This window comes from Archocentrus centrarchus, chromosome 11 (assembly GCF_007364275.1).
Source record: "Archocentrus centrarchus isolate MPI-CPG fArcCen1 chromosome 11, fArcCen1, whole genome shotgun sequence".
NCBI classification, from domain to species: domain Eukaryota; kingdom Metazoa; phylum Chordata; class Actinopteri; order Cichliformes; family Cichlidae; genus Archocentrus; species Archocentrus centrarchus.
Window position 1 is genome coordinate 27612663 of NC_044356.1, and position 288358 is coordinate 27901020.

The window sequence follows — 288358 nt, forward strand, 5'->3', positions numbered from 1 at the left end:
CAAACTATCCTATTAAAGCATCTCCCTGTGTGTCAGACAAAGCCATTTAATGAAGATGCCAACGTGGGAGCAATCGTCTTTGTTACTTGCCCATTAAATAACAAAACGTCGCAGCAGACTGTAAAGCCCTCTGACTGATGAATGAATGAATGTCGTTATGTGGAGGTTAAATAACTGTGTTCCCCTGGAAATGAATGCGCTGAGATCATGCAGTGTACACACTGCATATGGCAACCAATATGACAGGATTGATCCATTGATAAGTGATTTGGTTTGATGAATACATCATTTAAAATTGAGTTGAGCTGATGTTCTTTAATAATAAACGGCATGTTTGAAATCTCAGCAAACACTTTTATTTCGCACAATCCACTCAACGCAGCTACATGAGGAACATGAACTATTGATCTGAGGTCTGAACAACAACACACGTGTTTTGGTATCAGATTTTCTTTCCACAGACTTATCTGAATCGCAGTCAGTGAGAGTTCTGTCTCAGGCAGCTTCTTTGTTTCTTTTTAGTTGTTAATTTGTGAATATTGTGTCATTTCCCATATTTTAAAATCATGAATCGTGAAATTCAGACACACTCTGGTGCACAAGCACTTCACACGATCAAAGCGGAAACCCCAAACTCAACAGAGAAAATCTCATCCCTGTTCGCAGTCCCACAGCTTGTCATATTTGAAGTCCCAGTGCTGGGTATCACGGCCTCCCAGGCTGCCGCTTGAACACAGACAGGCTGACAGAGTGGCTAAGTCTTCATGGACGCTCTGATCTCAGCTGCCCTCTGAGCAGCCATGGACTTTCTCCGCTGGATGGCTGAAGCTGTGGCCTCTGTGATGCCGTGGTAGCTGTCCGTCTCCTGGGAGTCCTCGCTGTTCTGCGACTTGGTGCTGTCCTGCGAGTCCGGCTTCTGCCTGAGCGCCCGGCTCTGCTCCTCCTTCAGCTCAACATAGGAACGGGAGAAGGTGTGAAAGATGGATGTGACAGGGAAGGCCATGAGGAGGATACCACTCAGGATGCTGCTAAGCGCCACCACCTGGCCAGGGATGCTTCTGGGCACCATGTCCCCATAGCCAACCGTGGTCATGGAGATGACCGCCCACCAGTAGCTACCAGGGATGCTAGTGAATTCCTGCTTGGCGCCCATTTCGCTCTCTGCTAGGAACACGAGTGGTGAGAAAAGAGCCATGGCCACGCACAGGAACAGCAGCAGCAGGCCAAACTCACGAGTGCACCGCCTCACCGTTAGACCAAGGGTCTGCAAGCCTAAGGAGTGGCGGGCCAACCTCATGACGTAAAAGATTCGTAGCGCTCGGAGAACTCTGAGAACTAACCCCACCTTCTCCAGATAGTTGTTCCCTGAGCCTGCAGGTTTCCCGCCCACCGACAAAGAGTCCACGATGAGGGTGATGTAGTAAGGAAGTATGGCCACCACGTCGATGACATTTAATGGCGTACGCAGAAACATACACTTGCTCTGAGTTTGAATGAAGCGCAGCAGGAACTCCAGGGAGAACCAGGCGACGCACACTGTCTCCAGAACAAAGATGTTATAGCATCTCTGGGAGCACTCGCCCTGCAGGAAAAACAAAACACAAAGACAGATGTTACAACCTCCAGCAAAAGCGAAACAAGTCCAGAAGTATTTTCGATGGAGATGAGGTTAGGAAGCAGCATGCAGTCAGTAATTAAGAAGGTATTTTAAGGCTTGGTATTTCTTCTGTAGGTTTTGTTATTGACAGATGAGGTTGCCTGTTTAGCTCTGACAACAAAACCGTGTCTGTTCTCTCGCAGAACAAAGAACAGACAAGAAGGTGCTGAAAGATTCATGAAGTGTATAAGCACACCCTTTATCTGATTTAGTGAACCTCACTGACTCATGCATCAAACCTCAGTGAACAAAAGGCTTTAAGAGCTGTACAATGTGCAGATGATGGTAAAATTCCCTGCCACATGAGGGTATGCTGGATTTTTAAGATGAAACATTTCTTTTCATATTAATCTTTTTTTTTTCTTCCCAAGCCTGATGAAATGGGGTTCATGAATATTTAAAAATATAATTATAAGAGATTATTTTATTAAGTCAAAGTTACCCCTGGAGCAAACTGAAAACATAAAGTGTGTGAGTATACTTTTCATTTTTCTCCCACTACTCAGTGTTATTAATGGCCACAAACATTCTTTGCTTTGTTCCATTTTCATCGTTTATGTGCAGCTTCATTTGAATATGAGGAGATACTAAACAGAGACAAAATACAAGAAACATATGGCAACTTTTGCGGCCCATTAGAGCCGCCATCTACAAGCGCTGTGGTGTTGGCTTCTTGTCTGAGTGTGCACAGGGATGAATATGTAAGCCTTTGCATTTTCCCTTAGCATTTGCTCAGTCAGCCTCATGCATTTTTAAGAGTATAAACTCTGTTTTGCAAATAGCAGGGTTTTTGCCCTTGAGACATCAAACTCACTAAGCCCATTAAGGACCATGTAAATGAGTGATAGGCAAAGCTGGAGTTGCAGTTTTTCATCCAGCAGCAACAGCAGCAGCGGGAGCGATAACCTGCTAAAGTGAAAGTGAGGGCACAAATTAAATGAGACTAAACAGTAATCATGTTGAATATTAGGAATTGTAAAAGTATTTAACATGATAATAAGGGGTAAATTCAACTTTGCTGAACAGTTTACTGTAGCAACACCAGCCTCATGGAAGGCTCCAGTGCAACGTGGAAAGCATGGAGGTTTGAAAGTATCCTTCTCAAAGCATGTTCGTATCATCAGTGAACGTAAACATCTAATCTCAGAACTGTTGTTAGACACTGAGTCTGACTCGGGCTTTGTTTAAAAAAAAATACAATCATTGTAGCGCTTTTGTTTGACATCAGCGTACGTCTGAAAGTCTCTTCTAGTAACTCAGTCAGTCAGCGCTACTGTCTAGCTCATCATCAGACTTGCAATCCATATCTTGTAACCATCCATATTTTATTAGACACGTGAAGCCCATAAAGTGGAAATCTGACTGTACATCACTCAGCTAGCAAGAAAACTGCAGCACACCACCCTGCAGGCAGCAGCAGCCTTCTAACAAGTGGCTTTGCAGCCAACTGTTACCTTCCTCTTTAGCTGTGAAGTAACAGATTTCAAGGAGCAAGGGGGGCCAGGGGGGCACCAGCAGTTTAACTGAATGTTTAAGTTTATTTATGAGATGCTTAAAACTGGATTAAAAATTCTCTAAACATTTATAGTCTATTGTCATGTTTGCTAGTTATGACTCAGGCAGTGGATTTCTGAAACAACAACCTGTTCTCATTCCCACGATTCATATACAGGACTCACACTGTAATACAGCGGGTTCACCTTAAGTGTCATTTTTCAACGTGTAATTTATTGCGAAAAACCCGACCAACGGCTTAAAACCAAAGCAGCCACTGACAGAAAGGGTATAAGTGAAAAAAAGAAAAAGAATGTGTGAGAAAAAATCTGCTGCACGCAAAGTCACAAAACTCAAAGTGCTGCTTTCTGGTTGGCTTTGGTGTCATTGAGTTTTTCTTCTTCCTCATGTTGGAAATAAATGCTAGAGGGGTATCCCTGCACGCTGGAGAATGATGCTAAGGATCTAACACTTCAGATAAAATATGGTGGGAAAGAGTTTGTGAAAAAGAATGTGACAAGTTGAAAATGAAAATGTGTTCAACACAAAGTACAAATCCATCTATGGTTTATGTTGATGTGGACAGGAGGAGCTTAGAAATGAGCCACTAATGAATTCCTAACCCTTATTGAGCTCTATCAGTATTTCCAGTCTTGGATTGACAGACCAGCATTGCCATCTGTTCCCTAACCCCTCCTAGACATGCTAATCAACCTGGATGAAAGTGCCTAGGGTACCAGGATTATAAACATCTATAGTGCAGTGGCAGTGAGCAGGTAGGTTAATATAATTAAGGGGAATTAAATTATGGTAAAATAAATAGTACTTCACACTGTACAAAAACTCTGATTTGTCTTTTTTTTTGTGGCGAAATTGGTTACGTGGAAGATTTGTAGTGTGTCTGGAAGACCAATACATTCTTCGGGTGAAAATCCCAAGGTGAAAACTATAACACTGTGCCATGTCATTTTTGTGGTCTGGTTACATATGGATACAAAATTAGAAAAAGTCAGAGATTTTCAGGAAGAGAACGAGAGAGTAAACGGCATTTCACACATCTCAAAAGTGAAAATGGGTCACATCAATCCACAACATGAGAGGACGGTTCACAGTGAATAAAAAGTTTCAGCTTCGCGCTCTAACTTTGAAAGGTGAAATAACATAATAACTACAAGATTAAAAGATATGAATGAACACAATAACTAAGATTAAGAGAATGCCATCAGCTTCATTTTGAGAGAATTATCAGCCAATTTGGACCACTTTGTTCTCCCATTGTCAGTACGATTTGGACAGACTGCAGAAACTAAAATACTGCGCTAAATATAATAGCACTCTCTTTGTGTCTGCGGTACAGTCGTGAAAAAATAAGTACACCCTCATTTACATTTTTCCTTTTACATATTTGGAAAAAGCAATCATTTGATCCCCTTTGATGTAGCACCTACAGCTATGTGAGTGGTGCAAGTAAAGTTATGTTTTTCAATATCAAATAAAAATACAAGCTGTGACTGCGTGTACCTAAAACTCACGCTGTCATGAATCCATCCTTCAGTCCTCACGCTCCGGTGGCAAACCATCACATGGCACTTTTGAAGCTTTATGTGTTACTGCACCATTCAAATTTCAGCTAAAATCCACCCTCTAACCACATGCTGTCATTTCACATCCAAAGTATTGAGTCTGAAGCCAAAACAAATAAGTGTGCTACTATCTAAATCCTTAAGGAACACGTTCATTTTCACATGGCAACCACTATGTTTCACACTTCCTTTGTTTTTCTGCTCTTCCGTGTCCACGGGGGGAATCTGTCTGTTTGTGACACATTTGCAATCGATAAAGCCATCCCTTCATTTGAATCTGACCAGTGGATGTGTATTGTTCTCTCTGTCACAAGCTTTCTGGCTGAGTGCATTTTCCACTCCCTTCTGCCCCTTCTCCATTCTGAAAAGCCTCTGATGTACACAGATGTACCGTTGAGGATCAAATTAAAAGCACACAATTATTCATCTCAGCAGTCAGGGGACTCTGACCCTGTCACAGCTGAAGACAAGCATGCAAACCAAACACTGCAGGAAGTGATGGCTAACCTTTGATCTGCACAGATAAGTTGGAGTGGGCCCCATACAACAAACAGGTACACTCCAAGTACTGAGCTGCTAATGTCTTTGGCACACCGAAGCTTTTAATGGATCTATTTACAATTCTCGTTTGGTCACCTCATTGGGCTTTAGCACATGTGGTGATTGTCTGTGTGTGCTGCCACTCAGATACAGTTTCAACAGTCAGGTCTCTTTTTCCAGACACCAAATTAATATGCCTGTTCAAAAAGCAAATCAGGCAAGTCGGCACATTCAAGAGAATGCTTATTATATAGATTAATTCTATGTCTTTTTAATGGTGAAAACAAACAAACAAACACATTTGTCCAAAATGGTTGTGGTGACAGCAGGCTAAACAAGTCATCTCAACAACACCTGACAGGTGAGATAATTTCTCCAGCATGTTCGGACCCTCCTCCAAATATCTCTAACCATTTGGACCTATTTGGAAGGTGTCAAGAGTCATGCTGATCAGATGTCTAAACAAGCTCAGTCAGCTCCTTCCAACTTGAAGGAGCAGCAGCTATTGAGGTTTCTCACATGATGTCTTGCACACACTGCTTGAGATATGTTTCCAGGTTGTGCTGCACTTTTTCAAGTTTTGCTACAGCTTAGAGAGTAGCCGGCCAGTGTTTGTAGACAAGTCTGTGACTTCTATGCAAACTATGGACAACCTCCTGGTAAGAAGGCCAGCAGTGGCATTATACCAAAATAGCCCTGCATAATTAATTGAATTTTAATCTTTATCACAATTTTGGCTTCCCACAATTAAATGAGCATGATCAAGCACTATTTAAAAGGCAAAGCAAATCAAGTGCTCCCTAAATCAGCACCTGACCACGTGTTTGCATGAGCCAATCACAGCTGTTTCCCGCACTGTGCAGCTTGAAGTTTCCTGGACTAGTCTGGACAAGTGACAATACATTAAATATACAACAAAATTCAAATGTTTGGCACAGCAGAAGGTGAAAAGCTTGTCCCTTAAAATGGAACTTCATCTGTTGTTTGGAAATACTTTGGATTTAGTGCAACTAATGACGAAATCATATGCAAGGAGTGCTGTGTGGCTGTACCACAAAGCAACTTCACTAACTTATTAAACTGCCTGAAAACACACCACAAACTACAGCATAATTAATGCATGAAAGCCACGACAAGCAGCGCAATGGTTGCTTACATGAATCGTCCAACATCAACTCAGACATTCGTGCTGTGAGCCTGTACAGCATGCCAGTGCATCCATCCAGCTCACAAAGACGCACTGAAATCGCCAACCAATCACACTGCTGTCACCCTCTGCAGGGTGTGATCACAGTGTTCCAGGAATGGGTTTATGTAACCAAAAACCTTACCTCTTTTAAACTTTGGCCAATCTCCCATTCAAAATTATCTTTTCATGCACCTCAGGACTGTTTTCACCATGGCTGCTATTTTTAAATTTCTCTGTTATGTGCTTGTACTTGCTCCTCTGAGATGTGTATTAGATCTGCTCCAGTGTGTCAAATCACTAAACCTTCAGCTTGATTTTCTTTTTCAGAAAGTGGACAGATTTGCAGGGAGGAAAGTGAGGAGGCTAATCCAGACAGTGAGCAGGGGTAGTGATGTGATCAAAAAGAATGTTTTCAATGCGCTCAGTGCTGGCACACAAAGGGATGCACTAAAGTTCAGACCACTTCCACTGAAAGTTCTCCCACAGACACCTGAGGCTTTTACTTTAGAACTGCCCAGGAAAATGCTGAAAATTGTTTGGCCACATGCAATTCTCATCACTGGTGATTATCCTTCATTAGGAATTTGCATCAGTTTGAAACCGAAGTTGCTTGCTCTCTGAGCAAGTTGGAAATCCGTTGTGAAATCACGGTGCAAATGGTCAGAGCGAAACTTCCAGGAAGTGATGCACACAATGACCTAAGACGTGCAAGGGAGAGTTCACCAAATGTTAAAATCTATGCTTCTCAAGTAATGCCAGGAGTCCAATGGGATGAGGGATTCCCAGTGCTTCTGTTTGCTGTTTGTGAGACTATTCAGGAATCGCTAGGTACAGTATGTGCAGGCCTTCCCTGCTGTTCCACTGCTGTGCCGTCCTGCTGCTATGGTTGCATTGCCACTGGTGAGAGGGATGAGGTGAGTGAAAGGCAAGGTTCATACCTAGTGCTCGCCTGGGAAACTCAGAAACAAGCTAAGATACGGGAGGAAAGAGGCTGCATCATCACCAATTCCAATAACATAAAAGCATATGGAGACAAAGTTGCATCTGCCTTATCTTATTTGTTTCTTAAATGTTCTGCACAACAACACAAAACTCATCCACGTGTAGGTCTGTGCCTCTCACACTATGCTAAAATGTCAGTATACTAATCGAAACTAGGTCACAGGTTTATTGCCCATAGAGCATCTCACAAATATGTACACAATAACTTTTACACAAATTGCGCACACCACCGTGGAGGAGCTGGTGCGTGTGGAAAACACTCAGCATAGAGTATGCTGACAGTTTTCTAGTGCTGCTTCTTCTTTGCCTCATTCCTGTTGGTCTTTTGCTGCACTCCATGGCCAGTGAGTGGATTGAATTGTTGAGAAATGCTGTAGCGTGGGTGCCCCCCCCCACTCCACCCACCCCTACCCCAAGGGTAGCAATAACACCATTTCACACAGCCATACAAGTGAGATGTGCTCTATCAGAAATGTCTTTGAACTGTAAGTTTTGGTTCTATAATAAAAGAAAAGAAAGCTTCAAGGATGAGAACAAACTGCTCTGGGAACAGTGCACAGCTGTTTTCCTTCACTTAGCAATAGAAAGAGTTCGAGGCCGTATTTGTTGGTTGGAAGTAATGAGTCTAATTCAGGCACAGCAATAATGTGGTTTTAAGCATCTTCACACAAAAATTTTGGAAACTCACTGCATAGATGAAGCTGCACAGAGGGGATCTGTGTTTGTTTACTGGTTTTAAGGTTAGATATATTCGGCAATCTAATGCTACAGTTACACTAGGGAAAACAGTGTTTGGAGGCTGCCAAAATTATTGAGACCATGTGCAATGAAATTGCAATCTTGTTGCCTTTGAAATGGTTGCTTCTAAGACAGGGGCCAGGTCTGCGACCACAGATTAGTTCAGATTGATTGCATCTTGTTGGCAATCAACCTTTGCCAATCTGTCTCAGAGTGATTGCAGTCAGTCCAAGTCAGAGTCGATTGCTTGGAGACAGCTTGCCTCTCACCAGGCAACCTGTGCAATCACCTTGCAGTCAAATATAGTCACCCAGAGGTTGATGATCTTCTGCTCAATCTCCAGATGACCACTTGCTTACCACAACTATTCACAATCATTCATCAAATACAAAAAATTAAAGGCAAATAAAGCAGCAAACATAAGCCCAACTAAATGACTCAATTAACCCTACTACCTTAAAAATTTGACAGACAACAGAAGCTATGAATTCTTGATTAGTTATTTTTCCAATTTAATGATTGCTCCATATACACAAAGATAATCAACAGCCTGAGACATGTAAAGAAAACAAATTCAATTTCAAATATATGCCTCAGTTTTTCCACAGTCAGTCTGTCTACTGTTATGTGCATTATAAGTTACACATCACAGTGGAACAGCACAAAACCTCAACATGTAGAGTTATTCTAACAATAGTCTATTTTACATCTTTGTGATTCAAATAACTACCTACTTTGCATATATTTCCACTCCTGTGTAGTAACGCTGGCATTAGCACAAAAGGAATAGCAATTTCCAGTGAATGACTTCACTGCAGTTTTCACGTTTTGCAAAGCCATCCCGTGGGCCAAATGAGACAGTATGGTGGGCCAGTTCTGGGCCCCCTGGTTATGTGTTTGATAAACTGCTCTAGTGCACTTCAGTGGTATATTTGCTGCCATCGCTTGATTTAGTTGAGGTAAGTTTAAGTACTGTTCATGTCGCTAACAGCTAGCACCTGTCTTGGCCTCAAGCTCCTGAATTTCACTCACATTCCACGGTCTGGTGACCACACTGCTGCCAGTCTTTTCCTGGACGTTTTTCGCTTACAGTCACACATTTGCACCAAACTTAAAGAATCGCTGAAACTGAGGAGACTGTGAAAGGCATCAGTGGAAGTGCTTTTTTGCAGTGGTGATCCTCTGAGTAACAAGGATAATGTCATTAAATTTCATCCACCATTTTTAGGTTATGTCTCCATCATGTGACCACTGACATTTGTTTGTCTGTTGGGAACACAAAAACTACTAAACTCAATTTCATCAAACTCAGTCAAGTGGTTATGCATGGGGCAGATCATGAGCCCATTTAATTTTAGTATTGTCCAACACACATATGCATGGGGCTGTAGGTGTGTTAAAACTAATTAACAGGTCATTGGCCGTGGTGGACGATGGGCTGTCCAGGTGTCCTTGTAGTTTTACTTTGGAAGCTGGTATAGCCTAAAACCCAGCAATTATATTCACTGTTGAATGGTTACCACCAATGGTGACATTTCCACAGTTTCCATGTAACACTATTAAAGTATGCAAAGGGGGGTGGGGGTGCACATATTGTGTAATTTATGAACTGGGCACAGTTTAGGTGAATTGGGAGTGAATGGATTCACATGTCTATTTTTAACTCTGTGGACAAACAACAGCCTGTCCCCACCCATGTTGTATTTAATAACCATTAGAACCATTAGTGCTTATTTACAGTAACCTGTTTCTTTTCACCAGTAACTCCATTCTTCATGCCCGTCACCTTCAACACGAAACACTGCCAGTCAAGTTTGTTTGTTTTTTCCTTTTCCTTTTTTATCGACATCAGGATTTTCCTCCCACAACCTTAAAAGAACTTTCATATAGCGTAAAAATCAGTGACACTGAAAGCTGGTTTGGAGATTATTGCAAGTAATCAGAATGCCTGAGAAAGCAGATACAGAAAGAGAGAGAGAGAGAGAGAAGTATTTTACACAAATGGTTACAAATAGACCAATATTTCTATGTGCTAAGGGCTTAGTGGACTTCTGTGTGTGTCATAATTTATCATAATAACCAAATACTAATACCTTATCAATCACATCACTGCCTCATCCTTATAAACCAGGCAGTTAAGGCTTATGGTTTGGCTAATTTCCCCAGGTCTTCTGTGTTTATGTACAATTACTGTGTTGAATCTTAATTAGCAGGCAAATTATTCAGCTTCAAACCTAGATTCAGTAAAGTGATGACTATGCCTGGAACTTTAAAAAAAATATATAATATTCATAGTCTCTGCCTGAAAAATCTCTAAATCATCATCGCCACTGAGATTGATCACATTTATCAAATCATATGAATTTTATTTATTTTTCAATACTGTGAAAACACTGCTGTAACTCACACACACGCCACACTGACCCAAGCAGTTTTAAACCTTGTCAATTCATATTTATTACACTCAGCTGTTTGGGGAGGGAAGGAGATGAGTTTTGTGTTTGCTGTGCAAAAGTATTTTAATCATTTTGATTAGTAGCTTGTGCAATCTGAAAGCTACATAAAATTACACGTGCACACTTTTCCCTTTGAAACAGCCATGAATAGATAGTTACACACGAGTGTTACCTTTACCTACTGCTAACAGCACTCTGTGTGCGTTTGCACTTCTGGACAAATGACTGTGTTGTTCCACCTGTACATCCACTTTAACCTGTAACAATAAGAAGGCTGTGTCTTTACACTGTTATTTATATCTTGTTCTCTGCTGCTGTGACAAGCCAAATTCCCCACGGGGGCCATTATAGTTTCATCTACTCCTAATCCTACCTCAAGTAGCAAGGATATTGATGGCTGTTGCCTAACAAGTGTATGCCCTCACTCCATCTCCCTTCTATGTTAAAACATACCACTATGACTGATGTATAGAAAATGATGAAAACAAAGACATCTCAGTGAAAGAAGTAAAGGTGGCCTGCATTTAATCCCTGGTTTGGGTTCTTTATATCTACAAGTAGGTACAGAGGATTTTCACTTTATTGTGTCTGAGCCACTAGTTTGTTCCAAATAGCTTTACTTGCAGGCCATTACAGGCCATGTTTATTTGCATTAACACTCATAAACAAGGGTAATGCACTTCACTAGGGCTGAAAATGATTGCCTTGAAAAAACATTATTGTATGAGCGATATTGCACTCAGCAGTACATTTGGACAAGAGTTGAAAGCTTGGTCTGCCGGGACTGAAAATCCTTTCCATGTTTTATTAGGTTTTTCATTAAGTTTTGGAACAATTGTACCCTGATATCCCCTGAGAATTATCACTGAATAAGTCAATAGTCCTCATCTTTTCCACACAGCAGAGTGCTTCCTTTGTGTTTACACTGGAAAAATAGACTTTTTTTTTTACCTATTGGGCTTCAATAGACAGGCAGACAGACAGGAATACTTGGGCTAAAAATGCCTCTGTGGTAGCAAGAGGAGCATTTCGTGCTAATACTTAAAGGCTATAGTGTTACTTCTTCATGTGTTGAAAGGTTGCTCAGCTGGGCGCGCTTGCAGCTCCACAGGGAGAAGAAATGAGAGCCAGCACAGCTGGAGCTTTTCTGTTACATTTAGCAACCAAAAGGTAGGGTAAATGTATTGCTTAACCTCTTTTTCGTTCAGTTGTTGTTGGTCCTCAATTAATCCTGAATCCATCTAACAGTGACCAGCTGGGTAAATATATAGGGCGGGTGGCTTTAATTTCCATAGCTGTCATTCTGATGTTTGGAGCACAGGAATGTCCCAAACCTTTAAAATGAGTCTTTCTGAAAGACAAACAACTGGTGCTGAAAAAATACAGTCAGGGTAAAAAGAAAGTACACCCTTTATCAAGTTTAAGGTTTTACATATCAAGACATGATACAAAAAATTGTTTTTATCAGATTTTAAAATGAGGTAATTAACCTCAGATGAAGAGCAACATGGCATTTTATTGTCATCATATACTGAACAAAAACTGAGCCTAAATTCAGAAGCGGTGTGCAGTACGCCCCATGGTTGAGTAGCTTGTAGCACCACCTTTAGCAGCAATAACGTGATAATAGTTGACTGTGGAATATTTAGTAGTGAGGAAATTTCACAACTGGTCTTGTTGCACAGGTAGCAGCCTATCACGGTACAACACTGGAATTCACTGAGCTCCTGAGAGCGACCCATTCTTTCACGAATGCTTGTAGAAGCAGTCTGCATGCCTAAGTGCTTGGTTTATACACTGGTGGCCGTGGAAGTGACTGGAATACCTGAATTCAAGGATTTGGATGGATGTGTGAATACTTTTGGCAATATGATGTATATTTCCACATAAACACGATAGTTCCCATCCTATCTCTGAACATTACACTTGGAAACTAATTGGAGAGGTTTGCTAAAGTTTTTGCATAAAACATGAAGAATATTCCCACTTTAGTAAAGTTAAAGAGAACTATAACTCAACCAGAATTATTCAACAAACACAGTGAGAAACAAATGATGAAGCAGATCATCACAACCAATCATAAGCATAGACAAAATTATTGGTTTTCCTAAAGCATTTGCATGCATTTCTCTTCTTTGCACTCACACTCAGAGATCTGGCTCTCCGTTCCCCAGTGTGATGGTTCCTGCCATGGCTGTGGTAGGGGTATACTTTAAAGTGTCTGGCATTTATATCACAGTGGAGTGTATGGGCCAGTGAGGTATGGGCAGAGTCACTGAAAGGTTAGATCAACAGCCGGGGCTCTCGGTGGTGATGAATGGGACAAGAACACAGTTTTTAAAGATGCTTATGTGAACAGAGTGAGCAATTCGGAGGGAAGAAATCAGCAAAATGCTGGATGTTTCCCTCATCCCTGGATTGGATAAGCAGAAGAAAATGGATGGATGGATGGACTTGAGATGTTTAATCTCCTATTCATGCAGGGAGTGTGGATGACAGGCATTAAATGTAAAATACAATACAGAAGCTTCTTCTTCTCTTTTTGCTTGTGTGTGAGGGAAATAAAAAGGGAAGAGCAACTGAATGTTTCTCTAAGAGCCACATTAGATTAGAGAGACAGGCTAAGTGCTTTCCATCTAAGACGACTCCTTAAAAACTTGTGGTTTCTGCCAAACTCTTTCCTCCGGCTAAAGTGATTGAGCACAATGCGGCTTACTGGTTTTCGGCTGCAATGCTCCCGTGGTTAACAATGCAATATTTTTTAGTTTACTGGCAAACTAGAATTACATTTGAATATGTCTGCTAACCACTCAAGCTGCAGTTTTACATCCATATCTGTCCATAGTCATGGAATATATGCAGTTCAGTAGTACTATTTCATGCTTGTCAACTTTTGCCAAAGATTTATCAAAGAAATTAAAACAAATGAAGTTTTTGTGACAGGCTGCGAGTAACAAAATGCCTAAAGATACAATTTAAAATTAGTTCTTTGCCAAGTTGTCTGTTATGTGCAGAGGCAACATTATTGCTCAAAACCAATTTTAAAAATACGAGAAAATCTGGCTCCGTGGAAGTAAAATATAAAGAAATGAGGGGTGGTTCAAGACTTGGACTGTACTGTAGTTCAAGATCAATCTAGTAAATACAGTATTTCAGTGAGGCTCACTAAAGTCCTAAGAAATCTGACGTTTCATGAGCAATTTAAATTTGGTGATTTGGCTTTGTTCTGGGACTTCCCCACACATGCTGGCGCCAGAGATAGCTGCAGCAAGATCGTGCACAGAGCAGAGCTTTCATCAGCGTCAGCAGACCTGATGCAGATTAAGCATTAAAGGAAGAGGTGGGGTGGTTAGCACTGTTGCCTCACCGCAAGAAGGTCCTGGGTTCAAATCTTACTGCATGGAATTTGCATCCTCCATGCACTCCCGGCTTCCTCCCACAGTCCAAAGATATGCATGGGGCTGTAGGTGTGAATGTAAATGGTTGTCTCTTTCTGTGTGTTAGCCCACTTAGAGACAGGCTGGCAACCTGTCCAGGGTGTGCCCCGCCTCTCATCCCTTGGTAGCTGGGATAGACTTCCCCCTCCAACCCTCAATCAGATGAGTAGGAGAAGATAGATGGTTATTCTTCATCTATAATTTTTAAACATTTAGTGCCACTTTCCAATGAAGAATAGACAAAAATGTATGAAGAAAGGTGAGTGTCCAGGCAGTGTCAGCACAGAAAAGACTAGCAGCACAGAATCCACTGGTCCCATTGGCGTGTTAAACAGCTCAGCCACTCATTAAGATTGTTTGGTGATGTTTTATGTAAAAGTCACTGCACACCATCTCAAAATACTATCCACATGAATATTCCAGGACCTGGCATAGCAGCGCACTGAATGGTGCATCAGTGTTAATCATTTCACCTGTCAGCAGTTTTAATGTTGTGGCTGATCAGTTTTCCAGACCAAACTTCTTCTACAAACACTGGCGTGAGAAAAGGAGACTCTCTTCTGCCAATTATATCTGACAGCATGGTGCACACCACGACTGCTGGGAACATAACAGCTCGATCACACCTATATTTTTTTATGCACCACTGAGAGAGAAACTTTTCTTCATCTCATTTTTAATTTATGAGCATGTGCACACTGCCCAATTTACATTCCTAACCAGAAATTCCAAACAAAAGTGTGCTCTTAATAGTTTTAGAACAGAGTTTTAGAAAGCTGTCACTATGAATTAATAGACTCTTAGGTACATTTTAATTTTCTGTCTCTAGCTTCTGGGAGTTAAAAATACTTGTTTTTTTTTTGGGGGGGGGGGGGGGGGGGGGGTGTTACACTGTGGTTTGCATCATTTTGACATGGTAGGTTTGCCAAGAAGGGCACAGCCATCTCATTATAGCGTAAAACTCTGGGTCTGGGGGCTGTCTCCTATAGAGCCGGTTCAAATCAGGGCCGCACTCCTAATGAACCACCACCACAATTCACGTGGTGAAGCAAGAGGAAAGCCCTGGTTGTTTAATTAGTGCCACAATAACACAACTTTCAGCTGTCCAGAAACATAGTGTAACCTTGATCAGCCCTGTCCTGATTCAAATAATTAAATAATAGAACAGCAGAATGATTTAGAATCACGGATGAACACTGGAGATAAAGTGAGACACCATTTAAGATGACCTCCAGTCAGCTTTCACCTGCTCTGTTTTCCGGTCGATTTTCCCTTTGAAGCTTACATACAAAATACAAACACACCCTGCCGTGCCACATGGCTCTTCTGTAATCATACTGTGGTCTTTTGACATCGTTCAAGAGGTGAATTAGTGTGACACACAAAGCCTCTCCACAGCCTGATCTCAAAGTCTCTCACTCAAAGGCGGACATGAAAAGGAACTGGAGGGAGACGTCGTCAGCTTTAATATGCTTTTTTGCTCCACTTGTCATAGACTGTGACAACATGTCTAGTTAGCTGGAAAAAGAGCCTGGGGTAGCAATGCTTTTCTTCCTGCGAGATGAAAGCTAAATGCAGCAACAAGTGGATGCGATCTGCTTTCCCTTTTAGACCTAATTAGAGCCCAGAGACTGTAAGTCATGAGCATCGTCATATTGTTTCAAAATTTCCACCTCACAGGCTCAAGCTTGCTGTTATTTTGAACATACAGTATTTGCTGTCAATTTGTAATCATCATACATCTTCTCTGGGGTATCCTGCCATTAGAGGAATAAGTCTATAATTTGGGGAACACAAGATACGTGTTACGCTTCAGAGATGGGGACTTTAGCTATAGGACACTTGAAGATATTTTGGATGGAGTTAAAAACCTGGAGAAGAGTCACTTACTGACCCCCTAAACATTCCTCAAAAAGGGATGTAAAAATGATGTTTTCCACCATATTTTTTCCTTTATCCAAAGAATTATTAATAAACACTGGCATGATTTATCTGGTGACCCTTCCATAGGTCCCTTGTTTAAGGATATCAAACAAATGTAATGAAAACCTGAGAGATCCATTAGTCAGGGCTGATTGGCATACATCTCTTCAGCCTTCTTTATTGTTCTTATCCAGTTTAACAGGTGGCAAATTCCCACATCTAAACTGTGACCATTGTGGTGCTACGATCGAAGGTGATGCTTTTGCGCACCCCCCCACACTGGCAGGCAGTTTAAAATCAAAACCAGGATTTCTTGTAGAAGCAGGTTTGTGGTGTGTTTGTTGTGGGCTAGCATAGGTGTATTATGTTGCTTTGTGCTCAGTGGTTAGACATTTTAATGCAGGTGGGCATCATACAAGTTTCCTTAAGTTCCAATGCATAGAAGTGATACACACTCCTGAAAGAGGTGGTGATCGACATAGATTATTGTTACTAAAGGCAGCATATTGGATTTATGGACTACATAAAGAAAGCCCTAAAGGCTTGAATGAAGAACTATTGTTAAGTTGATTTTTGGGATCAGTTGTAATTCTTATTTTGACTCTTGTTATATTTCATTTAAAGTTTTTCAATTTGTTTCAGTGCATTTATGCATTTTTAACCTCTAATCTAATTTTTTTTCTGTTTATTTTTCTCTGGTTATTTTTCCTATGTCTGCTTCAAATGTTTTAATAATATTGTGTATAACTATTTTTGTAAAATTATATTCTTGTAAAGTCTATATTGAAAGGATACACTGCATACTGTGCAGAACTATGTCAAGCTGATTGGGAATCACCTTAATGCAAAAATATTAGTAGATTTAACTAAAGAAGTGGGAACAAATTGCATGTTTTGGAAACAGGCTGCTAGTAACAAAGCACCTAAAGATGTGATTTAAAATTGGTTCTTTGCCAAGTTGTCTGGTTCATCCCTTGAGTTAGATGTATTTTCTATGTTTGAATGATTCATAGGTCAGAGCTTAATGGCTTAATTAACAATGTGAAAATGCAGCCAGTGTCCAAAGAAAAACTTTGAAAGACCTTCAGAAAGCCTGGAGAACTATTGCTCAAGACCACTTTGCACAGTACTGTATAATATTCAAGGTGTGACAAAAAGTTATGAGAATTTTTTTGTACTGTATGAAAGGAGCATAGCATGGACATGTGCTTGCAACAGGTGGTGGCAGGAACAGTCACGAGACAGGATTCAGGATGCGGTGATTTCACATCAGGACCAGAGGGCACATTTGTCTGTCACCACTGACCTCAAACTTGAGCAGAAAGCAAACCTCAAATTCTCTTTGAAACTGGAGGAATCTGCGACTGAGACCTTTAAAATGCTCCACAAAGCCAGTTCAGGAAATCAATTTTGAACATGCATCTTGTTGTATCTCCTGAAGGTCGAGTCATTCCCTAGGATGACCCGACCTTCAGGTCCAGCGCTGTCAGTGGTTGGATGTGTAGCTATGATCCTGAAACCAAACATCAGTCTACACAGTGGAAGAGCAGTGGCCAAGATTGAGGAAGGCGTCAGCAGCAAAATGAAGACCATGCTCATCATTTTCTTTGACAATCATGAGGTTTGGACCCATGAATTCATACTAGTACAGTACCAGTCAAGCCTGTGCCTACTTTAATGAAATACATACACAAGCAGAACCATAGAAACAGGCTTTGGATGGAGAGGATGGTGTTTGAGTAGCCATTCTTTCAAAGAACATTTGGAGGCTATTCTTTTCTCCAAGCTAATTATATGTAGCACAAGGTAATTAATAGCCTTATGCCTATGCATACCAAGTTACGCAAACATTGTTTTAAGAGATGTAAACATCCTTAAAATGTTTGCTGTGCCCATACGAGAGGAAAGTACAGCCCCAAGTGCTGCTGTAGCTGTGATTCACTGCAAGGGAACGCTGCATATTTAGTGATTGGTTCACTGAACATACAACACAGTGAAAGTGAGCCCTGAGTGCCAGCTGGCAAGTCAAACTGCCTGAATCAAGGCCAGCAATTTGAAGACTAAACTGAAATGTAGATCAGTTTAAAAAAAAGTTTAAAGTCATTAAAGGATGTTGAGTAAGGGCACTTTTACCAGCTATTAAAAGTACTGAGTGAGGCATTAAAGCTGTTCATACATGTCAGTGCTAAGTTATGGTAACATTTATGGATGTCCATGAAACCGAGATGAAACAATGATGCAAATTTCTGCAGTTTCTTCAGCATTTTTTTTTTCTGTGCTTGCAAATCACAGACATTCAGATTTCCTCTTCCAAAATACTGCACATGCTTCTTTTTATTTTTTACAAGGACGGATAAAAGAAATGTTAAATGTGAGATTTCATTGAGTTACTATAGCTAGTAGTCAAGACCTGCTTTTTTCTGTACTTTTGTGGATAGAAGTGCTGGCAGAAGAGAAATTGCTGGTTAGACATTTAAAGCTCACACTGTGTTTACCGGTCATTTGGTCTGGATAATGTTTCAGTAAACAGCTACCAACTGTACAGATTAGCATGTCATGGTGTTATATAACAATAATGAGCTTAATTCATATTCATTTTCAAAAGCAGGTCAAGTAAAATCAACCACATGGTGAGACTATCTGTGGGATTTTGCAAATACAAAACTGAAATCCAATTATTCTTTTAAAGATGTGTGAACACATAGCCTTGCTATCATCCTCACGAGGTGCTTGCTGTCACGTATCCCATACATGATGGATCATGTGTTGCTATGAAATAACATATGCAGAAACTGTGAGGGGAGCCTCACAAAAATCTGGTATTCAAGTGAGGGGAGAGGAAGCCTCGTTGTCCCTGAGCCTTCGTCTCTGTCTATGTCACGAAGATTTAGAATAAAGCTCAGAAAGACTCGGTATGTGGGCTGCTGCATCAACATAATCTGAATTTTACTGTAGCAGCTGTACAGCACATACAGCCTGAGGCTGCACTGAAACAAAAAGAAATCCTAGGACAGGATTCCCTTCCCTTCAGACTTACAGATTGTATGGTGTGTAAAGCTATAACTATTTGTTCAACATAGGAAATCTCTGACAATAGCCCTCTGTGGGACCCCGAATTCATGACTACTGCCTGTTTGTGTGAAATTGGTGAGTAAATCCCGTCTTATCTTCTAAAATTCAGAGATGCTACCTTTGCATTTCATCGTGTTTTCTAAATAATTTTAGTGCCTAGAGCTGCAGTTTTTGCTGAATAAATAAAGCAATAACTCAAAAGGCTTGATTTTGGAAGCCATATATGAGGAACCAGAAATCGGTTTGGAATTTTTTAATATTTCCATTTAAATCTCTGGATTTGAAAAGCTATAAGAAAAAAGTTATTTCTGAAGAGAACTCACTCTCTCTTCCTCCTCTCTGAGGTCAGGCATGGTGCTGACACACAGCGTCACAGCAGTGATGGCTACAAATAAGACTGAGAGACAGGCGAAGATCTTCCCCGGCAGGCCCGAGTGGGGGTTCTCCACCATATCCCTAAGCCTCCGCATGCAGCCTCCTGAAAAGCTCTCTTCAGGTCCTCCCAGAGGCTGTTGGCTCTCCTCGCAGGACTGTACCGTGTTGAGCTCAACCTCCTCCTCCTCAAGCCTCTGCTGCTCCTTGTACTCCTCCTGCCTTAATCGCAGCTTCCTGAGGCAGCACCAGTCCAGGTTGTTCTCCTCCACCCCCCAGTACAGCAGCTCCTCCTGAAAGGACAGGGCACACATCTCCCTCAGAAGCCTCAGCTTTCCAGCTGCCAAGAAAGTCACAATGATGCGGAAAGCAGACGGGTTTCGGTCAAAAAAATACTCATTGCAGCTGCCGTCATAATCATCGCACACATCCATGATCTCGGCTTCATTGCTACAAGTGCGTAGCTTGCCCAGTCGTGTCAGAGGGAACTCATCGAGCGTGGACCAGGGGATGTGGTACTTAATGCCCCCCACATTGATGATGGCTGCCCCATCAGCCAGGCCAATCTCACCTCCATCCTGCTGGTGGGACTGAGGCTGAAGCAGGAGTTGGGCACGTTTATAGAACAAACCCTTCTTGGATGAGACCTCTTGCGGGTTCTCTACGCGGTTAAATTTGAATGTGGTGAACTGGTGGTCAGTGCTCCCTGCCAGGAAGGCCACCTCCTGGTACATCCCTGCAACTCTCCTGGGGGGACCCTGTCCTGCACAATGCGGTGGGAAGGGGTTTCACGGGGTTCGTGACGTGATTCGGAGCTCGTCACCCATTCAACAGCACAGCACGTCTCTGTATGACAGGAAAGACAAATTCTTCAGTTACAGCATGCATTTTACACTCATGAGCATTGCAAAGCAGTTAGCCAGGTTTGTGAAGGTGAGACAGAAGGAGGGTTTTAAACTTTGATTTCATTCTTCTCACTTTCATCACTTTTTTGCATACAGCACTGATTTGAATGGAAATAGCTGCAGCTAGTAGATTTACTCACAAAGGTGAATGACGAGCTGTAGAAACAAAGATGCAGGAAGCTAATGAAGCATATTAGGTGTTTATTCAGTGGTATTAGGTGCTCAAAGAGTACTCTTTTTTGAATGTATGATGCACAGTAGTCAGAATATAGTGGATTCACTAGCATGCGAACAGAAGGAAAAAAAGGAGGATTACAGAAGTAATGTTACTTATTGCTTAATTCTTGCTTATAGCATTGCTTATTGTAAGTGATTGCATAGAAAAGCTGGTAGATGAATGCATGTAGGGGAACAGTTTGTTTTTTCATTGTTACGTGCATGAGCCAAATAAAGTTCCAGGGAAACTATTTTACTACCACAACAGGCTGCTGCTTCAACCTAAACCCAACACAGGAGGAAGAGATGCTACCATGTCTACCTCTTTTCTACTATCCTGCCCACAAATGACATAATAGAAGATGACCCACTTTAGAAGCATTAGCAAACTAATTTACCTATTTGTGGGTCTTTTTTTTTTTTTTTTTTTTAACCCAGGAAATGAAACTCTGTAACTGAGTATGTTTCCAAAAAGAGCTCCTAGAGAAAATCCACACAATCATGAAGAGACACTGCAAATTCCACACAGAAGATCCAGCCTTGGTTTGAACCTGGACCTAACCATTGAGCAAGAGAGGAAGATACAGTGCCTAGGGAACCATGAGTTCTTTGGTAAGTTCCCAGTCCTGAGAAGACTTGCTGGCATTATAAAACTTCTACAACCAAATATTTTTCATATTCAAAACAACTATAAACATTTCTGATGTGGTCAGATGCTGCTTCATAGTAACATAGTAGCCTTTGTTCAAGCTGCCCTCTGGCCTTAATTGTGACTTCATCTTAACTTGGAATATCATCAGTCCAGCCATGTATATTTCAGATGTGAGAGTAAAGGCAGTCACCAGAGACAATTCAGAGAGGCATAATAATTATTTGATCCCTTGCTGAATTTGTAAGTGTGCTTACTTACAAAGAAATGAACCGTCTCTATTTACAGGGTAGCTTAATTTTAATGGGGAGAGACAGAATGTCAACCAAACATCCAGAACAAACACATTACATAATTATAAATTGATTTGCATGTCACTGAATGAAAAAGTATTTGATCCCCAAAAACCCAGTCAGAATTCTGTCTCCCACCAATTTAATCAATCAATTACAGATACTCCTGATCTCAACTCGTTATGTGTATAAAGCACACCTGGCAGAATCAGTTTCTTCCATTCCAATCTCTCCACCACAATGAGCAAGACCAAAGAGCTGTCACAGGATGTCAGGGACAAGATTGTAGACCTGCACAAGGCTGGAATGGCTACAAGACCATCAGCAAGAAGCTCGGTGAGAAGGTGACAACTGTTAGTGTGATTACTCAGAAATGGAAGAAATATAAAATCACCATCGATCGCTCTCAGGCTGTAGCTCCATGGAAGATCCTGCCTCACAGGGTGAGGATGATTATGTGAAAGGTGGTGGATCAGCCCAAAACTATATGGGAGGAGCTTTTAATGATCTGAAGGCATTTGGGATTACAGTTACCAAGAACACCACTGGCAACACACTACGCAGTGCCCGCAAGGTCCCCCTGCTCAAGATCGCACATGTACAATCCCGTCTTAAGTTTTCAGTGAACATCTAAACAATTCAGAGGAGGCTTGGAAGAAAGTGCTGTGGTCGGAGGAAACCAAACTCGAGCTCTTTGGCATCAACTCGACTCACCATGATTGGAGGAAGAGAAATGCTGAGTATGACCCAAAGAACACCAACCCCACAGTCAAGCATGGAGGTGGAAACATCACGCTGTTTGTCTGCTAAGGGTACAGGACAACTTCACCACACTGAGGGGCCAATGGACGGGGCCACGTACTGTAAACTCTTGGACGAGAGCCTCCTTTCCTTAGCCAGAACACTGAAGATGGGTCGTGGATGGATTTTCCAACATGACAATGACCCAAAACTTACCATCAAGACAACAAAGGAGTGGCTAAATAAGCACATTAAGCATCAAAAAGACCCAGAACAGAACTCAATGACAGCCATGTTATTGTTAACAGTCATATCACACATTGATAATAGTTAGTTTTTCCACTGTGGTCATACTTCTGTAGAGGACGCATTCCCTTTTCATGTGTAAAACTTTCATTAAAAAAAAAAAAGGCAAGTTAACTAAGAATCAGTAATGATAAAGCAAAAAGTCTTGCTTTTACACATTTTGGATGGGGTTTTGGAGTGATGCCTGAATCCCTGCTGTTGTTGCTGAATCAGACTTGTGTCATCACTCGCTGATCACACAGAGAAACGTGTTATCTTGTGTGCACATCTTTCTTCATCCACTGAAAGTCCTGATTCTAAGTACATATTTGAAAAGTTGTGTTCAGTTTAAAACCCTTTGCTTTATTTAACACGGGTATCTGGATACACAATCCAGATAAGTATAGCAAAGGCCTGTGATCCTTTGCTCACTGAGGATGACTGGACTGGACCCGAGGCAGTGGAGCTCATGCAGGGAGACTTGGAATATCATCGCAGCAAATTAAGAGTGGGACCCCTCCAGCTATCCTCAGAGTTTCCTCTTCTATTTGTGGGGCCAATCATTCTGAAACAGGTCGTTTTCTCCCAGGGAGGGGTTCAGAGAGCGTCACCTCTACAGCAACTCAAAAACGCGGTTCTGACAGGAGCAGTTTATTGAGCATGACACTGCACCCCGGGGTGCCTACAGAAGCACTGAGAGAATAAATTCAAGCTATATAGGAAGACGGCAAACCACGAAGGAATAACATGTCAAATAAGGCTTATTTAGCCATGGAAATCTTACATTTCTAGCCAAATAAATGCAAGATTAAAGCATTCACAGCAAGGGTTTGGCCAGATGACTACACTGGGTTATGTTTAGTCCTCATTAACGAAGTGTTTTGATGTTCACTTTTTTGATGAATGTGATGAGTCTCCCTCCCATTACATAAAAAAAAATCAAAGATATGGTATTTTACTTCAAAACGTCAGTAATGGCCAGCTAATTATGCAAGTGCTAATCAATCCATCATAAGCCATCGAGGAATCAGCAATGATGCTCACAGGTAAATCTGACTAACTTTACTGACCCCACACACCCTATAGGTACACGTGGCATTTATGCAGTTAAAGTTAGGCCTCCCTCCCTATTACATTGGTTCTGCCAATATATTGATTCGACATTAACTATTTGCTCATATATTGGTATCAGCATTTATAACAACCAGCTGTGATGAGCAGACCGTAAACAAGTTATCCATGAGTTGTTGTGACAATAAAACAAGATAATTTTAGTAAGCGCTCATAAATAACTAAATACAGCAAATCTTGCTGTTTAGTGTGTCTGAGAGAAAAAATAATGGCAAATATATATCAATGTTGTAAATCACCAAATATTGGTATCGGTATCACTCTTAAAATCTTGTATCTATTGGGCTCTAGTTTAAAAGTTCACAAATTCACTCTAAGATCATTTACAACTACTTTTACAAGTGTTGTTTCAGTACATCAATGAGAGCAGATTCCAGGTTCTCAAAGAAAAGCATCACATTCATATTTGACTTTTTTATGATCTGTGAGACAGACTTTAAATTACTCAAGACCAAAGGGTCCACACATTTCACAGCTGAGCTTTGTTGACATTTGAAATTATATTTCATCACTATAGAGACGAGCAGAGCATCTCCTCATAGCATGTACACAAAATACATTTTTGTACCCTGTCTGATGTTATTTATGATATCTCTGATAAAGACTGCAGAATCCTTACATCTTGGAGTGAGGTTAAGTAGGTTTAGCTTTAGGGTAAGAAGGCGGCTGATAGAGAAAAGTGTGTGGGTTGTTCTTGTGATCAGCTCTGATTGTAGGAAAGTAAGCTTGTTGAGCAGTGCAGAGTCCTCTGTTAAGGATAGCTGTTCTGTTAGAATGACCCTGTGCACATCCAGTTTAGTTTTTCACTACAGGTTTTCTTCTCTTTATACTGCCTTCATTTGAAGAATGAAAAGCTGTAAGTGGTGCTGCCAAGAAGCAGTCTAATTAGGCACAAAAAGAAAAAAATAAACCTTGTTTCTTGGGTGGATTAAGGCAGCGTAGGCATCTGTTTTAGATGTTTGAGACACAACTAGATGAGGAAGTACAGAAAATGAACTGAATGTCCAATCTAAGTTACATGCTCACGTTTCCACAAAAGTGATATATGCAGTTATTCATTCATTTATTGGAAAAAGAAGATTAAAATTTATCAAAATTGATCCAGTGTAGCGACTCCTAACTTTTTTGGGTTATGAAGATTAAGCAGTGTGTGTCATAAAAGTTCCAAAGTTGATTTAAGCCAGGCTAACACCAAAGTCCTCCACTTTGGTCCAGACTGAAATAAATGAAAAAATATTTTCCTTGAATGTTGTGACATTGTGTTCATATATTCACGCTCCATAGAAGGACTTAATTACTATCTTAACATTTCCTCCAGGATTGATTTTTTTTTTCTACTTTGGTGATGCCCTGACTTTAATCTCTGGCACCAAAGAAATATATCAATGTCTTCTGCATGGACTGGCAGAGTGTGGTGCAGATAGTCACTGTGCCCACAGAGTGTTTCCAAACGACAGTGGTGATATCCTAACTTTCATCCTAGTGTGACCATGGGGTGGACTATTGGTATTTTTAATTTCAATATCTCAACAACTATTCCATGGATTGGTGTGAAATTTGTTGCACACAGCCATAGCCTCGACTAGCATAACAAGAGAAATTTTTACTTTGTCCAATACTTTGATTTATGTATCTGCAAAATTAAGGGCATTCAAATCAGTTTCCTTAGCAACTTATAAAATAATTTAAATCTATCCTCAGGTGTAAAACAAAGCACAACAGATTTCACTGTTTCATTATTTATTTAACAAAATTAAAGCCAAAACAGACAGGCACTGTGTGAAAACCCATCTAGAACCAACTTTAGCAGCAATAACTCGAAGAAATCGTTTTCTCTGTGATTGCATCAGCCTCGCTCTCTTTATTGTGGTGGAATTTTTGCTGTCATCTTAACAACTTCACTTGTGTCCATAGAGCTTTGCAGGCCTTTGAGTCTGCACAACTCTCTTAAAATCCCACCCCAGCATTTCAAGATTTGTGATCTGGATTCTTTTCTTCTTCAGTTGTAGATATGCTGTTGTGATCACTGTCCTGTTGCATGACATGATTTCAGCCAAGCTTTAGCTGCTGGACAGGTGGTCTCACATTTGACTCCAGAATACTTTGGCATACAGAGGATACCAATTACATAAAATATTTTGCTCTCATCTGCAAAGGACAGAAGAGTTTGCGTTGATGCAACTTTGCAAACCTAAGCTGTGCTGGCATATTCTTTTTATCCTGGCAGCCCTTCCAAACAAACACTTGTTTGGTCTTGTTCTAATTATGCTGTCATAAACCTTAAGATTTAACTTGATAACTGAGGCCTGTAGAGTCTGAGATGTAGCACCTTTTTTCTCTCGCTCTCTCTGAGCACTGCATGGTCTGAGCTTGGGGTGAATTTGCTGGGATGTCCACTCCTAGGAAGCCTGACAGCTGTCTTGAGTTAAGAGTAAAGTGATGGACTTCAAATTGTTTGGAAATGACCCCATAACTCTTCCCAGATTGATAGGCAGTAAGAATACTTTATGGTCATTCCTGATGTCTTTCCTCCTTGGTGTTGTGCTAACACAATGCTCCTGAACAGCAAACTGCCAGAATTTCTGCTTTGATAGAGGTTCTCACACTTGCTCACGATCAGTTAATCAGGTGCATTTAATCATCAGCCCCAGCCTGCTACTTTCATTCTACATTCCTATGAAAGCAAGGTTTTGTTTTCTTATTTTTTAACCTTTTTACTGAGGTCCAGACCTCGATGACCTCATAGCTGATTATGGTCGTGCTCACAATGCCACACTAAATGCAGAGAACAACAAATGGTCACGACATTATCAATGTATGCCATCTTGCACAGAAACATCATAGATGGATATGATAAACTGTGCAGTAAATATGTCAACACTCAGTAAATATGTATTTACTGCATTACTTTGTGGGAATTTAAAATGGATTTATATGGACGTTCAGCTTTGAGTTGAACATTTGGCTGCAGCCATCTTAGCTTTTTGAAAACAGATGTCGTAAGCAGGTAGCTCTGACCAAGGGACACTGCATACTTACTCATATGTCAGCGACAAGTAGGCCCACCCTTAAGTGAAGCCCTCTGAACACTAATGGGACTATCATTTATAAACTACACATCATGTTGTACTCAGTAAGACTCAAAACTATTGATTTAGGAGCATAACCTCATCAGGAAAATATATACTTAGTGAATAGATCAAGGGAGCAAAGGGGCCTTTTACTATTGACTTCTATGAATTCAGAGGAGTTGGCCCCTGTTGACCATTAGAAAAAACACTGGCTGGCTGGAATCTAAAGTGATATTTTATAGATATAAACCTAAGTGAGTCCCAGGGTTTTGCAGTTTGCAGATATGCACTATATAGTCCTAATGAATGAATGAATTTGGACACAACCTTAGTCTGGTTCTTTCTTTGATGTACAGTATGTTTGTTTTTTTTATACTTTAGAGGCTTTTAGCAGACTGAACTATCCAACAGAAATCTCTAAATTTAAGCAGAGTGCTTCTAGTTCAATGAAATAGGACATCCAACATCACCATTAGGTTGTGTGAGTTCAGCTTAAGTTACAGCGGCAGCCTTTCATTTTTAATAAAGAAGGCTTTTGCCACGCCCGTGACCTTCAAACCCGATTGTATTTCAAATATTGGATCTGTGCCATCAAAAAAAGATTCACCTTTCTCTCCTTTCCTCCTCGGGAATAATAACAGAAGATGACAGCGAACTTTGGAACTGCTCTTTTACCACCCATTGCTCATGCAAATACATTTTACATGACTCTTTGCATAAATCTGCAATCATTGCACTGCTGATGTATCTGCCTTCCCACGTCCACTCAGTCTGAAGCAGATGTCTGTTTTGTTCACACAAATGTAGAATGACACTGAACTTTGACCTGACTGGCTGCTAAATGTCACTGATAGTTACCCTCTCACTGACTTTTTAGCCGCTGAAAGCCCTGCTCAAAAATACGAGCACCGTTAACTTTCTTGCCAGTAGAGTAGGCACAGCAATCAGCTAAGAGAAAATGATTTCAGAATCTAGAATACCACAAAATCTCTCTCTTGAGCAGCAATAATCACGGAAAGAGTGCTTCTCACAGAATAATCATATATGTACGACTGAGGGGAAGAAGCAGAGAGTACCTATTAGATTATGAGTCATGGAAGCTGATGGTTTTGTCCAGCCAGGTTTTGTCTCACTTAACAGATGCTTTGTTATGGATTCAATACCTAATGTTCATAATTGAAACTGGCAGTATGGGATGCTTTCTACAGTGTGAATTATAAATGGGCTAAATGGGTTGGCTTTCAGTAACCCAAAGCCTATTATTTATGTACACTGCTTTGAAAGCTTAAAAAATGCACTTGCATCGCTGTTCATTTTGAATTAGAATATTTTGGAGCTCTGCCTTTGCAGAAAAGATTGGGAAAGAGATGCAAAGGCAGAAATTAGCCTTGCAGCATTGACCCACCTACACTGCACTCACTCTAAGTTTGATCAAAGTACATGTTGAAGCTAAAAGAAAAAAAAAAAAAAAAGAAAAATACTGGAGCTGCAACTACTGATTATTGTCATCAAATTGGATCAATTATACTCTTCCTTATACACTGATCAAAAAATTAAAGGAACACTTTTTAATCAGAGTACAGAATCAAGTCAATTAAACCTCTGGGATATTGATTTAGCAGAGGTTGTTGTTAATCAGTTTCAGCTGCTTTGATGTTAATGAAATTAACAACAGGAGCACTAGAGGGGCAACAATGAGACAACCCCCAAACAGAAATCATTTGATAGGTGGAGGCCACATTTTTCCCTCCTCAGCTTTTCTGACTGTTTTTCACTAGTTTTGCATTTGGCTAGGGTCAGTGTCACTACCTGGACCCTACAGAGGTTGCACAGGTAGTCCAGCTCCTCCAGATCTGGGAGAACAGCCCCCAGGACACCATCCATTGTCTCAATAGGAACATGCCCTGACTTTGTCAGGCATGCACACAAGCACATTGGGGTCATACAAAATACTGAACAGCATTTTCTGTTGCTGCAAAGAAATTTTGGCACAATGGACTAGCCTGCTGCATCCTCTTTTCACTTTGATTTTTGGGGTGTCGTTGAATTCAGCCCTCTGTAAGTTGATCATTTTAATTTCCATCAAATGATGTGGCATCCTTTCATTCCTTACACATTACCTGGTCCATATCAGTACAGATATCCAGCATGATTTTTTTCCCCCACTGACATCCTCTGTGACCCAAACACTCAGGTTTATGACCTCTCTAAACACTCAATTTCAGGCAATTTTTTCTGCTCTTTTGTCCCCTGTGATAAAGCAGCATCCCCACACAGCCCCACCTACCTGCTGTTCAAGTCTTTTGTTTGCAAGGGGCAGCCAATCAGAAGAAAGCTGGTTTTAAGGGAGAGTGACGGAAACTGAAATGATTTCTAGCAGATCTTCTGGTAGTGGATGAACTGAGGGGCAGCATCAAGGTCCAGTATAGCATTAAAAAAGGGTTACATTTAAACTGCAAATAATGCAAAGCTGCCCTACTAGAGTTCAAAAATAAATGTACAGAGCTGGTCGACTTAGATGATTAATCTATTATTTTTTCAATTAACTGTTTGGCTTTTGAACCTCAGAACCTCATTAAATGTTTTATTTTGTGTAATACCTCAAGGCACTCAACTTCAAGAACACAAAACAAGCAAACTGAAACCATTTTTTCTTTGAAATATTTGAAACAGTTAATTCATTATTACCGACTTGTTTGTGCTGAAGTCTATAAATTAGAGTAACAGGTCATGGGAAGTTTGTTGATCATGAATAGCTCCCACAGTCGCCCCATGAGCTTCCTTCAGCCATGTAGATATATTTAGGCAACACAACATTAATGCTTCAATAGTAATTAACACACCACAAAAGAAATGCAAAGGTTAACTCTGTGAATTCAAAGTCTTTGTTGATGATGAGGAGTAGTCCTTACCCTGTTTGTTTGGAAAAAAGAAAAAAGGACTTTTGGAAAACAGCAAACAAAGCAAACTTCCTGCATTTCACTGTAATACCAATTAATATTGGTTCTTTTATAAGGGAAAATAAAATTGCTTCAGATGATAGTGGCTTTAATTTATTCATTCACAATGTCCTTGTGGTACTTTTCTATTCATTGCATTATTATTCCTGTATTACTGACGGGACTTCTAGAAGTGCCCTTAAGGTGCTTTGTGGCATCTCCCCCGTTACATTAGTACAGCATTAAAGGCTCCGTTCTTTCATTACCTTGTAAGTATTTTGGACCTCCTGATTGGCAAACCTGATTGCCAAACCCTATTTTTGGCTTCTGATTGCCAATCAGAAGCCAAAAATTGCATATGTGCAAGCATAGGGTTTGGATTAGGGATACTTACACCTCAGTGGCTTAAGGGAGAAAAAAAAAAAGCACAGCTGACTCTTCTGACTCACAACAATGAGGTTGACCTAGCTGCTTGCTACAGCCGGCTGTCACCCATTCTTCAGCTCAAATTATGTGCAACTGATGAACCGCCTGCAAAGTCAAATTTGAAGGTGCTCTTTTAGGTCACTTTCGAGACAAACACCAAACATGTGCGGGCCCCATTTATTTTCACTGAACAAGTCTTAAGGCTGCAGACCCAGCCAGTGAAATGAACTGCAGTGAACTATTATTCAATTCAGAGAAGAAGGCGCTGAATTTATTTTTTAATGCAACACTTTCATTGTGTTCTGGTTTCTGCATTTTGTGTTATAGGTACTGTAGGTTGTATCAGTGCTGAATACGCAGGTTTATTCTGTGTATTCTCTGTCAGGAAACATCTGACAGCAACACAACAGGCATAAAACTGCCTCTGTAATGTTGCACACTTTTTTGAATGCCTTTTATGTACGTTTTATTTACAATGAAAGCCATTTTCATAAGCCTGTTTTTTTTTTTCTCATTAAAAAGTTGCTCCAATTTCAGTCTTGATGCTCTCAAATTTTAAATCATTACCGCTTTCACAAAAGTTTCATAAGTGCCGTGACAGTTTCTAATTGAAAATTAAACCTTCACTTTGAGCCTGACACTTAGTGTCAATCAGCTGATTCAAAGGAGTGGATTTCCCGAAGCATGAGATAGGAAGGGGGAGATAATGGGCTGAATAAATTGCTGCAGTGGAAAGGATCTATTTGATGGTGGGCCTGTTAGGACGGAGATGGAGTTTAGGGAACGCAGAGAGAGAGAGAGAAGAAAAAAAAAAAAAGGAGGAACAAACCGCCTACTTACGCACAAAGAATATTCTCATTATGTTCCTTCACAAAGAGCAGAAGCAGAGCAGCAGCTTTCTACATCCTTGTGTCCCAAGAATCTGCAGGCTCCTTCTGTTAGCTCACCTTCAGCTACACAGGAAGAGGACGAGGACTAATGAGAGAAATAAGTTTGTGGGATTGTTTGCTTGCAGGGCAAACTTGATGAACCAACGTGTTATTAATGGACAACCATATTCACCACAACACAGGAAGGCCGGGGTGTGCTTTGACACGCAAATTTACATTTCAGGGGAACGAAACATTTGCATCCCTTTATGGACATCAGCAGGTTAATGGTCCCAGCAGGAGCAGGCACTGACATGTTTATATAGGCATACAAGAAAGAAAGATTGGGATTCTTTTTGTTTTTTAAAGCCTTTCTTCTGCTCAAGGTGTAACTCCATTGCTCAAATATTGACAGGAAAATCAAATTGTCTACTTCTTGAGAGAAAAGGTTTGAACCAGGAGGGGAGGAGGTGCCCATTAAACCTGCTCTAGATCAGATTTAATGTACAGGGCTGCTGGGAAGAGGCTCCATTAAAAAAAAAAGCAAGGTGATGATTTAATATGCAGGAAAACGTCTTTAACTGAAAGAAAGCAGACTGTAGTACTCCCTGTGCTCCCTATAAGAATTGTGACATAGCATAACAGGAGGAGATGCAACTAAGCACCTTAAGGACACTTCTGGAAGTCCTTTCAGGAACATTGTAGGGATAATAATGTAATGAATAGTAAAAAAAAAAAATACTAGGAGGACATTATGAACGCATTCATTGAAACTATTATCCTCTGTAGCCACTTTACTGCTCCCTATAGGAGAACCAATGGGATATTACAGGGAAATGGAGGAAGTTTGTCACATTTAGGAGTTTAAAAGAAGGCAAACAGGCAGCGCGTCTCTCAAAAAGGACTTCAGTCAATATTTGATTGTTTTCATATTTAAGACGCCAAACGCATTTGATAATTCTGTCTCTGCTAAAGCAACAAAAACAACCTGTAATGTGATGTTTTGTAGTTGTCACACTTACCCGGTGTGTTGCTGGGCTTGTGTCCATCTGTTTCAGCCCGCTCGCACGAACGCGCCCCTCAATGTGCAGCATGCCTTTAAGTTTTCCACGCAGATGGTCTGGGACATTGTAGTGAGAATTAAACACTGAGCTCACACAGCCCGCACCGGAGTTTCAAGGCTTCTCAAAGTCACCGTTTAAATGATCAAAAATACCAGCGCTAAAAACAATCAATCATCTGCTCCACCGGAGACGTCAAACAGGTAGAAATATTGCTCCATACCCGCAAAGACTCCGTCAGACTGTCCCTCTCTCATCATCAGAGGCGACGTGGCAGATGTTACAGAGAAGCGCGCGTGTGTACGTGTGTGTTGGGCTCGGAACAGGTGAGAAGCCGTTTCCAGCTCGCTGATGGTCACAGCGCTCCACTCCGTCTGTTCAGGTGCGTCCGTAGCTGCGCGCTCCGCGGTGCGCTGCGCTCTGACAAACTGCGCGTCTGGAAAACCAGGACTGCTTCAGTACAGTTTCACAGCGTCAGGGGGAGTGTTCGGTGTCTTTTTCTCCCCACTCTTATGTGATTAGCTTAAAGTCTCATAATTCTTTTTCTTTCCACGTGAATCTTTTAGTTTACATTGATAGCAAAAGGAAGATCAGTGAAATAAGAATTAAACTTTTTTTTTTACGATCTTAGCTGATTTGTTGGCATAATTTGGTGTATTTTTTGGTGTATCTTTGATTGCCGTCTTTGCTGTTTGAGATATATTTAGAAGAAATTAACTGCTTCCCAATCCAGCGGAGAACTGAAAGGAATGGCATGCAATCTCGGCATGCAAAATATTTGCACTGTGGCTTCCCATTGAGAAGCAGCCACACCCAGCTGATCCAGTAGGTGTGGCTTTGTGGTGCTGAAAGCCTGCCTTAATTGGAGCTCCTCTTTAATGTCAGCTCGTTCTGTCAACAGAACCTCAGCTCAGCTGAGTGCACTGGAAATGAGAGACAGCAGACGGTAATTTCAGGAGTCTGACTGATGCAAAGCAAACAATGGTGATGGCAGCAAAAGAATCCATTTGTAGGTTATCTGTTAAAGGCCGGCTAACAGCTCAGGGTTAAAGGTGCTATTGCAATGACTAGCCAAAGATTTAAATAGGAGCAATTTTCACCCGCTCAAAATGTGATCAAGGACAGGCGTTTTTAGCCAAAGCATGCTAGTTGCGCAAACTATCACTCAGCACATGGCTTTGAATTTTAGTCATGAAATTGTTCCCTTTTTTTTTTAGTAAAATGCCAGCATCATTACACAAGAGTGTAAATATATGGAAACTCAAAATTATTTATACATCTTAACAAAAAGATAATATAAAAAAGATAAACATTTTAAAAAGATAAAATATTATTATTACATGTTTTTATTAGTGTGTGCTCAAATATGGGACTTTGCAGGGGAATTTATATATGTATATATATATATATATATATATATATATATATATATATATATATATATATATATATATATATATATATATATGAAATCAGACATTTTTTGAGATATCTGTCCCAAATTACAGATCTTGATTTATATTGATGGTAAGAAAGACAAGTGAAAACTTAAGTATTTGCGAGATTTGGGTTCAAACGTTACCTCAGATTTCAGTGTGTGCAAAAAAAAAAAAAGGCCTAAAAGTGGAGCAACGTGGTGTATGAACCTGAAATTTCAGGGCAATCATCATATGTCCAAACTTTTTTAATGCAAATTGGAGACAGTCGAGCAGAATGCCCAGATGGATTTTAGATGGAATGACCCATATTTTAGATGGACTTGTTGTCCCATCAGTACTGCTAATGTTCTTTGTCATTCTTTGTCAGCTTGTTGTCTGCTCTCCTTCAGTTCCTGTGTCGTCCTCCTGTATTTGTCTTGTTGGTTTACTTGATTAATTTATTGGATTTTTTTTCCCGCTGCTATAACCGTTCATCACCTTTTGCTCTCTGTAGTCTCATTAAGGATCTTTTTGTTTTACTATGTGCCTTGGCAGCAGTTGGACCCACATAAAACATTGTAACCGAAATATTGAAATTGTGATACTTTTTGCCTCTGCAAGATTACCTTGAGTGAGAAATATTATTTCAACCAAATGGGAAGACCATAAAGATCTGATGTTAATGGATCCTTTAAATTTGGGAAAATCTAATTGAGCTTTGTGTAAACTCCCACAGTCACCTGAAAAATAAACCATTGATGTCCCCTTTTTATGAGTTATGATCTCTTCAAGCCCATTCCTCTCTTTGTGCCTCCAACTTTAGTTTGTGTGTTTCTTGAACTAACTCTACCCACACAGAAGAAAGAGATCCTCTCAGGCTCCTTTTGTCTGGTGACACACATTATTAATCTCCCTCCCTTTCCCTTGCATGCATCTGTCTCTCTCAGCAGTGTGACTCCAAACTTTTCCTGCATATCAACTTGTTATTCAAGGTGCTTTCAGCTCACATCACTTGATGAGATGAAACCGGAAGGTTCTTGTTGTTCTTGTTGTTGTTGTGTAAAATCATGTTTAATTTAACCATTCTGGGTCAGACCGCTATTCTTGGTTTTCAACCGTTACATGAAAAGATTATGTACTCAAGGAGGATTCAAAGAAACAAAACACAAGCGGGGAAAAAAAAAAAAAAAGAAACACATCGCAGTGGGTTCAGAGCCTGAGAGATAACTATGAGCCACACTGATCCAGCTATTAGCTGCACTCCACAAGCATCTGACACTGATGAATTACCATGCTCCAAATATGCTGCATCAGCCATTCGGATACATAATAAACTTAAACTTCATCATCTTGACTCCCACCTGCCTCCCACCTCCCTCCGCGGGTGGATGAAGTGACTGGGCCGTGAGTAACGAGCTGCTAAACCTGTGATTATGGTCACAACATGTTTCCAGCCGATCGTCCTCTCGTGGCTCCAACGGGAGGAAGACATGAAAGGAGGAAAGGAAGCACAGGGCCTTGTTTTCTCCAGACAAAGCAAGACTGAGAAGTGTTTACAGTTGGTTAATAACGCTTGTTCCAACTAATGTGCACAAAAAGAGTCTTTCCTTAGTTGTTAAGCCTCATTAGCCATGTTTTATATTTAAGGCCGCATCAGACTGGTGGGGTTGTATTCATTAGGAAGCCCGTGTGTCAGTGGTTCCCAATCTTTTTTTATCTGGGATGCACTCCCACGGCCCTGTCAGATCAAGATCCAAATATAAATTTTATGTCAGTTACACTAAAGTGGATTTTGTTACAATATTATTATAGTAATGCAAGCTAGGTGGTTAGGGATGTGACTCTGAAAGGGAAAACACTGTTATAATCTGTTATTAATAATGCTGGTGCTGATGAAGGTGAGTAAGAGGCATAGAGAGAGAGAGAGAGAGAGAGAGACCACCAGCTTCTGTGGCTTTAAATGAGGGCAGGTGAGCCAATCAGCAATAAGAATAAATCAGCAAGGAAAAAGCAGGTCAATAAGGATGACAGAAAGACAATAGCTGGTTAATAGATGTGCTGGCACAGTGGGGTGTGCATAACACCTCCACCCCAAAGTGTGGAATAATGGGGATGCATAAACATCACTCAGCACCACAAAAAGCCAAAACGTCATCTTTTCCTTTGATGTGCTTGTCGAACAACTGTAAAAATAATGCTCAGCACATCAGTCACTGGTTTGAGTAACACGTTTGATTGATGAAAACAAGACAAGCATAACAAGCATAATGAGCACTTTTACTTTAATGCTAAAACTTTTACACCACGCTCCTTCAGAGGGTAACGGTACAGAGTAGTAACTTTTCATTAAGGCACAAGGCTCCCTAGGAACACATTCTTTTTCTAGGCAATTTTCTTCATTGTATTTGTTTTCAGACAGCCCCCCGACCACCACCCCCTGCCATGTTCTTCATCCACCAAATTACATTTAGCTAACAGTTTCTACCATTGCTTTAAGCTAATTATTTCCATTTTAATGCAACCATTTTAACTGTTATTTCAACCATTTATCTGTTACTTTTTCTCAACCATATATTATAACATTATAACTTACCTGTTTTTATTTATTAATTTATTTCATTTATGGTTTAGCATTAGCTCTATCACAGCTTAGTATCTTTTCACTTCATACTACAGGTGAGTGTATGAGGAAATATTTTAAAATAATTTTTAAGCTACTCTACAGTTCCCCCATATCTCCTGACAGCTACTTGAATTCCCCTGCATATACCCATTGTTGGGAACCACTGGGGTGAGTGAACCAATACAATCAATAATCAAATGTGTGTGTGTGTGTGTGTGTGTGTGTGTGTGTGTGTGTGTGTGTGTGTGTGTGTGTGTGTGTGTGTGTGTGCGTGTGTGTGTGCGTGTGTGTGTGTGTGTGTGTGTGTGTGTGTGTGTGTGTGTGTGTGTGTGTGTGTGTGTGATTTGTGAGAGTGTGTGCTGGTCTCTCTCTGTGTGTTAGTCCCATGAACAACTGATGACCTGTCAGGTGTGTATCCTGCCTCTCATCCTAGTTCTTAAGAGGATGGATGGATTTCCTCATGGGATTGGTTAAATACTGTATATCTTTACTTTTCAACCTTTTGCATTGATTCGGATTCTGATTTTATCTGTTCAATAGGTTATTTTTCAAGGGTACAGCAAGAGGTCCTGATTGAACATGTGCAGCCTCCTTCGATTTATCTTTATGATAATGACCAGCTGTCGTAAAGAGACGCTCACCTTATGTAACATCTCGTCATGATCTGAAGTGAGCAGCTTCAATATTAATGACTCAAGCTGTTGATGTGTATCTTCCCATCAGTCCACTGGGGCTTGGCTCACTGCTTGTTGATATCAGGAGGGGTAGTCCTTCTGGTGTAAGAAAAACGAGCTCAAAGTATCAAGAAGGAAATGTCCTTGTCTGTTTAAAATGTGGGTTTTATCTTTTTATATGACAATATAAGTTCCACCAAAGCTTTCAATCTAGTTTTACTAAAAATTTCACCTTTATTTAAAGGATAGTTAGCAATTTCTATACTTCTTCCCTTAATTAGAACAAATACCCTATAAACGCCAGCATCAATGAATTGACAACAATCAGATGAAGACCATCTTTAAGTGTTTACACTGTCTGTACAGTGTGTCAGTACACTGAGCACAGACAGTATAAACGATGGACGTAGCTACCATGACATCACCCATTGGTTTGTGAAGTCCTGTTCTGAAACCTCAAGATGAGCATTTCTGCCATCACCATCTTGGTTGCAAATTTGTGGTCATGAGAGGAGGGCTGACTGTAAAACCGCTTGCTCATTGGCTAAAGACTTGTGACTGACAAGTCAGCCAACAAGCAAGCAGAAAATACCATGGCTAATCCTCCTTTTTGAAATATGGTATGGCCAAGATTTACAAAATAAATTCAAGTTTTTATTCAGCGAGCTAGCTCCATGTCCAGAGTGGTGCTGTGCTCCTTCCTCCTTAGCTTGCTAACTAGTTGCACTTCCACACATTTAGCCTAGCTACCATAAAGTCGTTTAGCCCAACAAACAATTTTGACCTACATTTCTCTGTCACTGTTAAGCACGCTAACAGAATATTGTTTAGCCGCACTAACACCCTAACAACTCCAGCCTTTCTCAAAAGGCTCCAGTGAAAGCCTAGCTTTGCCTAGAATAGCTAATTTCAACCCAAGTTCCAGTGCTTGCAGATTTCTTCAGTGTTTGTACGAAGCATTCCAGTCATTGCTGTCAACTGAAATAACCCATGTAAGTGTGGATGAAATTCCATATAAGAGCACATCCACTCACGGGTGATGTAGGCACAAAACTTGCAGACTGGAGTTCAATAAACTATTTCTCTCTTCTTGTTCTTCTTCTTTTTTTTTTGTTTTTTCATATGTGTTTTGTCTCAATGTTTGTTATGGTTCAGCATTAAAACTACTGGTATAGGTTTGGGTTAATGTCATGATGGGAGTATTGCTTTATTCCTAATTGCAGTTACCCTCAATTACAGTATAATCGCTACAGCACAGACAATCAAAAAAGTGTTGAATTTCTTTGTTACTGTCAGTATTTTTTGCAGGTTTGACAGCAGTGTTGCCACATGGATAAAGGAGCACATTCATTGCACTTACTTTAACTGACTCACACAACAGTGAACTCATTTAGATGGTACAATGCGCCACAGCAAGAGACACAGAGATCTCAACACCAACAGAGATATAATTTGTCAGACATAATGGAACAGTGTGGTTCCATTACATTTTCTTTTTTTTTAAGAGCATGACAAAACAAGCAGTCACTGGGGAGACAGCTAATGGAGATCTTAGCAGAAATAAGGATATAAAATAAATGCTTGTACAGAGTGGAGGAAAAAGCTAAATGTCACTCTGAATGGAATCTATTTCCAATGCAGCCTTATGACTGCATTTCAGAAAGATGTACGCTTCAAGCTTGAAAGGTCTAGCTCTTCAACATCCACTAATCGCTGTGAGATAATGAGCCCTAATGGCTCAATCGGTTCAGAAAAAAAAAAGGCGATTTAGAGTTGAATAAATTACATAAATGCATTTCATTGTGAGCAACTTCTACCTTTTATACACTTTTTCTTAAATGTCATCTGGGTTTGTACAGGAGGTAGATTCAGGAAATGTCAATCAAGACCTTGTGGCTGAAAGGTGGGCGCAGAGAGAAAGGTGTTACATCTTCCTCTGTAGTCACAAATTTGCATGATGAATAATATGCTATTATTGGTCCACATCATTTAAAGGCACAGCAATCAATATTTGTATTTCAGCAATGGATCAAATGACTGTGACTTTGGCCTTATTAGCATCATCCCAAATGAACCCTAAAAATCCTTTTAATACTCATCAAAATTGGACTTATCAACATTTATAGTAAGACAGAAAAGTTGAAATGACATTATATAATGTGAATCGTGTTCCTCCGTATGATAAGGCTTCAGGTTAGAGGTATAGCCACTTCGGCTGGGGTCCCGACCAGAGCCAGCCTGAGGTATAAGCGGACTAAGCAGCTGCTTTCCTAATGAATATTTGGTACTTTAATTATTTACTGGGTTTTCCTTATAAGTTGAGCACAGTTACTTTAAGAGCTTACCGTCCCTAAGTGGCTTAAAGCAAGAATTAACACTGCGTTAATCCCTTACCTTTAAATAATAAAAAGATTAAAGTTTTATCTTGTTGTAAGGCCATGAAAACCTTTTGAAAAGAAGCTTTTATCTGTTGTAAGAGCAGAGGGATTTTCTTTTTCTTTGGCACTAACTATTAATGTTAGGACTATTTGCTAAAATACATTTCATACTATAATATTTAAGGGATGTAAACAGCCATTATTACAGCATTAAGCAAATTGATATTATCTAAGAAACTGCAAAATGGGACGTGTAAAAATACAAAGTGGGCTGATTGTTAGTTTGTCAGCAGAGAGGAGAATAGATCTGAAGTTGGTTCCATTTGCAGTACCCTCAGTGAAGCACTTTTCATCTGAAGCTGCAGTTGAGATAAGGATGCTGGCGACAGTAAATAATGTACAACCTCCTGGTGAGCTTTCTTCACTGTATCACATCCCATCAGAGAAGAGGTCTTTCTTTATTGGATGAGTCGACAAGTGCTCTGCTGCTGTTGTGCAATATTGAATAGACGGAGGGGAACAGAAGGACTGACCGCATGCTATAACACTGTTACATTTTATTTCTTTTTATGTCACAGACACAAACAGTGCCACAAACAGAACTGCACCAATGGAACTTCTTGAGACGATTTCTGAGTGCACGTGGGTCTGCATATTCTACACATCCAGATTAACACGCACGTGATTTGATTTGCAGAGACGACGAGAGGAATTTGATTTGATTTGAAGAGAAACAGACGGAGGAAAATGTCAGAGTCCACTCGGAGACAAAAGCACAGTTCGCATTAGCTGTTCTAGCAGCGTGGCTTCCGCTTTAAAATAGTACCTCATGTCCAGAGATGAAAAAGGAAGTGCGAGCACAATCCGACATCCCGTGTGAAGTAGAACACGCAAAGAGGAGCCCTGCCAGCATCAGGGAGCAGCCTCAAAAGCAAGGAGCAGGAGCAGCTGGCTCCCCGGATGAACATCTGACTGCTGGCTTTGTTTTACACTCATGCTGGCACACTTCCCTGACAGGCAAAAGTGTTTACACAAAAAACTCCCCCAATAAACTGTAAAAAGTTGAGCTTTTATATTAAATTTTCCTGGAAAAAAAAGGGGTTAATAAACCCTCCATGGGCTGCCAGTGGGATTTCTCTTGTTCACAGAATGCTAAGAATGAGCACTAACATCTTGAGGTCAAATTATGAAGATTGCAGCAAGAAAATCATACTTCAAACAAGAGGATTTTTTTTTGGAAAACAGGTCAAATGATTTCTTCCCATTAGCAGATTATCTGGTCTTTGATAAAACCAACATTTTTCAGCTGAATGAGATGAGTTAGTATCTGCTGCTTCAGTCATGTTTCACCATCAGTGGCTAAAACTGCAGCTGCTACCTGGTACCAGGTGCTTGTTAGTTGTTACCTGTTAGCTGGTACCGAGTTCAGTGTATTTAGGTCCACATGAAACCCGACACATCTCTGTAGACTTACTGGCTTTAATTTCAAGCCACCATCATGTGCTGCCACAACTGATCCACCAGCACTGCCCCCACCTTATCACTGAACTATAACAGAATAGTCTAGTGTACCTGTTTATTAAGAGGACTTGGTTCACCAGCAGAATCCTCCACAGTTGCCTCTAATGATAGGTCATTTCAAATACTGGTTTTGACAGCATTTGACACACACAGTACTGTGCAAAGGTCTTGAGCCACCCCTCATTTTGTTGTATTTTGCTAGGAAAGTGGGAAACAGGTGCAGTGATTTATTGAAACATGGACACATAAATGGTGGGCTGTTAGTAACAAAGTGTTTAAAGATATAATTTTAAACTGGTTCTTTGCTAAGTTGTCTGTTATGTTTAGACAGCCATTTCAGTTCTGATGGGCACTTGAAGAATGCATTTACTATACCCAGTCTGTCACCTAATTGATCCCTAGAATTAAGTGCCTTTTTTATGCTTCATGGGTCAGTGTTAAGTGGCTTAACAAACTCAAAACATTGCTCTGAAAATGGTCAGGTACAAGGACTAGAGGCAAAATAATGATGAATGAGGAGTGGCTCAAGACTTTTGCACAGTACTGTATTTAGTGGCTGTACTTATTAGACGCTGCATTTCAGTTTAAACAAGGTGCGTCTCTCATTCACCTACTCACTCAGCAACCAGGTGCATTTGCCCAGTGCGCGTGTCCACCAAAGCCTATGCTCTCTCACTTCATAGTCTCACATGCTTCATTGAATCATATTGTCCATAATGAGAAGTAGCTTTCAAGTCAGAGTCCTGATGAGACAAGTGGAAGAATGAAAAATTACTTGATAGAAGAAGGTCAATGAATGTCAGCGTGTAGTTCCTATAAGTGACCTATAAGAACCTCACAGTGTTAGTTCCCAAATGTAGTCTTGAAATCATCTGCTATCATCTGATGACAACTTAGGTTTCTAAAATGTATCTGGATTTGTGAACAATGATTGGCACAGGCAACAGGAAACCTTCCCCTACACATCCTCTGGCTACACTGGCCCTAAGTGGGTACCTCTGCCTTTGGGGTCAGAGAGTTTATATAAGGAGGAGTAATTACACTGAAAGAATTTTGGACTTAAATTTATGGGAGACTTCAGAAAAACTAAAGATGACGGTGGTCCTGCACCTGCCCCACAGGGACAGTCGAGAGCTGAAACAAAGTAGCCAATAATGTTGTTGCGTGATGCATGTGCACTGAAGCACAGTGGTACTGTGAAATTTTTTTTTAGGCATGCACATGCACAGTAAGAGTATAAGTTGCAGGTTTTCCAGCCTTATTTTGACACAAAGGTGACCAACTCTTGTAGGTGGATTTGATTGGCAGTTCTAAACATGCATTTTATAAATCGCAGTGACCACTGACAGTTAAGGTTCTCATTTCATTCAGTTAAATGTGGGCTTCAAAGTAACAGACCACACTTAGCACTCTAGCTATCAAATGAAATCCAAATGACTTTGTTAAACAAAGTTTTCAAAGGTTTCAATTATCAGTGTGCTGAACTGATTGCCTGTCTCCAGCCTGCACCTCCTATAAGAGGAGAGGTTAATTAGTTATGTCAAACCACACCACTCCACCTCTCCCCCCGGCAGCTGAGCCAGAAAACCACACCCTGCCACCACATGCATGTTTCCCAGATCATTTCTGTTACTCCATCACTTTTCTTTTCCCACCATCTCTGAGTCAGTTCAGTTTGTCTGATTCTTTTTAAGTAATACCTGCAAACGCATCAAATTTCTATTTCAATCTGTCTTATATGTACTTTGTGTTTAGTGCCAATTAGTAAATGCTAGAAATAACAAAACTATGATAGCAACTACGGCAAGATATAAGTATGTTGGCATTAGCATTAGGCTCCAAGGATTGCTTTGTAAACAATACAGCATAACAAATGTGATTAAGAGAATTAACAGAAAATCAAATAAAAAGTGAGTGAGAACAGATTAACCAATGATCTGCCGCGTGCATCGGTGTTGTTCTTGAGTATATGATCCATACCTACTCTTTGTACTCTTTAGTATTTTAGACTATAAGATGGAAATCACAGAGGATCAGATTCTACAATAGTTTTCATGGATTTAATGATTTCTAGTCAAAGTTCTGGAAATCTGAAAGTCACATGGAGGAATAAGTTTTTTTTTTCTCCTCCGAGGCTGTCAGAGCATCTCTCTTTGATGCCTCTCATCACAGCCACGGCTGTGCTGCCACACACAATCAGCACCCAGCCGGAGAGAGGCATGTGGGGCGGATTCATGGGATGGCACTGCCTGGCACATTCGTTACCGCTGTCACCGACGGCAGGAGACATCTCATAAATGGAGTGGGCCGTGGGTGTCAGAGGACGTCCATCTTGTCAAACAGCGATATTTGGGTTTGCCTATGCCGACAACCACCTACACCTACTTCCCCTCTCCATCCGTCGCCACACTGTCTGGTTTGCTACTCATTGCTCCAGTGTGACACTGAAGGACAGTCATAGCTACAGAGGATACAGTGTGGGGTTTTACACTCTATGTGAGTGTTGAAACAAACCAGTTACTTCTTTAGGGTTAGGTTAATAGCCACCCCTTTATATAGAACTTATTTGGCATGCCCAAATGAAAAAAGTCTTTAAAAGTCTTGAGTCACCCTTCAGTACCTCCACCAAGGAGGTTATGTGTTTGTTAGTGTTTGCATGCATGTGCCATTCTGTCTGTAAACACGATAGCTCGAAAGGTTTTGAATGAATTCTGATAAAACTTTGTAGGGGTATAGGGGTGTAGACTGGAGTCATGCTAAGAAAACCATTAAAATTTGGCTTACATCCAAATTGGTAAAAAGCCTTATAACTTAGAAACTATGATTCTTACAAGTGTGGTGTGTGTTGTCAACATATAGAAAGTACTGTATAAAGATTAAAAATATTGGGTCATTTGACCACTGATTCAAGGTCACTAGATTGATCTGAAGGCCATCCATCCATTCTCTTCTACTTATCCTATGGGCAATTTAGAGTGACCAATGAACCTAACCCCAGTAACTGAATGTCTTTGGACTGCGGAAGGAAACCAACACAGACACGAGGAGAACATGCAAACTCTATACAAAGAGTTTATAGACCTTCTAGATGAGGTAGTAGTGCTAACCACAACGCCACCATGCTGCCTGAGCTGAAGGTCAAAGTGATAATAATGCTATATAGAGCAAAAGAAGCCTGCCACTTTCTCTTTTGGCTTCCACTTGTCCAGTTTCTTCAATCACTCCACACTATGCCAAGTTTTCACCTAATAACGGTTTGGGACACCACCCCTTTTAGTCCAAAAATGCTGTTTCATGCTTTCCGACCTGTGTTTGGGATTTTTAATATATTCAAATCAAGAAATGGGAACAAATTGTGTGGTTTTGCAACAGGGTGTTAGCATTAAAATGTCAAGAGATACAATTTAAAATTGGTTCTTTGTCAAGTTGTCTGTTATTCGAAGACAACACTGGCGCCTCTTTTATGCTTGAATGATTCACAGAGAACAACACAAAAACATTCCTCTAAAAATGGTCAAATACAAGCGCTGGACTGAAAATGAGTGAAAAAACAGCCAAAGTCCAAAGAAAAACTTTGAAATATCTTCAGAAAGCCTGGAGAACTATCGCGCAAGACTGTTTTAAAAACAGTACAATCCTGGCTATTTGAAAGAAATGAAGGGTGGCTCAAAACTTTTGCACAGTACTGTACATGTAGAGGTCTTCATCTGAAAAGTAGCATCTTCTAATTTGTGAACATGTGCTTATTCAGTATGTGACTAAAGCACAACTTAGGCCAAAACCTAACTTGAAATGTTTTACTGGCAGTTTAACCTTCACCTAAATTTCCTGGGCTTTCAAGAAATCTTTTGTCCAGACTGAAGTGCCTTAAAAAAAACTAATGGATGGCTGGCTATTAGGTTTTACCTACACATTCACTCAGACAGTAGACACATCTGGCCCTTATCGTGGCCTTATGACTCAGTTACAGCTGCATGCCATCGGCTTTTATCTTCTTTGTCCCATGGGTTGTGTCTGGTCCTCAGTCTCTCCATGCTCCTTTTAACTCTGGAGTACCTGATATAGGTTATGGCAAGTATAGTGTGGGTCAGATAGGATCCAGAAGTCATGATCTGGGCTTAACATTGGTTATGGCCCATGTAAGGTGTATCTGTCAAGGCAGCCAGACTCACCACATATCAATAGCATCAATGAAGGCCAAATGTGGCTCCCAGAAAATTGCAGCTCTGGGTCATATTTTGACCAAACACATATTTCTATCTGGGCTATCTTCAGAGAGTGAACCATACTGACTTTGCTGAACCCCTGATTTTTGGGTGGGTTGCCATTTAATTTTATATGTATCTTCATGGTGCCCAGAGGGTAAAGCTTAATCACTTCAGTGAACCTCTGACTTACCATGTAGGACCTTAAGCTCTCCGAAAGTTATCAGTGTTGCACCAGATTTTTTACAGACGTTTGTGGTGCCCAGATGATGCATCCTGCAGACTTTTTTGACTATGATCCCGTGACTTTTTATCTTGCACCTCCACAAAGTTCTCATTTTTGGTTTTGAGTGAAATAGCTCAAGAAATTTTGAACCTTAGGATAAATTGTAATGATAACAATAATCTTCACTATCTATTCCCTTTTTTTACATTATGGCCAAAACCTTTAAAATATTGCCAATCAGAAGTAGTTTGTGTTCAGTGCTAATTAACAAATGTTATTGACGCATGCTATCTGACAAACATGAGTATGTTACTGCAAGGATTCAGCTCAAAGCCTCAGTGTGTGCTGTGTGTCTGCAGAGAGCTACTCGCATGGCTGTCCACTTCTGGCCCTGTTATTTAATAGCCTCCCCAGAAACCATGCAGTGTAGACTGACCTTGAGCCTGCAGTGCTTTCAAGAAGATTCTGAGCAATAACTTAAACAGAAACTAGATTGTGTGCACAACAGCAGAAATTCCTCTTCTCAGTGAATGCCCTCTCAGTTCCTACTTCACCTGTGAAATCTGAAAAAGGATGGAGCTCAAATGAGTTGAGAAAGTAAAAGATGCCTGTACAGCAGCTTTTTTCTCATCAGGGTAATTGATAGTAAACCACACAATGAACCTGTGGTCAACCATACGGTTTCCTATTGCATTTAAGAGTTATAAAATGTTCTTTTACAGCAAACCAATAATCCATGAAGACACTGAGGCAGTCGGGATGGGCAATGAGCGTGACTTGAATTGCTGGGGTTATAATAACTTGATGAAGTCCTACTTTTACTGCAGTAAATCCCCATCTTGATTAACGAACACAGGCCTATCTATGGCTGAGACATAAGAGGACCTACTGTGGCTCCCTCTGACACCTGGGGCCACATGCTTTATGAGGACCGTAAATCAAAGTGGCAGAGATCCATAAGATATGTAACATCTGTAAATCTTGATCTTTATTGATAAGTGGCGCGGATAGACAGTTCAGGTGGTGCACCTGCTGCTGCTCTTGATGATAACACAGTGAATAAATGATAAAGTTCTCTTCTTACCATTAATAGACATGATTACTCCTGTTATCAAGGGTGGCATGTGTGAAAACATGATCTGCCATATACACTGAAACCTCAAATGTGAAGATCTTATTAAATTTGGAAAATGATAACACAGAGAGATATCAGTGCAGACAAGACTTGAATATATATGACTGAGGATATTGCTGATGTCCCTGATACAGATCCAGGATCCAGCGGTCATCTGGAAGAGGCTCATAAATGGCCCCGTATCCCACCAACGGCGAGGTGGCAGGAGATACAACCCGCTCATCATAAAGATGCCAAGCAACCCAGCCAGCTACACTGCTGAACACAGCCACATTTCACTGCCACAAATAACACGGCTGACAGCGATAAATCCGTTGTGCTATGAAGGGAACACTGTAACCAGGGACCAGCTTCTCTTTGTGCTTTGAGGTGCTAATATCAATAATTTGATCATGCTTTTCAACAGACGGCTTCTTTTGAGTAGCTGATAAGAAACGTTGCCACTTGCTCGTGGCACTGGTTTTATTGTCTTAGCCTCATACCGCCTGGACCTATAAATCTGTTTATCTGGTTATTAAGCATCATGTTCAGCTCCATCTGTAGCAGAGGGTTTTAGAATTTAGCCACCCAAACTCAGATAAATGAGAAATAGCTTTGTTTCAGCATTTTTCAGTGCAGTTTTACCTGCCAACTGCTGCATCGTGATAAGGAAGGAAATCCTTTTGGCGGGGGGGGGACTCTGAATTGTACACATGTGGAATAATCCACCCAATTATGAGCATCATATTGAGGCTCATTACTGGACAAATTGGCATACTTTTCTGTAAGAAACTCAGTGGGGCTTTGTGTCTTTGCAAAGTTCTGTTGGTGTTATAGAGACAATACATAAAAAAGTCTCTGATGTTTTCAGAAAAGGAGCTGGAAATAAACTACAGTCCACGACAATGGGCAAAAATATCCTGGGTATTAGTGAGTGCTGTATTTCTGGATCAACGGAAATTAGCAGAGGTGTGGGATTTTGATTAATATTCTTAGTTGTTAATGACTCAGAGCCAGAAAGCTATTGGCTGATAAAAGCTAGATAACTCTATGAGAGACATGTCAGCTGGATATATGGAGAAATGTTCAGTCATTTGAGTTTAAGATTTAAGACCTCTGCATAAAAATTTCAAAGTGAGTCTTTGGTTTTATGACTAATTTATTTAAGAAGTGGAAGAAGAGGATGGAGTTGGCCAAGTTCCAAACCAAAGTCTTACAGAAAACAGTGTAATTTAGTTCTCTCTCAGCATGGACCTGAACTTTATTGACAACAATGAATTTAAAATAAAACCCATCTATCCATCTATCTATCTATCTATCTATCTATCTATCTATCTATCTATCTATCTATCTATCTATCTATCTATCTATCTATCTATCTATCTATCTATCTATCTATCTATCTATCTATCTATCTATCTATCTATCTATCTATCTATCTATCTATCTATCTATCTATCTATCTATACATCCATCCATCCATCCATACATACATACATACATATATACATACATACATACATAGATAGCAGCTGGATAGTGTAGTGGCAATGCTACTGGCTTTGTGCCTTTGGAAAAGTAGGTCGGGCCTATGCCTATGCCAGGGCATGCATCCAGTAAGGGTCTCTATGCCACCTCCTCTACATGGACAACACCAAGCTGTATGCCAGGAGTGAACGAGACATCGATTCATTGATCCACACCACGAGGATCTACAGCAATGACATCGGAATGTCATTCGGAGTGCAGAACTGTAGTCGGATGGTAACGAAGAGAGGGAAGGAAGTCAGAACTGACTATATACAGAATTTATTTCTCCTAAAAAAAAATCCAGACAAAAATTTTTAGGGGAACTGATGCTGCACTCCTCCATGCCGGTGTGTTTGCACAGTTGCCAGATGGTTTTGAATTATAAGAGCGTGACGCATCAAAATCCCAGCAATGAGGCTACTAATGGGGGAAATGGATCACATTCTTGTGTATCACAACTACCAGTTCGCACATCCCACTAACTCAAAAAAAGAGAAAGTACTGCAAAAGATACCTGTCGCATGACTTCAGCAGGACTGGGGGGATGACAGCGGCTTTCAGGCTGATTTAGTAATCTCTAAGAAGAAGCTGGCTAACCTAACATGATACATGGCATATTAAAGAAGCTTCAAACATCTCTTCAGAGAGGAATTTGGCTGATTTCAAATGAGCTCTGGATCTGAACCAGAGGCATCAAGACTTTTAGACTGTGTGAGAATGACAAGGCAGTGAAGGCAAGACATATATGCTTGTAAAACAGTGTTGGTGTCAAGTACAGAGGCTGCAAATTGGCAGTCAAACATACAGAACTTATGGCATGTGAGATAACACTGAGGCTGTTCTGAACAGATATGAATGCATGTATACATTGATATTTTGGTTTGCCCTTTGATATCCCTTTTGCACAGAGTTCATCTTATTTGTTTGATTTCAGGCCTGAGCACTCTGACAGTAGAGAGCCTAAGTTAGGGCTCATGCATTAAAGTAGCAATGTGACATTTGGGGAAATAGAATTATTAAGTCATTTTTCTAATTTTTCTCTCAACTCACTTGTACAAGCTTGTACAAAGGTAGACTAAAGATGTAATAGAAATTGTTAATAATAAGCTATAAAGCTAATAAACTCCCCAACCGAGCTTTATATTTACTGTACATGAATGAGGTTGGTATTAGTTATTACCAAGAAAGCAAAAGTCAAGTTGGTGTCAGAAAAGTGTTCAATGTTCAATACGTGTTAATACAGAAGGAGATCAGACAGTATTTACTGTAGGCCTTTTAGCATCATACAATGGAAGTTGTCACATAATGTTGACCCAGTTGTGAACAGCACATTTACACTAAAAAAGTGTCACTTATTAGTTCTAGAACCCATTAAAAACTAGTTTTTTCTAACTTTACTGACCTGTTTTAAAAGTGGGCTTCAGTCTTCCACTGATGCATGACTTAAAGGTACTTCAGGGTAAAAATTTGATGTATTGTTTCATTATGCAGCTCTTGCTGTTGTATATCAGTCTTATTAACTTACACCAGGGATGACTGATTATCATGTTTATGGATCTTTTTTTCCAGTAAACGATTTTTGAAGGATTACATGGATCGAAACACATCATGCAGGACTTGTAGAGTAATAATAATAATGGGATCATTTGCAGGCACCACCACTTCCTACAAAAGCAAAGATGAGATTCACTGTCATTTTAAACTAATAGCAATGATGTTCTAAAATGTATGAACTCTATGGAGTGATGTATTTCATTTCTAAAATGATAATTCAAAGTTTTCTAACAGATTGGGGCAATATCTGTGGTTACTGTAATGGCTTACTAAAAGCAGTGTAATCAGTGCTTTTCATTCATTCATTGGCTTTCATCCTCTTGCAGTCAGCTGCGCCTCCTTCCAGCGCCTCACACACTAACAGCTGCTGCCTGTCTGCGCTTTGCTATTCAAAGGCGCTAAAGGTTTGGACAACCTTTGATGTGAGTCCTGCTATTTTGCTTTGTCCTGTATCACATTTGGAGCTGCACTCGCATGACTCAAGATGTGGAAACCCACAGTAAGCATCATGCATGCACCACAGTCTGATGACAGGAGACTGGAACATTGGTCTGATCTTCTACTTTGGTCTCTTGGGGTATTCACTCATTCACTCATTCTTTTGGACATTTTCCCTTCATTATAAATTTTATTTCTGAGTCAGTGGATTCAAATAAAACAAACATATATAATTAGCATATTTCCACTATGATGTTTGACTCACTCTTTTAATCATGGCATGTTTTTTTTATCCTCTCCCCTTGATGCCTGACTCCCCTTCAGCCATTTGCATCAGCATGTAGAAAATTGAAACACGCATCAATTCAAATACTGTTTTGCAGATTTTCTGGGGAAAATGAAAGTTTGTGGAGGATTTAACTGAACTACATAACTACATAAGGACTTAGACCTGACTAAACATAGTAAAATACAGTAGTAAACCAGCAACTCCTGTGTTGTGTAAGATAAAATTACTCAAAAAGAGGTCAAAGGAGTCAGGGAGACTCAAGGGTGCATAAGGATTCAAAGATACATAATGGCTTTAAATTGTTTGGAAACAGCCTTAAGCTACATCCACAGTGGAAGCGATTCACAGCAACATGGTAACCAAAGACCACAGAAAGTCAATGATGTTCAGCAAATATAGGCAGCAGCAGTTGCTTCCCTAAGATCACTTTGCCATTTCCTGATGCATTTCCTTCTTGGCATTGTGTTAACACACACCTGAATGCTCCAGACCAGCAAACTGCCCAAACTTGTGCTTTTATAGAGGTGCTCACACTTGCTGATGATGCACTTTCAAAGAAGTAAACTAAAGGGGCATCCATACAGGAAGCAGAATATAGATTCTGGTTTCCTAGGTAGCCCTTTAATCTATTTATCACATTGTCATTTGTCAATGTGGAGCATCCTGCACCCTCATTAGTTATCAATCTTTTGCTTGCCTCAAAAATGGACTCACACACTTCACTTTGTTAAGTCTTCTATTTCATTCATCACCACTCACAGCAGCTGAGTGTAACTGGCTTTCTGGTCACCATATCTACTGACTAATGACTAGTAATGCTATGGTGTGTGGGTACTTGTAAATGCATAGGATTATCATAATTTTATATATAAGTAATTATCAGGTTTTTTATAGCTTGTTTTGCTATCTTCCTCCTAAAACATCTTAAACTCAGTCCTTAAAAAAAAAAAAAGCCCAATATGCAGAGCTGACACCTGTGTTAAGGTGGGATCCAGCAGAAGGTCAGACAAATCGCTATCAGCCCCTGAAGGTTTTTTCATTTTCTCGTGTGAAAGACAGACAGCATTATCCAGAACTTAAGGAAGTCTCTAAAGCCATCAAAGCTACTCTCAGAGACAGTGTAGGTGGAACACAGATCTGATCTCAAGTGTCAGTCAGACCAAAGTGCATCACAGACTTTACACTTTGTCAGTCACGTCCAACACAGGACAGGACTGTTAGGACAAAGATGCAAGAAGCAAATCAGCCTCAGCAGAGCTAAGAGCTGAGATAGCTACAAGCTGCAAGTCAAATAACTGAAAGGTTCCTTTATTAGATTTTTTTTTTCAGAGCTTTAAAATAAACCTCTCAATTTTCAGCTTTTAAAAATGTGTCAGCTTTGCGGCAGTATTTCAGTGGAATTGCACCAATCAACAAATTTGCTAGCAGGGTGAAGAAAAGAAACACAAGCCTTTACATTATGTTCACTTTTGGTACATTTAGTGTTAGCCATCATTAGAAGGCCTGGTTTACTTCCCATCATGAGTCTACTCAAAGGTAAAAAATATGTCGCACAACAAATTGTGTGAACATTCCCAGTAGCAACGTAACAGCTTTAGCTAATTTTCTAACTGACAGGAAGCCAAATGCTGTGTTTGAGTTGACTCAGATATTGGAAATCTCTGGTGAAATGTTCAACAATTCCTAACACTGTTTGCAAGGTCAGCTGAGCTTTATTTGATACACCAGGGATACAAAGAGACGGTCACAAGTGATATTTGTATCGAGTTAGAATTTAATCTACCGTGGGCTATTTTTGCAAAATGAGACAAATTGCTGTGATGCTACAATCACAAACAAAAGATAGATAGTAATCAGCAAGTAATTTACAGATAAACAGTGTAAGCGTAGCAGCATGGCGAGTTTGTGAGGTGAATGGATGCTATATTGCTAGTATGTTAACTAGCCCTGCAATAGTATACTACCAAGTTTCTAGCATCACCTGCCTTTTTAAGAAGGAGGGTACACACTTTACAGTACTACTTTTGGGTTGCACAAGGCTGAGAAAACAGAATAATTGAGTGCAACTCTTACCTACTAGTAAAGGCTACCCTAAATGAACCACTGAGTTTGCTGAGAATAATTGTTAAGCTCAGTCACTGCCATGATTACCATACAAGGCTGTTTTCCTCAGTTTAGGAGACCTAGCTATTATAGTGTCCTTTGTGTACTTTATCCCTGTAAAATCCATGTGGACAATTTTTTAGCATATAACTTAATGGAGGGCAATACAGTGGTGCAGTGGTGAGCACTGTTGCCTCACAGCAAGAAGGTGGCTTATCCACCTTGGCCAGTGTGGAGTTTGCATGTTGTCCCCGTGTCTGGTGGGTTTTCTCCAGGTACTTTGGTTTCCTTCCACAGTCCAAAAACATGCACATAGTGGGGTTAGGTTACTATTAAGATCTACTACTTCTTTTCTGTTTTTTAGGGATTGAGTAGTTATCGCTGATGATGTGTTCCCTGCACCCTGGAGTTGCCATAAAACTATTTGCTGGTGTTGAACTGGGCACACACAGAACATCTTTCTTGCATGTTTTTAACATTCAGATCCAAACAAGGGGTCACACTTGTTTTACCCACAGTCATAAACCTTTGTTGATTTTTGTGCTGCAGTTTTGCAGTTGGCGTAAATTTTTCCCTGCAGAAAGGAGGTTTTAGGACCATGTAGTCGACATTGGAGCTGTAAAATAGACCAAACAGTCAAATGTAGACATCAAAGCATTATAGCTCTGCAAATTCACAGCAGAGGATCATATCGGCCTTGGCACGGGGGAAGAAAGGGCCTCCTTTTACTGCTGTTTGCTTTGGCTTTTAAGGCAGCTGATGATCAGCCGTTCCAGGAAAGAAACACATCAAGCACCATTACAGATCTGCCAGAGTTGCGCTTTTAATAGACTTTATGACCGTGATTTATCCTTCTGTGTCCTGTGTAATCAACATCACACCTGAACACCCATTACCCCGACTGAATGACAAGATGATAGAGTAACATCGCAGATGTGTTTCTTTTCCTGGCCATGGAGCCCCAGACACCGGCATGCCCTGACAAACACAGCAGAGAAGGAAATGTTATGCTTTTGCCATGCACAAATGATTCTTTCAGCCTTCGCTTCCCTCCCGCATCTCGAATTGCAAACTGATGACTTGTGCTGTTTGTACACTCCAATAATGAGGCTGCTTGTGTCTGTGTAGTTCTGAGGGGGGGGGGAACAAAAGCAGAGTTTCTTTTCAGGTTGCATAAACCCAAGCGGCAAGATGGAATGAAGCCTAAATCCATCGGTTATTTTTATGACACTGAGACCATTAACTGAATGGCATGTCCTAGCAGGAGCCTTTGATACCATACACATTATGATTCTGAGGTTTAAACCCAACTAGGAAGAGGTGGCAAAGGGCTAACTGACTTCTTCTGGGGTGTGGTTAAGGTTGTGTTCAAAGAGAACAAAATGTCATCCTATTTAGAATTAAAAAAAACAACACAAAACTATTCGTTGTTATTTAGAAACATCTTTATTAATTGAAAGTATCTTTTCTCTCTGGGTAAAGCAGGAAATAAAGTCTTTACATGTCAATTGTTCTTTTTTGTTGAAAGTCACAATAAAATCAACACTAACACAAACATGGATGGCCATCGATCACCGTCACAGTTTTTGGGCACACAAGGTGAAGTTAATGGGAAAGGATTTCTTAAATAAAGAACCAAGCAGACACCAGCACCTCCTGCCTTAGGACAGTCATTTTAATGAGCTCTATAGCTTAAATGCTAAAGGAGGAGGATGTGTCACTGTCGAGCTCTACGAGGGGGGGGGGGGGGGGGGCAGTGCTATAGGTTTGACACTAAACAGCTGCCAAACATCTGGGGTGAATGTAAGCAACCCTCCTGCAACACATGCTCCATTAGTCACTGTCTGTTCAAGAAGAAAAAAACGTAATGTGTAATGTCACTGAAGTGCACAAAGTACGGATATATTTACCACCCAAAAGAATCAAATGCTGGTTTGTGCTGCTTTTTCCTCTGTGCTACAAGCAGTGAGCAGGGAAATTTTATCATTTCCTGTGGGAATACATGCAGCAAATATCTTTTGAAAAATTAGGCTGAAGCAACAATCACTTTTCCATTACACAAGCCTTCCTGCAAGGACTTTATTTCATGCTGCTATTGTGACTTTTTTTTTTTTTTTTTTTTGTCAGAGTTCTCCCACAAGTACAATCTAAGTGAAAATATATACGCATTTCACTGAAAAGTTTTAGGTAAATTTTCTAAATATTTAGCTGTCGGGTTGTTTGGCATAGTGGCTGAAAGAGCGCAACACGCTGCACCTGAAGAAAACACCGGCAAATAGAATCCACACGAGCACCTTGTGGCCATGACAGCCTCATCACCACTTTAAAAACGAAAAAACAAACTAATTCACAGCTGCGACAACAGCGCACAGGAATGTCCTGCAAATTCATAGAAATACAGTCTAACACATCAACAGTGCAGGTGGTGTGTAGCAGCAGAACAATGTTTCATGGGCAGCAGCAGGTTATTAGTGATGTTAAATAACTAATACCCCCATTAGCAAAAGATTAAAGAGTATTTGTCATATTCTGGTATGTCTCGAGTTACATGTTGTGGCATTGTCATCTTCACTTTATTAGAATTAACTACTGACTGTTTTGAAGGTGAAAATGTTCACAAAATGCAGACGCTAGCCTGAACATCACAGTCAGCCAATGCGATCATCACATCTGGTAATTACACAACTTGAGACATGTTGAAATTAGCTACAACTACAATACTACACAAAAGTTTACTAAAGGAGGCATCTGAACAGAAACAGCAATGGTAACAAACTTCCTTTGCTTTTTATACCACTTGCAGTTTTCTTTAAATGGATAGCTCACATTTTGGGAAATATGTTAGGGATTTCATGTTTGCCAGACAGCTTAGCACACACACATAAGAGAAAAATATATAGACACACACACAAAATATATATATAATCCATCATATTACCACATGCAAAAAAAAGTTGTGGTATATTTTAATGAAACATAATCTTGATTTATTTGTTAATTGGTGAACTTTATTTTCATTACTGATAATCTGACAATCACACTCATGTTTAATTGATCAGCAGTTTTGTCAATAAAATCTAAACAGAAAAATGGCTGTCAAAAGACTGAGGTATATATATATATTTTTTTTATTTCTTTTGCCTTACTACATTTGACCAAATATTCAATTTAACATCATACACAAGAATGAGTAAAATCTTCACACTGGAAAAAGCAAAAGTTGGCAAATGTTTTGCATTTTTTGCATAAAAAGGTGAATAAAACAAATATTTTATAATCAAAATCAGTCACTTAGCCAGTTCCCTCTTTTTTCCAGTATTTGTGCCAGCTACTGGTGGTCACCTCTCGACAGAAAATATTTCCCAAAATGTCAGGTTATTCCGTCAGATTACAGAAGGCTGAGCTGCAAATGGAATCTCTCAAGCAAGTCAGATAAAAACCCAAACTGGGTAAGATAACTGAGAATTTTCTGCGTCAATTTTGTGACATAACCCATTAAGAAAGGTGTGAAAAGTGACTGGCTCCAGTGTAAATGGGGAGATAGGTGAAAGAAACAAAGACATCAGTAATTACGATGGCTGACGAAGGACAAATGAGCCTTATTGTGGTCAGAGTGCACAAAAGACTCAACAGTTCAGATCTCATCGTTGCAAATGTATCAAATGTACAAACACCATGAGGAGGAGGAAACGACCTGTGGAAACACATTCATACGTCTAGATCCGCTGGTTGCATTTATGACACTAAAAAACTGTCAAAGAGGCCAAAAGAAAAAATAAAACTGGAAGTCAAGAGTAAAATATTTAGCTGCAGGCCTTAGTAAACCTATTTCAAACTCTTTGGCATGTACAATCAGCAAAATTTACACGGTATGATCTCACTCATTTGTTTCTCAACAATATAAAAAAAATCGAAATAGAAAAACAAAAAGTATCAAATTTCACTTGCCGGATAGTTTATGTTACAATAAAATGTTAACATTTGTTTAGTTATTTTTTGTTGCCAAAAAGGCTATACATCAATGCTACAAAAATCTAAACCTTTGTTTTTGTTTTATACAACACATTTCTGTACAGCACATTTGTTATTATTGTTTTCTTTTTTTATTACAGGACTCATGGCTCATACATCCTAATTACACACAGATCCCAAAGCAGAAAAATAACTGTTTAGGTACCATTTGTTGGGGAGACTGAGGTTTTACTCTTGTTGTCTTTGAGCCCCTTAAGTTTCCTCATCACATAAAGTCATTGAGCTCTGCCTCCAAGGCAGCAGCCATCTCATCTGCCTCTGAGTTACTGCCTTCCTCCTCCTCATTGGAGTCTTTGGAAGATTCGTCTGCAGAGTTCTCCCCTTCTTCCTTGTCTTCTGCGTTGTTGCTGTCGGCATCATCTTCCTCCTTGTCTTCATCATGCTTACGTTTGTGGCCCCTACAAAAAACGACACAGGATTATTTATGAGAACTTGTAAACCCTTGCATTTATGAGATCTTGCGGAAAAAGTCACATTTTCTTAAAATTGTAAAACCACATGCCTGATTCCGTCACTCGCTCTGTTACTTACGGAGACTGTATATTCTCAAAGTCCAGTTCGCACTGTTAGAGCATTTAGTGAGATTCTGAAGTGCTCGATTGTGTTACTTTCAGTCAGAACGATGTTAGCTTCATATTTAGCAAAAACATGTGAAAGTGATATCCATCTGATCTAACTAACTAATTAAGGGTAGGGTCATAGTGCTAAGCATCACGTCTTATTCCAATAAAAAATGTATTATGGACCTGTACTAAAAGAAAAAAATACAAATCAATTCACATTCATTCAGAAGGAGAAAACTAACAAGCCACAACTGGTGAGTAACTGAAGGAAAACCTGAACCCTTGAGCCATACAATCAAGAGATCCGGTGGCTGTGTTAAGGTCTTGGGTACATTTTGGCAGAAAGGTTTGTGTCTACGTTAAAGAGGCATACACACAGGAAGAAACCAGCAGTGATGTGGCGACCAAACACCATGGTGTGTCAATAATATTTAACAAAGTCAGGTGAAATAACCAATGAGTGATTAAAGCAACAACTAGTTGGAGCAAGAGACTGACTGGCCTTATGCATTGAGCAACTTGTTTTATCCATTAGATAGGCTTTTAAATAAATGCCGATCACTCAAACAAAGTTGTTGTGAGTGATTAGCTTTGTCCTGTGATGCCACTATTCTATTCTGAAGGAAGTCGTCTCTTAAAAGATGAAAACGTCCCTGTCATGAAAATGTCACTTATCTCCAACCTATGGGAGATTAAGGACTAATGTCTTAGACATGGCTACGGTAACAAAAACACACAGTATTATCGACCTTAAACTTTGTACTGTAACTTTTTTTTACTGAAGGCACATTTTAAAAAAGTGTGTATGGACTCAATCTTATTTCTGCTAACAAATCACCCGATATTGATGAAGCTAAAATCAGGAAGAGAAAAAAAAGGAAAGCACACATTCCTATGTGGCTGAAGAATTCTTTGATATTACTGTGAACATGCCATCCCTCTTTTCACTCCACTCCAGCTTCACCATGGCATCCTCTGTAGAATGGCTTATTAGCATGATGCTAATGAGGTGTGTAGGTGTTTTGTATGGTCACTGAGAAGGTCTGACACCGGCTCTGGCAAGAGGACCCATCTCATTAGACCACACTGCTGTCAGACAGCCTCGATAAACCTCCCACAGCAGCGGGGGTCTGCCTTTGTGTTCATTAAAGGTCAGATGTCGGCTTACATCTGCTGAGAGGTTCTGTGACATGACAGTTTACAGCGAACCCCTGCAGACCGCATCTGCGAGCAAAAGGGCTGTGCTTGTGGTACATCGGGAGAGCTCAGATCCCCCGAACTGACAAGAAGTTTAATCTCCAGAGCCAGAAGTTCAAACCTCAGCGGTGAGAGGGTAATGTGAGGCTGAGCCATAAGGGCAAGAGATGATATGAGCAACTAATTATTATTTATAGAGAGACAACGGAAAAGAAAAGGCGATCCCCAACGTATTGTCTTCAGTGACACTATTCATGCTGCCTGAGTAGGCTGATGACACTGTATGGGCCCCTATATCAGGACGTGTGTATCACATACCCACACCCCACTATTCTTCCATTCTTTCCAAATATTAACAATGAAGACAGCAGGGGGCGGGAGGAGAATGACTTCCCCCATTGCTTTCTGCTCTGCATCATTACATCCAATCTAAATCCTCGGCTATTAATCCAACCACCCACAGACACAGACGCTAGATACTCCCACCACTCTCACTCAAGTCAGTTCCAAAGCAGGCTTCAGTTGCTATTCATTTTTTATTCTTTTCCACCTTCTGCTAAATGGCACAGCTACAAAGGGAGAAGCCTGCAGTTCACCTTCTTATTTACTATTTAAGTAACGTGCTACACAATACGTCTGAAAGTCGTCTATGACTTAAGGTTCTGCCCCAATTTTCATTTAGACACTGGCTGATCCTGATTTTTATGCCTTGAGCACTTTTTGAAATGAGCAAATGAGAAATCAACTCAAAATGTACACCTACAGACTTCTACAGCAACATGGACATAAATATGTATTATTTGGCTTCAGGCTAGGGCTAAAAAGTGATTAAGAAAGAAATTATTTCCATGGTTGCTCAAGGGTAAAATATAGACTGTTCTTTTTGGTTTGATGGCAATACAATTTGACTCAAAATGACCTGACTGGGAAAAAAAAAAATGCCCCAAAACATCAACAAAACAAAAGGGAGAAGTGAAGCTAGAAGTGTTCACAATCTGCATATTGTGTTTTGAATAATTGTATGAAATTTAAAAAATTGTGCAGGTCAAAAAAAGAAATATTGGCTTTATATAATTAATTGATTATCCAGCTTGCCCATTACCAAATCATGTAACACTCACCGATGGCATTTGGACACATTGATTACTTGAAGTACTCTAAAGTAATCATTACTAACTCGCCTTTGCAAAGCCCTGAGGGGTTTCGTGGCTTTGGTGAATGTGTTGCACAGACTCATATTTCACCCCCCATCTTAAATGAATACAGTTCCATTGTTTTAAATGGCTCCATGGGAAAACTTGAGAGCTGAGTCAGATGCTAAAGGGGAGGTAACAAACCAAATGGGGACAGATGAAAGTGAAATAGGCCGCCTGCTCCCTAGACAAAATAAAAAAAGATAAGGCTGTTTGGTAATATAAAGCTTCCTCATTATTTTCAGTTGTATAACTGACACAGTTCAAGTGTTCAGATAATAGGATCTTTTAATGCACTTATTTCATTTAAATTTCCTCATTACTGGATCTCTTATTGGCCAGTAAATTTTGAAGCTGTAGCTGTGAAGGCCAATCAACCATAAAAACTTCAGGAGGGAGTTGCTAACAATGTACTTTAAAACGCTAGGGAGGCACTTTTGACTGCTTCAGCATGAGAGGTTTTACCACTGTACACAAATGCTGGCTTGTCAGCTAGTTGTAAACTTTTAAAAGCTAAATGAATTGAACCCTAAACCCCCAAGAGAGCGCTGTAAACCAAGCTGCTGTTGATGGCACGCGAAGTAGTAATCATCAGGTGCAGTTCATGCCAGTTATGCCATCTAATTCAGTTTTGTTTATGTAGCACCAGTTCACAACAGCTGGTTATAAGGCAAAAACCCTACAACACTGGAGAGAGAAAACCCCAATGATCTGATAAAGGTGTATCAGCAAGCATTTGGCGACAGTGAGGACAAAGAACTCCCTTTAAACCCGAGGACACCTCTAGAAAAACAAGGCTCGGGTAGGGATAGTCACCCGCTGTGACTGGTTGGTGCAACGAGAAGAAAGAGACAATAGAAAACAGAGCAAAACACAAACTACAGAAGCAAGTTAATGACCTGCAATAATGGTGTACAACAACATGAAAAGAAACAAGAAAAAAAAAAGTGCTGGGTTAGAAAAAAAAATGGGGCAGGAGTGTTCAGTGCATCACAGGAGGTCCCCCAGCACCTGATCCAGCCCGAACTATAGGATTTGTCAAAAAGGAACGTTTGAAGGCCAATCTTAAAGTGAAGAGGGTGCCTGAGTACTGACCCCAAACTGGGAACTGGTTCTACAGAAACGAGGTCCATAAGCACTTGTAGGCCTGCATTCAGAGAGAAGTGCTCTTTTGGGATAATATGACGTCTTTTAGATGTGACGGGGCCTGCTCATTCAGGACGTTTTATGTCAAATGGAATTTTTGAGCCAATGAAAGGAAGCCTGTATGGCTGATATTGCACAAATGACAGAAGGCAATGCTAAAGATCTGTTTTATGTGAGGGTTTAAAAATATATCCCAGTCAAAAATGACCACGATAATCCAATCGAAAGAAAGCATCTGGTTATACACTATGTTTTTAAGATCTATGCAACTCTTTGGAATGCATTTTTTGGCAAACAAAAACCAAATCGACATATTTTTTTGTGCATTCTCACATTCATACCTCTCCAGATGGTTCTGGAAATTAAAACTAAATTGTGCTCCTCAAAAATGCCAGAAATGTCAGTTATGAGGGTGCAAACGGCAATAACGCGTCTGCTATTATAGACACAGATGCTACTGTCATTACTTGGAGATGTTATTATGTCTATGTACTCTGGGAGTATAATTGCATTAAGGGACACAATACAGAGTACCTACTGGTGAACAAACAGCCTGCAGCTACAAAGCCTCAACACATCATTAAAGATACAAGTGATACAAAATAACTAATAAAAGTCAGGAGCAATGCATCTGCCCCAAGTTGACATACATTTTATAAGACTGTGTGCTTCAATCCAGGCAGCACGAATGTTGCCCAGGGGAGCATTCAAAGGAGTTACATTTGGAAAGACTTCATAGAAAGGGCACAGTAATCATCCGGCTGATAGAAAAGTAAGCTCTTATTTAAGGCCGAGGCTGCAAAGGCATCCCAATCTAGGACTGGCGAGGAAACGCAGTGAAAAATCACTTCAAACACCTCTGACAGCTCTGCTAAAGAAGTGTTTGAGAAGGAAGGAAGGGTTGGTTGGAGGGGGAAGATGGAGCAGAAAAGCAAATGGAGCAAATACAGCGGGGAAGAGGAGGAAACAGAGCAGGGAAGACATAAGAGGGAAGTAATGAACTAAATAATGAACTAGACTTTTAGGGCTCAGACCATGTAGTTGATTTTTTTTTTGGGGGGGGGGCTAACAAAGGCAGAAGTTATATCACTCAGCAATGCTGGTAATGGTATCGCCCCACCCCTCCCTTCGCCTCTTTTTAAAAAAAAACAAAACATAATCCCATATCATTTGCAGCAGATATGTCAACCACAGATACAGTGATACACTCGAGCATTCACCAGCTCCATATGCACAGAGCTGATAAGCAGCCCAGTAAAAAATGTCTGTTGCTTTACTGACTTAATCTTCTCAGTTTATGAGGGAAACGTGTCAGTTTTGCTCAGCTATGCTTCAAACACAATAGGGCTTTCAGCAGTGCTTCAGCGAAACAACAGACACACTGACAGTTAAACAACAAACACTCACAACAAGTCCCTTTTTGAGGTCACTTGCTTTTAAGCTGCACAATTTAGAAATACATGTTGACAAAGACTTCAAGCAGAATGCTCACAGTCCAGAACATTGCATGTTTGGAGGTAGTAGTCAGTTGACAAAGCAAAGCTCACTTTTCAGCATTGTTCTCTTCAGTAACAGCGGCAACAAAGAGGTGACAACTCTGTTTTATACTACATGTGGCAGCAGGTTTAGCTATATGTTGCTTACCTCATATAACCTTTTTTTTTTCTACAATGAAACAGTCTTTGGTCACTGTAAATGCTCCATATTTCCAACCTGGTTATAAGGAAGTCCTTTAAGGAACAATTCTAGAGTAAGAGACTGTAAAAGACACATTTACAAGGTCACCAGTGACTCATCTCAGGTTAGGTTTAAGGTCGGGGGTTTGGGCTAGTTTGCCAGCCAGCCATTTTTTTAATCAAATTGTCACTTGATTGAAACTCCCAAATGTAAAAGCTTTGAATAAAAAAAACTATAATGCTAAAATGAATGTCTGACACGTCAAAGGCAGCATCTTCATTTCTGAAAATTTGCCTATTTAGCATGTGGTTAAAAATTAAACCCTGTAGACAAGCTGCTGTTGACATGCTGAAAATCATTTAAGGATAGTTTTCATTCAAGATGTAACATTCTGGACTTTAATGACTCTCACAGGTACAGGCTTCTTACGGTTTTTTTTTTTTTTGGTTTTTCTGCATTTTCTCTTGTTACATAATTAACCCCTTTCGGACGAGTGTCGCAAATTCGCTGCAAAACGTTTCCGGCTTGAATGCAGCCAAGGTGGCACATTTATTCCACTAATGACGGTTGATGCATATTCATTACAAACTAAAGATTGTATTAGAAGCATTGGTTCTGCCGTCTCGTGTTCGGAGTGGAAACTGTATCCGGATGATGGAGTGGAAGTGCTGGCATGGCGGTACCTGTCGATTTTGGCTGCTAATGTCTAAAAGAAATTCCTAAATGAAGGTGAGCAGTGTCCAAATAAAAATACGTACCAACTTATTCCTTGTTTCTACTGCTGATCTTCCATAATAGACTACATGCGACAAACATTTCACAAGTTATTTGCATTTTTCGCTTTGTTGCATTTTTGCAACATTAGGCAGTTATGGCTACATATGGTCAATGTTGTGTTTAGGTGCAGTAGAAATTGCCTGTGCATAGATTTCCAAACCTTTGATGAATGTTGCTCCTAAATCATTTCTATAATTATTGTAATAATAACTTGTTGGGATATATAAATGCAGTTTCTGCCTATTATTTTTTTAAGGCAGAACTAAATGAGTGCAGCAACACTTTATGGGAGGCAAGCTGCTGCTCTTCAAATGAGTCAAAAGTGATGACAGATATCTTAGTGATAGTGAGGATCTTGATGAAGCATGCAGACCCACACCATTATCACCAGGTGATGTTTCTGTAGATGTCTGCATCAATTATGAGAGCACAGACAACAAAAGCAGTTGTGATGAAAATTCTAACAGCCATCATATGGCAACTGCTACCAGCCAGTACTACAAAGAGTAGATGGTGAAACAACAAAAATCTGCAGGACATTCCAATTTACCTGCTTTTCCCGATGCTGAGGAAATCAGACTGGTCATAACAGTACTTGCTGACATTGACCTTTTTCATACTATTGTAGAGCAACATAATCTGTACTGCGCACACAAAAATCCAAAGACTGCCTTCAAATTGGATTGAAATTAATTGGAACAGTTTACTGGGAAATTAGTGTACATGAGTGTTATCAAGGCCAAGAATGTATTAGTCCAGTGACTGTTGCATAGCACAGGTGGCTGATGTGATGACCTGAGCTGGTGCAAAGTGCAAATTTTACCTGTGCCTAAACAAGAACAACTGCTTCTATGACTTCAGTTAGATTTGTTTTTTTTTATCAATTTTTGTATAGTAACACCAATAAAACTGTCAACAAGGGGTTAAAGGTAAATTTGGCCTTTATTTCCCCATTAAAACTGTTCACTAGACTATGAAAGTGCAACAAAAACAAAAAAAACACCCAACAACTCTCTGACAGTAACATCTCTAAGCAAAGGCTGTGACAAAGGTGTGACGCAGCATGTCAACTGTGTGATTCACTGTCAGTATCATTTATATCTCCCTCCCCTCACCCATGCTTGCATCAAACCACCCCCATCTCTGGCTCAGCCACAGGCAGCAGAATCACATTAAAGCCCCCGGGCATCTTGTCATATGACTTCCTTCTTTTTCTTTTTTCTTTTCTATTTACTTACTTGCAGCACCAGCTTTGACAAGGCTGCAGGGATTGTTTCTCAGGAGTTTCAGGTGGATTTGGACTGGGATACCTTAACTTTTTATTGGAAGGGGATTGGTTAACGACAATACTCCATAAAGGAAAAACCTCTAGTTTGATATTGCAACCAAAAACATCCTCAATTATCCTTGAGAAAAGACAAAATTTTTTTTAAAAAGTCTTAAAAGAAAATCTCTTTGGACTAGTCCCAAAATTGCTTAATTCATTTATAAGCTTTGAGTATCCCTGCTCATAAAATATTTGAGATGAGTCTTTGCTTTGGGGCTATCAGTCTCTATACTCAACCAGAGCTGTGCAAACATCTGTTTACCCTGCTATATCTCTTATACTGTATCCTCCCCCAAAATTAAAGACTACTCAAGTTAGCTGATAGTGACAGTTGACACATGAGAGTGAGGCTATGGGGATGATATTCAATACAATTGATTGAAAAATGGAATCCATCTATTCAACAATCCTGCAGCTTTACAGAAGCTGTGGGAAAGGTGCTTTGGGTGGCAAACGAACCTCTAATCCCAGCAGTGTAATCCCAGCATTGATTATTCTGCGCGAAACAGAAAAATCAATGCATATCGGGAAAAACAGCACACTTCACATCATTCCTTTGTTTGCACTTTCTCCAGGAAATGAGTCACTGGACTGAACATACAAATGTTCAGTCCAGTGACTTGGAAAAGTGCAAAGTCTATATTTAATCTTTATATATGGGGGGTGGCAAGGATCCAGTCACAACAATAATAAGTGTGTCTGACACAGGAAAAATGGTACAGCTCATACAGTGAGTCTGCTGTAATTATGATGCTGATTTATAGCTTTAACACCAAGATCTGCTCCACCCTGTCAGAAGCAGGACACCTGCTAATTAAAAACAGTATATTCTGTACTGGGAATAAATCTGTTCAGAAAAAATTGTGAAAAATGTGGAACTAAAATTTTATTTGAATGTTTATAGTAAGATTTTAAAATAAATCTACATTGCAGCTTGAAAATCAGAACTACTTTTGATATTCCCCCACAAAATCAGTCCATGCTGTGGGTGGAGACTGTGAAGCGCTTTCTGAGCTCAGTGCGTTTTTCCCCCTGTAGCACACTAACTACCCAGTGTTAAGATCTGGCTCCTAATGAGGTACTTCTCTTTATACACCTCCATTGTTGGCAGCTGTCTACTGACAAAACAGCTCGTCTAATTATCAATATTGAGCCCTAAGTAGAGACCGTAATCAGGGTCTTCAATCAATGGTGATTACAGCAGGACAGTGTTTGTGGTTTCATTAACCTATGAAAACAGGACTGAGCTTTAGATTAAAAATTTTTTTATGTTCATAGCAAGACGACATTACCACCATGTCAAAAACAAACAAACAAACAAACAAACACCCCCCCCCCTTCTATTTTGTGTTTGCAAAGTGACAGCAAAGCAAATGCAGCGTCACCAGGCAAAAGGCTTGAATGGAAATTAAGTTTTGTGGAAATGCAATGATGTGTTATCTGCACTGTAGAGTCACAGCGTTCAGTGAAGTCACTGAGATGCAAAATAATGAGTTTGTCCCAATGATGGCTTCCTGATTTTACAGTTCTGTCTCATAGTACAAACCCAATTCCAACAAGAAGCACTCCAAGAGCACAAACCTCCACCAAGGCAGCTCACTCTCTGGGCAGTATTTACTTTGAAGTAAGTTTTAAAGATAAAAGAGTTTATGAAAGTTTGACCTTATTTGACCTTGGAGAAGAGGTCAGAGGTGACATGACATGATTTGTTCCACAATTTGTAGATGCAGGTTTTTCCAGACTGGTGAACCTTCACCTATCTTCTGAGAAACTCTGCCTCTCTGAGATGCTTTTTAACCCCCCCCCCCCCCCCCCCCAAAACAAACAAACAAACAAACAAACAAACAACAAAAAAATCAACTTACTCACCTGTTGTCAATTAACCTGATTAGCAAAATGTTCCTCTAGCTGCTTTTTTAGTTACACTTCCTGTTGCTGCCTTTTGTTGCCCCATCCCAACTTTTTGAGACGTGTTTCTGCCACCAAATTAAAATAGCTAGGATTTTTCATTAAATAGTGAAATGTATCAGTTTAAATATTTGATATGTTTTCTATGTTCTGTAGTGAATAAAATATGGGTTTATGAGATTTGTAGATCACTGCATTCTGTTTTTACTTATTATTTACTCAATGTCCCACCTTTTTGTAATAGGGTTTGTATTATATTATTATTACGGAGGTTAGGCAAGTCACTTCAGGAAGCAGTGTAGTGAAATTTGCGCATCTTTGTCAAATATGTTCTAGAAGCTTGCTGCAAAAACTAACTACATGCACAGGGCTTGTTCCAGCTATAACTTCAACCTCAGCAGAACGCAATTTCTGGCAAGGTCACAACATCACCTGTGGAGTCTCTGAGCTAATGAGCTTTCTACCTAAGGATGGGTACTTACAGTCATGTGAAAACATTTTCACAGGACTCTATGCAGTCCTGTGCTAAAGGGACAACAAGATCATCCAGCTCAGAAGACACTGCTAGCATTAGGTCCCATCTCTTTGGAGCACTTAATACTCAAGTAGAGTAAGGCTGGATAAATGTGAGTGGTACAGCTTAGTGAGTAAGTCAAAGTAGCTTCATTCATTTCTGTTTCTCTGGCTTTGTTCAATTCTGACTCACCAAACTGAGATCCACTGATTGTGGTGAGGATTCAACAACTGTTGAAGATTTTGCATTTACTTAAGAGAACTAACAATGAAGTCCCCAAACTTGAGGATGTGTGACTCCTCTGTGTATCTTACGAATGGACGTAGCTTCTGGTCTGAAAAGAGAAAACAGGATGTCAAGAAACTGGGTTCTTTTTAATGGCCAGCAGGGGGCGACTATAGTTGCAACCAGAAGTCTGGTTGGATATAAGTTTGTGAAGACAATTCAGCTTCATTGATAAGTGATCTCAGTAAACACTTTCAGTCGATAGTTTGAAGTCCTATTAAATAAAAATGTTGTACATTTTGTAAATTCTGGAGTCACACGATGATAAAGCATGGTAACTGTTCCAACTAGCCCTTGGCTTCTCAGTCTGATCTATCCCATCGTCATGTCTATTTTCAAAACATTAAGAGGGCAACAACAATAGTATTACTGAAAATCTACTTCCTGCATCACAATTAATGCCCCCCTCATGTTATTTAACACAGTGGTACGCTTCATTTAAATGTCAATGTGAACATGAGAAGAATTGCAAAGAATTTAAGCCCCCTCTACAAAACACGTTGCCATCCAAGTCATGATATATCCAGGCCAGGGACTTTTTAAGATCTTTGGTTTTTTTCATGACTTCATAAGAAATTATGCTTTTGGAGTTACTATCACCAATGCTCTTTCCAACTACCCATAAAATGAACAGCTAAAAGGTCTTGCCTGCAAAGCAGGATTATATTGGGTAAAATGTCAATTATAACCTAAAGTAAAAGCAGGTCAGGGTGGCTGAACAAAACTGCATTCCAGCCCTTTTACATCAATCATAGCTCAATTTTCTAACAGTGACTAGATATTAAGTGGTGACTAAAGTACATGAATGAATCCTCAAGAGCTTTGCAAAATCAACTTTTCCCTCACACACTGCAAACATGTTTCTGTGTGATGAAAAATAGCTTATGCATGAGTGTATGGCATATGATAAACAGTGGCTATTAACAGGCCAACCTTCCCCTGAGATCCATCTCTCTGCTTCATAGTGAGATCAATCCAAACTAAGATAATAAATAGAAAAACTGCCTGCGTCACCAGTTTGTTGGAATAAAACTGGGTCAGATTACTTGTAGTTTTGGTTTTCCTCTGTGCACATTTCTCCTTCCTCCCCCTTTTCCTATCTGTGAAAAGCCTGAATAAGCATTCGTTTTCCTCACGCTCTTCCACCCCCTCTCACGCTGCTGAACTGTGAGGTGGGGTGCGTGGGGATCACTCCCCTGTTTCTCCCTGATACTCTGCTGAGAAACACATACTGCTGGGTTCAGATTGTTCACAAGGGGCAGCCAAGTAAGGCGGATTGCTGCCGCATCCCTGTGTCAGTCATAATCCTTCTTTACGACATGTGACATCTTCCAAAGCACTGCTGGGATTCAGGTGTCAGGCAGGTAATGGATGTCACTGTTTCCTGTTCCAGTTTGTCCACAGAGGGCAACTGGCTATAAACCAAAAAATAAGCTGCATAGGCTACATATATATGTGATAACATCTCTGATTACTGTCAAGAAAACATAATGACAGAGCATTAAACAACAGCTGAACGATACAAAAAGGTTAAATTGTAGCTGTATGTTTGTTCTGTGGCCAGTAATGAACTTAGAAAGCACAGAATCTCAAATGTAAAAACTTTCTCTACTTTTATTTGATTGTTTTTGAAATGCTCTTAAGCTAAGCTGTTTTGTTTTTGTTTGGTTTTTTGCGTGGATCTGCAAGCTGTTTTCCAACAAACCTCCACCCCAGTTTGTTACTTTCATGCTGCATCTGACTGAACTTCAGTATGCTGAAGTAAAAAATGACTGCCAATGGAAATAATCTTCTTTTGATTATTGTGCTGCTGACTGAATCAGTCTTTTTTTTAAATATCCGTATTACTTGTTGCCACACATGCGGTTCCACCTCATGGCTGTTAGAAGCCTCGCTCAAGGGTACCCTGGTGCAGATTGGAGAGGAGGCGCAAACAGTGCTGTTGTCACTGAAAAATATCCAGATATGTATCATCTTGTATTGTCTGGTATGTAGTTGCTTCCTTTTATATCACAGGTCTGTGTACTGAATAAACCCACAAAAACTTTTGGGATGTAACACAAAGAAAGCTGTCTTAACTGCATTAACAGATTTAAACACTATTAATGTTACTGTCCAACATAATGAGACCCCACATTAATAGCTTGAGCGGTGAAGCCTGACACTTTGTTATTTATGGGCTGACACTGACATCAGTATTTGAATTTCACAAAAATCCTTAAATTAAATTTTGTTATACAGCTTAAATAATGAACAGGCATTTTCCCTTATTGATAAGCATGAAGAGCCAATCGAATAATAATGCTGTCCTCCTGATTATCTAAGACACAGAGCTCAGGCGCTGTCAGCTGAGAGGAGCTCGTCAGGCCCAGCTTTGAAGTCTCCTCAAATTCAACTCATCAAAATAGTTCTTTAGGCTTAAAAACATAAATATTTGGTATTTGTAGATCCACCAATAAACAATTTGCTCATAATATACATAATACTTGGGTTTCAGCTACTGTATTACAGTACAAGCCCAATAGCCCTTCTGGCTTAAGTTGACACAGAGCCTAGGCACCAAGGACTAAGCAAATGTTATAACACAGTTTAAACTGGTCAGCTGATATCGCCCACTTAAGTCCACAAACTATCAATTATGGCAGGGTAGATCACGTGGCGCTCTCTCTCTCTAACCTCTGTCCCCCTGTATTTGAGCACAGATGCACAAAGACCACACATATTGAAAGCAAAGTTAAACTGGGCTAAATTTCTTATAGTATCATTAAAACGGGCTCACCATGGCGGATTAGTTCCCTAACTAATCGGTTGAAGGTTTGTTGACACCTACAGTAACATGTCAGACATTGAGGTGGTCTCTCTCTCGCTGTATGAGGACATACCTGCTCTGACTTTGCCCACTTCTAGGTGAAGCTACTTCAATGTGGTTGTTCAAGCACAGAAGTAACAAACATGATGCATATCAGAGAGCTCACTATGTGAACAGAATCTGTGGACAACAGGTTAAATTTTAAATAAATGTGCAGTATCTGCCTGGCTCGCTGTTTCTTCTATGTTTATGTTTGCAAACAGAGAGCAGAGGAGAGAAAAGCAGAGTCAAAACTGCCACTTAAAACCGAGTTTTGAGTGGCGTTCCTTGTCTCTATCTCTGTGTTGCATTAATAGATGAAGTCATCAGTTGAAATCCCACTGTAATATAATTTTGCTGCTCAGCCACTGACACACAGACAATCACTTTAACATATAACATAGGCCTAAATGTATTTGCAAGGACATTGGGGCAAAAGGTGGTGCAGTACAAATTTACAGGGTTTTTGGGTTGTTTTTTTTTTACACTCAGCACCAAATGCTGCTATACAAGAAACAGCGTGTGCACTCTCACCAGCACACATACCTTACCTCTTTAACTAATCTGACAGCTGACCTTATAACAACTCCAACAGCAGCAATTTGTCAGGAAAAACTCTGGATTATGGGAAGCAAAGGAGGCTTTGTTCACTGAAACAACTGTGCTGGCTGCTGCTGCTGAACACTCTTTGCACCCGACAAAACGCAGACTCACAAAGCCCAGTGTAACGGAGGCTGCAGGTTAAAAAGGGAAGGCAGCCAGCTGAGCTGTGATAGGAAATCAGTCATAGAGGTAAATCAGTTATAAGCGACAAGCTTGATTCAATTAGGTCGTTTGTTTCCTTCTCACCCTGAATGTCAGTCACCTGCATAAGTTCCAGCTGTAATTGTAGATGTTTAATTAATGTACAGCGAGGATCAACATGCCCTGCAGCAGGGGACAGATATGAAAGCCGTTACTGAGGGGGGAGCAGCTTTGCTGGAACAACAAAGCTCTATCTATGGGTTCACAAAAACAGCTTTAATAAATGCAAATAGAATAATTTGAGCACACAGTGGAGAGATACAGTGTCATTACAGCACGCCTCTGGGTGTCAGGCGATCCTTAAAAACAATTACCTTGAACTGGGCCCTCGGGTGCCGGAGTTGTAATTGGAAAGCTCGTGGAGTCTAACTTACAACATGCGCACATGAAGATAACAGCCTCAGCTTTCCCTTTACAACCATCTCCAGGAGAAAGCTGCTCAAATGTAATGAAGATCACAATGTCAGCACTTAATTGCAATTTCTTCACATTTAAACAGGGTAACACAGTTTATGCGCTCAAGTGACAAACAGAAACTTGGCCAAAATTAAAAGCCTTGATTGTTGGGACTTATGGCCATCTAGTAAAACATGCTCACTTACACATTAAATACTTTCATCTGTGAAAACTTAACAGCAAATTACTCTTCTGGACTTTACAAAGCCAAACACTGGCAAAGTAAGCAAGCAACAGGAGAAAAATAGGGAGCAGTCGAAGCTAACCCACTACTGTGCAATCAGTGGAATTCAACGAGCTAAAGATGACACGGGAGAAACAGACTGTAGTCCAAGAGCGACTAAAGGAAGGATCAAACCCTCACTTTTCTTTCTTTCTTTGTTTTTTGTAAAAGTGAAAGTGCTTGGTGTTGACTTTCCAGAAGTATTGTGGATTGCAAATCTAAGCCATATTAACAGCTTCTTTTTGGAGAGAAGACACTTGGTTTCAGAAACCCTCCCAAACAAGCTGCAGAGTCACTCATCAGTCCTTGATGACTCTGCAGTGGATTTTTCCAGGGCAGATTGTATTAACACACACATGTGAATGCTCCCGCCAGCAAACTGCCAAAACGTCTGGGGTTATAAAGGTGCTCACACTTGTAATTAGTAATTAATGAAGTGAATTAGATTAACAACACCTGTACGCTACTTACTCTCTTAATTCCTATGGAAGCAGTAAGTGTATGGTTAGTTTTTCACAGGACTGCATAGAGTCCTGTGTAAACTTTCCACTAAGCCACAGGTGAAAACAACGTATGATTTAAGGACTTTATGAGCATTAACTGCAAATGGAAATTTAGATGAATAAAAAACTATTTCCTCTGAAAAATATAATACAGAAAGCAGGTGGCTATACTTCCTTTGACCCCGAGTAGCAACTTGGAGGCATTCATCCAAAAAAAAAAAAAAAAAAAAAGAGGGCAACTTGTATTTGAATCAATTTGGTCTTCCTCTCAGGCAGATTAATTCACTTATGATTACTTTTTGTACGAAAGCAAAACACAATCAGACAGAGACGGCGAGGAAAAGATGCATATCAGCTGCGTCGCTCGGCTGGTGGGCTTTCAGCTCCCTTGTTAACTGGCAGGAGATTTTGATGTTTATCTGCATGAACTGTCAATTTAAATGGCAGCGTCTCAGCTTGAAGACCATCTAACCTTTTGAAATGGCATCCTTTACTAATGTGTCACAAAATACAAAAGACTGGATGTACAGACTGTTGCATGCAAAGCATGTTATGACATACTGAAGACACACAGTCGCTCTTGTTGCACGTCTTGAAATATGATGCCCACAAACAACAAAAGTAAGACAGAAATAATTACGACAGGCAATAATTACATAACGGCGCAGTGAAGGAATTGAGATTTCACACTGAATGATAAAATGTGGTAGCAGAGGGACAGAAATTTGGTGTGTAGTCTATATGCAAGGCTTTTGCTTAATCCCCCTAGAAAAAGGGCAGCGTGCCAGAGTAGATAGCCAGCTCCACAGAGAACTATAGCCTGCAGAAGAACAAAAAGGTACGAGGGAGCGAGACGAGAGAGCAAGGCAAGACAGAGCGAGAGGAAGAAAGCGAGACCAGGGAGTCCAATTCACAGTACGCCAAGATGGGCTATATTTTTACTTTTCCCTTTCATCTCCGTCAAAACACACACTGAACAAAAGGTGGTAAACGCTGATGAGACCAGCCAGCCTCACTGTGTTGCTTCAGAGGATAGAGCATGCAGGGGGATTTAAGTAATCAGGTTTTCAGTGGTTCTACATATTTATTTCATCCAAACACAGCAGCTGCGGCAGGACGCTCAAAGATTGTTTCCCCATTAATCAATAGGCTGTTATTAAATTATATAAAACAAAAAAACATGTTATGAATGTTTGTTTGCAGATGTGTAGCAATCTAAATACTGCATATCATGTTACATAACGATCCCATTACTGAGCAAGGCAGGGTGTTTTAACAAGCCAGGGCAGCTGTAAACAACATGAATGCATTATAAGATAACACAGTGAGAGTGTGTGTGTGTGTGTGTGTGTGTATGTGTGTGTGTGTGCGCGTGTGTGTGTGTGTGTGTGTATCTTGCTTGACTAGTAAATCATTTAATCTTATTTTTAAGTGCCACTTGTGTAGAAGCCACAACAAAATCAACCAAAATCATACTGGCTAAGCTGAGAGGGGGCAGTTTCATTGCAATCTGATGAGGTGATGAATGTCAAGTGTGGTAACTCAGAGTAGCTGCACAAACTGTTTATTGGGGGAAAAAGTTGACACTGGAGAACTCGAGCTGCGTGAAAGCAACTATTATTCAATTAGGGAAATTTGGGTTGTGGGTGGTCAGGGTTCACTGCAAAACAAACAAACCATTACAGACGGTGTGAAAGAGGATATGAAGAGAGTGAGTGTGTCTCAAAACAATGTGCTGATTTTTAGCTTCAGCACATCAGCTCTGTAAACCTAACGCCTAACCAATACAGTTTTTTAAACACAGATTTAGTTCATATTTTCTCATATGGCTGTGATGAATATTTAGTCCCTCAGCAGAAGCACAGAAGACACAACTGCCCTGTAGAGCCGATGACACTGTGGGACTTGATTATGATGACACTATGACACAGTTCAACTTTTCTGAACTGGTTTGCTGAATAGTATATACCTTCCTGCACACAGCCCAAGTGGCTGTCTTTCTAGCCTAGTCAACACTACCTAAGACTTTATAATGTGCTGTATGTAGATCCTAATCCAAAGATTGTTCTTGGACATTCATAAATTTTTTTTCACTGTTTAAAAACTAGCAGGGCTGACTCTACTCATTATTTTCTTTATTGATTAATCTGATTGAAGGGGGAAGCTGGAAAAAAGATATGGTTTGAAATTTGAATAAAACATAACTTGAAAGTCATTCAAAAAACTAAACATTTCTCACAAGTGACTATTTAATCAGCCATTTGTTTCTTCTTTATTATTACTCGAACTGCTGGTTGGGATGCAATCGTCAAGGACCTACCTTCCTCATACCTTATGGGCTTTAATCAGAAGATGTCTGGCTCTGGCTCTGGCTGCTAATGTCTAGGACCAACATTCAACAGAAGACAGCGAATATGCTGAAAAACTACCTCGTATGTTCATAATCACATTTTCTTGAACTTGACAGGAAATGGCATACGATCAAGCAAAGATGTGAAGAAATCTGGCAACTTTCCTTTCATAAAGGTGTGCTCCAGTGTTTTTTATATTAAAGGAAGTAAGACAGTAAGCACTGAAGCACCTTTCCCTCACATTCACAGAACTCAGTTAGAAACCTTCAAAAGCAAAACTAACTATCTGACCATAGCCCAGGCTTTTGTCAAGCATGGTCATCAGAGAACTGCGGTTATATAATAATAATAACACCCAAGATATGTGAAATGAAGTTAATGCAGGAGACAATCAATTAATCACAACTAGTAAGAAAAAAATCTCTTTTCAGCATGGATTATGCTAGATTAATGTTCTGTGTCACATTTCTATAGGTCCCCTTATGGACATCTGCCTTATTTACCCGGAAATCCACAAATTCCCTAGAGGGAAACAAACTGTCTCCAAAACACGGAACAAAAAAAGAGCTCTGACGGGTTGGACTGTTAGATCTTTTGCCTCTCTTCCCCCTGTGGCTCTTTTGCATAAAGCATCACAGACTGGCTGGGTTGGCAGACGCAAGCATACTGTTCAACCAGTTCACTTGACGTCATTTCGGATGATTTCTGAAATAGAAGCTAAAGTTTTCCAAAGAATGTTGATACTGGATGGAGACAACTGTTTACAGCTCTGCAAATGGGTTTCCTGGGTCCTGTATTGAAATGATAAGATGAGACGGTGCTGCAATCAGCCAGGATAGTTTCCTTATCCCAGGTCTCAAGTATCACCACAGTGAAGTTTTGCAGTCTGAATATGCAGAGCTGTCAGAGGATATACAAGAGAAACATCTTCCCCTGGAGGAAAATGTGCACTTTGTCAAAGAAAGAACAAAATGTGATGACTGCAGAATAAAATGCCAGTCTTTTAGAATGGGGTATATCTGAAAATAGTGCTGAGATTGGGGATTCTCTAGCTTCCCGTGGGACTAGGACTTGACAAAAAGTTAAAGAATTGGGGCCACAACAAAAGGCATCATCTTCAGGGAAAACTAACAAAGACATTTATCAACCAACTAGTGCTTGTTCCCTCACTGAGCTTACACGCAATGCATGAGAAAGCAATGATGTCTGTAGGAATCAGTGTGATTTCCTTGATGCTCGAGACAAACTGCTCAATGTTGCAAGCACTTTTACTCTAATGAATCGTGGGTGCCAGGAACAACAGGCTCTATTTGCTGATGCTGGAAATAAAACCTTCCCAAGAAATTTAACTATGATACAAGCATGAGAGAGATGACGAATGAATGCTGGGAAGCAGAACTGGTGGGAGAAAACAATTATTCTAGTTAGATACAGAACAGAAAAAAATGCCTTTCACAGCAAGGGTCCCATTCATCAAGGTGTGCTGCACTACACAGCCTGTGATATATATGTAGTACCCTGTATTACACCAGTTATAATGAGATATGAAGTCCCTTTATCTAACTTTGAGAGCTGGAAGTATATTCAATCTGTGTAGTAAAATTTACATAACTTGCAGCACTGGCAGACACAGGCATTTATATATTGCACTGCAGCCTTCTGCAAGTCTGTGTATGACCCTACTAAAGGACTTGAATGAATCTAAAGTGTCTGGCTTTCACTGCTCACCACACTTAATGCAAAACTTTTAAGACCCTTTAACAGTGCTGAATGCAATTTGACACTTATCAGTCATACTGGACAGAAAGCCTACAGGAAGAACGAGGCCTGAAATGATTTAATTGATCCATAAATGATGCATTTACTGCCACTTATGATATTGCTGTCCATGCTTTTACGATGTTTATATTCTAACAAGAGCACTTCTGAGCAGGCGGAGGTCAAAGCGCTGTTACAGTAAAGTCAGGGTACGAGTGTGTGAAGTTTAATGGGTCTGGCTTGAACAGTATGTCTCTGTGGTGTGAATTTGCATATCCTAGGTCACACTGTTCTTGTGTTATCGCGTTCACAAGATTTTAAGAAAACTTGACCTCTGACCTCAACCCTTAGGTTGCCAAGATTTGAACTAGTCCCAGACTTTTAGTAGATGCCTCTACTTTATGTATTTGAACATACTAGGTCGCACTGTTCTCGAGTTATGGCCAACGTTGAAGTTTTTGTGCAACAGACATCGCCCCCGCCAAGGCTATGACAATAACTTGACTAAAAATGAAGTTATAATGAATTTAGAGCAGCACAAAGAAGATGGACAGAAATAAAAAAAAAAAGTATACATTTTCTTTATATTTTGGTTAAATTGACACCTGGCAGTTATACGTCTATGAGATGACCATGTAATCTGGTGAAGCTTAGCTAAAGTGTTTGCTGACTGAAACTCAGCTCAACTTAAACAGCATCCTTTCCTGATATCTGGGCCTACGCTTTAATTTCTAGTTTCCTGTGTCATTTTATATTTTTCAGCTTTCTACATTGTACCACTAGAGAGACACCAACCGCTGGAACAAAATTTGTTCTATGCGTAACATGCTTGGCAAAAATAAATCCAATTCTGATTCTGTAATGGCTTCAAAGGGTGCTTTAAGTATGCCACCTTCATTATTGTGTGATTGGCAGGGTTGGGCGAGATTTTCCATCTGGCTCCTGTCGAGCCAACAGCTGGTGATCATCTTTAAATTGGTGCACACATTCACTTGTTGCAAACAAGAATACCGCATACTACATAAATTAGCAGGATGCACAACCAGAACCGTGTGATGGTGCTGATGAGAGGTTAACAACATGCCCATAGGCTGTGAGGTTATTTGTTAGCTCAAGAGAAGTTAGTGGTAACAGGAATGGAAACTTCCACCCAGGTGCCCCAATCTATAGTGCTTTACATCAACCATACAATGCCCTATCTCAACGGCACTGCACAACCCTAATTGTACAAAGGCACTGACAGAGATTGCCATCATGTAACTCTCTCTCAACTGGAGCATGACAAAAACAATAAAGATTTCAACAACTGCACTTTGAACTGAATTCTTAAGAAGGCAGACCACTAAAACTGTCAATATATACAGATATTAAAAAATAAATAAATAAATAAATAAATCTTTCCCCCCAAAATCATCCTCAAATGGACTCAAACAGATTGTTGATATCTGGCTTGGTTCACATTTTTAACGAGCACTGCTAACCTTCCTGGTGATCACTGCTGAAAGGCAAAATAGGAATTTTGTGTTTGAGACCACACCAAAAAAGATGAAATATCAGCATGCAGAAAAAGCTCCTAGATTACAAATACTATTCAAATGTGGTGGCCATATTATTGCATTCACACTTGTGCTATCATGCAGTGCAAGGCTTGTTTTTTTTCTGCTGTGATGTGAATACACCATGAACAGGCAAATAAAACAGAAAAATATCATAAAAATAAAAGAAAAGCAAACTTAAGGAAAAATCTTGGTCCTCACTAGAACTTTTAGGTAATGCTATGTGTCGAATTCCTACACACAACTTTGCAGAGCTATTTCAGTATATATATTTTACCATTTATTACCATGACTATAACAAAGACATCACCTCCATGGTTTTTTGTCCATTTCATGCGTATCTGATGGAACAGATTCATTCCTTTATAATCAGTCCAGATGTTTACACAGGTGGCCCACCAGCTCGCCTTTTTCCTGCACTGCTTGTCCATTCATGTTTTTTCACATGCAATTCCCCAGATTCTGTATTGGGTAGTGAGAGCTACCACTGTGCCAATGTGTTTGATGATGCTACATTTTCAGTGTAGACAAGGCATTAAAGACTGCTATGCAGTGCTTCAACTTCTATAATGACTGCTGCTCTGTTTTCAGTGGCAGAAATATTTTATACCTATGTGACCTGCTTAGAATTGAATGATCAGCTTATTATAAAATGTCAAGACACAACAATACTTTAGATAATAATGAATCCATCTCAGTGTTAACATTAAATTAAAATGTCCAAAAATTACTCCTATTTCCAGACAGATTAGTGAATCTCTGGCAGGTTTTTAGTTTAAAAACATTAATAACAGTGCGTCTGAGAGCAGGGCAAGCCATAAGAAGGTTCGTGACTGTTTAAGAATGCATAAAGTAACCCTTTATGTTTAAAAAAAAAAAAAGATGTGTAACCTTTAATAATTCACCTAAACCAACTGCAGCACAACTAGCGCTAAGTCAGCAAAAAGGTTACGTTAAGTAATACTGCTCAAAATCTGTTTCAGTTCCCCGAGGCACAATACATCCCATACTGTGCTGCATGCCCTTTAGTTTAACATTAGCAGCCCATTTGATAAACCCATTTCTACAATGTGCCTCGGGTTTATTGCTGTGGCGTCCGAATCATCCAGTAAGAAAAGTGGGGGACATGCACCACTGTGTGAATCATTTCCCAGGGTGCCTGCTACGCCCAAACATGCCCCGTAAGAGCAGCCTCCTCCTCCGCTTGCAGTGGCACAAGCCGATGAAGGCACCTAGAACAATACTTGCTGAAATGTGATCTCAGCAAAAACATTTGATAGCTTAGCTTTTTTTTTTTTTTTTTTTTTTAAAACAAAGCAGAAACCTTCATGAGAACGAAATATTAAAGTTCATGAGTGTACAGCAATGACCATTCAACCCACCAGTGGAAGAAAAATAAAAATATTCAAGCAGGTCATCTGTCACATCAACCTAATGATTAAATTGTAAATTGTTTATTTTGTCTGAGTTCAATGAGTGAACACATTTCTTACATAAGGATAATTATTATTTCAAATTTATAACTAATAAACTATGATTTAAAGAAGTGATACCTCTGATTCTAAACCTTTATCAAATTAGTATGAAAGCTGGTAATCTTCATACAACAGTGGAAAAGTGGTAGATATCAGGCAGTCTGTGACTTGACTAAATGACAAAGGAAATATTTCTTTTGTCACCGTGATATTTGAAAAATATGAATATTGATGTCATGTTAATAATAAGTTATTTGACACTCCAACATGTCAACAATATGCCAATATTGAACCTCAGTGTGAACAAACAACAACGACTCACTATACTGACACCCAAAAAAGTTAGCCTGAAAGGTCCAGGAATCCTCTTTCAAAGTTGCTGTAAATACTGCAACAATTTTGTGCAAATTGTTTTGGTCATGTAATTGTTTAGTAAAAATCTGATATTGTGCCAACCATAATATTTATAAAGCACCTTCAGTATTATTTAAAATGAAAGTTTTAAGGATACGTTTTTAATGTTTAAATCTCTGAAGTGTAACTTCTGGTCAGAAGCATATGTTACGTTAATATAAGCGTTAGCACCTTAAAGTGTAAAATCGTTACCCCAGCATGATAGAGCGGTGCAATGTTGCCTCACACCAATAAGGTCCTGGGTTCGAATCCACCTTGGCCGGGGTCTTTCTGTGTGAAGTTTGTGTGGGTTTTCTCTGGGTACTCCGGTTTCCTCCCACAGTCCAAAACTGTGAAAAACTAAGCACTCCCCATGAGTCAGTAGCTTCTAGAACCACCAGTAGAAGCAATAACTTGGGCTGAGGTCTGGACTTTGGGCTATTACAACAGCTTGAGTCTTTTTTTTTTTTTAGGCTTTCTCATGTAAATTTTCTGGTCCAGGTCCTGTAGCTGCAAAACAAGCCTAAATCATCATCCCTCCACCACCATGCTTGACAGCTGGTATGAGGTGTTCATGCTGATATGTTGTGTTTGGTTTTCTTCAAACATGGTGCTGTGCATTATGGTCAAACATTGGTCTAGTCTGTCCAAAGGACATTGCTCTGGAAGTCTTGTGGTTTATTCAGATGCAACTTTCCAAACATAAGTCATGCTGCCATGTTCTCTTTAGAGAGAAGAAGCTTTCTCCTGGCAGCCCTTCTAAACAAGCCATACTTGTTCAGTCTTTTTTCTAATTTATGCTCATTAACATTAGCATTTAACATGCTAACTGAGGCTTGCAGTCTGAGATGTAGCTCTTGGGTTTTTGGCAGCTACTCTGAGCATTACACAGTCTGATCTTGGGGTGAATTTGCTGGGACGTTCACTCCTGGGAAGAGTGCATTTGATTAGCAGCACCTGGCTGCTACATACCCTGTTAATTCCTATGAAAGCAGTAAGGGAGTACTGAGTTTTTCCACAGGTGTAGTGTCCTTTGAAAAGTTTCTTTTTCACTATATACCTTACACGAAAGCTAGGTTGTGATGCTAGCAAAACTGTTAGCAATACCAATTCTATGTTAGTTTTATATTATTGTTTGGATTATATACAAACTCTTCAATTATAGTTTTTTTTTTTTTTTTTTTTTTTAACATCTTTAACATTATCTTTTATCTTTCTTTTCCCAAAATGCATCACAGGGCCCAAATCAGTAAAATTGAGCTATGCAAATGTCCCCAAATTATTTGATAAAGTAACCTTATTATATTCAGCCTACAGAAATGTTTTAATAAATTGGCAAAAAGCTTATGTAACAGTTATACAGGTCATATATCAAACCTGTAAACAGATCTGTGATTAATGCATTATTGTAATACTTAGAAGAAATTAGTACAGAAATTGAGATGTACTGACTTTTAATTTTATATTTGACTCACAACAGTAATTACAATAATTATATAGGATGGCAAAATCATACTTTTTTCCCACATTTTGTTTTTCCTATATCATTAATCTGTATCTCTATTGTTATTAAAAGAGCAGAACTCCTCAAGAGACTTTTGGCATTTCATTCCCCAGCTCATTTCAAAAGCTTACTCAAGCAAGCGGTTTGTGTGTCCACCACAGTCAAACCCTATTCATGATGGACCAAATCAATACGGAATTTGACAAAATATTTTAGGTCAAATTAAAAATTCCTAAGGGGAATCTAGGCCATTACAGCAGCAGAAGATAATGAAAGAGAGATATTGCAAAACAAAGCAAATTGCACAGCGCTGTCCTTGTAATAAAGAGAAAAGGGCTTGCTTCATTATCAGTAGCCTTCAAAAAGGCTTGTTTAACAGCCTAAAGGTCTGTCACGGTGTTGCTAATAATCTCAGAGCAGAATAATTCACAATAACAAGCTCTTCTCAACATCAAGCTCTTCACAGATTCAGACGCAACAGAACTACCAGAGGATATTTCTGCTAGGCTTACCCTAAAACTTTCAGCTTCACCCGAGGAGAATGGTAAAAGGCAAGGGGACGCCATGCAACAATCAGGACCATAAATCTTAATAATCTAAGAGCAAAACCACATCACTGCTTTTGTCAGACACTGGAGTCACACAATTCAAAAGGTTAATACTACAGTTTGGCTTAGCAAGAAGAAAACTGGCCTATGAGTGAGGCAGGGAAGTCACAGTGCGAGAGGACAAAATGAGCCTGAACGTCTTGGTAGGTCCGGGGCATTTTGCAGCACTGAGTTTCAGTCACATTTAATCGGCTCTCAGACTGTAGCACCTCTTTGATATCACACAGTGGGCGCAGTCAGAAGAAAGCCATGACTTCAGGCTCTGCTGCCTCGACTGCACATCTATCCTTTGATTAATGAGAGGGCACCATTTAATCACTGCCGTCTCCTCAGGAAATTTCAAAAGACCAATTTTTAGACTCAGCTGAGGGACTCCTGTCTATGGAGGGACATTGTCTTCCATTATCTACTTTGGATCATTTCCAAGAAATAAAACATTTCTTAGCAAATTTTAAGTGGGTACTAAATGTATGTATGTATGTATGTATGTATAGGGCTGTTCCTTTTGGAACTATATAGAGCGGTTCTCCATTGTCTAGGAATGGATGTTGAGATGATTTCATTGATATCAGTGACACTATCCATTCATTATCAGTTACTTTATAGAGTCCTGACTCCAAAATAAATCGAATGATAATCTGCACAGTGTTCACAGTGCAGATTGTGGTCAGCTGCCTTGCACTGATGCAGCTCTGTCGTTTACTACTCTGTGTCGATTTCTCTATCTGCATTCTATAATATATAAGTGGATGTTACATGAGTTACCACCGCTACTTCCCAGCCAACAGAACTCTAGAAAAAGGTGGAATTTGGCAAGTGATACTAAAGTTGATCACCATCTTAAATTAAAAATTTTGACTTAGCTTAAAAATGACCATGGATAGCAGAACCTGCCTTGCACCAGTCCAACATAGTCCATTATACATTTGCACAGCGTAACGTGCACCAGCTTATTATCTGCATAATTATGTGTGTGATGAAATGCTTTCCTTTTCTATGTTGTACGAGTGTTTTCACACGTTACATGTATGAAATGCAGAGGAAATGTTTTATTAAAACGTCATGCAAAAACGCAACACTTATTTCAATTTAAAGGTGTTTTTTACTTCAGTCTCACCAGTGGAGGGTGTGTCAATAATCAATAATAGTGTGTCATCAACAGAACTTCATTGACATTACGTTGTATTACTTCACAGCCTGATGTAAAATGCTTCATACAATCTCAGTACCACCATCAGTTCACATTATATTAGAAATAGATTCTTTACTCGTTTCCACGTCTTCTGTCAAAGGCTCAGTGGTCCATCAGCGTGTACTTTGACAGCACTAAATGGGCCATATATACAGATATGATGGGACATGATCTAATCTGGCCTCAGCGGTAAACAGGGGTTCAAAAAGCACCCAACACAGAGGCTCCCAGAAGACAAAACACATTTCAAATTTCACACTTGCAGTCTGACAACCTGAATGGAATGCTTTACAACCCAGTTGCCTCGTCCATCACCCCCGTTCTGGCGATGTTATAATAACATGTTCGCTCAAGCTGACAAGTTCCACACTTTCATTTTCGTTCGGAAATAAATACTCTCCAGAGATACGTGGAGCAGGAAAACGGAGAGGTGGGCTGTTGGAATGAATGTGTATCACCTACAGAGACGGAAATTAAAAGTGAGGTGTACAGCTAACAGTGCACGAGTCTGTGAAGTGAAGGGGTCAAATTGCTGTAAAAGTTATAACAGACAAAGATGTGATGTAATAAGTTCAGTGGATGATGTTGAAATGAAAAAGTCAATAGTGAGAGAGTGAAAGACAGTAATTAACAGAGGTGTAAGAAATGTTAAAAAAAAGAAATTTGCCAGACACATCAAAGTATAGTTAGCCCTGACATCTGACATCGGTAATGTTGATGACTGCACTCAGTCCAGTCCCATTCACACCATTAGCACTTTATTTAAATGGTATTTCAATTACCTGCCTACCAGATCTTACCTACATTTATTTTATTCAAAATGATAAAGGGTGTGGAAGCTAATGGCTTGCTAATGACTTTCTTTCAACACAACAGGCACAGGTGGAGGAATAAAATGCGGTCTTTGGTCCTTAGTCCATAAATTCCCTTAGATAAACACAAACTTTTCACATTTTTGGCTTTTCTTCAGTAATAGTTGTCTCCACATCCAGGAATGCCTGACAAACACACAAAAAACTGCTAATAGCAAGTTGAGCATAACTTCAATGGGAAGAATCTGACAAAATATAAAACAAATACAGACTACAAATAAGAGCAATGGTACAATGGATGCCCTGATTGAACTTTTTTTTATTCCTAACAGATTAGGGGTGGGTGAAATGGCCTCAAAATTCTATCACAATATTTCAAGAAAATTTGCAATCACGATGATATTTATGATAATATATAGAAAAATAGGATGCAGGCAGCTTGCAGGACGCACCATTTTTAAGTACATGGAGGGCATTTTCCATCCTTCTTTTCCAATGAGCTACTGTCACTGATAGACTTCCAAATTTGAAGTGTGAAGCTTCTGAAACAAAGTGCCAGTTGCAGTAGCATAGTGCAATAGTGACACAGCATTATATTCAGTGACACAGCGTAAGTCAAATGTAAGCACACAACAGTCTAGGAACAGTTTCCCCCAGAAACCTTAACTATAGAACAACTGCTTAACAGCTATTTTATACTTTAATTTAACAATAACTAAAGAACTTAACCATGTGACTCTTCAGGAGCATGCAGTGTTGTCACATAATCAAACTTAAAAATATTTTCTACCTGGGATGTTGTATCTTGTGTTGAGCTTTTTAAATGACTTGCCTCGAGTTATAGCTTCGATTTTATTTGGTTGTCAGCGTTCTTTTAAAATAGGTGTACACGCTGGGGTTCACCTGCTTTCTTTCTTCAATTTTCACACCAATGCCAATCTGTGCTGATAAAAAGCAGAAGGAACAAATCTCACGGAAAAACAACCTCACAGATTTACTTTAAAATGGAAGGATGAAAATCACAGGAAGCAAGTTTGCTGAAAAGGGTTATTTTGAGGTAAGGAAAGAGTCATTTCAGGTGTAATTATTACTTGGCAGAGTGTGAAAAATTGTCCGAATAAGGTCTTTGGTCTGCTCAGGTAATATCCGAACGAGAATAAAGATGGGACTTACGAAAGAAAAAAAAAATAAATAAAATACCCAACTGATTTTGTTGACTCTCGGTGTTCACTGGATAACATTCAATGGTGTTATTAATCTTGGTAGTGAAAATGCAGCTGTAGTTAGGAGTAAATCCCTGAGCTGTGTCTCACTTGGCACCAAGACTTCCACTCACTAATCCTTAACTGGAAACCTCTATTTGCTGTTTGGCTACAGTTCCACTTCCTAATAGACTGAGAGGAGTAATAATGGGAAACTACTTTTGATACAGCACAGGAGGCAAAGCTGATGCATAAATCTAAAGAATTATATGAGTGATCAGTGGTCCCTGCTGTAGAGTTAAAGTATTATTAAGATATTATGAGCAGTATTTGGGCCAGGATTGTCTGAAATGAGGCAAATGGGGGCCACTTCCATCCAAAGGGGACAATAAGCAGCCATGTAAAAACAACCAGATGAGAGCTACAAAATACTAAGCTGAGAACAACTTTTTTTCTACAAATTAATAAAAGTGTGGATTGTTTGGAATGCAGTTACAATCACATTATGTGTTGCTAATGCAAGCCAGTGCTAGTGGCCTTCATATTGCTGGGAAAGTGAGTGTTTACAGTTAGAGCATCAGTCAGCCCTAAAAGTGCCTGATCAGCCCACTTAAAGCTGCAGGGCTTTCTGAAGTCTCCTGTAACATGTTTTACTCTAACAGAGAAAATCTTTTATGTTGACAGAAATGGAGTTCACTGTGTCTCCTGAATGTTTACTGTAGAAATGAAGCAGAGAGAAAATGTGTCAAACAGCTTACAGGATTACAGCTGTCATAGATAATGAGTTTGTCCTATAATCAGAGTTATTGTATATTTGAACCAGTACAGTAACACACACACACACACACACACACACACACACACACACACACACACACACACACACACACACACACACAACAGTAATGGTCCATGAGAGTAAAGGCAATATATATTTAAGTTCATCCACCTTTCCAGTCACCCTCCAACCACCGTGCTACATCTTAACTCTGTTAGAGCACGAAGTGTCTCTGCTCATCAAAAATCATTTACATCAATCCTGACTAGCAGCTAATGACACCAACACATCCACAGGAGGGCTGAAATACCCGCCCACTGGATCTTTTTCCTCTCTCTTCCAAGGATTTCTTACTCTTGCATTAAAGCCATTTCATGTTGTGACAGAAAGTTAAGACAGCCAGGGTTCGGGTGATTTTGACTGAACGAGATGAGTAAATTCTTCCTTTTGCTTTGTAGTTAATTAAAGGAGACAGAACTGTTCAAAACACCCAACAAGCCTATGGAACACTGTTTTTATACCTCAAAGAAAGGCAAGACCTTTTACTAAATTTCTATGTGAAGAAATATTAAGTGTAAACATAACAATTTTTGTGTAAACTTTTGGGGTAAACTTCAAGACTTTGATGTTTGGCAGAAGATGACAGATATCTGAAAGCTGATATTTTCAGTGTGCAATGGCAAGAGACATTCCCCGTTTTTCACAATCTCCACCCTGGCGTAGCTATCGCCCATTAGCCATTTTACTCAACATTTGAGAAAACCTAGTGGGGTGCTTTATCTGCATCACTAAGTGGAAAACTAGATAGCCTACTTCCTGATGTGAGCAATCATTCTCTGCTGCCAAAACAACTTAGGCCTAGGAGTTAAAGGTCTACGGTATTTATTTGTCTTAAAGACAATGATATATACAGCTTGGGTTAGGATTAACCAAACCATCTGTAAAAAGGACATTGTGGTGGAAAAGTTTAAAGTACAAGCCTGGAAACATAAAAAGTTGCAGTAGATATTAACTTCAACTCCTAAAGTGCATTTCAACAAGACACAAATCCCTGACGGACGCTGAAAACAGATGGTGTTGAGAAAACTGAAAACACAGTCTGTTCACTTATAAATTCTGGGTCAGTTACAGGTGAATTCAGCAACTGCGACACCGTGTTTGTTCTCAACTCTAACAATGAATTTCACAAAATATTTGCTCAGATTCATGCTCTCGACTGGCCCTGTGGATTACCAGTGTATTAAGCTCAGCGGCACATGTGATATGTGGCATATGTAAATGATATTAACTGATTTAATGGTCTCTTGCTGGTTCAGGCTGTAAAGCAGGACCTAAGTTCCCTGATGTTGCCTTTGTCGCCCACTGTGAGTGCAGAGATGCACCAAGGACAACACCGCTCTGCGTTTCCATCTGTGCCTCACATCTCTTATACTGGACTGAAAGCACAACATTAAATTATATATACACATCATATATACCACCTACGCCACCAGGGATGTGCTAAAGCTGGTCACAAAAAAAAAACCCAATGATTGTGCTTCTGAAAGTTAATTAATCTACATCGCTACTAAATCCTGAATACGCCTCACTGGTACTCCACTGACCTATGGCTCATTCTACATTATTGCTTTTTCTTTATCCACAGCCGTATTTCACTTTTGCTGCTATTTGCATGAATCAGTGAGACAATAAACTGTATTGTGATGTAATGTCAACAAAGCAGAATCCAAACTGATCTACTGCATGTGCCACATTGCTTGATGCCATGAATGTGCACCGAGTCACAGCTGATTCACCAAAATAAAGCACTTTAAATCAGCAAACAAACAAACAAACAAGGGAGTGGAATCAGCCCAGTGGAGATTCTTACAAGCTGTTCATCTTTTAGTGTATTTTGAAAAGAATGAGGATCTAAGTGGAATGATTTGTGGAACTAGACAGATAAGCTGAATAAATTTACTGATTTTTTTGGTAGTGATTTTATCAGATTTGGATCTCAGAACAAAGAGTACTGCTTTATTTCTTTAAAAGAAATGGTGCTACCTGTAGTTGACACTGTAGTTGCAAACTCTTTCCTGCTTTACTGACTGGATTTCCAGTGGGGGTAAAAAAAAAAAAAAAAAAAAAAAAAAAATCAGATAAAAGCAGAATATTATTGTTTACCTGCAGCTGTCTAAATTTGGTGAACAGACAGCTTGAAAAGAACAGTAGCAGGAGCAGCGTTTTCACTTTAGATAGAAACAAGAAAGGCAGACGCAGATCCTGAATGATGGCAAGAACAAAACAGAGACATTCACATCACTACAGTATCTTAGCAACAGATGTAGGCCTGCTTTGTACCAAATACAAGGAAGCGGAAGAGCCAGGATGGGGACTGACAGAATGGCAGCTATTAAGCCATCTCCCGGAAGACCAGAGGTCACACTCAGCTATATGAATTCTTCTAGAAATGTTAAACTGTCTCTAATGGCCTACTGGGCAACAATAAAGTCAAATACTTTTCTGTGTCAGACAGGAAAATTACATTAATACAGTCTGGCAGACAGTTGGAGGTAAATGGCTCAGCTTCCATCTTTGACATTTAATAAATGGTGTTACGCAAACTGTTTTATTTTCGAATCCATTACCAGAGATATATTTGTTTGGAATCCCACTAAACATGCAAATAAATAGCTGTTAACAGAATTATGCTACATATGTAGCTTCACATTTTAAGAATATTATTCTGTTGGATTTATAGAGGCAAATGTTGTTACAAACTGGGGGTCCAGGTTTTGAAATAAGTACCAATTTTGGAGGCAAGAAAAATGCTAGTGAGCATAATAATAATAATAATAATAACAATAATAAAAATAATAATAATAGTTTGAGCCCATTTTTTTTTTTTTAAATATGCTGTTTGCTAACCTTTTCCCTTAGACTATATAATTATTTGGGCTCTTGAAGTTAATATAATCTCATAGTAATGCTGTAAAACAATATTTTGCTACAAATAGTGAAGTTAGACTGAGCACACTTGTCTTTTAGTACTACATTAGCAGAAAACGCTGAGCAAGACAAAACAACACACACCCGTCGCTTAAAGTGGCCAAGTGGTTAAAGTTGATTATGGACAACTTTACGCCTTAAAATAATTTACACAGGTGAGTTAGAAAAAGTGTTAGCCCTGCGATAGGCTGGCAACCTGTCCAGGACGTACCCTGCCTCTCGCCCTATGACAGCTGGGACAGGCTCCAGTTCAAAGTTGTTCTACACTCTTTTTGATCAGTTAATGACAGAATAATGTCAGATCTTTTGCAGTGCGTTTTCTTTCTCATGAAAATGAACAGATTGAAATGTTTTAAAGATAAAAATGAATACTAAAGCAAAGGCTAACTTGTGAAATATCAGAGCAAGATGGAGAGAGACAGCGGTCAGGCAAGCGAAATGCACAGAAAAGAATTCAACACTCCTGACTGCAATTTTAACCTCATACAGTACAACCCTGTGAGCTGAATATTCTTTACAAACAGAAACAGTCGTCAGAGAATCACAGTGGTGAGTACAGGGTGATATTATTAGACTGTCACTGGTGTCTTTTCATGGAGGCAACCAAACACCTACCAGCCAATTTCAGTCCACACAGCTTTCAGAATCAAATTTACACCCCTTCCCCTCGTGTGTCAGGCTGTTTAATCATGTGCTGCTCCTCTGCACCACCGCACACACTGAAGGTGGACTTGCAAAGGTTTTCAACAACCAGTAAACAACAGTGTGGACAGTGCATTTCAGGCTTCACTCATTAGCAGCAACCAAAGTTGTCAGACCAGGTGACAGATGGACTGACACGTCTGGGCAGCCATGGATACTGAGCCACAGCCAAAACCATTCAGAGAGAGAAAAAGAAGAGGCTTCTGGGTAAACGCAGTATAGAAAAATACTCAATTTTAAACTCTGACAGTCAGAGCACTGGGGCTAAACAGTGAATTAAAGGGAGGAAACCCAAGTCTTGAGAAAGAGGTGGAATGGTCAAATATTAGCGCTCTTATCTAAAGCGCTCAAGACTGAAGGCTCAGGAGTTTGTTTCTCTTTCTACCTGAAGTTTAAGCTTAAGAGACCTTTTATTTATAGCATACAACACAACATACTGCATCATACTGAAGCCAAAAGTATACGGACTTTTACTACATATTTAATACCTTTACACAGGATGCAGTAGGTACTAGAGATGTTCAACAATGACAACATCACGTGTAGTGGCAGGGATAAAACGCAATAACAGGTCCGCTAGAAAAAAAAACAAACCCCACACCCAGAGTTGTATACAACAATATGTTGTGTTTGAATCAAAAGAACAAAATGACAAAAGACCCAAAAGTCAGTATGCAGACAATAAAGAACATTTGAAATGAGAGGAGGAAGAACCTCAAGCCTATCAATCAGACCACAGCCAACATCTGAATTTGTACACAGAATTCAAAATGAGGATATTTCAGCCCTCAGGGCTTTACCAGAATGTTCCCATCTGCAAATTATGCCATTTACATTTTTCCACTGCGTCTATTGCAACAACGTTCCACACACTGTATTTACAAATGCTACCTTATTCAGGCTAATATAGCAATGGCTCATAGCATGAAAGAAGTGCTGGTGAAAACTTTAGTAAGCTATTGTTACATTTGGTCTATCAATATATAACTGAGTTTATTTTAAAATACATTCATTAAATGCATTTTTTTTTAAAGAAATATAAAACTAGGTATGTAGAAAAAAAATTCAGCATCAAAAATGTGAGATATATGTTTTTGGATAAGTTACAGCTAGCTGGCTAACATCTCCATGTTAGCTGGCTGGCTAATCACCTATTTGATATTATACACAAGCTAGTATCACGGATGAAATTAACCTAGGAAAGTAATTTCATAAATAAACATATGATTTTGCTACAGATCAGCTATCTATACCTTACAGTAGCTACATTGAATAAATTTAGCAAATGCTATTTTGTAACATTATCTGATAAAGTAATTTGAAAATGGCGAGCTAGGTTACCAGCTTAGCCCCAGGTATTTGAATCAATTAGCCAACTGTATTCTTTCAAGTATTTTTTCTACAAAAGCTAGCTTACAGTTCCATGGTGGCAGATAACGCTTGTATTAGCTAACTAGAAAAAAAAAATACAGCTTTGGTGGGATTTGCAGTTTGATATTCCTTTCTGTAATCCTAACACAATGTGTAAATACAGATTCTGCATATTATAACATTCAGGAATTTCTGTATTATTGGCAAAAAAGTTTCAATAATCTGTTTTTTTCTTGTCTTATCTGCATCCAGTTCATACTTACTATTTTCAGACTTTAAGAGGTATTTGATAAAATATCTTAAAAACAATTACTCTTGAAAAACATGCTCCTATAAAACACATTCTGAGAAATTTCAGCTAATAATCCACACTCAGAATATACCAAAGACAGCAAAATACTTTGTCCTGTGAGGTTGAATGCTGGCAGTCTGACCACTCGGCATGTTCTTCAGCAATAAGAGACTCTCATATGTTCAGAACTCTTCAAGCGCCTGCTGTCTGTTTGGAATTAGTCTCCATGGCAACGGACCAGACCGTCTGGCTTCAGCAAAGTAGTGCTGATGAAGTGGTGTATTATGGTAACAGTCATCGGAGAAATAAGGCCCTGAAAATATACAGTACACTTTGCAAGGACCCTCAATGGACTTCCTAAACTATAATTCAAGCTCTGCATACTTCTCACCCAGAGGTGTTTATGCAAGATGAGGAGGACCAACAGTGAACATCGAGGACAGTAATAGTAAATATTTGGTATAAACAGAGTCAGAGGTTTAGGATAATTTTATGGCTTCCCTTTATCCCTTGCCTGTTGTATTTGAGGCCCAAAAAGGTTCAGTGAGAGGAGTTAAACTGCATAAGATAAAAAGTTCTCAGCCTCACCTTGTGACACTTTGATTGGCCACACTGGATGGAGTCTGAAGCCTCTCCTCAATGCTCATCGCCTGAGGATCGAGTCTCCTTCCTGCTGTCTGTCCAGCTCCTGCCTGCTGGTGCTGTTGCCGCTTCTCCTCTTCATCCTCCATCTCCTCGTTACCTGGCTTTTCCTTCCCTCGGCCCTCGCTCTCGTTGTCGCTCTCCTCGCCTAAGATGTCGTCCACCTATTAATTTTTTTTTTGTTAAAAGGAGCTTTGTGAGGACATTTTAATCTTCTGTAACGCCAGCATGAATACACACTGTACATACCACAAATACCCTTTCATTTTTGCATTTTGGCCTACTCTCAAGTGCAAATTGGATTAATTAATTCCTCCACTTCCTCCACTGAATACAAATTAAATCAACATGTCTTTATTTATGTAAGAAACGTCTAATAAATTATACACAGAGCTCCCCAGAATTCTGGGAACCTTTAGTGAAAATAGACAAAAAAAAAGAAAAAAGGCTGAGACAATATCCGTTTATCCTTTCATTCAAAATACATTAAACAAATTCCGATATGAAATACAGGACACCTCAAATTCTACACAAACCCCCCCCCCACAGAATATCTGTAGGAGGAACAGAAAAAGAGATCCCATGTCAACCTCTACATCTGAAGAGACAAAGATTCTGCATGGAAAAATAGTCATTATCTCAAGAAATCATGCATTATTGGGGAGCACTAGCAATAAGGACACTAAACAAAATATCTAACAAAAAAAAAAAGGTAAGAAGCCCCACCCACCACCTGCTGAAACTTTCTTTTCATGAGGGGCAGCCAATCAGAAGAAAGTTGGCTTAAAAGGAGGTGGGGGGTGATGAGCTACACTGGCTTTTTCAGGAAGTGAAAGAATTAAGGGACTGCACCAAGGCCATATAAGACAAATAAAATATATGATAATTTATTATTAACTGTGAACCCCTCAAAAGTAAAATATGGGATAGAAAACGAGCATAACAGGTGTCCTTTAAAAGGTGCCTAAAATTCTGGAGGGCACTCCAACAAGGTACAGATTCACACATTTCAACGTTCACCATTAAATGTCAGATGATGAAAAGCTCTATTAAAGGAGTAATTCCTGCTTTAAGTATTATCAAGAAGAATCACATGCATTAGTCCGTTCAGCTGATCCACTACAGATTCTAATTATACATCTAATTATATCTGGAAAGCACTTTTCCTTTTACAAATAATTGGGTAGTGTGCTGTACTGTAATCTTGGATGGTGATTAAAATTAGGGCCAAGATTAAAGAAGTTGGAATGAGATCTTTGAAGCAGGTACTATTGCATTAGTTTAAAGGGAAAAAACATATAAACTTTTAACTAATACAATGCCAAGTTTCATAAGATTTCAAATATAAATGACAGAGGAGTTAATTTAGCAAAGAGTTGATGAACGACAGACATTTCGGTATCGAATCAGCTCCGCTGACTGTCATCAAAGTGGAGCTAAAAATGACTAATGGGGAAATAGTCAAATATACTGAAGATTTGAATTCATAAAAAAAATTTAGGATTGTAGGTAAGTTTTGTTCCATAAATCAGGTGGACATATATTGTAACAGCAATAAACATACTGTTAGAAGTCAGTAAGGTAGCATTTAACACTTACATGTTGGATAATTATATTGAAAATGGATGGTTTTCATCCACCCAGCACAGATGGAATAACTGAGGTGAGGTAATTAACTCATAACATCAGATTCATACCATGAGGAAACACAACTTAGTCCAATGGAAAATCTTGTCAAATACTGGACGAAAAACTGCCAGCTCATCAATCCTTTACTGTATTAGCTGGTCGTTAATAATGGCGACAGACTAGCCAACTGGCTGCTGTTATAGCAATAGGAATGAATATAGCCACAGCAAATTTCCAGCCTTTGACACATTACATGCATCAAGCTGGGGGCAAGTGGGATTAATGAAGAGGGACCTTTTCTAGGGCTAAAGTCAAGATCACTTCTGGCATCAGGCCATGCTTGCTTTAAAGCACTGTTGTTGGTTATATGAACACCACAGTATGCCTTGATGAAGGCAGAAGGTAAATGTGCCAGAGGTAAGGTTGATGTAAAAATGGAGGACCAAAAATAAACAAACAAAAAAAAAACAAAACAAAAGAAATGTGAGGTCAGGTTGTTCCTCTTGCTCCATTTGCTGAATCAAATTTGAATCAGATTTAACGCCACGGGGCACCAATAAAAAAACAGGATCAGACAAATAAAACACAAAAAGGGTTTTTTTTTGTTGCATGTCTGCCAGGAAGACACAAATTAATATTTATCACCAATTCCCCCTAAAATATTCTCTTCTTGTTCAATTATGGCCACGACTATCTCCAATGAAAGCCAACACTAACAATTGTTTAGTCTCGTCTCTGTGGCAGCTGCTAAGGCTTTAAATGAGGTCTATTTTTCTGTCAGTGCAATCAAAATATGAAGAACAGAGAGAGTAATTAGGGAGAGACAGATATAGGCTGTTTTTCAGAAAGCAGACAGGAACAGTGACTTGAAAAGATATTCGTAAAAACTGGCTTAGGAAAACTATTTTTTCTAAATAAAACGTTTACAGTTATGATAAATGGACATTTAAGCCAATACATTTCGTGTGTATCACTTCTACTACCACAGGGGTCACTGGTGGCCTTGACCCCTGTTATAGTAAAAGGGTTAAGATAATAAGATAAGATAAGATAATCCTTTATTAGTCCCACATTGTGGGAAATTTACAAATTTAACATGGTTCTACGGTGGTCCTATGGAAAGCTTTGCAGATCTTTGTTTACGTGTTGTAGCTGTTTACTGTCAGCAGGGGGCAGTGCCAAAAACCAGTATGTGGGCTACAGTTGCTTGTGCTGTTGGTCCCTCACAGCTGTGGAGAAGAGCCAAGTTATAATATACAAAGTGATGAAGTGAAACTGAGTTTAAAAGCAATGAAAAGCATCCACTGCAGCCATCTGTGCGTCCTGTGCTGTATTTTTGATCTTTGTTGCTTTTCTTGAACTTCTCCCATTTGTGGTAATCTTTGCTGTTGCTCCCTTCCCTTCCACTTTTCAACCAATCAGCATTTGATTATTGCATAAAGCCATTCACACCAAGCTCTGTGCTATTGGGTTTTTGGAAGACTGGATGGGAGCATGTCTGCATAGATTTCAAACTCGCTGTAGGCTCTGTGCAGACAAATACCTCAGCAAACGTCCATAACAGTACCATAGATTAAGTAATAGATGTCCAATGGTCCTGCAACATAAAGTAAAATATGTACCAATGTCTTAAAAAGGCACAGATGTTCAAATACCATAAGATGACTCAGATTTGGTGCTAACTAGCAAACTTTATCTTTCCAAAGACTGCTTTCTAACTGAGAGCCAGCTATACTAGCATGCTACGTCCACTTTCTGAGCGGAGTGCCAACTTATGCACAATAATTACCCCAAAATGTTCAGTAATGTGATAGGTAAGACCTCTTGTAATTATAACACATCACCATGGAGTTGCTAAAAAAGCAGGGGTCTATGACATGCTTATTATTACTAGTATTAGTTGTGATGGTGTGTTGTGCTGTCAGTGGTACACCTCAGCCTCTGGCTCTCAAATGTTGCCAGATCACGGTAAATGAAACCACTCCAAAGTGAACACACACTGAAGTTTACACACTGCTCATACTGACATCCAAAATAGGGTTGAGTGATCTTACTAGTTCAACCATCCCATCATTACCCTTTAAGGTTACCAGTAACTGATGCCATTTTTTGCTGGGATGGGTAGGAAGATGGTGTTAATATTTTACCAGTGTCACAAACAGCAATGAATGACTTGTCCTAAAATAATCAGTAATTATGGTAATTATATAAATATAAATTAGGCACATCATTGTGACAGTCTTAGGTTGTAGCGAGGTGAGATTTTTGTACAGTAAAAGTGGAGACTTCCCTCACTTTCTTACTGCTGTCATCATAGGTAGCACTAAATCCAAAATGGTCCCACATAGCAGACCGAAACGATGCTGCTACTGATGGATCCTCTAACTCTGGGCTTCCTTTGTCTTTATCACTTGCCAGTTCCATGGCCTGGCTGCTGCACTACACTCTTTACCCTTCTGCCCCCTCATTGGGTTACTGGTGCAAGCCTGGTGCAAGCCTTACACCAAGCGAACCGAAACGGGACGGATTTTTTTCATGAACTGTTCCATCCCTAATATATGTATTTATATCTGCATCAGAGCACTTCCTGTCTGCTGCTTCTGAATAGAATGGAGCTGCTGTACAGAAAGCACCATCTGTTTCTGATAACTTCTTTTCAAAACCAATGTTTTTTTCTTTTTATTCTATCAGGTAGGATTCTTACAAGCTTGGTAGAAATGGAAGAATTAACAATCCCCACAAACAGCGAGGCAAACTTCCCACAGATTTTTTTTTTTTGGATATAATCCAAGGCCAAGCAAAGAGCCCACCGTGAAACTTTTCAAACGCCCCCTCAAAGCTTGTTTAGAGGCATGCTTTTGGTCTCATCACTGCAAGCTTGAAGTAGTGAGTGAATACGTTTAGTGGAAGTGTGATTTCAGGGAACAGAATCTATTTGTGGATAAATGTCTCAGTTGCTAAACTATTGTGTTAGGCATCATTTGTAAACACCCCAAAGTCGACTGATGATAAATCTGTTGGGAGGGAGATGGTGGAGATGTAGAGGAAAACAGACTAAAAACACACGAACGTGTTGATTATCACCCAATAGTAGGATGTAAACAAGAGCGCATGGGGGCATGGGTCTATAGAACAGAAGATGTTGAGGTTATTTAAAAAGCGCCATTGCACATTTTTTAATATGTAAACTCAGGGCCATCTAAAAGTGTCAGCTTTTGTTTGTAATTTCAGGCGAGTAGACGGCTTATTTAGAAAAGAAAAAAAGAAAAAAAAAAGAAAAATAAGGAAAACAAAATGTAGGAGATGGTGTGAAAAAGAACATTAAAGATAAAAAGGTACAAAAGCATATTTAAAAGGACAAAAACAACAGAACAATGGCAGCTGTTACTCAAGATTACAGCTTGTGCACATTAAGATACATAAATCATTAAGAATTAAGCAGCATTGTTCTGAAAGACACAACATGTTATTTATACAACACAAATGATTAAAGTGGTTTTAAAAAACAGTTTTAGTCTCCTTGATTACTAATGATGGCCATCAGCCACCTCTTAATTTATATTCCTGCTTTGAATCTGTGTAGAGCGTTCAGTGTTCTGAGCTGTATCGGCGTCACACAGCAATTATACCACGAAAGTACAAATCAGAATCATGTTCAAGTAACAAAAGTTACTTTTACTGGAATTACAGCTCAGAAGAAAAAGTCAGAACCAACTCATCAAGAGCCCCAACAAAGCTTTCTGACTGGGAGATGCTCTGAGAGAGACAGAGAGAGTCGTGCCTCTCGCTCACACAGATCCTAAAATCTTACTTCTCAACTCTAAGATTCATATACTGCAAAAGAAGTTGGCAGTCAATTATGATTAAACAAAAGTCAGCAATTAGGAGTAGCCTTCACTGGGGGAGCAGTGAACAGATGTTGCCCAGGGGAATGAGTATTAGCTGAGCTGAGGCCAGCTCAAAGAAAATTAGCAGCTATTAAGCAGAGCTTTGATCAAGTTCCTGCTCTGACATCGTACTCTGCACAGAACAGCTTTTATACCTCTCACCAGGTTGGGCTCTTACAGTCCGGTGATGTCATTTTATCAAGGTTTTTCTTGCCATATGACGGCATTTAAACAAAGGATTTTTAAACCATCAATGACAAAGTAGTTATATGAATAATACCCCCACATTTTAAAATCCGGACATGGATGGATGTTTGTTCATAGTCTCAAGAAATACATCATCCTCGTCTACCTATGGAGCTACCTAATGGTTTAAAAATGCAAGGTGTGAAGTGAATACAAATTTGAGTTTTTTATTACAAATATGGATTTATTTGAAAATGACAAGTAGGACAAAAAAATTGGGGTTGTTAGTGTTCAATTGATGATGAAAACAATACCATAAAAAACAGAAAGCTTAACCTTTGAGATGCAACATGAATAATCATGCCATTCAGATCAAAATCAGATCAAATGTTTGCCTTTTGTAAAGATCGAACTACAAGTCAACTACTATGTACATCCCGTGCATGTTCTGGCCCATCACAATTAACCTTTTCTCTTCTGTCAACACCACATTATTAACCAGCATTATTACAAAATAGATTTTTCTAGCTATATTTTAATAAATTAAGAAGTGTGGAAAATCTATTTTTACCCATGCTTGGTGAACAGTTCTACATGACTGCAGCAAGGATGGCAGACTTACAACTGCTCTGTATAAAAACAAAGCTTTATTAAAGCACTTTTAGTATCATTACAGACTTTTTCAGTGGTTGTTTTGTTCCTTTTTAATGGTGAAGGAATAAGTGAGGCTGCTGAAATGGCCTTCTTGACGTTTGTAAATGTTACTGAACCTTTTGTCTAAAATACCAGCTGCAATGAGATCAGGAACATAAAGAAACAAGAGCAGATGGCTGCGTTTCAACAGCCGGGTTACCGTATCAATTAACTGCAGACGGAAAAATATGCTGCAAGAAACTCTTGCTAACTAGTTAGCCTTTTCATCAAAGAGTAGGGACTAAATTCAGGTTACAAGCATCATTGCCAGGTGATCTAGAATCATCTGTATATTGTAAAGGGTTTCTATTAGTGCTTTTCATGGCATAGCAGGTTTAAGTTACCTCCTGTGCAGACCAACAAACTGGATTTGTTTTTTCTAGACAAAAGTAACTCTTACATTTTCTAATGTGGCTTACTAGCTACTGTTCCAGTGAACGGTTTTCACACACGTAACAGCTTGAACAAAAAACCTTAGAAAGAATGTAAAAATTGACTGAAGAAGGAAAATGTTACAGCTTAATACAATTTTACCCATCTAGCTGATATTGCACATCCACTTTTGAAGGTGGGCTAAATTATTTGCTTGCTCTTCCTGTCACATAAAGTGCAACTAGTGCAACTTTTGGGCCCCTCGTCCCCACCTGCTAGCTTCTCCATTGCAAAGTACTGTACTTTTTAGGTACTAAATCATCACTGGAGATATGTGACTTACTCTCAGACATGCCTGGGCTTGTATCGCTGTTGTGCACACTAAGGAATGTCAAGGCATGACGTTGCTGTATCAATGAAATCGCAAAACTACCTTTTTTATATTGCGTAATAATTCATATGGGTATCATCACAGATGACATGATATGACACAGCGTTAATGGGCAGAAAAATTCACAAGAGGAGATAAACTAGTATCTCTACTAAAGATTATTTGGATTTTAAGACTGATGTGGATATTTGGTGATTTAAAAATATTGCGATATTATTGGTTGGGCTCTAATCACTACAAACTCTAATTTAAAGTCAAGCCAACAAACAAATTGACTGTTTTCTCTTGTTTGATGATGGATCATTACAGCTGTTCCACACAATTTAATTAAATAAATTAAATTTAAAACAAACCTTTAGTGCTACGTGAACTAGTACATTAAATTGAACTGAATCAACACAATCCCAACAAATTCTCTGGCCAAAGTGCAGCTGGTACATCCTTCAGAGCCTAGCTATGAAAATAACTTTCTCAAAGTTTTGGTGGAGGACTGGTTCGCCTACCTTTCAAGGAAAAAGATCAGTGCCTCAGTATATTAAGGTACCTCAGAGGAGACAACAGCATGCCTGCAAGACATACTCAGCACTACAATATGCGAGGTAGGAATCCAGAGTGGGAGCTCAACATGTTTCTGTGCAGCCAATCAGCAATCATTGTTCTCACCAATTTCTGTTTGTGCTGGGTTATTGTACAAGGAGCTCATGCGTTCAGAGTGAGGGCAGCTCACGGAGAACTGTTCATAGCAAAGACCCAATGAAGAGGGATTACATAAGCTACTGTGACTTCATCTGTGAAAGGTAGTCAGAGGTGGTAATAGAGCCGGCAGCTGATTGCTGAATGGAGTAAGAGTGTTGACGGCTCATTCAAAGTAGGGCAGAGGAAGATGAGGGCTTTGTGTTGGGAAAGAAAGTGTTCGCTGGAGACCATCAGGAAAAGAAATGAATGGAAATGAAAACGAGAAGTTGATGTGAAGATATTGTGCTCGCTAGCTATTCAAACCAAAAAAGAAAGAAACGTTAAATAAGGAAAAATGCATTGAGACCGGTGAATCAGGAGTACAAAGACCTCCAACGCTAATCTACTCATACCTGCAGCTCTTCATTAGCTCAGGGTCACAAACCCGGCATTCATTGTTCTGAGTCAAGGGCATTCCCACCTCTGCCTGCTTCTCATAAATAAAGGAAAGCTGAAGTGCTCGAATGTAAAAGATGCAGCAGTCTTTTGAGAACGAATATTCTTAGAGGCTCTGTGAACAGGAAGACGCTGGCTTCTTTTTACCATTATCCAGAAAAGATATGCTACACTGCAGCTGAGGTTAGTCAAGGGGGAGTTATATAAGGCTAAACTGAAAACATTTCTTCAGAGACATCAGATTTCAGTGTTGATATCAATGATGTACTTTTTAAAACCTCCGAAGAAAAAAAAATCCTACCAAATTGTTCATAAAGAAATAGAAACTTTTTTTTTTTTTTTTTAACTTGAGCCAAAAGTGGACATCTTGGACATCAGACTGCCAAGGACTGGTGTAAATGGGAACCAGACCAGAGGGAATATTCATCCTGCTTAAGATTTAGGGCTGGAAGATGGACTGGCATGACTGGGAGTGCTAATTTGCTGGTTGTCTTGGCATGATTCCTGACTGCAACTTTGATCTGTTTTGACAGTCTAATATCTTGTAACTAGATTCTTTGTAAACTGTAGTTGTGAAACTACAGCAGTTTAGCATTGTCTTGTTGGAATATACAAAAAAAACCCCATCATCTAGATGTGAGCATATGTTGTTCAAAGACCTGTCTATGCCTTTCAGCATTGCTGGTGCCTTTCCAGATGTGCAATCCTCCAATTCCAAATATGCTAATGCACCCTCATCCCATCAGAGATGTGGTACTGATAACAAGCTGGACGATCACTCGCCTTTTTAATCCAGGGGATGCGACGTTGATACTTTCCAAAACGAATTTCAAATTCTGATTTGTCTGACCATCTGTATTTTAGGCCACCCTGAAATAATTGAATTAAATGTGATGATTTGCTGGTCCTTTCTTAACTGAAAGGCAAATCTGATACCAAGGCAAATCTCTCTGGGTTTTCAGATGTTGTCTGAATATGTCAACGCTAATGTGCATTTTCAATTATTTTCTGACATGTTATTGACCAAGCAATTAAAGCTGACTGTAATAATTATGGTAGACCAAAGAGAGATCAATCAGAAAGCTAAAAGAATTTCACCATGATATATGAAACACGGCAGCATGGTGACATGGTGGTTAGCACTGCTGCCTCACAACTAGAAGGACATCTAGAGAGTCTGGGTTTGAATCCACCTGTGTGGAGTTTGCATGTTCTTCCTGTGTCTGCGTGAGTTTCCTCCGGGTACTCCGGCTTCCTCCCTCCCACAGTCCAAAGACTGTTGGTGCTTCTAAATTGGCTGGCGACCTGTACAGGGTGTACCCTGCTGCTCGCCCCATGACATCTAGGATACAGGAAGAGGATGGCTGGATATATGGAATAATTGTTTAAAGTAATAAATAAAGTAGATAATGACATCACAGAAACTGTCCAATACATTTACTAATTGCCAGTCCATCTGATCAGTCATTCCAGCTTTTATTTGCTCTTTTAGGAAAGGCATCTTTGCACCAGACAAAATTAATCCAACTGAAAACACTCCATGTGTTCTGGTCCCAAACACGTTAATGCTGTGAGAACACACATTCAACCATTCAAACCCAAAAGCCCCATCTGCTAATACCAAACCTACGTAATGTTCAGCCTTCCATGTCTGAGCTTCGATCGCAATTATCACTCTTGTACTTCTACATTCTCCAGCCTTCATGTCTCGTTAGTGCTCGGGCCTTTGTGTTGATGTAATCTGAGAACTGACAACTTGACACGTAACAGTCATCAAACTACAGCAGCCTGATCACCAAGAAGAGCTTTGAACAGGGTTAAAAGTAAACTTGAGACTTTACTGCAAAGAAGAGAAAAATAATAAATGGGGCTTTTAAATCAACAGAAACCCTATTATTAGCCAAATTAAATCTAGCAGATTGAGAGTCTTTATGTACTATATGTGGAAGCACTGTTGGGGCTGCTACACTATTCACATTGAAACTTTAATTACAGGTCTAACCCTGCTCCCAGAAAGCAACAGAGGCTTTCATATACCTAATTCTGTATGTCTCTTTGGCACATATTAGCTGTGGCAGGGTGCAACACATACCAAATGACTCTGCTGGCAGGTGACTGGGCTAAAATACTCTCCCCTGGGAGACCATCCAAATGGATAAAACAGGTGTTATTATGGTTGGCTGTAGGGGCTCAGATTTTTTTTTTTTTAATGAGAAAGACAGATACTAATGGTCTACTGTGTTCTTCTGTATTTATTCTAGCAAAAACAACAAAACGCCCAATGACCTCCATAATCCTTGTACGTCGTGCACAAACTTGTCTTCCTGAGAAATCCCAAAGATTATATCTGACCACGATCAATACCTGCAGGTGAAAAGAGTGAGTGATGAATGTGCAACATCTCTTATGATCCCAGGCTTAATGAGCCATGTCCATGAGGGAGCATGTCACTCCAACCTGAAGCAGAGTCTAAATCCTCACCTGACTCTATAATAATCACATGCTTGTTGTTCACTCTTGCAGCCTGAACTCCTCTCGATAAAATTTTTATGTTGTCTCTTAAGCTCAGAGCAATGACTTCAAGCAATGCAGATTGGAGCAAATTTATTATTCTTCAAGCAGGAAGGAAGGAAGGGAAAAAGGAAGGAAGGAAGGAAGGAAAGACCGAAAGAAAGTGATGTCTGAATAACTAAGAAAGGATGAGTATTTTGTGGTTAAAGCCAATCTAGGCATGATTACAAATTAATAAATCCATCTTACCAACTAGATACCACCAGAATGAAGGTGTTAGAATTAAGTTATAATCCTAGAGCAGATGACTCCATACAGTCTTGTTGGGCCATAATTTTAAGGGCTCCTGAGTTTCCCTCTGGCCGAAATGGAGTGGATTCAATCCTTTGTAAAACCCAATTAAAAGTTTCCAAAAAGAAAAAAAACAAAACAAAAATAAATGGGGAAGAGCAGGATCCACTGCAGGCCGTTTATTAGTCATAAAGGTTCAACAAAACACAAACACCAAAAAACTCCCTCGGGGCATATGCTGTGAAGCATGGAGAGGAAAAGAAGAAAGATGAAAAGGAAAGACAGGGACAGATGTAGAGACAGGAGGAAAAGAGAGAGAGAAAGCCAGATGTTTCATCTGTCTATATAAGAAACCAAAAAGCTAACTCCTCCCTTTCCTTTGACCCTTTTTGACCCTTGTTAATTTGCATACTGTTTCCTTTTGAAACCTGATCACCAAACTGACCAACTGCTTTCTGAAATGTATTAAAAATACACATTTGTCCCTAAGTAACCCTTACTTTATGACAAATCTGACAGGTGTAATCATTAATGGGGTAATCTCCAGGCTAAAGACATTTGTCACATTTAGACAGCTCCCTGCTAATTAAATCTATCCCCCTAGTATTTGATATTATCCAAACATTTCAAAAGGTATACAGGCATTGAGTGAGGTATAACATAATATAATTTGATGTAATATGAATATGATATGTATATATATTAGGGGTGGGACTTTAACACGTTAATTTCGATTAATTAATTAGGGGGAAATTAACTAATTACAAATTTTAACGCATTTTAATCGCACTTTGCACCGGAACATTTCTCAGTGCACGAGTTCCAGGCATACAGATTATATCGAAGCACGATGTCAAAAATTCAGCGGCCGCATCTTTCGAAGGACCCGGCCCACGTCCTTCGCAGCCCACGAAGACCGCAAAGGCCGGAAGTGAGCGGCTAGCCTTCATATCAGCATCGCCTGCCCTCACCTCTGCGTAGCTCATGTCGCCTTGCAACCGTGAATGTGAAGCACAGCTGTGTAACAGCAGCTGGTTAAACGGAGAACAAACTTTTTCTCCTTTTTGTGGTTTAATTTTAAGTCTTTAATTCAAAATAAGCTGTTAAAACAAGCATAACACATTGAGCAAATGATTAATTTCCAACTATATTAAGTGAGACATTAATGTTGAATAAAACTATCCATTTATGATGCTTAACTTTAATTTCAGGAGTTTGCTTATCACAGGAGCACTTCTGCCCTTTGTTGGTCTGTGTAGTAGACTGGTGGGAAAATAAACAAAATTTTGAAGTATAACCTTATGTACATTGATTCATTCATCAACCAAACTTAAATTAATATTTATCATGTTAAATATTTAAATGAGATTAAAATGCAATTAATTTCCATTAATTACAAAGCTCCTAATTAATTAGATTAATTTTTTAATCGAGTCCCACCCCTAATATAAATTAATATAAAGCCTCATGCAGAGTACAAATGTAAGTATGACAGGCCTCAGCCTTAAACTACTAGCCTTAAGCATATAGTAACATCATTCCAGTGTATATATGATCACTACTACAACTAACAAATGATGCTGTGATGCTATAAATGAATACTATAACTACTACTACCATAATAAAAAAAAATCCCGGTCTGACTAATAATGTCCAACATGTGCCACATAATAACATTACTGAGACCAACAGACAAAGTGTATTCCAGCCAATTCCAGTCATAATGCAGCCATCAAGGGGACAGCAATATCAAAGAAAGGTCATCCAGTTGGTACACCATTATTTGCCGGGCTGCTCTGCACATGTTACTCCAGTTAAACTGACACACACCACTGTTACCACTGGTGGCATTTAAATGTGAGGCTGTCTGACCAACTAAAATGTGTACCTTACTTGAGCCAATTAAATCTGGTTCTTTCCCTCTGCCCCTGAAGATCTACAGTGTTTAAGAATGTCACAGACTGGCCTTTAGCAAAGGCAGATCGAGGAGGATGACATTTGAAATACAGCACATCTACAAAAGGATCCTTCACCCGATTCAACTTCTTTACCTCTTTTCAGAGCAAAACACATTGAACAAGGGTTTAAGTTGCACTAGAAAGAAGCAAACAGTGCTGCCTTCCTGCTCTACTAGCCAGACTAAACCCACTATAAACTCTGGCAGAGATAGGAATCTAATATAAAAGGCTCATCAACTTACCTTTATTCAGCTATAAACCAACGTTTCTAAGCAGCTGCCTCTGTCATACTCTATGTGTGTGAATATATTATTTATGGAAATAATAAAGATGACACAGGCACTATCTAGGGGGCAGTTGGATAATCATCTATTAATAGGAGAATATGTAAAGTGTACAGTACTATGATGTGTTTATATTTCACCCAGTTTCACCCTCTGCTTATTCCTCAGCATTTTACAGCAGTCATATTAGCACAGACATCATTCAGTGAATTGATTTTTTTGGTCAGTGAGTAGTATAATTTATCTTTTAATATTTACACATTAGCCATAAACAATTTTAGAGGCATTTTTTTTTAAATCAATATGAGTATAAAACTGATTTAACTACATAGCCTAGCTTAGCCGTACGCTGGTAGCAATACTGTATGTCAGCATCGTGTATCTCTGTGGTTTTACATGAATGTTTTTAGCTATGTTTTGTATGTTGGGTTACTTACAGATATCATTAATTAAGAAAAAAAAATGGCAACTGTATCTGTGTCAGTGACACCTGTCTCCATCCAGGCGTGATATGTTGTAAACATTGTAATTCTGTACACCCAGTGTATTGCAATAGCCCGGTAAGCTAACTTTGAGTGCCTCTAGTGTTTGGTAGAGCAGCTACAAATATGCACCTTAAAATTTCTTGTTGCATTATCAAATCATCCCAACTCAGTGATGAACTTCACTCAGCTTTGTCCTAAGGACTCTAAATGTCACATCTGCACAATAAATGTAGCCGATGTTTTAGGAACAATGCTTGGACTGAGTTCTGCTACATCAGCAAGAGGTTGGCCTTAAATCAAGACTGAAAATTAATGCTAGGTCCATGCTGTAATGCCAAATTTTTATTGCACAATGATATATATATATATATATATATATATATATATATATTACAAAAAAGAAAAAGCATGGTTTATTCACTGTTAAAAAAGAATGAGAGGTACTAAATAAAAATGCATGAGCAGGGCTGCCATAAAGACCTTTAGTAATTTGGGCAAAGTGGCCATTTAAAATGGCTGTGAGACAATTTATGGACCTACAGTAATCTGATCACTGTGTCAGTGATCACTGTGTCAGTGATCAGATTAGGAACTGTACGACAGCTCAACTCTGGTTGCAAGAGGTTGCTGGTAACTGCTAGGTGAAATAGGCTAGAATGAGGTATACGGTGCTGCACCAATAACCTCTTTGTGATTGCTTTGGTTGCTAGCAGGTTGCCACAGTCGCCCATAGTTTGCATGGAAGAATCTTGTGAGCTGTTGGCAAACACTCGCCAACAGCTCACAAACTGTGACACAAACAGAAACAAACGCTGTTCCCCTGCAAAGTAAAAGAAGACATTCGTTGCTAAATCCCGTTTATAACCTCTAGTGGGTCTCTGTGTGCACCTCTAACAACTTAAGGTAAACTGTCCTTTGCACTCTCACATTTTTATGGGCCAGTATTTATGCTGAAATGTAGAAAAAATGTGATTTTCAAGCTTCCTTTCTGCAGGAAAAAAACCATATGTTATTCCCCCTGTAAGAGAGTGGCTATGAGGTTTTAAAAGAGACAGCAGCTCTGTCCTACAGTAGTTCTGACAGCACCCTTCTTTACACAAACCAACTATAGGAAGTAAAAAGCTCTTATTTCTGTAGGAGTTCACAGCAGATTAATAATTTGAATATTCAGAACAATCCCTATAGATATATATGAGCTCATAATTCCACCAAGGTAGAACAAATGAGAATAACCCCATTTGAACAAACCACCTTTTTACTTACATGTTCATCAATGAACTTAACACATCCACCACATACTGACAATATAAACGTGAAAACATGGTTTTCAAACACCACACCATCTCTTTTTAAATAGATAAAATCCAATTTTTCAGTCTATTTGCACCGGGTCAGATACAATTATACCAAAGCTCTGACTACCGCTGCCATAATGTACCATTTGCGGATTAATGACAGACCCACAATTTTCACCCACAAGTTTTCATTTGGCTGCAGTGGTTCTAAAATCCTTTCAGCACAAACACCATCAGTAATGTTCTGCTTTTGCCGCAGCATCTCAACCTTTACCAGAAAAAAATTATTTTGAGTATCATTACAGGTTCTAGTAACATAAACTAAGATAAGTTAAGATATATATATATATATTTTTTTTTAAATCAAATTTCAATCTATTTGTACTTCCCACAGACAGTAACTGTCCTATTGTAACTCTGCAACTGCAACCAGGCATGAACAGCCTGTCAAGCTTTGGGATTCTTGACGTGTGTATAAGATGTAGGCAGAACTCAGAGTTGTCTGTTTTGGTAACCTTTCTAAACCCAACACAAAAGAAAACTTAATAGAACAGATTCACTAAGATTCACTTAAGATTAACATTGTGCTACATCCACTACCACAGAACATTAAAAAAAAAAGTTTTCTAGGTTAAGTGCCAATGTTCAAAGCAAGCCTGGTGGCCTAATTAGTTTGCTGGCTAAAAGTAGCAATAGGAACAACAATGTAATTTAAATGCCTGCTTTTATCTTATCAAAAGCTCGCTTGGTATTGCAACACAAATCAATCAGGGCATGTCTTAACAAAAAGATCTATAAAGCCACTAGTGTGGGGAATTTCAACAATTATTAATTGTAGATGTTAAAAAAAAAAGACACTGGAGGATTTTAACATGTTTGTAAAAATCAATCAATTATATCCGATTTCAAAAAAATGATCATACGTCGCCTTGGCAGCTTAAGGATATGTTTATCACATGAAAAGATAAATGTTAAATAGCTGTTGGTTTTGGCAGTAACGTAGGTCAGCAATGTGTAGAAGATAATGATCTTCTTTAAGCACATAAATTGTAGGAGAGAAAAAAAAAAAAAAAGCCTATTTACTGAAAAGCAAGACAAAGCAGTTCCAGGCTGAGTGGTCGCCTGCAGCTACAGAGTTACTTAACCCCAGAATTCACCTTTGTTAATAACCAGGCAGCTCATTTTGCATCCCAGTAACAGGAGGTGGTTGTCATTTAAAGCATGACCAATCACAGTGACATCCACATCATTTAATTATATTAAACTAAAAGTGCAATCTCATTACAGGGTCAATACCCAGTTTTCAAGCTAAAACTTTAAGGGCTGAACACCACAAAGTTACTATGTCTTGAGGTATAAAAATCTTCACTGTTTCATTGTAAGAAGTCTTAATACTTTTAATTCAGATGAATCTTTTGCATCATTAATTTATCTATTTTCCAACAATAACCCGTAGAAATTATAGGCCTTTAAAATAAATGGATTCATTCTAAACCAATGGGATGGGCAAAGGAAGCATTCCTTTTATCCAGTTGTTTAAACACCAACAAACTACATGATCATTGCATCCTGTTGTACTTTGAACAAGGTTAATGAATGTCAAATGAAATAGTCAGTAACTGCGCTGTAAAACAAAAGCAATGAGTTTGAAATTTGCTAAAATGGACTATAAATCTGATGAGAATTGCAGTCTTACGATTATCTGAGTATTTTCTTTTTCACTTTTTGAGACCACAGACAATATAAAACATGGATGTAGCTTTCAGATCGGAAAATGAAACCAACGTGGAAGCGCCTTAAACCCGCATTGTACCTGAAGCCTGCAGGATGGCGATCCTATATAAGTCTATGGCAGAACGGCTTTCTGTAAATAAACACTTTCATGCTGATCCCATAAACTTAGCAGGAAAAAGGAGGATTGTCTGCAGTATGAAACCACATGCTCATTAGTTAATGACTCGTCAATCACATGCCAATGAGTGTGTGGATTCACAGTCAGACCTGCCCCTTCTTGTCACATCCGGGTTTTTGCAACCAAGACGGCGACAGCAGAGACGCTCATCTCAGGGCTTCAAAAACCAATGGGTGACATCACAGTAGCTACATCACACTGCCAAAGTTACTGACACATTACATTTTGTCATTTCATCCCCTGGTAATTTAAAAATATTGATGGTGAAGCTTTAAGGTGAATGCAGTATATAGTAGATACAATGAATTACATACAACTGTTTTATTCTCACAAAATGTAATATGCTCAACTTTTTTTATGATTATATTTAAACAAAAATAAACTGAGCAGTAACCAGTGAGAAATTGCCATTACACGAAAAAGAAAATAATCACACTAATCCACAGGTACCCTCCACTTTAAATGCGGCTTATCAAATGTCATACCCCATGTGAACAAGCCTCATAGCTCTTTCTCCAGAATAATCACCTGCTGAGAGGCTCTTGGCAGATCTCAAGGATCTGCTTTGCAATTTTTCCTTGCTGAAGCATTAGCAGAATTCAGAATTCCATTATAGAGAATTACCCAAGAAGGAGGTGAGCTCTGTGACATTAGTAATCACTTCACCTGCCTTGTGAGGCAAAAACTACAAAATGTTGAAAGCAGACAGAAGTAGCAGCCTGTGGAAGGATTTGAACATCAGAACTGATGAAAGGTAGAAAGGCAGGATCATGTGTTGCTATGATGCTTCAACTACTGCAAAAGGTTCCTTTAAATTTGCCATTTGCCAACATCTGACTTGTGTTTTAGAAGTGCTCAACATAATTTCCCACAAGCTTACTGGATTACGGGGAATGTGGCCCTCCAGATAAGATTTTAATGACACCAATTACATATTTTTTCACTCAGTTCCCTCATTAACGCCTGATCAGTGCGTCTAGTTTTGTTTTTCATTAGTGCTACTGTTTTATTATCGCTGCATTTGAACACAGTAGAAAAAGGCTTAAACGTGTGCTAAAGCTCCACTTCTAATCTAAGGTGATTACACCTGCAGTGCACAACTGTCTAAAAAAAAATATGCCAACATTATAAAAGGAACTAATGAGCTCAGAGGCACATCATTTTGCTGGATTAGATTTTGAACAGTTCCTCAACTAGAGCCAGTTTTTGATTTCCATTCCTACTTCAAATGCAAAGCAATAACATTGCAGGTAGATGCATTTATTCCCTGCTGCAGGTATGATATGGAGATTTCTTTTTGAAGAACACCATAGAGTCACTGCTGAAATGAGACCATTTAATTGCCTCATTCCCTATACAGGGAGCTTTCACAGTCTCTGGCACTGTTGGTGAAGTATCACGCACCTTTGTTGACCGTGTGCGGAATGGACTCATTAACATGACAGATCTCTGTAGACTCCCTGCTCTTTCTCAAACACCACAAAGTTGAATGTCGAATGAGGGTTACATCCATCTTTACCTCTTTGTCCATGCTGTCAAGGTCCTCCTTGCAGAGCGTGTATAGTGGCATTGTTTCTGACATGCTTGGCTGTCGTTTTCGACGAGACGGTCCCGGCTGCTCGTCATCTTGGCTGGATCCCGCTGCCTCGTCTTGCTGACTCTGTGAGGTTCCCCTAAGATACACAAGCGCACAACAAACAGGAAACATTAAGAATACAAACTGCTTTGTCTAAATGTGGTAGCTGACATCGGCACTGGGTCCCATATAACATCAGAGAAACTCTGTTATTAATGGCACCTGTGGTGATTAAATAAAATGCAGCATTACTCACACACCACATGCAAGCTTACACTGGCCTGAATATTAATAAGAAGTTTACAGGACTGTGATGTTCTATTATATTGCACAACAGTCAAGAGACCTTTATACCTGGTCAAGAGGTATATTACAGTGCCTAATCTGAACGAATATCTAGATTGGGATTAGTTTGTAATTTTTTTTTTTTTTTTTTTTTAAGAACATGGAGTCAATTCCACTTTTTCTTGTTACAATAAAGAAGCAGATCAAGTCCAAAATTTATACACTTCTAAGTTCAGTTTCTTTTTCTGTTAGCAGTACTACTAACAAACCTTCCAGGCAGATCGTAACAAAGAAAAATAAAAAGATAAGATTAGTATCTTTTTTTATTTTTCAGTCACACTTCTAATTTTATTCTTTATGCTGTACATGTATGTTACAGTGATATTTACAGGAATTGCCATGCAACAGAATTAATTTGCAATCACTGTACATAACAAGCTTGTATATAGTTCACAACAACAAAAGATAAAGTTTAAGGTGGTAGACTCATCACAAAAAATATAGGCTTTCTTCTCTGTAACGAGGGCCCAGTAGATGTATATGCAAATGGGAAGTGAAACTTTTCTACGGTTCCTCTCGGCAGTGCCTAATTGAACAGATCTTCTTTGATGATTCAATCCAAAGTTATGTAACTTCCTGAAAACTCCATAGTGCCTCTAATCTATGAATAAAATGGGCCAATTTTCCGCTTGAGATTATTAATTACGGAGTGTGATCACAGATATGGTCAACTTAAAACGTTTTAAGCTGCTATTAAGAGCTGGAGTCTGTATTCCTCCAGGTCAGAGTCTGCATGTGGCATCCGAATGACAGACAGACAGAGAGAGGACAACTGCTTTGTTTGTGACTGACCGGTGAATGGCAAACAGAGCGACATATCACAGAGGTGACTTTGAGGAACTGTGAAGCCTTTCTTGCACCTGCCACACCATTTGACAATGATGTAGCAGGTTATTATCATTTTGTCAAATTCCAGGTGAAAAATCAAAGAACATGACTTGAAATTTAAACGACTGCATAAGGAGAAAACATCTAACTGCTTTGAAAAAAAAAAAAAAAGACCATACAAGCAAAACAAAAATTATACACAACACAAGCTGGGAGACTTGTCTAGGAAATGAAGCCTCTGTGGCCAATGGATACCCCTGACCATCAAATGCTATCAGGTTGTTGGAGGCTTTTATTGTTCCCTAGTTGATGGCTAACGAAGTTATACAGTGGTATGAAAAAGTTTGGGCACCCCTGACAATTTTCATGATTTTCCTTTATAAATCATTGGTTGTTCGGATCAGCAATTTCAGCTGAATATATCATACAGCAGATGAACACAGTGATATTTGAGAAGTGAAATGAAGTTTATGGGATTTACAGAAAGTGTGCAATAATTATTCAAACTAAATTAGGCAGGAATTAGAATTTGAAAATCCTAGGTCACATTGTTCTTGAGTTGTGGCCCATGTTAAAGTTTTTGTGGACGCCGCCCAGGCTATGACAATACCTCGACTTTTTTCTCATAACAGCCGAGCTAAAAACCACTTCATGCTGAAAGTGAGAAATAAACTCCCTGTAGGGTGGACAGCGCTACCATTATAGGTGCAAGTTAACCTCCTCTGCTGCAGTGATGCCATCAGTCATTGGCGATGCCAATTAAGAGTATGGAGCAGATCAGCCCTAATAGCAACTGTTAAGTAGTTTACAAATTGTAACTATAAACTGCTTTAGAGTATTCTGGGGTTAGTCCCGTCAATAAAGGTAAGCCTGCCAACACAAGCAAAGCTGTGCCCACTATTTGACTCTAGAAAGTTGTAAGTAAAGGGGGCAACCCCCAAAATACACCAGCTGTGTGTTTTTACATCGCATCTCCAACTTAGTTTTGTTCTGTCTTCTACACAGCTTCAAATCACACCGAGAGCGCTTCAGATGCAGAGCATGTAGTCTGCAAAAGGTTTATTTCTCTTTGCCTTTCCTGTGTCCGACTTCTTGCCCTCCTTACCTGCTTCGCACAGCTTGACACAGATTCTGTTGAGAAATAAAATAAGATACAGTGCTATATCAGCACTATTTTAAGCAATGTGGCACAGAGAGTTTCTGTAATGTGCTGCAGCGCATCTGTGAGGATAGCAGGCATCACCGTGAGTGGGTGAAAACAGCATTGGCTGCCACGTCAGAGCCAGAAAGTGACGCAGCTGCATTACACAGGTGACATTTCACACCAGGGCCCGCTGATGTGCAGGTATGTAGTGCCATAGGGTGCTGCAGCAATAATCCATGGAAGAGGGTAGCTGTGGCCCTAGCTTTTAATTTCCAGATTGATTAAACATAAATTTGATTGTCGTACTAATCAAATAATCAAAAAATATTGTGAAAAAAAGCCTCGTAACGTCTACGTGCCTATACTGACTGTGGTTGTGCATTGCTCTGGTCCTGTTTATTAGTGAACCATACAACTGCTCACAGATGAAGAGCTGATTTTACCAGATGTTCCACGTTTCACCTCCACTTTCATCTTCAACATCTGCTATGACCATTAGCACAGTTGGAGGGAACTGTTGGATAGTTTGGGGGGGTTACAACTATGTAATCAAACAATGAACCATTATTGCACATTGATTACATTAATAATTAACTTATATAACTTATATAACTTTATAAATAAAAGGACATACCACTAAAGCCTACTGACTGACCCCTAGTCTATATGAAATTCCTGCTGTTTGCCTCCTCCACATGATCTTCATAAAGTGCAATAGCAAACATGAAGAAGCAAAATCATCATCATGTTAAACTGTCACACAATTTTGATATAATAAAAGTATCTTTTGGTAACATCCTTCAGTACCTGAGATCAGACTGCTCTCTGGGATCAGAGAGCAACAAAGATCCTGACGTGTGGAGGTAGGCTGATGGACGGGACACTTGAGGGCCCCTGCGAATCAGTTTCCCTGTGACGGAGTCATATGTGCGAACTTCTGGAGCTGCAGGTGGAGGTCTGGGATGGATGGGTGCTGGATGGAAAATAGGCTTCTGTAGGGAGCCCTGATTGTCAGGGAAAAGTGCTGGACTGTTGCTCCTTCAATCAGAAAAAAAATACATAGTTGGACAATGATTTGCCAATTTTGGGCTTCTGCAGTTAGTATCTTTTAAGCCATCAGTTCACAGGTTTCCATAAGACTATGGCTCCCTCACCGTGCTGTCTTAGAGTTATCTTCCTTCAGTGGATAGAGCTGCTCCTCCACCCTTTCCCACCGCTCTAGACAGCTCCACAGCCAGTCTGGGTTGACAACATGGAGGTGCTTGCAACCTTGTGCCTGGCGAACCTTCTCGGTACCTGGATGACAGGGATGAAAGAGAATGGGAACAAGTTTTGACCTTACAATCGAATGCTATTACCAGACGTGCACACTCTGTCTCTGCTGAATAATTCATATCGATGATCCCACTTTTTCTCCGGGAAAGGAGAAAATAATTACCTGCCCGATATTTTTAGAAAGATAACAAAGAAGGATTTGTCTCTTGGAGTCACTGGGGCCATCGTCCTTTCACTTTTTTTTCTACCAACTCTATACATAGTCTTCCTAAAAATCCTACAAGTCAGGTTTCATTTGGTGAAGTGCTGAGTAACAGTACAGATGTTTGACCCAAAGACTGAATCATTGCATGGAACAATGTGGTTTTCATCCTGGCTTTGGAACACCTGATCAGCTCTTTATCATCTCAACGATATTTGAGGGTGCGTGGGAGTTTGCCCAACCAATCTACATGTCTTTTGTGGAAAACAAGAACACTTTCAACTGCGTCCCTTGGGGAATCCTGTGAGGTGTGTTGTGGGGTACCTGGCATGGTGGTACGGGCTATTCAGTCCCTGTAGCGCCTGCAGGAACAACTTGGTGCAATAAGTCGGACTTGTTTCTGGTGAGCGTTGGATTCCACCAAGACTACCCTTTGTCACAGATTCTGTTTATAATTTTTATGGACAGACTTTCTAGGCATAGCCAAGTAGCAGAAGGCTTCCACCTTGGTGGCCTCAGAGTCTTATTTCTGCTTTTTGCAGATGATGTGGTCCTGTTGGCTTCATCAGGTTGTGGCCTCCAGCTTGCACTGGGGCGGTTCGCAGCCAAGTGTGAGATGGCAGGTATGAGAAAAGGTTGGAGTGCCCACTCTTGGTCAGGGATGGGTTGCTGCCCCAAGTGGACTTTAAGTATCTTGGGGTCTTGTTCAGGAGTGAGAGGAGCTGGAGAGTGACAACTCCCTTACATCAAAACGAGTCAGTTGTGGTGGTTTGGGCATTTGAATAGCATGCCTCCTGGATGCCTTCTAGGTGAGGTATTCCAGAGATGCTCCACTGGGAATAAGCCTCGAGACAGACCCAGCACACACTGGAGAGATTATATCTCTCGGCTGGCTTTGGAATGCCTCAATGTTTGGGAAGAGGAACGTATGGGCTTCTCTGCTGAGACTGCTGCCCCTGCAACCCGGACAGGCGGTAAAAGATAAAGATGGATGAATGGATATCCAGTACTGACTTTCAAGCTCATTAGAATTGTACAAACCCTGCTTGTGCCTTATAGACTGTATTTCCATTTACAATACCTGTCAAAAGTTTGGAGTGTGTCCAAACCTTTGACTGGTACTGTATGTCTGCACACGTTTCAATAAAATCTCACCTATTTTCCATTTTCCCAGCAAAGTATAATGAAATGCGGAGTAGCTCAGGCTTCAGTCTGCTCTAAACACTGATTCAGACAGCTCTCCTCTTGGCTTCAACTGATATCAGTGACAACGATCCTCTTCAGCATTTTCAATTTTGCTTTCTAGCACACTTGCATTTGACAGTTACCACTAAACAAGAACAACTAAGGTTGCCAAGAATGGTTTATAAACCAAAATTATGGCAATCTAAAACATATTTATGCATTAGAATTCATTATCTGAGGACCATTAATGTTTGTTTAAAAAAATTCATGTCAATCTACTCAAAAGCTGTTGAGATATTTCAGCACAGAGCAAAGCTGGAATGGCAGACAGCACCAGGGCTAGAGTCACACTGTTGCCATGTCCACTTTAAATACATGTGGCTATTTTTTTTTTTTTTTTTGTGATTACTTTTGGTTAGACGCAAAAACAAATTTTTTAAAATGATTGATCTGGCAGTTTTATTTTTCTGATATATGCTGAATTTTTTTGTCATATAACCTTGACAGTTTGAACAGGAACCAACAAACAAAATTAACCTGAAGTGTCTATGTGTGTTTGTGTTAGGAGACATGCAATGAACAAAGAGCCCTGATGGCCAGGTTTAATGGAGGAGAACGTGGTGGACATGAATATCTTACAGCTGTACCCCATGTTGTCAAATGGGCATGGTTATGATTATTTAATCAGTATCCCTAGTGAGATGTGTCTCATAAATGGCTGCCCAATTTGTTGGTCAGCCAGAACAGCGGGTATTTTCAAAAGTTATTTCCAGAGTAAGTATCCTACTGCATATATTCCATCTCAGGCTGGTTTTTTCCTATCCTGATGATGTATGAGGTGACTGATTGCCAAGTGCTGCTCTCAGCAGGGCTGCATCCCAAGGCAACGTACCACTTCCTGTGCTTGTTTGTGGAGGGTAAACTTGATTGGTGGCAATAGAGGGCATGAATCTACAGTGTCAAACGCAGGGCAAAAGGGGATCTGACATTTTCAGTGTCATGAAGAACAGGCCTGTATTATATTTATCTTACAAATGAAAACATCTAATTTGAAGTTCTTAAACTTTGGGAGAACCTTTAAACATATTCATATGTTTAACCAGAACTCATCGCACTAGCACACAGCTTAACTGTATGTCTGAACTCCAAGATACATTCACTGTAAGGACGCTATATTCACTGATATTCTCTGGAGCTTGAAAAAGGGTGCCCTTTTTCAAGCTCCAGAGACTACTATGACCTGGATGACTGAGCATCTACACAGACATTATTTACTGACATTAAGCAAGCCTTTCATGAGCCTTCTTAAATCCAAGCACCATAAGCAAACCATGATTTGCATTAATCATCCATAGTTCCAGCACACTGATACTCAAAAAACAAAACAAAACAAAAAAAAATATCTTGACTATTTTTTAATCAAAAGAACAGGTCAGAAAAAGGGGGAAAGGTCGTGCTTACTTTCAGCACTTGAAATCCACTCTTAGGAAAGGCCTGAAAATAGTAAAAGTAAGTAAGATCAATGAACTGTCAAATTTGACTATGTTAGAGGTTTTTATGGTACTCTTAAGAGTTTGAAAAAAGGGGACTGGACTTGAAGGTTTTTAAGGCATTTCACCTCTCATCCAAGAGGCTTCTTCAGTTCTAAAACCAAATGGTGGAGAGTCCCGGGTATTTAAACCCTAGTGGGGGTTGTCCCCTTTGGAGGTGGTCACTGACCCGATAAGAATGATGTGCATGTGGGTCATTACCATCAGGGGTTTTGTGTAAAACCACTGTGAGACTTTGCTTCAGCCTATCATGCTATCTATTGAGGTCACCTGAAGTAAGGTGTGAGTGGGGGTTGAGGTGCCTGGTTGGGGATGCATTGTAGTTGGCGGACAGCTGGTGCCATAAGCAGCCACCTGTATTCAATGATCGTTCACAGCGGACATAGATGGCTTCTTTTACTCGTCTTTCAAACCATTTGTCTTCTCAGTCCAAAATCTGAACATTGGAATCCTCGACAGGACAAGACTCAGCACAGATGGTTTTAAAGGAGTAAAATGGGCCATCTATGTCTGTTTGAATAAATCAACTGAAAAGCAGGTCTTTTTTCTTATAGATTTATATACAATTGTATACAATTATATACAACTGAATGGCCCTGCTGGCCATGATGCATTTCAGGTTTGAGGGGCTTCTGCTTCACACTTACAGCTACATTTATCTTTTATACACAATATATATAATATGCAACCTTACCAATAGGTGCCAGTAAAGCCTACACACTGTACTTACTAGCAGGCATGTTTACATACCAGCTCTTGCTGCGATGAGGTGCGTCGTCCGATTGGGATTTTGGGGACTAAGAATCAGATTCTTGCCAATCTTGGCCCCCAGCGCTTTAGCATGGTAGTACTCACGGGTCCTCTCCATGGGGTAGTTGGTGGGGTATAGACCACTGAACACTATCATCGTTCCCTCCAGTGTCTTGCCCTTCAGCTCTGGGACAATCTTGCGAATGTCCGGCATTTCGGAGGCATCCTTCCTCAAGTATGCCTCATAGCGGGCGTAATACTCTGCATGGATCCTTTCGAGCACCTCCTCTAGGTAGATGAGGTGATCATCCTGGTCATTATCTGCTTCTTCTTCCTCCTCCTCATCATCATCTTCCATACTCTGGTCCAGCAGCTCCTCACCCATGGTAACCCCAGATTGTTCACTATTCTGGGACTCTGTTTCTGGCTCTCTCCTGTCTGAGCAACCATTTCCGAGCTCAGGGTCAGGTAGAAGAACTCCTGAAGGTTCTGCTAAGTCAGAACTGCTTTCACCTTCACCTTCACCTCTACCTTTACTGTCCTCTTCCTTTGCCCCATCCTCACAAGTGTGCTCTTGTGTGGCTCCTTCTTGTCCAGATTCCTTTGTCTGGCCAGATGTACTTTCACTATCGCTCTCTGATGAGGGAGGCTTTTCTGTAATGGAGTCACTGTCACTGTCACTGGAAAGGTCAAAGTCTAGGTTATTGGACTCGGGTCTTGATGCTGATGAATTAGCACCTTCCTGTGCCTCTCGTGTCCTGTTTGTATCATCTTCCTTAACATTTATACTGTCATCTGCCTGGGTTTCCTTGGATCCTACCCCAGGCTTTGTCTCGGTCTCTGACCCTTTACTTTGTCCTGATTCCGCCTCCTCATTCACTGTTGGGTGTGTCCGTTCATTTGCTGGTACGCTCTGAGAAGACTGAGGTGTTGTGGACTCTTGCTTTCCAGAAACATTATTATCCTTCGCCCTTTTCCTGAGGCCATTATTTTGCTCATCGGCACCAAGCGTCCCTATTTGTTCTGTGCTCTCTGCTGGCCGACTTGAGGAGCCTCCTGCTGGAGAAAGACACGGAAGTTTAACAGTATTCTAGGGATACATTAATTATAATCAGGAGGTGTGGCTACAGTGAGATCAGCTACTTATTCCCAAAAATCACAATAATGATTAAAAAGGTGAGTTAGAGTCTTGTTGCCAGTGGTCATCAAGGATTATCTGATGTGCTTAACAGAGGTTGTGTATTGGTACTAGAGTACCAGTACTGGTAATGGAATACTTACACCAATAAACTCAATACATCTATATCTATAATCTTATTAAATCCTTAAAAGCATGTATACAGAAAGAAAGTGTTTTCACTGTGTCCATTATGACTGTACTTCAGGATAGGATGATGTCTAGACTGTGTCTGCAACATCAGTGGAACAATTTAGAGCTTAGCTGAAAACACTGGTCCTTCCTTTATGCAGCTATAACATCAAAAGCATTTCATTAGCTGATCTAGCTTTTAATATAGTTAAACAGGAGGGGCGGGCATTTTGAGCAAAAATACTATTCAATATTGATTGACAGCTATTTGATTATTCTTTGCAGATTGTCCACCAGGCTAAAGTTATGACATACATGTTAGCTTCTCCTAACAGAGTTAGGCGAGCCAAAAGTCAGGAGGTATGGCTGCACTTTTCAAACCTCTATGCAGGCAACGCTCTCTGCACCATTTCATGCTCTATCCCCTACTTTATTTTTCCTTTTTTTATTTGGAACCACATAACTTTATTAGCGTTGATGATTACATGCTTTATATTAATAAATTCTGGAAGGTCTGTTGCCCTCCAATTACACCTCTCACTAATAACCCTCCTGACATTTCACACTCGCTCAGTAGGAGCTGTTCTGACTGCCACTTTTGGCAAACACTTCTTGGAGCAGAATCTTCCTCTAAGGCAAACTGAATTTCTCTGGGTACACTCAGTCACTCCAGTGCAAGTAACTCTTTTTGAGCGTGAAATACAATTTTCAAGCAATAACCTATCAGCAACACAGAATTAAATAAATAAATAAAAAGATCACACTGATACTGAGAGTCAAACTTAACAAATTAGACCCATGCTTTTCCATGCAAAGTAGTTTATCATTTTTAATAAGAAAGAAAGTAGCAAGATCTACTGTCAAATCAGCGTGCTGCATCGCTGTGAACTGCAGGGCTGGATGGACAAGAGAGGGCAGTGAAATAATCAGAGGTGGCAGGCCAGCGTGCATCAGCCCTCAGAAAGAGAATGCAGCAAACTGAACAGTGGTCAAGCAAATTTTCCCACAGTGTTTGATATATTCCCCACTACAAAGAACAAATTATTCTGACATTTTGTGACGCATTTCAAGCTTAGAATAGTTGATAATTGCGCGGTAAGAGCAAGCAACATAACTGGACTCCCCCGTGATATAACCTGCACAGCTCCCCTCCTCCATTTTTATTTGATTTTCTTTATTTTAGTGATGTGTCATTTAGGCATGCATGGGATAATATAATAGCAGAAAAGTTGATCTACAGGAGAATAAATATTTGAAAGCAATACAGAATGCCTCAGAGCCTTGTGCACTATATTGCTTTATATTTTGAACCATCACCTGGTCCCTGATTTTTTTCATGAATATAAAACTGGAGGAAAAAAAAGATGAAAACTGGTGAATAAAAATTCAGCTCAATAGGATAGAAGAAATTAAGTGTTTGATGCTCAAAATTTCTTTAATGAACTCAGGATGCCAGCCCTGCTAGCCCTGGTTATCTGGGTTAGGAAAAAAATTAGATTACGATATATTGGAAAATATTTTTCTCTCACCTGTCAGACACACCAAACACAGACTTCCCAAACATTTGTTATGTGTAGGTTTTTTTGTTTTTTTTTTTTAAATTTACCCACTCATGCTCTGCCCAACTCTGCTCGGATCAGCTGATTGTTGTCATAGCAGCCTTTCACATCTGTTACCAACAGGGAAGTTGCTGAGTGCCCTCTGGTGGACAAACTATGCAACATCAACACTCATTACATAGTTGAAGGGTGTTTCTTCCAGCTCTTATCACTTTTTAATTTTAAAACTTTCAGCCATTAGAAATGCTGATACTGATAGATCAGCAAATGGCTAAAATCTGACGATAATATCGGCCAGGCTATAAATTGCCTGGACTCTGATCTGAGTCCAGCTTAAGTTATTCTCTACATGTGTTAAAACTTCACAAATTTACAAAAATAATATTTCAATATTTGCATTCATCGATTATTTGAAAAACACCTGTAATGATGTTAACTACTGTTGCCATGCTAGTTTGGCATGATAGCATGCTAGATCTTTTTGAAATAAAAAAAAAAAAAAAAACTCAGCTGATGTAATTGTCATTAGTTTTGGGCATAGGCAGTATGAAAGATGGACACAAGTTCTTGGTCTTAAAAATGAAGCCAACACAGAATCGAATTAAACCTGCACTGTTTTTAATGGCCACCAGAGGGCCATAGCTGTGGTCCGATAGAAGTTGCTGGGAAAATGGCCCTAACCTTTGTAAACACTTTCCTGTTGACTTTATGGGCTCAGACATTCATTTTGGGTTTGCCTTGTTATTGACAAGTTATTAGCCAATGAGCTTACAGTTTCACAGTCAGAACAAACCAGAGGCTGAGGTCATGGACACTTCGTCCATCTTGTATACTGTCTATGCTTGTGAAGGTTCTTGTTTATTTGTTCATTGCGCGAGATATTTACAGTTCCTCAAGTTTTGTTTAGAACATGAATGTCCAGACTGAAACAGACATTTAAGCCAAAAACGTTACCCTCACCACTGCACAAATTTCTGACTGCAATAATGCAAAGGTGGAGAGCATGAAACTGTGTGTTTTCCAATTAAACCTTTCCAAGCAACACAGGGAGTTCACTTGCATAAAAGGAATTCCTGTTCCAGATTTTTTCTACGAACACATCAAATTATCACACTTGAGTGGGGGTGAAGCGTACCTTTCCTGGCCATTTGAGCTTCCCGCGATCCTGGGGGAGCATTAATGTCTCCTGTGCCCTGGAAGTAAATGTATTTCTTCACAGTGATGAGGTTGGGTGCGAACTTCCACACATCCTCTCGGTCGTCGATGATACAGACCATCGAATCTCCACAAGGGAAAAGGTTCCTGACGAGGGGGAAAAAAAAAACCCACAATGCAAAAAATACCAGTAAACCTGCTGAGCATCATGACAGATGCTGAAATATGGGCAACTCATTAAATCTAGTAGTGTTGCTCTGGTGACAGATAAATAATAAGAGGAACATCGATTTCTTATATCAATCTTCCGCTTTTTTGTTTGCAAGAAGAGGCGCTGGAATCACTGACAACCATTCATAAGTGACATTGAGAAAGAACAATAGAGTTCTACCATTTCTGCTCATGTACCAACAATGACAACAAAGACATGCTACAAATGGATATTGACGCTAAAGAAATTATTTGGATTTCAGCTGCCAACTGCTTGTTTATCACAGGATCCTTTGTTTTGTTTGTTTAAAAAAAAAGAAAAACAAACAAAATATTTCATTTGTTATTTCCTCAGTTTACATACACTTATTTCATGTCTCACTGTGTCTACTTATTTTCTTGCCACGCTAATTTCACTCCTCTCCTTTGCTCTCTGTTTCACCATGTCTCACTGTGTGCTCTGCTCTGTTTGTAAAGCCTGCCCTCCATGCACTCCAAGACTTTCTTTTTTTGTTTTAAAACAAACCTCTGTACAGTAAGGTCTAGCCAGAAGGCTAGGCTGATTTAGCCTTAGGTAAGCAATCCCTACCTAAGATTCCCTGTCTTTGAGAATGGATCGATGCATTCGTCTCTAGAAAGGATTCGATGAGAGAAAAGCTTCTTTTCAGGATCCAGGAAACCTACAAAGGGAACAAAGAAAAATACGCAAATTTGAAAATCCATTCCATTCTTCAAGGCAACAGTGGATATTTCTCTTAAACTGACAGGTTTATTGACCTTTTCTTAGGTGCTCTTGAATGCAATCTATCACACGTTCTCTGGCATTTTTACTGTATTTCAAAATAAAATAAAAGTCTGTAAAGAAACTGTATATGGCGCTCTACTGCTACGAAACAAGGCGGCCACTGTACGGGATGCTATAACCACAACAGCAGCTGTCAATAGTGGGAGCGCTGATCTCAAACATGCTGACTCGCTGCATCAGGGTCAGCAGTAATAACCAATTCAAAATGCATTAAACATTCATCATGTGGAGGCAGAACAGCAGTGGACTCAGGCTGCCCCTATATTTACTGTCTGATGAAAGACTGCATCCTGACTACCAAAAGCTGCATAAACACACTACTAACACATTAATATGACACAACCTTGAATCAGAAAGCTGAGAAATATTTTCATTTAGAAGGAAAGCAGGTTTACTGTGAGCAGCTGAGTGCTGTACAAAGCAAATACCTGCAAACCTGTCAGGCAGCCTGCCAAAAATCTGAGACATTGCATGGCTTTAGTGAGCATTTTAAAGTTCAGCACAAGTGCAGCTTGCAGATAAATAAGTGATCCAACAAAACATCAAGCTAGAACACAAAGCATGAGGAGACACTTCCCTCTTATGGACACAGACAGGAAGTACAAGTTGAAAAGTTTCCCAAACTGTCAGAATTTAAAACCTAAAGGATACAGTGACTCAAAACATATCTGAACTTAAAAGAGAAAGAAGGAGCTGCAACTTGTAAAATAATAAGCTCATTACCAGCAATGGTGTGTGCATAAAGGCGGCTCCCAAATGTGAAGACGTGCAGCTCGTAGAGTTTGGCGATTTTCTCCAAGAACTCCTTGCAGTGTGGACGGAGTCGCGTGTGAAGCATAGGCTCTCCTCGGCCGAGCTGGAAATGGAAAATTCCCTGAAGGACACAACAAGAGTTTCAGGAAATGCCAGAAAGAAACTGCAGAATTGAGTCTCAGCATCCACGCTTAAAGATTCTGAATAAAATCATCAGTGGTGACAAACTGGAAATGGTTTGAAAGAAATTAACCCCCGATCTGGTTTTTAAAGGCAAACGAGGACCTATGAAGGTCTTAAAGGTGAACACCAAAATCAAGACAATATGACTGACTTAGCGTGCGTTTCTGTGCGTAGCTACATTACAGATTGCTCTGACTCTTATTTAGCACAATTTTGGGAAAACATTTTAGCATTTATCGATATCCTTTAAGATTATCTCGTAGTTACAGCGGAGGCTGTTCAGCCAAAGCTAAGTTGTACAAACGTTTCAAAACAGATAGAAGAAAAGCCCTGCTGACAGTGAAAGCTATGTGAGGGACTGCTACCTTGTTGGACATACGCTGGCAGTGCTGTTCAGTGGTGTGAATCAGCGTCTGGTCCAGATCCACCATGAGGACCAGCTTTTTGTTCCGGTGGAGTCTCTGCTGGTCTTCTCTGCCCAGCTGTTCTGCTTGCTGTTGGGAGCGATTCAAGTGGAAAATTAGAAAACGTGAGCACACCGTAGGTAATGCCAAAGATTTCTTGGTTTGTTTGCAGCAGTTTGTGACATAAGAACAAACAGTGATGAAGTGAGATGACACAGCTGAAAGACTGTCAACTTCTCTTTAACTGCTTGCTGCTCTCTAAGAGAAAATAAAAGCTAACACTGCCATAAATTACAGCAGGACTGCGCTGTCCTGTGAAAAACTAAGTGCACCTTCAAGTTATTATTGCTAAAGCTGTTTCTATAAACTTCTGAATCATGGGGTGCACTTAGTTTTTCCACAGGACTGCAAAGAATCCTGTAAAAACTCTTTCACAGGACTTTATTTAATGTTTACTGCAAGTTTGCAAACACCTGTTCACCTACCTTTAAACGATTATTCAATTTTAAACAATCCACACACACACACACGAATAAATGTGAGGTATATCTGCCCTGTTAGTCCAGTCCTCCACGTATCTCCATCATATGACTCACCTCAGAGCTCACCATCAGCTCGGGGACACTATGCACCATGGAGACTGTTGCTGTGGAGATGGGAGTTTGCTGGTTCCCATTTGTGCTCTGGAGCCTGAGAAGGAAAAAAACAGAGTGGGCGTTGCACGTTTTGTGTATCTCTCAGGTCCTTGAACATATTGTGCCCGGGAAGAAAAAAGGGAGCTTTCACAAACATGCAAATTTGAAATTGCTCCACTTGACAGCAGTCGAGTTCGCACTGAGCTCAGAATTTACTCCAGTTCCAAGGTGACGGTAAGCAGTTTCAAGCGGCTTCACGAATGTGTCGTCAAGACATGCAAAAGTGAGACCTGCTCAGGTGATTCTGTGCTACATCGTGCAAATGCAGCATCTGACTGTTACACACTTTTGAAGCAATACCTTCAAAAAACAAAACAAAACAAAAAAAAAAAAAACAGCCATACTTTTACCTCACAACAACAACAATAATGAAAATGATAATGAAACGCAGGCTCTGTGGGTCCATTTAAAAATCAGTGTGTTCTGGAGTCTCACTGACAGCTATAAATGTTCTTGTTTTATCAAAGTGATGCCAGGAACATTGCAGAGTGCGAGCGCTCGACCAGAGCTGCAGCTCTGCACTCAGTGTATGATCTCTGGCGCCATCTGATGACAATACATGAAACAGACTATACCACTAATCCTGGTCGCCTCCAGTCGGTGTTTAATTTCAGTAAAAGTATGAGCCTCAAAACTATGAAGCTCCAAAATGTCCTCTGAATCATGATTATACCAGGCGTGTGCATGACACTGACTGCATGAACCTCTTTACTACTCATATAGGAGTGTTTACCAGCAAGTAAGCACGTCTCTAAGAAGTGACCAAAACTAAGTCAGATATTAAATATAAGTGGTTAATGCCATCATATGTGACCCCAGCCTCATTGTATCAAAAACATAAATATTAATGCACAGAAAGAATAAAACACTTTGGAAAAAGGTCAGAGTGAGAAGTCCCACCAGGCCCAAATCTATTTCTAACTGGCTTGTCTCCAGAAGGGCAGAATTATAAGACAAACATTAAAAAACATTAAATTATAAAACAAACATTAAATAACCTGTTTTTTGTTTTATATGTAAAAAAAAATAAAAATACAAAAATGACATCATGGTCACTCATAGATCAAATGTTACACAGAGTACGACAAATACTGTCAAACCCTTCCACAAGAAAGAAAAACAAATCAATTCAATTTGATTTATATAACGTCATGGATCATAACAGCAGCGATCTAAGCACTTTAAATAGTAAATTATAGTCTCTACAATATTAGAGAGAGAACCCCAACAATCAGAATACTGCTTCTAACTCCATTTTAACGAGGAGAGACCTTTGGCAGAACCAGGCTCAGAAAGGAGCAACCATCAGCGGCGGATGGCTCAGGGGTAAGAGATAAGAGGAATATATATGCTAAAAAATATTTGGAAAGCTCTGGGGACCCTTTTTGAACTTTGTGAAAGCTTTGGCTCTAACAGGAAGTCGTTAGAAAGTCAGCAGAGCGACTTTCGTGTTAAGAGATTGTAGCTCATTTGTTAGCCCTGTGATGGACTAGCAACCCGTCTATGGTTTACCCCACCTCTCACTCTTATGACAGGCTGGACCAACTCGACAGCCCTTGCAGATAAACAGTTAGGAAAACAGACAGAAAGACATACTGCCTTTACCCAAAGAGTAAAGACATGATGTGGGCCCTATGGAGCTTCCATACAGTGACTGAACAATGAGCAAACAAAGTCTGGACTCTGGATCCATGGATGCCTCCCTGGTTAGACATCCTCTGTCATCATGTTGTAATAACAATGATATCACATGGTTCAAATGCTTGGCTAAGTTTGAGTTCAATCGTTCATTTAAAGGCTTCAAACGCTGGCTTTTTGCTTCAAAGCACATTGTTGACAACAGCGCTTTGTAAATGTCACAGCGATCCTTTATTTAGATTTACAATTTTATTTTGATGACAGTGACGCGGAATTTCTTTCATTTACTTATTCCTAAGATTTTGTTGGTTTTCGTTCACTTTTCCCCTTTTTCTCCGGCCACCAGAGCCTGAACACAACTGCAGTGACATAACTGTGACATCACCCCAAGAGTCTATGGACTGCCATGCATTAACAGAAGGAGAGGTTTGCTGTTTCTTTTTAGTGTGATTTATTGTTTAGATATATCTATATAATAAAAAAGGGATAAAGTTTTGGGGGGGGGGGGGGGGGGGGGGGTACCTGGACAGATCAGGAAAATTCTAAGATATAAGTTAAAAAGAAAAGAAAAAAAGAAAACCGTGTGTCCTTACTGAGTCAGATCTTGACCACATTCGGCACATAAACCTTTCATGACTATGGGATGGCTGCATTCTTCTATTTTGAGGATGACACCCCTGGAATAGAAAAAAAAAGAAAAAATATTTAGATTCAGCGTTTTATTTAATACTATATATTTGGTTCAGGTTCACGGGGATAACGGCTCCCTGCGGCCACTCTCCTCCCTGTCAACCTGCACCGCAAATACCACATGAGCGTCAACCACGTGGTTACGCCTTCAAAACAAAAGCGCACACTTTGAACTTGAAGCGTTACTGCATGTTAATCAAAGTTCTTACTCAATAAATAACCGTGTTAGTTAACTTTTTCTTCCGCTACACATTCCCGCTCCTTAAAAAGTTCAATAACATGATATTTTAGAATATGACACTTTTATTTTGAAACGTCTGCTTATTTATTTTGGTTGCTTGACTCTGGAAGCAGCAAACGCGCTGCTGCGGTGCTCTGAGCGTGGCTAGCAAACACGCTAACGTCAGGTTCACAGTGTTAGCTTGTTAGCTAACTGAAGACGGCTGCAGCAAAACTAAGCGGGCACAAGCAGGGGACGGGTCAGCTAACATTAACCAGCTACAGCAGACAGAGCGACTCACCCGGGAGATATGACTTGTCCGAGCTGAATGCACAGCTCCTTCACTATTCCAGCTCGGTCCGATTTCACCTTCCTCTCCGGCAGCCTGGCAACATCAGCCCCTTTCTCCTGGAGTACAGGAGCGCACACTGCTAGCACAGAGTCCACGTTAACAAGAGAGCCTGCTTTGACTTTCCACTCTATAAGCCGTACAGGGAGAGCCCCGGCTGGCCAGCAGATATCCGCCACCTGCACCGCGGGGCCCTCTGCAGCTGCACCACCGCCGCCAGAATCCGCAGGAGGATCCTCCATCTGCCCCACACTCTCCAAATCTCCTTACTTTTCGGCTGCGGTCAACTTAAAGGATATCCACTCGACCTCTCAACGCCCCGTGTATCATTAAAGCGCGCAGAGCATCAGCGTGGAGGGGGAATTAAAACAAAAGTGCTGCGGGTTTAAACACAGCAACCCCACAGTCAGCTACGTTCGCTCTTCCCGCCCGTAAACAGGAAAGCGCAACACTGCAGCGACACGGGTCGCTACAGCATCCGGAAAAACACCAGAGAGCCTCTAGTATCGCCGAGAACTCCCACTTTGTGGAACTCCGTGTTCTTAGGGGGCGCTCCCGAGCTAGTCCGGAGTGAATAGGTCCCAATGGAGGAAAGAAATGTTTACCGTCAGGTAACATTTTTATTCTGGCTATTTTCATTATGTTTTGATAGACGAAGGTGAGACAATAGATGTAGTTATTTTAAAAAATATATATTTTACGATGTTCCATTGTCGTAAAATATCTGACGGCACAATGAGACGCTTTACGGCATCCGCCATTTTGATTTCAGGCATGAAGCGAGCAGCAACCTTCTCATAGTAGTCTCCACAGTAAGTACACTTCTTTGAGTCATCTAGGAAGTGTATGATGATGTAAAGGACATTGGTGTTGTTTTATTTCAGGCTATAAAACTAAATAAAATGTGTGGGTTCTCTAGAAGCAGTTGTAAAATAAGCATTTTAGACCGTAAGCTCCGTTCATCTTTAAGGACTGTCTTGCGAGCGCCCTCTGTGGCGCGCCAGGCTGACTCGCAGCCGGTTTCTGCGCGCTGCGATTAACAGGAAATGAAAATCTTGCCCAGATCGTCTCTGAACGCGGTTTCTACTCAGGTTTCAAAATAAAATCCCTGTGAGCTATTAGATATCGCTCTGTGGCTTATTATACATCGTCCCTTTATCTGAATACCAACGTTGGTTATTTCGAGTACTCTTTAACGTGCAATTTTAACACCTTTACTTTGAAGGAAAAGGTTTCCGCTTTTGCCCTCTAAATCTTTCACTGATCCATTGAGACAGGCTCACACAAGTATGACACTTTATATGGCTACATATTTTGAAAGTAAATACAAACAAAGCTATTATTACAAAATCCGCTCAACCCATGCAAGCGTGTTATTTGATTTTTTCTTCTTTCCATAAATAAATCCACAGGGCCCAGTAAGCAGAGAGAGGAGGGGCTGATTTATAACCTTAAGGGACAAGGACGTTTGCCTCACACCACTCCATACATATGATCAATGACGCTGAGTTGAGGCACCTCCTGCCAGAGAGTTGCTCCCACCCACCGACCAAGAGAAATCACTGCCTGATTCCAATAGTAGAGCCACGCATGTGCAAAAAAAAAATGCCTCCGCTCTTACATTTCACAATAAAAGCCCGAGAAGCGCGCTTGCAGTACCACATGTACTTTACCTTAAAAAGTAAGAAAGTAAAATATCTTACAGTATTTTGAAGCAATTTACGTTAGCATCTGGCATTTAAATACATTTTGTATTGTGTTCTATCACTGATGAAATAAAAATATTTATTCTTATTAAATATATACATTTTTAGGAAACATGTCTGATAGTGGTTAATAAAATTACGTTTTTTTCTCCGTGGCTAAGTTAGTCATCAGTCTTTGAATACATTTATAATATTCATAAAATTGGCCTAAATATTCATGAAATTACATTTATTAAAACTAAAACTACACACACACAAAAGAGGGAGATAGCTGCATTATTGCAAGAAATTCACCATTGATCCACACATTATGTCCATCATGAGTTTCCTTCACAAGCTGTGCAAATGGCGCAAAGGTGACCGTTCTTCTGGAGACCAACTCTGATTCAAATGTGATGTACAATGTGTGCAGAAACCACATTTTCTGTGAAGTGGGGGGCCCTTTGACTGACGCTTTTTCTGGAAGTATTACATCAGATAGGAATATATGACTACTTTTATTTATCTAACAATAAATAGAAGAGAATTTAAGGCAATCACAAAAAAAAAGCATGAGAAACATTTTCTGGAGAAGAAAATAAAAACGTGTTTGAATAAATGAATGAATTGATCATGTGAGGCAGAAATGTGTTCATTTATTTAATGACACTACGTTACACTTGGGCTTTTTCACTTGTAGCTTTTATTTGCTTCAAAAACGCGTAAAACATTCAAACAACTGCGAAACGGAGGTGAAGGAGTAGTAAATAAAAAAGCTTTTTTTGCGTTCCCTGATAAACGGAAGCGGAAGTGAGCGGGGGTGTATCCTTTCGAATTGTTACTCTTTGGCGTGAAGAACGGTGAGCCAGTGTGGTGCTAGCAGCTGATTAATTACTAACGGAGGAAGGTGACGAGTTTGTGGGCACCTTCTGGAGAGGAAATCTCTCTTGGACATTAATACAGCTCTTGGAGCGGGCCTGTTTTAATAACCCGGAAACATGACGGTGGAGACCTACAAAGCGGTAAATAAATCTCATTTCTGACTCGGTTGAAACGCCTTTTTCAGTTAGCAAGTTGATTGTTAGCCAGCCATAATTAGCCGCTTTGCATTAGCATTTGGACATATGTGATACTGAAAACAATTTCTCAAAGCTCCATTAGAAACAACAAAAAAAAAAAACATAAACAAACATGCTGCTCATCATACTATTTTTAACTTATTTTAACACGTGATAGGAAGGCAAGCAAACTTTCCAGCTGGTGTGTGAGTCGGTGAGTGTGCAGCGCGCTGCTGCAGGAGCGCATCGTAGCGTCTCCTCAGCGGTTTATGAGCCCTGATATCGCTGCCATCTGCAAACCCGTTTATCTGCACTGCAAACAGTTTGTTCCAACAAAGAAAACAAAATTTCAGCGTAGCTGTTTGTGTTCGCCTTGAACTAGACGTCCTCGCCTCCTATCACACTCACTCACTCACTCTCTCTCTCTCTCTCTCTCACTCACTCACTCTCTCTCTCTCTCTCTCTCTCTCTCTCTCTCTCTCTCTCTCACTCACTCTGTCTCTCTCTCTCTCTCTCTCACTCTCTCTCTCTCTCTCTCTCTCTCTCTCTCTCTCACTCACTCACTCACTCACTCACTCACTCTCTCTCTCTCTCACACTCTCTCTCACACGTGTGTAAGTTCTCTTGCAAATTCGCAAACTCACTCAAAACACACGGTCTGAGCCTGATCTTTGGGCCCACACTGAACCTTGTTACATAACTGAGGGTGGCTGGTTCATGCTGTAGGGGGTCTCTCACGCGCTTCTTTGTTTTTCCACAGTTTAAATTGTGCCTGCATCACCTGGCTCTCCTCCGAAGAGCTCCACATCCTGGCTCATCATCACTCCCAGCAAGGCGATCTTTTAGTTGGCTAAGGTACCAAACAGCTGAGGGTCGCACCTGAGCTTCAGTACATGCTGAACTCTGCATGCAGTGAGACGGTGTGTGTCTTTTAATCTTCTTCCAGGGAAGGTAAACGCAGAGGGCGGTTATGGAAGACACTAGTGGCCCTCTCTGTTGGTGTACCTGTGGTGGTGAGTGTCAAGTATGCTGTGTCAGAGCCACGACAGAAGAGGAAGATGAGAATTGTGATTGAAGGCTTTGGCCGCTTCTGCAGGTTTGTGGCTGTTTTTATGCATCCACCTGCCTCTTGGTAAAGTTTTAAAAACATCTACACTGAGGGGAAAAAATGGAGCAGGTGATGGTACAAAAATAAGACCTTTAAAGGAAAGATTAATAATTTGCATGTGGTGTTTTGAGGAGACTCAATAATCCATTTAGCAGTGTGCTTACTGCTCACATGGATGCCGTTTCAAATGGGAACATGAGGACTGAGATGGAAACAAATTTGTCTTCCAAATCTGCCTTACTGTTATAATAGGATAATTAATATATCCACTCTGTCAGATCATGTATCAACCATAGCGATTGATTGCAGAGTGGCTACTCTGCTGAATTAACCTCTGGGAGCCATGGCTGTTCTTGGGGGGTTTCCAGTGTAGCCAGGTAGAGAAGTACTTTCCAACCCATGTTTTTTAGGTCTGGAATCACAGTGTTCCTCTATCAGTTATTCCCAGCCACTGAAAAACATTTACTAAAATAAAGCAGGCAAACCTGACGTACCTCATATTTTTGCAAATGAAGCTTGTTTCTGTTTAAACCCAGTCATGTGATTGTGAAATGTTTCCTCAGCACAGAAGGCAAACGTTACGCTCAGAGTTCTTATACAAAGTGCTCCAAACAGCATTCCACTGAATGATGATGAATCATGAGATTCTTCCACAGTGTGAAAGTGGCCTTCACCAGATTCATGTTAAAATCTAACAGCCACTGGCTGTATGTGAGCACCGACCAGGCTCGTTGTTTTATCCTTTTTCACTTCAGAGCCTAACAGAGGTGTGTGTTAGCGAACGTATCGCTGACCAGTTGAGACCATTTTTTTTTTTTAGGGGTGCTCAGAGCGGACACACGGACAGTGAACTGAAGCACAGAGAGAAACCCTGACATTGTAAACATCGTTGTCACCTCCCCCCAAGGAGGTTTTGCGTTTTGTAGCAGGTGTGTGTGTGTGTGTGTGTGTGTGTGTGTGTGTGTGTGTGTGTGTGTGTGTGTGTGTCATTCTGTCTATAAACAAAAGGTAAACGAAAGAAAACGAGTTGCCTAATTAGTGAGAAATATACTGTAGTATAATATTATATAATAAGCTCCAGTTATTCATATCCAGTTATTTACAAATCAATATTTATTATCCATGACCTGCTCCTACATAATGTTTGTGTAATCAAAGTAAACATCTGTCATGCTGCCCTTATCTCTTTTTTTATTGCACTACAAACTTGTTAAAGCATGTTTAAAAAAGAACAAAGAAAACAAAGTAAATTGTGTGCAGAGCTGCTCTGATGGAGGTTTGCACTCTTGGAGTGCTTCTTTTTAATGATGTTTTCACATTACTAAAATGTGTTATGCTGTTCTCAAATGTGGATTCTCCCAAGTCTCCTCTTACGCCACAAATATCGTTTATTTGCCTTATTTACATTGGACTATTTGTTGTTTTCTTGTTGAATACAGTATTTCTGTATGTTGTTGTTGTTGTTGTTGTTGTCAGGGCATGTTATTTAAGATAAGATAAGATAAGATAGTGTTTATTTGTCACATGCACAGTTATACACAGTACAATGCACAGTGAAATGTATTTTGTACCTGCAACCTTATATACACACACATATAAATAAGAAGAATAAAAATAAAAAAAAGTAATTCACACTATACACTATACTCTATATACTATACACACTTTTTAAATTATAATATTTACACTGTGCAATAATGGTCCAGTTAGGGCTCAGAGTTGAGCAGACGGATGGCTTGTGGGTAAAAACTCTTCTTCAAACTTTCAGTCTTAGTCCTCAGGCAGCGGTAACGCCGGCCTGATGGGAGCAGGGAGAAGAGAGAGCGTCCGGGGTGGCTGGGCTGTTTTAGGATCTTCATGGCCCTCAGCCTGCACTGCTTGGTGTAAATGTCCTGCAGGTTGGGGAGGGTGGTTCTGATGGTCCGTTCAGCTGAACGAACCACCCTTTTTAGGGCCATGAAGTCCTGCTTGGTGCAGTTTCCCATCCAGGTGGTGATGCTCCCACGCATGATGCTCTCGATGGTGCAGGTGTAAAAGTTCCTGAGCACCTTGAGTGGGAGCTTGAAGTCTCTCAGCCGCCTGAGGAGGTAGAGACGCTGTCTGGCCTTCTTCACAGTGATGTTTATGTGATGAGTCCAGGACAGGTCCTGTGAGATGGTCACTCCCAGGTATTTGAAGGTGTCCACTCTTTCCACCTCAGCACCACTGATGACAAGTGGATGGTAGTCCCTCTGCTGCTTCCTGCTGAAGTCCACGATCAGTTCCTTTGTTTTGCTGACGTTGAGCAGGAGGTGGTTCTCCTGGCACCAGTTCTCCAGGCGGGAGACCTCTCTCCTGTAGGCTGTCTCCTCATTGTGAGAGATTAGTCCCACAACAGCAGTGTCGTCAGCAAACTTGATGATGACGTTGGACTCTGACATGGCCTCGCAGTCATGGGTGTACAGTGAGTACAGCAGAGGGCTGAGCACACAGCCTTGGGGGGATCCAGTGTTGAGGGTGAGGGAGGATGAGGTGAGGTGACCCACTCGTACCACCTGTGGTCTGCTGGTCAGGAAGCTGTGAACCCACCTGCACAGGGATGGGCCCAGGCCCAGGTCCAGCAGCTTAGAGACCAGCCTGGAGGGAACTATGGTGTTGAATGCTGAGCTGTAATCTACAAACAGCACTCTCACATAGTTCCCCTTACCAGTGTCTATGTGTGAAAGGGTCTTGTGGAGGAGGAAGGATATGGCGTCGTCTGTGGATCTGTCTGGCCGGTATGCAAACTGTAGTGGGTCGAGGGTGGTGGGCAGTGAGGAGGTGATGAATGTCTTGATGAGTCTCTCAAAACACTTCATCACCACAGAGGTGAGTGCTATGGGCCTGAAGTCATTGGGGCTGCTGGGGTGTGGTTTCTTTGGGACAGGGACTATGATGGACTTTTTAAAGCAGGTGGGAATCACACACAGTTTCAGTGAGAGGTTGAATATCACTGTAAACACAGGTGCCAGCTGGTCAGCGCAGGTCTTAAGGACACGTCCGCTAATACCGTCTGGTCCAGCCGCTTTCCTGGTGTTTACACTAGTGATGTTACCTCCAACACCGAGGCTTCGAAGCACGCTTCAAACTCGCCAGGGTAGTTATGGTGAAGCAGTGGGCCGGAGCTTGCTTCAGTTGACGTCACTGATGACGTTCGAACCACTTCACTGCTTCATTCAGACTGAATCAGCTGACTGGTTTGATTTCACAGGCGGAGCTTTGAAACTTTGGCGCGATACTCAGAGTATTTAAGACCACTGAAACGCCGTTTCACGTCTTGTACCAAACCTGCTGTGCGTCAGTGACGGCTGATTTGTGTGAATTTCAAACTTTCAATAAGAGAGCCATCTCATTTTTCCTAAGTATGGGAATATTTTGATTTGGTGCCACCGAATAAGGTAAAATAATTTCAGCATGTCCATCCATCCATTTCTTTCCAATTATATAGGAAACTTGTGCAGGTAGGACGAGCATGGAAAAAGAAAAATGTTGATGCTTAAACCACATCAATAGCCCAAAAAATATAATGAGGTTACAGCCAATTAACCTCTCCGATCTCAGTCGCCAGGCAATCCGGCGTTGACATCGGAGCATTCCGGGTATTAATAAACTACTTTATGATCAACAAAACATGATGACACTAAGTAAGATTTAAATTAAAACATAAAATTATGCATCCACCTTTAAATTGGTGACCAAATGTGCGATTAGCAGCCAGCGACGTTCAACGTGTCGAAAAGCAAACAGGTGAGCTCGAACAACGTCACTGGCTGAAGATGCAGCGATCACAACACACCTATTCAGTGTTTATTCAAATATAATACACATAGTGCCACATCATTCAAGAGGTGCTTTTCTTTCTCCCTTTCTTACTTCCTGGTCACACCAGCTTCTTCTGTTCTGTGTGAAAGGATGGTCTCAAAGGCTGGGAAGCTCTCCCTAAAAAGAGAAACCAGTGAAGCCCATCTACTGTGGAAACATTATTCCTGAATAATAATAAAAAACCGAGATGCAAAAGCACACATTTCCTGCACACCAAGCACAATAACAAAGGAAATTAAAACCGCAAGCGGTGATATCGGGCCCTCGCACTCCGCGCGCGTCGACCTGTGGCGCTCGTCGACCCGTGCCGCACTCGGAGGTTTTGTGATCGTGATGGGTCTCTAGAAAGTTGAATTCTTTTATAGGAAAAGGTATCTTTTGCTGTCGGCATAGACGCAATGGAATATTTGGGGGTGTGGTCACGGCTCCGGCATGCAAAATAGGGCATGGGTCTGATTGACTTTTTTGATGGGCTGTTTGTCTAGATGATGTGGAGCCAATTTGGTCTCACTGGGTGAAATGCCCTAGGAGGAGTTCATTCAAATAGCAGGCCTGAAAATGGCAAAAATTGACACTTTCAATTGAAGATGCTGGACTTCCTGTAGGGTTTGGAGTATGGCTCCAAGAGACTTTTTTGTATGTCTTAGGATGTTACATGAGTGTGCAAAATTTCAGAGCTGTAGATAAAATGTAACTCAGGGGCTAGCTAAAAAACATGGTTTATTATGATATTTAAAGCTGCCAGTAGGGGGCGCTCTAACGTTTATGAACTTTATGCATATCAATGTGTTCAGGGCAGGAGGCTTATCAAATAGATGAGGATTTTGTAAGGAATGGTGAAAGATATTTCATGTATTTCAGAGCAAAACTAATTCTGTGGACGGTCATACAAATTTTCATTTGCTTCTGTAGGGGGCGCTATTGCGCCTACAGTCTTGAATCTGTAGTTATGGATTCAGCCTGGGTGTGTACATGAGTGATTAAATTTTCAGCCTGATCAGACAAAGCATGTGCGAACAAGTGCACAAACAATTTTGGTGGTGAGGGAGAAAAACAAAGGCCAAATTTAATGGCCTGGTGTGACAAGGCCGTTTAATATTTTGTAAAGATTTCCACAATATTTGATGGGCTACTTGTGTAGATGATCTGGAGCCAATTTGGTGTCAGTGGGTGAAATGCCCTAGGACGAGTTCGTTCAAATAGCAGGCGTGGAAATCGCAAAAATTGACACCTTCAATTGAAGATGGCCGACTTCCTGTAGGGTTTGGGGTATGGGTCCAAGAGACTTTTTTGTACGTCTTAGTATGTTACACGAGCCTGTACATTTTCATACATGTAGATAAAACGTAGCTCCGGGGCTACTCAAAAAACATGCTATTTTAAGATATTCCGAGCTGCCACTAGGCGGCGCTCTAACGTTTATGGACTTTATGCATATGAGTGTGTTCAGGGCAGCATGCTTATCACACCACTGAAGTTTGAGCCAGATTGGGCAAGTTGGCTTTGAGTTACAGCCATTTTTGTGTTCATGGCGAATCATCGAACTTTGCCGTCCCATAAGGGTCACGCCCTTTTGTCAAAAACTCACAGTTTTGAAAACACAGTAAGTCCAACTTCTTAAGGCTTTCCAGGTGAAATTTGAGATGGTTCTGCTAAACCACCTTGGAGCTGGACCTCCAAGTGTAAAATATGACATTTCCTGTTCCCACTAGGTGGCGCTGCGACTGATATTAAATATTGTCATATGTATGTGTTCAGGGGGGCACCCTCATCCTACTGGAGAAGTTTGATGCACATTGGATCATGTAGGTATGAATGAGAGGCAATCAAAATTTCATGGCGAATGATCAAAGTTCAAAGGGGCATAAGGACCCCTCCCCCTTGGCAAAAACTCACCATTTTCGAGATTTAGATTCCCCTGGGGGTGTAGGTTAGACAAACCAAATATGAAGATGATAACGTCTAAAACCTCTGAGTTATTAGAAAAAGTGTGAGGGCTGCAAATCGCCAAATTTGCATAATTAATTCAAAATGGCGGACTTCCTGTTGGGTTTAGGGCATGGCTCCCAGAGGATTTTTTGTGCGCGTGGACATGATATACATGTGTATGAAGTTTCATTCATGTACGTGAAACACAGCGGTGGGGCTCCAGTTTAGGGGGCGCTAGCGAGCCATTTGGGCGCGCCCTTGCCCGAGCCCATTAAAATACTTAAATTTTCACCAGGTGTGACGCATGTGCCAAGTTTCATGAGTTTTTGAATATGATAAAGCCCCCAAAAAGCCAATTCATTTGCCTGAATAATAATAATAATAATAATAATAATAAATTAAAACCGCAAGCGGTGATATCGGGCCCTCGCACTCCACGCGCGTCGACCTGTGGCGCTCGTCGACCCGTGCCGCACTCGGAGGTTTTGTGATCGTGATGGGTCTCTAGAAAGTTGAATTCTTTTATAGGAAAAGGTATCTTTTGCTCTCGGCATAGACGCAATGGAATATTTGGGGGTGTGGTCACGGCTCCAGCATGCAAAATAGGGCATGGGTCTGATTGACTTTTTTGATGGGCTGTTTGTCTAGATGATGTGGAGCCAATTTGGTCTCACTGGGTGAAATGCCCTAGGAGGAGTTCATTCAAATAGCAGGCCTGAAAATGGCAAAAATTGACACTTTCAATTGAAGATGCTGGACTTCCTGTAGGGTTTGGAGTATGGCTCCAAGAGACTTTTTTGTATGTCTTAGGATGTTACATGAGTGTGCAAAATTTCAGAGCTGTAGATAAAATGTAACTCAGGGGCTAGCTAAAAAACATGGTATATTATGATATTTAAAGCTGCCAGTAGGGGGCGCTCTAACGTTTATGGACTTTATGCATATCAATGTGTTCAGGGCAGGAGGCTTATCAAATAGATGAGGATTTTGTAAGGAATGGTGAAAGATATTTCATGTATTTCAGAGCAAAACTAATTCTGTGGACGGTCATACAAATTTTCATTTGCTTCTGTAGGGGGCGCTATTGCGCCTACAGTCTTGAATCTGTAGTTATGGATTCAGCCTGGGTGTGTACATGAGTGATTAAATTTTCAGCCTGATCAGACAAAGCATGTGCGAACAAGTGCACAAACAATTTTGGTGGTGAGGGAGAAAAACAAAGGCCAAATTTAATGGCCTGGTGTGACAAGGCCGTTTAATATTTTGTAAAGATTTCCACAATATTTGATGGGCTACTTGTGTAGATGATCTGGAGCCAATTTGGTGTCAGTGGGTGAAATGCCCTAGGACGAGTTCGTTCAAATAGCAGGCGTGGAAATCGCAAAAATTGACACCTTCAATTGAAGATGGCCGACTTCCTGTAGGGTTTGGGGTATGGGTCCAAGAGACTTTTTTGTACATCTTAGTATGTTACATGAGCCTGTACATTTTCATACATGTAGATAAAACGTAGCTCCGGGGCTACTCAAAAAACTTGCTATTTTAAGATATTCCGAGCTGCCACTAGGCGGCGCTCTACCGTTTATGGACTTTATGCATATGAGTGTGTTCAGGGCAGCATGCTTATCACACCACTGAAGTTTGAGCCAGATTGGGCAAGTTGGCTTTGAGTTACAGCCGTGTTTGTGTTCATGGCGAATCATCGAACTTTGCCGTCCCATAAGGGTCCCGCCCTTTTGTCAAAAACTCACAGTTTTGAAAACACAGTAAGTCCAACTTCTTAAGGCTTTCCAGGTGAAATTTGAGATGGTTCTGCTAAACCACCTTGGAGCTGGACCTCCAAGTGTAAAATATGACATTTCCTGTTCCCACTAGGTGGCGCTGCGACTGATATTAAATATTGTCATATGTATGTGTTCAGGGGGGCACCCTCATCCTACTGGAGAAGTTTGATGCACATTGGATCATGTAGGTATGAATGAGAGGCAATCAAAATTTCATGGCGAATGATCAAAGTTCAAAGGGGCATAAGGACCCCTCCCCCTTGGCAAAAACTCACCATTTTCGAGATTTAGATTCCCCTGGGGGTGTAGGTTAGACAAACCAAATATGAAGATGATAAGGTCTAAAACCTCTGAGTTATTAGAAAAAGTGTGAGGGCTGCAAATCGCCAAATTTGCATAATTAATTCAAAATGGCGGACTTCCTGTTGGGTTTAGGGCATGGCTCCAAGAGGATTTTTTGTGCGCCTGGACATGATATACATGTGTATGAAGTTTCATTCATGTACGTGAAACACAGCGGTGGGGCTCCAGTTTAGGGGGCGCTAGCGAGCCATTTGGGCGCGCCCTTGCCCGAGCCCATTAAAATACTTAAATTTTCACCAGGTGTGACGCATGTGCAAAGGTTCATGAGTTTTTGAATATGATAAAGCCCCCAAAAAGCCAATTCATTTGCCTGAATAATAATAATAATAAAAAAAAAAAAAAAAAAAAAATAATAATAAACGAAGCAATTACAATAGGGCCTTCGCACAGTTCGTGCTCGGGCCCTAAAAAAAAAATAATAATTAAAGCCGCAAGCGGCGATGAGCGGGCCCTCGCACCCGGCGCGCGTCGACCCCTGGCGCGCTCCAGCCAAGCGGCGCGTCGACCCGTGGCACGCTCCAGCCGAACCGCGCTCGGAGGTTCTCGCAGACGAGAGAGTAGCTGGCTCACCCGGCTGCTGACAGCTCAGCAGGCTAGCCGTACTTCGCGTCGATCATCTCCCGCTTCCACTAGGTGGCGTCGGTGAGTGCCCACTAATTAATATGTCACAATGCTCTATGTAATGCCTGCAGCCATCAATGAAACTGTAATGACCATAGGATGATGAGTATCAGTGTCCTACTGATTTCCTGTTGCCACTAGGTGGCGTTATGAGTGTGAAACAAAGCTGATAGAGGGGTGTGTCCAGTCTCCCTTACCCTCCCATTAAGCCTGTGAAGTTTGAGGCACATCGGACAATGTATGTCAGAGATGTAACAATTTGGTGCACTGTGGTATATGAGTAAAATCCCACATTTAGAGGGTTGCTACGGCAACACCGTTCAATATTCTACAAAACCATGAATATCTTTTGATGGGCTACTTGTGTAGATGATCTGGAGCCATTTTGGTGTGACTGGATGAAAAGCTGTAGTAGAAGATGATTCAAATAGCAGGCCTGAAAAATGTGAAAAATGCTGCAAAAATGACACCTTAATTAGAACATGTCAGGCTTCCTGTTGGATTTCGGCTATCGGTCCAAGAGACTTTTTTGTACGTGTTAGGATGTTACTTCAGCATGCACGATTTCAGGTACACAGACCAAGCACTGCCCTGGGGCTGATGTTTAGAACCTATCTGGGCCTGAAATGGAAAAAAAGTCCAAATTCAGAGGGTTGCTACGGCAACACCGTTCAATATTCTACAAAACCATGAATATCTTTTGATGGGCTACTTGTGTGGATGATCTGGAGCCATTTTGGTGTCACTGGGTCAAATGCCCTAGGAGGAGTTGAGGCAAAAAGGCCTGAAAAAGGCGAAAAATGCTGCAAAAATGACACTTTAAAGTGAACGTGGCTGACTTCCTGTTGTGTTTCGGCTATCGGTCCAAGAGACTTTTTTGTAGACGTTAGCATCTTACATCAGCAGGCACATTTTCAGATACACAGAGAAAGCACAGCCCAGGGGCTGATGTTTAGAATCTCTGTGAATTTGAAATTGAAAAAAGTCCAAATTCAGAGGGTTGCCATGGAAACACCGTTCAATATTCTACAAAACCATGAATAACTTTTGATGGGCTACTTGTGTAGATGATCTGGAGCCAATTTGGTGTCAGTGGGTGAAATGCCCTAGGACAAGTTCGTTCAAATAGCAGGCGTGGAAATCGCAAAAATTGACACCTTCAATTGAAGATGGCCGACTTCCTGTAGGGTTTGGGGTAGGGGTCCAAGAGACTTTTTTGTACGTCTTAGTATGTTACACGAGCATGTACATTTTCATACATGTAGATAAAACGTAGCTCCGGGGCTACTCAAAAAACTTGCTATTTTAAGATATTCCGGGCTGCCACTAGGCGGCGCTCTAACGTTTATGGACTTTATGCATATGAGTGTGTTCAGGACAGGGTGCTTATCACACCACTGAAGTTTGAGCCAGATTGGGCAAGTTGGCTTGGAGTTACAGCTATTTTTGTGTTCATGGCGAATCATCGAACTTTGCCGTCCCATAAGGGTCACGCCCTTTTGTCAAAAAGTCACAGTTTTGAAAACACAGTAAGTCCAACTTCTTAAGGCTTTCCAGGTGAAATTTGAGATGGTTCTGCTAAACCACCTTGGAGCTGGACCTCCAAGTGTAAAATATGACATTTCCTGTTCCCACTAGGTGGCGCTGCGACTGATATTAAATATTGTCATATGTATGTGTTCAGGGGGGCACCCTTATCCTACTGGAGAAGTTTGATGCACATTGGATCATGTAGGTATGAATGAGAGGCAATCAAAATTTCATGGCGAATGATCAAAGTTCAAAGGGGCATAAGGACCCCTCCCCCTTGGCAAAAACTCACCATTTTCGAGATTTAGATTCCCCTGGGGGTGTAGGTTATACAAACCAAATATGAAGATGATAACGTCTAAAACCTCTGAGTTATTAGAAAAAGTGTGAGGGCTGCAAATCGCCAAATTTGCATAAGTAATTCAAAATGGCGGACTTCCTGTTGGGTTTAGGGCATGGCTCCAAGAGGATTTTTTGTGCGCCTGGACATGATATACATGTGTATGAAGTTTCATTCATGTACGTGTAACACAGCGGTGGGGCTCCAGTTTAGGGGGCGCTAGCGAGCCATTTGGGCGCGCCCTTGCCCGAGCCCATTAAAATACTTAAATTTTCACCAGGTGTGACGCATGTGCAAAGTTTCATGAGTTTTTGAATATGATAAAGCCCCCAAAAAGCCAATTCATTTGCCTGAATAATAATAAAAAAAAAAATAATAATAATTAAAACCGCAAGCGGTGATATCGGGCCCTCGCACTCCCTGCGCGTCGACCCGTGGCGCTCGTCGACCCGTGCCGCACTCGGAGGTCTTGTGATCGTGATGGTGTACAGAAGGTCTGTAGAAAGTTGAATTCTTTTATAGGAAAAGATATCTTTTGCTCTCGGCATAGACGCAATGGAATATTTGGGGGTGGGGTCACGGCTCCAGCATGCAAAATAGGGCATGGGTCTGATAGACTGTTTTGATCAGGATGATGTCAAGAATGTTGAAACACATTTTCATACATTTCCGAGAAACTAAGTTTGTGGATGCTATACAAAATTTCATTTGCTTCTGTAGGGGGCACTCTTGCAGCTACGTATAGCCTTGAATCCATAGTTATGGGTTCAGAGTGGCTGTGTACATGAGTGATTACATTTTCAGGCAGATCGGGCAAAGCATGTACGAACACGTGGCCAAACAATTTTGGTCGCCATTGAGAAAAATGAAAGCCAACTTCAATGGCCTGGTGTGACAACACCATTTAATATTTTGTCAAGATTTCCACAATATTTGATGGGCTGTTTGTCTAGATGATCTGGAGCCAATTTGGTCTCACTGGCTGAAATGCCCTAGGAGGAGTTCATTCAAATAGCAGGCCTGAAAATGGCAAAAATTGACAAAAATTGACACTTTCAATTGAAGATGCTGGACTTCCTGTAGGGTTTCCAGTATGGCTCCAAGAGACTTTTTTGTACGTCTTAGGATGTTACATGAGTGTGCAGAATTTCAGAGCTGTAGATATAATGTAGCTCTGGGGCTAGCTAAAAAACATGCTATTTTATGATATTTCAAGCTGCCAGTAGGTGGCGCTGTAACATTTATGGACTTTATGCATATCAATGTGTTCAGGGCAGGAGGCTTATCAAATTGATGAGGATTTCGTAAGGAATGGTGAAAGATAGTTTCATGCATTTCAGAGCAAAACTAATTATGTGGACGTCATACAAATTTTCATTTGCTTCTGTAGGGGGCGCTATTGTGCCTACAGTCTTGAATCTGTAGTTATGGATTCAGCCTGGGTGTGTACATGAGTGATTAAATTTTCAGCCTGATCAGACAAAGCATGTGCGAACAAGTGCACAAACAATTTTGGTGGTGAGGGAGAAAAACGAAGGCCAAATTCAATGGCCTGGTGTGATAAGGCCATTTAATATTTTGTAAAGATTTCCACAATATTTGATGGGCTCCTTGTCTAGATGATGTGGAGCAAATTTGGTCTCACTGGGTCAAATGCCCTAGGACAAGTTCGTTCAAATAGCAGGCGTGGAAATGGCAAAAATTGACACCTTCAATTGAAGATGGCCGACTTCCTGTAGGGTTTGGGGTATGGGTCCAAGAGACTTTTTTGTACGTCTTAGGATGTTACATGAGCCTGTACATTTTCATACATGTAGAGAAAACGTAGCTCCGGGGCTACTCAAAAAACTTGCTATTTTAAGATATTCCGAGCTGCCACTAGGCGGCGCTCTAACATTTATGGACTTTATGCATATGAGTGTGTTCAGGGCAGCATGCTTATCACACGACTGAAGTTTGAGCCAGATTGGGCAAGTTGGCTTGGAGTTACAGCCATTTTTGTGTTCATGGCGAATCATCGAACTTTGCCGTCCCATAAGGGTCACGCCCTTTTGTCAAAAACTCACAGTTTTGAAAACACAGTAAGTCCAACTTCTTAAGGCTTTCCAGGTGAAATTTGAGATGGTTCTGCTAAACCACCTTGGAGCTGGACCTCCAAGTGTAAAATATGACATTTCCTGTTCCCACTAGGTGGCGCTGCGACAGATATTAAATATTGTCATATGTATGTGTTCAGGGGGGCACCCTTATCCTACTGGAGAAGTTTGATGCACATTGGATCATGTAGGTATGAATGAGAGGCAATCAAAATTTCATGGCGAATGATCAAAGTTCAAAGGGGCATAAGGACCCCTCCCCCTTGGCAAAAACTCACCATTTTCAAGATTTAGATTCCCCTGGGGGTGTAGGTTAGACAAACCAAATATGAAGATGATAACGTCTAAAACCTCTGAGTTATTAGAAAAAGTGTGAGGGCTGCAAATCGCCAAATTTGCATAATTAATTCAAAATGGCGGACTTCCTGTTGGGTTTAGGGCATGGCTCCAAGAGGATTTTTTGTGCGCCTGGACATGATATACATGTGTATGAAGTTTCATTCATGTACGTGAAACACAGCGGTGGGGCTCCAGTTTAGGGGGCGCTAGCGAGCCATTTGGGCGCGCCCTTGCCCGAGCCCATTAAAATACTTAAATTTTCACCAGGTGTGACGCATGTGCAGAGTTTCATGAGTTTTTGAATATGATAAAGCCCCCAAAAAGCCAATTCATTTGCCTGAATAATAATAATAATAATAATAAAAAAAAAAAAAAAATAATAATAAACGAAGCAATTACAATAGGGCCTTCGCACAGTTCGTGCTCGGGCCCTAATTAAAACCGCAAGCGGTGATATCGGGCCCTCGCACTCCCTGCGCGTCGACCCGTGGCGCTCGTCGACCCGTGCCGCACTCGGAGGTCTTGTGATCGTGATGGTGTACAGAAGGTCTGTAGAAAGTTGAATTCTTTTATAGGAAAAGATATCTTTTGCTCTCGGCATAGACGCAATGGAATATTTGGGGGTGGGGTCACGGCTCCAGCATGCAAAATAGGGCATGGGTCTGATAGACTGTTTTGATCAGGATGATGTCAAGAATGTTGAAACACATTTTCATACATTTCCGAGAAACTAAGTTTGTGGATGCTATACAAAATTTCATTTGCTTCTGTAGGGGGCGCTCTTGCAGCTACGTATAGCCTTGAATCCATAGTTATGGGTTCAGAGTGGCTGTGTACATGAGTGATTACATTTTCAGGCAGATCGGGCAAAGCATGTACGAACACGTGGCCAAACAATTTTGGTCGCCATTGAGAAAAATGAAAGCCAACTTCAATGGCCTGGTGTGACAACACCATTTAATATTTTGTCAAGATTTCCACAATATTTGATGGGCTGTTTGTCTAGATGATCTGGAGCCAATTTGGTCTCACTGGCTGAAATGCCCTAGGAGGAGTTCATTCAAATAGCAGGCCTGAAAATGGCAAAAATTGACAAAAATTGACACTTTCAATTGAAGATGCTGGACTTCCTGTAGGGTTTCCAGTATGGCTCCAAGAGACTTTTTTGTACGTCTTAGGATGTTACATGAGTGTGCAGAATTTCAGAGCTGTAGATATAATGTAGCTCTGGGGCTAGCTAAAAAACATGCTATTTTATGATATTTCAAGCTGCCAGTAGGTGGCGCTGTAACATTTATGGACTTTATGCATATCAATGTGTTCAGGGCAGGAGGCTTATCAAATTGATGAGGATTTCATAAGGAATGGTGAAAGATAGTTTCATGCATTTCAGAGCAAAACTAATTATGTGGACGTCATACAAATTTTCATTTGCTTCTGTAGGGGGCGCTATTGCGCCTACAGTCTTGAATCTGTAGTTATGGATTCAGCCTGGGTGTGTACATGAGTGATTAAATTTTCAGCCTGATCAGACAAAGCATGTGCGAACAAGTGCACAAACAATTTTGGTGGTGAGGGAGAAAAACGAAGGCCAACTTCAATGGCCTGGTGTGATAAGGCCATTTAATATTTTGTAAAGATTTCCACAATATTTGATGGGCTACTTGTGTAGATGATGTGGAGCAAATTTGGTCTCACTGGGTCAAATGCCCTAGGACAAGTTCGTTCAAATAGCAGGCGTGGAAATGGCAAAAATTGACACCTTCAATTGAAGATGGCCGACTTCCTGTAGGGTTTGGGGTATGGGTCCAAGAGACTTTTTTGTACGTCTTAGGATGTTACATGAGCCTGTACATTTTCATACATGTAGATAAAACGTAGCTCCGGGGCTACTCAAAAAACTTGCTATTTTAAGATATTCCGAGCTGCCACTAGGCGGCGCTCTACCGTTTATGGACTTTTTGCATATGAGTGTGTTCAGGACAGGGTGCTTATCACACCACTGAAGTTTGAGCCAGATTGGGCAAGTTGGGTTTGAGTTACAGCCATTTTTGTGTTCATGGCGAATCATCGAACTTTGCCGTCCCATAAGGGTCACGCCCTTTTGTCAAAAAGTCACAGTTTTGAAAACACAGTAAGTCCAACTTCTTAAGGCTTTCCAGGTGAAATTTGAGATGGTTCTGCTAAACCACCTTGGAGCTGGACCTCCAAGTGTAAAATATGACATTTCCTGTTCCCACTAGGTGGCGCTGCGACTGATATTAAATATTGTCATATGTATGTGTTCAGGGGGGCACCCTCATCCTACTGGAGAAGTTTGATGCACATTGGATCATGTAGGTATGAATGAGAGGCAATCAAAATTTCATGGCGAATGATCAAAGTTCAAAGGGGCATAAGGACCCCTCCCCCTTGGCAAAAACTCACCATTTTCGAGATTTAGATTCCCCTGGGGGTGTAGGTTAGACAAACCAAATATGAAGATGATAACGTCTAAAACCTCTGAGTTATTAGAAAAAGTGTGAGGGCTGCAAATCGCCAAATTTGCATAATTAATTAAAAATGGCGGACTTCCTGTTGGGTTTAGGGCATGGCTCCAAGAGGATTTTTTGTGCGCCTGGACATGATATACATGTGTATGAAGTTTCATTCATGTACGTGAAACACAGCGGTGGGGCTCCAGTTTAGGGGGCGCTAGCGAGCCATTTGGGCGCGCCCTTGCCCGAGCCCATTAAAATACTTAAATTTTCACCAGGTGTGACGCATGTGCCAAGTTTCATGAGTTTTTGAATATGATAAAGCCCCCAAAAAGCCAATTCATTTGCCTGAATAATAAAAAAAAAAAAATAATAATAATAATTAAAACCGCAAGCGGTGATATCGGGCCCTCGCACTCCGCGCGCGTCGACCTGTGGCGCTCGTTGACCCGTGCCGCACTCGGAGGTCTTGTGATCGTGATGGGTCTCTAGAAAGTTGAATTCTTTTATAGGAAAAGGTATCTTTTGCTCTCGGCATAGACGCAATGGAATATTTGGGGGTGTGGTCACGGCTCCAGCATGCAAAATAGGGCATGGGTCTGATTGACTTTTTTGATGGGCTGTTTGTCTAGATGATGTGGAGCCAATTTGGTCTCACTGGGTGAAATGCCCTAGGAGGAGTTCATTCAAATAGCAGGCCTGAAAATGGCAAAAATTGACACTTTCAATTGAAGATGCTGGACTTCCTGTAGGGTTTGGAGTATGGCTCCAAGAGACTTTTTTGTATGTCTTAGGATGTTACATGAGTGTGCAAAATTTCAGAGCTGTAGATAAAATGTAACTCAGGGGCTAGCTAAAAAACATGGTATATTATGATATTTAAAGCTGCCAGTAGGGGGCGCTCTAACGTTTATGGACTTTATGCATATCAATGTGTTCAGGGCAGGAGGCTTATCAAATAGATGAGGATTTTGTAAGGAATGGTGAAAGATATTTCATGTATTTCAGAGCAAAACTAATTCTGTGGACGGTCATACAAATTTTCATTTGCTTCTGTAGGGGGCGCTATTGCGCCGACAGTCTTGAATCTGTAGTTATGGATTCAGCCTGGGTGTGTACATGAGTGATTAAATTTTCAGCCTGATCAGACAAAGCATGTGCGAACAAGTGCACAAACAATTTTGGTGGTGAGGGAGAAAAACGAAGGCCAACTTCAATGGCCTGGTGTGATAAGGCCATTTAATATTTTGTAAAGATTTCCACAATATTTGATGGGCTCCTTGTCTAGATGATGTGGAGCAAATTTGGTGTCCCTGTGTCAAATGCCCTAGGACAAGTTCGTTCAAATAGCAGGCGTGGAAATGGCAAAAATTGACACCTTCAATTGAAGATGGCCGACTTCCTGTAGGGTTTGGGGTATGGGTCCAAGAGACTTTTTTGTACGTCTTAGTATGCTACATGAGCCTGTACATTTTCATACATGTAGAGAAAACGTAGCTCCGGGGCTACTCAAAAAACATGCTATTTTAAGATATTCCGAGCTGCCACTAGGCGGCGCTCTAACATTTATGGACTTTATGCATATGAGTGTGTTCAGGGCAGCATGCTTATCACACCACTGAAGGTTGAGCCAGATTGGGCAAGTTGGCTTGGAGTTACAGCCATTTTTGTGTTCATGGCGAATCATCGAACTTTGCCGTCCCATAAGGGTCACGCCCTTTTGTCAAAAACTCACAGTTTTGAAAACACAGTAAGTCCAACTTCTTAAGGCTTTCCAGGTGAAATTTGAGATGGTTCTGCTAAACCACCTTGGAGCTGGACCTCCAAGTGTAAAATATGACATTTCCTGTTCCCACTAGGTGGCGCTGCGACTGATATGAAATATTGTCATATGTATGTGTTCAGGGGGGCACCCTTATCCTACTGGAGAAGTTTGATGCACATTGGATCATGTAGGTATGAATGAGAGGCAATCAAAATTTCATGGCGAATGATCAAAGTTCAAAGGGGCATAAGGACCCCTCCCCCTTGGCAAAAACTCACCATTTTCGAGATTTTGATTCCCCTGGGGGTGTAGGTTAGACAAACCAAATATGAAGATGATAACGTCTAAAACCTCTGAGTTATTAGAGAAAGTGTGAGGGCTGCAAATCGCCAAATTTGCATAATTAATTCAAAATAGCGGACTTCCTGTTGGGTTTAGGGCATGGCTCCAAGAGGATTTTTTGTGCGCCTGGACATGATATACATGTGTATGAAGTTGCATTCATGTACGTGAAACACAGCGGTGGGGCTCCAGTTTAGGGGGCGCTAGCGAGCCATTTGGGCGCGCCCTTGCCCGAGCCCATTAAAATACTTAAATTTTCACCAGGTGTGACGCATGTGCAAAGTTTCATGAGTTTTTGAATATGATAAAGCCCCCAAAAAGCCAATTCATTTGCCTGAATAATAATAATAATAATAAAAAAAAAAAAAAAAAAAAAATAATAATAATAAACGAAGCAATTACAATAGGGCCTTCGCACAGTTCGTGCTCGGGCCCTAATAATTAAAACCGCAAGCGGTGATATCGGGCCCTCGCACTCCGCGCGCGTCGACCTGTGGCGCTCGTCGACCCGTGCCGCACTCGGAGGTTTTGTGATCGTGATGGGTCTCTAGAAAGTTGAATTCTTTTATAGGAAAAGGTATCTTTTGCTCTCGGCATAGACGCAATGGAATATTTGGGGGTGTGGTCACGGCTCCAGCATGCAAAATAGGGCATGGGTCTGATTGACTTTTTTGATGGGCTGTTTGTCTAGATGATGTGGAGCCAATTTGGTCTCACTGGGTGAAATGCCCTAGGAGGAGTTCATTCAAATAGCAGGCCTGAAAATGGCAAAAATTGACACTTTCAATTGAAGATGCTGGACTTCCTGTAGGGTTTGGAGTATGGCTCCAAGAGACTTTTTTGTATGTCTTAGGATGTTACATGAGTGTGCAAAATTTCAGAGCTGTAGATAAAATGTAACTCAGGGGCTAGCTAAAAAACATGGTATATTATGATATTTAAAGCTGCCAGTAGGGGGCGCTCTAACGTTTATGGACTTTATGCATATCAATGTGTTCAGGGCAGGAGGCTTATCAAATAGATGAGGATTTTGTAAGGAATGGTGAAAGATATTTCATGTATTTCAGAGCAAAACTAATTCTGTGGACGGTCATACAAATTTTCATTTGCTTCTGTAGGGGGCGCTATTGCGCCTACAGTCTTGAATCTGTAGTTATGGATTCAGCCTGGGTGTGTACATGAGTGATTAAATTTTCAGCCTGATCAGACAAAGCATGTGCGAACAAGTGCACAAACAATTTTGGTGGTGAGGGAGAAAAACAAAGGCCAAATTTAATGGCCTGGTGTGACAAGGCCGTTTAATATTTTTTAAAGATTTCCACAATATTTGATGGGCTACTTGTGTAGATGATCTGGAGCCAATTTGGTGTCAGTGGGTGAAATGCCCTAGGACGAGTTCGTTCAAATAGCAGGCGTGGAAATCGCAAAAATTGACACCTTCAATTGAAGATGGCCGACTTCCTGTAGGGTTTGGGGTATGGGTCCAAGAGACTTTTTTGTACGTCTTAGTATGTTACATGAGCCTGTACATTTTCATACATGTAGATAAAACGTAGCTCCGGGGCTACTCAAAAAACTTGCTATTTTAAGATATTCCGAGCTGCCACTAGGCGGCGCTCTAACGTTTATGGACTTTATGCATATGAATGTGTTCAGGGCAGCATGCTTATCACACCACTGAAGTTTGAGCCAGATTGGGCAAGTTGGCTTTGAGTTACAGCCATTTTTGTGTTCATGGCGAATCATCGAACTTTGCCGTCCCATAAGGGTCACGCCCTTTTGTCAAAAAGTCACAGTTTTGAAAACACAGTAAGTCCAACTTCTTAAGGCTTTCCAGGTGAAATTTGAGATGGTTCTGCTAAACCACCTTGGAGCTGGACCTCCAAGTGTAAAATATGACATTTCCTGTTCCCACTAGGTGGCGCTGCGACTGATATTAAATATTGTCATATGTATGTGTTCAGGGGGGCACCCTCATCCTACTGGAGAAGTTTGATGCACATTGGATCATGTAGGTATGAATGAGAGGCAATCAAAATTTCATGGCGAATGATCAAAGTTCAAAGGGGCATAAGGACCCCTCCCCCTTGGCAAAAACTCACCATTTTCGAGATTTAGATTCCCCTGGGGGTGTAGGTTAAACAAACCAAATATGAAGATGATAACATCTAAAACCTCTGAGTTATTAGAAAAAGCGTGAGGGCTGCAAATCGCCAAATTTGCATAATTAATTCAAAATGGCGGACTTCCTGTTGGGTTTAGGGCATGGCTCCAAGAGGATTTTTTGTGCGCCTGGACATGATATACATGTGTATGAAGTTTCATTCATGTACGTGAAACACAGCGGTGGGGCTCCAGTTTAGGGGGCGCTAGCGAGCCATTTGGGCGCGCCCTTGCCCGAGCCCATTAAAATACTTAAATTTTCACCAGGTGTGACGCATGTGCAAAGTTTCATGAGTTTTTGAATATGATAAAGCCCCCAAAAAGCCAATTCATTTGCCTGAATAATAATAATAAAAATAAAAAAAATAATAATAAAAATAATAAAAAAAAAAAAAAAAAAAAAAAAAAATAATAAACGAAGCAATTACAATAGGGCCTTCGCACAGTTCGTGCTCGGGCCCTAATAAAAAAAAAATAATAATAAACGAAGCAATTACAATAGGGCCTTCGCACAGTTCGTGCTCGGGCCCTAATAAACGAAGCAATTACAATAGGGCCTTCGCACAGTTCGTGCTCGGGCCCTAATAACTGTACACCAAAAAAAAAAAAGAAAAAAAAAAGGGGGAAACGGATCAATCTCACCTACTGACTCATTATTATTGAACATCTTCCCTGTCCAGCATGAAATTTAGAATCAACGACAAACCAAACCATTTTCCACATATATTTATTTATTTATTATCATTTCATAGATGGAATTACTCAGGCAGATGATTTTTACATATGGGATACAAAGAACAAATACATAAAACAGGTCATTTGAGGAATTGTCCCAACACACGTTAAGAAGTGTTATTATACACATGAAAGGTGCGTCACATCTGCAGGGCTTCATTTGGCTGTGCAACAACTATTGTGGCCAGCACATGTCACCCAGGAGCACTGAATGAACCTTCGAGTAGCGAACCAATTTTTGACACAATGGTTCAAAATGTTCAGAGCTTCAGAAAGCCTCGTTTTGCCATCACTAGTTTACACGTCTAAACGCCCTCCTCACGTCGCGCTCCGTCACAGTGAGTGTCTCCGCCCCTCCGGCCGGGAGCGCAGCGGGCTGTCGGCTTCCCGACTCAAAGCGCGCAAAGAAGATGTTGAGTTCATCAGCCAGAGAAGCGTCGGCACTCACCGGGTGTGTGTGTGGTGCTTTGTAGTCCGTGATGGTGCGTAGTCCCTGCCACAGTCCCCTGGGGTCAGACTGTTGTAGTTGCTGTTCCAGTCTGCGGCCGTAGCGATGTTTAGCCTCTTTCACCGCTCTGCGGACGTTGTATGATGCAACCTTGTAGTCCTCCATGTTCCCAGAGGCGAGGCCGGAGTTGTAGGCAACGGTGCGGGACCTCAGGGCGTCGTGGTCAGATTTATCCACCCACGGCTTCTGGTTGGGAAAAGTCCTGATGGTCCTCCTAAGTGAAGTGTCTTCAACAACTTTCCCAATAAATCCCACAACAGTTTCCGTAAACTCCTCGATGTCTCCGCCCGCGCTGCTGCGAAACATGTCCCAGTCGGTTGAATCCAACGCACCCTGCAGAGCGGCCTCTGTTTGATCAGACCACCGTGTCACTTCTCTCACAGCAGGGGGTTCCTGCCTGAGCCGTTGTTTGTATTTCGGCATGAGAAGCACAGAGGTGTGGTCAGACTTCCCAAAAGGCGGAAGAGGCTTTGCTTTGTAGCCCTCTTTGAATGGAGAATAGCAGTGGTCTAGGGCAGTGGTCCCCAACCTTTTTTGAGCCGCGGACCAGTTTAGTGTTAGAAAATATTTCCACGGACCGGCTTTTAAGGTGTGGCGAATAAATACGTCAAAATAAATGATACGACCATAACCAAGTGTGATATTTTCTACGTATAATAATAAAAAACGGGAATCCACTTTGTATTCGTATGCAACTCTATCAGCAGCGTTCTCGTAACATCCCGCCTCAACATGAATAACAGGCTCTCTGCCCACAGCGCTCCCTGGTCAGCTGTTAGAGCCATGCTAAAACATGCCTTCAAAATAAGATACACCGCAAAAACAAATACAGTAGAAATCACCTCAGTCGGATTCAAATGGCCCAGTTTGGGGTCTATTATCGAATTTCGCTGCAATGGCTTCTGCTTCATCTATGAATTTGCTTCTGCAAATTTTATAATCTGAAATTTTACTCGTAAGTGCAAGTTTGTAGCTTACACTTGCCACGATTGTCCCCGGTGAAATGAACTGATATAAACACTAAAACAATTTTCAGGCGTTGTTAGAGTGTGTGTAGTTGTGCACGAACGAGCCGATGCATGGAAGTGGGCGGACAGGAGCTGAGGAGGGTTTTAGCGCTAAACTCATCCAGTTTATGCGATCACATTTAACTGGAAATTTATTACAATGGGACCAGATTTTTCATCCGAGGTAGGTGAATATCCGACGGATTTATGTGATGATTTTATTGGAATTAATGTTAGGAAAAATCAGGACCTGCAGATGCCATCCAACTAGAGCGAAAACCTGATTTGTGCGACTTCGACTTAGGTGATTTTTACTGTATAAAGCGCATGAAAAATACAACTCACCATAACACTGAATCAGTGTAAGCCCCCTGAGCTTGTTTCTCTGATACTCATTTTTGCTGCCTTCTGGTTTGACTGGGTTCGGCCGATTTCACATGGAGCGTGGCGGCAGAGCCGCGGTGTCAAGCGCTGGAGAGTCAGTTTGATGGCTGGGTCTACCTCACTGCTATCCCCGGTGTTGATAAATAAAAATGGTAAATGGACTAGTTCTTACATAGCGCTTTTCTACTCTTGTTGAGCACTCAAAAATTTAAAGAAGCGTTATGTAGGTCAACCAACCGATTTCGTTAGACAGGCCTGAAGCTTCTGGGTTTAATTTTAGCGGTGACGTATCATGTGAGCAGAAACGTCTTGACACGTCAAGAGGAAGTCATGGAGGGAAGTAACGGAGCGAATCCGCCCATTTTTCAAAATAAAATATAGTTTAGGCGCAGATAATAAGTAAAACGGAAATAATTTAAGTTATTTATTCTTTATGTGCGGCCCGGTACCAAATGTCCCACGGCCCGGTACCGGTCCACGGCCCGGGGGTTGGGGACCTCTGGTCTAGGGTCCTCTCTCCTCTGGTGGGGCAGTCGATGTGTTGAATCAACTCCGGTATCAGCTTTTTCAAGTTTGCACGGTTAAAGTCCCCGGCTACGATGAGAGCCGCATCACGCTGGTTAGCCTGATAGGTGGAAATAGCCTCATGTAGCTCGGATAGTGCAGTGTTTGTGTCCGCCTGAGGTGGAATATAGACGGCGCTGAAGATGACCGACGTAAACTCGCGGGGCAGGTAGTGGGGACGGCATTTCAGGGTTAGGAGCTCCAGGTTAGGTGAACATGATTGTTTCAGAGGGACAACATTCCTACTGTCACACCAGTTGTTATTAATCATTAGGCACACACCTCCTCCTCTTGATTTTCCAGACTCACTCGTTCTGTCCGTGCGATGAACACTGAAGAACTCCGACGGCTGTACGGCGTGGTCCGGTATGAGGGGGGTCAGCCATGTCTCCGTGAGACAGATGATGTTGCAGTCCCTTATGTCCCTCTGAAACTGTATCCTGGCCCTGAGTTCGTCCAGCTTGTTATCCAGTGACTGGACATTAGCCAACAGGATGCTCGGCAGTGGCGTTTGGTGCGCTCTGCGCCGCAGCCTCTCTCTTACGCCGGCTCTTTTCCCTCGGGGCCTTGTCCGTGACCTGGGTCCTTTGTTTGAGCTGGCCCACTGGAAACGCAGTATCTCCCGAGGCCAAGTCGGGTCGGGAGAAAAAGGTGTCAGAATACAGCCAGAGTGCTGTATTCTGATATTAAAAAGAGTCTGTCTGTCATACGTGATATGACACAGAGCAGGCGGAATTATAAAGTCCAAAATTAGAGCTAAACCTAATATATACAAACAAAGCGTAGGAGCAGGTACGACGGCTGCTGACCTCACCGGCGCCATCTTGTTAATTTATTTGTGAATGATAACACCTGAAACACTTTAATTAAAAAATGAAGATTAAAAATTTAATCTATTAAAGAGTCAGAAGATATCACATGTACATGTGGGCAAACCCCCCCCCTCCCCCAGAGGAGCACAGCTGTAAGCTAAACATAACAGTTTTATACAAAAACAGATGGAGAGAGCCGTGGTTTAGACTTGGCCTTGTCAGATTGGTTCGTCCAGTGTTTGATTGGCACAACCTTCTCCAATCAGCAATAAAAGCTCCATAAAAGACACACACACACACACACCTTCCCCTCTCACATATTCCTGATCATGACTCGGCAGTTTTATTCTCCTTAGCAATAGAGTATGGTGACCTACACACCCTTCCCTCCTTAGACACAGATGTACATGTTTTGGTAAAACCTTTGAGGATAAGATAAAGATCTTCTTCTCCGAGACCGAGAAGGTCATAAATAAGATAAACATATCACCCAAAGACCGTGAAGTTGGTCTCGCACTGTCTGTCGCTCTCTGTCTAATGTATTATTTAATTGTCTATTATTTGCTTCAGCCACTGTTTATTAATTAATTTACTGGAGTTTACTTTTAAACATTTGTCATTTTATTCATTGAGTACAAAATAATCCCCAGATGGAGGGAGGATAGAGACACTGTACAAGAGCATCAAGTCAGGCTAAGTGAAAACTATATTGGTTTCGTCAGGAAAAACACGCACACAAAATAATGTTACATGCATTTACATGGATGCTTTGTATGCTTTTCAGTAGCACATTTGATTTGGGTTTCCTGGTGCCCTGTATTGAGTCCTTATAATAAAGGGGGGTTTGTATGAATTGGATTATGTATGTATGGAGCGGCAGTCTTATTCTGGTAAACATGGATGCACCTTTGCTCCAAGTTTCATAACTAAAAGATCCACCATGAAATGAAATGGCATCCTCACCTTTGATCACATTATGAATCATTCCCATTACCTGTTAGTTACTCTGTTTAGTTGCAAGTATAACATTTACTAACCTGTGGAAGTTCCAGTAAACCTGGTGTGTGTGCCCTCAGGTCTCTGTCTGTGGGGCTCTTCATTTCTGCTGATTACTGGTGGACCACCAACGTGCTCCTCCATGGAATGGATGAGGTAAGTACGACATTATCAGTGGGTCACTGAGCTGCTGCACTTGGCTGGGCTCATCGTGGTTAAGCGTGGAGGGAACATACATTTTAAAATGCCACATTATAAGATAATTTAATAAAATGTTTGAAATGCACTGGGAGGACACACTGGTGAGATTATAATCTCTTGGCTGGCCTAGGAGCACCTCGGTGTGGAGGTGTCTGGGGAGCTGCTTAGGCTGCTGCCTCCGTGACCTGGCCCCGGAAGAAAATTGATTTATTTCTAGAAACACAACAGCGGTGTTTTAAAGTTGATAAATCATTTCTTTTTCTTAATTTCTTTAGCTACTTTTTGTGCGCACAACCGAGTGCAACACTATTAAAGCTTTCTAGTGAAAGCTGTCTGAAATCACGACTGTGACTGCATTTAAATCGGCGTTGTGCCCACTCCTCTCCAGCATTTGCAGCCTTTTCAGCAGACGCACAGCCCTCAGTTGTATTTCCTCTCATATCACAATGATATTACATCTATATCATTTTCCCCTTGAGTCACGTTTTCCTGGGCTGAGCCCAAGCTTCATGTGTGCGTGAACAACCAGCAAATTTACAACCAGTGGCTCATGTGATCTAGAAAGAACTCATAATTGTTTTTAATATAAGAGAAGTGACCATAAGGTTTGTCCTGTTTCTTTTACTGAGCAGTATGGGCAATCACGTCTTATAAACCATGTTTACTGGCTGCTACTATGGGAAACCTGTGCTCTCTCTCCAAGAAGACAGTCGAGCTACCAGCACTAACAAGGCTGCTCTGTTGTCACCTTAGACAGATTTACTGTAGTCTGTGCAGACCAGAAAGTGGTGGAAAGCAGTAAGAAAGGTCGGGGGGGCTGTATGCATTGCTTAACAACAGATTGTGTAATCCAAGCCACGTCACTGTTAAAGACCGGGGATATTGAGCTGCTAGCAGTCCTCAGGAGTTTTCACATGCTATTGTGTTGACTCTGTACCCCACCTCCCACATCTCAGTTGCTCTGATTAAAAACCTCATTCATCTTCAGCCAGAATACAAGCCGGTGCGCAACGCTGCTACGCCAGGCACTGTGTCCCCTGGAGTCCCCCAGGTGCATTGTGAGAGTCCTGTTTTTTTATTTCTCAAGTGCTTTTAACACCATCCGGCCATCACTGCTGCTGGAGACAATGGAGGAGGCTGGTGTGGACCAACACCTGGCTACATGAACTGTCAACTACCTCACTGACAGACAACAGTACATGAGGCTGCAAAACAACCCCCCAGGAGCAAGCACTTGGCAACAGTGGGAAGAAAAAAAACTGTTTTAACAGGAAGAACCCTCCAGCAGAGCCAGGCTCAGGGAGGGGCAGTCATCTGCTGTGACCGGTTGGGGGTGAGGGGAGGGAGACAGGACAAAAGGGATGCTGTGGAAGAGAGACAGAGATAACGGATTAAATGCAGTGATGTATAAACAGAGTAAAAAAGAGGTGAATGAAAAAGAAACACTCAGTGCATCATGGGAACCCCCCAGCAGCCTAAAGGAATAATAATTTTAAATTCTATTCTGGATTTAACAGGGAGCCAGTGAAGAAAAGCCAACATTACACCTACTGCACAAGTAACTTGGCTGAGAACTATGTGCATGCTACAGTGTTGTGTAGCGACTCCACCAGCTTTTGCCCCTACACCTTTGAGCAGGGAGTACTGCACCGCTGACTCGCTCTTGGTCAATCGACAAACAATTCAGCTCCAACATTGCACTTCAGGTTGTTTATTTGCATGTTTTAACCATCCACACAGCAGTCAAGCCCGAGCACATGCAGGCTACTTCATGGCACTCCATACAAAGCAAGGCATTGATAAGCACATAGAAAGCGTGAAGAAAGTGCTTAGAAAGCGGTCAACAAAAATACATTCTCCCCACTCACTGATACTCCGTGCCGACACACCGGTGACCAGGTGATTTATATTTCCTACCCATTAACCAAACACCTCCCACGTGACCTACGTGCCTACTGTAATCCCAGGCATAAACATGCAACATCGTATATTCACCATAACACCACTAAGTTGTACATGGCTCTTACATACAGTATATGGTTTTGTACGCCTGTTCAGAGGTTCTGACAGGATATGTGAAGACCTATCCACATGGTTTATGTATCCCAACCTCACACAAACTGCATTTTAGGTGACAAAAGCGACATAAATTGGATATGGGGGCAAATGCATCACACACAGTTCTTACTGCCTTATGCATCACTAAGAAAGCTATCCTTGTGAATTGGAAATTATTTGTCTATTACTAAATATAGAAAATTTGAGTAATGCACAAGGTGAGGGAGCAACTATCATACAATTATGGGGTAGTTTGGGTGGACTGGGGGTAGCTTTTTTTTTTTTTTTTTTCTGGACTCAGGCCAGTTTGTCATGTGTCAGGGTGCAATATTTTTGTATATTTTCATTTGTAATATTTTGCATATTTTTGTTTGGGTTTTTTTGTGCTTGTTTCCTGCACTTTGTCTTTCTGCTGCTGTAAGACGTTGTCCCCACTATGGGATTAATAAAGTCTTCTTATCTTGTTTTATCTTATCTTGCCTTACATGTGTCCTCCTGCTAGAGCAGTCCATCCTACATCACTAAGATGTCAGCCTGCCACCAGAGGGCAGCAGAGTCCATGGTGGAAGGAGCCGTAAAGAACGGAGGCCTGTACATTAAACTTGGCCAAGGCCTGTGTTCCTTCAACCATCTGCTTCCTCCCGAGTATATCCGCACCCTCCAAATACTGGAAGATAAGGCCCTAAATAGGAGGTACAAAGAGGTGAGGAGTGCAGCACAAACAAAGCGCAGGACTCATGAAAAAAGACAGCGTGACATTCTTCAGGATGTGTCTGTCTCTAACAGGTGGATGCTCTCTTTGAAGAAGACTTCAACAAAACCCCAGAGCAGCTTTTTAAAACATTTGACTATGAGCCCGTCGCTGCTGCCAGCTTAGCTCAGGTTCATAAAGCACAGCTGATGGATGGGACTCCCGTTGCCGTGAAGGTGAGCTGCTGAAGTCAATGTTAACACTTCCTTTTGCAATGACCTCATGAGGTGTACCATTGAAGCATTAGCCAGATGAAACTGAACGTGTTATTTCGGTCAGTCCACAATGTCCCAACTTTTATTTCTTTTCGATTGTGTTCCACACAGGTACAGTACATTGACCTCAGGGATCGCTTTGATGGAGATATCCGAACATTGGAGATCCTGCTGGATATTATTAAGTTTATGCACCCGAGCTTTGGATTCCGATGGGTTCTTAAGGTCAGGAAATGGCTGTGTTTCTTGACTGATTTGCTCTATATGCCAAAGAGAAAACATTTCCATTTACTGAGTTCTTTTGTGTAGGACTTGAAGGGAACACTGGCTCAAGAGCTGGACTTTGAGAATGAGGCCAGAAACTCTGAGAGGTGTGCAGAGGAGCTGAAACACTTTAAATTTGTTGTTGTACCTAAAGTCTTCTGGGAGCAAACTAGCAAGGTGTTTTGTTTTTTGTTTTTTTCCCCCTCAGTGATACAAAATACCTACGCTATAATACTGTCCACTTCTCATACGCCCTCTTTATTTTGTCTCTCCAATGCACAGAGAGTGCTGACAGCAGAGTTTTGCGACGGCTGCAAAATCAACAACGTGGAAGAAATAAAACGACAAGGATTAAGTTTGAAGGATGTAAGCTGCGTAACAGATACTCAGTCATAAAAGCATCTTCTGAAATATATCCTCATCATCCTCATCAAATCCTTTATTTTTCAGACTGCAGATAAGCTGATCAGAACATTTGCTGAGCAGATATTCTACACTGGTTTTATCCATGCGGACCCCCATCCTGGGAATGGTAGGCACATCACAGACTGTAGAGAAAGGATGGAACCACTGGTTTCATATTCTGCATTTGTAACATCAACATTTTGTTTGCCCCCATGTTGTTATGTGGGGTTTTTTTTTTTTTTTTTTTTGTTTTTTTGGGGGGGGAAAGGGTGTAAATTTTGAATCCATAACCTATATGGATGCACCTCACAGAACACAGATCCCTGCTTATTAATGCTAAGGAAGTCATTTAATAAAATCCTGCAGTTTCAAACTTCTTGGATGCTCCTTACACGCAGCAGATAATTTTTTAAAAATGCTGCAGAAGGCACCAACATGCCTGTCAGAGAAGCCACACTCCTATCATTAATCCAAATGACAAAAAAATAAAAATCACCCACTTTAGTTTATTAAGGAAATTGGTTGTAGTGGGGCTGTTAAATTCAGTGGCTGTGTGGAAGGTTTAATTCTTTATGATTCAGAGACTTTCATAAGCCTCTAACTCGGTGCCTTTGCTAGAGTGTGGATTCAGACATCAAAATGATTATGCAAATATGTGCTCTGAAAACAAAAAATAAATAAATAAATGAGGCCTTGCTCCATCAGTGATTGATATATTTGTTGGCTTTAAAATATTAAGTAGATCCATCCTGTTAGACATCATGGTGGCTGTCTTACAGTATGACTTAGTTCTAAAGGGGAAAGGTTTGAAAGGCACGACTTTCACCGCATTCATGGATTGTGTGTTGCAGTTCTCGTAAGACGAGGTCCTGACAACAAGGCGGAGCTGGTGCTGTTGGACCATGGCTTATACGAATACCTCAGTCAACAGTAAGAGATAAGCCAGTTAAATAAAAACTTGAGAGAATGTTGTGCTGTCAGCTTTAACTGTGACCTTTGACCTTAGTGATAGAGAGGCCCTCTGTAAACTGTGGAGGTCCATAGTCCTGAGAGACGAGGCAGAAATGAAGCAGCAGTCCAGTGCCCTCGGGGTCAAAGGTAAGGAAAGTTTACTGAAAGGCCATGTTAATGTTCTCTTGTGACATGTAACAAATGTATGTAGGTATTAAAATTCAATATGAGGACTCGTCCTCTGCAGAGTACTTTCTCTTCTGCGAGATGCTGCTGCAGCGACCAATCAGCATGCGCAAGCTGGATCTGTCCAACATCCTGAGCAGAGAGGAGACGGCTTACATGCGTGAAATGGCCATTCACCGCTTCGAGAGCATCATGCAGGTGCTGAAATCAATGCCTCGGCCCATGCTGCTGGTGTTCAGGAACATCAATACGGTGCGAAGCATCAACATCACACTGGGGGCACTGGTGGATCGTTACTTTGTCATGGCCAAGAGGTAAACGGGCATTAACTACGATCCATATTTGTTTCAGATGGGCTCAGCATTTTGTAAATCATTGTTTGACATGTAAATTAAAATTTTGTAAAAGTGTGGAATTCCAATAATGGTTACTTAGCTCTAAATTAGTAGGTGTGTCTATGATACATGGTTGCAGCCAAAACCCTAATGTTGAGGATTCAAAATATCCAGACACCAGTGATGGTTTATGAGTCCGTCCATCTTTTATATACAGTCTGTTTAAAACACCTGATACCTGGAAATCTTGAAACGACAAAATGAACAACAAACACGTCTGTTGCTCGCTCAGTAGTGCAATCTAGCAAAAGTGAGCCAGCTTTGCAACACGCAGAGTGAACGAGAGCTTGTTTATGTTAATCTCACTTTGTGGAAACAGGCCTCAGGGATCAATGTTTATTCATATTTTGGGGGGGGGGGGGCTGAACTTTTAAAACTTTGTTCTGTGCTTTTCAAATAAAAATGTCATCACATCGTTGGATTTAATATGGATTTCTAGTTCAGGATCTTGCGTTAACTTAAAGCCACACGACCTAATCGACAAAGTTTCTTTAATAAATAAAACCAATCAATAAAACCCACTGAACTTTATCGCCAAGGGTGAGTAAGTTCACACTTTAACAACCAGCTCATTTCCCTGCATGAAATTGCAGGCGTAATGTAAATTTCCCAGGAGCTTGAAGTTGTTCGAGCAAAAATACCGATATTGAATAATAAAATTTGTCAGACACAAGTTTAAGCTAAAAATGATGGTGAGTGCCCAGTGGCAATTCCAGGCAGAAGTTCACAGGGAGTCCCTCCAACCAGCATTACCATTATGTGACAATGCCAACAGACATTAGCTAAGGAAACAAAAGAAATGCTGGAGGGGTGTCAGGTGCTCATCGTTGCAAAGTTTGCATATTGCGGCTGGTTTCTCGGCCCTCTGGGTTACCAAGCAGTTTCCTGCCTTACCTGGTGGCAGGCAGTGCCTCTGGAGCAGTGTTTGTTTCTACTGCTACTCCACAAACTAGTTTACAGAAAAAAAACTTGGGGTGAAGATGCTGCTCAGCTGACAGCTTACTTTGCTTCATGTCCTATGACAGTAAAGCAGTAGGGCTGCTCAACTTGACAGAGTATGTGACGACTTATTTCCCAAACAGTTAACCAGCACCCGTATATTTCAACATCCAGCCAAGCAAAGTAAAGGAGACTTTGTGCTCTTAAGAATCCTCTGTGGGAGAATTCTGTAATGGCAAAAATGGTGGTCAGACTGTAACTTCCAGTGAGGAAAAAGCTTCCTGAAACCTTAATTTAGGATAATGTCAGCAAACAGTTTTTAATAGTTTCTGTGTCCCAGTTGATTCAAAATATTTGCCTGAATAAGTGCTGTGAGGTGCTTCGAGATGGCTGCTGAAACATGCATCACTGACTGAAATCAGTGATAATCTTTTGTAATGGCCTTCTCCAGCAGAATGTCTTAAATGTTATTAAAAGGTTTTTCCCATTTTTTTTTTTCTTCTTCCCATTAACAGTGCTGTGCGAGGCTGGGGGAAGATTCAGGCTGAGAAGTCCAGCATGCCCCGGCTTTGGGTCTTCAGCTGGGGAAGGACAGTATGGGAGAATGTCAAGTTTGAAGTTGCTTTGAGGTGTGCTTTAGTTAGCTACCGAGGCAGTATTAATCGTATGTTCTGTGATTGGAGCAACCGAGTATTTATAAGATTCTTGTTACAGGTCAGAGATGGTAATGATGAGCCTGACGCGTGCGGCCCTGAGGCTGCTGGAGTACTTGGGCCTCCTGTCTCTGGACTCTGATTTGTACGAGTACCTGAGATAGTGCACAACACTACAAAGGATTCATTCCAGACACGAGTGAGTGCAGCACAACAACAATGAGCCTTTCACTCACCAGCAGCAGCTCTGAGTACTGAGTACGGTGTTGTTCGACTGCAAGTAACTTTCCCACCAAACCCCCTTCGGAGTTGTGCTGGGGGTGAATGTGCTCCACCTACAGGACTGTAAAGCATCCATCCTGTGGGGGGAGAGGAACTAAACCACAACTGATTTAAAATAATTTAAGGACCTTATGAACAGGATAAGCAGAAGAGGATGGATGGCTGTTTTAAGTGTAATCTTGGGAGACCAAATCCCATTCAAACCCAAATGTGATTTTTAACTTGCATTTTTTTCTATGACACTGGTGACATTTAATCAATTATTCTGTCACAGTATTGTGTCCAATGCTACCTAGTTGTATTTAAATTATAATAAAGTATGAACAAATCACACCAGCCTTTTTTTTTCTCTTCTTTTATACAAAATATTCTAAGAAAACAAAGTTTCCATAACAAAAACTCCTCTGTTCACTAAAAAAAAAACCAGCTCAGTGAAGAAGAAGCAGGAATGTGGCGGTCAGAAATGAGCTGTTACTCTGTCGATTTCCAGAAGGTCATCCAGGATCTGCAGAGAGAAGGAAATTAAATGAGAGAGGGGGTAAGCTGAGCTAACAGGAAGCTCTGTCCTGCTGTTGTGTGCACTCACGATGTCCTGAGTTGTCCCAATCTTCTTGGCCAGCTCGCTGCGCTCCATTGTGCTGAGGTACAGGTACTTGTTGAGGAGCTCTCCATCCAGGATGTTCCTCACAGGGTTCTGAAGGGTCCGTCTGTCGCTGTGCAGCATCCTGGATGCGACAGACAAACGCATCACTTAAATCAAAATCCTAACTGGAAAACTGAATGTCGGAGTGATGCTAACCTGAAGGCTTTTGGGTTCAGACCAGCATGGTGAGGTAGCATGGTGGTGAGCGCATTTTGCAACATCAGCAGACGGCGATAGGTCTTCTCCTGCATGGGGAGGAGCAGGCCAATGCCTCCGTCCAGAGTTGCTGTGGGAAGACAAGGATTAGTCCATGTGGGGATTTGAAGCTACCATGTGATGAAAAGGAAAAAAATACATGTTATTGATCTATGCTGTTTTTTTTTTTTTTTGTAAATTTAGAATATGCAGATAAATGCTAATTTAATACACAAGATAATTTAATAACTTTGGCTCACAGCAGTCTTGTAACTTGAGTGAATGTGATTTAGAACATTAGCTTAGAAATATTTTTACTACTTGATAAGAGTTTGAATTATTTTCATTACTGCTTAAATTATCATTTAAATTAAAAAATATGGCACTTAACCTGACTGGCTATAATGAATAGCCAGTTCTGGAAAGATGATCTCAAAGATGAGTAACTCAGGAGGATTTGTTATGGGTCTGTCTGTTGGTAAGCATTATATTTGTACTACTTAGGTGACATTTCATGACATCAGCTGTATTTGCTAAGGTCAGGAGGCTTCAATCTGCTCTGATGGCTAGAAAAGAGGATTCATTCTCCTTCCCTCCGATCATTTTTACCAAGGGCCGCTACTGGCATTGTGCTACTACCTACCAAACCATGTGATGTGCTTGTTGTCCCAGGTTAGCGCCTTTTTGCTGCTAGTGTCCAGCGCCCCTCTGCACGGCATCCGCCAAAAAGTGTTGATGTTGGCTCCGGCGTTGAAATCGGCTCGCCTCAGCAGGCGCATTCCTCCAAAGCTCTCTTTAGCTGCAACACACACACACTTGACATGACTCAGTGTATTTTTTTTTTTTAATAGTTACATTATATCTGTAGTTACAGCTACAGCACATACCTTCAGGTAAATACATGTATACAAAGAGGTTCTTGTCTCGATCGGACACTGGAAGGAAGAGAAAAGCTTTATGAGAAAAGCATTTGCTAATTAAAAAGGCTTTTTTAAAAAAAAAAAAAAAAGATTACCCAAGAATCCAAGCTGGTTGTTATCGACCACGAATTCGATGCTGTAAACTTCCAAAGGCTTTGCATCCTGGTGCCAAAACAATAAGAAAACAGTTAAATCCCAACAAAGGAGGCTACAGCCCCTCTCCTACTGCCAGAGCTGCTCTCTTCAAGATTAACTTGGCTGAAAGCAAATACCCACAGGAGACGCAACATGAATAATCCCTCATAGATCTTCATCAATACACCCTCCACTCAAATACAGCACATTTATCCTGATTGTATAAAACCTTGTCTAGCTCCAACTTCAATGGGGAATACTGTAAATGATATAAATTTGGTAAGCCCTGTGATGGATGGGCACCCTTGTGCAGGGTGTACTCTGCTTCCTGCCCTGCCCCCCGCCCCCCCACAATTCATTCAGTGCCATCATAGTGTTTCCTCCTCACCCTGCTGACAAGAGACAGCGTCTTGCTGTCCTCCTGGTAGCGGAGCAGCGAGATGCTCTTCATCAAGTCAGCAGCCAGGATGAAATTCTTGATGCTGAACATCTGGTGGATGTAGAGCTGCGTGTCGATGAAGGCCATACCCGTCAGGTCATTGTCCTTCAGGACCCACAGGAAGATCTGGAGGAGGAAGTTATAGGGTAATTTAAATCCGGGGGGCATACTGACAAAACATTCAATGGCTAAATAATAAATGGGCTTAGGTGAAATTCGATGTAGTCGAGAGAGCTGCAGAGTCCTTAAGATCTGTGCGCAATCAGTCGAATCCTGGGCAAAATCTGGAAAAATGCAGCTTTAACAAACTTTTACAAGCAGTATATTTTGATGGACAGCTGATACAGCAAGAGCAATAGCAAATTTGAGTGTTTATGTGGAGGCTCTGAAACATCAAGTGCTGTTCTACACCACCTAGGCTTAAATGGATGCAGGTTATAAAGCCCTCCAACACCAAGTCTGCACAGATGCAGGCTCAAAGGTGCAGCACCTGTTTTGGGCCCAACATGAAGAAACTTCATGCACTTGCACCTACACCCTGCTAACCTGCACAGCTCACAGCTCTTTAATCAGAATCAACTGCTGCAAAACTAAATGTGTGAATTTACCAATAAGTAATGGAGACGCATTACATCAACCCATCCGTGTGACAGCAGTATAAATGTGAAGATGGTTATTGGAAGGACCTTTTTTTTAACTCAGAGAAAAGTGAGAACATTTATTTGTACCCCACACCTTTAATCAAAAGGCCCCACGGGAGCTGGAAGTATGACTTCACACACTCGCACTCTTCCCTCAGTGGGAGGGTGAAGGGGCTGGACTGGGATTGAGGTTAGGACCCCTCCTACAATGTAAATGCTCCAGTTTGAGTATTGTTCAATTAACTAGACCCAGGATGACAGAGCACTGCTTTTACTCTTTGCCGCCACGTCAGTGAGTGTGGTTCAGACCTTCTGGCCAATGGCTGACACCAGGTATCCATTACAGTGACACAGAGCTGTCACCGGTCCCTTCTGTTCCTTCTCATAGAGGACTTTAAACTTATTCTTGGTGAGTGGCTGGCCCGGCTCTGGTACCACTTCAATCACATCCAGGATCAAAATCTGAATGTGAGAAAAAAAAAAATGTAAATAATGGAAGTTAGCAAAGCATTTTTTTCCCCTCTTTAATGGGGATGAGGTGACAATTTATATATTTTTTTATTTCCAGCTCACCCGGCCCCTGCAGGTGACCTCCTCCCCCTGCATCAGACAGGTTCCTGCTGCGATGTAGCCCTTCAATCCGGACACCGTCTCCTGGCTCCTCAATGCTACGGTCTTCATACATGTTACATGTTCCCACTCTTCCAGGTCAATCCTTACGGAGACAGAAGTCAGAGTACAATTAGGGAACAATATCCACTCCTGTTAGCTTCTATCCACAATACAGTTAAACTAGAAATGTTTCCTAATCTGGAGACTTTATACTGGCACAAAGCCTGAGCTGTCCTTGCTTCACATCATATAACAGTAACAGACTAAATGATCATGAATAGAATTGTGTTTTGGCAGCAAACACAGAATACAAATGTCCAAAAATATACTCCTTAGGAACTGCAGGCCTGGCTTACGCAGTATATCGTTCAGCTGCTACGGTGAAGCACTCAGAGGAGTACTAATGATAATGCAGAGTAGTTAATGAACAGGGACTTGGATAAACGACTCAATATTTCCAACTGACCCGAATGAAATGAAGGTAAGCGGCCATGTGAGACTAAATTTATAGTCTACAACAACTTGGATAAATGGCCCAAGATTTTCAATTAAAGCCCACACTTCTCTGAAAGCAGCACAAAGTCTCCAGTGGAACAACTTAGGCCTGAGAAAATAAAACTGGCACAATCTGGGGTAGACCGCTTTCTTCACAGCTGCCCAGTAGCTATTAAAACACAGCATTTCTATTGATTTCACAAACTGCACATTTGCTCTTCAAGGGAGTACGACAACAAAAAAATGCTTTTACCGTGTGTTGGGAATGGCCTCCCAGCTCACTGGAGAGATGAGCTGGATCGAGAACTTCTCCTGCTGAGGATGAATGTAACGTTCATCTGCAGGGTGCAAGAGGAGAGACATCAATACTTTCTATGTTCACATAGAAACTAAATTTAACCAAATTTATGTTGATCTTTAGCAGATGTTTTGACACAGAAATGACCCAACCACCAGCAAGGACTGCACAAGAGTTGGTTGTAATACATCAACACGATTCAGAGTACGCAAACATTTGTGAGAACAGAGTCTAAAGTGTAGAGGCTTAAGATGGCGATGGTGAAATAGTTGTCTGAATAGTAACGAAGATTAATCTGACAAAATATGATTGTTTGAAAATGTAGCTTAAAAAAAAACTTTGTAAATAGTTCAAAATGTTCCCTAAAAGTAACGAATAAAATAGTCATGATTTTCAGGGGTTTTTTTTAAAACCACAATTAAATAAGTATCAAATATTCTTGATTTTTTTTGTGTGTGACTTAGAATAAATATTCTTTACAGTTTTAACAGCTCTCAGTGATCACTGAATAACATTTTTGCTGGAAAGGCTGATCACTAATACTTTCATACACGGGCTGTTTTTGGTTCAATGAAACTGGTTTATGACTGAAATAATAGCTAAAAATATCAGTTGAACACCAATCATTTAATAAATCTATTCAAGAAACTACTTTGCATGTGGGACATGGCACGTGGTGCTGATGAGGAGACAGCTGAGGTCATATAAACAATAAGTGTGTGTTCTCTGACCTCGTTCTATGACTTCGTATTCCTTCTCCTCTCCAGTCATCCTTGGGATGCGTGTACATGGCTCTTTCACACTGGTGCACACAGCATACACCTGAAAGGAAAAAATACAAAATCCCACCAAAAAAAAAGTTCACATCAAAGCCTTAATCCCTTCAAAGTCACCCTTCATTGATTTTTTTTTTCTTTTGCAGTAAGAAAAACTTCAAGGCCAGAGGTCTTTCATCTCCTCGATCAATATGCTTTTATTTTGCAATATGTTATGCAAGTGGATGTGTTTGAGTCTGGGGAACGTGTTTCGCCTTGAATTTGTGTCAAGGCTTTGGTGCCTTTGGTGCTGTGAGGGCTTAGGGAGAAGAGGCTTGCCTTGGATTCTACGTGGTAGGAGACGTAGTGGACGGTGCATCTCAAAGGGATTTTTCTGACTGGCCACGGGGCATCGTAGGACAGATACGTGGGCAACACACTGATCCTTAGCTCGCCCTGTAGGAGAGAACGCGCAAAGACAAAAAACTAAATGAGAAAATGAACAAAGATGAACAAAAGTGAACACGACAATCTTACTTATAGAATGATGTTTTGTTTTTTTTTTACTGTTGTTCTAATGTCACTTCTGGCTTGCTCAAGTGATTTTCACACACACACACACACTGTATAGATGTGTATTCATGTAACACTTAAAAGCCTTTGAGGATCAATGTCTGCACATTATAATTTGTGTGGACTCATTCAAATTCTCTCTTCATTCACACAATTCATTTAATAATAAAGTCAGCTCAGTGCAGACTACTGAAGTAAGAAACAGTGAAAAATTGTTCTTGTACCTGTTTGTTGAAGTACAGGAAACCTTTGGGGCAGTTGATATTATGGAAGGGGGAGAATGACTCAATGGGTCCATCGATGGTCATTGGGTGAAGCCTCATTGCTCCGCGAGACGTGACCAGCATCCAGTGAGGGGACGGACCGCAGATAAATACCTGAGACAGCAAAGACATGGAAAGTCACTTGGTTAAAACTACATGTCTGGAAGTAAAACTGGCAGATTAAATTAAATTAGACCTTATATAGACCTTATTTAAAAAGGTCTATAATCAGCTCTTATTAATGGCATCCTTACTCCTGAGTATCCAGAGATGTCCTCAAAGTATCTGAACCTGGCAATCCGACCTTTCACACCGGGATTTTCCTCGGTGGCACTGCTCTCTGCTTTCTTATCCTTTTTGAGCTTGGATTTCTTTTCTCTGAAGTTGATGTTGTGGGGTACCTGCGGAGAGTCCGGTCACACTGTTAATGCGAAGTTGAAGCTGGCCTGCTGTCACTTAATCAGTGCAGGCTCTTACTTTTTTGAAGCGGACTTTCAGGTTGTTTTGTGGCTGCTGTTGATCGTATTGGAACGCTTCATAAATCAGAAGCTCTTGCTCAACATGAACCTAGAAAACAATTTAAGTTTTACACTTTCTCTGCTTTTTTCAAATCTGGTTTCTTATGCTGCTTTTTCCTCAGCCCTGAAAAATGTGAAAACTCACCAGCAAATATGGTCTACTGTGATTGTTGCCAAGTGAAACCAAAGCCACCTCTTTGACTAATGGAATCTCTCCTTGACGGGTGACTTCTTCTTTTTTAGCATCCCCCTGTGTTGCCGACTGGCCGGAGGAACTGTCCACCAGCACTCTTTGGCCCACTGGGAAGTTCTTCACCAGGAACACCAACCGCCAGTCTGGCAGCTGATAAATCTGTTCAAATAAACAAAAGTGAAAATAAGAGAATGTGAAAAAAAAAAGCCACAATGTTCTCCTGACCCTTTACTGCATATACTGATTTTCAACACACAGGAAAGCAACACTAACTGGTCATGAACCCCAGACCAGTCTGTTAAGTGATGACATAATGAGTCTCAAGTGTGTTGGTCGACACTCTTTCACCGTTTGTCATTCTAGAGCTGTACAACCGTTTTACGATTATTAAAGTGTAGCACACCTTTGAGCTGATCTTAAATTCATGCTGTGCACTTCACCACCTCAGAATCACAGCATGACAACAATATTTTGACGCATCAAAAATTAATCTCCATCAGCTCAGAGTCATAACTCTTTGGAAGCAAATAAATGAAATTTATGTTGCAACCTCGTTGTGGATGGAGCATCTCAGACACTTTGATGGCTGCGTTTTGTCCATGTAGTGTCTTAATCCCATCATATGAGGGTGCAATGATAGCACTGCTGACCCTTAACATGTACAAAACCAATGAAATGCATTACAGGTGCTACTTTTGACCTTTGGACCTGGAAATTACTAATTATGTCTGACCTAAACAGAATACAGAATACAGTTTTAACATACTGAAAGAACAAACAAACATATTACCAACAGCAGCTCAGCTGAAGGCATCTGAACTGACGACTGTTATTAAGTTGATACTAGAAATGAGAGCTCATTCAAATGCTTTTGGTAAGAAAATAAGCTTTTTGTACGTCCTTTTAACTGCATAAAAATCACTGACAAAGGAAGATGCACTCATTAGTCCGATTACTTCTCATCGCAATAAAGCTGAGGGAAAAGCGAGCTACATGAGCAGCTAGACCCAACTGTGGAAATGTTGGGGCTATAAGGCTGCCCGTCAAAGTTCATGACTTTGACTTTGTTTTTAATATATTAAAATAGTCTCAAAAGAGACTGAATTAAACAACAGTGTTCACACTGTTAAGAGTTCCCTCAGAAAAGTCTTGCCAGTGTTTGCAGCTCTCCTCTTACTACACTCCATGTTTCACAGCACCCACTCTCCCTGCTGTTGATTTATGGAAACAACATTGTAAATAAGGAATTATTCTCTTCAAAGTCATTAGACTTTGAAAAAATAAAGATTTTTACCCATCAGAAAACAGGAATTGCTGGTCTACCCTGTGTGACTGTGCAGTTGTGTTACTTTGAATGCACACTAACCCACTAAAACACCAAAGTCACAAAATAACACAAACTAACTGAGACAGGAGTAGATGAAGTGTCTAGCGGAGTGTAATGGCTTCACTTCCTTGTCTGAAGCAGCTTTCTGATGGTGGATGAAGTGGTGAAAATGTTCTAAGACAGCAAACACTTGAATCCATATTGATTCTTTCAGGTGTTTCCAATCAGTGTGCGGCTGATTGTATCCACAGCAGTAAATGGCTTTAGTTTCTGTGCAGGTCGGTACTGACGTCAAAGTCCCACTTCAAAGAAAATGAACCATCCCCAAATGAGTGAAGACATTTTACCCGGTGTACTGACTATTATTATTTTTTAAATCACAAAGTACGTGAAATGGTTTCACTCGACTGTCAAACTGCTTTTAAAAGTTACCTATGAAATTACATTTTTTTTGCATTTTATATCATCCAGCCTGAATAAAAGATCTTGTAACATCTCACGTTGCTTTCATTTTAAATATAATAAATATGCATTGTGTATCACCATTTAGTTGACTCAGTAAACCCCAGTAAACAACAACAACAACTAGCACCATACCTCCATTACACCATTCTCCCTGATGATCATGCACCAGTGGGTGGGCTCCGCTTTGCTCGAGGTTGCCTCGCTCCCAGACGGTGCTGGTGCCACAAAGCTGCGGCTCATTTCTTCTTTCGCGGGCGTCGCGCTTGCATTCGAGTCTCCATACAGCATTTCCTCCTCATCATCCACGGTGTTGCTGCACACACATTTAACAACAGTCAGTGGTGCGGGAACTGGCTGAAGGCCTCAGTGAGGAGGTGAACTGAGTTCTTACCTCATGTCATGGATGACGGTCTCAGCTTCAGACTGACTCCTGATGGTGTCCTCTTTGATGGAGCAGCTCACTTTGTTTTCTGTGGTGAACATCCCGCTTACGTCTCGGTAGGCGCACAGTGTGATGACACGAGACTGCTGTTAAATGAGAAGCCATTTTAACCAAGGTTAATACTGCTGAGAACCATTTAAGTGCATTTTGCAAATATAATTTCTATAAAAAAGGCCATCACAACTGCTGCCAATATTAAAGAAATGAATCAGTCAGCCAACTCTTTTGGGTGAGATTCATTTTGGCCAGCAGCGAGTGTGTTTGTCACTCACAGTGGAAATCTGTGGTTTCTGCAGAGCCAGTCGGTGCGTCTTCCCCATGTACGAGTCAGACTTCAGCACAAACATGGTGACCACTCCCTCAGCAGTCATAATAACCACATATGGGTCTGCCACAGAGCAATGCACTATGGGAGAACCCAGGTCCACAGGGATGAAGTGGAGCTGTCTCACTTAAAACAGATAAATACAAAAAAAAATTTTACAACACTTTTAAAATACAACAGCTGAATATGTTTTACTTCACTTAGTGTAGATTTTGCTTAATAGCTTCCATTTGCTATTACAATTACTTATAGCAAAGGCCAAATGCCAACCGGTCAGTCCTATTTTACCTCCTTCCAGCAGACGAAGCCCCATGGGGGAGACCTGGATGATGTACTTGTTGTCCCCAATGTTTCCAGCGTACACAGTGGGTCCCTGAGTTGCAAAACCACTGGTATCCAGCTCCATGATCTCTTGCCCTGTTTGAAGGATCTTCAGGAAAACAGATGCTTACAGCCAAATTCAAAAACAGAGCTGAACTTCCAAGGCTGAAAAATGAAGCCAAAGATGGCACTTTTGCATTCCCTTTAATAGCCACTTTAATAGCTACAACAGACTAAATATAAAGGATGAACGTAGCCATTGTGATGTCACCTATCAGTTTTGAATTCTATATTTTGAAAAGCTTTGGTTTGCTGGCGTGTTGTTTTTTAGAGCCAGAAGTGACCCTATTTGGCTGAGAAGGTTAAGTGCTAAGCTATCAAGTAACACTAGCAAGCTGTATTCATGCTACGCACAGACACACATGTCTAATTAATGCTAAGTTCCCTTAATTGGAGCCATTGAACTGAACCTCTTCACTGTGTGTGTGCTGTACATATTGACTTTCTGTGAGGTACAATCTGTCCACGAAGTTTGAGCTTCAGATTGGGTGAGTGAAGTTCTAATTTTTTAATCGTCTCTTACTTAGCACTAGTTACCAAGTATCTGTGTCTATATGATTCACTCATACAGGCTAACTCAGCTTTCTTGCATTAGTTCTTATGCTGGCAATCAGTCACCTGATCTACTTTCACTTCTAACACTAAATTTAAGGCTTCAAAATGCAGAGTCCGAAACCAACAGATAACATCACTGCAGCTACTTCCACCTTTTATACACAGTCTCTGTTCCATGTTTTACATAATCTTCCTCCTCTTGTCAAAGAAAAGCAGCTGTGTATCTGTTACAGTCTTTAACCAGGACTTGACTTAAATCCAACCACAACAAAGTGTATTAACATGTTTTTACCATTGTTGAATCTTCTCTGCTCAGAATGAGGAAACCATGTTTCTTTGCGTCATCCTCCAGGGGAGGTTCTGGCTTCTTCTCCTCCTCCTCTTTTTCCACCTCCTCTTTGTCCTTTTCTCCCTCTTCACCATCATCACCAGCCTCAGTCTCAGCCCCATCCTCTGACTCGTCACTTTTCATAGCCTGGGAAAAGCGCAAGAAACACATGGCTGTATAAGGTGTCACCAGAAACGATTTCAACGTTTATTAGAGAGATAATGCTGTACTTTTTTGTCTTCTCTGACTTCACTTGAGATGACAGTCCACATGTCGTGACAACCTGGCAACTCAAACGTAGTGACTACTTGGGGTCGGATGCTTCTCTGAGAATACAATGGAAACAAATTAACAAATGAAAGAAAGGGAACAAACAGACAGGATTCTTGCGTTGAGACTCACACAAGCTTTTGCTCATTTTAAGAAGACACTGAGGTTTGTTGTTTCTGGGGTGTTTACAGGCTACTCCATAGATCTCTGAGGCAGCCCTGGTAGACCCAGACTTCAGTTTAGCACCATGATTGGACCTGTGGCAGATGGGCCTCACGACCACAGGTTTTTGGACGGTGCGGTACCAGAAATCGTGCATAAGAATATCTTTGCAAACATGCACTTTAAAAAGAGACAGATCTAGCAGGGTGGGTTTACCTGAAGTACAGACAGGGCACCATTCTTGCCGTAGCCAGAGCAAACTACAACTTCTAGGTCAGGCTCAGGGTTGCTCTGAAACTGTGCGTAAAACAAAATTTAAATAACAATTCACAACAGCTAAACGTAGCATCAAGATAAGACTGTTACAACTGCCTGTACCTCCTCAGACAAGAAAGCAGGTTCACCCATGGAGGCATTTGCACAAGGTCCAATGTTCAGTATGCTATCACAAACCTGTAAGAGACACACAAAAAGACTCTCCCTCATCCTCTTGTACAGCTACCCCATATGTAATAAGATAATTAAGCTTTTTACCTCAAAGGAGTAGGTGGCCAGCTGAGTGCCTGACTGGGCCTCACTTCCATAGACCTCAATCTCATCCACCTCATCTGACAAAACAAAGAAGTTGAGTATAACACAGACTGGCAGGTCACACACATCGTGTTGTAGCACATATCAAACAGACAGTAAACGTACCGGTCCAGTTGGTGGAAGATTCAACTCGCTTCTTTTTGTTCGGTGGTTCCTCCTTCAAGTCATCAGGAATGGAAAAAAAAAAAAAAGCTTATTTTCATAACACGCTGTTCAAATAAAACAGCACCTTGAAAGTGCAGTGATTAAAACTGGCCAGTACCATATGTAAATTGAAGGCTGTATTTAAATCTGCACAAACTCACTTGTTTTTCTTTCTCTTTGTCCTGCTTTTCTTTGCCTTCTTCTGCTGGTGTCTCCTGCAGTTTCTCTGTGTACTTCAGGAGCAGAGAGTTTCCGAGGCGGGAACCCAGGAAAAGGTATCCAGACTCCATGGTCACCATCTGAAGGAGAAAGTGCAATCTGAGGCCACAAACAGTCTAACTGATTGTCTATTCTGAAACCTGAAAAGCATCATCAGGGGGTCTACAGTTACAAGGAAGATACATTAAAGACTCATTTAAGTGTCATTTTATAATTTAAGACCAGCCTTGGGTGGAAAAACAGGAAATCATTTTTCCCAAGCTTTTGGTTAATACATTTTACAATTTCCATTTCCATAAACTAACTAGTACAGTGGCTAGTAAGGCCTAATCCTTTCTTATCATACTGTGGATTTCCACAATTGTATTGCAAGATCTAAATATAGTATTTTTAAACATGTGAACAGCCTGAAAAAGTTAGTGGAACAAGGAAGTGTTTAATTAAATAAGGAACACAGAAAAATGTCATGGCTTTTTTTTTTTAAGTTGTTCATCTGATATCAATCCACCCAAGTTCACTAATTATGGTACCCTAATTTGTTTTTTCTGTATGTTAAAAAGTTAACAGTGGTTTGATTCGCTCCTATTGTTATAACCCTCTGAATAGGGGTATGGATTGGAGCAGAGGGAGCAAAAAAATGCAACATTTTACACATCTTACTGATCAAAACCTAAACCCTGACGTCCTCTGTGATTGTCCACAGAAACATGAAAGAAGGAGCATTTGTTTAAGGCTGAGAGCTCTCGTATCATCAGACTATCACTGCTCAAGTACAGGCAGGACTTACGCAGGTTGTCAGGACGCTGGCAGCAGCTTTGTCAAAGTGAAAAGCCCGAACACTCCTCATGCCGTCAGTTATCAATGTCAACACGTAACTGCAAAGCAACAGTGAGTAACAATTAACTGCCATCAGGGATTACATGCATGCTGCTGGCAGTGTTACAATAACTCACATTTCCCCTCCTTTCAGCGAGATCACCATCTTGTCGTAAGCAATAAAATCAGACTGACAACAGTCCAACGTGAGCTTCACTTCATCTTGTACACCTACGCAACCAAGACATGGTATAAAGTGATGAGCAAGACAGCATATCAGAAGATATATGTACAGGCGTGTGATTTAAATGAGAAATCTTACGCAGAGGGAAGGCTGTGGTCCCATTTGTCTGAGAATTGAGAGAAACTCCATATGGAGGAACACTCTGGTTCAGATAGAGCAATGAATTCACAGCGAACACCACCACACCACCTACAAACATTTGAAGTGTGATCAGCAGTCCCATAGTACAACTTCGTATCTGGCAGTCCAACAGAAAACTGACCAACTGAACTCACCAATGGGTTTGGGAACAGCCATGACCTGTGTACAATCAAAGGGCAGATTACTGAGAGACCAGATGACAGGATGAACCTTCTGCATGATGTTGAGGGAGATTGCGACAATGCTGCAAGTGTCCTGACGGACAGCCACGCGCCTGGAAGAAAGACGATACAGTAGAAGTTACGATTTTGATAACAGTGGCTGCTTAGAAGTTTATGTGAACAGCAGGTTGCCAATACAGTGTTTCACAGACGTAGACTTTACTTGGGTGGAACACCAAGTCAATAACAGGCAACTCATTTTTGTATTTTTTTTTCCTTCCCCTGACAGAACTGAATTCTGTGAGGAAAACCAGCATAACATCTTACAGCATAATGCACTAACCCAGGCCATGTCTGGTTGGGCTCAAAAAGAATGAGCAATGTGGGCTCGTAGTAGCCATGGAGGAACTTCATGTCAATGATGTTTAGAAGCTTCTCATCTAGTTCACGAACATCAATGATGTAGCTGGGTAAGAAGTTGGATTTAGGTCTGTGGATGAGATAAACAGATGCTGTTAGTTTGAAAACTGCAGCAACATTAGAAGAGAAAGGGTTTGAGGCACATCGAGTACAGAGACATTAAAGAGGATCTAACATCCTTTCCTCCAGTTAATCTAAGAAAAACAGAATATTGTGAAAAAGTTCATTTTGTTTTGCAGTTTAATTAAAAAATGTGACGTTTCACATATTCTATATTCATCACATGTAAAGTGAAATATTTCAAGCCCTTTCTTAATTTTAATGTTTACTGTTTATAGCTTGTGAAAATCAGAAATCCATGATCTCAGACTATTGGAATATTTTATTTAAATTACTATTCAAACCATATAAATATTGTATATCTCTCATTTTAGCTCAGTACACACAAAACCACAATCAAGGGGAAGAATGCTGACTTGAAAGTTGTTCAGATGATGATCATCAACACCATCCACAAAGACGATAAGCCACAGGAGATCACTGCTCAAATGACAGGCTGTTCTCAGAGTGCTGTATCAAAGCATATTCATGGAAAGTTGACTGGAAGGGAAAGTGGGGGGGAATGACTGCAGCCTTGAGATGATTGTCAAAAAAAGCTGATTCACAAACTTTGGAAAGCTTCACAAAGAGTGGACTAAGGCTGGTGTCAGAGCACCAAGAGCCACCACACTGTGGCCTTTTTCCCCATCAACAGGGTTCCGGAGCCGGTGCCTTTATTTGAACCATTAGGCGCGTTTTCCAGTGCGGAAGCACTCGGTGCTCGGCCGAAAAACAGGTTCAACTCCGGCCCCGCAAACTAGCTGGTCTCGAACCAAGAACGCGTGATGAAAGTGGCAGAAGGTCTCAACATCAAGTTTTCTACCATATTACATGTGTATTACGTGAGAAAAGCGAAGCGATTTTCACGGCTATGAATTAGGTTGGGCACTAAGGCTGAACTTGCTGCTTTGTATCAGTTCATATCGCAGATAAAAGGACACAAAGTGCGTACTTGTCGTCTTGCTCTAATCGCTGTGTGTTTACCTCTGTGCTGCACACAGATGCTGCAGTAGTTTGGTTTGGACCGTAAAACGCATTTGAAGCACGAGAAAGGGGAGTGTGTTCTCCCACGTTTGTGCGCTTCAGTTTCCGTGTCCAGACGAGGACCCGCCCACACTCATATGTAAAGGAGCAGTTCACAGAAAAGCAGTGGAAACGCAGGCCCACTCTTAAGCGTTTCGCCGGTTCATTGAAACCAGCACTGGCACGAGCACCGGCTCCTCGGCAGTGGGAAAGTAGTAACAGATATGTTCAGGAAAGAAACCACAACCTTCGCATTCCTAATATCACGACCCTCCTGAACCAGAGACGTCAGAAATATCTTACTTGGGAGAAAAATAACTGCCCTGTTGCTTAGTGGTCTAATGCCCTCTTTTCAGAAGAAAGTAAAATTTGCCTTTCGTTTGGAAATCAAGGTACTAGAGTCTGGAGGAAGAGTAGAGAGGCAAAGAATCCAAGGTATTTGAAGTCCAGTGTGAAGTTTCTGCAGTCTGTAATGATTTGAGGTGCCATACCATCTGCTGGGGTCAGCTGGGCCACTGAGGTTTATCACGTCCAACATCAACATAGCCTCTACCAGGAGATTTTAGAGAACCTCATGCTTCCATCTGCTGACAAGCTTTATGGAAATGGTGATCTCCTTTTCCAACAGGACTTAGCACCCACCCACAGTACCAACCCTATGACCAGATGGTTTGGTGATAATGTTATTACTGTGCTTGACTGACAAGCCCACCTGACCTCATGGAGAGTCTATGGGTACTGTCAAGAGAAAGGTGAGGAACACCCAACCCAAAATGCAAGCAAGCTGAAGGTCACTATCAAAGCAACCTGGGCTTCAATAACATCTTAGCAGTGCCACAAGCTGATCACCTCTATGCTGTCCCACAGTGATGCAGCAATTCTTGATAAAGGTCAAGTATGGAGCATTTTCATTGATCTTAGCTAATATTCAAATAATTTGAGATACTGGATTGCTGATTTCATGAGATATAAGCCATAAAACAAAAAAGGCTTGAAATATTTCACTTCACATGTAATCAGTATAGAATATGTAAATTTTTACTTTTTTCTGAGAGGCACAATGTATACTGTTACAATGCTAGATGCTCATATTCAGCAGTTAAAGTGTACAATAATGAAGTCAGAATATCCCTGAAGCTATCCCTGTGAATTAAACGTGAAAAAAAGCTGATAAGGAAAGCTGGCTAAAACAGAAGGAGGCCCTAGGCTAATATTGTTTGTTTCAGACAGTGGATGGACTGAAGAGCTGAACCAAGGTCAAGGATAAAACAAATCATTTTTCTATGAACTGAATCAACACTGCTCTAATAGAGTCCAAAATTAAAAAAAAAAAAAAAAAAGCTGAAATTGAGCATAACAGATCCACTTTTAATAAGAAAATGTATAACTGACCCTTCTCCAACTCCGCCCTCTTGTTCATCAGTCAGGGTGTCCTTTCGGAATGGCAGCACCACAAGCTTGGTGCCGTAGATGAGCATTACAGCACAGCGATTCTCTGGATCTACACGCACAATGGGAATATGTACATTCTGTACAAAGCCATCCTGAAAATACAAAAACAGCACAAGTTATATTCAGAGCTGCGCCACAAGAATAACTTCAGTTCATTTTTGCTTCTACATACTCTGAGCTCTGGCTCTTCAAAGTAATGAAGAGATAGTGTCTTGAGGTCATGTGTCCCAGGATCATACTCTACCACAGACAACTGGTGAGAGAAAAATCACAAACAGAGGTCAGTGATAAACAATTCTAGGGGTTAAAAAGATGGTTTAAGCAGTGCATCACTTGCTCAGTGATACCTTTGCATCTTTGAAACTCAAAAGGAGTGCGTCTCTGCTGGCTCCAACAAGTTGTACACTGGCCATAGACATAATGTTGCCAAAGAGAGAAAAAGAAGCCACCTGCTCCAGCTTCTCTTTACGAGATTTGGAATCTGCACAAGAAAAGTCAAGCCTCAGCAAAAGGAAAAACACGAAACAAAACATGAATTTTATCAACAGTAAAATGTTTATTTGAATGAGATGCTTTCATTGACCATACCAGATGACTTGTCGGCTTTGGAAGTACTCTGAAAGAACAGAAATACGGCATGTATCGAAAACACTTTTACGCTTGCATGTTGAAAAACTGTCACAAAGAAACAAGACCAATCCGAGAGTTAAAGTTACCTCCACATCGTGGATAATCCTATAGACAAAAAGTTGAGACGTTCCAGCTACGACCAGATTCTTCTCTTTACTGGATATAAAGTTACAGTAGACAGAAAACTCCACTGAAGTCGGCGTGTGGGCTTGTCTGTACACGGCATACATGGTGGCAGGCTGCCCTCAGCATCTAACAGGTGACAACACTCACGTCAAGACTTCTTTGCCACTAAAGCAACTGGTACAAGTGTGTGTGGGTTACACCAAAATACCCACACAGATGGCACAGACACGGTTATGTTTAGCTCTTGTAATACGCTTAAATATCCTTTCAACACTATCAAATGCTAGCTAGCTTATGACATACCACAAAGTAGCGTAACATTTTGGCTGTCAAAGTCAATTACTAGCGTTTATTCTGAAAACTAGTTTAACCTAACAAGACGTGCATGAAGCACCAGTCATATCAACTTGTGTTGTTAGGCTCAGCTTCAGCTTAGTTAGTTTCGCACGGCAAATGTATGGGAAAAGCCTAACCGGCTGCGTTAGCAACACGCTAACGTGCCCATTTGTAGCTGGAATGGCACAGCACCGGGCTACAGCTTTTGAAATGTTTTAACGAGCAGCGAATGTGAACGTACCTATGCCCGGCACGTTATCTGAGTTTGCAGCTTTATTGTTTCCTCTCCTGTTCACACTGAGCGTGACATATTTTATTGGATAACGACTTAAGCTAGCTAACCGATAGCCAGGTTAGCTATCGCTGTTGTGCCTGCGCTGGTCGTCTTCTTCATGAGCTTTTTTTTTTTTTTTCTTTTAGGCCAACCACTCCGAGGTGTAATACTGCCCCCTATATTTATAATTTTGACAATAACTTCATTCTACGAGGTGTTTCGGAACTCGAGATACAAATTACTAAATCAGGATTATCCCGTTGTTTAAAACAGAGCGCGCCAAGTTAGTCATTTTTCAAAACAACTTTTGTGGAGGAGTGTGTAGATCTGCCAATGCGTCAGATTGTCAGAGGTGCCTCACAGAATGAGGAATATGTGAGATTATGTGCTACAATCATAAGAAGGACACGTAGAGAAATAAATCCAAGATTTCATTGCCTATATATATATATATATATATATATATATATATCACAAACTACATAGGGAAATATCACCTGACTCCACACAACTTTCCCCTTAGCTATTATGAGGTGTGAAGTATGTTATCTCCAGATTACACAAGATTAAAAAAAAAAAAAACTTTATTAGTCCCACAATGGGGAAATTCCGTGTAGATAAACTAGAGATACTAGATTCAGTGTACATCTAGTATCTTTTTCCTTCATTATGTTTTATGTTAAGTTTTAAGATCAGCACATACTGGACAACATATGTGCACACAACAGATTGCCAAAAGTTTTCACTCACTCATTCAAATCATTAAATTCAGGTGTTCCAATCACTTCCATGGCCACAGGTGTATAAACCAAGCACCTAGGCAGGCAGACTGCTTCTACAAACATTTGTGAAAGAATGGGTCACTCTCAGGAGTGACCCATTCTTCCAGCGTGGTACCGTGATACAAGTCCAGTTGTGAAATTTCCTCACTACAAAATAATCCACAGTCAGCTGTTAGTTGTATTATAACAAAGTGGAAGTTATTGGGAACGACGGCGACTCAGGCCACATAAAATCCCAGAGTGGCGTCAACAGATGCTGAGGTGCATAGTGTACAGAGGTCACCAACTTTCTGCAGTCAATCACTACAGACCTCCAAACTTCATGTGGCCTTCAGATTAGCCAAAAACAGTGTGTAGAGAGCTTCATGGAATGGGTTTCCATGGCTGAGCAGCTGCATCCAAGCCTCACATCAAGTGCAATGCAAAGTGTTATATGGAGTGATGTAAAGCACACCACCACTGGACTCAAGAGCAGTGTAGCCGTGTTCTCTGGAGCGATGAATCACACTTCTCCGTCTGGTAATCCAGTGGATGAGTCTGGGTTTGTCGGTTGCCAGGAGAACAGTAGCCTACTGGGCTGACTGCATTGTGTTAAGTGTAAAGTTTGGTGGAGGGGGAATTATGGTGTGGGGTTGTTTTTCAGGAACTGGACTCGGCCCCTTATGTCTGTGTAGATTCTCAGTCATCCAGGTCATAGTAGTCTCCGATGAATTCAGCACAACCGTGCACCTCCCCTTGTCGGCTGGCAGTATGGTGATGTTTTGATCCTTGCTTAGGGCTGTGATGGCCTTCTTCTCCTGAATGGTGAGGTTGGATGGAGGAAGTCTTGCACTGGAGAGAGTGGCTGAAACTTTCATCCTGATCTGTTCTGCTACAGGATGAGAAAGTTTGTTATTTCTTATAGCGGTTTCTGTTGCTGTGATGAGGTCTACTATAGGAAGCTGTTGTGGGGCTATGGCAAAGTTGAGTCCTTTGGCTAGCACATTTTCTTCTGGTTTGGTGAGGACCCTGTCTGATAGGTTCTTCACCCACTTTCCTTGGTTTCCATTGCTTATCGTGTCGTCCTGTTTGTTAACAGATGAATGGTATGCCTTGGTTTGCAGAATTCATCGGATTACCACAACAAAATTACTACACTCCTCAGTGACAACAATACTTATGAGGTCTTGAGACGTGATCCCACAAGCAACTACAAGAAAAAAGTTGTTTGCTGCCTGCAACAACTTGAAAAGGAAAAAGCCATTGACCGCCCCACTTACTACCGCCTGTACCCTGGAGAAGCCACTCCATGCATTTATGGACTCCCAAAGATCCACAAAGAAGGAGTCCCACTTCGACCCATTATCAGCAGTATAAACTCGGTCACCTACAACATTTCCAAACACCTCGCCACCATCTTATCACCGCTTGTTGGCATCACACCCCACCACATTGAAAACTCTACAGATTTTACTAACAAGGTCCAGAATCTTGTACTGGATCCAGATGAAACCATGGTGTCCTTTGATGTGGTTTCACTTTTCACTTGCATACCCACAACTGAGGCAGTGGAGACCGTCAGAAGACGACTACAGGAAGACGATTCCTTACTGAACAGAACCAGCCTCACCCCAGATCAGATTTGTGCACTTTTAGATCTCTGCCTTACCACAACATATTTTAAATACAATGATGGATTCTACAGACAGAAGCATGGATGTGCCATGGGCTCCCCAGTGTCTCCCATTGTAGCCAACCTTTACATGGAGGAAGTGGAAAGTAAAGCTCTTGGTTCTTTCAAAGGGATGGCACCTAGCCACTGGTACAGATATGTAGATGACACCTGGGTCAAAATCAAAACCCATGAAGTAGAAGCTTTCACTCGTCACATCAACTCAGTGGATAAATACATACGTTTTACCAGGGAGGACACCAGAGATAACAAGTTACCATTCCTGGACTGTGCGGTGCTTATCGAGGAAGATGGAAGCCTCAACATTGAAGTTTACCGGAAGCCCACACACACAGACCAGTATCTCCTCTTTGACTCCCACCACCCTCTGGAACACAAACTTGGGGTGATCAGGACCCTACAACACCGTGCGGAAAGTGTTCCCTCTAAGGCAGAAGGGAAGCATAAGGAACACACACACATTAAGAAAGCCCTCAAAACATGCGGTTACCCCAACTGGGCCTTCATCAAATCAGCTAAGACGCACAGGAATGAAGGCCAAACACAAACTACAGAGAATAGGAAGGACAAGAGGAACAACATTGTCATCCCATATGTGTCGGGCTTGTCAGAGAAACTCAGAAGAATTTTCTCCAAGCATGACATCTCAGTATACTTCAAACCAAGTCACACCCTAAGACAAAAACTGGTTCATCCCAAGGACAAACCCGCCAAACACAAGATCAGCGATGTAGTGTATGCTGTTCAGTGCAGTGAAGAGTGCTCGGACCTCTACATTGGTGAAACCAAACAGCCTCTTCACAAACGAATGGCACAACATAGAAGAGCCACCTCGACAGGACAAGATTCAGCAGTACATCTGCATCTGAAGGAAAAAGGGCACTCTTTTGAGGATGCCAATGTTCACATTTTGGACAGGGAAAACAGATGGTTTGAAAGAGGAGTGAAAGAAGCCATCTATGTCCACTGTGAACAACCATCATTGAACAGAGGAGGTGGATTACGTCACCAACTTTCCCCCGCTTACAGTGCTGTCCTGAGCTCCCTTCCCAGACGTCTCAACCCCCATTCACACCTTTGTTCCAGTGACCTCAATAGGCCACAGGAAACAATGGAGCGGAGTCCTAAATTGGTTTCAACTGAAACCACTGATTAAATATGACCCACGCCCCCCTCACACCTGGGCACATGTGTTCACGCACATGATCAATAGAGGGTCATAACCACCTCCAGGGGACTACGCCCACAGGGGTTTAAATACCTGGGTCTCTCCACCATTTGGTTGAGAACTGAAGAAGCCTTTCGGATGAGAGGTGAAACGTCTTCAAGAAACAAAAAGAAGTCCAGTCGCCTTTTTCAAGCTCCAGAGACTCGGCCCCTTAGTTTCAGTTGAAGGAACTCTTAATGCTTCAGCATACCAAGACATTTTGGACAATTTTATGCTCCCAACTTTGTGGGAACAGAGTGGTCCCTTCCTGTTCCAACATGACTGCACACTGTAAGGACCATAAAGACATGAATGAATGAGTTTGATGTGGAATAACTTGACTGGCCTGCACAGAGTCCTGACCTCAACCCAATAGAACACCTTTGGGGTGAACCTTCTGGAATAACGGTTAAAAATTCCCAGAAACAAACCTTGTGGAAAGCCTTCCCAGAAGAGTTGAAGCTGGTATACCTGTAGCTGTAAAAGGTGGGCCAGCTTTATATTAAACCTTATGGATTAAGAATGGGATTTCACTCAAGTTCATGTGTGTGTGAAGGCAGACGAGCGAATACTCTTGGCAATATAGTGTAGGTAAATATTGGTCTAAAACCTAGAAATACACTGAGGACTAAGCAGGGCGATCATCAAGTTTCTCATTTAAAGTTTTATTTTCTTATAAATGACATTGATTTAATTGTTTCTCTTGAAACTACATTCTTCATTCTTTATTAAAAGCAAAAAAAAAAAAAATGCTAAAAACGACAGATTTTTGTAGTAATTGTAATAAAATCTAAATTAAACAGCAAAAATCTACGACCAACACTTTCCAGGACTGTAGTCAAAAATTTAATTAAAGTTGTGATCAGAGCACTTGGAAAAATGAAAGAGGCACTGTAATAAGGTAATGATGTCTGTCTTCACTTCAGGGTTAGGGTTAGGGTTAGGAAGGATCAGGTGAACTAGACAGATAACAACTATCACATACTTTGCAATACACAGCATACTGGAGCGCACAGATTATTTTGTTTCAGGAACACAACAATACACAGTCTTTAAAGTGTGCAGCACTTGTGATGGATGTAAGGTTTAAAATTTTTACAATAGAACATAATCATGTGACTTAAAACCAAAAACAAGATAGAATTAGCTTTAATGTGACAAAGAATAATTCTACTTTCAACCCAAACCTGCTCGTATTTAAACATCTTTCGGGGTCCAGCTGTAGAGCGAATGGACCAGACACCTCTCCAGTGCTATTTTCACCACGCTCAGGGTTTATTCTTGCATAGCCAAAAGAAAAACCTTCAGGGGAAACTCAAATAAGTGAACCCAAAAGTGAAAATAAATATCAGTCATATTCCTGTACTATCAGACTCAGTTTGTTTACATTAACCTCCTAGTGATGGAAGCAGCCAGACTGGAGTGTCTGTAGTACTGTCAGCAAATTACAGGAGTCCAAATTTAAAACTTTCTCTTCCACTTACAGGAATACAATTACCGTATTTTCCGGAGTATAAGTCGCACTTTTTTTCATAGTTTGGCTGGGGGTGCGACCTATACTCCGGAGCGACGTATATGTGACATTTATAACACATGAACCAAAATACTCCAGCCACTTGACATCTCCGTGAACTGCAGCTTTAAGGCAGTCTTGCGTAACCTGTGGGCGCAGTGGATGATGCATGGAGAGCACAGCTTAACGGCAACTGGGAGAATGCGCCACCCAACTTTCCTGGAAGTCATTGGATGGATCAAGAAAACATGGGCTTCAGTGACAAACCATCCTGTTGGGATTCAGAAAGGCTGGAATAATTGGAACTGCAGCTGACGACGAGTCTGACTAACGCGACACAGAAGAGGAAGCGGCGCTTCGTCTACGGAGTGTACGGAATTGTTTAGAAGTGACACAGAGGATGAAGAATTCAATGGATTGATGGTTTGGTTAACTTGTTAGTATGTTCTTTATGCTATGGTTATCTGAATAACTTAATGTTACGTTAACATACCGAACACGTGTTCGTCATGTAGCTGAATGTGCTACGTTAGCATAACGTAGGTGTAACCGTGTTCGTCCTGTTCTTTAATCCATTATTATTTTAAATTGCCGTTCAAGATGGAATTTCTGCTCTGGGTCTCAGATTCTATCAACCCCCCCCCCAAAAAGTGCGACTTATAGTCCAGTGCGACCTATATATGTTTTTTTCTTCTTTATTATGCATTTTTTGGCTGGTGCGACCTATACTCCGGAGCGACGTATAGTCCGAAAAATACGGTACATTTAGTGAGGAAAAGCAAGGGTAATATTAACTGGAGTGTGGGAGTGATACCAGTGAGTACCAAATTGATTATTACAAGTCAAATGCCATGCAGTAAGTGCTGCCTATGTAAAAGCCACGGCACAATGAGCTGTAAATGTGCTGAAAGGGCATGTTTAAGGTTACTGAACTAAAATTGGCTTCTTGGGTTCAGTTGTTTGATTCTTTTTAATCATATTCAAACAAACTGAAGAAGTGAAAGTGGGGAACCCTTCAATAGTTTTATGAGTTTGATCACAACCTTAGCTCTTTATAAATCAAAATTGCTCTTTTAACTGACGGTAGAAGCCTTAAAGCATCAGTAGTCTGTTCTCCAAATTTAATTGTCGGTATCTAATTCATTCCCTCATCGGTGGATTCTCTGGCATGTAATGAGATATTCTGGAAAAGCTTGTGTATCGTTGAAAATGACGAACATTGATGGCTTGGTGATGTTGTCAGTCACGCTGTCGTATCTGAGGGGGATATCTCCAGTCTCCTTCAGCGGGGCCGTCTTCATTGAATGGCAACCTTTGGTGTAATCTCCCGTTAGAACCTTCGACACAAAAATAAACTTGTATCCATCTGCGTTTGGGGGGGAATACTGATCCTGCACGGACAGAGCGGAGTTCACAGCAAAATACACCCCCTGACCGTAGACAGTGGCTGTGTGGAGAAACGGTAACGTCAGAGGATTAGAAGCGACAAACTGAGTGTAAATAAAACAAGTAAGCTAGTACAAAAACACACCGTTCTTTCCACAGAAGCTTCTGTTGAAGCCATGAACGCAGATCTCCTTGACACTGCTCTCACTCGTGCCGTGGTAGAGAGTGCGTTCAATCACCGGGTAGGTGGCATGCTTCAGTATACTCGCCTTCTTCAACTTGTACTGATTGTACAGCAGCCGATTCATGAGCTTCTCAACCTGCAAAGAAAAATAAAGAAAATTCTAGTCATCCCTAAAGCAACAGTCACTTGTTGCAAATAATAAAACTCGTCGTTGTACCTGTATGATTCTGATTTTGCTGTGGTACTCCTGTATGGTCTCATAGAACTGCTTCACCACGTTCTGAAATTCGTCAGATTCCTCATCCACTTTGGTTGCTTCAGGGAAGTTTGACAGCAGAGAGTATTCCTCTTCTGTTAAACAAATGAATTTAGTAGGTATCATTTTAGTTTTTAAAATTTGTTATATGATTTCATCAAAATGAACGTGGAGCTGCAAAACTGACGCAAGGCAAAGACCGGTCAATAATCTAACAGGATAGATCAACAAACTGCAGTTCCTCTAATGGCCAGGAAACAAGTCTGGTTCCAAAAGTAAGTAAATCCTTACAGACTCCCAATGTTACAAGGCCCAACTTTAGCCATGAATATCATGTTTGCAGTCTAGGAACAAAAACCAATTTGATCTTTATAGCTAATCCATCCTATCCACATGGATACTGTTAGAGCCTCAATTATTGGTGTGATGACACAGGCGTCTGCAGCCAATAGCTGTTTGCTTGGTTTAACCTCAGCTAATTGGAGTCACTGAACCTGACCTCTCACAATGTTTGTGCTGCTGGTGCCTTTTGGAGCACCTTTAATGGAATTATATGACAAATCACACAGCATAAGCCAGATGGCTATATTATTGACATGTCTTCTTTTTCTACATTTTGTCAGTTTCACAGCCATAGCATCATTCTATAGAAGACCTTGAGCAGTACAGCTTTATAAAACTCACTTTACCTGGTAAATCCTCATTCAAATCCCCTAATTCCAGCGACTTCCTGGAGATTTTCACTGATTTCCCCGAAACTATGTTATATTCTTGCATCTTCTCAAAGTTGATAATGTGGGGCTGATTGTCTAGCAAGACATCAACCTTCTTCAGCTTCATCCTAAAAGCATTCTCAATGAATACCGTAGCATCGGGAGAATAAGGAGTAGTGCTGGAGGAGACTTTGTCGTGCTGCAGCCACTGGACAGTCTTCAGGATTTCCTTGTCAGACACAGAATTGGAAATTTTCTCCAGCAACAACTTCACATCACACACAGCTCCAGTCACAAAGTCCTTGAAACCAGATATGGTGATTATGGTCCCTTGAACCTGAATCTCAACTGCATGCTTCCTCTTGATCATTTCCAGACATGTCTTGTGGTATTCGGACATGTTCCTTATGCTCCTGTGCTCCATTTTCTCCTCGACCTGTCTCTGGCTGACCTTCTTACTAAAGGCTATGTCCACCCGAATCAGGTCACAGCTATAGCCTGCAAACACAAATAACTGGATGGTGTTGGCTGCCTTGATTGCATCTTGCAGAGTGGTATTACTGTTAGCCTTCTTCAGCTGGTTCACTTGGGGTGTCTTGCCAGTCCCATTAGAAGAGTTTTCATGTCTGGACATTTTCCTGGACAACTCCAAGGCTTTCTGCAGCTGCTCCTCGTCATCCTCTGGGGACCAATGCCTTGACTCCATAGAGTACTGGATAGCTAAAGACAGTTGGGCCTCTTCCTCCAGATTGCTAGAAAGGCCCACGCCTCCTTTATTGAAGAATAAACTGCTTGCAGTGCTCTGATTGGACTCAGCAGCTGTCACATCAGAGTCCTGGTCCATCACGCTGCTCAGGTCGTCTGCTGTGTACAGGTCTAAGTTATCCATGTCTTCCTGCTCGTCTGACGCGGACACACCTTCCACATGTCTTTCATCGATAGCAGAGACGATTTTCTTTGCCTCCTCTAAAAGGCCTACAAAGAGGTAAACACACCGTTTGAAGCTGCACAGAAATAAGAGACACCAGTAAAGAAACAGCAGATACTACCTCCATTTGAAGCATCAATTTGCATCAAATCTGACTTCAACTCCAGCGGAGAATCGCCCACAGACATTTTCTCGAGGTTTTTGTGTGACATCATTTGCCACGCAGTTTCAAAAATATCCTGTAATAAATAAAACATTTGTATATTAATTAGCAAAGTCTAACTTATTGCTAAAGAATTATAAGTTTAACAGGCATCCTTAATATGTTAACAGACTATATGAGTAGTTTTGTGTAACTGGACAACTTAGTTAAGAATTCCAGAGAGTACATTCATCCATCCTAAAATTTTAGCATATTTTTAAATGGAAAATACTGTAGCTAAAGATGTAAAACTAACAAATTTTTTTAGCATTTATGACCCAATGTTTGGGAATTCAGTCATTCATATTAAGTTATTCATATTCATCAAAGCAAGCAATAAGAAAACACATTAAAGCTAAATATATCTTCAAAATTCAGATACAAATCTTGGCGTTTCTATAGCAGCTTTTACCAAAACTTGTGAAGGGCAGCTTTTCCTAGCTAAGAAATCACTAAACTAAAACCAGGTTTATCTCCCAAAGACTTATTGGATTTGTATGGGCTTACATCCATTTATCACCTCTCAGCAACTACTGTAACTCAAGACTGCTTATTTTCAGTCTTTCTTGACTGAAAACGTTTCAAATGCAGCTTTTTTTTTTTTTTTTTAAAAGTGCTATAAAGAAACACAACTCATCACTCCTGCTTTGGTTGAAAAAATGCTGAACTGATTTTATTTGTTTTGAAAGTCCTCCGTGGATCAGCTCCAAAACAGATTATGCATCTGTTAAAACCATATTTTGCCACTTGATCTCTTAGGCCATTCACCTCTCAGTCTCCCACTCTCACCTAAAAAAATAAAGCTGACCACATTGTCTCTAGTGCTGCATCACATTTTTGCATGCAGAAAACACTTGGGGTTAACTCCTGATATTTTAAATGTGCTATAAAAATAAAAGTCACCTGACTTGACTAAACTATTCAAGACTTGCTTTGGTTAGCTGTAAACTCAGCATCAGGCTGTAATGTAGAAGGAGTTGAAATATAAAGCTCAAGAACAAGAATGCCAACCTACAAAATCAGCCAGATAAGAGGAAGCATTTAAAGCACAGAAACACACAAAAAAGTTTGCTTTCTTCCATCATTGCATTACCTGGTGTGGCAGGGGCTGCCAGGGGACATATTTTGGGCTGATGTGGACACTAAACTTCGTCTCCATCTCATTCATAATGCTTCGACACTCCTTTTCATCTAAAAATCGGGCCACTCCTGGAGTGTTTACTGTGATGGTTCTGGTGCAGATTGAGGAAACTACACCTTGCAGCACCTCCTCTGCCATTTGGCAGGCAACAGCGTGGCCGTGGATCTATCAGGTACATCCACAGACATAAAACGATCAGGTGAGAATTAGAATTTAAAAACACTTAGAATATAATGACATTTACACCACTAGAGTCATAAATCCTTTTGCATGTGATTCTGATGTACCACATACCTTTAACCCACAAACATCCTCAGCCTCTAATGGAAAAATAGACACTTGGTCCATGTCGGCCAAGAGCTGATGACAGAAGATCTGAATGTACTTCAGCATGCCTGGTTCCATAGAGATGACCGTCTCCCTTTCAATGGGTGTAGACAGAAACTGCAGGATTGCAGCCTTCTTCTCATTCTCCATCCCCGGCAGAGTCAAAACATCAATATTCCCTCCTCGTTCTGCCACTTTTACAGAGGAGAAACTCAGAGCCTGCAGGAACTCTGACCACTCTCTGCAATACATCATGCCCTCATATTCTGTGTTCAAAGGCATGCTGAAGTGACAGACTTGAGATTTTAAAAAGCTACACGCTTGCTCGGCTGAGTTCTGGGATAGAGACATTACCGTAACATTAGAGTCCGATACAGCGTACAGAGCAGAGGCGCCACTTTGCTTCATGGCTTTTAGCAGTCGCTCCTTCACATCTTTTCTGTCAAGAAACTGAGCCTTTTCCAGCTCAAGGGTGAAGTGAGTCTCTGCTATGTTCCCTAGAAAGTCCAAGATGGTTTGTTTAAGCTGCTCTACTTGTGCTCTATCAGGTCCTTCAATGTAAACACCATCATCTTTAGTCTGGATACTAACATTTGGTTTAGTGTTCTTTATATCTTCTTGAATCGTACTGTGTTGAAACAAAGCATGTTTTACTGGATCTGTGATAGCAATATGACACGTTAGTGTATCTGCATCGTCAGTTTGATCCTCCATGACTTCCTCTGCCTCTGCCACCTCTTCTACAACCTCATGAGCAGCAAGTGGCTCCGAAGATGTTTCACAGGGGGTTGGATTGCTGGAGCTGACCGCCATGGGAGCAATAGTCTGCATTTGAATATCATTCACATCCTCAGAGTTCTCAGTTATGTCTTGGCTCTCATCTTCTTGCGATGTACTTTTTGCAGGTAAAAGAAAATCAAAGTAGGGCTTCACTGAGAGCTGTGCATCCTCAAGTTTGTGTGAGAGATCCAGGACAATATCCACAGCTGTTCACAGAAAAACAGACATTTTCAAAAAAAAAAGTGTAAAGGCACAGCAGGAGTTTTAAAGGTTGTACAGTGCAAAACTTACATTCATATTTACAAAAGGACACTTTCGCTGTACTCTCTGATAGCATGGTGACCTCCTTCACATCCTGATTCCCAGCACGACTGCTCTCAAAGTATAAAGTGAGATAGTCCGGAGTGGCTCCAGGGTGCAAATTCTCCACAAGGATGGAGTCAGGTTGTTCAACCTGTTCAAGAGTTACTTTAGCCCCATCAAGTCCCCTCTTGGACATTTGTGTGCTAAGTGTTTGGAAATCTGTAATAACAACAACAACACATTTCAGTCAGCACCACTACAGTAAAAAGATGACATTGCATTTTTCATTTATATTTATCTATTCTGGGACTTCCCTGTCCTTAAACATGCATAGGTGGGGACAGCACACCTCTCCACCCTTCTATGTGCATACATGGAAAGCCAGTGACAAAAGACACTCAGGTGAGAAAGAGCATGAAAGGAGAAACTTGGGGGGGAGAAAGTTACAGTAGTTTCTCTTTAGGTGTGTATGCTGGGAAGTGGCCCCTAAAAATCTAAATCTATACATAATTTAAATTTGGCCCCTTTCCTCCTCAAGATCATTATCTCATGCACATAGACTGATAGAGAGATAGCAGCCAGCATGAGAAGATAATGAGAGGAAAAAAACGGACCAATTTTAATCAAGTTTTTATTTATTTGTATGGGTTGATTCCCAGAACTTTATAATCATACTTTGTATGCGGGTACCAACAAAAAGGGAAATAAGTTGTGGGACTGTGAAAAAATGAAAGGATTATTAAAGTTGATGAACTGAGAATGACTGCAAAAAAAAAATTTCACCAATTCATCCAGTAGAAGCTGAATCATTTCATGAGTGGCCTGCTACTACAAAAACAGGAAAATCCATGAACCAAAGTCACTGGGATTCATTATCTGGAGGGAGGTCTAAAATATCACGGCACTCAATTTCAGTCCATCAAAGTGGAGGCTCGACAGACACTCTCAGAGCATTTTATAAAAAAAAAAAAAAAAAAAATATCAACACTTTGTAAGTAAATGAAAAGCTATGCGTTCAGTAGACCTTTTGAGAGGGGTTCACCGAGATGAATGAGGATCAAATCTCTCCCCGGTGAGGGACACAGGGTGAAGTCATCCTGTGCCGTCATGTTCTCCACATAGAGCTCTATCATCTCTATACTGGTGTTGGGGTTGATCCCCCGCAGCAGGAGTCTGCATGGGTCCTTTGAGGCAAGCTTTCTCACACTCAGTTCAACATTATGCAGAACGTGGTGCTCTTTAGACAGCACTCGGGCTGCAACTGTCAAAACGAGTGGAACAGAAAGAAGAGAATTAGTATACAGTATATTAAATGTTTAAATGAATTAAAACATTCTTTTAAACATAAACTGAGTGCTTCTTACTATAGAGAGTGATGTTTATAGGTTTTTAAACAGACAGGTTATCACAGGGCATTATACAGAGCAATGGAGTCTTCAACAAACTTGTAGGATGACATTTTTTCTTACACAGCAACGGCTCTTTACCAAGATGATTGTCTAGACACTGTACATATCCTAACTCTAGGAGACTACGCACATGTCAGTGATGCTGCAGTGAGTTGGTATATATATGAGTTTATTGGTGCACCCCAGTACTTAAAGGAATAGCACTACAAAGATGGAAGAGAAATACAGCACCTAATAACAGTGAGTTAATGAAACGCTGCAGGGTAACCTTTCAGGGATAATATTTGTGCCCAATCACATTTCAGATTCACTCACATCTCTACCCAACAGTTTATAAGCAAATGGAAAAAATGCAATAGTGCAGTAGTGCTGAGATGGGTGTGTCCAACGTTTATAAGGCAGAGTGACCACACAGTCTAAATCACTCCTAAACTGTCACTCCATGATAGAATTTTTTAGGCTAAGACTGCAGCACTGAGAAGATTCTCCAAATGTCTGTGAATACAGGCTCTAGACAATATGCTGTGTATCCTGTACCAACCCTAAAATTGCTACTGAAGAGGAACGCCATTGCCCAGCAGAGTGATAATATGGACAGCTCAAGCCTGTTTGGTGCCAAACATGAGATTAGGTTTTGAATTGGATGAAAAGACAAATAATCAGCTCAGTTCTGTGTTCGTCACAAAACTGTTTTATTAGAGCATTTATGAATTTGACATCAAATGTTTGACCTGAGAAAATGTACCATTTAAAGGAAAAACATTGGCTCATTTTGAATTTGCTGGCAGACACACTTCAGAAAGGTTGGGACGGGGGACACTGTAGTATCCTCTCTTCACCCGTAAACATCTGGGAACTGAGGAGTACAGCTGCTGGACTACAAATGGAGCCACAACTTGTAGACACAGTTTTTTGCAGATTGGTGAACCTCTGCCTATCTTTACTTCTGAGAAAGTCTGCCTCTCTAAGATGTTCTTTTAATGGCCAGTCATGTTACTGACCTGTTGCCCTAATTAGGTACAAAATTTTCCTCTGTTTCTTTCTAGTTCCACTCAGTTTCGCAGCCTCTTTTGCCTCCATCCCACCTTTTCTGAAATGTGTTCCTGCCATCAAATTCAAAATGAGTTAACATTTGTCTTTATTTGGTACGTTTTCTCAGTTCACACATTTGATATGTTTTCTATATACTACTGTGAATAAAATACGGTTTTATGAGATTTGCAGATCATTGGATTCTGTTTGTATTTACATTTTACACAGCGTCCCAATTTTGTTGGAATTGGGGTTATATTGATTGGTTTGTAAAGAGACTGAAAATAGCAGTAACGCTTTTTTAAGTGATAATCTAAAGCAGTAAAGGTCTGAGAGTTTAGAAAGAAAACAACCTTTTTCCAAAACCGCTCAAAATATGAACAAAAAAAGAATTGGCAGTCCTTTTTCTCTTGGTCCACTTTAAGACGGAGTTTAGTCCTTTTAAAGGACTATAGGTAAAAATAATTTGGAAAGAAATTTGGATAAAGGATGAGAAAAGTTCAAAGATGAATCACAATGATATCTGTTCACAGTGACTTACCTTCTGCATCTTCAAACACAATTATGGCGCGGTCATCGTTCTTCTTCACAGATACAAGTGAACCTCCACCGGAGCGCCGCTTGTTCTCAAAGTATAAAGACAGAAGCTCCTCATCCACACCTTCAGGCAGCTGTGACACCTCCAACGTCCTCTCCTCCAGTCTTTCACCAGGCATCCTGAAGGAAATAAAAAATACAGAAACACTAAGGTTATAAAATACTGCTTAACATGATTCACATCAGCCAATTACTTGTTTCAGCTTTTCAACTGTGAGGACCTGGTTATTTCTTCTGTTTCATATCAATGTAAATTGATGGACTTTGTCTTCAGAAAAGGACAAATATGACAAAACAAGCAATTAAAATGATGGTGTAGTACATATGTACTTTTTTATGAGAAAACGTAAATCAAAAAATAATGGAAGAATCAAATGAAGACAAACTGCAGAATATTCTTTGATGTGAATAATGCAGCCTTACGTCTAAAAATTTCAGTCAAAACTATGGTTTATGCAGTTTCTCATGTTTCCACAAAAAGTTAAACTTTTATCAAAAGCAGTGATGGCATGAGATGTTCAACAGGTAAATCGGCTGAGCCTGTTACTCAGGCAGATTCAAACTTACAGTTTATTTTTTGTCCTGTGCAGCAGTATTTAAGTAAGGTAAAATTATTGTTAAGCTCAAACTAAATACACTGCTGCTCTCTAAAATGTTGTCTAGCAGTAGCACAGTGAAAACTGCTACATTTAATGGAGCAGAAGCTGAAAAAGTATCAATTTATAAACATTCAAGTTTCTAGATCAATGGCAAGCTTCAAAAAAAAAAACAAAAAACAAAAAAAAAACCTGTTAATGAACTAACTATATAATTATAACCAAAACTGATATTTTGTTTCACAACCAGAGTTATAGAAAGCAAAGTATTCAATCAACCTTTGTATCTGTTATGGATTATGATGAAATAAATTACCTGCATTAAACTACCCCTACCCTCATACCTCTCCATATCCTTACTCAGATTCAGAACTGGGAATGCCTTTGGTACATACTGATTTGTTTCAAATGAAAGTTGGGTAGCAAATGAATATTTTATACATTTTATAATGTATGTGTGTGTTTTAATTGTTTTCTAAGTACTGTGGTCAGGTCATCATTGCTCTCGAAGGCTTTCACTCATTTAAAAAGTAGTTCCTGAAGTATTACAGCTGCACACGTAGCCCTACCACGCATGCGAGCGTGTATAGTACTGGGATGTACACAAAAAGGTACAAAGTTTGACATCTGTTAATAAGAACTGGCACAGAAAGTTGCCATTACCACCGTATGTCACGGTTTCTGTCTTGAAATAACAGTCAGAAAAGACTGATCACTCTAATAAACATTTAACTTAAGGACAAATGAGCCTACAATTGTAACCAAAGTTTTAAGCAGTTTAAAAAAAAAAACTGCTAATTACATAGTTTACTTTGACAGTTAGTTTGAGAGTTGTCATAGTTCAGCTTGTTAATTTTAATGTGGAACATTGCTGTCCAAATTCCGATGATTATCAGGAGCAAGTCTGCCGTATCAGCGGCTCCGGCCTACACAGCGCTGCTGGCTGCTCCCTCACAGGAAGCCCGGTCCCTACATATTTTTGAGGACCAAAATGCCGCGTTGCTGTTTTAATTAGTTTTTCTACACAGAAAATATCCTTCACAGTCTGACAATGTGCGTTACAGCAGCGCAGTTCTTTGTTTTTTTACTGCGTATTTCACCTAAAGTTCAGGTACAGCACGCTGTCATTTTGCCAACAGGAAAGTGAAACCAGCGGCTACAGCTGCCATATTTAGTCCCTGAAGCTGCTCTTAGTCGCAAAAGCAATTTATGTCGGCGACAGCAGAGGTGTGTTTTGCTTTCACCACGAAGGTACACGGCCTGTCAGCTCTGCTCACCTGCGCTACGAGGGAAACATTTGCTCTCAGAAACCTCTAGAAGAGTTGAACTGCGGACTCTGAAGACTTCCTTGTTGTGCTTCTTGTTGAACGTCCGGTTGACGTCATCAGCTGTGCGCGTTAAAGGGGAAACAAAAAACTCGGAGAAGAAATTATCTCAGACAACGTACAACCTTTTCAATATTTTTGTAAGACTGTTCATTTGTCTTCAAATTCTTTATGTTATAATTTATTATTCCTTTTTTCTTAAAAAAAAAAAAAAGATACTAATTTTGCAGCTGCTACTGTAAGGTGGGCCTTTTTCGTATTGATTTAATATACTGCTGAGTTGTGAGTTTCCCTCCCGGGAATAAACAACGTCTTGTTTTGCCTTGTAATGACACATTATGATATGAATTTGTTGAATATATTTATCGTTCATTTTATATTAACAAATAAATAAATATTTGTGGAATATATTTTGTACTTTATTAATTCGAATCTTAAAAAGTAGTAAAAAAGAGCGATATATATACTTCTGAAGGGAGTATATAAGTGTATAGCAGCAGGGAATAGATACTCAAGTAGCTATAGTGCAAGTATTTCAAAATTGTACAAGTAAATGTAGTTAGTGGAGGGTGGGTGTAATTATACCATCAACCACCGACTGGGATTGAAACACACACATGCTTTCCAATCAGAAACACACTGTTGTTCTGAAACTATTGCGCATGCTCGGTAGCATTTTCTAGCTATTTCTGGAAAATGAGGAGGATCATTTCACTTTAACAAGTTTCAAAGAAAAAAAAAGGTATGATTTTGAGGCAGATTTTTTGAAAAAAATATTCAGTATGATTATTCTGCTGTCCAACACTGGATGCCTGCAAGCTGACTTACATCAATTTATAACCATAAGTTATTGGTTAACATTGACCAAGAGAAACCTGTGCAAATATAACTGTTGCTCGCTAGCATACATAATTTTATCACTGCTACAAGATTAGGAAGTTGTGACAGATTTAAAACCACTCCCAGAATTAGCACATTTAACTAAATTAGCTAATTTTACAAGGTTGTGTTGAAGTAAATACTTCAGGTGTTATTTACACTATATTGTCAAAAGGGTTTAATATGATGTCAGCCCACCATTTGCAGCTATAATAGCTTCAACTCTTCTGGGAAAGTCATGGTCTGTGAAAGTGGACTGTGTGGCGTGTGTGGAGGTGAGGATCCAAACGCAGGACTCAGAGGCAGGCTGATGGGATTTTTTTTTTAAATACTTTTTTATTTTTCCAAATTTTGATTATACAAATATAGCAAAAACAAGTAAACTTATAATAACAACCAACAAAGAAACAAAACAAAACCACTGAGAAAGGTGTACAGAGGAACACAATGATATTGGTAGTAAATGGGGTTATTCAAAGTCTGGTAATCTTACTAATATATAACTCTTCCACTTCTCCCATATCATATCTCATATCTGCAATCTAATAGAGAAAGCAGTTTACACCATATTAAAAATTCCATAGACAATGTGATGCCACTTGTCCATTGTTGGAGCATTTTGACAACCATTTCTTAGTAATAGACTTTCTAGCTGCTAGACTCAGAATTCCAAACTTAGTGCTTAGTCTCTTCATCTGTGTCTTTTGTGTACAAGAGTCCAAATAATAGTTCACCCCAGTTAAACGTAATTTGCATTCCAAAGATTACCACCAGCTCAACGTAAACTGACTTCCAGAACTTATTAATAAAAGTCCAAAACAGGTGGAAGTGATTTACATCTTGGGCTTCACAGTTTCTCCAACAACTGGAGTAGCCTGAGTAATGTTTTCTTTGTGCAGGTGTTGTAGCCAAGTATATCATTAGGGATTGAAAAATTTGCATTTTTCACCCATTTTTGTTTAATATGAATTGTGCTTGCAGATTTATTCTCTTGAAGGTGTCAGGGTTGCTGCTGTGACCGGCAAGGCAGGGGACCCCAATGCAGGACTTGGAGGCGAGAGTTAACTTTATACTCTCAGCTTTATTAGCAAAAAATGCACAATGTAACAGAGCCAGCTGTACCTCAAAAACTACTCAAACTCGGCTTGCCTAGACATAACATGAACTTGGGGCATAAAGGCACCCAGCAGAGGAAACAAGCAAGAGAACAAGGGGAAAATACAGACAATATATATACAGAGGGATAATGAGGTAAGTGGAAACATCTGGGGAGAACAGGTGACAGAACACACTAACGAGACACAGGAAGCAAAACCAAACACAAAGCACACAGGACAAGGGATTGTCAAAATAAAACAGGAAGTGAACAAACGTAACACAACAAAGACTTGACACAACACAGGGAAGACAACACGAGGGAAACAGGAACTAAATACAAATAACTATAACAGAAAATTATGACACAACTCACGGAAAACACACAAACCACACTGGATGAACAGCCCAGGATCATGACAGAAGGGCCCTATATATATTCTTCAAATTAATTTGAGACTTGGTTCTGTTTTATATGTCTTAACAAAAATCCTCAAAATAGGCACTACAAATCAGACTCCGCATACAGAACTTCATGCCAAAAGGCAAAGCTCTGTATGTGGTGCCTGATTTGTAGATATCTGAAAAAATCTTCTTTTTTTTTTTTGCCAAAATATCTTTATTGAATTTTCAATGATTTAAGCAAAAGGTACACAAAAGCAAACAAAAAAACCCATTGTAATAATAATTAAATTAAACAATAGAACTGAAATTGACTTAGAAATATAAGTAAAAATAAATAATACAGTAAGGTGCCTTTCACAAAGCCTTGAACGTAATGCAACCTGTCACAGATCTTCACACAATAACATTAGTACCACAAAAAATTAAAATACATTAAGATTGTTCATATTTAGGAACTACAGTGTCCATTTCCTTTAGTCACTTGCACTGTCTTCTTGCATTTTTAGGTCTTTAATATGCATGAAGAAATGGTGTTCATTCTTTAATCAAAATCTTTTAGGGTCACTGAAACAGGGTTCAGAATGAGGTTTTGCTTTGTTTAGGCCATGTTTTATATCTACCATCCAGCCTATTAGGAGTGAAATCAAGATCAAATAAGCACCATCTTAGGATCTTTGGCTCTTGTTGCCAGTGATTTATATTGATAATATTTAGCCATATTTTGAGTGGTAGATTAATCCACTGGTTGCCTTGTTCCAGCTGCTTTTTAATAAGTACTTTATCTCATAGACTTGCCTGAAGTGGACATTCTCCAGTGCTTCCCATTTCTATTTCTTTCCATCTCACTTGGTACTCTGTATCACATCAACAACCAGGGTCCTAAGGTTAGCTGAGAAATAGTAGTCCTTCATACAGTACAGGGCCAGATCACCTTTATCATTCACCAGCTGAAGTGTTTGATACCTCATTCTTCAGCTTTTCCCCAGCCAATTAAACCTGGAGAGTAATTTGTCCCATTCATGAAATTGTTTATCAGCAATTTCAATTTGCAGTGTTTGGAATAAAAAAGAATCTTAGGCAAGATGTTCATTTTGACAGTTTCTAACCATGCCTCAAAATTTAGAATTGGTATCAGATTCCATCGTTTAATATCTTCATTTATTTTTTGGCACATGGGCTTGAAGTTTGCCTTATATAATTTTGAGAGATCTCTCCGGATGTACACTCCAAAGGTATTTTATCAATATCTGAGTTTTAGGGATATTGAATTTATAGCCTGAGATTGAGCTGAATGACTCCAGATATGTTAGGAAATTAGTAAAAGATGAATTTGGGTTTATTAAATAAATCAAGCCATCATCTGCGAAGAAAGAGCTTTTGTGTTCTTACCCCAACAATTTACTCTACTGATATTATTGTTCTGCTTGACACTCCGGATCAAGGCTTCTGTGAAGATGGCAAAAAGTAGTGGACTCAACGGGCATCCCTGTTAGGTCCCTCTCTTTCACTCAAATGTATCTGAAATCCTTGCTCCTTACTCTCGGACATTTATATATTGCTTTAATGACTTTTATGACAGGTAAAATCCAAATTTACTCAAGACTTTGTATAGGAAATCTCAGTGGATGTGGTTTTCTGTTTTAAGTACCACTGGATTTTGTTCTTTAATCACATGTTCAATTATATGTAATGTTCGACAGATATGATCCTGGGTCTACCTCCGCATAATGAATCTTGTCTGATCCAAGCTAATCACCTGGGTGAGGATGTTCTCAATTCTTTTAGCAATAATGTGTGTAAATATTTTATAATCTTGGTTCAGCATGTTGATAGGATGATGGTTCCCACACTTGAGTCTATCCTTTCCCTCTTTGGCTATTAAGGAAACTGCTGCCTCACTCCAGGAAGGTGGAGTTATTCCTGTTTTTAAGACAGTTAAAAGTGGTATTCATTATAGGTATGAGAAGGTCTTTCATTTCCTTACACCACTCAGATGGAAACCCATCTGGCCCTGGAGCTTTGTTTGATGTTGAATTTGAAATAGCCTTTTTGATTTCAGGTTCTGTTATTTCTGCAATCAGGCATGTATTCCGATTTTCTTTCACTGTAGCTCAATTAATTGTGTCTAAGAAAGCAGTCATAAGGTTGTCATCTACTTCTGATTGAGTATATACTTCCCTGTAGAATGTTAGAAAAGCTTGCTGAATATCTTCCAATTTACAAAGTGTGTTTTTTGTATTGAGGATTTTTTTTTATAAATGGTATTTTACAGTTGTTTTTTTTAGTTTGTAATTTAGCTGACTTTCCTCCTACTTCATAGTATCATTTGAGTAGATTTAATTTATTTCATTCCCTTCCAGGGAAGGGTTTAGTCTAATATTTAGATCTCCTCCCAAGATCAGAATGCCTTGTGTCTCCCCTGACATAAGTTCAAAAATGTGTTTGTAAAATTTTCATTCTGATCCTGGGGGACCATATAAATTAATAAAGGTGGTTAAAATACCCTGTAGGTACCCAGTCACCAGTACAAATCTCCCCTCCTTGTCCCTAGTTACCTGAATGCTCTCAAAATTAAGGCTATTGGAGATCAGAGTTGCCAATCCTCTTTTAGAGCTCTGAGAACAGGAGGAAGAGAAGTGCCTGTATTTCCATCTCTTGAGTTTGTCATATTCTGACTATGATAGATGGCTCTCCTGGAGAAGGGCCACCTCCAATCTCTCTTTTTCAATTTAGCCATGATTTTACTCCTTTTGATGGGATTACTCAACCCATTTACATTATAGGATGCTAGGCTGAGGGGATTTAACAGAAGGCAAGCCTTTATTGTGGCTGATGATACAAATGAATAAACCAAGGCAGGTTACAAAACCAAAGAAAATCTAAACTGGAGAAAAGCTAGCTAACTAGAGTCTGACACTTTGTATTGCACTTGGTGATGTAAGGCTTGGATGCAGCTGCTTGGCCATGGAAACCAATTCCACGAAGCTCTCCACGCACTGTTCTTGAGCTAATCTGAAATTTGCAGGTCTGTAGCGATTGACTCTGCACAAAGTTAGGGACCTCTGCACACTATGTGCCTCAGCATCCGCTGACCCGGCTCTGTGATTTTACGTGGCTTACCCCTTCATGGCTGAGTTGCTGTTATTCCCAGTCACTTCCACTTTGTTATAATACCATTAACAGTTGATTGTGGAATATTTAGAAGTGAGGAAATTTCATGACTGCACTTGTTTCACACGAGAGCGACCAATGCTTTCACAAATGTTTGTAGAAGTAGTTTGCATGCCTAGGTGTTTAAATTTATACAGAGTGTCCAAACTTTTGACTGGTACTATACAGCTATGGCCATGGAAGTGACTGAAACACCTGAATTCAATGATTTGGAAGGGTGAGTGAATACTTTTGGCAATATAATGTAGTTTATTGATATGGATATTGACAGAATATGTGACTATTAAGATAAATCTTGGGGTGCCTGGGTGGCTTAGTGGTGAAGCTGGCGACCACATACATATGCTGCGGTTCGAGTCCCGGCCCGTCGCCAATTTGCCCGTGTGTCTTCCCCTGTATCTTTCCCCCATTTCCTGTCTCTTTCCACTGCCCATAAAAAGCCACTGTGGCCAAAAATGCAAAAAAAAAAGAAAAGATAAACCTCTGCACAAGCACTGGTTCCTTTATTTTCAGTTTGCCTGTGTTGTTGATTTAAAGTGGTTTTTTATTGGTACACTGAAGATGATGAGTTGTAAGACTCACATTCAATGAAGTTAGAAGTGGCCTAAAATTTTAACCATATACCAGAAATAACATTACGATAGTAATGTCTTTAAATGAATCAGTTGTATTATTACTTCCATCCATCTATTTTCTTCTGCTTTTCCGATTCAGGGTCATGATGCTGCACTTTACTTTTGTGATCACTGAAATAGATTTTACTGAGAATAATTACTAGCACATAAAATTATGAATACAGGTCTGGAATAGAGTATATTAATATTGTGGTGTGACCGAACATTGTTGGAATGTGCAGAAGTACATTTCAAACACACAATTAATAGGCTTGTGAAATCACTGTTATATAATGGTTGGAGGGACTTTTTTGCACTTACACACATTTTATGGCTCATATAAAACCCCTCATTTGATTAGGGGGACACCCTGGACATCATAAACTGGATCTTGCTCAGTCATGATGGTTTACAGTGTGAGTACTATGGTAAAGCAGCAGGGTCTTAGATTTTGGTGCCTTTCAGTTTGATTACATACGTCTGCCAGGGCAATAGGCTAAGGGCTGTAACATACAACATATATTACGGGCTGTTTTGTGGCTTAACACTTGTCTATTAAGTGCTAATGAGATCCTATGGGTCACAATGCAAATATCTAATCAGCCAGTCACATGCCAGCAACTCAATGCATTTAGGCACATTGTTACAAAACTCCTATGACCTGCACCACACTATACCTGTGTAATTTTCCTGAAGAAAGTATACAAAAAAGAGACAGATATTTGGTTAAAATACTGCTAGTAGCTGGTAAAAAGGCAATTACAAGGAAATGGGGGAAAAAAGACCCCCCTACTACGGTCCAATGGATACAGACGGTAGAAGAAATTCAACTTATGGAAAAGATAACACACCGCTTAAAGCTACAAGAAGACCAACACCAAAAGAAATGGTCAAAATGGACAGTATACAGAACAGCGACAAAGAACCCAGGACAATCTTGATTGAATAAAGGAAAAGAGGAACATAGACTTTTGCTTGGACTGCTGCTCCCAACTGCTGACTATGGTTATATGTATATGGATGTTTTGTTTGTAACAGTTTGTTCTGATTATAAAAATATGATAATAAAAACAAAGTGGCATTTAGGCACGTAGATGTGTTCAAGATGACCTGCTGATGTTCAAACCAAGAATCAGAATGGGGAAGAAAGGAGATTTAAGTGACTTTAAAGTGGCATGGTGGTTGGTGGCAGACAGGTCTGGGTATTTCAGACACTGCTGATCTCCTGTGATTTCATCTCAGATAAAGGTCTGAAAAATAGAAAATAACCAGTGAGACAATAGATGGCTGGAAAAGCGCTGCCTGGTCTGATGAGTCTGATTTCAAAAAGGAGGTTCGATCTACCTAATAAAGTGTTCAGTGAGTATAATGAACAGTAAAGCTTTCTGGCATCCAAAATCACAGTTTTGGTTTTCCATACGTTCTCAGCACTCTTCTTTTTACTCTGAGCAGGCAGAAATTTTCTCATCGAGTAAATGTTGAGCTTATTGAAAAAGATGTCCACATATCTTTCAACCAACAGCCAAAAATGTATTCATAACAAATATATTTCTTGTGAGTCTGTCAGTGTAAGTCCGTCAGTATCAAACAACCAAATCCATAACGATGTGTCCCGCTCCCTTATGGATTCTCTGCATAGTTTCCTCAACCCCAGACTACTCTTGTAGCACCCACAATTAGCATTGCTCAGTAGGTGCTGTTGACCAGCGTGCAGCATGCATTCTGAAATTTGAGAAAAACTTGTGTGCTCAGAAGTATGGATGTTTTTAACAACATCACGCATGTTAAACTTGCACACGTTTTCAAGGTAAGCAGCAGGTAGGTTGTAGATAGGCAGAAAACAGGAGACAAAACAAGAGAAGAGACAGAGGAATGAAATGTAAAATGCAGTGAATCAAATCATGCACGATGCAGTTACTGTGTTGCATGTGCCTGAAACATAAGGCTACCATCTTTTTCTTTTTTTATTGGGAGCATCCAAGAGGTCTTATGTATGGTTAGTCCAGTTCACTGTCTGCTGTCTCTTTATCCCAGATTCACTCTGTGATGTTGTGATCAGAGCTATGCTGCAGCACTCCTTCTCCTTATTTTGCTAGTTTTTCCTTTTTTCTGTATGTTCTGACTTTCTCTCCCTCATAGATTTGTGTGATACAAGAATAATCTTACATGCCAAAAATCGTTTTTTTTTTTTTTTCCCAACAACTTTTATTATTTTTTTACAAGAAAATAGCCAACGTGTAAACATTTCAGAAGAAGTATCATAAAGATTCACACCTGGCCTAACAAACAGAAAAAAACGAAACATAACATAAAACAAATAAAACAAACTCAGGAGCAAAGCAAATACCCTCAGCAAAACAAAAACAAACAAATAAAATAAAATAACTAATACTTTTTCATGTTGCCTGCATCAATCTGGAACGTCAGGGAGAACAAGTCTCCTTACATGATCATAGAAACGATCCCACATTGCACTCAATTTATTCTCTCTGTCCATTAACATAAATCTTATTTTCTCCAATTTAGCAAAGTAAAGGACTTTTCTGACCCAGTGGGTATGTGATGGTGATGATGAAGATTTCCATTTTGCTAGTATTAGGCGTCGGGCCAATAAACTGACGAAGGCTGCGAAAGCTTCTTCCTGAGGAGACAGGTCTTGTAAGGAGGGGGTACCCCAAATACTGCGATACTAGCAGCAGGCATAATTTGTTTTCCGGCAGTCTTAGTTAGCGAGTCAAATATCTCTCCCCAGTATGATCTCAGGTTAGGACAAGACCACATCATGTGACCATGGGTTGCGGGCGTCAGACCTCAGCGGTCACAGGCAGGGTCCACATCTGGAAACATTTTTGACAACCTAGCTTTCGTTAGGTGTGCACGATGTACTATTTTACACTGAACAATTGCATGCTTAGCACAAATAGAAGATTCATACACTTTTTTAAGCACTTTATTCCACATATCGTCAGTTATCTGCTCATTATGCCAAAAATCGTTTAACAGCACTATAAACAAAGTTGCTATGAGTTCAGTGCACTCTGTACCCTATTACCTTTTTCATTATGATCAATTATAAGAGTTTTTTTGTGGTATGTGTATCTTCTGTGGAGTACCTTAGCTGTTCCTAGGACTGCATTCTTCTGGATAGAGACCTCTCATGTGCGTGGAATCTGCTGAAGCCACTCTTCCATGTGTTACAGCTCCTAATGCTCCATTACCAATGCGTCCTTCTCGGCCGTGACCTTCCACACTTGCTCCAGTTGCTCCTGTTACATTTTGATTTTCTCATGGTCCTTCTTTCAGATGCTGCTATCAGCTGTGGTAGACTCCTGCCTCTGTGGATCTGGGGCTTAGTGCCTTTTCTTGTGCTGCCATGATCACAGCCTCTATCATTTCTTTTAGAACAGCCTTTTCTAACTATCTTTCATTATGTTTTTGTATTAATGCTTGAACGTAGTTTGTACTACTTAAGATACAAATACTATGAGTGTAATTGGTATTTAAAAACACAAAAAGTAACTAATAAGTAACTAATAAGCAATGAAGCCAGAAACCAGTTGTACTGTGACAGCATGCCATGAAAACACTGAGCGGTCTCACGATGAAACAAAAAGGAAAGAATCTAAAAGTTTCGCTGAGCGACATTTCTTTGAGGATAACACCTCATTTAGACTCAATTTAATTCAAGCATATAATAAAGAAGACATACACCATGCGTTTATGTAATTTACACTGAATATTTAATCAAAGCACAGGTGTGAACGCAGAACTTAACAATTTTCCTGTGTATTAAACATCAAGAAGAAATAATAACCTCGGAGACCTCTTGGTGTTCACATTTTTGTTTCAAGACTATTAGTTGTAGCAGATAATGAGGGATAAAAGCAAATGTATTATTGACCAAACTGAGAAGGGCATCTCACTAATTAGGACTGATTAATGACCACGCTTGTGATTTTTATCCTGTGAAAGAGAAAGATTATTCAGGAACAGCTAAATGCCATGTCTTTCTTTGCAAATCTTAAACTGGGATGCATCTAACTTGTCTCAGCTGTTGTAGATGGATATGGTTCAGTGTGATCTGTGTATGCCCATCCACATAGAAGCTCTTGGCCATCTGGTGTATTTTACACTCTGCCCACTCAAAATTGGTGAAATATTTTACAAATCATTGACCTTCTTGTCATTTTTACACATTTCAGCAAAAAGCTCCAGCTGTATTTTACTGCACAGTGGGAGTCCACAGATAGCTGAATAATTCAAGTTTTCATTATGTCTCTCCCACACAAGTTATTGTCAGTAATGAAAAAAAAGTATATATATTTTTATATATATATATATATATATATATATATATATATATATATATATATATATATATATATATATATATGTATATATATATATATATTTATATATATATATATATATGTAAAAATTTTCCCAAAATGTGCTTTTTCACTTGGTTTTACATAATTATTTAGTAAGCCCTCTTTGATCGAAATCAAAGTAAATCAAATACTGTTAGCCTCCTTCTAATATTTGAACTCAAAGCTGTTTTCTCTGTCAGGCCATGACTCTGTGATCGAGTGAACTGCTGTCTAGACAAGTGACAGACACACAGACAGATTTCCTTAATTCATATGCATCATATGCAACTCTAAATTTTGTATGGTGTGCATCGCCACAAATGTGTGGATGAGAACCTTTGCCAGCAGGACAACAGACAGTAGCAGCAGCTGTTTGCTGATCAGAGAGTCCCTTTTTAATGTGTCATCTTGTAAAATGAAATCTCCACCACACAAATTTTCTCCTGTGCTCTTTCTGCTCAGCCCTCCGCCTTCTCCCTCTGGTCTGGAATTAAGGAACAGCAGCATCCTCTTTTTCTTTTTTCTCCTTTACTCCTCTCTCTCCATTTGTCCACGTCTCACCTACTGGCTGTTTGTTGTTTGTCAGATCATGTGTAGAGATTGCAACTCCTGTGATATTCTCCACATGCAGGCCATAGGTTTGCTGTGTGTACATTACATATAGTTATTATTAATCTCTGTCTCTCTTCCACAGTGTGTCTTCTGTCCTGTCTCTCTGGACTTGTTGCACAGGTGGAATCCTATCACGGTACCACGCTGGAATCTGTAACAGTGGTGGCTGAGCTTCAACTTGTCAGCAAAGAAAAACATGCACGCTGTGAAACAAATGCAAAGAAAGAAATGGCTTCAGCTGATGTAAGAAAGCAGCTGAACTGTTGGAGGAACTTTACAGTCTGATGTGTATCAAGCTGTGTGTGTTCGACAGTTTTCTGCATAACTAAATCAAACCATTCATTCTTCTCTCTTTATTGGAGCTTTTTTCTTCTATCTTTTATGTGAAAGGCAAACTGAAGTGTGAAAATTTGACATTTGAGATCCCATTTCATGTCCTGAAGTCAAATTATGTACCTCTGGTTATCTGTGTGTGTGTGTTTGTGCTTGTGCTTGTCTTAGCAGGTCTTGTCAGGGCAGCATCATGTGATCTGGCATGGAAGGCCATGACTGTGACATCAATTCCATATTTCTCACTGGATTTGTCCTTGACAAAGGTACAACCAACTGTCTTCACACAGGTGTGTAAGTATGTGTGTGTGAAGTATAAACAAACAGCTGGCACTGCACTACTTACAGTTTATTTAAACAATAAACAATGAATACAGTTTGAAGTGTGTCAGTTAATACTGTTATAATAACTAATCAAATGTCGTTAATGCTGATACACGTTCTTGTCCACTAGGTGACAGTATTCCCTGTAGAACACATGCACACCACTATAATCTTCTGTGGCAGCTGAATGAATTCATGGTGACAAGAAAAACTGAACTGAGCAGATATTGTGGTTTGTCTTTGCCCCGCTCATGTGTGGAGATGAAGAAAAGACACTGGCCAGACAAATGTCTCTATTACATTACAAGGCACACAGAGCGAATCACAGCCTGTTAGTGTAGCTAAGTGCCCGCAAAGCTTAACTCCCGGATAATCTGAGCGAGCACAACATTTCAGATCAGACATTTGCAGGTAAAAATACGAAGGTTGAGAGCAAGTTCAGCAAGCTAATATTTTAAAGTCCGGACACAACATAGCGGCACCTCATAAAAAAGTGCAAAGCCAAACACGTTGGCACCTTACTGACAATAAATAAGATAGAAATACTGTGTGTATCAAGCATATGAATCTTTCAGATTTACACAGTTTACACAACTCTAACATAAACAATGGCAGAAAATTACAATACAGTACACTTTAACGGTAAGGCACTTAACATGTATTTTTCATTTACAAAGTGTGTCACATTGTACATCAAAAATGTATACTACATCACTGATTTAATGATAAGGCACCCCTGTCTAGGCTGGTTCACATGTCAGGCGTCCATGATGAATGATACCAAACCCGCTGTTTGTCTTACACTGAAAACACTGAATACCTTTCTGTCATTTTCCCATCACACCCAATGGCAAAACCTCATCGATTGCTTTGCTATAACACAGTTCTTAATCCACAGTTAGCTGCAGGCCTCCGGTAGGCCCAGTGGATTAAAAAAAAACTTCGAAACACCAAGTTTTCTTTCTTTCTTTCTAGAAGAGCAACTTAGTGGGTGTCCAATTTAAATGTATGCTGCAACTGTTGGTTACACTGAAGCATTAAAAGCAGACCCCCTTCACCTCAGCTCAATAAACAAGAGAGAGAGAGAGCCACAGTGGGCGAGTGCGCTAGTGTGTGCGTGATGAGAGAGAGTGGCGATAACGGGAACAAAGCGGTGAATGAGAGCAATAAAGCATTATTTTCTGTTTCACCTCAGATACATTTTACATATTAACACGCCCACACCTCTACATAACCCTGCAGGAAGGTGCAGCATTGTGGTATTTTTAGTGAATGCAGCTGAAGTGCATGTTACATCCTGTCTGATGTGGCCTCTCTGCTCTGCATGCGTGAAATTCAGGCCAGCCCTCTGTCAAAGAGATGGAAATAATTCATGTGTGAAAATTTAAAGAGGTTTTTCATTATGACACTTGTATCTCCTCATATCTACTGGGTACATAACACTTTAACTGTGGGGTAGAAAATGTATTGCTACGGTCACACTAGAGAAAACCAACATTATTGTGATTTAGTGCAATGAACTTGTGATCTCGCTGCCTTTGAAGCAGTTGCTTCAAAGATGAGGACCAGGTCTGCGACCAGTCTTAGTTAGCTGCTGTCTTTAAAGATGGAAATAAAATGGCAATAAGATGGAGTCAGCCTGCTGTCAGTTTGGATGAACTGAACTGAATTGGGTCAAGTTGGTATTTACATGGAGTCAGTTTGTGATTATATGCTGAATAACTGTGCTAAACTGATGAAAATCATAAATCTGTTGCTGTCTACATGCACAGGAACTCACATTACACAGAAATTGACATTAACCACTTAGAGTCAGAGTCCAGCCAGAACCTCATAGATTTGAAATTAGCAGTGACCTACAGTAGTTGTTGCAGGATGGTGATTTAACAGCAAAATGACATGGACGCTCAGCAACCTTTCTTTTTATATAGGAATATAATCAGAATCTGGTACCAAGCTGTTGAGTCCCCTATACTGCAAAGAGACGTGTCTGCAACGAGCTGCACTAATTGACTCAGACCAGGGTTATTATAGTTAACGAAAACGAACGAAATAACGAAAACTGAAATTGAAAAAACATTGTCGTTAACTGAAATAAATAAAAACTATAATTAAAAGGAAAAAACGATAACTAATTAAAACTGAATTGTGAGTTTACAAAACTAACTAAAACTAACTGAAATTATCGATAAACTGACTTTCATTTACTTGTTTTTTTGGGTTTTTTTTAAGCCTTGTGGATTGATATGAAATCATTGTTTCCGCTCTCCGAGTTTAAGCTGGGAGCGCCACAGGACAACTGTGTGAGTGCGCATGTGCGTGCGCTCACCGCGCTGGTCCGCAAATGGCTGCGGTCTGCAGAGAAAGCGGCAGAGTCCCGTATGGAGGTTCTTTGAGTACAAACACCTGCACACGACCACAAGGTAATTAACACACACAATCCAGCTACACAAGCGTAAATGCGGACATGAGGTCGGACACTTCCGTAGGTTATATACAAAGACCCTGCAGGTTTAATTAGCAGCATCTAACCAAGCTAGCTCCAAAACAGAAGCAGCTTCAGGTGGTGAGAACATCAGGATGCAGATGGATTTGACCTTTGACTCCTTCAAAGAGTTTGTTTTTGTTTAACACCACATGTAGGCGTTAGTAATCTGCTGCACTGATGCTGAAGTTTATTGTGGAGTTTATTGTAGAATTTATTGAGTTTGGGAGTTCATGTTTTTCTTTGTTTCTCCTTGCTGATGTTCATGTGTGTCCTTAATATTACACACATTTAGCATGTCTTGTGAACAGTTGGTTGACTATATTTCTTTAAACTGTATCTTTTGTCAAGTTTTCATTACACAATAGTCACTTTTGCGCCTTGAATCTTGCACCTGATCAGGTATGAAAATACTAAAACTAATACTGAAACTAACTAAAACTAAGCATGGAACCAAAAATAAAAACTAATAAAAACGAGCAAAACCTCTCTGAAAACTAATTAAAACTAACTGAATTAGAGAAAAAAAAGTAAAACTAACTAAAACTAAACTATAATGTAAAATCCAAAACTATTATAACCCTGACTCAGACTGACTCATACTGCAACGTGTTGCCATGATGTTGAGAGTGTTGCATGCTCAACCTTTAAGTGACGAGTTGGTTGCCACAACTGCTTGCAAGCACTCGCCAATGTGAAAAAATTCAGTGCAATCAATAACTGATGTTTCCTAGTCACAAGGAGGTTGTTATCCTATTTTTCTCTAGTGCGACTGAGCCATACCTGAAGAAGCAAAGCAAATCCTTCAGTTTTATATCCTTGTAGTAAAGAGAGCACAGGAGAGAAGGACACTGTGACAAGTACCTGCTCTGATTTGCTGTGCGATGCATATCTGTTTCCTAAAGATCACAGTCAAGAAATATCCTGCAAATAATAAAAATAAGATAAGAAGATGAGCCCCATTTGCAACCTTGTGGAACAGGGAGCATAGGAGAGAGACAGACATGGCAGTTTAACTAATTTTCTACAACTTTTCTTTTTTTTAGAGTCCCTCCATGTTAGCTCTGATTTGCTGGGAGAACTATACCTACTTCACAAAGACTGCAGCCCAGAAATGTCCAGCAAAACAAGAAGAAAATAAGATTAAGCGTGGCAAAATAAAAACACAGCATATATTAGCAGCTCTGTGAGGCACAGTGGAGCTGTGCAGCTCAATGCCAGCATGCTAAAATGCTCTCTAGGATAATGCTAGCATAATTAGTGTAAGAAATGTTTAACATGTTCCCCGTCTTAGCTAAGCAGGTTAGCATGCTAATATTTAGCTCTAAATATACAGCACAACAGAAATCATACAACATACAACAAAATACATAAAGTTAAAGTGTTAACCTTGTTTTGGCATGAAGAAAAGCCATTAGCTCAAATCTTCTTAAGACTATGAACTTCTTTAAAAAACTGTATTTATCTGATAGTTGCTGAGATATTTCAGTATGGGCCAGAGTAGCAGCAAACCCAGAACCAGACTGGTATCTCGATCCCTGCACTGGACTTAGTGTACACATGCTGGGTGAATTTTGGTGGTCCTGATTTACTTATTTTTTACAGTCCATAGTTAAAATGCCTCGATTTTTGGTCTGAAATTTTTTATACTCTATTTGATGGAGACTTAATTTTGTTTCTAGCATTCTGGCTTAAAAATGAAAGCTAAAACTTAAAGGGACTATGTAATCCAGGAATAAATCAATTATTGCAATATGGTTATTTTTAACCACATTACAGAAATTTGTAAGTAGAGATAAAGTATTTGACACTTAGTCTCAATTCTTGAGTATTTCCCATAAAAGCGGCTGCAGTCCTGTGGGTTTTCTGTAAATGTCACATTGTAATAAAATAATTTCTTTGGGGTAGATTTTGGGCTCAATTTTAAGTGTCCCTTTAGTGTCATTAAGCTATATTTTACATCTATAATCAGGGAAGTTACAAGTAGCTCTTTAGTGTGGGTAATGCATTTGAAAACTGGTCAGTATGACAAAAAATAGCTGATTCTCTCACATCTGCCATTACTATAATATAACACTAATGCCATATTGTGGAATATTTGACATTTAGTCTATAGGGTTTCATCTTGAATACTTTTACATTTGTTGGGCATCAGTTTGGACTTGAATAACTTCCAACAGAGGTTCTAAATGACTATGAACAAACCCCCCCTCTGCATGTCTATACATTAATATAGTAATTATGGCACTCTGTCTGATCATTAACATACAAAGCTTCTGGCAGCCACAGTGCCAGACATCGTCATATAGAAAAGCAATATATGATTACATAGATATTATGTAGCAGAACTTTAGTTTTTTATAGTAACATGCTTATTAAAAGACATCTTCTCCTTTCTCCTGTTGTCTGCTCAGTCTCACATGGCAGTGCTGCTTTTGTCTTGTAGATGGTATGTCCTTGTCTGTTTCTGGGGGCACAGAGACAAAAGCTCTGTTGGTGTGGCAACAGAAGTGACATTTGTTAAGCAGCCACTTCAGCAAACAACAGGAAACTGGACTGAGCAGAATAGTGAAAATGTCTTTGGAAACCACGAAAAAAAAACGAAAAAAAAAAACCAAACAACTTTTTGGCGGATAACAAACATTAAAAGGCTGCTGAGGTTCATTTGGTGGTCATCCAGCTGCACATTTGGACTTGCTATCATCTGCCTTTAAACATTTGGATTTTGTGCTTGTCCGCCAGCAGCAGGGTGACATTATATTCGTAATCTCCATCGTGGACTCCTGTGTGTCGGAAAGCTCCGGCCAAATGGTTCTCCTCCCAGTAGTGGTGCCAATTTCCATACTGGTCTGCACCAAATCCAAACACATTGACCTGGAGGAGACAAGGTTAATCACAGTGAAACAGCCACATAAGCTTTATGCACGACAGTGCATTTATTCATCTGTGGAGTTTTTTCTTTTACATTATAGTTCAAATCCCTTTTTTGTATTAATCAGAAGAGTCATCTTGTGGAATTATTCTGCAAACTTTGACAGTAATTTTTTACAGAAATAAATTCTGTAGCATCAACACAGGAGGCCAGTGATGTTTGCGTGACACTACGCTGTGTAAATTCTTTTTTCTATATCTTTTTTTTTTTTAACTGTTGCCATTTGTAGATGGGCTCCGTGCACTCCTTCCACAGCCTGCTACGCAGGGACCAATTCAATTTGGCCAGACCAGATGATGGCTCATTTCAATGAAAATTTGGTTCTAGCTCATTGTCTACTTTATAGTTTTTCTGAATTGCTAAAGCACTAACACTCATTCTCCGAATCAAATTCTAAATGTCCTAAGCAATTTTATTGGACTGATCACTCAACTCAACAAAATAGTTCACTTTTGTTGCTAATGATGCCATTTAACCAATCAGCAAGATGTGGAAGCAATCTGGGAAGAAGTGGAAGAGCCAGGTCAAGAAGAGTCATCTCAGATGAGCAGCTGTGTTCACAACCATGTTTTTGTATACTGAATGACAACTCATATGAGAAAAAAAAAAGAAAAAGACGCAAGACTTACACCTCTCCTATGATGGGCCATTTTTGTTTTTGCTTCACAGTCTTTTAAGTTTTGTAGAATTGTAAGATATCAGCAGGTTGGAAAGACTTGGGCTACATTCCCTGAACACTGTACTTTTCAGTGTTTCATGTAGGGTGTACTGAAAGCTCAGTTCTGTTCTTATTTTTATTTCTGACCACAGACAAAAAAAACAGTTTGGATGCTTGTTTTTTTTTTTCTCTGAGGCTTTGCCAGAGGAGTCAAAGGTTTTGTGAATGTAGTTTGAAAATTGGGGTTTGTGTTTAGAGTTCTGAGAAAAGGGTGAAACATTTCAAGAAATGTGTCTCTACAAGTGTGAAACAACTGCAGCAGTTGGAGAAAGGTGCTTCTTGAGTTTGAACAATATTCCATTCAGGAGATATCAATGTGGGGAGCTTTAGTCAGTGAATATCTTTGCAGAAGTACCATAAACTTGTGGGTCAGTCTTTGCCAGGTCCCAGGTAACTTTTTTCTTAGTTGATAAAATGCCTTCTTGACTTCTTATAAGTCTAACCTGTTTGTTTTTTGTCTATATTTATGGCATCATTGCAGGTTGAAACTGTATGTAATGTGTGGACTGTGTTTCTTAAACAAAATAATATAATTTGCCATCTTAGAATAATCACAGAAACACACAAAACATATGGAAACGGCAAATAAGGAATTGGCTGGAAAACATGGTAGAAACTCATGAAAAATGGGAGTGTTGGCAGGAATGACTGAGTAGTTACATATGTTACCAGTTAGAGTAGTTCTCCTCACCTCATCACATATGTGGATGGCGAGCAGCAAGCTGAGGAAACCGGTTGAAGGATACCGTCCATGACTGTCGAGCCAAGATTCGTAGACGTATTTGAAAAATGTTGGACTGTAAATCAACACCTGCAGGAGAGTGAGAGGAATTTCTACTCCATTATTTATCAAACATCAGGAAATGAAGAAGTGAGAGGCACGAGTGCAGACTGCTTTATAGAAATCCAGTCTGGAGCTGTTTTTAGGTTTGGGCTGGGCCCCAGTTCAAACTCTTTATGATCCACTTCAGAAAAGTGGATAATGGCAGGAACTTAACAAAATAAAGCCAACAGGTTTCTAGAATGGGCTTTTTGCACCGTTTCCAGGAAAATAAACCCTCTTAAATCATCATCCTTTGTAAAGTGCAAAAGAAAATAAGTTTCACTCTCCACTTCACCTTGATCACGCAAGACACAAACTCTGTTGAATCAACAAACGTCAGCAGCCGTGGAAAGAATACATGCTCTCATCTGTGCAGGTCTCGTGCTCTTTATTTGATGTTGGCAAGGTATTTTTTGAAGAATTGGCATAACCCCATAGAGTGCTGCTAATGATCCATCGCTACACTCGCGTGGGTATAACTTGCATCAGTACTTGTTAGAAATTGCCTTGAACTGTGAATGTGAGTGTGAATGGTTGTCCGTCTGTCTGTGTTAGCCCTGCAACAGGCTGGCGACGTGTACAGGGTGTACCCTGCCTCTCACCCTATGATAGCAGGGATAGGCTCAGGCCAAGAAATGTAGTAAAATCATAAATTACATACAGTTAAAAATTCCAGAATTGCAGTTCACAGCATAAACCACCACCCCCTGAACAGGCACATTACAGACACTAGCTAAAAGGAACACTTGCATTTTCAAACATAAAGCATTTAACCTGAACATCCTACAGACTGACTGATGACTGATCACAGGAAAGACTGGAAATAAGCGCTGTTTCTGCAGCCTACACTATATTTTAGTTAGACAACTCCCATCTGTTATGCAGAATGACTTATTTATTACAACAGCAGAATGTAGTTATGAGTTTGACATCTAGTCTCAGAGCTCATCAGTCCCTGCAAATATGATACAGAAATTTGAGAACGATGAGGAAAAATCCCCCTGGAGCCTACAGGTGAATGCTGGGAAACTAAACTGGCATGGTATGTTTGGAGTGGAAAATGTTAGCGGGTATGTCACAATGCAGTTTGCAACAAGCTCGCAAGCTCTGCTGCTTTAACTGACAGTTTTTTTTAAAGCTGCACCTTCCCAGCATGCACTGTCAGGTTAGGAATGCAGTACTTACTTCACAGGTTCTCACAGCTTAATGTTCCAAGTAAATGACTGTTTTTTGAATTATTTTGTTTAACGTGTGGACTTTTTCTCTTAATGTGTCACCCTCAACTGTTCACAGATGTGCTCATCTACTTGCTGAGAATCTCATGAAGCGTGACTCATCTGGCCTTCCAACATGTTTTTACTGGCAGTCTGATCACGCCCTACATTCAATTTCTCACTTAAGTGAGGAAGAATTGGTTTTGTTTTCCCTTTTATATCACACTGATGCATAAGAGCAACTCTTCACTTTGGTGTAACGGTTTCTATTAAAGCACTATCCATGTGAGCAGTTTGTTTTCAGCTGACTCTCCAACAGTGGACCCTCTTTCCAAGTCACTTACATCTTTTCCTCCTTTTTTCTTCTCCGTGCCTACAAATGTTATAATAAAATTACAACTCACCTTATCTTTGTTGGCCTTTATCCTGGACATAACGGGTAAATATGTGCTGTAAGACATAAAACAATAGAGGAGCTTAGAATGTTGAATTTAATCGTCTAAAACATCCCCTGAAATGTTTTGCTGAACATCATCCAGCAAGTCGGTATGCATGCATTTAATGAAATGCTGCTGCTGATGTATAAAAATTAATACCCAGGGCCCCTCCTCACCTGTATAAGGAAAACTAATTAAAACTGCACGAACAGATTTTGAAGTCATTACAGTGACAGATGCTCACTGTCCACTCTCTCTCTCTTTTTTTTTGCACCGTTCCCATCAGAGCTGTTTGTGATAGCATGATATTTAAATAGAGGTGTGTTCCTACAGCATCTCACAGATTTCAGATGAAACTTTGAACTACAATGTATAACAAACAGAAGCAGAGCAACATATAGAAATGACAGATGTCTATTTTGCTAATTAAAAAAACCTAAAAAAAAAACCCAAATCTATTTACAGTCCACAGAAATTCCACTCTGCCTGTGCAGACATTAACACTATTGTGGTAAACTAGTAGTCTTAAATTAAAAGAAACTGCATGGTAAAACTGAATACAGATAAATGTGTCTAATTAAAAATAAAGGTTATCAAGGTTGAAGCCTCAGAAGCGGTGTGTAGGGTATTTTCTGCAGAGGAAGTTTTTTGTCAGCTCTCAGAATAGTTTTCATAAAGAACCCAAGGAAAATCAGCAGCAAAGTGATAAGAAAAAAATTTAATGGGTTTTGTTAACAAAGGTTTCATATACTTAAGCACAGTAGACAACTGTGTTTATTTAATGGTAAAAAAAAAAAAGTAGCAATAAATTACATTCTTTTGAATAAGGTAACACAAACTCATTGCCGTCAGAAAGTCTGACCAATGTGCGAAGTCACCCCGTATGTCTCTTTGAAAGTAAAAAGATTGCACAGGGAAGAGTGTTTCCAGGAATTTGTGTTTGTGTTGCCTACAAGCAGTATAAACTCAGTCACCTACAACACACCCCATCACAGTGAAAACGTCACAGACTTTACCAGGAAGATCTGTAATCTTGCACTGAATCCAGATGAAACCATTGTGTCCTTTGATGCGGTTTCACTTTTCACATACATACCCAACATACATAGGCTGTGGAAAAACAACTACAGGAAGAGAACTCTGTACAAAACAGAACCAACTTTACTGCAGTTCAGATTTTGCACTGTTAGACCTCTGCCTTACCACAACATATTTCAAATACAACGATGGTCTCTACAGACAAAAGCATGGATGCGCCATGGGCTCCCCAGTGTCTCCCACTGTAGCCAACCTTTACATGGAGGAAGTGGAAAGTAAAGCTCTTGGTTCTTTCAAAAGGATAGCACCTAGCCACTGGGACAGATTTGTGGATAACACCTGGGTCAAAATCAAAACCAGGAAGTAGAAGCCTTCACTCACTACATCAACTCAGTAGATAAATACACAAGGTTTACCAGGGGGGACACTAGGGATAATAGGTTACCGTTCCTGAACTGTGCTGTGCTTATTGAGGAAGATGGAAGCCTCAACATTGAAGTTTACCAGAAGCCCACACACACGGATCAATACCTACTCTTTGACTCCCACCATCCACTGGAACACAAACTTGGGGTGATCAGAAGCCTGCAACGCCAGGCAGAAAGGAAACAAAAGGAACACACGCATATAAAGACAGTCCTCAAAACATGTGGTTATCCCAACTGGGCTTTCATCAAATCAGCAAAGACGCACAGGAAAGAAGGTCAGACACAAACTAGAGAGCATAAGACTGACAGGCGGAACAACACTGTCATCCCTTATGTGGCAGGTTTGTCAGAGAATTTTCTCCAAGCATGACATCCCAGTATACTTCAAACCCAGTCACACTCTGGCTAAAACTGGTCCATCCCAAGGACAAAACACCCAAACATAAGATAAGCAACATAGTATATGCTGTCCAGTGCAGTGAAGCATGCTTAGACCTCTATACTGGAGACACCTCATCACAAACGAATGGCACAACATAGAAGAGCCACCTCAACAGGATAAGACTCAGCTGTACATCTGCACCTAAAGGAGAAAGGGCACATTTTGGACCAGGAAGACAGATGGTTTAAAAGAAGCCATCTATGTCTACTGTGAACAAGCATCACTGGACAGAGGAGGTGGATTACATCACCAACTTTCCCCCATTTGCGATGCAGTCCTGAGCTCCCTCCCCAGGCCCCTGAACCACCACTCACACCTTTGTTAAGGTGACCTCAATAGGTCACATGATAGAATGGGGCCAAGTCTTGAGAAGCAGCAAATCTATAAGAAAATGGCAGAAGAAGGAAAGAACAAGATGTTGCAGTGGCCCGATCAAAGTCCAGACCTCAACCTGATTGAAATGTTGAGTGGGCCTTTAAGAGAGCTGTGCATAAATAAATGCCTAAAAATCTCAATGAACTAAAGCAACGCTTTAAATAAATCCCTCTATAATGATGTGAAAGACTGATAAAGTCATCCAGAAAATAATTACTTCAAGTTATTGGTTCTACAAGCTATGAATAATTTTAAAGTGTATTTAGTTATTTGCAGGACTGCATTGTTAAAAAAACAAAACAAAACACAAACCTCTCTTTTTCAGGCTCTTCAGGTCATTTTGGGCCCTTGATTTAACCACGGCCCAGTGTACAGATTGATCAAATTAAAGTTTGTGTGCGTATGCAGCAGGTTTTTATGTGTATCCTATATTCTTTAAAACACTCAGACGCTTCTGTCACATTTTTCATATAGAGGTACTTAAGTTTCAAGGTTACTGCTATTTAAAGCATTAGGTGTGAATGTGAACCAGCAACAGTCAGTCATCTTTCCATTCAACCCGTTCTGTCCTTGCATAAAGCCCCATTTAATTTAACAAGCCTAGAAAACATTAAAAATATAAATAATTAATAATAATTCATAGCCTCTAGTTAAGATCTATTGGCTGTTGGGCTAATGCTGACATTACCGCCAGTAAAGTGAAATTTAATGATGCAGAATGATTGCTCTGGCAGAGTTGGAAGACAACTGCATATTTATGGGCAACATTTGTTTGGATACTTGCACCATCTAACATGTTGGCGTGATTACTGAGTTATTGGCGGCGGTTTTAATTGGCAGTGACTTCATTTTTTTTTTTTTTTCCCTGGATGTCCTGTAATCAAGCTAATGATTACAGGTCACTGAGAGGGAACCAGCTGAAGGTGAAATTCACTGGAAAATTTGAAAGTGAGTGATTTTCCTTGTTATGGCAATGTGACAAATAGCAGTACCGAGCGAGTCTGATTGCTGTGACAATCTGGTATTTGAAGGGTGCAAATGAATCCCGGAGTGCAACATGTATGCCTGATTATGCATTTGCAGCATTTCAATTTCTAGGCCAGTAAAAGTTTTTGAGCTGATTTCACTGACAACTGAGATGGTAAACGAAGCATATCACATTCAAGTCAGAATAAAAGAGAATCTTTTTAGTTCTGCTCAATGATGACATTCTGGGGAAAATGTTCTATTGATTAAAGAGCTTAATGTTTTGAGTTGACAGTTTGTATTACTTTAGGAACCAATACGTAGTGTAAGAATGACAAATAATTCCTTAAAGAAACTTAAAAACAAATTAGAGCTTTAAAAATAATACTCACACATTAATGACTGGAAAGAAACAGTCTAGTGATGCTAGAGGGAACTTTATATGAGATGAAAATAACATAAAACAAGGTGAAGAAAATGGTTTCATTAGACAAATGTGAAGGTTTGAAACTTCGGTGCATTGGGCCATTTCATATTAACTCACCTAGAACCTACAGTTAGGTCCATCAGTTTTTGGACAATTACACAATTTTTGCAATCTTGCTCCACAGTAGATATTAAATCAAGCAATCATGATGGGATTGAACTGCAGACTTTCAGCTTTAACTCAAGGCGTTGTACAAAAGCTTTCCATTATATATTTATCAATATCTCTCTATATGTATATAATATAATGCTTTACTGGACTTAGATCAAATTACTCATTTGGCCTTTGAATAATATTCCATGTCTTTGCCTTAAACTCTTGGGCTGCTTTTACAGGTGGTTTGTTGTTTGTATAGTGGTTTTACTTTGTGGGAAAGGGTATGTTATGTGTGTGTCTTGAATGCACTGTTATAATTTGAAGATTTGGAGACCCCAGGAAGAATAGCTGCAGTATTGCTGTAGCTAATGGGGATCTTAATAAATTAAGCAAAATGAAACGAAACGAAACAGGCCTCACATGGCCACGACACTGCTTGTGAATCACGGGTCCAAATACTTTGGAGCCTCTGAAAATGGGCGATTTGATAAAAAAAATGGCTGTAATTACTACAAAACTTTATTAACCCCCACAAATCAAAGCTGAAAGTTTCCACTTAATCACATCTTGGTATTTTCAGTTTGGTTGTGCTGGTGTACAGAAGCAAAATTACAAAAAAATGAGTCAGTATCCAAAAAAAACTGAAAGTACACCAAGTCATGTTTTTAGTTATGAATTTTGACCCTCTTAATGGGAATAATTATGAGTTATATATTGGAGTGAATGATTCTCAATTAACCTCACTTAATATGATAATTTCACTTTATATGATCTGAAATTCCTTTAATATACTACATGTAATATCACTCTATATGACTTGAAGTTCAATTAATATGCTACATGTAACTTGTATGGAAAAGTATTGTTATAGTGTATCTTAGTGAATAAACTTTGTGTAAGAATTGAACTCTGTGTGACCTCAGGGAAGCTGTGCCTCTGCATTCTATGCCTTATATGTTGGCCCCAGCACAGCAGGCCTTGAAGGGTGGTTGTCATACAACCAACATGCTGAATATACTGAGAGTCCCCAACTTGGATGGGAGGTACTGTGCAGTAGGCATGCTGGAAAGGTCGAGTTGTGCCTGATCTGTTTTCCATGTGTAAGATGATTCACAGCGTAGCCAGCCTGTTAATACTCGCATTGTGCACAACACATTTGTATTTTTTTACATTATGGTTGAGCAACAAAGAGCCAGAGGCTCCTTGTTGCACAAGTGAGGGCCCAGGAGAGCTCAGGTTAGTCTGTCTTTGTCTGTCTTTTCCTGCTGCTGGTGCATGTGCTGATGGCGTACACCCCGGGGACACTTTTGCTTCTTTGTCTGCTGACTCTGCTCTTCTTGTAGAAGCTCAATAAACTGCTTTGCAACAAACTCTGCTTTTCTCCAGAGGATCTTCTGTTGACTGTTTTTTTACTTTTTAATAGGCTTTAAAAAGATGAATCCACAAGTGACAAAAGTTTATCATTTTGGCTCCAGATTTTTGACCCAACGCTCTGACCTTAACATTTCAAGCTTGTGTATTCGAGCTGATTGCATAATTCTCATGAAATTTGGTTAAAATTTTGAAATTTTGTACTGAATATCTATGAAAAGGCTAATCTGCGACAAAATCCTAGTTAAGATACTGTCAGTGTTCATTTTATTTTGATGTGTTACGACTCTCTGTAGTTGTGCATAAAAATTTGATGTGCTATATGACTCCACAATTTAAAACATTTCTGTAAACAAGCATTTCTTACATATTTCTTACAATCCAGAGTAACCAGAGTAACCTGAAATATGAATCATTAAACTTTTTAATAAATCTAATGTTTATATATCCATTCCAGTAAATCTATAACATTTACTTTAAAGGTTCCAAATTCAAGATGAGTTGGCATCGACTGACCTTTCCTATTATATCTTTGAGCTTGCCTGCAATAAACTGGTGAGGTCATTTGTGGGCAGTTCAACACATTGAAAACACAACAGTCATGTTACAACTTCTTAAGCTGATATGGTAAATGCATGAGCAGCAAGTTGCTTATTCAGGCATTCAGAAGGCACAAAGCAACAATTCTCCATTTATTTGGAGTGATTGTTTTGCATGTGAGATGAATATAAGTCCAAAATGTATTTTTTTTTTTTGAGGAAAAAATAACTCCTTAGCTGCTAAATATTAAATATGTTCTTGTTAAATTTGGCTGCAGTTTGGTGGTGAACAGATGGTGACTGTCCACTGCCTGCAGGTGGAAACAGTAAAGATAAGACTGGTGAGAATGAATTAAAATAAGTTTCTGCCAGTAATATAAAATTAGTGAGAAGAATGACATTAAGTCACAAGTCTCTGTGGGTTCATCACCGACAGTTTTTTGCATTATGCGTCATTATTTCATCCATTTTGCATGTGGAAACATGGATTAGTACAGCTTTAATGTTCACTTACTGTTTAATAGTGCCAGTGGTCAGAGCACTAACAATCCACTGCAGATCCAGAGTCTTGAAAGGGATCAGCACCAGACTTGTGGTATTGTCCAGGTCGATGGCACTTTCTGGATACATGACGTGATGAGTTGTCCTTCTGCCCACATCTTCCTCAAATCCGGAGGTGGGAGCCTGATTCATTCTGCGGGGACAGAGGCAGAATTTTCTGAGTTATTTGTCACACATTCGCTTTCCACTTTCATTATTTTGTCATCTTTATCTTTCAGTGGACAGTTCAAAGTGATTTTTATTTCGCCGACATGTTACAAAGATGGAAAACATTTGGCTGTTGTTATACTAACCCCTATAATCTACAAAGGGGCTGCAGCAATCGACCATGTCACCCAATTATCAAGATTCTCCCATGTTGCCCAAACCACATGCTGCTGAGTCATACAAAAACAATAAAAAGAACAGTTTGTCCTGCTTTACCATTTCTGGACATCCAAACAGTCATTTTGAGCTCAACAATTACCACTTGGCAAGCTAGGCGAAACATCCCTTTCATTACATCCAACAATACCCTCTCAGACCGGAGCAGTAATTGGCAGGAACATAGTGTGACAGTGGCAGTTGGTTTTGGTCAATGGCAGGAAGTGACACGGAGAAAAGAGAAATCATGAAGCTGACCTCCCTTGTAACTAGCATCACCTTTTTGAGCACACCGGTCTGGACAATATCATCTTCCTCATTACTGACTCTGGGATGACAGAGAGATGATATTTTCAGCCGGAACCTGTCAGGACTCAAAATGACCCCCTGCAAGAAGCATTTTTTTTTTTTTTTTTTTTTGGCTAAGGCTAGTTATGATTGATGAAAATATTTTGCTTATTTGATGTCGCAACTTTTTATACAAGATTAAGCTTGTAGAGTTACAAAAATGGCCTTGCACATTTGAAGATAACTCCATAACTCCATAACCAGAAGACAGACTCATATAAATAAAAGCAAAATTTAAGAAAAGCAGCTTTTGGGAGAAGCTTGCTTAGTAGACAGTTGCTGTTTTGCTACTTGCTAGCACTTAAATGGCCATGCATATGGACTAAAGACATTATATTATTTATATAATTATCAGTTTCATATATTTGAACAAACAAAATTGCAGTTTCCCCTCTTTTTGTCTCAGAACAAAAAGAGGAAAAACTCCCCACAGATTGTATGCTCTAAAATTTTGGACAATCATGCTAAATGTGGCCAAATTTTAGAAATGTTTAACAGACAATGTTTAAGTAGTTCCTAAAGGCCAAAAGCTTGGGGTTCAGACTGCTCTCTAAACTAAGTTTCCAGTTTAACTCTTGGCTCTGTATGATGTCAGTCAGAGCGGATATCCCTCATATGGTCATCTCTGAGAGCTCTGCATGGGATCACAGAAGCCCCACTCACCTCCTATTCAAATCATCTGTTTCCAAGCAGAACAAAGTTGGGATAAAAGGGAATGGGGAAGCAGGTTTGCTTTAAACAACGAATAAACTGAGGGTCTGAACAAATGTAAATGGGGATAATTTTGAACAGTTATTCATGCAAAGCCACTGAGTCCAAGAATAAAAATATGTAGTTGTAATTGTAATATGTAATTGAGCCCTTAGCTAATTGCCTTAAGCCTTCATCCAAAAATCAGCTAACATTAAATGAGCTTATGAAAATGAAGACAATGTTAATGCAACAGATGACAGAAATAGCTGCGAAACTGCAGCACTGGCAGTTACTCACAGAGGAGAGTGCTGTGTTACTAGTAATAAAGCTGCCGCGCCAGATGTGACTGCGGTTATTAACAACACATCGCTGATTATTATGATACTGCATCATCAGCTGCAGCATTTTGTGGAAAAGGATCTAAACCGCAAAGGATAATATGTCAATTCACGTTAAGACATCTGTAAAATATCTATAAAACAGACGCCATTTAGTCTATTTTACACCTGAATCGAGAGTGCAAGAAGCAAATGGTTTACTCTCCGTTTCTAAGTAATGAGACCGAAACAGTCAGCTTTCGACAGCTGTTTGGTGGTCATCTGTTGCTTTGATGAAGTTCATGTATAAAAAACTCAGTTCATGGCTCTGACTGAGCTAAAGCTGCAAAGTATATATGAAGACAAGTACTTGTGATAGGCTTTATGGTGCAATGTATCACAAGAGAAAAGCACTTTTTGACAGCACTACTTTGGCAGATTTCTTCCTTAATGGTGACTGCAGCATCTGGGAGTTTTAAAATTGCCCAATAAATGGATGCAACCTGTCGGGAGCAGATGAAAAAGCATGCCAGTGAGGGCCAAAGAACACCAAATAGTAAAATGTGAAGACTTCATCACTCTTGCAGTGCATTCAGATACAGTCTTCATCTGCACCACATCACTTTGTGCTAGGTAACATTAGCTTTTCTTACTGCTTAATTTTATGTCGCTGCTATTATGTAGGTGTTTAGGCTTTAATTTCAGCTTTACTTGATGGAGCTAATGTTCCTTTTCCACTGACACACAACAGGAAAACATCTTCTATTTCCCAGAAATAAACCCAACAGCAAACTATATCTAATTTAACATCTTACAAAAGCTGTGAAGGCTCTGTGAGGCACATTTCTATAATTATTTTCCCTCAACAGTAGAAAATTGCTACTCATTTTAAATAGAAGAATGGACATGGCTCTGAACATAATTTTTTTTGTGTGTGTGTTCCTATGAAGACCTGCTGTACACATAGAAAAGATGTGTACAGATGTAAACATGGATGTAACCACTGGTGACATTACCCGCTGATTTGTAGCCTTTGAAGCTGCAATGTTAATGTTTTGACTGCCACCATGTTGGTTTCTAACCATATTTGGAGGAGAGGGTGAAGTTATCAGTCAGCCATCATCATCGTCATCATGTCATCAGTGGGGACTGACTCGCTTTTGGAGCCAGCCACAAGAGGCCATTAGAGGAACTGGAGTTTTTAGCACTTCTGTGTTGGCTTCATTTTTCAGCCCCTGCATACAGCTTGCCATGTCTCTCTACAGAGGTCAGTGCTACACAAATGCAAATGCGTAAGGGTGCACAAAAAGCCAGCTTAAGGAGATATTGTGGGCTGCTCGCTCACTTAATCTTATGGTGGGTGTGTGGAGTCAACTGTTCTAAGGAGGGAAATATATCAGATTGCTCTAATCAATATTCAACTTATGCTCCAACTCCCCCTTTGGCACTGGAAATTTGTACCAGATGGATCTGAAACAAACTAAAGCAGATGTAGTGGGCCTTTGAAAAGCCCATCTCACCAAGAATATGGTTTGCTCACGCACAGGAAACCAAGGCTTTTTACCTGGAATACACAAACACTCAGGAAAGACAGAAGATGGCAAAATGAAAACTGAAAAAAATATATTCAGTGACTGTGACTGATATTTTTGAGCCTATCAAACAATCGTCAATATTCAGATCCCAAAGCTTAGTAGCTTACTGTGTTATAATAGATTTGGGGAATTATAAAGCTGTAACAGTGTTTTAAAGGAATGCATAACAACAGGACACATGATTCATTCTCAGTGAAGGGAGGAAATTCAGAGAGGAAGTCCTCTTATTGATGACAGATATCTTAAGCAGTGATTTATAGCAGAGCTAAATGAGGCCTATACAGAAAAATAAATAAAGAAATAAATACAGTAATTTGAGCATCAACCAGCCTCACTCAACTTAAGTGTCTCAAATCTACAAGGCAGGTGGAAATGCGCATATATTTACAGGATTCATTTGAATTTTTTTTCCCCCGAGATGATTTTCTGGAGTTGAAGCATTTCACTGCAAACAGGAGCGCCGTTATGCATGTGTGAGGTTTAAAGATTTACTTTAAATTTCAGGGGGTGTACACTCCTGAGGCTCTGCATGACATGAGCCAGACACTTCTGAAATCCGACTTCTCTCCAGACAGAAAAAAGACGTGCATTGCTGAAACACCACTGAGGAAGATATTATAATTGTTAGACAATTAATCAGCGCATCATTTCTTATTTAATGCCAATCTTGCGCAACAGGCTGTGTGGCTTTAATACTGCAGCACAGCTGACGGTGTGCATTAACAGTTCCAGTTTTTAGGCAAAAAAATGAACCCCATGTGGACGCAGTAGGTACTGCGGTTCCTCTAACATCCAGTCCCCAGAGACTATGGCTGCTATCCCCTTTAAACTGCTACTGGGTGACACTCACCTGTGCAGTTTGTGGATTTGGCTTGCTAATCACTGTTGCTAAAAGCTGGTATCTTAGCACTGCCCCCAGTGGTCTAGATTTTGTGTGAACACTGGGAGAGCCACACTGCATTCTACTTATTTCTTGCGCACCAATTTGAAAACATTTTGCACCAATTTAATTCAATTCAATTCAATTCAATTTTATTTATATAGCGCCAAATCACAACAAACTGTCGCCTCAAGGCGCTTTGTATTGTGGGTAAAGACCCTACAATAATACAGAGAAAACCCAACAGTCAAAACGACCCCCTATGAGCAAGCACTTGGCGACAGTGGGAAGGAAAAACTCCCTTTTAACAGGAAGAACCCTCCAGCAGAACCAGGCTCAGGGAGGGGCAGTCATCTGCCGCGACCGGTTGGGCTGAGGGGAGAGAAAGACATGCTGTGGAAGAGAACCAGAGATTAATATCAATTAATGATTAAATGCAGAGTGGAGTATAAACAAAGTAAATAAGGTGAATGAGAAACAGTGCATTATGTGAACCCCCCAGCAGACTAGGCCTATAGCAGCATAACTAAGGGATGGTTCAGGGTCACCTGATCCAGCCCTAACTATAAGCTTTATCATAAAGGAAAGTTTTAAGCCTAATCTTAAAAATAGAGAGGGTGTCTGTCTCCCGATATTTACAATATCTATACATTGCCTAGTCTAAAGAAAACCATAAAGAACAGTGGGCAAATGCATATGTTCTAATTATTGGGAGGAGGACATGTTACTGGAGTCTGGTCCACTAAGTAAGATGGATCAACAGCTGCAGCAGTGGCACAGCCCCGCCTCCCACACAATCATGGTAGAAAAGGAAACCTGGTTCCTGAACCAGAAGATGCAACAAGAAGAAATCAGCTAAAGAAAGAAAAGCTTTTCTTTCTTTAGCTGAGTCTTATCTTGCTATTAATTGGTGTCTTAACTAAGTAAGGAAATGTTATTTACATTGTTACTGTATGTCTTCATATTTTGAATCAAGACAACAGGTCATCTGGAGACTGAAACATTACTGGGATCAGCTGCACTTACAGTAGGTGTGGCCTCCAGTTTGCACCCAGGAAGTGAAATCGCACAAATATGCAGTTCTTTGTTTGGGATTGTCTGGCATTGTCTTTTTAAATTGTTTATTTATTTATTTGAAAAATGACAAAAGAAATTAATGACATCAGCAAGGCAAAAGACTGTTTGCCTGCCAGCATGTCGTTGAACATTACTTGCCTAATTATTATTTAGTTGCACGCAAAATGCTCACAGCTAAGAACCCCAGTGTTTCATAAGGCGGCCTGATGCTCTCGGATCACGCAGCATGTAATAGCCAACTAACACCTTAAAGGTCACTGGTGTTCCAGCGTCCTCTCAATTCTCCCCATGCGCGCCAGATTGCTGCTGCTTCCACTGCTTTCCTTTGAAAGTCTGAGTGTGTGTACATTTTAAAATATGCCTGTTAAGTTCCAGCTGACCAATAATTGTGATGAGTGTACATTTTTCTTGGATGAGTGAAGCTGTGGGACCATGAATGAGGTAAAAACTGAGATGAAAGAAAAAAGTCCCTGTGCTCACTTCTAGCCCCATTTTTTTTTTAATTATTGTAGTCTATAAGAATATCTGTGCATGACTCACAATTCAAAATCAGATAAACAAACAAACTGTTTTACAAAAGAGCAGGTGGGAGGAGCTGTTTGCCTGAGATGACCATATTGGGGATGCCTGTTTTCGCTGACATCATTCAGAGCCGTGAAAGAAGAAAAGCAGTCTTAAACAGAGCGTTCTGTTTTAAGCCCAGGCTTTTGGTTCACATAGATTACTTGTACATATCTATTTGTTTCTGACCTCGTTATGTGAAACGTGTTTATTATGAGCAGCCACTATTATATCAGTGTATCTCTGGAACTCAGGACTTTGTTGTCTTGAAATGCCTCTGGGAACTTGTTGGCATTTCTTTTGAAGCATTAACATTGAATTAACTTTCATTTTTATGGTAATTGGGATTGCATGTATAGAAAAACCAGTCAAATTTAATTAAAAAAATGCTTAGAAATATATTTTTCTTTTCCCTATCTGTAAGCTATATTTCTGTCACCATCTCTGCTACTGCAAAATCCACCCATAGATTACATTTCAGGATTCTCTGAGCCATATCTCTCCCCTATGATGTCTCTACAACAGTCTGGGACTGCCTGCTTGGTATAGTAAATAGCTCGCAGTTGTCCTGGAAGGATAGCTGATATTATCTACCTGCCTTCCAAGCATGGTCTGATGTATACCAGCAGTCTGCTCTGTGGACAAAGACACCCAAAGAAAGCTTTGCTACTATCCTGTGAGATTTTTAGGTAAGTAAAGGATGTTTCAATCAATTCTTCATCTAATAGGTATCCAGCAGGATAGCCAACCATCACCACAACAAATATCCTTTTCCTGACATAGCACAGCTATACACACTCCCTTCCCCCACACTTGACCTCACGCTGCTTGTTAAAGGAGCTTTCAACTTGTAGACTGTGCAAACACATAATGAGCGCTCAGACTTGTTAGCACTAATGAAGGCTCCTTCATCTTGTACGTCACACTCTTTAAGCATTCATTTAATTATGCATCTGTTTACCACACAGTTGCTAAAGTCCGAAAGAAGGAAAAGAGGGTCAGCAAGAAAAAACAACCAAAAACAAAACATTCCACTGACCTTCAACTTTTGGCTGAAAAAGTGATGAAATGAACACTAACTATAAGTAACAAGAACCTTTTGCCCCTCTATTACCCCCCAACATCCACCTGCATGCACCATATTTGTAATGTGATTCATGTTTACCACCACTTCATGTCTCCAGTTCGATCTAATTTGTATGTTTGAAGTTCTGTTTATTTCTTTTTCTTAAAATCTTAACAATGGAGATTTGGTTAGTGCAGAAAAACCAGAGTCTGATCCATCCATATTAAACGTCACACTTTAACAAAGCATTTAGGCTTGACGTTCAAAACTGAGCAAATAACTTGAAAGACTTCAAGCAAGTCCGGTTAATGAAAGGAGAGCTGGCTACAGCTGAATAGTCAAAAAAGCCTCCCCATGTCTTTTCCTTGACCTTATGAAGTCGAGGAAAGATGTGGGCCATTCACAAGAGAACTGCTGTGCTCAAGCTGCACTTACTCTCATCTACTTAATAATGTCATGGCAGATGTTATTGATATGTAGCTGCTATGTTGAAGCACATCTCAGATACTTGCCCCTTGTGAGCTCTTACCATGATGTTTCAGGCCGGCTGTATAAGCAAGGGTGACATGAAATGTTTGTATTAAGAAATGCTGCTTGCGCTGCTGTTCACGCATATTTTCTCTACCCGCTAAAGAGATGATCTCCTTTAGTACTCAGTGCTAAGGCTTTCAGCATCGGAGTCTTAAGGATTAGCAATAATCTTAAACACTAGCAATACAGCAACGCCCAAAATAAGGATTAACTTAAGCATAGTGATTTACACAGTTGTGTTAACTTGGGTTTGGTCATTTTACAGAATCTTAAAAAAATTGCACATTTCTAAACCCGTGTTGCTTCACGTGAGGAAACAACTTCATAACAAGCTGATCTGAGATTTTATTATGGCTCCCATGCAGATACTTTCAGGTCCCTTCACTCAGTTAGGAACCTTCTTAAGCAAAACTCCATCCATCCATCCATCTTTCTTCTGCCTCTTATCTGGTCCAGCTTGCATTGGCACCAGTCTAAGCAGAGACGCCAGACCTCCCTCTCCTTGCCCATTTCTTTCAGCTCATCTGGGGGAACACCAAGGTGTTCCCAAGCAAACTGAGAGATATAATCTCTCCAGTCTGTTTTGCTGCAGGGCCTCCTCTTGCTAGGTCATGCCTGAAACTGTTCACTTAGGAGGTGCCCAGGAGGCATCCTGGTCAGATGTCCAAACCACCACAACTGGCTCCCTTTGATGTGAAGTAGGGGCTCTATTCTGAGCCTCTTCCAAATGATGAAGCTCCTCATCCCATCTCTAAGGGAGAACCCAGCCACCATCTAAAGGTGCTCATTTCTGCCACTTGTAGCATCTGCGATTTCATTCTTTTGGTAACTATTCACAGCTTGTGGCTATACGTGAGGGCAGGAAAGCAGATCGACCTTCTGCTCTTCCTGTCTACCTCTAAAAGGTTTCCTACTTTTCCTTTCAATCCACGTTTCTTTCTTGTGTTATTTATTTAAACAGTCACTTTTTTGTTGTACTTTCTGAATATTATATATGACTTTCCAAAACTGATCACAAAGTTATTTTTTTTCTACTTACTTTTGCCTACAGTGCATGAGAAATTTCCCATTCTTTGAATAAGTCAAAACTCAAACAAAAAGTGAATCACAGCTTGAAGTGCAGATTCTACAGCCCAGTGTAATTACAGAACGCAATAATTCAGAGTCTAATCAACATCAGCTACAGTGGACCCACAACAGCTGTTTTGCATGTCGACCTCTGCGTGCCTCACAAGCCCATCACCACACAGCTGCGCCCTGTCTCAGTTGGATTCATCACCGTTAGAGAGCAACACTGGCAGACCAACTGAAAAAGCATGCAGCAGCCTGTGGCCTCCATAACACTGCTCTATGGAGACGAGCCCCCGAGACAGTTACAAGACAGCATGCAAATTTAATATCAGAGGTCCTCTGATTTAACTTTTTTCCTAGAAAAAAGAATGTTATGCTTGCCTTTCTTTCCATTTCTCCACAAAGTTGGTCAAATTGTTAATTTGGAGTAAAATAATGAGATACATTGGCTAACTTAACAGTTATTCTTTGCAAACTGCAGATGCTGCATGCATCATTTGAAACGTTTTTGGGGAATATCCAGAGTTGACATGTTGCACTGCCATCATTTAAGGAAATTAGAAACTGCCAGCTCAAAGGTGTCTCTCAAAACAAAACAACAGGTGACACACACACACAACGGTTTATGGAAACGTACCATTACAGCAGCTGTGAAGATCACCACATGGAGGATGCACCAACTGTCAACAGCTGCTTGACTTTTCCCCTACAAATTTCAAATGCTGTTCGATAAATGATGACAGAAAAGACCAATGCCAGAAAGGTTAAAGAGAAGTTCGTTTATCTTCTCATTCAAATCTAGCAAAGCTCCCAATATATATTTTTCCCAGTGTACGCCCTCTACTTACTGTAGTTAGCTTCTATTGAAGTGAATGAAACAGTGTAAGTATAACATTTGCACAACAATACTCTCTTATTCAGTAATGACAAAAAGGAGATATTGTCACTTGTTGTGTTGCTATATTAGAAAATGTTGAAATTTAAGCTTAATTGAAAGTGTCTCCATTCTTCTTCCTTTTTTGTTTTAAATTTAATATATATATTTTTTTTTACTAAACCTGCTTTCACAGATATTTTAAATAAATGAAAAGATCTGTTCTGCCTTGTTTACAACACTATAGAACACTGCAAAAATCTTAAGCCCCCCCCCCACAATTTCTTTATATTCTGCTTCCAAGGTGCCAGACTTTCTTGTAATTTCTTAAAGTGGATTAAGCAGCAGTTCTCCAGGCTTCCTGAAGGTCTGTCAAAGTTTTTCTTTGGATATTGGCTGCTTTTCCACTCACTTTCAGTCCAGTCCTTGGACCTGATCACTTTCAGAGGGATGTTTTGTTATTTGTTAAACCACTGAACACCAACCTATGAATCATTCAAGCATAAAAAAGACACCTAACCCAAGGGATGAACTAGTGCTGTGTCTACAAATAGCAGACAAATTAGCAAAGACTTACTTAGACTTAGATCCTCCAGTGCTATATAGCATATCGGGTGACAAATGAACGCCACTGGTTTCGATCTTGCGCCAGGGCTTCAGCTTCTTCCCGTGACATAGTCAATGCCTTTAGATCTTGGTTGAGTGTCCTTCACCAGGTGTTAGCATCACTGTCTTGGGGAGCCGCGCATCGTCCATACGGAGGAGGTGGCCGGCTATTTAGCAAAAGAGCCAATTTTAAATTGTACTTTGTTACTAGCAGCCTGTCACAGAAACACACAATTTGTTCCCATTTCTTTAGTTGAATCTATGAAAAATGTCAAAGATAATACAGTTTGAAGGCATAAGAAAATACTGTTGCACCAACATGGTGATTCCTAAAGAGCTATTAGCTGAAAATTTGGCATGTTGTGCAGTTTGTTCTTGCAAAATTTGAAGAAACTAGCCAAGTGGAGGACAAAAGAAGGTGGTGGAGGCCTAAAGAAATTACACTACATTGCCAAAAGTATTCACTCACTCATCCAAATCATTGAATTCAGGTGTTCCAATCACTTCCATGGCCACAGGTGTATCAAACCAAGCACCTAGGCACGCAGACTGCTTCTACAAACATTTGTGAAAGAATGGGTTGCTCTCAGAAGCTCAGTGAATTCCAGCGTGATAACCGTGACAAGATGCCACATGTGTAACAAGTCCAGTCATGAAATTTCCATGCTACTAAATATTCCACAGTCAACTGTTAGTGGTATTATAACAAAGTGGAAGTGACTGGGAACAACAGCAACTCAGCCATGATGAAGTGGTAGGGCACATCAGCAGTCAGCAGGGTCAGTAGATGCAGAGGTGCATAATGCACAGAGGTTGTAAACTTTCAGCAGATTCAATGACTAGAGACCTCCAAACTTCACGTGACCTTCAGATTAGCTCAAGAACAGTGCGTAGAAAGCTTCATGGAATTGGTTTCCATGGCCGAGCAGCTGCATCCATGCAGTGGTGTAAAGCACGCTGCCATAGGACTCACAAATCACACTTATACATCTGGCAATCTGATGTATGACAACGGGTTTGGTGGTTGCCAGGAGTACAGTACTTGTCTGACTGCATTGTGCCAAGTGTAAAGTTTGGTGGAGGGGGGATTATGGTGTGGGGGTGTTTTTGAGGAGTTGGGCTCGACCCCTTAGTTCCAGTGAAAGGAACTCTTAATACTTCAGCACACCAAGACATTTTGGACAATTTCATGCTCCCAACTTTGTGGGAACAGTTTGGGGATGGCCCCTTTCTGGTCCAACATGACTGCACACCAGTGCACAGAACAAGGTCCATAAAGACATGGATGAGCGAGTTTGGTGTGGAAAAACTTGACTGGCCTGCACAGAGTCCTGACGTCAACCTGACAGAACACCTTTGGGATGAATTAGAGTGGAGACTGTGAGCCAGGCCTTCTTGTCCTACATTATGCGCTTCTGAAAGATTGGTCAAAAATTCCCATAAACACACTCCTAAACCTCGTGGAAAGCCTTCTTAGAAGAGTTGAAGCTGTTATAGGTGCAAATGGTGGGCCGACATCATATTAAACCCTATCAATTAAGAATGGGATGCCACTCAGGTTCATACGCGTTTGAAGATGAGTGAATACTTTTGGCAGCATAGTGTATCTACAGCAGATGAGCACTATCCTAAAGTTGTGTTCTTAAGAAACAGGAAAAATTCAAACAAAAACCTGGCACAGGGCCTGAGAGATCCATCTGGCTCTTCAGCTGATCCATCTACTTTTTTTTTTTTTTTTGGTCTCATCAAAAATGGTCTCAATGGAAGGGTGCTTATCAAGAAGCCATTCTGACTGACCATGTAATACCATCTGGAATGCATCGGATTGGCAATGGCTTGATTTTTCAGCATGACAATGATCCCAAACACACCGCTAATGTAGTAAAAGTACACCTGGATAGAAAAACACACAATGGAGCACTATCAGTCATGGAGTGGACTCCACAGAGCCCGGACCTCAATATCATTTAAGCAGTGTGGGATCATCTTGAGAATAAAACAAAAGGCAGCCAGTGTCCAAAGAAGAGCTTTGAGTGTCCTTCAAGCCTGGAGAACTTTACCCTGGAGACTACTTAAAAAAAATGACAAGAAAGCTGCCTAACAGAATTCAGGCTTGTCATGATCCTGGGTCTGTGGCCCAGTGTTTTCAGTTCTGTGGACTTTCTAATGTCATTATTAAATGTCTCTTTGATTCTTAGTTTGTGATGGGGTTTTGTAGTTGGAGTTTTGTACCTTTTTTAGTTCCTGGTTGGGATTTTATTTGTAGCCTCAGATCTTCTTAGTTTAGTTACTTGAATTATGTTCTTGGTTACAGCTTTTTTTAACCTGTGTCTGGTGGTCAAGTCTGCATTTGTGTCATGCCTAGTCACGTCCTCTTTTGTTTTCCCAGTCTTGTCTCTTGTGCATTATGCTCAGTTTTGCTTCCCTTGTCTCATTAGTTTAACTTCACCTGTTCTCCCCAGTTGTGTCCTGTTTCCCTAATCACCCTGTGTGTATTTAAGCCCTCAGTTTTCTTCAGTTCATTGTCATGCTGTTTGTCTGAGTTAGCCATGTTCTGTATGTTTTGTTTATTTCCTGCCTCTCCAATGTGTTTTGAGTTCACGTCTGACTCTGAGTCTGCATTTTTGGGCCCACATCCTGCCTGCCTCACTACTGTCTCTTGGCAAGGCTGTGTTGAAGAATAAAGGTGGTCATACCAAATATTGACTTTCAAGCTTGTTAGAATTGTCCAAACTGTTTTTGACTTGTTTACTGTATTTACATGTGCAGTATCAGTCAAAAGTTTGGACACACTTGCCCACTCATATGAATGGGTGAGTGTGTCCCAACTTTTGACTGGTACTGTATGTTAATAAATATTCTTTGGTGGATCGGACTATGAGAAAAAAAAAAAAATTTTAAGTGATATGACCTGATCCACTGAAGTTCACGTCACAAATCTGAATTTCTTATGATGCCCTGGCGGCACTCATTTGTAGTGTGATGTGGCCCAAGTAGCAATCAAGCTCCAGACTTCAATTGTTCTTTGCCTTAAAATAACACAAAGGTCTGCCGGGCAAAGGACAGCACTGATTGCAGAGTAGCTTGGGTGCCCATGAAAATAAAGTCTTTAATGGAAATTTTAGGAATAATGAATCTTTGAAGGCACGTCTCTCATTGTGCAGTAATAATAACTAGAAGGAGGAGGAATAATGGAAGAACTAGCTTGTAATACTTGATCTTTGTTTGAGCTTTAGACCACTGATTACCAACACAAAGTGTGGCTTATTTATTCTTAGACAGGGGTAAGAGGCACTCGCATGGTCATTCATCAGTCCCCAGGAACGTATCAATATGTTAATAACACTCTCACTGAAAAACTAAAAAAACAACTTTCTTATAAACAAATAAACTGATTCAGAGGCAGACTCAGAAGGCAAGCAAAGTGAAAAACCTTGTGCATTACTTGTGTTAAAATCCCAGTTTTAAAGCCAATTTTTAAACAGGGACTTTGAGTCACAAATGTGCTGTGCCTGCCTATTACATCTGCTGGCTTCAAGATCCATCTTAATGAAGTTATTTGCAAGGGCTTACATTATCATGTCGAATATAAGCTTGACTGATCCCCAATTCAGCAAGAGTAAATAAAATGATGAGACAATCATACATCCCCGACAGACTACCTCGATTTCAAATGAAATATGCTAGTGTAAAGCTAAAATGAATAAGTTATAAGTTATATATAAAAAAGAAACTGCACCCACCATATAGTGAAGGTAAATTGTCTATACAGGCTAAAACCGTTTTTTGTGTAGCAGCCCGTAAACACATTTTCAGTGCTGTCAAGTTGGGAATTTTACCACTCACTGGACACTACATTAGGCTAAATTTACAGACACAACTTTTTACCCTTTTCAACCAAATGTAGGAGTAAAGGATGGTTTTTAAAGGTTGTGACTTGCTGACCAAATTTCTTCCAGAAAACAATGTCCGTGGATATCTGGTGCCCAGTGACTCACTTACTTATGCTTTTTAAAAAAAAAAATCATCTCACTCATTTGTTTTTTTTTTTTTAAAACAGTCACGTGTTTCTGCTGTGAAAGTATTAATTCCTCACCTTTATGTTGCCCTTCTTATTACACTTAATTGATCACGGTACAAGACATCCAATTAGACATGCAGTTTTTTTTTATTTTTGCCCCTAATTATTCTCATTATCTCCACTATTGGTCTGAGATGCAGTACAGGACAGATGCAATGTGATTCCACTATCTGTGTCTTCACCTCCATAAAGTTAGCTGTATTTTCACATTTGCTAGATAAAAGCATTGACTTTGTGTCTAAAATGTCCATATCTGCAGATACAAACTGGAAGTGAGTCTAGTGCAGGCATTTAATGCTGCCAAAGATAAGATGCATGCATGGGCTTATCAATCATAATGCCAAAGAAGAAGAAGAACAACAACAAAAAAAATTTAAATCAAATTTTAATAACTGGAGTTACTAATTGGTGCTTCAACAGTTTTCAACAGAATTATAAAATGCAATTATTCAAAAGCTATAGAGCTTACTTTCTTGTCTTTCAAAGGAAGGTGCACAGCTCTTTTTATGACTCAAATCTATTTTTTAATGAAATCTGCTGAGCAAACAAGAGGCTTTCGCAGATATTCCAGTGCCATTCAATATTCATAATAGTCTGTGAAGGAGGCTTTAGAGGATCTGAGTGAATTGAACTGTGGATATTTGGAACCCATTGTTTTCAGTCTGCTCTTTCTCACTGGACAGTGTCAGCTGTGGCTTTAGAAATTTGCTTATAGACTTCAATCCAATCAGCACATCAGTTTATTCCAGGTTTGTAAAAAAAAAAAAAAAAAAAAAAAAAAAAGAAGCACTCTGCTCCTTAGCACTGCCTGTTCACTGTTGTTGTGACCTTTTGGCTCAGCACCACAGCTTCCAACCAAGCATGACTGAAAATGTGATGCTCAGGCAAGAGTAAATAAAAAAGAGAGCAACACATTTTTGAAGCACACGTCTGCAGGAAGCTAGTCTGCTAATAGCACAGTAATAAGTGCTGTCCTTGTCATCCCATAATTGAATTGGCTGACAATATCATGCTGCCACCACAGCGGGGGCTGGCAAACAAGATAAGTGCAATAATATGCCTTTATATAGAGGCAAAATGTCACAGCAGGTCGGCAAAGAGCAGTACAAGAATAAGACATGAAATTTATTTTAAGGCGTGCTCCGATTAATCAGTTGATATGATCATCAGTTGGAGTAGATCATCTGTCTGTCTGCTTATCCACAGAATTGGGCTAACGGCTGCCTCCGCCCCTCTTAAAGCATCCAAACATTTTTTCTACAGGCTCAAGCTACTATATCTAGATTTAAAATGGCACTTGAATTTGAAGTAGTATTAGTCTTGTTTCCAAAAATCACCTGCTTTTCTAGGTGTGTGGTTTCAGAGTGTGAACTTGATTACATAGTGCCCTCAAAAGTCACTGTAAAGCTACATCAATGGCATTCCCACTAATGCCAGTTAAGTATCCCACAGCAGAGAAAACTGATGCATGTCTAGCAAAGAGGGTAAAGTAACTGAGCGAATGAAAGGCTGTGACTGGGATAAAAATTAAAAATATATATGTTTGCATTCACTGTCTCAATCCAAATCTTAGTCACCCACATGATAATGTTTCACATTTTCATTTGTTTTAATACCCAAAAATGTACCACAGGTGTGCTGATGCAGCTGCCAGCTTGGCCTAAACTCCACTGCTTTGAGTCAGTGAACTGGAACTCTTGATTTGTTTGTGGTGTTGGTGCTTTTGGATCATGTTCACTTGAATAATCTGGCAAATAATATGGCAGCAATGCCCATTTTTTTTGTGTACAGTCTAAAATCCGTCATCATGCCATTGACAGAAATTGTAAATTGTCTGGTTAAACCTGATTACATCAAACGTGAAACATATATAACGTACACTATAGTGTAAGTTTGGCTCATCAATTACTCTGTCTTAGAAGAACACAAAATATTCCTAGCCATATTTATATATTTTTATATCCTTATATCCATTAACTTGAAATATTTATCTGCAGCTATAGTTCATGCACTTTATTTCTGTGGCACTGACCATAGTTTAAAACAAGCACATTCATACCAGGCCAGGTTTGTTTAGTCCAAATTATTCTGCCTTATCTCCACTATTTCTGAGCTATAAAACAGATGGCATGTGATTCCACGACTTGTCTAAAATGTACTTCTTATCTGCATTAACACACAAACTGCAAGTGGACTATTGTGGACTTTAGATTTCATGAAGATAGTAGTAGTAGTAGTAGTCGTAGTAGGTAGTGATCATATGCATTGGCTTATCAATTATAATGCCTCAGAAGAACAAAAACTGTCAAAGGAAGATGCCTCCTTTTATGGCTCAACTCTATTTTCCACTTCACTCTGCTGAGCAAACAAGAGGCTCTAGCAGACAGGCCAATGCTGCTCAATATTCATAATAATCCATAAAAGGAGGCTTTAGAGGATCTGGGTGAATTGCATTGTGGACATACATTGTTTTTTGTTTTTTTTTTCTCTAATGGATGATGTTCCCATATCAGTTCTGATCTGATCAGTGTCACTGATTTACAACATTTAGTGGGTACAGTATTTAATAAAACTATTTCATAATCTGCAGTGCAGCCGTTTCTGTTCAGAAAAAAAAATCTTTGCATACTGATGGATTTTTATCTCTTTCGGTTGCAGTGGATAATTCAGAAGCTAACTGTAACAACCTTCAGAATTGTTAAAGAACTCTCTCTGTGTAATACAAATCCGCTCTTGAGGAATAAGCATATCCCACCACTGCAGCCTTTCGCTTATACTGAGTTACGGCTCAACAACTATTCTCATTCAAATCAAAATTTAATTTGATAACATGTAATTTTAGGTTTGGATTGTTATTACTGGTATTTGTTTAATGTAACTCAGTCTGAGTGTTCTGTTTTGTGCCAATTGACAAAATAAAATACACACATCGGAAGCAGTTCTTTAGCTTTACGTGGTCATCTTTGTCTACTTCACGTTCATGTTTTGAATCTGTGCTAATTTCTTTTAAAAATAATACAGTTCAATTACAACTGTCAATTAGACCCCCCCCCCCCCCCCCCCCCCAAAAAAAAAAAAAAAAAAGAAAAAGAAAATTGTTAAGGATGAAGTCTATGACTTCTGTAGCCTGGAGAAACAGCGAGACTTTTTTTTTTTTTTTTTTTTAACCCTTTCATGTAAATTAATTCCATCTTGTCATTTATGCAGCAGAAAGCAAACCTGTTGTTTTTCATCTTTTCAAATTCGTTCTCTGCTGCGCTGTAATTGGTATGTGAGAACAAAGACAGCAACAAACTCTTCTCATGTTTCGCACCCTCCCAACGCACGAGAGAAACATTTGAATAACAGAGAAACATTTGTTTCTATAGCCTGCTTTGGTTATCGAGGCCAGGATAAGGATGTGGGAAAGCGAAATCTGCAGCCACACCTTTCTGATGAGTGCAGTTCAGGACGCAGCACAAATGAACGTGTGAGTGAGACAGAACCAATGAGTGCAGTCAGCAAATGAAATAAAGGCACAGATAATAACAAAAAGCCCAGAATTACACACTAAAGTAAGTTTAAATGGATCCACTCCTTTAAAACAAGGTCATCAAGACGCATACTTATGCCAAATACTGCAGTTCCTCTAACGGCCACTAAAGCCTGGCTCCAAAAGCGAGTCAGTCCTCACAGACGTCAAAATGCCCAAATTAACAGTATTAAAAATTCTGTTTACAACCTGACACAAAAATAGATTTTTGTTTATATGCTTCCCCTTTGTAGCAACGGTAGAATGTATGCTGGCTCTTTTTTTATTTATTTATTTTTTACACCCCATCCACCTGGATCCTATTAAGGCCTAAGATTAGTGCCGTGGATGTTCTGATTGACAGGTGTGCTGACACAGGGAGCTGTAGCTGATACCTGTCAGCTCAGCCTCACTTCCTCTAAATTATATGGGCTAATGTGAGGTTCAGACCATCCAAGAAGTTTGTGTCTTTTTAATAGTCTGTTATTTAGCACTAATTAGCAGGTATCTGTGCATGTGTGAAAGACCCATACATTTTACTGATGCATTTGCTAACTAAGCTAAAAAATAAGTAACTTAGCACACCATGCTGGCATCTAAATATTGACAATTCTGTCTCAAAAAAAAAAAAGTGACAGCAGCCAAAATGCTATCATTGTCATGCCATGGTGGTGCTATGTCCATCTTTTAATTACAGTCTGTTGTTCAATCAAATTGTTTCTCATAGTATTTTCTAGTCTTTTAGTAGTATTAGTTAGCAGGTATCTATGTATGTCCAGTTGACCCATAGAGTTTATGAATGCAGCTTAATAAAATGATTGGTAATGTTAGCTCAGTGTTTCTCAAACTGTGGGGTGTGCCCCAATGGTGGGGCGCAGGGTAATGACAGGTGGGGCGCGAACGACCTGGGAGAAAAGTACTGCGGAACAAATGATGAACATCGGGTTAATTCTCATGGCGGAACAAGGAAACGTCAGCAGGTACGTTAGCACAGCGACTACCGTCAGCTTCTGCTGTGTACATAGAGCCGTTGTGCTGCAGCTTTGCCAACACCGCCACCCTCGCATGGCACTGAAGCTTGAAAATGCAGAGTCCAAAAGCCAATGGGTGATGCCTCCATGATTATATCCATCTTTTATTTACAGTCTATGGCAATAATAAATTCTTATAAGCTGCAAATTTTACAAGGTAAATCCAGTACTTTTGCTGGCAGAGGGCTATTTTCATAGTCAGTTGTCACAATCTTGTTGTAAATTGAACATAATCAGGTTACAGACTGATGGTTGGACAGAACAAGCTATTTGAACACGTCATGTTATAAATGCTCACTGTTACAATTTCTTAATGATATTTAAAGTTAGAATAATAATTAAATGCATAAGCTCTTTTTCTCTGAGATTTTATAATAAGTACTTTTGATAATCTGACAAAGATATCTGACAAAGCAAACACAAACAGAAAAGCAAACCTCCAATTATGAAAAAAAGAGCAAAGGCAAAATTAGAAAATTATAAGTCATATGGCCCATTTAACCAGGTTCCTGGTTCAACTTTGACTTTTTGTACCTAAAATATAAAAATAATTTTAGGGTAACAACCAACAATGATGACCTGAATATTAGAAACATTTCACCATGCTGCACTGAATATTCTACCTCTGTATACATCTCCAAATATAGAGATGAGTATAGAAGAACATATATACACTGAGAACGAAACCTCATGATGCCAATGGTTCACCCTCATTGTTAGCCTTGAGCAGCATTCTTTCAGTACATCTCTAAATAAATTGGGAAGCATAGTTTGGTTAAAATGTTTTCTTGTTTAGAAGCCGTCTAATTGTTTTAGTGCTTGATCTTATAATTTAGTTTGTGAAAGCAGTGTACTCATACTATAGAGGGGGGAAAAAAAACATATGAAAAGTGAAATACTGAAAAAATAGTGAATAGTGAAAAACTAAGCAATTATCTAAGCAAAAGAGTGCACAATTGTGTTAGGGATTTAAATGTACACACTGTAAATGAATAATCCACGACTTGTTGTGACAATAAGATTTTTTTTCAATTGTGCCACCATATTCTTAGCAATGAGTCACAAATAACTGCACATAAAAAAATATTAGGAATGTCTGTTTGTGTTTTGTGTGTTTGGTGATTTTAAAATCTATAAGCTGATCCTTTTTTTTCTTTCAAACACACAAATCAAAATATCAGCATCAGTCTTAGCAAAATTATCAACTAAGGCAAGTGAGGTTGGTTACTCAGCTGCACAATGCTGATACCTTGGATCTTGGTATGTGTAGACACTGATTACTGATTTAATACTAGTGATAAATTAATAAACTGTGTTCCTCAGTCAGTGGAAGAGACTGGGAATAAGTCAACATGAAGCTTCACTTAAACATTGCTAACTTTGTAAAATATAAACAACCAAGAATATCAATTTATTGAATTGGTACTGTAAGTAAAATAATAAACAACAACAGTGTGTTGTTCAATTAATTTGTTTGCACTAGTCATTAGTCAATAGATGGCTACCCCTCCCTGAGCCTGGTTCTGCCAGAAGTTTCTTCCTGTTTTTCCTTCCCACTGTCACCAAATGCTTGCTCATAGGAAGTCGTTTTGATTGTTTATTTGGGTTTTCTCTGTAATTATTGTATGGTCTTTACCTTACAACATAAAGAGTCTTGAGGTGACTGTTTGTTGCTATATAAATAAAACTGAATTGAATAGGCTCCTGCATTCTGCAGCCGTTACCCGGGAGGGGGAGACGTGCTATTGTTTTTGGTCTGTCTGTCTATTTGTTAACAATATAACAGCAAAAATACCAGTCCAATTAATACCAAAACCACACCATAGATGCATCTATGGTTGCTGAAAATTTATTATGTTTCTGAAAACAGGTCTTTCTTGCAATTGAGACACTGAGTCTCAATGGGACTACCTGTATAAATAAAGGTTAAATAAAAAAAAAAAAATCTTGGATGACTTAAAATCTGGGCAAACTTGCCCTCCAGGTAAAGGTCAAAGGGAAATTATGGGCATGGATAACAGGACCTATGTGTTATCTCTGTGATTCAGTGTTTGGAGAGTGACATGTTTGTAAAGCGTTCAAATCAGCTACTGTAAAACGTCGGGTTGGTTGTGCCCGGCACCACTTCTTTAAAGTTGTGCTCATCTCTCCTTTCCCTGCTCTCAATCTCAGTACACCTCCTCACACACCACATGTCGCATATGGAGTGGTGCTGAAAAGAGACAGATAGAGCAAAATAATATTAATTTAGTCAGTATTAATCAAATGTTCTCTAACCATGAGTGCAATAAAAGCTTTCCAACAAATATGACCCTGAACATAATGAAAGTGAGAGGGAGTGAAAGAGAGAGAGATAGAAGCATCATCATCTGAGCTTTTCAGTCGCATCAGCACACTTGATCACAGTATGCTTTTAAATCAAAAACTACTGCAAACATAAGAAAAGCTGGTGTTGGTGTTGCATGTTTGAAATACCTCCAAACTTCTGACCCTTTAATGGTAGCTTCCTCCATCAGTCCAAAAAATGGACATCTGATCCAGCCTTTTCAGTCAGGGTCAGGCCTTTATCTAACCAAAATTGATCCCTAATCTGCATTAAAAAAGCTCCAAAAGGAACCAAGAGCACAAACATGGTGGAGATGTCCAGTTCAGTTGAACTGACTAGAATTACCCTAGAATGGCTACAGGTCCAGGTCTGCTGACACATGTAAGTCAAACTGTACAAAACATGAGTTATAAGCAAAACATTTACCCAGCATACAGTTGATGTGCTGGGAGAATATTATGTAGTTATGCTGGGCCTCCACAGAGGTTAAAACTGTTTTTGTACCAGGCTGTAAATTAGCTTTTTAATGCTGTTTAGTTGGGAATTTTACATGGGAGTCTATTGGATTGACTCACTTTTGAAATCAGCCCTAAGAGGCCATTAACTCCAGCTCCAGAGGTTTCCACATGCTTTTCTTTAATTTTGATGTCGAATGACAGGTTACACAAGCAACTACCTAGCACTCTTGGCTCTTGTTATAAACCAATCAGTTCATGTTAGCGGCAGCGCTGGAGCTTGAAAAGTTACATTCAGCTCTTTTATGCAAGCAAAGTGAAGCAACAGATCCACAATTCAGTTTGGCAATGCATATCACTCCATTCATAGTAAACAGAGGTGAGCGCTTTAAGGCCTGCAACACACGTACGTGTCAACGCAGCCTGACTCTCAAAATCAAACGACGTGTTTACTGACCTTATGATGAAGTCACTGGAGTCGATGAGGGCACCGTAATGGGACCCCTTCAGGTTCCCAGAGTTCCCCACGACAGCGCAGGTCCTGCAGCGCTCGGAGCTGGCGTCCATGTAAAGCACCTCATCAGGGATGACTTGGAACAGCTCCTCCACCACTTCACTGAAGTTGGCTGGCTGCCTCTCTGACTGCAACCACTGGCGACAGAGCACATGCAGGCCTCAGAGACAGACACACAGCTTGAGGGGCACTTTAAGTAGAAGTGATTGAACAAGGGCAGCGGAGCTCAAGACACCGAGCACACTTCTGAAAGAACCTCAGGGGCGGCTTAGCTCCGTCTGCGGGGGCTCTTTTGGCCCGGCTTTCTTCTGGCGGCTTTGAACTCGGAGAGACAGCAAATAAATGCAGGAATGTGTGTGCACTGTCTACTGTTGCATATTGTGCAAAATGGATACAGGATGTTCTGCATCATTCTGAATTTTAAAGCAGGGTTTTGGATACATGTGGTTCAAATATTATCCTCGAGACTTTTCTACCATATTAAAACAACTGCGCAATAAGGTTGTAGGTACAGAGCACACAAGTTTAGAATATACAGGAATTAATGAGAACTTCTCCTTTGCAAAAAACTGCATTTAGCTGTGTAACATGTAAACTCTGACAGCTCCTTGGAGGAAAGCGCGTGGATGCACCTTATGGTCATGCCCTTGCCTTGCGGCAGCGTAGGCCACACCATCTGGCCAGGGTACCGTTGATATGTGACACTTGCCTCATCAAGCTCCCTGTGAGAAGCACTTTCTAGAATGAATAGTGACAGGAGGCAACCTTGCAGTAATTTTCCTATTCTTGCATCTAATTGGCCATAGTGTGAGGTGAATGTGGGAACGCTGGATGCCTTCCAGATAAAGAAAACATAAATTTTTCTGAATTGGTCATTCTAATACAGAGAGCTGTAGTCTAATGATGGGGTATACATAAAATACACTTTATAATAGTCTAGTACATAAGTACTTATGTAGATGGGGTGAATTCTAATTTACAACAAAGTGGATTTAAACAAGGAATCCTCCATAAAACACTAACAGCTATCATGTCCTGCAAGCCGGCGTTCAATTTTTATGTTTTCTGGGTTTTATGTTCCCTGAACACGACAGGCCAAATGTAGGGGGCGTAACATCCATTAAGATTTTTCCCGTGGAGTGAAAATGGAGGTTGATATGAGGGAATCTCAGTAAATAACAGTAAAAAACTGGCTTTCCTGTCACTCTGCATCGAAGGGCTTCACTCTCAGGGGGCCTTTTAGCAGTGATGCTCAGCAATCACACAGGTGACAAAATCCATCTTGGAAGAGCCAGAGATAACAATTCCTCTGCTGACTGCCATGTCAAGTCATGGTCTTCATGTCAAAACAAATACATTATGTTTAGCCTGGCACTAGATAGCTGACAGATGGAGATTTCAATAACTCGCAAAGACTGGAATGCATTGACTAACCAGGAGGGAAAAGGCATTTACAGTATTTTCACTGTTACAGTAGGATTAGTGACATTAAAGGGGGCCTGTTGTGCTTTTCCTTATTTCCTGTCATCTATATACTTGTTACAATGTTGGATGCTCATGTTAAACATGGCCAAATAATGAGGTCGGTGCATGTGCAAGCAATCCCTGTGAGCCAAAAGCTCAGGCTTTGCCTTGCTCTGAATATTCAGTTACTCTAAATACTCAGTTTCAGGCATTTCTTTTTCAATTCTTTCCTTTGTGTGATGGCAGTATGAGGGGATATACCTAATATGGTCACCTCAGGCACACAGCTCTGGCTGCGAGCACAGCAGCCCAACCTGTCTGCTGTTTAATTCTCCTGTTCACAAATGAAAGTTGGCGTAAAGCAGTGGCTGTCAAACTTTTTCTAGGATGCCCAACTTTAGAAGCTAAAAGAGGTCCCACACTTTTTGTTGCTTGAAGTGTCAAAAAAGGGTCCAATTAGAATTTTGGTGAAATAAAGTCAGCAGAGTAGCAGCAGGAAACCCTTGTTTATTCATTCTTTTTGTTTTTTTATATATAAGAAAAGTGTCAGGGAGAAAGTACAGTGCCACTCAATAATTAAGCTCTATCTTATTTAGTATGTTCACGGAGTCTCACCTGCAGGAGAGACTCCAAGGAAAGAATTTTTTTTTTAAACGCAATATTAAAATATTAATATGGAAACGTGTTTCCACCACTGAAAAAAAGGCATCCATAACTTGAAATTTTGAGTGAATACGTCGAAATTTTGCGTTAAGTATCTCAAAATTTCAAGTTAGCTCTGCCAATCAGGAAGCTCTGTAAGGGGCGGAGCAGATGGCACAAACGCAGGCGCTACCAGTGTATTGCAAACATTTCAAATTCTTCAGCTTTGAATACCTTCTTGCATATGATAACTGCATAAAAAGGTATGGAATCAATGTGTTGGGACAGTTGATGCCTTCTGCATCATAATTTTGACTTATTAACTCAAAATTTCAAGTTACTGATGGCAATTTTTTTCAGTGGTGGAAACAAGCTTCCATGTATTAAATATGTGAACTTCAAAGGTTGTGATTTTGGAGGAGCCATGCTAGATGGTTCCAGTCTTTGTGCTATGCTAACCATATGGCCTACTATTACAAGGCCATTCTTAGGAAACAGACATACGAATAAAACCAATCATTTTACTAACCTTCTAGCAACAAAACCAGTAAGTAAGAAAATCCTTCAAAGGCCTACTGGATGCTAAACTAGTTTCATGATTATCTAATAGCCTGCAGTATGATGGCGACAGATTTCAGAGAGTGAAGAGTTAAAGCTTCTCTTGTGCTTTCAAGGCACGTATGGAAAATGTCTCTCTTTATCTACAGATTTAGAAGAGATTGTGAGAGAATTTCCATATCCTCCATCTCACTTGTTAAATGTGAACAAATTGTGCGTGGGAGTTTGCTTCACAACTTGATCCTGGTTAAGACTTGTTGGATTTGAAACAATCAATGTGGCGAAAACAAACACATTTTGGGAGCATTACAGCAGTGTGTGATCTCTGTTCTTTATTCATGATCCTTCTTTTTCAGCACCTCGTTTGCACTCAGATGCTGAACATGCATTATTTTTTAACTTCCAATCTTGTGGAGCAACAGCACTGCAAATCCCATGCACACCTCCCCTGAATCTTACCTGCCACCACTTAAAGGTCTCATCGGAGAGGACGCTGTTCTCTCTGGTCATCAGAGGGTGGATGGACTGATTGAAGCGTTCAGCGAACCACGAATCATCCTCCAACTCTGCTATGCACTGTCGACAAGCACATAGCCCTTTGGAGAAGACGTTGTCCGACAGATGAAATGCATGCTTAAAGAAGTAGAGCGAGGGGTCCCGGAAAGTATAACTGAACAGGAAAGTTGTAAATGTAATTAGACAAAACAGCAGAGTAAAAGTCCTGTTTTTTCTCCATTTGAGCAGAGGCATGTTGTCAATAGTCAACAAAATCAGCTTGTGGGAAACCTTGGGAGTGCAACAGAAAAAAGTAGCATCATGATAAATCTAGAGTCCAAAAGGTGTGAGAGAAAAAAAGCAAAAACCTGCTGACCACTTGGTACAAGTGACTCAGATATAGCACTGCTGCTGTAAAAGCATACACTGGTGCTGTTATTTATCAGACAGCTCGAGGTTTGGTTCATAAATGTCCTTCAGCAAACCCATCAGCGTGGTTTCTTTGCAGATTTCTTTAGAATCAAAGGAAGATATATCCGCCGTGTGCTTCTTTCAGCCTGACGGTCCAAAGGTTGTAAGTTTCAATACGATTTATGGACTGCTCAGATGTTGACTCTGTGAGGTTGGTGACTGATGAAATATCCATTGTTTAATGATCTACCTAGAAGGCAAATAGAGAAGGCATTTTTGTGACACAAATGCAAACAAATGCAGTAAATCTTTGACCTCTTAAATTCCACCAGCTCACTGAAAATACAGTTAGACTTCATTTTAGGCTAAAAAAGTCTAGTACCAAAAACTAGAATAAGCTACCTTTCAAATCAAGTCTTTAACTGCATTTTGGCCTTACAGTTATTCCGTTACAGGATATTGTGCATCAAATAGTTCAGAATTTCACATATAGGTTTACAGGCAAACCTATTACTAACATTACCTCTAACCCTAAATAGGTTGCCAGTAAGCTGGTGGATGTTAAGAGGTTCAGTACATATCACAACCAATATTCTGCAAAGCTGATGCAATTTCACAGCACTAATAGTTCCAAGAGGAATCTGTCTCAGCACAATTTATTTCCAAGATTCTGAAAAGTGTTTTGTTTATTGCTCTGTTTTTGCCAAATTACACAGGATGCATCAAAGTCCCTTAGCTCTTAAAAAAAAAAGACTGTCATCAAACACCAGAAATGTCTTCAACGAAAATGATTTCGGCCTTTCTGGAACAAAACAGGCAACCTTAATCCCCTTTTCACCCCACTGTTAAGAACATGCCAATAAATGTAAGCAGTATATATAGAAAGATAGACTGAAATCACTAACTGGTGAATTGCTGTCTTGTGGTTGCAAACCTCCGATAACAGCAGTCAAGTTGCAGTTTACATCCATGTCTCTCCAGACTCATTTAGTATACACAGTGAAGACTTTGAAGAAGTCTGATGAAAGTTTTTAATGGTGTTTACGCTTGGCCAATAAAGCTGAATCTAAATGAACACAAAGTTGGAGCCACAACAGCAGATGCAGTAACATGCTGTATCAAACATGGATGTTGTTCCAGAAAAGCAGCAAGTTTTTAAACAAGCCAAGAACCAGTAACAGAAATCTATACAATCACTCAAACTTAGTGCCACCAATTTAGTATCTGAACAAATGAGAAATATGGCCACAATCTCAGTCCCAATGTAATGGTATTTGTGGAAAATCATGGCGTCATCACTGAGGTTGACCTTTTTGAAAATATGCAGCAGGTGAATGATATCAATGGCCACCACAACAGCAACCTGACCAGTAAGCCAGCCAGTAGGGAAAACACAGAAGACAGGAAAGCCCAGAGCCTAGTAGTTAGCATCAGGGAAACAACTACCCTAATACCTCCCAAAGGGTGTTACCAACAGTGAGACTTGCCTCTCAAAGGACTTTGCTACTACCACGTGAGCGGCTGAAATATAAAGCAAACACAGAAGAGCCAAAAACTGCAGCTGGCTACTTGAGGCTGGATCCAAAAGTGAGTTTCTCCAAATAGACTCTTTTAGATAAGATAAGTTTTTATTTGTCACATGCACAGTTATACACAGTACAATGCACAGTGAAATGAATTTTGTACCTGCAACCATACATACACACACATATAAATAAGAAGAATAAAAATAAAAATAAGTAATTCACACTATACACTATACTCTATATACTATACACTATACACACTTTTACAAGATACCTAACTGTGTGCCATTTAAAAGCATGTTTAACGCCTGGTACAAATAATGCTTTTGGCCCTTTGTGGACATTTTGTTGTTTCTTAACCACATTTGTGTTATCGGTGCCTTGTGGAGCATTTTAATTAATCTTACAAATAATATGGCTTGCTATGTGTCATGCCACTTTTGGTGAGTGAAATTCTAGCATTTTTCGTAGTTTCTCACTTAGCACTAATTAGCTGATACATGTCTTTGCATTTTAGCTGTATAAATTTTTAAAAATAAATTAAATTAAACAAATCACATGGGTGATTTGTTTAATTTATGCTAAGACTTTGAAATAAAGAGTCCAAAATCAGGGGCTGCATGTCACATGGGCTGCTTCCAGCATGACAGTCTATGTGACCACAGGATAGTTAGGTTGGAGCCGAGCTGTCCTGGTGGTGAGTTGATCAGGTGGCGGAGAAGGATGCAGGACAGACCTGGTGCACCTAAACGTATAGTGAGGGTGTGCTGGGAATGCCTGGCAGAGACCCCAGCCTGTGAGATCTTCCTGCAGAAGTTCAACAGCATTCCAAGGGAAGCTGAGGACATTGAGTCAAAATGGACCCTGTTCTGCACCTCCATTGTTGAGGCTGCTGCATAGAGCTGTGACTGCAAGGTGGTTGATGCCTGCCATGGTGGCAATCTCTGAACCAGATGGTGGACACCGGAGTTGAAGGGAGCCATCAAGCTAAAGAAAAAGTCCTATCATGTTTGGCTATAGCCTGGCAGCTGATGGGTATCAGCAGGCCAAGTAGAATGCAACTTGGGCAGTGGCTGCAACAAACAACTCCTTGGTGGCAGGGCCCCTGGGGTGGATGGGATTTGCCCTGAGTTCCTGAAGACTCTGGATGTTGTGGAACTGTCTTGTTTGACATGCCTCTGCAACATGGTGTGGAGATCTGGGGTGGTGCCACTTGATTGGAAGACTTGGTCGGTGGTTCCAATCTTCAAGAAGAGGGACCAGAGGGTGTGCTCCAACTATAAGGCACTCACACTCCTCAACCTACGCGGGAAGGCCTATGCCAGGGTGCTGGAAAGGACAGTCTGTCCATTAGTCGAACCTCAGATTCAGGAGCAACAATGCGGCTTTTGTCCTGTTCACGGAATGCTGGACCAGCTCTTTATCCTCTTAAGGACATTTGAGTGTACATGGGAGTTTGCCCATCCAGTATACATGCTGCTTTCTGGACTGGACTGTGTCCCTCAGTATTCTGTGGGAGGTTCTACAGGAGTATGAGGTGTCTGGCCCATTGTTCCGGGCCATTCAGTGCCTCCCAGTGAGAGCTTGGTCCGCATTGCCGCCGATAATTCAGACTTGTTTTTTGTGGGTGTTGGACTCTTCCAGGGCCGCCCTTTGGCACAGATTCCGTTCATAATTTTTATGGACAGAATTTCTAGGCATAGCCAAGTGGCAGAAGGTTTCCACCTCAGTGGCCTCAGATTTTCATCTCTGCGTTTTGCGGATGACGCGGTCCTGTTGGCTTCAACAAATGGTGGCCTCCAGCTCATCCTGGAATGATTTGCAGTGTGTGAAGGAACGGGTATGAGAATTAGCACCTCCAAGTCTAAGACCATGGTCCTCAGCCAGAAAATGATAGAGTGTCAACTCCGAGTCAGGGTTGAGTTTCTTCCCCAAGTGGAGAAGTTTCAGTATCTCAGGGTCTTGTTCACAAGAGGGAGTGAGAGATTGAAAGATGGATGGAGGTAAATGTAAAAGTGAAACTGTCAATTACTGGTCAATCTATGTTCCTACTGTCACTTATGGTCACAAGCTTTGGGTAGTGATCGAAAGTACAAGATTTCAGACGCAGGTGGCCGAAATGAGCTTTCTCTCAAGGGTGGCTGGCTTCCTCCAAGGTGAAGAGTGCAGTCATTTGAGAGGAGCTCAGAGTAGAGCTGCTACTCCTGCACATTGAAGGCAGCCAGTTGAGGTGGTTTAGACATCTGATTAGGATGCCTCCTGGGCGCCTCTTGGATGAGATGTTCCAGCCCTGTCCTACCGGGACAAGGTCCTAGGGTAGACCCAAGACATGCTATACAGATTATATCTCTCAGCTGGCCTGGGTTTCTCTGCTTTGACTGCTGCTCTTGTGACCCGGCCCCAGATAAGCGTAAGAAAATGGATGGATGAATAATACTATATTTATTGTAAGAGTCCTTACACACACACCTGTTATTACTGTCTTTCTCAATGTTTGTCTGCCTCTCTGACAATCCCCTTTTCCTTTTCTTGTCTCTTGCCAGTACCACGTATGTCGCTCTATTTGTTCCATATGTTCTAAGGTCTGGATAAGTGTTGAAGTAAGAATTCATATGCACATAGCACTCAGAGAGCTTTCACTGTGATCATGTACATGTTTGGGAAGCATCCAGTTAGAAAAGTAATAAACATGTTTGTCTTCATAAAAAAATGCAGGCAAAGCAGGAATATTCTCTGGGGAGGGTGCATTTATATACTTTATTAGGGAGACAACAGATCGGTATATCATTACATCATTAGTACAACATTAGTGGTTTGTTGCTTCTTCAGCAAGAGGCAGGTCCTCCACTAATGAGGACAGCCTGACTTCTTCATTTAGCTCCAACCACACATTCTGGTCATGAATCTACTGTAATTGTTGCTATAGCTAACCCTGGATATGTCTGCATACTTTCATGATGAACCAAAAAAAATGGCATGTGGCAAGTTTCTGACCTCCTCCTTTTTTCTGCTTGCATCTGTCATTTGCTAAGCACACTTCTGCTTGTTTCATTCTTGTTGGAAATGCTGTATCTGTGATAACTAGCTGACTGTGGGAGATACTAGTAGCCTCAGCAGTGAGGTGAAAGGGGCAAGTGAAATACAGACTACTGTATTCTAGAAATGCTGTCATTTTGTTATGATAAAAATATATTTACATATATATATGAGTTTTCACAGGACTGCACAGAGTCCTGTGAAAAACTATACAACCTTACTGCTTCCATAGGAATTAAGAGGGTAAGTAGCAGCCAGGTGTTGCTAATCAAATGCACTTGATTAACTGATCATCAGCAATTGTGAGTACCCGTATAAAACAGAAGTTTGGCAGCTTGCTGGTCTGGATCATTCAGGTGTGTAGTAACACAATGCCACAATTTTACCATGACTCCACGACCCAGCAAACTTACCCTAAGATCAGACTATGCAATGCTCAGAAAAACTGAATAAAACTCAAATAAATCTGACTCTACAGGCCTCAGTTAGCATGTTAACTGTTAAAGCTATTGACAGTACAATTAAGGGAAAACTGAACAAGCGTGGCTTATTTGCAAGGGCTGCCAGGAGAAACCTTGTTCTCTCTACAAAGAACAAGCAGCAAAGTTTGGGTTTGCAAAGTTGCATCTGAACAAACCACAAGACTTCTGGAACAATGCTCTTTGGACAGACGAAAATAAGGTGGCAATGTTTGGCCATAATGCACAGCACCATCTTTGGTGAAAACCAAACACAGTATATCAGCACAAATATCTTTTACCAACTGTCAAGCGATGGTAGAGGGGTGATGATTTGGGTTTGTTTTGCAGCAACAGGAACCTGGTAGGCAGGTCCTGTGGCTGCAAAGTAGGCAGACCTCCTGGGGTTTCTGTATACCAAAGTGCTCTACAGTCAAATGTAAGGACATCATCAAGGCCATCGCAGGGTCTTTACCCACAATACAAAGTGCCTTGAGGCAACTTTTTGTTGTGATTTGGCGCTATATAAATAAAACTGAATTGAATTGAATTGAATCTTTCTGATAGCTAAAGGTTGACCAGAACTGGGTCATGCAACAGGTCAATCAATCCCAACAGAATGGCTGAAAAAGAAAACAATCAAGGCGTTGCAATGGCCCAGTCAGTGTCCAGGCCTCAACCTGATTGAAATGCTGTGGTGAGACCATAAGAGAGCTGTGAATAAACAAAAGCCCACAAACCTCAATGAACCGAAGCAACATTGCAAAGAAGAGTGAGCCAAAATTCCTCCACAACAATGGATTGATGAAGTTATACAGAAAATGATTAAGTTAGTACTGCTAAAGGTGGTTCTACACCCTACGGAATTATTATAACTTATCAATTACTATTACTTTTTCTTTTTACATAACCATATATTATATTATAAGATATGGTTTCAGAATATATCCCTGTCAGAAGTGCCCCCTGGTGTGCATTTTCCTCTGGGCCCCTGCCTAAAATGCACGGTGGATAATCCGGCTCAGCAAAAAGGAAACAAAAATAAACAAGAATTTCACTGATAGTATTCTTTTTAATCTATAGATATTACATTAATATCAGTGTTGTTACCTAAATGATAATTATTTTGGGAAAACCTGATATTAGCCCTGTGCTAAAATTAGAACACATTTACAGCTTGGCAAGCAGTGTCAGTGAAAGCAAACTGAAACTCTTCTGAGAGGACTGTCTGCTAAAAACGGTTGGGAGCCACTAAGATAAACCATGTTCAACACACTGTGGAGCCTATAGAGTTATTCAGAAACATGCCGGTGATAAAATTCCCAGAATATCATTAAGTATTTTTTTTTTTTTTAGCTCGGCTTTTCTCAACAGAAAAAGCAGGCAGACCTCCTGGGGTTTTATTTTCAAGATGAAAAGGCCACCTCTGCCTTTATACAGGGCCCGGGCTTCATTGTGATGTGCAGCAGTGTTTAGGATTCCACAAATACCTCTATATTTAGGCAACAGCAGATCCATGGTGATAAAGTGCGTTCATCGCAATGCAGGGTGAGAAAGATATCAGAAAAATGAACCCCAGAAAATTTGCAACCTGCCCTTTGCTCTTAACAATTTCTGAGTGAGCCCGCCATATAGATGGTTTGTGGGGAAACTCCATTACAATGAGAGAAAGGCTGCGGGTCTTTCCTGATTAGAAATTGATCAGGTCATTCAAATTCCACCCTGGAGGGAAGCAAAGAGGATTGGGTTGAAGACTGCCTGAAAAAGACTGCGCAGCGACACAGCTTGCCTGTTGATTTCATTCTTGCTATCGGAGCAGAAAAACAAACTGTACAGCCGTTTATCAGCTGCACTGACACAGACCAGTGCACAGGCAGGCCTAGAAGTGATCCGGTCTGCTGTTTGGGACTCACTAACTCACAGCGCAGCACAGATTTGCATAGAGCCCAAGGTTGGTTATTGTCAAAGGCAGTGAGTTTGACAAGGATACCTGGGGACACGTCTAATGGACATATCAATGAACAGGCCTACTTCTATAAAACAGGCTGTTGACTCCACTCAGTTTGAAGCTCTTTGGCATTAAGGGTCCAGGTGGATGGGAGAGTGAGCAGAATTTATTCCCAAACAGGTGGCGACTCCCCGCTTTTGACAACACACCGACCGTCATCTCGTTTCTCTGACCTTGTCCGACTGAAGGCTGGCAACCCTGCGCTGATCAAAGATTGCCAAGCTGAGACAGCAAAGCGTCTGTTCACACTTCAGAGGCTGCAGGAGGGTTAGGAAGAGAGAGAGAGAGAGAGAGTGGGAGAGAGATGGAGTGGCAAACAGTAGAGAGGGAAAAAGTGCACGAGCTGTGATCCCCCCCCCCCCCCCCCGCCTAATCTTCAGTTCTGAGAAGTCATCAACTTTGCAGGGTGTAGTTACAGTAAAGTGTTTTCAGCTTGTGTTCCATGGAAATTGTTTTTTCTCTCCGGCTTACCTCTGCCACAATTTTAGAAATCAAAATTCTGCAGTTTTCAAACTCCTATGTATTATATAGTTGAGAAAGGCATCTGCTGAGAGCTCGCTGAGTTGAACCAAGCCTCAGTTGAAGTTAACTCAGAAGTGCTGTGATCACTATGTCAGAGTCGTTTTTACATTAAAAAAAGTCACAGGCTAGCTCACATACTTGGTAGAAGTCCAAACTGAGTGAATGTATAATCTTTTCAAAGACTGCTTTGTCTTTGCTGACATTACCTTTCAACACTTGCACACATATACATAATATAATACACCCAATGTAATGCTTCAGTGTAAAAAAAAAAAAAAAATCCAGTTGTTTTGCCTTAAATATGAAGATATATTCAGTAAAAAGGCAAATATTTCTTAATTTTTCCAGTGGTAGTAGTCAAGCTTCAAGGCCTTCCTCTTTTCTTTCTTTTGTTTAGTTGATTTCTTCCTGCTGTATCTTCTGTTTCAAGAATAAGATTTTCGTTTCTTTTTTTTTTTAACCAATTGTTGCTCTGGGCTGTGTGTGGGTGGGGCTGCGTGTCACTGCCACTGCTGCAACTGTTGATCATGTTGATTAGTGGACCAGACTCTAGTAACTACCCTTTGTTTATAGAACACTGGCATGCACCTTTTGCCTCACAGTTCTCCCTGCAGCTCTCCTGCAAGGCTGCCACTTGTCCCTTTCAATTTAAAATACTGTCTGACTTTTAGTAGGTTGAAACCACAGTGATAGAACAAGAGTGGCTTCTCTCATAGCACACCAATTTTTACCTGCTACGTTAAACAAAACTAGCCCAGTAGCATGTGGAAAATGCCCAATGGGGCAATACTGACTGTATATAGAAGGCAGGTGTAGCCACCATGAATTCAGACAAGCAGCATATCCCATAATTCTACGCTTATATATAATAATACTTTGTGTAAAAACTTTAATTATTTTTGTAGTGGGAACATCAGTTTTATTCTGTACCCACTGTCTCATTATATTATATTATATATTTTTTAGAAATACAGCTTTCACTTTAGAAACACAGCTTGCCAAATGGTAGTAGGGAAACTTTTTTGCTGACTGATGCTGGACTTCAAGTGAGTCAGTGTGTTCCCACTGTGTAACCAGAGTGCCCTCTTCCAAATGAATGATGGGGCAGCGTTTCTTCATGCAGCGTTGAAGCTGGTCTAAACAGGGCCAAAAGAAGAACATTTATAACATGGGAAACTCTGTCTGAATGACAAAAAGCCTTTACATGTGCAGCCAGTGATGATACATAGTCCATGTCTGAAAAGGGCTTAAGAAACACTTATTATACAAATAAAGGAGCCTGCAGCTCGATTTTTTTTTTTAACATGAACAACATTATAACAAACCTAAAAGTAAGAAAACCTCCTCTATCATCAACATTCAACATCTGAAACTGCACCAGACGGGATGAATGAGAAGAGATGTTTAAAGCAACCAAGAAGAAAATCCGGAGGGATTTTCTGTGAAATTTCTGCTTTATAACTAATAATACGTCTCAGAGAATAAAAAATGAAAAAGGTCCAGATTTTACATTTGATGGCATCACATCTATGAGTCTTCATGCTCTGGTCTCTGCCTTTGATGGAGAGTATTTCATTTTCACAGTTATTGACTTTCAGCTCAGCGCTCCATTTTAATAAAAGGGGAGGTATGGTTATGTTTCTTGCACTGGCAGATAAAGAGGATTCCAGGGCTGCTGAGGGATTGAACAGCGAGGGCAAAATCTTTTGACATGATTTGAATAAGCTGAGAAATGTTTTTGAGGTCAGTTCACACATGTGAATGAAGCACTGCGCACGGTGTTAGATTAATTAATTTAGCTGGACTGGGCTTGCAGGCTTGTATAAAGAAAAAACAAAAACACATACTATATAACCATTCATCATTTCTTTTTGTTTTAAAGTCTGAAACCATGTTAACTGCCTTTAAAAATATAATATGTGGGTTGGAAAACAAAAAAGAAACACACACTGAACTGAGGGTTTCTGTGACTCTCAGAGGGTTGGAGCTGTTTGATGAGCCCTGACATCCTTTTAAAATTCAGCGGACTAAACAGTGATCACATTTAAAATGCAGCTGTTTATCTAACTGCTGACATTTTGAAGGTGAGAATATTGTTTGCCCGACAGCAATAACTATTTTTAAACAGGAATGGGGCGCGTGCTTTTCTATTTATTGATGTTTACACGTCCTAATTTGTACATGTGATAAACATGTTCTCAGCAGTAATAAAAAAGACTTTTGTATTCAAAGATCTATAGTTAGCATTTGCTCTCCTTCACTTGTTTACTCCAGTTTTTTGTTGTTGTTGTTTTTGTAGACTGTTTGTTTCCATTCTAATTAATAGGCCAAAACAAAAAGGGGTTTAAGTCTACTAAAAGAAATTATAATAAAATTGTTTTCAAACTTGTGTTTTGCGGCGATATGCTACAGGCACGCTATGGCGTACAGCCCGGGCTTCATTTCCCAGCTGGAATTTACTGATACATAAGTTTCGGGACATATCCTTATTCACTGTTTGTCAAATAAATACTGAATTGAAGAGTGATGTTACTCATTTATGTGCCGTTAATATGAGTGTATTAGCTTAGATTAGCATATAAACTGGAAAAGGGGAAACAAATAGCCTTGCTCTCTCCGACTATAACAAAATTCACCTACCCACACTTCTGAAATTTAACGTTTTATCTATTTTATTTTATTCATGCAAAAAGGAAGCACAAAATGAAACTATCAGTTTTCTTCTGTATCTCCTTTGCTTCTCATTATTTGTTATTCAAATTGTTAGATTGTGTTTCCATCGAAACTCTAACTCGTAACGAATTTCTGCGGGGGAGGGACTTATACTTCCCCTAACCAATCACTAGTCTTATCCACGCAAATCTATCAGTTTTAGCCATGCCAACATGCAGGTTTTTCGAGTAAAATGTAACTGATGCTATTAATGAAGTCTCTTCTGACTGTCTGACAACTGCTCAGAGCCAAAGTCTTTGTGCCAGGCTAACTGACTGCTGGCTTTTCATTTAATGAAGAGCTATGAGAACAGGATCACTTGTCAAATATAAATCTGTAACAGAAAGCCTATGTTACCTGAAAACATTCCTTTATCTGTTCCACTATTTTCAGGAAGGATCAGCAGGTTAAATCCACAGCCAAAGGCAGGGTAGTAAAGTCAGAAAGTCCTGGGATTTGTTGAAAAATAATAACGCGATATGAAAACACCAGTCTTGGTCTTATTATTTAGGCCTGCGGTCTACAAGTTTCATAACTTTCATAACCTCAGTGCCCATATGGTTGAAAAAAATGACTTGATTTTCAGATTTTGGTTTACACTCATTCTGATTCAGTTTTTTTCTGTCTAAAACCCCAACGACTCTCCTAAAACAGTCTCAAATTTTACACGACACTCCACCTGCGGGCATGTCACAGCATTTGACTGAAGGTCACTGTGTTTGTCACACTCTCTCACAGTAACTAGGATGTGTGGATGTTAAATAAATAAGGCATCTCACTACTGCATGGCTGAATGTGTGGAAATAAATGCTTTCTTTCTTGTTCCTTTGCAGACAGGGATGTGCTTCACTGCCACAAAGCAGCACGCATCCTCTCCATTTACATCATCGCCTGCTTCTTTTATGCCCTTGTTGAAATCAGCTTTACTTTTATTAACACAACTGCAATAAACCTTTACTCATTTGTCCTGACTCAGCAGCTGATTATATATCTAATTTTATTGCTGCAAAATTACATTATCCACTCACTTTCACTCTCTCATTGCATTTCCACTGATTACTGCAGACTCTCATTCGTCACGTCCTTCACAGCCCTCCATGTACCTGCAGTTGCCTGAAGCAGTAAAGTTTCTCTGGTGTGTTAACTCCCTGTGAGGCTGCCTTATTCACTTCAGGCTGATGTCACCAAGTACAAGCACGGAGCAGTGCAGTTTGAGATGAATCTTCACACTATGTTTCCAAGCAATTCCCACAGCTCAGGCTTACCATTTTAAATGCCTTAACACACCCCACCCCCACCACCCCCTTTCCCTCCAGCTTGGTTCCAACCACCCTGAGCCCCACTGTCTGATGATATTGTATATATTTTTTACCACCTTGTTCCGGCTTCCAGCTATGTATGATGTTTACACAGTGAAATATTTAAAACTCTTGTGATTTTTTTATGGTTGTACTACTCAATCAAATATGCACTTTCTCTACCCCAGCCCCCCCCATCCACCCAAGTTTGGTATCGTTGGATACTTTGGCATCTCTACTAGAATTTTAAATAGGGCTCTGACAGTTTTGAATGTTTACATGTACAGAATGAGTTTGTAATGAGTGACCCAGTAAGCCACTAAGATTTCAAATTCACTATTAAAGTCCAAACTGTAATACAAGCTGAAAGATTGTGTAGACATGGGTTTAAAGGTTAAGTTCATGGACCAGTATGAAGCATCAAGAAAACAGACTGTATAAAGGGTGAACTATTAAAGGTTTTCCCATCATAGTCGAAACACAGTCAAGCAAACTTCAAATGAGTGAAAAAAAAGCTGATGGAAATACAGCAATTATCTTGGGCATGAGCAATTTCATCCTTAGAACAAAGACCACAGCTGGAGTCCTGCAGCTGGAACTTGATTTTTAATACTTTCTTTGGTATTACTTTTACACCACTTTCATTCACTGTTCAATTAGTTTAGGTTTAAAGTGCAGTCGCCACTTTTTTCAAAGCTCTGTTTTCTTAGTTTCCAGGGTGATGTTACCCCCCTGAAGACTCCTTTATTTCCTATTGAAATCCATTAGTTTCAAAGTCATGCTGAGTGTAAGGCAAACATGGGAAAATCTGTTGCTTTTTTGCCATGACACACACTTCTGTTTCACCTAGGTCACGATTTAGTTTCTATTTCTTCTTGTTTTGCTTTTATCAATACGCACACTTCACCATCTTGGTGAGTGCAACTACTTTTCTATTTTTTTATTTTATTAAGTCCTGGCACTTCCACTGAAGATTTTTATGTGCAAATTCAAAAGGTTTTTCACAGTGAAAAGTTCTGCTACAAAATCATTCCCTTTTGTAATGCAGCACAACTTCCAGTGCTTCTATTAGGTTTAGACTGATGTTTACACAGTGAAATATTTAAAACTCTTGTGCTCACTGAACAAACATTAAGAACTGAGATGACTTCCATGGTGAGGATCATCTCTGGGGATGAGAGTTGGAAGACCAGTCTGTTCACTGAAAGAGCTTGAAGGCTGCACATGAAGTCAGGATGCTCATTTTTTTGTTGTTGCTTATTATTATTATTATAACAATGCAAGGCAATTGAAAGAGACATTTTGCTGCAAATAACCTGAACTGTCAATGTCACAATGCATTAAAATTTTTGGGGCCATAGCAAAGCAATTGTCATGCACCACCGGTTGTGCTCAGTGGCCATGGTGGACCAAAGCCTAGCCGCCCCTGTGGCCACACAAGAATTGGTGAAGCCCATTGGGGCTGCAATACACATCCAGCCAGCCTGCTGCTGTTATTCTACTAGAACTTGTTGTTCTAGCAGAACACAGAGAATCAGAATCAAAATCAGAATCAGAATACTTTATTGATCCCAGAGGGAAATTTCTGTTGTTACAGCTGCAACCGTTTCATTTAAATGAATAAAACCAAAACAAAATAACATACACTAATGGCATAAAAATATAAAAACTAAAGAGATAATTTGGCTATATACACATCTAAATCTATACACATATAAAACTTGTGAGTGCAGTGACATAATCTGGAGAATCATTTCTCTGTGGCTTTCACTCCCATATAGTTGACCTGCATAACCACACATTTAAATTGTAAATATCTTAGCAACAACAGGATAACTTTAGAAACTGTTTTTGATAACTGAGGGCTTCCCTAAACTTTATTGTATATGCTTTCACGATGTACCTCTGTACCAGCATAAGCAAATGAGAAGCAATTAGACAAAAAAAAGAAAAGAAAAAAAAAAGACAATATCCTGAAGTGATTTTGTGCAGAAAAACTAAAGCGACAGGCGGCAGGACTGGACAAGGACATTGGACAAATTTGGTTATAGTCAGGTACCCTTTTGCCCAGATACCAAAATCACATATACACACAAATAGTGAGGGTTCTTTTTAATCAAAGATATTGCTTGTGCGTATTGTGGTCTGCTGTAATTCCAATTTGACAAATATTGTGGGCCTAAAGGAAGCCACCGTCTGATGTCTTTATATGCTGAAACCTGTTTGAAGATTTCAGTTTGTTGAACATTACAGGTATTACAGGTTTTCATTTGTGGGACACCACTAGAACAGAGCCACTGCCTCCATGAAATCTGTTTAACTCCCTGATTGAGGCCAAAGTGCATCAGTTTTTAAGGTTAAATAATTGCTATTTAAAAGACTTATTTCCCTCTGACTGGATGCTTTATCTGATTCTGCTGTTGATGAGCACAACAAATACAGGTCGATATTTACTTCAAATCATTTTCTTCACTCTGCTGTAGAGTCACGACACAGAAAGAATAAAACATCAATATGGTAATGAAGACAATAAAAAAATCCAGAGGCACAGGTGCACTTTTTGCACAAACCATTTGCCCTCTCTCTAACTCAGTATCAGCCAGCTAATGACTTTCAGATTTGATGAGCTCCTTGCATAGTAAAACCAAACTCGGAGGTAGAGGCAGGCACAGTTACAGTCTCCTGTGAAAACGTTCACTCTCAAATGAAAACTCTCCGACCATTTTGCATGCAGTCAAATGCCGTCTGCTCACCTCCACGCACGGTAACGGACAGCAAGGTGGACAGAATGTAAAGGAGCTCTGATTACTGATGTCCAAAATGAGACGCCTCTTTCAATAATCATGAATAAGGATGCATGATGCCTACAATAGAATGAAATGGGTAGTCCATTTGGCAGCAGACAATTCATGTTCCCATGATAACGGGGATATTTTTTTTTCCCTCGAGTTACTGTGTTTTTATCTCTAGTTTTTATTAGGCCATTTTGCATGGAGACAAATGATTTTCCTGCACTTCCACTGATAGCCAGCTGCAGCCAGGAAGAGAATGTAAAACAGGCCTCAGTATTTATACATTTCGTCAAGGAAGTTCTCCATCCGAAAGGCGATGTCTGTCCCATTAATCATGAGCACCGGGGGAAGGTGTGGGAAGAAATAAAACAATTCATTTGCATTTTTTTCCAGACATAAAAATGTCCACTGTGATGCAGCTGATTCTTTATGTTTAATGCTTTTGATCGTACAGTGTTTTACTGTGCAGCAGTTTTACACACAAATGCCTTTCCCTCTTTATGTAGATGCAAAAATATGAGCCACAAAAGGAGATCAGATGGCACAGCAGCATGTTTACTGAGGACTGAAGTCCTTGGAGGATTCTTTCGCACTGTAAGCTATTTTGCCACATGTAGTCAGAAATTTGGCACACAACTAGGAAACATGTTTCCAACAGTACAAGTGGTCCTATTTAACTGCGAGGCACAAGGACACTCTCTTTGTTTAATTTCTGACAGTCATTATTCAGGCATCAGGTGGGATGGTGGTTCTGTCACTACACTACATCAACGATGCAGAATGTTGCAATTTTTTTTTTTTGTATCAAATGATTTCTCTATCAGCGTGCCAGTCAGATCCACTGAGGATTTCAGTCCGTCTCTGATCTTGTTCCAGATTCACTTCTGCATTTGGAAAAAAATCCTCTTCTGTCAAGAAGAACATGAAAAGCAAAGTGTCCTCTCCAGAGATCGAAAGCATTGGTTGTTTGTTCAAATTTTAAAGAACTAATGTTTATGTTTACTACCGTGACACAGCAGGAAGTGGTATGACATCCTGGAGTGAAAATGATGCATGCACAGGTGTTTGTGGCTGGTAAAAAGGGTATGACTCACAAGACTGTGGGTTTAACACTTAATAGTAATTTCTTGTATCTATGACCATGATTTTCCATGCACTTTGGCATTCACAATACAGCGGAAGACAGAGGTCTTGAGGTTCTCGGTCAATCGCTGCCACCTTAGCGTCATCTTGATAACATTCTGCTAGCAGTAGTTTGTGACGTTTTAGAGAAAAACACAACAAGAGACTTTTACTATTACAGTATACTACTATCTGGAAGAATAAAGAGTCAGTACAGAATTGGAAATTCAGAAACACAAATGGATAATTGTTTTTCAGCTGTTAAAGCAGGACTAGTCCACCTTGCTTGGTGCACTGCAGCCCCAGTGGAAGAAACCGCATACACAATCATAAAAGGTGTACGTGTAGATGCATACAGTGCCGTGAAAAAGTTTTCGCCCCCTTCCTGATGTCTAAGTTTTTTGTATATTTCTCACACTTACATGTTTCATAACATCAAACCAATTTTAATATTAGACAAAGATAACCCGAATAAATCCAAAATGTACTTTTTAAATGATCACTTCATTTATTATGGGAAAAAAAGCTATCCAAACCTACTTAGGCCTATGTGAAAAAGTAATTCCCCCCCTCTTGTTAAATCATTACTTAACTACTTAACTCATCACAGCAGGACAATGATTCAAAACACACCAGCAAGTCCAACTCTGAATGACTAAAAAAAGCAAAAAAAAAAAAAAAAGCTTTTGGAGTGACCTAGTCAAAGTCTGGACTTAAATCTGATTTAAATGCTTTGGAATGACCTTAAACAGGCCGTTCATGCTTGAAAACTCTCCAGTGTGGCTGAAATAAAACAATTCTGCAAAGAAGAGTGGGCCAAAATTTCTCCACCGTGATGTGAAAGACTCAGTGCCAGTTATCATGAATGCTTGACTGCAGTTCATGCTGCCAAAGGTGACACCACCAGTTATTAGATCTAGTGAGCAGTTAGTGTTTCACAAAGGGCCAGGTAGGTTTGGATAACGTTTTCCCTTAATAAATGAAGTCATTTTGTTTTTACTCTGGTTATCTTTGTCTTAATTCCTTCTTTTCAATAATTTGATATTTCTTTTACAAAGTGAGAAACATTTTACAGAGACTGTCTAACCCAATCTCTGTTTTATATGGAAACAATGTTAACATTCTTCTGTCTATGCTTTGGTTTTGGGCCTCATACAGTTTAAACCACGTTTGCTGAGACCTTTCTTTGTCTCAGACTCCATAAGTCTGATAACAGATTCAATAACTCAGTAACAGCTGAGACACACTCAAGTCCTTAAAATCATCACAGATATGTTTGACATGCTCTGAATGTAAAGAGTTTTGAACATGAGCAGATATCCTTCTGAAACAGATTTGAGCTAAAAAAGGGAAAAAAGCACCAGGTGTTGATAAAGCTGCAACATATCATCGATGTGAGCTGTTGCCACATGCACATTAAAGCAGGTTACTTCCCCAGACAAAAGGCAGCAAAAGTATTCTGACCTTCACATCGAGACCCAGACGAGCCCACATGAGTACGTAAGAGACTGTTGACTCAGCAGGGATAATATTTAATAAGAACAGTTGAGAATAATTATTTGAAAGTAATATAAAATGCATGAGAGCCTCACTGTGTTTCTACCATAAACGGATACAGAAAAGGTCTAAATTAGTTCATAAAAATTCACCAGAATTCTGGATATCCAGCATACCACGGCTCATGCAGTGCTCAAATGAAACCTACAGGAAACAATTTTTCCTTAAAATATGACTCTGCCTTAACTCGTGTTTCCTAAATCTAACTAAAGCCTAATCACAGGCAGAGAGATGAGTATGAAGCTCATAAACTCACCCTAATCAGCCTTTTCTCTGCATTTGTACTGAGACATGGCTTATCATATAGAATCATCACATAGTCAAAGTTTTATTTTGTACAATGATTTTTTTTCCCAGCCTCATACCTTCTAAACCTGTTCTGCATGTTTCATGCTAATCCACAAATCTTAGCACGCTAAAACACCTGTTTAGATGAACATGGTTAACCTGCTCGTCACAGTTTGCTGATTCAGTTGTGAGTATTTTGCAGTATGTATGCTGATAGTAGGATTTTGCTATAGGACTGCTGTGCCTAACTGCAGTTTCACAAATCTGGCATTGCAGACTCCTTTATAGGCTGCATTTATATTTCCTTAAATCATTCTCCCCAGGATTTGCTAATATTGCTTAATCCGCTAAGAATCAGCATTTCACTCACTATTGTTAGCTCATTTGATTTAAGGGTACTTTTAAATAAATCCTGACAGTTCAATATCCTGCTACAATATTTGTTTTCTTTTGAAAACTTTCACCTGTGAATTGCATGTTTGTACAATCTGTCATATCAATAGGCCTGTGTTTTTGGTTTTTAACACTTATATTTGCATTATGTGCTACTGCGTAAATGCAACATTTTGTGGTGATTTTCCCAGGAAAAAAAAAAAAAAATCCTCCAACTGAAAGTGTGTTGTAACACTTTTGTTTTCTGGCAAGTTCCTGTCAAGACATCAAGCATGTGGAGGTGAAGAGGTGAAGAGCACACCTGGAGCACAGAGTGTACTGTTGTGATCCTGGGTTTTCCAGACCCAGCGGTTTGTGTTTTGAACTGTTTAATTCTGTTTTGGTCACATCTCAGTGATTCTTAGTTTATTGAAGTATTTTTTGCAGTTTTGAGTTTTCCATCCTTACAGAGTCATTTTCAAGTTAGTTTCTTGTGTTTATGTTCTCTAGCCTTTTTTGCTGTAAGGGTTCTGGTTAGTTGTGTATATTTTGTTCCTTGTTTCAGTTTTCATACCTTTCCCCATGTGTCAAGTCTGCATTTCTGTTGTGTCTAGTTTTTTCCTGTTTTCCACAGCTGTGCCCTTTCTCTCTAATTGCCTTACGTGTGTATTTAAGCCCTCAGTTTGATTATTTACTCCTGTAAAGCCTCTGCATGTTTCCTTGTGCTTTGTGAGTAACCAGCAATAAAGCTGTGTTTTAAGTTTAAGTCAGTCTCCAGCGTCCTGCATTTGGGTCCACATCATGCCTGCCACACTGCCATGACAAGCTCCACTAATATATATCAGTGATATATTGTTAGAGCCCCAATGAGATAGCAGTAGGAATCACACAGGTGCTAGGATGATATTATTTGTGAAGGTTTTTGTGGGATAAAAATCTTAAAGAATAAAACATATTTCTCAGAGTCTTTGATGAATGAAATATGACATTTGTTATTTATCACCACAGTAAAGCGTTAGATACCTGTTTTTATCAAGCAACTACTTCACATGTTAATAAATTCAGTAACAATAATATTCACGCTGAATTCAACATGTCATAAACACCACCTTCATTTGCACTGATTAATGAGGGTGCTAAAAGCAGCCTACAGGGTACCTCCACCAAAAGCCAGACCGGTGAGGTGGTGGGCACAGTTGGTGCTGCATTAGCACTGAATTGTGGGATACACTTAAGTCTGAATACCACTGTCGAAATGTGCAACAGCTGTAAGTAAAGTGCATTTTGTGGGCATAAAAGCACTCTTTGGGTGGCCTTCACATGCTGTGACTGGGAATGAATAATATCCTGTCACATATGGACTTGTAGCAGTGCGGTAACTGTACATGATCCCTAAAGCGTTTCAGGAAAAAAAATGCTAATGACAAAAAATGACTACCACTACATTACTTTGGATGCTGCTCACTGGATCGTTGAGTTGGGTATTTGCCACTAACAGATAACGGAGCAAAAAGGTAGGCAGTGCAGAGGCTTGTGTAGGACGAGATATTTTCTACCAGTCTGAAACTAAAACCATACAATTATTAAATACCCACTATAATGACTACGATGCCACGTTTTTTTTATATATATATATATATATATATATATATATATATATATATATATATATATATATATAAAACTTTGAACCAATGACACAAAGCTCCAAACTTTGAGAACTTTATATATATTCTAAATATTATACCTATATGCAGGGAACAGATGGGTTTCTTTGGGATTAAGACAGGCTGCATTAAATTACCTGAACCTCCTCAGGAAGAACAGCCAGCTCTGCCCCGTCTAATCTATTGCCACAGTGTTATCGGACCACTGCAGGTTGTTAATAATGTGACACCCCACCACCACGCAGAGCAGTCAGGATGGGTGCCGCCATGTGGAGTGCTAGATGGACTCGGAGAAGTGAAATCTGTCTGTGTTAGCAACAAATAAAATCAGCCAGTCAGGGGCTAATAGACAGTACATCAATATCTAGTATAGTGTTTATCTTTATTATATATATATATATATATATATATATATATATATATATATATATATATATATATATATATATATATATATATATAGATAGATAGATAGATACTGATTCATTAACATGTACTGTATGCAATGTAAAATTGTAGTGTAACTGTAGTGTAATCTAATACTCATTCTGTAGCATAATATTATAGCTGAATACTGAATTTGTATGTGTGTATGGACATCAGGATAATGTAGTGACGTAAAAGGAGCAATACTAGGAATATTCCTTTAAAGTATATAATAGCAATCAAATTATCAAACTTCTCCACACTTTTTCTACACTGGGTATGTATAAAGCCTCTCCTGGTAACTGTTACTCACACTCTGATATTCTAAATGTCCAAAGTGGATACAATTTTTTTTTCTCTCAAATATTGTTTCCTCTATGAAAATAAAATGTTAGAGTCAGGGCAACACTTAATGAAACGTGTAATTAATGTTGTATGCAGGGAAAAGTGCACAACCAAAAATAGCAAGATTACTGAGGGGTCAGAATTTATGTAGATTTGTATATCACCTTGTACCTGAATTTGCTTTTAGCACATAACCCACAATCATATTTAATTATAATTTTTACTCTCGATTATCTACAACAATGTTAATTATTATTAACACCGTCATGTGAAAAAGAAATTTTGCATAAAGTCCTGTGAAAAACTAAGTACACTCCAAGATTCAATGGCTTGTAGCGATAACTTGAAGTAATCATTTGTGGTATGACTTGATCAATCTCTTCCATTCTTCGTCTTACTGTTCTTCTTTCAGTTGTTCCCGCGGCAGATCATTTGCCTCCATCTCACCCTATCTCTGGCATACTTCACTGACACACCAACCCTCTGCATTTCTTTTACTACACCCCTGAACCTCCTTTGTGGTCTTCTCCATCTTCAGCATCCTTTGTCCACTACATCCAGTATCCCTTCTCTGCACATGTCTAAAGCATCTCAGCCTTGCTGCTCCGGCTTTGTCTCCAGATCACTTAACCTGAGTTGTCCCTCTGATGGACTCATTTCTAATCCTGTCCATTCTGGTCACTCCCAGTGAAAATCTGAGCACCTTCAGCTCTGCCAACTCCAGCTCGGCCTCCTGTCTTTTTGTCAGCATCCCGTCTCCAAACCATACATCATAACAGGTCTCACTACCATCATGTAAATCTTCCCTTTCACTCTTGCTGCTCTCCTTCTGTCACAAATCACCCCTGGCACTTGTCTCCACCCACTCCACCCTGCCTGTGCTCTCTTCTTCTTGTGCACTGCCTGTTGCATTGGATGACTGACCCCAGATATTTAAATTCATCTACCTTCACTATTTCTGCTCCTTGCATGTTCACCTTTCCACCTGTTTCCCTCTCATTCACACACATGTATTCTGACTTGCTTGCTTCTACTGAATTTCATTCCTCTTCTCTCCAGAGCATACCTCCACCTCTCCAGGCTCTCTTCCACCTGTTCTTTACTCTCCCTACAGATCGCAATATTGTCTGCAAACATCAGTCCACAGAGACTCCTGTCAGACCTCATCTGTCAACCTGTCCATCACCAGTGCAAAATAGAAGCCAATCCTTGATCCACCCTCACCTTGAACCCACCTGTCACTCCTACACCACACTTCACTTCACATATTTCTCTGCCACTCACGACTTCCTCAAGAGTTCCTCTTTTGGCACCCTATCACATGCTTTCTCTAGATCCACAAAGACACAGTGAAGCTCCTTCTGACCTTCTCTTTACTTCTCCACCAACACACTCAAAGCAAACATTGCATCTGTAGTGCTCTTTCTCAGCACCTCTCTTCTTAATCTTGCTTTTTCAACTCTTTCCCATGTCTTCATGGGAAAGAGTTTAGCTATCCTCATTTCTCTCATTTTTTTCATTCATCAGGTCCTTAAAGTACTCCTTCCATCTTCTCAGCACATTCTCTTCACTTGCTAATACACTGATAGAAGTCCTCCTGCCTTGGTGTCCAGCCTCACATACAACTTACTTTTTGCTGTACACCAGCCTCTCCGTAATCCTGTCTATTCTCTTCATCTCCCTGACTATCTCACTTTTTCTTTGCTAACCTTTTACTTTGAATACTTTCCTGTATATTCTCATTCCACCACCAAGTGCCCTTATCCTTGAATGCACCAAACCCATTCTTGGGAGTATCTCTTAGAAGTGTCTTCAGTCTGTTCCATTGTTGTGGAGGAATTTTGGCCCATTCTTCTTTACAATGTTGCTGCAGTTCATTGAAGTTGTTGGGCATTTGTTTATACACAGCTCTCTTAATGTCCCTCCACAGCATTTCAGTCAGGTTGAGGTCTGGACTTTGACTGGAGACCATTGTCCCTTTGCATGACCTAGTTTCAGCCAAGCATTACACCCACTGGAGTCCACTCCACTCCTTGCCAAAACTTCTGCTTCTGCAGAGGTGGTCAGGCTTTTGTATGATCAGTTAATTAAGTGCATTTGATCACTACTTAACCTCTTAATTCCTATCAGAACAGTACTGGTCAACTTAGTTTTTCAGATGACCCACATATGAAAAAACAATTATTGCCTCCCACCCACCACTCTGCATGCTCAAACTGCAAGGATATTTCAAAAACTTCTTCAGGACCTAAAGCTGTTTAATCAGTGTGATATGCCCAAATTATTACATAAAAGATATCAAAATGCAGGTAAACACAAGGTAGGTCTGGATATCATTAAAAAAAATTGTTTTCTCTTTACTTGGGTTATCTTTGTCCAATATTAAAATTTGTTTGATGATATTTGATATAAAACATGTAAGTGTGACAAAAATGCAATTTTTAAAGTGAAGCTGATATTAGCTGCTTATTATTATTCTTATGCAATCATTATTAAACCCTTATAAAGTGAAACCTTCCTCACGTTATCACATCTGACAGACTTTAGGACTCCATTCACTACAGATTGTCTTAAATGGTAGGGAACATGACCATCTAGATGACTTTTATGACTTTTATCATAAAAATCATCATTTATGAGAGTCATCCCTCTCATAATTGCTAAATCCTGTGACCGAGTTACTTTATGATTAGAGAAATGTGAAGCTCAAATAAGAGATAAGAAGGAAAATGAGCGCTAACAGGATGGTGCCTTGGGGTGGCCCCTGGAACCATGCCAACAGCAGCCTTTTGGCAAGATAGTCTATAATCCAGGACACTATAAGGCCATCCACCTGCACCCCCACCCCTTATCCCCCTTCATGGCAGCAGTTTGCTGTTGGGGGGGGGGGGGGGGGGGGGGGGGATGATCAGCACTGTGCAATCACAGCCAGCTAAATAGGAAGAAGCTGAGCAATGGCTTTTACCTGAGGATGAGACTGGATGGTAATGATGTACAATTTCCATACAGTTAAATAATCAATGTTAACCTGATAAAGACTGTGAGTGGAATATTATCATTTAGATTTCTTTATTTGATTATCTAAATTAAAGTAGGCATTCCACTAAAGCTACAATTAGATTTAGCTCAGTCCACAATGATACAATTGGAGCAAGAAAACTCTTCTCTGGATTTTCTTTTTAAACCTAAAAGTTCTTAAAATCACACACAAAAAAAGAACGCAGGCCCTGCAAGCATTGGCTGTGATGTTTTTGTCCTCTCAGACCTTTGGATCAATAGCATGTACCCACTAAAAAGCCAAGTCAGTGGATTAGAAAACCCATTGATCACGATGATTCCCACTAATCCAATGCTGTATGTGTAAAGGTACTAGAGCACTCAGTGCAGCAGGAACACTGGAAATGGCTGTTTTCTCTGTTTACAGAACACTGTCAACATTTCAAAGTCTGCAACCATTTCATTTGAAGTACATACAATTTATGCTGGATTTGTTCAGTTCTTTCAAAATTTAATCTTGCAATTTTAATTTATTAAATTATTACACTTTTTCTATCTATCTATCTATCTATCTATCTATCTATCTATCTATCTGTCTGTCTGTCTGTCTGTCTGTCTGTCTGTCTGTCTGTCTGTCTGTCTGTCTGTCTGTCTGTCTGTCTAAACAAAATATCTGGATTTGTATACTTACTCAAAACCAGAATGCACATAAATGAGGCATTTATTGTTCTGGGAAAAATGGACATGGTGCTTAAAAATAGTGGACTAGCTGGCGATTGAGACCTGAAATATTGGTGCACTTAATATACTTTATGGCTCTGAAAGTTTTGCTAATACAGTTAACAGATGATAGTTTCAAAATGAGCAAAGGCTGAGTAGATAACGCATTTCTCCTTTTGGATCATTCTACTGTCTTTCTAAAACTGATTGCATCATCCATTTGGTTCACTGACTGTAGGTCAGTAGGATATGTTTTTATAATCTCATATCACCAAAATCGCTCTAATATCTCCTATTGCGTATTTCCCTTCATTTCATGAAGTCCCTTCATGAAATATCCCTTCAATTCACTCTTTCTCTTAAACCCTGAACACATTTCAGAGAAATAATTTATTCTTATAATAATGGCTTAATATATAATATAGGGCTGACTTTCATCAAAAGTACCATTAATAGGGAACTATTATGCTCATTTCCAGCTTTTTTCTTCTTTTTTTCCTCTACGAGAATTCCTTTGCATGATTCACAGTTCAAAATAATCCTAATTTATCTTCTACTGTTTTAGCTCTACTCTCTTTGACACTTTCCCCACTTGGTTCCCAAAGTAAGAAAACACGACTTAGTACTTGGTGGAGAAACCCTTGTTGGTGAGACATTTAAATTCTTCGGGTTTCCTGGCTGCCGCTTGTCAACTCGAAGCTTCATCTCCCTCCACACTGTTGCACCCTTCCTTTAAGCCAATTTTCTTCTGACTGGCTGTCCATCTTAAATTTGAACACCAGGTGAGTCAGACTGCTGTGCTAAAACCAGACCTGTGCACCTCAGATGACCATATGAGGGATATCTCCTCTCACTGACATCACAGATTACTTACTTGTACCTCATTAGTGACACTGCTGATGAGTTTTGATAACTCAAAAAGATGGGGTCCAAGAATCCCCTCTTTTTCACCTGCCCCATTAAGACTATAATATTTAGAAAACAGTAAAAATATTCTAAAACATTTGATTTTTGAGAAAATGTTGGAGACTTCATTTCATTTCTTTTCCATACATACATAAGTGAAAACAGAGAACACCCACCATCTAACAATTCTACAGGGAGTTGGTGTAACACTTAAAAGCGGTAAGAAGGTCAGAGCGATTCTGCAAAGAATGATAAGAACATCTTGTTATTAACTAAACATGAGGAATGACCAGCAAGTGGTACAAAGTGATTTTCCCAGCGAGCTGCTTGTCATCAGTCCATGTGGAGTGGATTGCTGCCTACACGCCGGCTTTCTCCTTTCACCCAAATTTCTTGAATCCCCCACTCAGCTCAGATGGAGTACTTTGCATAAATGTCAAAGAAATGTATTCCAGTCTGAAGCGAGAGAAAATGTGCAAACCGAACACTTTTTATGGCTGAGCTATGGGGGACTGTAAGCAGAGGTTAAGGGATACATTCTCACCCATTTGATTTCTGCGGATTCTCTATTTTTGGCACGTCTCTTTTTAAATGTAGGATCCGGCCAAAGCGGATACCTTAAAGTGCACACATTTAAATGTTGCATGTGTTGAAGACTATGCTTTTTGCACATTTATGTCTTACACACTTCCCTCACTTATTACCATTACTTAACAAAATTATTCATGATGAACAGTGAGATGTTCATGTTGCTTGGGCTTATATTTTTAATATTTAAATGTCTCCTTTTTGTAAATGTCCTGGATCCTCTTTTCTCAGCAGGGCTTTGTAACACTGCACACTCAAAGAAAATTCAAATTGTTTTATAACACGTTCAGTTTTGGCATCAAAGTCCATTCCTTTCAGCTGTCAGGCTGCTCTGTAATGCAGGCCGATTAAAGCTGACAAAGCTGATGGCATCAATAATTCTGAAATATAATGACTATGAATCATATCAGCTGTGTTGGTAATAAGTGAGAATTCTGTTGTCAGAAGTATTCATAAAAATGTGAAATGGTTAAAGATACTTGACATTGCGACTGCCTTTAATCAGGACCAAATTACTTCTGTAAACAGAGTTATGATTCAAATCACTGCTGCCCAAATACAAATACGCAATATATATTAAACACGTAAATTCAATAAACAAAGAAACAAGAATATATAGAATTACTGCTGGCTATTATTTATAATATTTGTAATACTGCTTTTCCAACTATTTCTTATCAAACACACAAATAAGCCCATTTCAAGAGTATTAGCTCCACTCTAATCCCTCTGGATAAATGTGTTCGTGCGCACAACATTCTGTGAATATTTAGTCCCCATCAGGCACCTTGGATCAACATTAATTTAACTGCAGAATAAATCCAACTTTAGCCTAATATGGCCAGAAAATAAATAAAATTTAAAAAAGCCTGTGAATGGTATAGTTATCATGACTTAACAAAAGCAGAACATTTAGACAGCTCAATTATGGTCAAACATTACTGCAGACAATGCACACGCTCATGTAAGAATAATGCCAACTGAAATATGCAAGGTTTTAAAACAAGAATTGTCACACAGATCCAGTATGTCCTGAACAGGCCAGCTGCTCTGAAGCTGTACTTGAGATAAACGCTAATGCCAGCATACCGACATGCTCGCCCTGGGCCTCATTCACAAACAGTGCGTCCCCACAAATCTGAGTACGAATGTTTCACATTCAAAGCCAGGATTCATCAACATCTTCTCACATTTTCATGGGCAAAATACAGTCCAAGGGGCCAGAACGGCTCAATTTGGCGCCACAAAGGAAAAATAAACAACCTAACAAGGTTGCTAACAAGGGAGTCAAAATTTTGAGGTGTATGACTATATTAAATCATCCTAACATAAAGTTCTTGGTTTTTGAAATATTCTTTTGTCTACCTAACTTCATGGTTTGCTTTTTTGTTTAGTCGAATTCAGCATGATCACCATCATATTTCAATTTAGTTGTTCAAAGTGTGGACCTGTGCTTATTGCCTATGTTGCCCAACCCTTGTTTAGCATATTGGAACTACATAAAAGAAGACTTTAATTCTTGCTGGATGTCACCACTTGTGGCAGCCGAATGGCCCACCGTTAAACAAGCACTTCAGGTATGTTCTTTTTCCCACTGAGCTCAACTCCACGGCCTGCCGGGTGCCAGCCAGTTAGATTCAGGAAGTGTTCAGCCCCTTTACTCCTTTTCTTATGAGCCAGGACTCAGTGTGGAAAGCCAGTAAGAAAACAGACACAATGTCTTCTGGAGCGTATCTCGCCCTAACACCGGCATAACTTATCCTCCATGCTCAGTGAGTCCGTGGGTTGTCTAACCTCACGTCAGGACACTCACCGACAAACTGCCGGATCAGAAATTCATCCAAGAGACAGCCCAGGAGTGGACACCCAAAATCACACTGGTGCAATAATTCAGTCCAACTGGTTAAACCTGGTGGATCTGGGTAACAGCCTGTTTGTTGCCAAAAGTTTTGGTCCCACATAGCCTGGAAAACCTGGAGTTTAATGGTTGTTTCTGATGTGTTTTTGTTGTATGGGTGTTGGAATATCTATTTTTTGTGTGTTATTGACAAACTGAACTGGGTGTTTTGATTAGATTAGATTAGATTACATTCGATTCAATTAAAACTTTATTAATCCCTTTAGGAAGAATTCCTCAGGGAAATTAAAATTCCAGTAGCACCTTTACAGTATAGACGCAAACACAGCAGCAGTCAAAGAAGATAAATAATAGACAAACATGCACAAAAAATAAATGGATATAAAAAGTCCAGCAGATGTGGTATTGCACATAAATATTGCACAATGTTCAGTATTACTTTTATGTTGGGCTAAAAGATCAGGTGCTCTTTGTCTTCCACTTGCTTTCTTCATTATCCTCTGGACTGTTACTCTTTTTCTCTCTCTTTCAACTGAGGCAAACTTTTTTTTTTTTTAACAGAAGCTACAGCCCATTTCTCAAGAGACTGTCATCTGTGCCTCTCTTACTTTTTCTTTTCTTTTTTTTTTTAAAGAAAAAAAACAAAACTTACTCCCAAGGAAACTCTTTGGGAGGTCTGCCTTTCTTTACTTCCTTCTCATTGCTTCAGTTTCCTCAGCTAGAAATTCTCCTGCTTTTTTTGGTTAGAGGCTGGGCTTCCACCTCATGTTAAACCGTTTCCTTTTTTAAAGAAAAGAGAGGTGTGGCAGTGTGCAGACTGCAGATAGCAAGAATGTGCTTATGAATTTGGAATTATTCAGATTCCCTAACATAAGCATGTGATAAGAACAAAAGTTACGCATGTGCATGTTTTATGAATTTCACAGTAATTATGCATGTGAAGTTATTTTCTGCACAGGGTAAGAGCATTTCTGTGCACGTTAATAAATTAGGCGCAGCAAGTAGTTAGCAAGCACCAGCTATCTTGGTTTGGCCTATTAGCACTGCTAAAGTTAGCAAAGCACATGGCCAGACACCCACTGGGACATTGGCAGTGGCTCCTTTGGGGACTGTAGACTGCAAAGTGGGCCCTTCATGGACTGGGATTGCTACAGTGGATCCTGCAGGAAGTGTTATTGCCATGTGTGGGTGTGCTTGGTCTGCAGCAACATTCAGATAGGTGGTATATGTCAAAGCAATAACCAGCTGAATGAAGTCAGCAGAACATTGTAAAAAGGCAATTCAAGTTTTTCAGTTCAACAGTCAGCGGTTTTAATTTTGTGGCTCAGCGTATCAGTGTTACTGAATTAAACTAATATCAACTAATATATTAGCTGTACTCAAGATTAAGCAAAAAGACTTGAGGTTGGTTTCAAGATTTATAGCTATATGGCTCCCGCTATAGATGCATTATAATGATACTTCTTATCCTTAAAGTTTATAACTCCCCTGTTCATCAAACTAGCTTAGTTGAAGAATCTCAGCTGAAGGCTTGGGTTTGGGGCATACTTATTTTGCCTCCTGCACGCTGCCCTCCCAGTAAATGTAGACGATTTTGATTGGTCACTCTTTGCTGTGCCTGCAGGGGGTGCTATTTTACATAAATCTTATATAATCTACATTTGAGATGAAAGAAGGTGGAATTTTCTTTCAAAATATCTGCTAGATGTGTAGGTTCTATTCTCCGGAGAAGACAGCTTTAATATCTAACAGGAAATTTATTTTTCCATTTTCTGCCAGGCAGTCTGTGTTTGGCATACATTACCTTCCTGGAGCTCATATATTCTGAGTAAACGTACCTTTCGGTGTAGTACTGGTGAAGGTTCTAGCAGGAACCCCCTGAGGTTTCTCTCCCAATTGTTTAAAGAATAGTTTGGCTTTCTGCTTACCTTTCCACATTAACTTTTAATATTGCTCCAAGAAATCTCTGAAATGCTTTTTTAAATCCGTAGTCTACAGTTGGTTTGTTTGGGTTTCAGGAACAAGCCTCTAGTTTAACAATGAAGCATGGTGGTGTGTGGGTCTTGTACATAAAATGTGCTTCAGTGCTTTTTAGACCCTTGTCAGAGAACCTGTCCTCCTAAAATATTAACAATACTGATATATCTGCTGATTTTATACTGTGAATCAGGTAGAAATGCTTAGTAAACTGTGTTCTGCAGAAAAAAAAACAAACACTTTTAAATGTGGGTTTAAACATAAATGCGCAGTTCGGTTTTATGTCTCTGCTGATGACACTTCAAACCATTTTATGTGCTGGCATGCATTTCCCATACCACTGGGTAGCAACAACCCTTTGACTGGCTGTGATCAGGGTGCAACATTTGTGTGTCTGGAAACAGTAGTGTGCTTGTTTGCAATGTCAACATTTGTGGCCAGCAGCAAGAGAAATATCTGGAAGATTCTGAAGCTATAAATGCTCCTCATTAGTTACACACTCGGTATTAATGAGCAAATATAGAAGCAATTTATTTTTTGGGTTGGTACATTAATCAATTAGTATCAGGGTTTTTTTTTCAGTTTATCTATACTGAGCTTTATCTGAAATCAAAGATGAGAGGTTCAGTCTTGATTATGATTCTGTTCTTTCATCCTGCCTCAACACTTCTCAGTGCTGATTAGACTGATCGGCAGCACTTGATTATCTACGTTTTTAATTATGCTACAAATGCATCTTAAAAATAAAATGACTGTTCGTGAAGCACAGGATTTAGACTTCTATGATGACATACTGTGACTGCTCCAACTGCATGGGAATTCACTGACACCAATGACTGGTTAATATGAACCCACTGATGGTTGGGAACCAGTAGATAATCATCTGCTTGTTTTACAACAGCCACCCAATTTGCAATTAAAATAAAGTTTGTCTGTAAAGTCAGACCATCTTCATAGAACTGGCTAGTTAGTCCTCATAACTACATCACCAGGGGTTGAGCCAGAAGTGACCATATTCGGATCAGAGGCTGGAGCGCTAGGCTATCTGCTAATGTTAGCATGCTTGGTTAGCAAGCTGCATCCATAACCTTTAGGAGTGCAACGCAGAGATGCACATCTGCTAATTAATGATAAATAAAAGATTCACCAATGCTGGAGCACAAACTTTTTGGATGGGTTATATCATTTATAACTCATTTCCATTTAAAATGTTTCAAAAGCAAAGCAATTATAAGATTGTTACACAACTGAAGAACAGCATAGACTCTGGAAAATAATAGACTAACATTTGAAGTAAGCAATAATGGAACTGGGATGAATGCTTAAAGATAATTTTCTGCGATATTGTTCATTCCTCCAATGGGGGTACAGTAAGGCCAAGTTCATGTTGTAGCACAGTTTTCCACATGTGCTCACCTCCTAGTAATCCTTAACTCCTATAACTCAAGTTCAATTGCTCAAGCATCTGTGTGCCCGTTGCCTCACACAGCTTGCAACTCGCAGGTCATCTTGGATAGAGGCTACCTTTCCTCCAACTACTCCCCTGCACCAGCCAGCTTCCAAATCCTAGAGCTCAGATCTGAAGAACAACTAACTATTATGTAATTACATTAAGCCTTTTTCTGTTGTGATTCCAGTTTCTCAGTTCTTCATTTGGCTCCAGTCTACTCCAATTCCTACCACATTTTTTCCTGGAGCTTACTTATGAAAAGTTACCTGCATAATCAATGGAATTCTCATTAGTGCCAGTGGCAAGCAGTTTTATGGCCAGGTGAGCCCTGTTCCCTCATTATTTCATGGGGAGATAAAAGATCTGGAGTTCAAGTAGCACTTGGATTTGGTATCTTTTCTTTCACTGGAGGTTCAAAGAGATGTTGGTGCAAATGATGGAGGCTGTCATTAAGCTGTAAAAACAAAATGAATTTCTCAGAATCATTCTTAAAATGAAGGAACACACTCGCCAGCCCAGCCACGCCAAAAAAGACCTGAACTACCGAAGACAACTAAAGAGTGTGACCTCATTCTTTCATTGACAACATTTAACCAAGTCAAGAACTCTCTCGAGAAGGTAGATGTATTATTGTCAGTCTACTATAGAAGGAGCACCTTCGTGAATGTAAATACAGAGGTGCAAAGAACTGGTTGCACTCAAGAACAGGAAGACCTGATTAAACTTTGCCAGAGAGCATCTAAAATAGCCTGGATGGTCCGGGAAAGAAATTCTTTGGACAGTTAAAACCAGGATTAACCTGCATTAGAATGATGGGGAAAGTACTGTGATGATGGAAGCAGCAGAATGAATTTTAAAGTGCACAGTGCCATGCTCTCTGCTCAGATTCAGCCAAATGCTGCAGAGCTGATCAGACATCACTTCACAGTGCAAATGAATAATGACCCAAAACATGCTGCAAAAGCATGAGACGGGATATTCCTCAATGGCCAAGTGAGTCACCTGATCTCAACCCAGCGGAGCATGCTCTTCAGTTACTGAAGACAAAAGTGAAAGTCGAGAGACCCACAAAACAAGCTTCAGCTGAAGGAGGTTGCATTAAAGGCCTGGCAGAGCATCTCAAAGGAGGAAACACAGCATCTGCTGATGTCCGTGGGTTCTAGACTTCAGGCAGTCACTGACTGCAAGACTCCAAGTATTAAAAACAATCCTTATATTTAAAATTAAGTTTGATAACTTTATTCCAATCTTTCTCAGTTATGTGAACTTCTTATATTCAATATTAATTCATTACCTTATTCTAAATGAATACTGGTTTTCTGTAAGCAGTGAAGTTCAGTAACATTAATTTGTCCTTACTCACTCATCTCGAATCGGCCATGTGTGTGTGTGTGTGTGTGTGTGTTTTTTAATTAAACATCCATCTGGAAAGTGGACATCTCCAGTGAGTAAGGGTTTCTTCAAATGCTTCAGTTCACTGCCTGTAAATGTACTGTAGGGCATTAGGGCTGTCATGCCAACTCTTTTTGTTGGATAATATATTGTTCCAGAAATAACTGCAATAAACAATAATTCTGTCATTTTAAGACCTCTGAGCACAGAGTGCAGAGGAGAGGACAGAATGAGTGCTCATTTGGTTTAGGTACTGTGAAAGAACTCTTATGCGCCGTGTCCAGTAATGGCTTTCATAATAATTACTGCTTGTAGGGCTGCGTTGATAAAATGTAAGTGGGATTCAACAGAATCCCAATTTTGCCTCGAGGTTGCAATACTTACAATTCACATGGCCATACAAGAAGTCTTACTTTTGTGAAACTCATTATGAATACAAACAATAACCTTACTTAATTTAAATGAGTGCATTTAACTAAACGTGTACTAGTTTTTGAAGTTCACTCAATAATATTGATTTTTTTCTGTATATTTTGCCACATAATGAGGACTATATTGCAGCAAACTTGTTTTGTTTAATAATTTTTATTTGACTTTTCTGAGTATGGAAGACTTCTGCACTGGAACAGTTAATGTTTAACTTCAAATTCTTAATTTAGTAGTGTCGCAATCATTATTTCATCTATGTTGTGTTTAGACTCCTGTGAATGTGCAACGTGGTTTCTAGCGCTGTGTGCAGGTTTAGCTAGAAACAGGCCACCATGACTGAGGCTCCTATAGCAGCTGTGTTCATGTTTGAGGCTGTAGCGCCGTGTTCCTGTAAATGTGTGGTGGAGGGGGACTTGTGACAAAAACTGACATCTCTGTGTTTGGCCAGGTTTAGGAGTTTAATTAGTTTTACAAATGGTTTTGATGATTTGAGATTGTAAAGGTTCAACAAACATACTTAACACATCTAAATAATTTAATGCATTAATTTATTGCCTCACAGTTGGCTACAACAAATAAACACATTTAAAGTATTAATTATCCTAAAAATTGAAGAAAGCAAGTTTATCATCTCAGCCGCATCTTCACCGAACCCGCAGCCTCTCTCTCTCATCCACTGTTCACACTCCTCCTCCTGAGTCTGCGGCCCTCCTCAGCTCTCCCGCTCAGGCCTGAAACCCATCCGATTTGGCTGCCCTGCTCCAGATTTCACTCTTTATTTGCTCAGACTAGTTCTCTATACTCTGGACTCAGTTTGGCTATGCTGCTCTGCACAGCCAGCAATCCCTCCTGTTCTCCACGCGTGCACTCAAACACTCTGCCCCATCTTAACATCCCATCCACAACCCGCTCAGCCCTGCACTAATGATTCACCTTTTGTCTAACTGCAGCCCCCCATACATTGAGCTATCAATCACATCTAGCTAGCTGGCTCATGTTATAGCAGCCTTTAATCAAAATGTGTGTAAATAATATGTGTTGCTAGGCAATCAGGCGTGCTGCAGATTTCAAGTGCAGCAATTTTACGTGTTGATGTGGTAAAAATGGTGCTGGCTGTGGTTCGGGTTCAGAGATTGTAGTGACATTCCGATCAACAACAAAGAGTCAATAACAGAAAAAGAATTAAATGAAATTTGGGGGATTTAAAGAAGGAGAAACATTACAGGAGCAGAAGGTACTGACAGACAGGAGCATATTAACTTTTATTTATTTGCAAATCAAACATGTAACTCTTTAATAAACTCTGCTCTAAGCAGAAACAGTAAACGAATGCCATTCTGTCTGCTCTGCTCATCATTTGCATGCCAACACAGGCCTTATTCAACCAATGTATTAATTTTCAAAGTTATTGCTTTGTATCACAGCAAGCTAAATCACCCTGATGTCATGTTTAAGTGGGAAAACATCTTTCACGAGGGGGAAGTGAGAATCTCAGCATTGCACGTTCAGGAAAAGCTCGACTGACTGACTGTGACTGGTGATTATGAGTTTGCCTGCTTTCATCACATTCACTCTGGTGGAAAACTACAAAGTATTAAGTCTATACAAAATCTTTTCATGCACTCAGGAGGCAATGGAAGCAATAAAAGAAGCTAAACCAAATTTGTAGATAGCAAAGCGAAATTGTCAGAGGTGGATACAGGAGATCACTAGCCACCGGAGATAAGGAAAAACTCAATAATGGTGATATTATCCTTTAAGCTGATTACTAGCTCCCATGAGATCGACTGACCTAATCTGACAAAAAGATTTTGTGTGTTTACTTGGATGATGAGAAATTTGCTGGCCTGATTCACATATTTACTGGCTCCAGCAGAAGAAAGATGTTCTTTTCTAAGAACGCTGGTCATTAACCAGAGGTGAGCATCTGTCTGTTTCACTTCCTCCCCCCCTCTATTCTTTTCTGCAGCTCGGTTTTCATAGCAACATCTGTGCCACAAGCTTCACAGAGGAATTTGGCTGTTTGATCAGTGGAAATCAAAACTACACAGTTTGAAAGGCACTAGTTTGTGTTCCCAATTCTAAGAAGTGAGATAAAGTCTGTCCTGCTGTGAAGCTTAGCGGGTAAGTCCAGCACAACGGCGAGTCAGAAGTCGAGAAACACCACCAGCTGCAAATTCGTGTCTTCACTCAGTGAAGGAAAGCTTTATAACAGAATCTGGAGTTCCACCAGTGCTGTCCATCAGCCCAGTCTCCCAGATATTACGTTTTCATACATTTCATCCACACTGGGTTGCACTATTTAAAAGGCTGCAGAGCCCCGGGGTCCATCCATCCATATAAAGACTGCTCCTGAGCATGACCAGTATAAAACATAGGCATAGGCTTCTGTGTCTGAAAGGGGAGCAATGCAGAAATGCCTTAAACCCATATCGTTTTTAATGGCATGAAGGGGGCGACACTGTGGTGTGTATAGGAGTCCATAGGAAGACAGCCCTTGGCGTCCTTGCCCTGTCACACAAGTAAACATTTTCCTGATTAGTTTCAGGTCTTGTTGAATAAAATATGATGTTCAGTTTGTGAATTGTGGTCATGAGTTAGAAAAGAGGATTATCCTGTGTACGCTCATTAGCTAGTGACTTGCCAAAGATGCAGCGTCCTCTGTGGTTTCACTCAGATCCACCCTTGGCAAAAAAGCTCACCTTGAGGCTTCACTAACCTGAGTGACAACATGGTGGCTATATCCATCTTTTATCAGCTGTCTATGCTCCTGACGCAATAAGTTCCTCTTTTTGTTAAATATTGCCAATTTATTCTGAAAAACAATAAGAATGTAAATAAAAACAGAATGCAATTATTTAGAAAATATTTAAACCTTTTTTTATTTGAAATTATACAAAGACAGCATATCAATAGCCTAATAGCATAATTGCCCAACTCATTTTTAGGCATTAATAGCCAACAATGCAGGGTGTGTCTACAGTGTTAGGCAATTATGCTATGACGGTAACGATATCAAACATTGGAACAGAGAATTATTTGTTGTTTTGTTGGGAGTGACAGTAAAAAAGAAAATAGATTTGATTCATTAATAACATGACTGGCTATAAAAAGAGCTTTAACAGATCTTGAGACTTTCAGGAATAATGAAGGGGAGGGAATTTCTGAAGATATACATGTGTTGGAGCAGCATATTCTGACATCCAGACAATGCATTTTTCAGGGAAGGCATCGCTAATTTCAGCAGGACAATGCTGAGCTACATTCTGTAACAGCAGCTTGGCTCCTTAGTAAAACTAAAGGCTAACATGGGAGGTCTGACATCCAGGCTGGTTAAACACTGCAAACATTTGACACTTTGCTAAAATCATAATAAATATAAACCACTGAGAATACTGTCACTTTCTGTGATTGGCGTTATTATGGTAAGAACTAAGTCGTCTGAGATTTCTAGTAGATGCATCTATGGTAAGAATCTGAAAATCCTAGGTGACATCGTTCTTGAACTTCTTCACAAAGTTGAAAGTTGGCCTGCAGCCTTTTTTATGCTGATGGTGTAAAAATAATAAGAAAAATAAAACACTTTCTCATGAGGTTAAAATAATCTGCAAAGCGTTTTTGGGTTGGATGTTATTGCACCACACTATCCTTAGTAACCATTAAATCCTTTTAATAACATGTAGCCTATTTTTTTAATTTACTTTCTCTAACACTCCATGGCATATCCAGATAATGCAGCTATTTGATGGCACTAACCTACAGCAATACCAGTGGTCCTAAGAGCTCCCGTTAAAATTATTACCACACAAATCCATGCCCTCAAGTATGATTTTTTTTTTTCAAAAGCCTGAGATTTAAAAAAAAGAAATTCAACATTTAATTGCAGCCCAAACCACAATGAAAACTCAGAGTAATCAGAGTCTAGAATTAATACAGCAGCTGGGTTTAACCAAAACAGGAGGCTCTTCTGAAATGAATGACTGTGCAGACACAAGCACACCAGGGAAGAAAAGTGGCCAGCAGCAGTATTAACAACTGCAGTGTGTCCTGTGTGCTGTAATCCCATACCAATGGATAACACTGCGTGTTTGCAAGGTTTTGGGTCTGTGCGGTCAGGTGGCAAGACAAGCTCCACTTCCCACTAAAAATATCATCCAGTTCATCTTAATTATGCCGGAAGATGCACTCAGCTGCTCCAAATTATCTGAAGAAGCATCTTAAAGGTTTTTTAAGTTTTTACTTTTTTTTTGGTTTAAATTCCAAAAAGTTTCACATAGTTCAAATGTTCACCTTTTTTTTTTTTCCCTCCTCAAGGATTATCTCGGCAAAGGTGATGTCGGCATACATTCAGCACGGCTGCAGAGAGCGGGTCAGCTACGGCAAAACAATTTTACACCTAAAAATGATTTTCTAGGATACTTTTCTGCAAGAATATAGTCGAGTTCAGCTCATATTTATTCACAAGAAATTACATTAGAGGTATACCAATATTGATAGCGAGCAGCTGTGTTTCTACTGTCTGCAAAGCACATCTCATTTTTATATCAGATGACAGATGAAAAAGACCAAACCTTACAATACTGACAACAGTTCTAAACTTTAACCGTGTGACAGCACGGAGAGTACGCACCTCTGGATCATGGGGTTCACAGTTCAGCTTTAAAGGGAATCTAAAAAAATTATCATGTGCTTAAAAGCAACAATTTGGCTGTTCTGAAAACACACTGTTTCACTTTCTTGCAGAGAGTTGGATTAAAAAATCAGTATTAAATCCCTGTGCGTCCATATAGCCAGAGGCAGGCTAGCTCAGCTTTGCATAAAAACAGCTAGACTAGCTCGGCCCGAAGCTAACAAAATCCTCCTACCAGCACATCTAAAGTTCAAACTAATTTGTTTAATTTCTTTAGAGTAAAAATAACACATTGCAGATTTATGGTAGGTATTTAGTTTTAATTTTAAGGTGCTTCATATCGTTAGTTACAGACCCTGCAGTGTTGTTCTGACTGTTTTCCCAGACAATAGATTCATTATAGTTGTTTTTGTGTTTACATAATTAACAATGAATGAAATTTACAGGCAGTTGTTGTCACTGTAGCTGGAGAAACAACAGTTGCAATTAAATTTTTCACTTGCTATAGTTTGTGTAGACACATTTATACTGATAATCATTCATGTTACGTCCCAATTAAAACTGTGAAAACTGCACTCTTTTATGCACACACAATTAACTTCCTGAAGCTCCTGTTGGTTTTATGGCACCGTATTTAAAAAACAATAAGGAAATGTTAACAAGGAGCCGTAATAGCAGACACCTTAAACATTTCAGTAGTGCTGCAAAGAAATGTATGTACATCGTAAACGGATATTCTAATGTTACACGATAACCTCTCGAAGAGTCACAGAAAAGCAACTGAGCAAATGAGAGGGCAAATAAATATGTGTGCATAAAACCTGACAGAAAAGACCGCATATGTACCAGAAGTTGCCCATTTCAAGAGCTAATGCGAGGCTCTACCCCAGAAGCAAAGACAGTTTCTAAGCTTGATCCAGGTTTAGAAACACACATTAACCAAAACAGAGAACTACAAAAACAACTGCCTAAATGCACCACAGTTTTAGCCTGATACAGCTTCAGAGTTAATATTACAGGCACCAAGACCAACATTATCAGTACTCCATAGCAGGAGGCCTATTCACCCACACAACCCTCCAATCAGGTCAAGGCATGATATATTTTTAAGTTTTCTTGCATGGTGACGGCAGAAAACATGCACACATACACAGGAGTTAAAGTGGGATTTGGCAGGTGATGGGGTGTAACATTGCAGTGTGAGAGAAAGAATCACATAGAATAAGTCATATAATTTGTATTGTGAGCTTCAGTAGATTTTACTTTGTGTACAGGTTGTGATCTTTGTGGATTTAGCCAACTGAATTCAACAAGATATAAGCAGATGTTTCATGCGCTATCATGGCTCTAGACTGTATAAAGCTCATCTAAATGGTCAAATTTAATGAGTAAATTTAATCCACATGAACACTTAAATATATACATGTCTGCTACCCTTGATGTAATCCAACATTGACCACACCCTTCACAGCCTGCTCTGCACCAGTCCCACACAGTGCATTGGCACAGTCCTGGAAACTAACCACTTTAGCCTGGACCAAACTGCCCAGTTTTTCATGCAACCTTTGAATAACACAATATTATTATTCTTCAGTTTGATTTGCAAGACATTTCACAAAAACATAATTCAGCAACACATCATGGAACCAATAAATGAAAACTCTAAAATTTATTAGGATTTTACAAGAAAGAAAAATTACCGGTTTACCAAATGTCACTGGCTGAGCAGTTACCTTTAAAATAAATCACTTATCTTCCTCTCCTCTCCTGTCCTGTCTTTCTGACATCTTTGTCCATCTCTGACAGTCTCACACATGAACATCTTCTGTAGCACTAGGTAGATGTCGAAATACCGCAAATACAACTTTGACATTTGCACCATGAATGCATCACAGGGATGAAAAGGAATGAATGTATGTATTGGAGGTGTAAGCGGGTCACAGGATACTATCTCCATGCCGTCAGCTGGAAGCAATGCCAGATTGCAGCACATGAAAAATAAACTCGTTTTACAGTATTATGTATTACCTGCCTATCAGATTAATTACTCATTTCCTGAAGATGCAGGAACCCCTGTGCACACACACACACACACACACCTTCACAAATACACAATGACAATGACGCAACTGTAGCTACACTTGTTTTTTTTTATGCTGTATAAAATACACCCAATAACTATAATTTATCAGGCTTTTACGCTCCAAAATTGTAACTTAGCTTACTGACGTTATATCAAAATGCAGGTGTTTTAGGAGTACAGCTTATAATGGGCAGGATGCTGGATGAGAATTGGATTCACTTTGGGCAACACGTCAGAGTTTCATGTGTGGGACACCTC

At 40.2% G+C, this 288358-nt stretch overlaps 6 protein-coding genes across 13 annotated transcripts in view; 1 reads left to right on the forward strand and 5 right to left on the reverse strand.

Annotated features, from left to right (window-relative positions):
- Window positions 1-364: 364 nt before the first annotated feature.
- On the reverse strand, window positions 365-32529 carry kcng2 (potassium voltage-gated channel, subfamily G, member 2). The gene is made up of 3 exons (XM_030741327.1): window positions 32011-32529; window positions 19415-20309; window positions 365-1582 (listed from the first exon to the last, which is right to left on the reverse strand). Exons 2-3 carry the CDS (start codon window positions 20195-20197, stop codon window positions 755-757), a joined length of 1611 nt encoding a protein of 536 aa, XP_030597187.1. The 5' UTR covers window positions 20198-20309; window positions 32011-32529; the 3' UTR covers window positions 365-754.
- A 21695-nt stretch (window positions 32530-54224) lies between these two features.
- ctdp1 (CTD (carboxy-terminal domain, RNA polymerase II, polypeptide A) phosphatase, subunit 1) lies at window positions 54225-127487 on the reverse strand. 2 transcript variants are annotated; one of them, XM_030740360.1, is made up of 13 exons: window positions 127002-127487; window positions 126384-126467; window positions 124054-124147; window positions 123419-123547; window positions 122841-122991; window positions 121902-121992; window positions 121083-121249; window positions 117080-118135; window positions 113272-113413; window positions 112925-113155; window positions 109744-109897; window positions 91146-91363; window positions 54225-56552 (listed from the first exon to the last, which is right to left on the reverse strand). In XM_030740360.1, exons 1-13 carry the CDS (start codon window positions 127289-127291, stop codon window positions 56360-56362), a joined length of 3000 nt encoding a protein of 999 aa, XP_030596220.1. In that variant the 5' UTR covers window positions 127292-127487; the 3' UTR covers window positions 54225-56359. The 2 variants fall into 2 exon arrangements, with proteins under 2 accessions (XP_030596220.1, XP_030596219.1); XM_030740359.1 differs by having other exon boundaries at window positions 117080-118138; window positions 127002-127291.
- Window positions 127473-163126, forward strand: adck5 (aarF domain containing kinase 5). Of its 3 annotated transcripts, XM_030740361.1 has the most exons (16): window positions 127473-127660; window positions 127822-127861; window positions 130553-130647; window positions 130739-130888; window positions 155576-155651; window positions 158257-158457; window positions 158541-158681; window positions 158832-158945; window positions 159030-159161; window positions 159267-159350; window positions 159435-159516; window positions 160241-160319; window positions 160396-160487; window positions 160588-160840; window positions 162376-162489; window positions 162575-163126. In XM_030740361.1, exons 1-16 carry the CDS (start codon window positions 127647-127649, stop codon window positions 162675-162677), a joined length of 1770 nt encoding a protein of 589 aa, XP_030596221.1. In that variant the 5' UTR covers window positions 127473-127646; the 3' UTR covers window positions 162678-163126. The 3 variants fall into 3 exon arrangements, with proteins under 3 accessions (XP_030596221.1, XP_030596222.1, XP_030596223.1); XM_030740362.1 differs by lacking the exons at window positions 127473-127660; window positions 127822-127861 and adding an exon at window positions 129558-129756; XM_030740363.1 differs by lacking the exons at window positions 127473-127660; window positions 127822-127861; window positions 130553-130647 and having other exon boundaries at window positions 130760-130888; window positions 158262-158457.
- Window positions 163127-163145: 19 nt separating this feature from the next.
- Window positions 163146-180589, reverse strand: cpsf1 (cleavage and polyadenylation specific factor 1). Of its 2 annotated transcripts, none has more exons than XM_030740357.1 (38): window positions 180374-180589; window positions 179757-179922; window positions 179629-179656; window positions 179388-179521; window positions 179213-179293; window positions 178981-179132; window positions 176390-176536; window positions 176020-176159; window positions 175823-175933; window positions 175638-175731; window positions 175472-175559; window positions 174627-174764; window positions 174427-174478; window positions 174265-174338; window positions 174109-174183; window positions 173947-174027; window positions 173529-173624; window positions 173263-173445; window positions 172323-172464; window positions 171982-172160; window positions 171659-171792; window positions 171400-171580; window positions 169428-169634; window positions 169242-169331; window positions 169019-169165; window positions 168726-168878; window positions 168268-168384; window positions 167905-167995; window positions 167129-167213; window positions 166342-166483; window positions 166078-166230; window positions 165077-165253; window positions 164649-164715; window positions 164521-164568; window positions 164277-164432; window positions 163595-163724; window positions 163382-163520; window positions 163146-163300 (listed from the first exon to the last, which is right to left on the reverse strand). In XM_030740357.1, the coding sequence occupies exons 2-38, from the start codon at window positions 179898-179900 to the stop codon at window positions 163253-163255; spliced, it is 4404 nt and encodes a 1467-aa protein (XP_030596217.1). In that variant the 5' UTR covers window positions 179901-179922; window positions 180374-180589; the 3' UTR covers window positions 163146-163252. The 2 variants fall into 2 exon arrangements, with proteins under 2 accessions (XP_030596217.1, XP_030596216.1); XM_030740356.1 differs by having other exon boundaries at window positions 171659-171795; window positions 180374-180585.
- Window positions 180590-186228: 5639 nt separating this feature from the next.
- parp10 (poly(ADP-ribose) polymerase family member 10) lies at window positions 186229-196810 on the reverse strand. Its single transcript, XM_030740324.1, has 11 exons — window positions 196712-196810; window positions 194783-194958; window positions 192825-193061; window positions 191789-192019; window positions 190685-191703; window positions 190343-190555; window positions 189169-189286; window positions 188096-189094; window positions 187368-187501; window positions 187112-187286; window positions 186229-187027 (listed from the first exon to the last, which is right to left on the reverse strand). Exons 2-11 carry the CDS (start codon window positions 194955-194957, stop codon window positions 186729-186731), a joined length of 3600 nt encoding a protein of 1199 aa, XP_030596184.1. The 5' UTR covers window position 194958; window positions 196712-196810; the 3' UTR covers window positions 186229-186728.
- Window positions 196811-208569: 11759 nt separating this feature from the next.
- The window catches only part of LOC115788366 (CMP-N-acetylneuraminate-beta-galactosamide-alpha-2,3-sialyltransferase 1-like), a 91869-nt gene continuing 12080 nt past the window's right edge, over window positions 208570-288358 (reverse strand). Inside the window, exons 3-10 of one of the 4 annotated variants that reach the window (XR_004020584.1) lie at window positions 248495-249191; window positions 245315-245508; window positions 223425-223604; window positions 217136-217181; window positions 215386-215505; window positions 212434-213918; window positions 211909-211968; window positions 208570-209907 (exon numbers count right to left, since the gene is read on the reverse strand). Coding sequence is in view for 1 of the 4 variants with exons in the window: in XM_030741354.1 (XP_030597214.1) it covers window positions 213745-213918; window positions 215386-215505; window positions 217136-217181; window positions 223425-223604; window positions 245315-245508; window positions 248495-248785 (1005 nt within the window). In the remaining 3 variants the exon portion in view is untranslated. Of the gene's footprint in view, window positions 209908-211637; window positions 213919-215385; window positions 215506-217135; window positions 217182-223424; window positions 223605-245314; window positions 245509-248494; window positions 249192-288358 lie in introns of those variants that run through there. The other 3 variants (XR_004020583.1, XR_004020582.1, XM_030741354.1) reach the window with 3 other exon arrangements.

Bases quoted from the DNA above. Each gene is read 5' to 3' on its own strand.
- cpsf1 (XM_030740356.1), bottom strand. From the start codon at position 179,900: ATGTATGCCGTGTACAGACAAGCCCACACGCCGACTTCAGTGGAGTTT. The intron at 173,625-173,946 runs GTAAACCCACCC...TTGTATTCTCAG, and splicing joins GTGCCCTGTCTGTACTTCAG to AGAAGCATCCGACCCCAAGT. The intron at 166,231-166,341 runs GTGAGCTGGAAA...TCTCACATTCAG, and splicing joins AGGTCACCTGCAGGGGCCGG to ATTTTGATCCTGGATGTGAT.
- adck5 (XM_030740361.1), top strand. The intron at 130,889-155,575 runs GTTTGTGGCTGT...GTGTGCCCTCAG, and splicing joins GGCTTTGGCCGCTTCTGCAG to GTCTCTGTCTGTGGGGCTCT. The intron at 160,841-162,375 runs GTAAACGGGCAT...TCCCATTAACAG, and splicing joins TACTTTGTCATGGCCAAGAG to TGCTGTGCGAGGCTGGGGGA.
- kcng2 (XM_030741327.1), bottom strand. From the start codon at position 20,197: ATGTACCAGGAGGTGGCCTTCCTGGCAGGGAGCACTGACCACCAGTTC. The intron at 1,583-19,414 runs GTGAGTTCTCTT...TTTTTCCTGCAG, and splicing joins TCAGAGAGGAGGAAGAGAGA to GGCGAGTGCTCCCAGAGATG.
- parp10 (XM_030740324.1), bottom strand. From the start codon at position 194,957: ATGCCTGGTGAAAGACTGGAGGAGAGGACGTTGGAGGTGTCACAGCTG. The intron at 190,556-190,684 runs GTATGTGGTACA...TGTACCTGATAG, and splicing joins AGGATGTTTGTGGGTTAAAG to ATCCACGGCCACGCTGTTGC. The intron at 187,502-188,095 runs GTAAAGTGAGTT...TTTGTTTAACAG, and splicing joins TTTGAATGAGGATTTACCAG to AAGAGGAATACTCTCTGCTG.
- ctdp1 (XM_030740359.1), bottom strand. From the start codon at position 127,291: ATGGAGGATCCTCCTGCGGATTCTGGCGGCGGTGGTGCAGCTGCAGAG. The intron at 113,414-117,079 runs GTATGTAAACAT...CCTGTCATCCAG, and splicing joins CCTCATCGCAGCAAGAGCTG to GTACCGAGAAGGTTCGCCAG. The intron at 91,364-109,743 runs GTAAAGATGGAT...AAAAATTAATAG, and splicing joins TTGACAGCATGGACAAAGAG to GTGGACGACATCTTAGGCGA.